This window comes from Canis lupus, chromosome 5 (assembly GCF_011100685.1).
Source record: "Canis lupus familiaris isolate Mischka breed German Shepherd chromosome 5, alternate assembly UU_Cfam_GSD_1.0, whole genome shotgun sequence".
Taxonomy (NCBI): Eukaryota; Metazoa; Chordata; class Mammalia; order Carnivora; family Canidae; genus Canis; species Canis lupus.
Window position 1 is genome coordinate 63,364,758 of NC_049226.1, and position 285,535 is coordinate 63,650,292.

General features: G+C 47.3%; 4 protein-coding genes, 3 long non-coding RNA genes and 1 pseudogene across 33 annotated transcripts; 5 read left to right on the forward strand and 3 right to left on the reverse strand.

Annotated features, from left to right (window-relative positions):
• Positions 1-9,747: 9,747 nt before the first annotated feature.
• Positions 9,748-12,683, reverse strand: LOC111095993. The gene is made up of 4 exons (XR_005359893.1): positions 12,427-12,683; positions 12,115-12,204; positions 10,018-10,187; positions 9,748-9,929 (listed from the first exon to the last, which is right to left on the reverse strand). It is a non-coding gene; the product is annotated as an uncharacterized LOC111095993 (long non-coding RNA).
• PIK3CD (phosphatidylinositol-4,5-bisphosphate 3-kinase catalytic subunit delta) lies at positions 11,307-64,142 on the forward strand. Of its 10 annotated transcripts, none has more exons than XM_038537910.1 (25): positions 11,307-11,438; positions 35,695-35,813; positions 50,121-50,293; positions 52,285-52,513; positions 52,589-52,818; positions 53,173-53,352; positions 53,697-53,846; positions 54,358-54,447; positions 55,506-55,727; positions 56,687-56,783; positions 56,872-57,002; positions 57,428-57,478; positions 57,547-57,714; positions 57,807-57,928; positions 58,071-58,214; positions 58,345-58,444; positions 58,609-58,787; positions 58,876-58,988; positions 59,253-59,331; positions 59,893-60,060; positions 60,677-60,800; positions 60,910-61,055; positions 61,238-61,370; positions 61,655-61,847; positions 62,051-63,542. In XM_038537910.1, the coding sequence occupies exons 3-25, from the start codon at positions 50,153-50,155 to the stop codon at positions 62,110-62,112; spliced, it is 3,252 nt and encodes a 1,083-aa protein (XP_038393838.1). In that variant the 5' UTR covers positions 11,307-11,438; positions 35,695-35,813; positions 50,121-50,152; the 3' UTR covers positions 62,113-63,542. The 10 variants fall into 10 exon arrangements, with proteins under 10 accessions (XP_038393838.1, XP_038393844.1, XP_038393847.1 ...); XM_038537916.1 differs by having other exon boundaries at positions 57,550-57,714; XM_038537919.1 differs by having other exon boundaries at positions 55,506-55,571.
• LOC479600 (beta-catenin-interacting protein 1) lies at positions 63,850-219,276 on the reverse strand. Of its 7 annotated transcripts, XM_038537920.1 has the most exons (22): positions 219,224-219,241; positions 195,796-195,880; positions 190,787-190,905; positions 190,138-190,228; positions 99,950-100,072; positions 88,315-88,344; positions 86,939-87,134; positions 85,331-85,539; positions 83,604-83,753; positions 83,301-83,486; positions 80,718-80,966; positions 80,234-80,355; positions 74,959-75,121; positions 71,961-72,017; positions 70,635-70,792; positions 69,351-69,499; positions 68,817-69,043; positions 68,158-68,328; positions 67,628-67,773; positions 66,357-66,492; positions 65,899-66,083; positions 63,850-65,441 (listed from the first exon to the last, which is right to left on the reverse strand). In XM_038537920.1, exons 3-22 carry the CDS (start codon positions 190,880-190,882, stop codon positions 65,244-65,246), a joined length of 3,042 nt encoding a protein of 1,013 aa, XP_038393848.1. In that variant the 5' UTR covers positions 190,883-190,905; positions 195,796-195,880; positions 219,224-219,241; the 3' UTR covers positions 63,850-65,243. The 7 variants fall into 7 exon arrangements, with proteins under 7 accessions (XP_038393848.1, XP_038393849.1, XP_038393850.1 ...); XM_038537921.1 differs by lacking the exon at positions 88,315-88,344 and having other exon boundaries at positions 64,845-65,441; positions 219,224-219,240; XM_038537922.1 differs by lacking the exon at positions 71,961-72,017 and having other exon boundaries at positions 64,845-65,441; positions 219,224-219,240.
• Positions 98,628-98,738, forward strand: LOC119872068 (annotated as a pseudogene).
• Positions 146,591-163,973, forward strand: LOC111095992. 3 transcript variants are annotated; one of them, XR_005359896.1, is made up of 7 exons: positions 146,591-146,894; positions 147,303-147,431; positions 152,337-152,495; positions 154,080-154,177; positions 157,714-157,856; positions 159,707-159,805; positions 163,773-163,973. It is a non-coding gene; the product is annotated as an uncharacterized LOC111095992 (long non-coding RNA). The 3 variants fall into 3 exon arrangements; XR_005359895.1 differs by having other exon boundaries at positions 146,591-147,431; XR_005359897.1 differs by lacking the exon at positions 152,337-152,495 and having other exon boundaries at positions 146,591-147,431.
• Positions 171,318-173,495, forward strand: LOC119871913. The gene is made up of 3 exons (XR_005359898.1): positions 171,318-171,749; positions 172,011-172,192; positions 173,035-173,495. It is a non-coding gene; the product is annotated as an uncharacterized LOC119871913 (long non-coding RNA).
• A 17,888-nt stretch (positions 219,277-237,164) lies between the features above and the next one.
• LZIC (leucine zipper and CTNNBIP1 domain containing) lies at positions 237,165-248,690 on the reverse strand. Of its 7 annotated transcripts, none has more exons than XM_038537932.1 (8): positions 248,497-248,690; positions 247,742-247,830; positions 246,882-247,033; positions 245,735-245,870; positions 243,583-243,681; positions 241,325-241,420; positions 241,070-241,151; positions 239,504-239,870 (listed from the first exon to the last, which is right to left on the reverse strand). In XM_038537932.1, exons 1-8 carry the CDS (start codon positions 248,549-248,551, stop codon positions 239,812-239,814), a joined length of 768 nt encoding a protein of 255 aa, XP_038393860.1. In that variant the 5' UTR covers positions 248,552-248,690; the 3' UTR covers positions 239,504-239,811. The 7 variants fall into 7 exon arrangements, with proteins under 7 accessions (XP_038393867.1, XP_038393860.1, XP_038393861.1 ...); XM_038537933.1 differs by having other exon boundaries at positions 247,742-247,903; positions 248,497-248,626; XM_038537937.1 differs by having other exon boundaries at positions 246,882-246,990; positions 248,497-248,545.
• NMNAT1 (nicotinamide nucleotide adenylyltransferase 1) lies at positions 248,034-278,529 on the forward strand. Of its 4 annotated transcripts, XM_038537929.1 has the most exons (7): positions 248,510-248,666; positions 249,574-249,697; positions 249,937-250,093; positions 272,208-272,375; positions 273,687-273,870; positions 277,156-277,298; positions 277,655-278,529. In XM_038537929.1, the coding sequence occupies exons 4-7, from the start codon at positions 272,264-272,266 to the stop codon at positions 278,053-278,055; spliced, it is 840 nt and encodes a 279-aa protein (XP_038393857.1). In that variant the 5' UTR covers positions 248,510-248,666; positions 249,574-249,697; positions 249,937-250,093; positions 272,208-272,263; the 3' UTR covers positions 278,056-278,529. The 4 variants fall into 4 exon arrangements, with proteins under 4 accessions (XP_038393859.1, XP_038393857.1, XP_038393856.1 ...); XM_038537931.1 differs by lacking the exon at positions 249,937-250,093 and having other exon boundaries at positions 248,034-248,580; positions 277,655-278,528; XM_038537928.1 differs by lacking the exon at positions 249,937-250,093 and having other exon boundaries at positions 277,655-278,528.
• Positions 278,530-285,535: the final 7,006 nt, after the last annotated feature.

Genomic DNA, 285,535 nt, shown 5'->3' on the forward strand with positions numbered 1-285,535 from the left:
ACAGCGGCTAGTTTCTTCTTTTAGCCTAAAGGTGAAGAGGAAATCATCTAACTTAAGTGGAAAGAAGGCTTTTTATCTAATTTCTTTTGGAATGTTACCCCTACCTGCCTTCATACCAGTTGACAATGAGAGGCTAAAAGACCAGAGGTTAAGGGTTATTCACTCCTGTGGCTCTTCCCAGATAGCCCTATTCCAATGCTAAGCTCACAGACTTTTCTGCTTTGTGTGCTAACCTTAGGGTTAGACACAGGGTGTGGCAGGGAATGTGGCTGCTGCTGGTTGTCATTGGCTATAGGAAAAAAAGGATTTCCCTTAACATAGTTAAATATTTGCTCTGATTTCCCCCAATCTTGTACAGAATTGAACAAAAGCTCCTCTTGTATGGGCAGCCTGGGTGGCTCAGTGGTTTAGCACCGCCTTCAGCCCAGGGTCAGATCCTGGAGACCCAGGATCCAGTCCCACGTCAGGCTCCCTGTGTGGAGCCTGCTTCTCCCTCTGCCTGTGTCTCTGTCTTTCTCTCTCTTTGTGTCTCTCATGAATAAATAAATAAAATCTTAAAAAAAAAAAAAAAAGCTCCTCTTGTAGCAACTTCTGAAGGGTGATAGAAGTAAATCATATACTCATATGCTGGACACTTTGCTACCAAGCTTCCTAAAACGTCAGCCTTGGTTGGCACATGTTCTGAGTCCCATGAAACCATTGAAAATAGTTCAACCGATCTGTTACCACATAGTGAGAACTGCTGGTATTCCATCCAAGTATAGGGAATCCTTGTCACCCCTCACTCTACCTCAGGTCACCTAGTTTCAATACTTTCCTTGAAAAACTGTTTCTTGGGGTGCCGGGTGGCTCAGTTGGCTAAGTGTGTGCCTTCTTCAGCTTAGGTCATGATCCAGGGTTCTAGGATCAAGCCCCACAATGGGGTCTCCTCAGCAGGGAGCCTGCTTCTCCCTCTTCCTTTGTCCCTCTCCCCACTCATTCTCTCTCATAAATAAATAAATAAATAAATAAATAAATAAATAAATAAATAAATAAAATATTTTTTAAAAAAGGAAAAAAAGAAAAGCTGTTTCTTTCAACGCTCCACTTGTGTTATGGATTTCTATATTAATTTTGAATGTTGCTTTGTTGTTTCAAAAAACAGAAACCAACTCAAGAGAGTTTGTACTGGGTTGAATATCATCCCCCCCAAAGTGCATGCTCACATGGAACCTCAAAATGTAAAACTCATTGGAAATACAGTCCTTGCAAATCTAATTAGTTAAGATGAGGTCATCCTGGATTAGGGTATCTTTATAACAAGAGGGAAATTTGGACAAAGACATAGACACGCAGGGAGAATGCCAGTGAAGATGGAGGCAGAGTTCAGAAGGATGCTTCTAGGAGCCATTGAATGCTAAGAATCGCAGGCAACACTGAAAGATACGAGAACTGAATCTCCCTAGAGCCCCTGGAAGGAACCAATCTGGCCAACACCTTGATTTCAGACTTCTGGCCTCTAAAACTGCTAGAGAATAAATTTACATTGTCTTAAGCTATCCAGATTGTGCTAATTTGTTACGGCAGTCCTAGGAAACTGATATAAATTTTAAGCAGAATATGAGAGTAAGGCATTAGGGTGTAGGGGACTTTCAGGGCAAGGGAAAGAATGCAGTGGAACCTCAAAAAAGATACAAGGACAAGGAGCTGAAAAGTTGCTCCAAAATAATCTCTCTAACCTGTGATCCTCTCTTCCTCTCTGTGCACCTGCTTGCTGGTTTTCTCTCAATCTGTCTCTGCACAGCAGCTTCTCTGATTCCCTTAGCCCAGGTACCTGAAGAATCACTACTGTCTTGGTTCTAATTCCATATTCCTAAGGAAACCACTCGTTGGGGAACCTGGGGCCAGGTGACCACCCCTGGGACGATCAAGTTGGGCATGCTTAAAAGCAAGCATATCTGACCCAAGACTGCAGATATAGCCACGTGGACACACGGGGAAGTGTTCCTAAGAAGGGACGTGGGTACACACCCCAGGCACACCATGCTCTTGCCATCTAGCACTTCTCCAAGCTGTTGCTCCCATTGGCTGAGCCCCTGCTAGTCTCTGATGGACTTCCCTGACGCCATCTGTATTCCCAAAGGAGTCCTTCTCCTGGCTTCTCATCCCTGTACAGGGTCACCCCTGCTCCTGAGAGACAGGGCAAACGTGTGGTTTGTGGAATGAAACAGCTGCTCCTCCAATGTCCTGGTGGGAAAAGCAGCAAGAGGGATTAGCTCTGGCTTGGGGGAGGGAACTAAAGTTTTACATTTTTTTTCAAATATTTATTTATTTATTTATTTATTTATTTATTTATTTATTTATTTATTCATGATAGACATAGAGAGAGAGAGAGAGAAAGAGAGGCAGAGACACAGGCAGAGGGAGAAGCAGGCCCCATGCCGGGAGCCTGACGTGGGACTCGATCCCGGGACTCCAGGATCACGCCCTGGGCCAAAGGCAGGCGCTAAACTGCTGAGCCACCCAGGGATCCCCAGGCTTTACATTTTTTCTGCAGCTTTACTACACATTTGGCCAAATGTGTAACATAGGAAAAAATGGCAAGGAAAACTTCTGTAACCCTCCTGTTCTGAGGCTTTCACTGTTCAGGCACCTCCTACCACATACGTGTGCATAGGTACCACTCACACAGTGCAGTCCTGCACAGGGGCAGTTCTGCATTGAACAGGAGCCCCTTGATGATGTCATCATTTTCCATGATGCCATGGGTCTTCAGGATCACCACTTCCTTTTCTTTTTTTTTTTTTGAAGATTTTATTTATTTATTCATGAGAGACACAAAGAGAGAGGCAGAAACACAGGCAGAGGGAGAAGTAGGCTCCCTGCAGGGAGCCTGATGTGGGACTCTGTCCCAGGACCCCGGGATCATGACCTGAGCTGAAGGCAGACACTCAACCACTAAGCCACGCAGGTACCAACCACCCCCCTCCCTTTTTTTTTTTAAAGATTTTTATTTATTTATTCATGAGAGACACACAGGCAGAGACACAGGCAGAGGGAGAAGTGGGCTCCATGCAGGGAGCCCGATGTGGGACTGGATCCTGGGTCTCCAGGATCATGCCTTGGGGTGAAGGCAGCACCAAACCGCTGAACCACTCAGGCTGCCCCCACCCCCCTTTTTAAAGATTTATTTATTTACTTGAGAATGCACACACAAATCAAGGGAGGGGCAGAGGGAGAGAATCTTCAAGCACATTCCCCACTGAGCACGGAGCCTGATGCAGGGCTGGATCCCATAACCCATGAGATCATGACCTGAGTGGAAACTAAGACTCAGTCGCTTAATCAACTGAGCCACCTGGGCGGGGGCTCCAGGATCACCACTTTCAATGGCTGCACACTATTCTATTAAGTGGATGTACCATGCCTTCCTCTGGACTGTTCTGGCCACGGGGGAGAAGGCAGACATTTTGCAGTGTGAAGGTGACACATTTTCTTCCTTCCATTTTTGGTTCACAGTCCAACTTCCTACAATTGCTGGTCCAGTAGAGCCCACACCCTTTCTGTCACCTGACTTCAGAGTCCTAGGAAGGCTGCCACCTAATGAACTCCCTACCTGCCAGCCAGGTGACCTTGGCGAGTTACTTACAGCATTGCCTTAGCTTCTTTGTAAAATAAGGATAAATGGCTCCGAGGGGACAAAACAGGGTAATGCATGAAAAAGGCACATGCTGAAAGCTCCCTATAGTTCTACTTTATTCCATTCACTGTGTAGCCCAGACCTTCCCATAAGGCCACATTTACTGGTTGCATATATGCTATAGCAAAGTGCCACAAGCACTGTGGTAAATAAATAAATAAATAAATAAATAAATAAATAAATAAATAAATAAATTTGGGAGCCTCTGGCTGGCTCAGCCAGAAGAGCATGCAACTCTTGATCTCAGGGTTGTGAATTCGAGCCCCATGTTGGGAGTAGAGATCACTAAAATAAATAAATACATAGACTTAAAAAACAAAACCCCAAACACTGGAAATTTCTTCTCTCACAGTTCAGGAGGCCGGAAGTTCAAAGCAAGGTGTCAGCAGGGCCACTCCCTCCAGAGGCTCCAGGGGAGAATCCTTCCTTGCCTCTCCCAGCTTCTGGAGGCTCCTGATGTTCCTCAGTTCATGGCTGCATCACTCCAGCCTCTGTGTCCGACTGCCCATGGCCTTCTCTGTCTCGACTTTTCCTCTTTCTTTCTCTCATAAGGACGATTGCCATGGGATTCAGGGCCCTCCCAGATAATCCAGGATGACCTCATCTCAAGATCCTTAACTTAATTACATCTGCAAAGACCCTATTTCCAAGGTCACATTCCGGGGTTCCAGGAGCTATGGCTTGAACATACCTTTCTGGAGGTCACAGCCCCCTCCAGGTAAAAGTGGCTTTCCTTCTCCTTCTAACTTCTCTTTCTCTAGCATTTACGCTTTTTTGCTCTCTTTTTCCTGTCTGAGGAAAAAGTCACCAGACGCATGCCTCCTCGTTGAGGTTTTTGGGGTTTCACATGGGGGTGGTCCTCAGAATCGATGCCTTTAAAGATAGATATCTATCTAGACGGGGGAGTACTTATCTAGATTAGAGATTTTTAGAGCAGGTGGTAGTGTGGCGGGATGCAGGACTGGAGCAAAACCTGGCTCCTTCCAGCACTACCTCTTCCGTACCCTGTTTGCAAAGGTGTGACTGTCCCAAAACCACTTTCACTGACATATCTTTTGTTAGTCTTACAGGCTCTCTGAAGCTGGAATAATAAGCCCCATCTTAAGGAGGAGGGGACAGCCTGGAAGGATGTGGGAACAGGACTGGGGTCTCAGAATCCCCAGAGAAGGTTCAAAAATACACTCCCTCAGGCACCTGAGTGGCTCAGTGGTTGAGCCTCTGCCTTTGGCACAGGTTGTGATCCTGGGGTCCTGGGATAGAGGCCCGCATCAGGCTCCCTGCATGGAGCCTGCTTCTCCCTCTGCCTGTGTCTCTCTGTGTGTCTCTCTTGAATAAATAAATAGAATCTTAAAAACAAAAACAACAACTCCCCCTCTCCATCAGACTCTGAGGGCAGAGAATAATACCACACCTTCTTACTTTCTGCAGCACCCCCTTCTGTGACTCTGCCTGCCCCCTACCCCAAACCATTGTATTCAGGCTTGTAACTGGAAGGTCCTGCTTCAAGCCCTAGGATTGGTTGGCTTTTTCCTCTTGCCCTACCTCCCCATTCTTTTATTTTTTTCTTTTCTTTTTTTTTTCTTTATTTTTTTTCTTTTTTTTTTTAATTTTTTTTAAATTTATTTATGGTAGTCACAGAGAGAGAGAGAGGCACAGAGACACAGGCAGAGGGAGAAGCAGGCTCCATGCACCGGGAGCCCGAGGTGGGATTCGATCCCGGGTCTCCAGGATCGCACCCTGGGCCAAAGGCAGGCGCCAAACCGCTGCGCCACCCAGGGATCCCTCTTTATTTTTTTAAAGATTTTAAAAAGTCATTCACTTGAGGGAGAGACTGAGAGCGTTGAGTGAGAGCATGATGGAGTGGGGAGTGGCGATCAGAGGGAGAAAGAGCAGCAGACTCCCCGCTGACTAGGGAGCCCCACACGGGGTTCAATCCCAGGACCCTGGGATCATGACCCAAGCCAAAGGCAGAGGCTTAACCCACTGAGCCACCCAGGAGCTCTATTATTTTTTCTTTAAATAAATATTTACTTTTAGAACAGTTTCAGATTTATAAGGGAGTTGCAAAGAGGATCCAGAGTTCGCACACACCCCACACCTAGTTTCTTCTATCTATCGCTACCATCTTACTCTACTACAGTAGGTTTGTCACAAGTGTTGAACCAACATTGATACATTATTATTAACTAAATCCTGACTACCTTAGTTTTCACCTACTGTCCTCTCTCTGTTTCAGGAGCCCAGCCAAGACACTGCCTAACATTCATAGTCATATTCTCCTTAGGTTCTTCCTGGCTGTGACAGTTGCTCCAATTTTCCTGGTCTCTGATGACCTTGACAGTTCTGAGGACTGCTCAGGTGTTTTTGTAGATCCCACTGCCCCTCCTCCATCTCTCCCCTTCTCCCTGCCTCTTCTTTCTTTGCAGCACTTACTACTTCACGACACTGTATCTTATTTTTATTCTGCAGAGTTTCTCTTCATGGAGTAGAAGCCCCGGGAGGGCAGGTCTTTGGCCTGTACGGTGCTATATCCCAGGGCCCTGACTGTAGCAGGCACGCGGGCTGAATGAGTCAGTGTTGCAAAGCCTGGGTCACCCCCAGTGTATGGAGGCAGGAGTTTGGATCCAGGCTCATGACATCAAACCCTGCTGCTCCCCACCACCCCCTTCCCCCAGTACCCCTGCACCTTGGACTAGGAAGAGTCTCAGAAGGTATGTTTAAAAGCCAACTGCTGGGGGCACCTGGGTGGCTCAGTGGGTTAAGTGTCTGCCTTCAGCTCAGGTCATGATCCCAGGGTCCTGGGATTGACCTCTGCATCAGGCTCCCTGCAGGGAGCCTGCTTCTCCCCCTCCCTTTGCCTGCTGCTGCCCTTGATTGTGCTCTCTCTCTATGTGTCAGATAAATAAATAAAATCTTAAAAAAAAAAAAAAGGCAACTGCTGTTTCTGGAACACTGGCTTTGTGCCAAGGGCAGGGGCCTCCCCCAGCCCTGGGTCAGGAGGGCAGGAATGATCTCCTCCTAGGGTTGAACAGCGGGCAGGTTGTTGGGCTGGGATTTGAAACCAGGCATCCTGGGTTTGGAGTATTTGTGTTTTATAAAAAGGATAACTCGATTTCCGTTTGGAGCCCCCATATACTTGGGCCCAGAAATTCAATCTCCATCTGTTTAACATTGGCCCCATAAGGGCCTTGTTCACCTGGGCCACCTCTGAGCTATCTGGGTCTTTCTGGACCGTTCAGTCCATCTGTGACCTGAGATGAAGCACAAACCATCCACCTGAGTTTTCCTCCAGAGGGCATGGCTTGGGAGTGGGGGCTGCAAGGACCCCCCCCCCCCCATCTTCTTTTTCTCAGGCACCTCCACCTGGCCAACTCTCTGGGCTCCTCTGAGCCTATGTCCTCAGAAGTCAGATTTTCCAGGAATCAGTTCCCTCACAGTCTGTACAGCCCTTGTACCACCACCACCACCACTATCATGACATTGTCCAAGGCAGCAGCTTTCTCGTCGTGTGGACTGGAGCCTGCAGTAAGAAATGCATTTTACATCTTGACTTAATGCACATTCATGCGTACCTAAAAGGGCAAAAGCCGCAGGAAGTGGTATCCTGCTCCTGCAGTGGAATACGAGCTGGTCATTTCTATTCTATTCCATTTTTGTGAACTTGACCCACTGAATGGGTTTCCAGTACACAAATGTGTTCGTATGTCACATCTTGCTGTTGCTATTAGCAGAAAATTGTTGCTATTAGGAGAAAATACTATTTTATTTTTATTTTTTTAAAGATTTTATTTATTTATTCGTGAGAGACAGAAAGAGAGAGAGAGAGAGAGAGAGAGAGGCAGAGACACAGGCAGAGGGAGAAGCAGGCTACACGCAGAATCCCGATGCGGTACTCCATCCCAGGGCTCCAGGATCCAGGCCCTGGGCTGGAGGTGGTGCTAAACCGCTGAGCCACCTGGGCTGCCCCTGTTTTATTTTTATTTATTTATTTATTTTAAAGATTTTATTTATTTATTCATGAGAGAGACAGAGACATAGGCAGAGGGAGAAGCAGGCTTCCTGCGGGAGCCCAATGGGGGACTCAATCCCAGGACCCCAGGATCATGACCTGAGCCAAAGGCAGATGCTCAACCACTGAGCCACCCAGGTGCCCCGAAAATACTGTTTTAGAGCAGAAACATCCAGTCCCACAGAGCACAGGCACTCTGTTCTAGGATAGCTCACTAACTGACATTTTCTGGGGGTTCACTCTGTACTGTTCGAAGCAGTTTACATGTATTATGTCATGTAATTCTAAGAAAAAAATTTTTTAAAGATTTTATTTGAGAGAGAGAGACTGAGCAGACTTGAATGACAGCATGAGCAGGAGGGAGGAGGCAGAGGGGAGTTCTGAAGAAGCAGACTGCTTGCCAAACAGGGAGCCCGAACGGGGAGCTGGTGAGATCCTGGCCTGAGCTGAAGGCAGCCCCTTCACCAACTGAGCCACTCAGGCGCCCTCTAAGAACAATTCTAAATGCTGAAAGCTGTGATTAGCCTCCCTGTTTTTTCAGATAAGAAGTGGAGGCTCAGAAAAATTAAGTCACTTGCCTGAGGTCACACAGCTCCACAGCTAGCAGAGCTAAGGAGTTTGGCTCCAGAGAAGGTGCTCTTAGTGAGAAGCTTCACTATACATACATTTCTTAGTTGAGGCAAATGGGCAAGGATTTGAGCTGGTTAACGTCCTCTTGGGAGGAAAGGACCTGCAGCAAAGTGAGCTTCCTGCCAGGATGGGCCAGGCAAGCAGGTGCCCTGAGTCCTCCGTGGAGCGGCTGAGGAAGTGGGCTCCTCATGCTTGCACCCCTGTGCCAGGCTTCTGAGCTTGGCTCTGGCTGCCCTGAGTTAACCCTGCTTGTGGGCATGTGTGGGTGTCAGTGGTGAAGCCACTCAAGGTCGAACAAAGATGCTTACTGCATCCGCGAGAAGCTGCAGACGCTGGATGGCTTGAGGGGAGGGGAAGTTCTGCAGGAGAAGCAGCAGAAGGAAACAGGTCTGGAGGCCTGTGCGCGCTCCTGCCGCCTGCCTACCCGAGCCTGTTCTCCACCGACCAGCAGCTCCTTTAATAACAGAGACCTCTTCTTCCTCTTCCATAAAATGGGGCGGAAGGATTTCCCTTTCAGGGGGTCATGTGAGTGATAAGGCCTTGTCTTCCAGGCGGCTAAGATGCTCCTTTTCTTCTAGGACTGCTATAAATTCTCCACCATGGCTCGTCTATTTTGTTTACAATTCAAAGGGAACTTGAAGTAGCTTCCTCCAAACACACATGACAGCAGTTAAAAATAAAGCGAGAAAGAGAGATCAGAAACCATAGAGAGGAAGGCAGAAGGCAAGTCTATCGGGAACTTGAGAGACAAGGGACAGTGATGACTGTGCTCGATGTTATGGTTGGCATCCATCTCCTGGCACCCCAGGCAACAACAGAGGGAGATACGTCCTATGGTGCTGGTCTCAAAAGGAAATGTGCTGGGTTTTCAGGAAAGTGAAACTTCTAGGACTGGGGCATAGGCAGCATGCCATGGTCAGAGGAGCAGTTAGACACTGTGTGGCCTCCAAATGATTAAACCTTCCAGAGCCTCGGTTTTCTAATCTGTAAAGTGGGGATAAGCTATCCCTTGGGAGGCTGTTTTAGGGACAGGAGGTAACAATATGAGGAGCGAATCTGAGCATTTGGCACACCTTGGTTCCCTGTGTCGCACATTACAAAGCATGATGCGAATGGCTGTCCTCAGATACTCACTGAAGAGTGCTTTTTAAAAAAAACAAAAATAAAAAACCAGTTCTTTTTTTTTAATATTTATTTATTTATTTTATGATAGACATAGAGAGAGAGAGAGAGAGAGAGAGAGGCAGAGACACAGGAGGAGGGAGAAGCAGGCTCTATGCCGGGAGCCCGACGTGGGGCTCGATCCCGGGACTCCAGGATCAGGCCCTGGGCCAAAGGCAGGTGCCAAACCGCCAAGCCACCCAGGGATCCCCTAGTTCTTTTTTTTTTTTTTTTAAGATTTTATTTATTCATGATAGACACACACAGAGAGAGGCAGAGGGAGAAGCAGGCATCATACAAAGATCCTGACGTGGGACTCGATCTAGGGTCTCCAGGATCACACCCTGGGCTGCAGACGGCGCTAAACCACTGTGCCACCGGGGCTGCCCTGAAGAGTGCTTCTGAATGATGCAAAAGCATTCCTCACCTGATGGCTTCTTCCACGGAACTCTGAAAGCCAGGGAGTAAATTGTTTAAATTGCAAACTAGCAAAAGCAGGGCTGGGACGGGTGTCGGAAACCTCAGGCGGGCTGCCTACCCTGCCATCAGATTTTCTCTCTGATGTGTCCATTTCTCTTCTGGCTCTTGGCTGTATCTCCCTGGAGTGGGCTGGAGACTTCTGCCGGGGACAGCGAGATGGGCCTGGGGTAGGATGGCCTGGGCTGTGAGCCTCCGATGATTTGTTGGGAAGGATATTAGGGTACATTCCTGGGGACAGACCCAACATTTTTTCTTTTTCTTTTTTAAGGTTTTATTTATTTATTTATTCATGAGAGACACAGAGAGAGAGAGAGGCAGAGACATAGGCAGAGGGAGAAGCAGGCTCCATGCAGGGAGCCGGACGTGGAACCCGATGCTGGAACTCCAAGATCACATCTGGGGCAGGGCGAAAGGCAGGCGCCAAACTGCTGAGCCACCTAGGCGTCCCAACATTCTTTCTTAAAGGGACAATATGGGCCCTTGTGGCTCCTCCACCGGCGTCCTGTTGAGAGTCTAGAGAGCCAGCAGCCTAGATCTCAGAACACTGGAAGCATTGAGTAACCAACGGGTCTTTCCTAATGCTGTCCCCTTTCCTGGCTGCAAAGGGAAGTCTCTGGTCCTCTCTTTGCTGCAGCCAGAGCTGGGCCCATGCTGGTCCCGCGAGGCCGGGGTATTGCTTGGGTAGAAAGAGCCCTTCTGAAACCTCAGGTTCCTCATATCTCCAAGGGGAACAACAGGTGTTTTACTTCCCAGACCCGATTGGGGAGGGTCCTTAAGTCATTGTCTAAGCAACTGACTCTTTGGCCATCACACCCTAGAAGGGTTTGAAGCTACTATTGGAACCTGTCTAATCCCACAACCCCTCTTTGTTCTTGACTCGCCTGAGCTTAGAGGCCATGGCTTTGCTCCAGGGCTGAGCCCATGGGACTTTGCACCTTGGGCCTCCGTTACCCTCCCTCCAGCCCAGCTACCCCACTCTTGGCTCTGGGAGCACTGCCCGGGTGCCTAGAACTGCAGCCACCGCCTCCCTCTCCCGCCCTCCAACCTTTCTCTGGCCACTGTGGAAATTCTTGGTGTGTGAACGTGGAAAGCGTGGGGGTTTTATGGGCTTTAGGACCTTTATTTGGTTGTTTTTCTTTGTATAAAAAGAAAACTTGTTTTGAAGAAGGGCAAGATGCAGCTTCCAGACACCTGGGATGCTGCTCCTCCAGCCGCAGACGGGGTGCGGATTTGGGGGGGTGGAGAGGACGGGGTGGGGGGTGGGGGGCTGGCGGGCGGCAGGAGGACCTGTTGTTTTTCCTGTTGCAAGTAAAAAGGAAACAAAGTGGGAAGTGGAGTGTGCGGGCTGTCAGCAGGCGGGGCGCCCCCAGCGCGGGCGCCCCGCCTCCCTCCCTCGAGGCTCACTCGCGCCCAGCGCCCTACAGCTCCTAGCGGCCGCCGGGCCGAGCCGCCCAGCCCCTGCCAAGCGCGCCGGGACCGGTAAGCGCTCGCCTCTGGCTGCGTCTGGGGAGGTGGGGAAGAGAGCCCCGGGACCCGGGGCTTCGGGGACCTCGGGGGCCGGCTCGCGGGCGTCTCCGGGTGCGCACAAGCGGCGCGCCCTGGCCGGGTGCGTCTCCGCGTCTGGCGAGCGCTGCAAGGGGCGCCCTCCCGGGGAGGCCGCCGGGACCTGGGCGCGCACGGCTCCCCTGCGCCGCTGCTGCGCGCCCCGCGGGGCCCGCCCGGCAGTTCCCCGGCTCGGCGGGCCCGGGCTGCGCTCCCAGCGGCGGGCGTGGAGCCCGGCGGTGCTCGGCCGCGTGCGCCCTGGCCCGAGCGCCGGCGAGCCGGCAGAGGGTGCGCTCCGGCCGCGCTCCCGCTCGCTGTGCGGCCCCGGGCTCCCGCCCTGGCGCGGGCAGAGGGTGCGCGCCGTCCGCGGCGCGGGCGAGCGGGGACCGGGCGGGGAGCGGCCCGAGCCGAGTGTGCCGGGCGCCCCCCTCCGGCCCCTCCCGGCGCGCCTGGGGGCCCCGGGCCTCGGGCGCCGCTCGCCGCGTGTTTACTGCAGCCGCGGGCGGAGACCTGCCCCCGGATCTGCGGCTGAGCCCGGGTTACGGCGGCAAAACCGCCTCCAGCTTTGCATTTCCGGACTCTTTTTCCCCCCCCTTCTTTTTAATACTCTTACCCGTAATTCAGCCACAGTGAGGCTTCATCTTTTTTTAAATCGGGTTTCCTGTTTTTATTTAGGCGTCCTTCTCTGCTCCTCGCCTGAAATCTAGGAGAGGGGAAACAAGGAGACCTTTGGTGGGGACCGGGATGCGGGAGCACCCAGCGGCCGATGCTCCGCCCGGGTGGGAGATGGGGTCCATAGGGCCAGGAAAAGACAGACGGGAGGCCCCGAAAAGTACGCTCCGGACGCGACGAGGGTCGGGATGGGATCTCTGGGACTGGGGTCGGGCGCCTGGGGCGGCCCAGGCTGGCGGTCCCGGTACCAGACCTGGTCCCCGGCACGCTCGGGGAACTGCGGTTGGAGCCCTCGGGAGTTCTCGAATGACCGAGCAGCTTTCACTTCGTTCAGGTCCCCTGAAAGTAGAGAGCTGAGGGTCTCGGACCCCAACAGACTATCCAGTGGGGCTGCTTCACCTGCACTCCTGGGGCAGAAAGCCCCATCGCGCCCCCCCCGCCCCCAAATGTGCTGTGCAGTCGCGGGTGGACGCGGGAAGTGTGCCCTCGGGGTGTGTGTGTGTGTGTGTGTGTGCGCGCGCGCGCGCGCGCGTGTGCATAGGTGGGAGGGGAAAGTACGCCTCTCCAAAGGGACCTTGAAACGGGGGATTCATCCCACTGCTCACTTCCAGGAGAGAGGACTGTTGGAGCCCCTGGCAGTGCCTTGGTGTTCTTGCCAAGTGAATGAATGGTACCCTTGGGACCCCCCACACACACACGCAAAGCATCGACCTTTTTACATACATGTTTTCAGTTGAACAGTCATAGGAGCTGAATGATGTCTCCATTTTCCAGTGGAGGAAACTAAAAGGCCCAGAAAAGTTAAGTAACTCGCGACCCACACAATTTGCAAGTAGCTGATCCAGAACCCCAGTACCTCCCCCCCTTCTCCCACTGAAGCGTTGGGTCATCTGTAGGTGCTGTGGTTTGCAGATTAAGGAGAACATTTTCTAATAGTTCTCTTGGCCTGGGCATGGGGAATCTTGGATGGCCTTTCAGAGATGCAGCCTCTAAGGGACCCACCTCGATAATCCCCTGTTAACCATCAGGTTTGACCGGGACTGGGGTGATTAAGTGTAGATAAAGAATCTTCTGATTAAGGAAGCTGCCACCAAACACAAAGAAATGGGAATAGAACTTTCTCTTCTGCTCTTTAGAGCAGAAGTTTGCCAACGCTTCAGCATTTCCACGCCCTGCTGTGGTTTGATTTTTTTGACTTCAGGATTCCATCCATTCTGCCTCATGAGAACACTGCCTAGCACATGCTGAGGTTGGTTATTTTGCTGCTTTCACAAACTCCTGCAAGTGATGAAAGACACTCTGGGAGGCAAGATGGGAGTGGTGCTCTTGAAACCTTGGCATTGCCTGTTCTGAGACATCCCAGCTTACCTCTTTCTGAGCCCCACTGCCCCCACCTCCTCTGCCCATGTTTGGAAACAGTGCTGACCGCTCTGCATATATAGATGTTTCTGGAATTAGGGCAAGTGCTCCTGAGGTACTCCTGGCCATGCCAATGGTCCCCTTCCACCAGGACTTTTCTCTTGCTTCACTACCATCTAACATCTAACGAGTGTTTATTGAGATCCCCTCCCAGGGGCTGTGCTAAGAACAAGGCAGGCAGGCAGGGAGGGTACCAGCCCCCTCCCCAGGTGGGTGGATCGGCATCTTACAAGACACAGACAGTCCGCCTGAAACTAGAGACCAACCTTGGGCCTCGGTCGCCTGTGCTCTCAACACTGCTTTGTCCAGGGAGTTCATGGGGATTTGAACGGGGGTGTGAGGGGTCAGTTCCTGCTTCACCTTGTTTTTCTTCAATTGCACAGTTAAAGGGAGTTAAAGGGAGAAGTGAATGTGCAACTCATGAGGCAATTCCCCTTTGGCTGGCTTATTTTTCAGAACGATTTTTGTTTAGAGAGCAGTCTCCTCCCTCTCAGAAGCCAGCTGCTTCTGTGGGTCTGGTGATGGGTCGTGGGGCCCCACCAAATGTTTCTTTACCATGGGATCTTAGAAGAGCTCTTTGAGCCACTCCCCAGGGGACAATCATGTTTACCAGCAAAGCTGTTGGAAGGGCATGTCCAGAGCGATGTGCCCCAGGAGGATCGGGGAGCGCCGCCCTGTCTGATGGCGGAGGTATGTAGTCATTGACCACCAGCTACACGATGGCAGAAGCCTGACTTGTCAGGAGGAGAGGGAGACTTCTCCTATTTGTGTCATGGCCAGTGTTTCATAAATGACAAGGGTTGCAAAACTTCTCTCTAAAACTGAATTTTCTTTAATTTGGTTGGTGGAAATCCCCCCCACAATCATATCAGAAATGCTGCCAGTTTCAAGATGGAAAAAAAGAAAAATTGAAAACCCAGGAACCTTCCTCCTCACTCTTTCCTAGCAGACACACACTGTGACTTTCTGTGGGTCCTACCAAAATATGGCAAAATATGGCCCACTCTCACCCTCCCTGGGGGCAGCAGAGTCCCTGGGGTCTGAGGTTGGTGCAGTGAAAGCTCCAGCTGCCCTGGTTTGTGTGCTTGTGAGAACCGCTCCCCTACATACACTCCTTCCCCAAGGGTGATAACCTGGCTCCCTCTGATGAGGCTCAGGATGTCTCCTAGAAATGGGTGCTTCCCAAGGCCACCTACTTTCTGGGCCAAGAGGGAGAGTGCTTGTAGTAATGGGTGTGGCATTTCTAGAGTGGCATTTCAGTTAGCTTCGGTTTCACTCACTTTGAGGGAAATGCTTTCTCCACTTAGAGAAAATGCCAGGAGAGTGGGGAGTGGGTGGTTAACTTGAGGAACAGCCGCCGGGGAGGGAGCGAGCTGCCTGGCTCAGGCTTAGGCCCAGGCTTGGTCCCGGAATGATGCTGTGTTTGTTGCCTCGGGCCGCCGTAACAAACCACCACAAATTTTGTGGCTTAGAGCAGCAAAAAATGTATTCTCTCACAGTTCTGGAGCTCAGAAGTCCCAAGTCAAGGTGTCAGCCAGGCCTCGGGAAGAATCCTTCCTGCCTCTCCCAGCTCAGGTGGCTCTGAGGCCACACCACCCTACTCTCTGCTCCCTCTTCTTGTCTGTGTCTGTATCTTTCTGCTGTTTCTTAAAGGACACTTATTGCATTTAGGGTCCATCCTTAATTAAATCTGTGGAGATCCTTTCTCTGGATAATGATCTTCCCAAATAATCCACAGGTTCCGAGGGTCGAGACTAGGGCGCATCCTTTTGGGGCCACCATTCAGCCTGCGGCAGATGGACAGGAGCACATTTCTTTCAGTGGCTGCTGGGAAGGTGTTGAACACAATTATCTTTGCAGGAAACCAGCTGTCCCCTGGGTCTGGGCCCTGGGCTGCTGCCTCCTAGTGTCTACCCTTCCTCTCCTATCTCCAGCTTTGTAAACTGGCAGTCCTCCTCCCCAGGGCCCCAAGAGCACAAAAGACAACTTCCAAGCTGGAAGGGGCTACCTGCAGACTAAGTTCTGCACCTGCAGAAATGCCTCCGCCTCCTGGCAGTCCTCCAGTCTCCCTCCTGATCTTCCCTCTTCTCTTCAAGAACTCTGCTCAAGGCCCCTCCCAGCCAGGGCTCCCCCCACCCTCTGTCTGGGGCCACAGAGCACCTCTCATTTTGGAGTTTCCTCTGTTGAGCCGCTCCCCGCCTTCTCTAGAGGTGGGAGCAGGGCTCAGTTTTGTTGCTGCTTCTGCCTGGCCACCCAAGCGGCCCTGGCTGTGGGATGGGTGCTGAGACGGATCAGGAGCTCCCGGGACAGGAGGGTGCAATTAAGGAGTGCTCCAGGGCTCTCTGGAGGATGGGGCCCCTCTCCTGCCACCCCTCCCCCTCCCCACCCTCACCCCCCAGGCTGGAGCAGGGTATGTGTGCATTGCTATGCTTTGCTTTGGTTGTGAAATCTGGGAGAAGTATTTTCTTATCAACAGGGAAGCAAGGTCATAGCCCTGTTATTGCAACTTTGAAAAGTCACTTAAGTGTGGTGGGGTGGGGTACGGAGGTGGTGGTGGGAGTGTTGCAGGGAAGAAGTCCTGTCTTTGGACTGGGTTTTCTTTCTTTTTTCTTTTTCTTAAGATTTTATTTATTTATTCATGAGAGACACACAGAGAGAGAGAGGCAGAGACACAGGCAGAGGGATAAGCAGGCTCCATGCAGGGAGCCCGACTGGGATTCGATCCCTGGTCTCCAGGATCACGCTCTGGGCTGAAGGCGACGCTAAACCACTGAGCCACCTCGGCTGCCCTCAACCTCTTTTTATCTGCTGAGTGCCCTCTGGCAAATCACATAACCCTCCTGAGTCTCAGAATCCCCAGCTATAGCATTGGTAGAGTAATACCATCATCCTGTAAGATTTCATATGTTGTCACATGTTTAGTGCCAGACACACAGCCACATGGCAAAACATGCAATGCCTATAAAGGAGCTGGTGCAGGGGCACCCGGGTGGCTCAGTGGTTGAGCGCCTGCCTTCCCCTCAGGTCCTGATTCCCCGGTCTTGGGGTCGAGTCTCACATCGGGCTCCCCGCAAAGGGCCTGCTTCTCCCTCTGCCTGTATCTCTGTCTCTCTCTGTGTGTCTCTCATGAACAAATAAAATCTTTATTAAAAAAAAAGGAGCTGGTGGATAGTGGGTGATCCGTAAGTATCATTATCCCATTATCCCAACACAGCCACTCCCAATTTGAGTATCTTTCCCACTTTGGGGGGGTACACATTTGACATAGTTGTACCTAGTAAGCATGTGGGGGTTTTTATATTAATTTTTGTGTTTCAGTTGTAAAATATCCATGAAAAAATTTACCATCTTGATCATATACGGTTCTGTGGCATTTAGCACATTCACACTGTTGTGCAACCAGCACTGCCATCTCCAGAACTTTTTCATCTTGCAAAATTGAAACTCCGTCCCCATTAAGCAATTTTTCCCTCTACCCCCACCATCTGGCAACCACCATTCTATTTTCCGTCTCTATGAATCTGACTGCTATCTGTACCTTATTAGTGGAATCATACAATGTTTGTCCTTTTGTGACTGGCTTATTTCACTTTGCATAACATCCTCAAAGGTTCATCCCTGTTGTGGCACATGTCAAAACAGGCTTCCTTTTTAAGACTGAATAATGTTCCATGGTGTGTATACGCCACGTTTTGTCTGTCCACACATCTGTCCATGGACACTTGGATTGCTTCTGTCTTTTGGCTATTAGGAATGATACTGCTGTGAACACGGGTATACAAATATTTGTTCAGGTTCTTACTTTGAATTATTTTGGATGCATACCCAGAAGTGGAATTGCTGGATCATATGGTTGGTATTCCTAAGCTTAATTGTTTGAAGGAGCAAGGCTGGGCTTCTGTAGTTTGCTTTATTAACTTAATGTTGGCTCATTGGCATGTTTCCTCTTTGCTTCACAACCTAGCCATCCTTCTCAGTGGCATTGTAAGTGTCGAAGGAACACCATCGTTATACCAAGCATCCTCCATTGTGGGACATTTATGTTGCTGTGTGTAAACACATACACACACATGTGCACATGAGACTCAAAATACTGTCGTTGACATTTTCTCATATTTGAGAGTTATTATATCAGGGCACCTGGGTGGTTCCGTTGGTTAAACATCCAACTCTTGGTTTTGCTTCAGGTCATGATCTCAGCGTCATGGGACCGAGCCCCATGTCAGGCTCCACGCTCAGCATGTAGTCTGCTTGAGATTCTCTCTCCCCTTCCCTCTGCCCCTCCCGCTTGTGTGCAAGCTCTTTCTCTCTCAAATAAATAAAAAAAGATCTTTTTTAAAAAGATTTTATTTATTTATTTATTCATGAGAGACACATAGAGGCAGAGGGATAAGCAGGCTCCCTGCAAGGACCCCGATGTGGGACTCAATCCCAGGATCCTGGGATCAACCCCTGAGCCAAAGGCAGATGCTCAACTGCTGAGCCACCCAGGTGCCCCTAAATAAATAAATCTTTGAAAAAGAAAAGAATTATTGCATTAAAGACATTGAATATTTTGATGGCTCTTCCTGCTAAATGGTTTACCAAGAAAGACTGGACCAATTTATCCCGATGATACATAATAGTTTCCCCACATGCTCACTAACATTGAATAATATTGGGAAAACATGTTTTACTCCTAGGCCCCAAAGGTAATCATCTGAAACGTGTTTCTCTTATTGCTAATGAGGTTAAACAGCTTCCTTTTTGGCTCTGGCCGTGTGTATAACATGGGGTTTGCTGCAGTGTAATATAGCATTTAAACCCCTGAACTCTGGAATCAGATGGATTCAGATCAAAAACCTTAGCTTCCCCATTTGCCAGCTGTGTGACCTTGACTAGATTACTTACCTTCTCTGATTCTTGGTTTCCTCTTCTGTAAAATGAAGCTAATGCGACCTATTCATAGGATTATGTCAAAGATTAAATGAGAGGGCAGCCCTGGTGGTGCAGCGGTTTAGCGCTGCCTGCAGCTGGGGGCGTGATCCTGGAGACCCAGGTCCCACGTCGGGCTCCCTGCATGGAGCCTGCCTCTCCCTCTGCCTATGTCTCTGTGTCTCTCATAAATAAATAAAGTCTTAAAAAAAAAAAAGATTAAATTAGATAATGAACATTAGCTAGCACATAGTTGGCAGCCAGGAAATATTAGCTGTTATTGTTCTTACTGTTATTCTAATTTAAGTTAACAAGTCTCCATTCGCCATCAAGATTCATCTTGTTTCATCTAGGGGAGACAGTACACACTTAGGCTGAAGGGATTTAGGTTAAGCACAGGGATCAGTTTCCTGCTATAAACACAGACGGTCCTAGGAGGGAGCTGATAGCCGCCTTCTGGTGAAGTGGGCAGCGTCCTTGACTGTCTGGCTGGATTTGGGCATGAGCCTCTCCGAGGCAAGCAGATGCCAGGGGATGCTTTACCTCCCTGGGAGATGAGAAGAGCTTCGACGGGGTGCCCAGAATCCCAAGGGCCCAACAGGGCTGTTTCTCCAGGACCCTGTTTCCTGCAGTCCTGCAGCCTCCATAGCGTGCAGACGGCAGATAAAGCCACCTTAATGATTGAGTCCAGAGTTTATACTGGTGGCTGTTCCACTACTGATATCCAGATGCTCCTTCAAACAGTTCGGGAAACTGAGGCAGGCATTTCAAGGGCGGGACCTCTGGGCTTTGGTGCCAGCATGGGTCGCTGCCCACAAAGCCAGCTTTTACAGCCCCTTGGAGGAGGGTGGGATGGGAGGCACTTCCCTCTCCGGGAGACGTTGGGCAGCCCCGGGGGAGGGGGATGTCGGTGGAACACACAGCACTTGTACACGCTTGTGCATGCTTGTGCATGCCTACTGCGTGCATTCTCTGCTGCTGCCGACCCAGGTCTGAGGGGGAGGTTAACGAAACTGGGATCTGACTCTCAACCTCTTCTCAAGAAGTTTCTTTTGGGGGAAAACATAGAAAACCCTAACTTTCTTTTAGGGGAAAACATAGAAAACCCCAACTTTCCCCGTCACCTGTCTCTATGTTCAGAGCCGATGAAAGGACGAGCAATGCCTCCCGCTTCTGGTGGTTCCTGGGCCCGGGTCCCGAAATGTTTGCTTCCTGTTGTGTGGTGTGGTGAATATTTGAGTAACATAGTCCATCTGCTGTCAGTTGGAAAGCAGTGACGAATTGTGGGCTTTTTAAAAATTAAATGCAGCAGCACATTGAAAATGTGGTAGTTTCTCAAGACGTGTGTGGCTTCATATTTCCAGTGGGAAGCATGGCGCAAGGCACAGCGTTTCAAGAATGGGCTGAAAGGAAGCTGAATGTTAGTGTCAGAAGCCAGAACTTTGGGGCACCTGGGTAGCTCAGATGGTGAAACATCTGCCTTTAGCTCAAGTCATGATCCCAGGGTCCTGGGATTGAGTCCCACTTGGAGATCCCTGCTCAGTGGGGAGTCTGCTTGTCCCTCCTCCCTCTCCTCCTTCTCGTGCTCTCTCTTTCTCTCTCTCAAATGAAAAAATAAAATATTTTAAAAATATATTTTATTTATTTATTTATTCATAAGAGACCCAGAGAGAGGCAGAGACACAGGCAGAGGGGGAAGCAGGCTCCATTCAGGGAGCCTGATGTGGGACTCGATCCTGGTACTCGATCCAGGATCACGCCCTGAGCCTAAGACAGACGTGCTTAACCGCTGAGACACCCAGGTATCCATGATTAAAAAAAAAAAAAAAAAGTGGGCATCCTGGGTGGCTCAGCGGTTTGGCGCTGCTGCCTTCAGCCCAGGGCCTGCTCCTGGAGATCTGGGATCGAGTCCCACGTTGGGCTCCGGGCATGGAGCCTGCTTCTCCCTCCTCCTGTGTCTCTGCCCTCTCTCTCTCTCTCTCTGTCTATCATAAATAAATAAATAAATAAATAAATAAATAAATAAATAAATCTTAAAAAAAAAAAAGAAATAAGGAAAAACCTGTCGCAAGTAACAGGCTCTCCAAAAATGGCTACTTTTGCCATTGGATGAATGAATCCTTGTAGCCCACGTTGTGGGAGCGAATGGATTTCGAGTGATAGGTTCTCTGTCACAGATTGTCTCTCCACTCATCATCTTACTTGACCCTTCCGGGACTGACCCGTGTGGAAGGCACAGAGCAGGTGGCAATAAATGCTACCATTTTATAGGTAAAGGTCGGAATGGCTTTGTCCTTTGTTATCAAGGACAAGTCCTTTGTTATCTGCTCTTCTTAGATGTGTCAAGTCCCAAAGCTTTGTTTTTCCCAGCTTTTTCTAACCCTTCAGCATCTAAAGGAACCTGAGGAACAAGAGCAAAGGAATGAGAGGGTGAGATCTCTCTGGGCCTTTCCTTCCTTCTGCCCTGCAGGAAGTGCAGGGAGGTGGGTGGCAGGAGCAGCCTCTGGGCTAGCCCACCTGGCCAGGCCTGGCAGGTAAGAGCCGCTTGCCAGTGAGGCCTGCCATCTGGTGACCTTGGCTGTGGCAGTGGACACATTGGGTCAGACACCTGTCATTTGTGAGTGGCAGCCGTGAGTCGGGCTACCAAGTAGGCGAGCTGCCCTGGAGGCAGCCGTGCCAGGAGCCCTTGTGCTGTGGGTTTGTGGGAAAGTGGCTAGGGGAACGGTTGGCAGCTGGCAGCAACCTTGACCCTCATGGACCGCGTGTCTCCTGCAGGGGATTGGGATGTGCAATCCTGGCCACAGCAGCCCGCTCCAGCCGTGACCTCACTTTGAAGCTTCCAGTTTTATTTTTAACACTAATGTTAATTTTACATTCTATTCCATGATAAGCTCGTGTTTATTTTACTATGAGGCATATTTCCCCCTAAACATTGAGTCAGATGGATACTCTGGGAAGATGTTTGTATTTTTTCTGTGGCTTCTGCTACTCTTAGGACAGCATCTCCCACTGTAGTTTGAAAGTGTGGATTGGGGCAAAACAGTGTGAAGGATGATTAGCTGCAATCATGACAAGAAATGCATAGTTTAATAGGAACCCTTTGTTCCCTCTGTGATTTGTTGGTTGAGTCACTGAAACTCTGGTTTGTGTAGAGAGTATTAAAATGCTACCCCTCGAATCCATGGGCTCCTGGGTGGCTCAGTCAGGTAAGCTTCCAACTCAATCTCAGCTCAACTCTTCATCTCAGGGTCATGAGTTGAAGCCCCATGTTGGGCACGGAGTCTACCTCAAAAAAGAAATTTAAAGAATAAAATAAAATGCTATCCCTCAAACCTACACATTTTAACCTAAAATGCATACATATATGTTGGTCCACTGACCAGATGCTGGTCCTTGGCCTGGATGCAAGGCCAAGGGCTTCAGCCTGAGTAGGCTGGTCATTTTTGCAGAAGGTCTTCTGCAGGGAATGGGCCCATCAAACTTTGCTCTTTCTCCCCAGACTTTCTCATGCCTTGGCCATTCCACTGCAATGAAAGTTTGTGTTAGTGGCTCTTCTTTATTGGGTTTCTAAAGCATTGTGCTTTGTTGTCATGGAAACAGCTCTTTTCTTACACACCCATATTTCATCTCTTCTACACTGTGTGATCACTAAGGTGAGCAACTAGCATGAGCTTATGTGGGCACAAGCACAGCCAATTCTTATTAGTGGCCAAGGACTGGGACCAGGCGTGTCAGTGCCCCGAGGAGAAGCCTGCTGGCCCCCAGGCTCATCACGCTGAGGCCATCAGCCAGGATGTGTTCAAGAGGGGACGGAGAGCACAATTCGCTCCAGATTCTGCTGGGAGAGGTTGGGTAGGCTGGAGGGATGGGAAGGACTACAGGGCAGGGGCCAGAGGCGGGTCAGAACTCCCGGCTGAAATTCAGAGGCCCACACACTGAGAACAGGCACCACCAGCCCTAGAAGGGAGGCATCCGGATCAGTTTCTTTTTCTGTGGATCCAATCAGCAAGCGCTCCTCCTTTGGAGCTTCCCCATCAGCCAGCTCGTCACCGCCTTTGTTAACCGTGCTATTTCTTTGATAATTTTTTAAAAAATGTTTTATTTATTGATTCATGAGAGACACAGAGAGAGGCAGAGACCTAGGCAGAGGGAGAGGCAGGCTGCCTGCGGGGAGCCTGATGGGACGCGGGACTCGATCCTGGGACCAGGGCCACGCCCTGAGCCGAAGGCACACGCTCAACCACTGAGCCACCCAGGCATCCCGCCTTCCCTGTCCTTGCAGGTCCTGCACCTCTGGTAGAGCTGGGACCGTGGGCTCTGGTCCCCTACAGACAGGCCAGGAGGCTGCGGCTTTGGTACCCAACCCCAGTTCCGCCTGCCCATTCCCCGCCTCTGTCCCCAGGAAGCAGGGCCTGGCGTCTGAAATCTCATCCCCTCCTTGCCCAACTCGTGAACCTTTTCCGGGAAGTCCGTCTGAGAGCCCTCAAGTTGCTGGGTGACTGAATCAGGGCAGCAGGACTCTGGTGTCTCTTCAGCCAGGGGCCCAGATCCAGCTCCTTTGCACAGACCCAGGAAGGGTGACGTTCGGGGCAAGGAGAGCAGCCCCTGGAGTCAGCCTGGGTTCTAGTCTGCCTTTCTCAGTCAGTGGTCCTGCCCCGCGTCCCGCTCTCCTCCTTTACAAACAGAAGGCCTGCCCTAGGGGCTTGGCGTGGTGAATGAATGAGCAAAGAGACACGAAGCACCTAGACTTTGCCGGCTGATGGCAGGTGCCCAGGGAATGGGTGCTGCTGTCTCATGAGCCATGCAAAGCTGTTGTTCTGGACAGAGTCTGAGCTTAGCCCCAGAGCTCCCAGGGGCAGAAGTGGCCCGGAGACCTGCTCTGGCACAGGAAGGAGGGGAAGGAGGTGACACGAGGGCACTTGCTAGGAAGAGAGCGACCAGATGACGGGTGGTAGAAGGTGTTCAGGGCACTGTGTGTTGTCTCCAACACTTACAAGTTGTGTGTGGACCTGGGGTCTCATGAGAACAGGAGGGGAGGAGGCCATGTAAGCCCATGGCCGATGGGGAAGTGGAGTGTTGAGTGCCTGGGTAGGCAGCCAGCTGCAGAGCCAGACCCAGGAGAATGGGGCAAACCACCACTTAGCTGAGACTCTTTTTTTTTTTTTTAAGATTTTATTTATTTATTCATGAGAGACACACACAGAGAGAGAGGCAGAGACAGAGGCAGAGGGAGAAGCAGGTTCCATGCAGGGAGCCCAATGCGGGACTCGATCCCAGGACTCCAGGAACATGCCCTGGGCCAAAGGTAGGTGCCCAACTGCTAAGCCACCCAGGCATCCCTAGCTGAGACTTTTTTTTTAAATTTTTATTTATTTATGATAGTCACACAGAGAGAGAGAGAGAGGCAGAGACACAGGCAGAGGGAAAAGCAGGCTCCATGCACCGGGAGCCCGACGTGGGATTCGATCCCAGGTCTCCAGGATTGCACCCTGGGCCAAAGGCAGGCGCCAAACCGCTGCGCCACCCAGGGATCCCCCTAGCTGAGACTATTGAGAAGGGGACCCATCTCCACTGCCCTCCCCCGTGTGTGTGTGTGTGTGTGTGTGTGTGTGTGTGTAATTAGCTTAGGGGGTCAGGACAGAAGAGAGAAGTAGAATTTGCAGTTTTGAAAGATATTAACTATTTGGGGGTCTTTTAAATTATTTATTTATTTATTTTAAACGATTTTATTTATTTATTCATGAGAGACAGACTGAGAGAGAGAGGCAAAAACACAGGCAGAGGGAGAAGCAGGCTCCTTGTAGGGAGCCGGACGTGGGACTTGATCCCAGGTCTCCAGGATCAGGCCCTGGGCTGAAGGCAGTGCTAAACCCCTGAGCCACCAGGGCTGCCCTTGGGGGTCTTTTTAAAAAGTAAAAAAAAATTGTGGGGGGCTCTTGCTATTGGGGAAATCTAGATCTGGGTATTATAAGCTGGGATCTTGCCTCTGGTAGTTCTTATTTTTTATTTTATTTTTTTAAGTTTTTCTTTCTTTCTTTCTTTCTTTCTTTCTTTCTTTCTCTTTCTTTTTTTTTTTTTTTAAAGATTTTATCCATTTATTCATGAGAGACACAGAGAGAGCGAGAGCCTGAGACACAGCAGAAGGGGAAGCAGGCTCCATGCAGGAGCCCAATGTGGGACTTGATCCAGGGTCTCCAGAATCACGCCCTGTGCCGAAGGCAGGCGCTAAACCGCTGAGCCACCCAGGGATCCCCCTGTGGTTGTTTTTAATATATGTGCTCTGTTTTATAAATGTGTGTATGTATGTATCCTATTTACTTTTAATTGTATAGGATCCATGCAAGCTAGTCATGAGAAGTTTGTAAGATATAGATTTATGAAAGGAAGAAAAAAAAATCCATCATCTACTTATCCTATAAAACCCCACCACCCAATGGTCTAATCTTTTTCAGATCTTAAATCCTTTTGAAAATCTGCTAAAGATCATAGACCATTCCCCCAGAGAAAGGCTCCTACAGTATAATGTCAGGGGTTTCCTGTGTATCCCCAAGTTCATCCTAGATTCATTAGGATGCACTGAGGGACTGTCTGGGTCCAACCACTTCTCTGCATTATGGGATGCTGCCTTCAAAACTCTCAAAGGGGGATCCCTGGGTGGCGCAGCGGTTTGGCGCCTGCCTTTGGCCCAGGGCGCGATCCTGGAGACCCGGGATCGAATCCCACATCGGGCTCCCGGTGCATGGCGCCTGCTTCTCCCTCTGCCTGTGTCTCTGCCTCTCTCTCTCTCTCCGTGTGACTATCATGAATAAATAAATTAAAGAAAAAAAAAAAGAAAAAAAAATCAAAACTGTCAAAGGCCTGAGAGGGGCAAAAGATCCCAACACCCCTGAGGCCTGTGTAAGATATGCTTGCCCAACAACTTGTTCAAAGTCTGCTTTGAGAGGAGCCTGGGGGGCTCAGCCACTTAAGCATCTAACTCTGGATTTCGGTTAGGCCATCATCTCAGGACCGAGCCCCATGTTGGGTACATTGAGCATGGATTCTGCTTGAGATTTTGTCTCTCCCTCTCCCTCTGCCTACCCACTCCCCCAAACCACTCGTGTGCTTTCTGTCAAAAAAAAAAAAAAAAAGTCTGCTTTGAAGCTACTTCTGTTTTCAGCCTTGACCACCTCTTAGGTACAATGTACAAGTTTGCTCTGTGCTGTTTAAATCTTTTCTATTTTTTTAAAGATTTTATTTATTTATTCATAGAGACACAGCTAGAGAGAGAGAGGCAGAGACCCAGGCAGAGGGAGAAGCAGGCACCACGCAGGAAGCCCGATGCGGGACTCGATCCCGAGTCTCCAGGATCACGCCCTGGGTTGCAGGCGGCACTAAACTGCTGCGCCACCGGGACTGCCCCTAAATCTTTTCTTTTGTCTTAAATTCACTGCTCCTTTTGGGGGTGCTTTCAGCAAGGACTGACTTACCTGGATCATTTGGTGACCCTCTCTTGTAAGGTCAGCTCATTTATGGAGCCAGCTGACCTTTGGGACACTTGTAACCTGTGGCTTTGTGGCCCTCCCTTCTGTGTTGAAGAGCCTTGGCTGGGGCAGGTGGAAGGGCCTAGGAGAGGTGGGCGTACGTCATGGGTGGGTAGCGTCATTTACGGAGGATGGGGAGTCAGGACCATGCCCAGGCTCAGCATGTTGGGCCCCAGGCAGGGTCTTCCAGATTAGCAGGCAAACCTCCTTTTGCCAGGTCGGGGGCAGGGGTTTGTGTGGCTGGCCCCGAGCATCCCATACTATGGCACCCGAGGCATTGATTAGCTAGCTATATCCTGTGACCTTCGCACCATGGTCTCTGCCCCAAGCATGGGGAGACCCCTCCACTTCCTTTCCTCAGCCTTGTCAATGGTGGGCATCCCTAGGTATCACTCCCTACTTGAGACCTTGCCTGAGCCCCTCCTCCTCCTTTTTTAATAAAACAAGCTTTTGGGACACATGGGTGGCTCAGTGGTTGAGCATCTGCTTTCAGCTCAGGATGTGATCCTGGGTCTGGGGATTGAGTCCTGCATCGGGCTCCCTGTGAGGAGCCTGCTTCTCCCTCTATGTCTCTGCCTCTCTCTCTCTGTCTCTCATGAATAAATAAATAAAATCTTAAAAATAAAAATTAATAAATAAAACAAGCTTTCTATATCACTTAATGTACACAATTCCATGGTTTTCATTATTCACAGAGTTGTACCACTTTCACCGGAATGGATTTTAGAATATTTTCATCATTCTAAATGTTTATTTATTTATGATAGTCACACAGAGAGAGAGAGAGAGAGAGAGAGAGAGGCAGAGACATAGGTAGAGGGAGAAGCAGGCTCCATGCACCAGGAGCCCGACGTGGGACTCGATCCCGGGTCCCCAGGATCACACCCCGGGCTGCAGGCAGGCGCTAAACCACTGCGCCACCCAGGGATCCCCATTTTCATCATTCTAATAAGAAACCTCATACCCATTAGCCCTCCCTCTCCACTTCTCAGTCTTCCCAGCCCTAGGCAACCATGAATCTACTTTCTATGTCTATGGACATTGCTTATTCTGGACATTTTGTGTAAGTGAAATCATACAGGATGTGGTCTTTTGTGGCCAGCTTCTTGCACTCAGCCTGTTGCCTTTTCTTTAGAAACACGTCTGACTCATACAGTTACAGTAGAGGGGTTTATACCAATCTATTACTCTGTCACAAGTATTGATGGGGCATCTGTTGTAGGAAGCAGGTGCTTGACCACACAGCAAGGAACACAGCAGCCATGGATGGTGTATTCGTTATCTACTGCCATGTAACAAATTACCCCAAAACTTAGCAGCTTAAACAACAAACACTAATTATCATCTCACAGTTTCTGTGGGTCCAGAATCTGGAAGCGGCTGGGGCTGCCGGTGTCTAGAGCTGGTTTGTTGGCAGATCTCCATGACTGTCCTGCTGATGGCCAGATATCTCCATGCGCACCCCCCGCCATGTGGGCTTCTTCACGGGGCAGCTTGAGTGGCCTTACAACATGGCAGCTGGTTTACCTCATAGTGAGAGAAGAGAGACAAGGAGCAGAAGACTAAAGCTGCATAGTTTCTGTGAGCCAGATCTTTTTTTTTTTTTTAAGATTTATTTATATACTTATTCATGATAGACAGAGAGAGAGAGAGAGAGAGAGAGGCAGAGACACAGGAGGAGGGAGAAGCAGGCTCGATGCCGGGAGCCCGACGTGGGACTTGATCCCAGGACTCCAGGATCACACCCTGGGCCAAAGGCAGTGCTAAACTGCTGAGCCACCCAGGGATCCCCGTGTGAGCCAGATCTTGAAGGTGACCTGCCATCACTGCCAGATTCTTTGGGTCACACAGACCCATCCTGCTATAATGTGGTGGGGAGCTGCAAGGAGGGGTGAATACCAGGAGGAGCAAGTAACTGGATATGGTTTCATGTGGACAATGGCTCTGACAGTAGTCATCTCCCAGCCCGCTTGTTCATGAAAGGCCCCCCAGGCTGCCTCTGAATGAGCCTTGGGTCAGCTGTGAGTTCTGTGGGTTCCATGCTCCACTTGGGCCTCTTCTATCTTTCCCTGCCCTGTATCTGTAACCAGGGAATGTAGCGTGTAATTATTATTATTTTTAAAAAGATTTTATTTATTTATTTATTTATTTATTTATTTATTTATTATTTTAAAAATATTTATTTATTCATGAAAGACACACACACACACACACACACACACAGAGGCAGAGACACAGGCAGAGAGAAGCAGACTCCATGCAGAGAGCCTGACGTGGGACTCGATCCCAGGTCTCCAGGATCACGCCCTGGGCTGAAGGCGGCGCTAAGCCGCTGAGCCACCTGGGCTCCCCTATTTATTTATTTATTTGACAGGAGAGAGAGAGAGGGAGAGAGAGAGCAGAAGCAGGGGGAGCTGCAGGTAGACAGAGAGAGGGAGAAGGAGAAGCCGACTCCCCGCTGAACAGGGAGCCCAATGTGGGGCTCTATCCCAGGGCCCTGAGATTATGACCTGAGCTGAAGGCAGCCACTCAACTGACTGAGTCACCAGGCGCCCCTGCGGCGTGTGATTATGTACATTGCACTTGGTGCCACCAGATTTATCCACTTCACGTAGGATAATTTTTTACAATTTTCCAGGTATTTGTGAATTCTGTTTGCATTCTTATCAAATTGATGAGCCAGCTTTTGGATTTCCTTTCATGTTGTCCAGAAGGATATTGAGTAGATGAGTCCCCAGGAGCCATCCCAGTGGGTCTGACACTCCCCACCATGGCACTGGGTCGCACCATCTCACAGAAGTCACTGGAGACACCTTTCCCGATGGCCCTTGAGACTGTCTTGAGGGGTAGATCAGGTCTTGTTAAAATGAGCATGTATCATGCATTAAAAAACTGAGCCTCAAACCCTAAAGTAGTAGGGATATTTGTTGTGAGAAGCAGTTTTAGGCTCAAATACACTTAGAAGCTTCCCACAGAGCGGCTAGCAGATCAGTTTCGCGAGTCCCCAGGGTATCTTCCGTGAGCCTTGATGTGTGACTCACACAATGAACGCCCTGTTGGTCCCTTTACCCCCTTACTCCGATTTCTCCCAGGACGGATTCGCAATTGATCTTTTCCACAAACAAGGGATAGCTTTTCTTCTATAAAAGCTATAAAGAAGTCTAAGACGTGGTGTCCTCCCATGAGGATCACATTCTGGAATTGGACAGACCTAAGACTGCAGGAAACGGTTGCAGAATGCACTGTGTCGCCGGATGCTCCGCTGCGAGGTCCTGGCTGGAAGCCCCCTTCCAGATGCTGTCCCATTGCCATTTGCCTCGCTGGCCGAGCTGGGCACGGGGTGCCGGCACCCGCTTTCACAGATGAGGAAACCGCTCTGGAGTGGTTAGGCAACTCCTCCAAATCCAGCTCTAACCCCAGGGCTCCTGCTCCTACCTTCTGCGAGAGAGTCCCTGCAAGCAGGAGAGATTTTGGTATACACTTGGGAGAGTGAGCATTGCGAACAAGAGCATCTTTTTTTTTTTTTTTTTTTTTTCCTCTGCTGCTCCCCTGTCCACCCCAGGTCACAAACTCAGAAAGTCTCAATTAACGCAGACTTTTTGTCTAAGCTTGGAGACTTGGCTAAAGGAAAAAAGAAAAAAAGCTCCAAATTCTAATTAACTTTGCTTTTTAACTACAGATGAGCCACTTTTTGAATTAACTGGGGGGTGAGAGTCTCAGAGATTAATGGAAATATGTGAAGATGGCAGGGAACAGGGGCCAGACACTCCTATAATTAGGCTCCCTCATCTGTGTGCCTGGAGAGTAAAAAGATCAAGGGAAGAAAGCCATGGGGGGATTATATGAATAACTGGGGAAGCTATCTCTCCCCTTTGAGGAGGATTATTTTCCAGAGTCCTCCTGTTTTCCCTAAAAGAATTAAAAACATTTAGCTGGGTTTTTTTTTCTTGTTAGTTGCATCTTATTTTTACTGACTGGAGCATTCCTGTTCTCGACTCTACTCTGCATCTTCTCTGATCACACTTAAAAATGCTGTAGGGCAGGAGAATAAATTCCCCTCTATCCTTCTAGATTCTTGGCTCAGAACCCTCCACCCCATGATAAAAAGACAGATTATCGTGAGAAAAACAAACTTAATCACTAAAGTATGGGAGCCCCACAAAAATGTGAGATTCAAAGAAGTCACTAGAGCAGGAAACTTTATATTTTTTATTTTATTTTTAAAAAGACTTTATTTATTCATGAGAGACACACAGAGAGAGGCAGAGACACAGGCAGAGGGAGAAGCAGGCTCCTCAGGGGACTCGATCCCAGGACCCCAGGATCACACCCTGAGCTGAAAGCAGATACTCAACCACTGAGCTACCCAGGCGTCCGACCTTTATACTTTTTAGACAAAGATACAATAAATTCATGAAAGATTGACAAGACAAAGGGGTTCGGGCTTTGGGCAGTAAAATGGTGAATGGCATTCACCAGTAAAACGGTATTTATATGGTCTTCTTGGCCCTAAATCTCCGGTCTCTGGTGAGTAGCCCGCCTTCTACCCTCCCAACCCCCCCCCCACCTCGCCCCCTACAGGGAGGGGTACTTTTCACAAGCAAGATTTATCCCCTGTTTTCAGGAGGACAAAGGAGGTTCAGGGTGTCTTTCTTGCACTGCTGTTTCTCAAATACCTTTAATTCAAGATATTCAGTATCCCAAAGTGGCATGGATGGAGGTGATAAACCCCTACAGCGCAGAGTGCCAAATGTGAAAGGCTGGTGTTTGGGATTTTGGTGGGCAGCTGGGAGAAGTTGACATTTGCTCACAGTGAGGTTACCTGGAAGTGTCATGAGAGAAGGGGGGGTGGTGACTAAGATAAGCTTCCCTCTTCTGGAGCTTGGTGATTGAAGCAAGGGTTCTCAGGCATGGGAGCAGAGGCTCCTCTGGTTTCCTGCCTCATGCTTGGGAACTTATAAAGAGGATCCAGTCTTTTAGCTGTAGCAAGTAGTAGGGCGGGAATCTAATTTCTCTATTTACTCTGATTTCCTAAGAGTGGTGAAACTTATTTAGTCACTAAACAAATTTATTTATGCCCTCATCTGTATTTCAGAAAGGATTTAACATTCCTGAGCCCTGAATGAGGCAGGAATCGGACACTTTGGTATTCCTTTCCTCTCTGCCACCAATTGATCGTCGAGCATAGCACTCCACCTCTTTATGTTTCCCATCAGTGAGAGCAAATGCTTTTTGAGCAATTACTGTACACACCCGACACTGTTCTAGAGGCTTTCCACTCACCTGTATTAATTCACTTAATTCTCTCCCAAACAAATTATTACATTATGCGTCTTTCTGGATTTGTTAGTGTGGTTCCAGTACATAGTTGTAATACAGGCAGGATGACTTTTTGTGGCTTCTGCCATTTTGAAGAATGCTGGCTTTTCCTCTGGGCTCCAGAGAAGATGGTACCTGACGCCCCAAGTTTGGACCCCAAGCCATGTCATTGGGTTCCCCTGCTGATAAGGACCTTGTCTTTGCACTTGACTTTCATGCTGGAAAGGAAGGCAAGTCTGTAGGACTGGGCCCCTAAGGAGAAGGGCGCCCACTGTGTGCATGGGGGAGTGGAACCCAGGAGCCTGTCTGCCCACGGAGAATCTCTCCCCGATGGGGAGATGGTGATGGGATCGGCAGTGTAGAGTCGTTATTCTTCCCCAGTTGGGGGTTGTTGGGGATACTGACCCCCAGCCAGGATGGCTGTCAAAACTCCCAGCTCAGTCCGCCTATCCAAGGTCGGGCCGTGACTCCTGGCAGCTTATTTCTCATCCTCATACTACACCTCCACCCCACCCCACACCACCCCCGCACCCCCCACACTCCTTGCCTGTGGGTCAAGGACAGCCCAGCTGGAGGCCAGTCCTCCACCACCCAGACCTCCTTCAGACTGTCTTCTGCCTCACGGTTCCCCTTCCCAGACTGGGGGGAGGAGTGAAGGGCAAAGTAGAAGAAGCCAGCGGGTGCAGCCCTGGTGGGGAACGGGTGGCATGCTGGGCAGTCTGCATCCAGTGGCCCAGGATCCTCCAGCGCAGGCCCATGTCACCTGCCAAGTGGACAGCCACGCTGCACCGAGTAGGTGGCAGAGCGAGGCTTAGTGTGTGAATGTGCGTGATGGGTGTGTGTTTGATCTCAGTGTCTGTCAGCGTGTGTCAGCTTATGTAATTGTGTGTGTGGGGGTGTGTCTTGGTGAAAGTGCATCCGTGTGTGCCATTGATCTGTGTCTGAGTGCATGTGAGGGAGTGTGTGACTTGACGTGTGTCAGCTTACGTAATTGTGCCTGAGTGTGTGTGTGTCTGAATGTGTATGGGAGTGTTTGCTTTGTGTGAATGTCTGTGACATACGGGGCTGGGATGGGGAGGGGTGCCCCCTCCTGCCCTGAGATGCCACGGATGCTGACCACAGCCCTGACAGGGTCGCCAGGGTGCTGGGGGCGGAGACACCAGGGTCACCGAGGGTGGCGGGACCCCCCACAACGCAGCGGCGGGGTCCTGTCATCCCAGGCTTCTTCAAGAGTCCAGGAGCTTAAAGCTGTTTGTGTCCTTTTCCTCCTCGCCTGCACCGGGCAACGCTGGGGCGGAATGGACGGGCCCTGCGGGCGGCACCTCACCTGGACCCTCGATGCAGGCCGAGACGACCACCAGAGTGGTCCTCAAACCACTTTCCTCATCCCTACGCCCGCCGCACCCGCTGGGACACCCGGGGAGGGGGTGGATTCTGAACCCACACTCCCTCCTTCCCTTGCGTTCCACGGTGGCAAAGCTTTAGGTCTAGGGCTCTGGACCCCGAGGAACATTCTGAGGGCCACCGCACGGGACTCGGCAGGGCAAGAAGCCTAGCAGTTCTGCACCAAACCACGGCGGTTCCGAGGCTAGCTCTGCGCCCGGCCCTGTGTGCATTCGAGGGGTCAGCTGCTTGCCCTCGGAGCTTCAGGGTTCACACTGACACCCCGAGGGCAAACAGCACGCACCTCGCAGGCGGATGCCTGGGTTGCCTGGAGCGCTGTGTGCAGTGCGGGGCAGAGGGTCACTGCGTTATTGCACCAGCGCCCGCCAGCGCGCCGGGAGTTCGTTGTAATGAATGGAGGGACTAGCGAAGGTCCCCGGCAAACCCATTTACCTTCTGAATCCGACCCGTGCGGGGAACCCCGACGGAAAGGAAGGCCCAGCGGCTGGGGAACGGCCCGCACACTGGATGGGAGCGCAGAGCCCGGATGGCCAGTTCCGAGGGTGACCCCGGCTCCGGACCAGTGTCGGGGGTCCAGTGCCCTGGCGGTTCTGGAGACTCCCCGGGAACCCGGGAGGGGAGAGCGGTTTGGGGGACCCCCAGCCCTCGCTCCCTTTGCAAACACTACTTTGTATTCTCCAGTCACGAGGCGGGAGGGGGCCCAGGGCCAGCGTGCGCACGCTGCCGGGGTCCCGCGGCGGCTGGGGGGCTCCCGGCCCCGGGCGCACGCTCCACCTGCCCGGGGCTGAGCAGCGGGGGTCGGGAAGCCTTTGCAGCTGCGGCCGCCGCGCAGCCCGCGGTCCTCGGCGCTCAGACACTCCGCCTGGCTGGGGCCGCGGGAATTTGCCGACGGTGCCCGCGGCGCGGCGGGCCCTGGCCCCGCCCCCGCTCGGCGGCCCGCCCCGGCCCCGCCCCCGGCCCCGCCCGCGCCGGCCCGCTGTCCGGGCCCCGCCCCGGGCCGCGCCCCTCCGCCGCTGCCCGGCTCGCCGGCTCCGCGCCGCGGGCCTGCCCTCAGGCCCCCGCGGGCTCGGCGCCGCCGCCGGGAGGCTCGCGTAGCTCCGGGACCCGCCCGCCGCGTCCCCTGGGCAACCGTCTCCAGGGAGCTCGGGCCCCGCCCCCGGCACCGACCCGGTACGGAGCCCACCTGTGCGGGCGTCTGCGGGGTCCCAGTGCCCCCCTGCGCACGCCCCGCCCCGCCCGGCGCAGGGCTTTGTCCGCCCGGGGCGGTCGGGGTCCAGGGACGTGGGGGCTGGGGGAGGCGCGCGCGTGTCGGGGCGGACCGGACCCGGCTGGGGAGGCCGAGTCAGGGGGTCGCGCTCGCGTCGTGATGCTCGGGTGTGGGCTGGTTCGTGCTCTCCTGCTCTCCTGCTCTCCATGCATCCCTTTTGTGCCTCCGGGGGGGCGGGGATCCAGGGTGTCCCGCTGCCGCCCTTGATGGGATGAGCAGGGCCCTCAGCCGGGCTCTGGACGTGGACGCGCCTGTTCAGAGCAAGCTGTTTACTTGTCAGGGACCCAGCAGTTGCCGTGCGCATCCTCCCCTCCCCCTGTCCCCGATTCGGGACGGAGCATCCTGCGCTGTGCCCATTCCTGGCATTGCTTCCCAAGCTTTGCCCTTGAACCCAGGGGCTAGAGGGCGGCCGACCCAGATCCTGAGGTCCTGGGCAGCGTGAGGGCCGGAGCAGAAGACGCATCTTCCTCCGGGAAGAGCCTCCTCCTTGGCCGCCCTCTGGTGAATTCTGCTCCAGCTCCCTGTTTCCTGACCTGAATTCCTGAGGACGAATTCCTTCTTGCCTTCCCTAACTCTTCCTTCCCTCGGCTCCATCTCCATCGTGCATTCTGCTTTGTCTTTCCTCCTTTTGCAAGTGCTTTCTCTATAACCATGCCTTATTTCCCTGTGACTGAATTGCTGGGGTTTGTCCTCTTAACTCCTTGGTCAGCGATGGAAGTTATTTCTTCATTAGCCCCTGGCGCTGACCTCTGACTTCTCTTAGGAAGTCCTGGCTATCCTCCCCTGGATGCCCAATGAAGAGACCATCCAGGGTCCTGTTCCTGGGCTCCTGCAGCAGGCTCCATGGGGTGTCCTTCCAGGGATTAGGCTCTCAGCAGTGAGAATTCTAGCTTGGTTCTGGAAGTGGATCCTTGGAATGGACACCTTTTCCAATGGCTTCCCAGCATGGGCTTTTTGCTGTGGAGAAGCAAATGATTTAAGTTTCCTGTTCCTCAAGCCCCCCTAGCCTTGCCCAGTGGGTTCCAGGCAGGAGTCTCCCTGCTGTGGAGGTAGCTGTGGCCTTAGCTCTGGGTTGGAGAAATTGGCAAGTCCTGCTCTTAGAATCCAGCCGGCTGGGCTTCCGGAGCTCAGGTGTCTTCCTGTCTCTGGGGTCAGATTATTTCCAGGAGTGGCTGACAGCGGGGGAGAGAAACACCACCAATGCAGTGAGTGGACAGGCCTCTCCCCACACACCCATCCTTTTCATCTCCAGCAAGCAGGGATGAGTCTCCCTGTATGATACAATTTAGTACTTGAGTAGGGACCTCAAGTGCAGGAATCTGCTTTTTGCATCCATTGAATGGAACTTGAACCCAGGCTTGACACACAAAACCAATGAATAACTCTAAAAATGATGTAAGTCATCTTATGATCTTGCTTCAGGTCCTGGAAATGCTCCGATGGTTTGCTTCAGTGCCATCAAAGGGGCTGGGGTGGCATTGACACAGGTGGTGGGAAAGGCCCATCAAGCAGAATGTGATTGGTTTGCAAAATGGGAGCCTAGGTGAAACAGTTGCTTTCAAGCTAAAACCCTGTGAGGGAATGCTTAGAAGGTTTGTGAGACTTTCTCTTTTAAAAATGTCATCTGTTCATTAATTCATTCATTCTTTCTTTCTTTCTTTTTTTTTCCCCCCAGACAGATAAGGAGCTCAGAGTCAGGCAGGGGCGGAATGGTGCTCATTGATTCCAAAGCATCTCTGATCTGCCAGACAGAGGGGCCTTTGCTGCTTTTCTTTCTTGGACCATTCCAGAGAGGTAGGTTGGCTGAAGGAGAGAAGTGTGTGGGGAAGAAGAGATGTCATTTTGTAGATAGCTTAAGAATTTGAACAGACTCTGCCTTCCCTGACCAGCCAGCCAAAGGAGAAGCTCTCTCTAGCTTCCGATCTAGAACTAGATCACGCAAAGGAAGAGAATGACCCAGATGTGTGCTATGAGCCAACAAAGGGAAGTGAACCAGACCTCGGCCAGCTGCCCAAGAGAGGGATGCTGCTGTCTGTGAAAGGAAGGGGGGCTCTGCTCCCAGGAGCCCTGGAGCTCATTATTAAGCTATTTGACTTGCTTCAGTCATGGTAGAGTTGGGCTGGCCCATTTGGGGAAAGAAAAATGAAAACATTCTTCCAGAGGAAGTGAATTGAATTCTTGTAACTTGGTATTGGTTCTCAAAGAGTCCTTAGGTAGGGACACTGTTTCCCCAGAGAGTTGGCAGTCACCGTATCAGTAAGACAATGCTCCTTGGAACTTCTAGGACATTTGCTGGGAGATGAATGCAGTCTTTTCATTGTGCAAATGAAGAAACTGAGGCCAGAGACTGACATTGAGCATTGGCTTTGGTGTCTGGGGCTAGCTGGGTATGGTTAGCAGGCTCCCAGATTGGCAGGCCACAGTCCTATTTGCAAGCCCTGTGGGTACATAGGTATGTCTGGCTGCACAGTAAATTCCTCTTTTCCTGGATGCTTGAGCAGCTACTGTCATTTCTGATGGGAAGGAGCACAGGGTTACAGCATGGTGTCATCCCTTGGAAGCTTCCCCCTGGCCCCACTCCAGACTCATTTTCTCTGGATTTTCATCAGTACTATCCAAACTTCTCTGTTAGTGTGGCTTTCTTTAAAAAGATCAAGATATTAAAAGCATAATGTTGACCTATAGAGTCGATAAAAACAGAGTACCCTGTGGGACAAGCAGAGACTGGCTTAGGACTTCCACTCAGTGCTCTATTTCAGTTCTGCCACCCTTTGAAGACCTTGGGACTGCTTCTGTGGAACCCCAGGACCCCCTGGAACATAGTAAAAAGCCATGGATTGTGTAGACCTCTGTTGGGGGATTAGAGTTTCTTCTATACACCTGTTTACACACCTATTTACAATATTTTTTTTCTGAGATTGATTGATTTATTTGAGAGAGAGAGAGAGAGAAAGAAAGAACACAGGGGGAAGGGCAGAGGGAGAGGAAGAGAGAGAATCCCAAGCAGACTCCATGTGAGCACAGAGCCTGATGCAGATCCATTTTACAATCCTGAGATCATGACCTGAGCCAAAACCAAGAGTCAGACACTTAACCAACTGAGCTGCCTGGGCACCCCAACAATATCTTGATTCTTGTTTCAGCAGATGCCTTTTAATAATTTTTAACCATGATGCTTTTTCATTTATTAAAAAATACCTACTTACTGTTGAAAATTTGCAAAATCAATTAGCATAACCTACCTCCCCCCCCACCCCCCAAAGAACCACTGTTTCCTTGATAGGAGTAACTTCCTCCCCCAGATCCCCCAGAAAGCCTTCTATGTGTCTGTCTTTATTTTTTTTCTAAGATTTTATTTATTTATTCATAAGAGACGCACAGAGAGAGCGAGGCAGAGACACAGGCAGAGGGAGAAAGAAGCAGGCTCCATGCAGGAAACCCGATGTGGGACTCCATCCCAAGTCTCCAGGATCACGCCCTGGGCTGCAGGCGGCGCTAAACTGCTGAGCCACCCGGGCTGCCCTGTGTCTGTCTTTAGAAACTTGATTATGATGTATTGTTAAATATTATTATGAACTTCCGTGAAAACCTAGCCAATGGAATGCATAGGTTTATCCTGGATCTGTTTCAAAAGCTCACTAAAATGAGAGTAAAAGAATAAAAAAGGAGTGCATCCTTAAGGAAACAGACAAAGAAATGATTGAGGAGGAGCAGTGAAGCAAACACATTGAGAGGCAGAAAATAGGTTGGTGAAAGAGATGCAAAGCTTAGAATCTTGACTGTCCTGTGCCATGGTGGAGGCAGACTGGTGTATTCAAGGAGCCACCAAAGGCTCAAGAGTGGGAGCTAAAGTGTTTCTGATGATAGAGTGCAGGGTGGACTGGAAGCAGGAAGATTGATCAGAGGTATGTGTTGGAACAACCAACCCCTCTCTCAGCCCACATGATCAGGTGACTCTCTCCTCTAGCCCAGCAGAAGATGCCTGTTTTCCCAGAGGTATTCCTGACCTGGAGCAGCTCAGGCCCAGCCGAGGGTGGAAGGAGGTGGTGTGGGGACCAGCTGAGGGCAAGAGGCACACTACTGAGAACAGAAGGAGTCAGTGAAAATTGGTATACTGAACAGTAAGATCCTTTCCTGGTTGGATCCCAGAACATGGCAGCCTAGTTTATACCCCTCTCTGATTAGGCCCTTGAGAAACTTCTCTCTAAGGAAATGGACCTCATAAGAAAAGGTGACCCTCAAATACTGACAATGAGGGGACTCTCTTGGAAAGCTAGCTTGCTACCTTATCATTTCACAGTGATGTCTGCCAGGCGACTGGACTTTCCTGTGCACTAACAGCTTTTAGTGCCTCTGTCTTAAATTTGAATGGGCAGCTATGGGTCATCCCACATAGAGTGAAGCCTCTAGCATGAAAGACAAAGACCCAAACAAACAGAAAAAAGGGAGTCAGAAGTCATAAACATAGTTGTTTATAAATGGGAATATTCATAAAACAATAAGCTCTTAGATATAAAAGCTGGGGTAGTAGAGGTGCCTGGTTGGCTCAGTTGGTAGAACATGTGACTCATGATCTCAGGGTTGTGAGTTTGAGCCCCATGGTAGGTATAGAGATTACTTAAGAATAAAATCTTAAAAAACAAAACAAAACAAAATAAAACAAAAAACTAATAGTAAAAGCAAACATTTCAATAGAATAGAGCTGGAGATTGAAAAGTAAATTTCTAGAAAGTAGAACAAAAAGATGGAAAATAGAAAATAAAATATAAGAAAACTGGAGAATCAGTTCAAGATGCCCAATATCCACCTCATAGAAACTCAAGACAAAGAGAAAAATGAAGAAAGGGAAATTATCAAACTGTAGTAAAAAAAATTCTAGAACTGAAGAGTCTCTGAGTAGTACTCAACAATGAATAATAAAAGACATACTACGTAAAAGTAAAGTATGTACTAAAGGACATCATCATGAACTTTGAAAACTTCAGAGGTAGAAATTTCTACAAGCCAACAAAGAGAAAAGAGACCACATCTAGAAGATCAGATAAAAGAATGGCTCTGGACTTTACAAAAGCAATACCAGAAGCTACAAGACAGTGGAGCAACTCTTTCAAATTTCCAAGGGAAATTAATTCCTGAGCAAGAATTCTGTAATTATCATTCAAGCAAAATAATAGGATAAAGGCACCTTTGTAAATGTGGATTTTCCAAAGCTATGTGTGTGCACATGCATGCATACACACATACCTTTGTATCACTATTCAAGGAAACTAGTGGAGATTGTGCTGTACTAAAATGAGTGTAAACTAAGAAAGAGGAACGAATGATACAATATGTAATTGTCTTTTGTTTTCATTTGGTTCAGCTTCCAAATGGCTTTCAGTATTTCAGCTGTTATCTTACTTTGAGTTTGGAGAAAAAACAAACAAACACTTACCTCACCATGGGAACGGCAAAGGACTTACTTCCAAGCTTTCCCTGTAGCTAGGACCTGTGACCTAGACTCCACTGATGAGATGCACCCACTGTATTTTGACAGAGGAGATGGACGATGCATGTGCTGTATCTGTGGTTATGGTGGTGGCAACAATGAGGGGCTCCTCAAGATCAGCTTCTTGGCTCAGAAGTGGCAGAGGAACAAACTGGCCATCAGTATTCAGTGGCAATAGAGGCAATTTTGCCATCAGACATGCATTATGGAATCCAGGGTACTAGTTATATTTCTTTTTTTGTTCAACTTGTTTTTCCTGGGTTGATAAGCACCTCATCTTTTTATTTGCTATGTTTGCAATGTACTAATCACTAATTTTTCCTCAAACTCTCCAACAGAACTGTGAAACTCCTCACAAATCAGATAATTTGTCAGCACCTGTACTGCTTAATCAGTGGGAGTTGGCTTCTTTACTTGCAACCAAGAACCTTGAAGGTAGAGAGATTGGTGAGAATTCCCATAATAATGGTGAAGCAAAGTTCCAGCTGTACAGTATAGCTGCACAGCTCATCTAGAGATCAACTAGGCAAATTTGGAGCAATATGGCTGAGGGCCCGAGGAGGAATATCTCCAAGAAAAAAAATGAAGCTCATGGATTATCCTACATATTTACCATTTTTTTTAATTTACCATATTTTTAAAAGTTTTATAGTTCTGTAAGAGAGTTTAGAGAAGAATTATATATTTGTACACAGAAAACAAAAAAAATGTTTGTACATAGAAAATGAAGCAAATTATAAGTGAGGCAGCTATCAACTATAGAAATAACAAAAAATTGAACAAGAGAGGAAATAAAACCATAGTATACTATGTGGTTTGGTTTTGAACAGTATTTATGTAGTCATAATAATGTAAGCACTCAAGTTTGATTAACAAAAAATTATCATAAGAAGATGGAGGAGAGGATATGTGTATCTGTGTGTGTGTGTGTGTGAGCAGGAAAGCACAATGTCATCTTCTAAGATAAGAAGTTAAAGGTTGAAAATCGAGAAATATCCATATAAATCGATTATTTAGAAATATAGAGATAAAAACCCAAAGAAACAACTGTAGTCACGGGTGGTAGGTTTGGATGTGCAGAGCAGGAGGCTGCTGCTTTATTTCCTGCAAACATTTTAGCTTTAATTAATTTTTAAAATCCTGTGCTTGTGTAACTTTCATAGATAACAAAATTTTGAAGTAATTATTTTAACATTCATATCCACCCATATGATAGCTGTTTTCATTTTCTCTATGCTTTCTGAAATGTTTTGTCCACAGACAGATGTTGCCATGGCAAATGGATGTGCATTTTTTTGTTTCATTTAATGTGGGGGATATTTGCAGTGCTGTGCTGTGTACACAGGTGTCATTTTAATGACTGTATTCACTCCTATTAATTATCATACTTTTTCTATTATTTTTGGTTTTCCACTTTCACGAGCAATACCACAAATGAGTATCTTTATACATATAGCTTTTTTTCCCCTCCTTTGAATTGCTTCCTTAGGACAATTCCCCAAATTACCAGACCTGAGATCATGGATCTTTCTCTTGATTTTGATGCATAGTGCCAGGCCCGTGGCCTTCAATGGGCCATGAACTGAACATCATAGGAGATAGCTGGGATAGAATTTTTTTGATAGGATAGTTGGCTCACTTTTCTGATGACAACAGAAGAAATCAGGAGTCTCCCTTTTTATAGAAGGGAATTTCCAGAGACCTTTGCTTTTCATTCTTCCATGTCTATTTGGTTTTCCTCCATTGGCAATTTTTTTTTTCATTCTTAATATTCAAAATAAAAGATATTGCTCTATTAACTAATATGGCTTCAAGGGAGGCACATTTAAAATGGGAGTCAAAAGAAGAAGGGAAGAAACAAAGAACAGAGGGAGGCAGAAGCAGATAGACAAGGAGTAAGGCAGCTCATGTCCTTAGCGTACCTGTCAAGCAGACATTGGGACGCCTTTTGCACGATTTTACATCACTTTGTTATTTCATCAATTCTCGGCCTTCACTCCTCCCACCCCTTTTTCTCCTGTCGCTGGAGCTTGGGGTGTCAGACCACCCTCCAGACAAGGCCTTCCTAATCCTGGGCATGGTTTTGGAGATGTCTTGCTTGGCTGGCCTCTGGCTTATGGAGATTTCCCTCCCATTCCTGTTTTGGATACAGGTTCCTCCTCCAACTGATCCCACTGTACAGTAGCTTCACAATGTGCCACTTGGATTGCAAAGGTCTCCTTTTTGCTGTGGCTGACGTGCTTTTGCTGTGCTGCAGAGACTCTGCCCTACAAACTCTGATGGCCACCAGGGACAGAGGATGCTGGGTCTCCAGGGGAGACACACTGAAGTGGTTCTTATGAAAAGTTCTGTTTTTTGGGAGAACAGCTCACCCATCCTAAAATTGTACCTGTTAGGGGGACCTTGTGCCAGTCTGTTTTCTATCTGGTCTATGGCTTCAGTTCTTTGTCAAGAAAGTTCTTATACACAGAAGGTTTCAAGGTGGGGGTGCTGGAATCCCTTCTCCTCAGCTGGTAAGAGCAGAAGATTGGGGCATTTTGTGGCAGGTAGGGCCCATGTTTTCCCTCATTCATCTTGCCCTGCCAACTCTTGCCTGGGGTCTTGGCCTAATTCCTTTCCCACCTCATTCTTGCCTCCCTCACTTCCATTTTCCTCAGCACAGCTGAAGGAATTTTTGTAGAGCATAAAGTCAGGCCATATTAATCTGCTTAAAACCCTCGAGTGGCTTCCCAATGCACTGATAATAAAACCTGGTTCTTTGGGCAGCCCAGTGGCTCAGTGGTTTAGCACCGCCTTCAGCCCAGGGTGTGATCCTGGAGACCCCGGATAAAGTCCCACTTCCGGCTCCCTGCATGGAGCCTGCTTCTCCCTCCGCTTGTGTCTCTGCCTCTCTCTGTGTGTCTCTCATGAATAAATAAATAAAATCTTAAATAAATAAAATAAGATCGGCCTCACTGCTTCTCCCAGTCATCTCCCCTCTGGGTTCTTAACTCCAGTTTACCTGATCTCCTGCCTCAGGGCCTTTGCACTTCCTGGTCTAGTGAACCCTATTTCATGGATCGTTGCCTGATCTTCCTTTGGGCCTCAACTCCAATATAGCTCACTTGAGCACCCTCCCCTGACCTGCCATCCAAAGGATATCCTCCCTCCCTGCAAGCCCCTTTTATTTCATTACAACTCTTTTCTTATCTGAAGTCCTCTTGTTTATTCATTTTCCTTTTTTCTTTTTTTTTGATTTTCTCCTGTTAGACTAAAAACTCCGTAGAATCAGGGATGGTGCCTGTCCCATTCCCTGATGGGCACATTCCCTGATGCTCAAATAGATATTTGCTGCATGAATGAATGAACAGGACTTATAGCCTGCAGCCTCTTGGGCTGTAGGGGGGGCCCATTATGTCCTTTTTCCTGAGGGTCTCTGGGAGAATGTGGTTATTGAGTGATCGCTGGGCTTGTCCCTGGATGCCAGAGCAAGAGGTGGTTTCTAGAAAGCTCCTTTAAGGCAAACATCCAGGAGCTCTGCTGGGAAGTGGGGCCTCTGGGTAAAGCACCTTTGGAATTTAGCTATGAAGTGCCCATGTGCATCCACTTTCCACATAAGTTAGGCAACAGGAAAAGCATCTGCTTCATTCTCCATGGAAGAGAGTCTGGGCAACAGAGCACTCATTAGAAGGACTGTTTGAGGCTGAAAATACCTGAAATCCAGCCCAGGTCAGGAGGCCTAACTGGACTCTGCTCTGTTCGGCATGGTGCAGAAAGCCTGTCCCTTGTCAGAGTGGGTACTGGTCTTGGTTCCTCCCAGCCTGGGTTGATGGTAGATATTGGACAATATGTGTAACCACCTTGGAGACGTTTCTGAGACTCCTCTTGAGCTATTTGGGTGGTAACTCTTGGCTCGGAAACCCAGGTTTTGAACAGATGTTTTGTCCTAGAGTTAACAGGAGCATCTCTCTCTATGGACAGATTCCTAGCCCTGACCTCGAGGGGCCTTTAGACTCTTGCTCTAGAATAACATGTGAATCTAGAGTAACATGAGAAGGTACGTGGCATGTCTTGCCCAGGGCGCCCCTAGGGAGGAGGATGTTTATTGCTCAGATAAGCAGGATACAACTTCCCTTCTCCCTGCTGCCTGTCCCCTGCTCAGAGCCAGCTGAGAGTGACTCATGTGTTCCCTTGGGAAGCTGTTCCCCAGGGCATGTGATTCTAGCACCAAAAATCCTGTCTTTACATCGACAAATGCTGGGCAGTGACTTCTACTCAGAGTGTCAGCCACATTTGTGATAGCCACTAGAAAGATCCGTGGAACCCTAACAGACTCAGGAAACAGACCCTAGCTCACAGCCCTAACATTGTAAAACTTCAAAAGAAATGAGAGGGACGCTTCAGGAGTCCCGGGCTTGGCACAGGCCACCAGCCCAGGGGGACTAGCACATGGGTTGCCACCTCTTTCCCAGTCTGGAGCAAACTTTGGGATGCTATATCCCTTGCTTGCCCTCCTCTCTTAGAAATAAATTAGGGACCTAGGGGCGCCTGGATGGCTCAGCCAGTTAAACATCCATCTCTTGATTTCGGCGCAGGTATGATGTCAGGGTCCTGAGATGGAACTCTGCATCGGGCTTCACGCTGGGCATGAAGCCTGCTTGCGATTCTCTCCCTTTCTCTGCCCCTCTTCCCCCCCGCCCCAAATAAAAATCAACTTCAGTTTTAAAAAAAGAAGAAGAAAATAAGGCCCTTGAAACAGGGAAGGGTGATGGCAGCACACATGCTCTTACGAAATCTTGGGAGAAACTCCTCTGCTGGCGGCTCAGGACTCAGACATTGGCAGCAGGAGAAACTGTGCCTCGACCTTGGCCCAGAGAAGGTGTGTCTAACTGGGCATATCTCAGAGCAGCTGGCAGAGGGGTGGTGGCTCCTGGGCCTGAGACCCCCAGCTGGGAACGCCCTGCCATCACACAGCTGTGCCGTGGATTGGGCTGGCCAGAAGTGGGAAGGCGAAAGGAAGGAATGGTGCTCCTTCTTGTCCAATGTCTGATATTTTATTCATGATTCAGAGGAGGACAGACAGGAAAGTCTGCCTCGAGAGTCTGGCTGACTCAGCAAGCAAGGAAGGATTGCTCATGGTTCATCTTTGGTTGACGCCACTCTGGTGCCTCCAGGGGGTCCTGGCCCTCACATACCCTCTGTCTCCAGGCCAGCTCACGTGTCTCTGGAGGTAGCCTCCTGACCCCAAATTATACCTTGGGAACCCCAAAGACCTCTCCTCTAAGCTCCACGCTAGGGACCACTCCCTGGCTCTCTTCACGGGGATGCTCACTTAAGCAGCTCAGATTCACCATGTCTGAAATGGACCTCTTGCCATTTTGTTGCCTCCAGATCTGTTTCTCCCTTGTATTTCCCCATCTCAGTGTATTTCCACCAGCCTTCCAGTCTTCCCAGCCATACTGGCTGTCATCCTTACATCCTCCCCCAGAACGTCCCGTCTCATCCACCAAGCTCCTAATGTATCTTGATTCCCTGCCTTTCTCATCACCAGGGGCATGAACCCCCTGCCACCACTCCCCATGTGCTTGCTCCTCTCTGAGCTTCACACTGAGCCAGGGGCTTCATTTTGGATACAAGGTAGATCCTGTGGCTCCTGTGCTAAGACTGCCCACACCACTCTTGGAGTGACACCCAGGCGTCTCCCCTGTAAAGGCTCCGGACTTGGCACCTGCTGACTTTCTCAACTCATCTCACCCCATGCCCTCCCCGCCCTGCCCTACTCACACGCTCTAGTGGCCTGCCTTCCATCTGCTCTGGACACGACTGGTGCACTCTGGTCCTCTGCTCCAGCGTCCTCTTCTCAGATGGGCTTTTCCTGGCTTCCCTGCAGGGAGAAGGCTGTCCTCCGTTACATCACCATCTGGCGTATGCTGTCTTCACTGTGTTGATAAAATGTGTAATCCTGGAGTATAGGCTTAATCCACCACTGTGTGCTAGCACCTTGCACAACTCCTGGCACTTAATAAATGTGAGTTTAAACTAATATATCTCAGACTGAGCCTATGTATGAAATATCAAATCCAGTAATACATGGGTGCTAGTTATTCCCACGAGATGAAATTACCAACAGTAAATGTGAATTCCTGTATTCAGATTCAGGAGATTAATTGGGAGAACGTGGGGTCTTGTGAGAAATAGCTGGAAGGTTGGCAGCCAATGATAAAAAGGTTGGAGCTCAGTTGTATGATTGCTGAAGAACTTTCTTGGGGGAGGGGACTGATATGCTTTTAGGCTAAGCAATAGGAATCTGGTACCCAGAAAATTCTATAGTTGGCCTGTCAGGCCCTATCCACAGCATCTTGTTTTCCCAGAGTTCCAAACAATGGCAAGACTCTAGAAATTGTATTTCTAGAGGTACTGAAGCCACTATCCAGCAGAAAGAGCCATCAGATGACAGCTCTGTGTGTCCTCTAGATGACAGCACAAAGGTCAGAGATGGCTCTTAGAGGCAGGCCAATTTCCAAGGAAAGAACTTTCAAAACACTAGAAGCTTCCTAAAATGGAACATGCAGCTGCAAGTGCCAAAAAAAACCCAACTCAAACCGCTCTAAGTTTAAAAGGGGGGGGGGGGAGGTGGATGGGGAGCGGAAGGCAGGGAGAGGTTTTGGCTCATAGAACTGAAAGGTCCAGGGATAGTGTGTAGCTTCAGGCATGCCTGGATCCAGGGACTCAGAGGATGTCTTCAGGACATCACTAGTCAACGCTCAGCTCCGCTCTCCTTCTACTTCTTTTCTCAGTTTCCACTCCTAAGAGCAGCAGGAAGGTGGCCGCCATCAGTCCTAGATGAATATTCTGTCTTTTCTGCTCCCCCAGGAGGAAGTACCCAAAGAAGTCCAGATGTCAAAACCCACTGGACTGACTTGACATTCCCATGCCCAACCTGGAATCGCTGTAGCCAGGAGATGACATACAGTGATTAGCCAATCACTAAGCCAATGGGCCTTAGGCCCATTCCCAACTCTAATCCAATCCCTGTGGCCCCGGGGGAAATTCAGGGCTCTGATTGGCTGGGCCTGAGTCTCAGGCCATGCTAGTGGCCAGACGCGAAGCCAACTCCTCTAAACCCCTCAGACCGAGGCTGTGTTGAGTTTGTGAAAAGTCCCCAGCACCCAGATCAAGAACCTGGAAATTACCAGCACCCAGAAGCCCCCTCATACCGCCTTTCCCCTGGGGTAACTGCCCTCCTTCTGGGGAGACACCTGTCTCTTCTTCTGCCAACATAGATCAGTTCTGCCTGTGTTTGTTCTCTGTATAATTGGAATCATGAGCACAAACTCTTCTGTGCATGACTTTTTTTCAGCTTCATGTTTATGAGATTCACTTACATTGTTGTGTGTATTTGTAGATGGTTCCTTCTCCTTGGTATGTAACATTCCACTGGGAAAAGATACTGTAATTTATTTCTCCATTATACTGCTGATGCACATTTGGGAAGTTTCCAGTTTGGGGCTATTATAAATGGCAGCTAGATACTCTTGTTTGTGTCTCTTGGTGCACATGGACTCCTGTTTCTGTTGAGTGTATACCTAGGAGTGCAATTTATTGCTGGGTCACAGGGCACACGTGTGCTCAGCTTTAGTTGATACCTTGCCAAAAGTAGATACTTCGCCAAAGTGGTTGCACCAATTTGCATTCTTGGAGCAGTTCTAAAGTCCCTGGATTAGGGATGCCTGGGTGGCTCGGTGGTTGAGCTTCTGCCTTCGATTCAGGGCATGATCCCTGGGTCCTGGGATTGAGTCCCACATTGGACTCCCCTCGGGGAGCCTACTTCTCCCTCTGCCTGTGTCTCTGCCTCTCTCTCTCTCTCTCTCTCTGTGTCTCTCATGAATAAATAAATAAAATCTTAAAAAAAAAAAGTTGCTGGATTAGTTGGCATCTTTGTTCCAGACACTGCACAATGATAAGTCTGAGCTTCGTAGAGTTGGGGCTTGTTAGCAGTCATACCTGGGTCCTGCGCCTGCAAAGAAAGAGAAGGCTCCTGCTTCCTCCTGACCCATCTCTGGCATTTGATTATGTCCTGCCCGCACTATCCTGGGTCTTCATTTCTTAGGCATGACCTTTATACATGAAAATATTTCTGTGCATCCCAGATGGATGAGTGAAGCAAAGGCTCATCCCACACAGCACTAAGAGGCAGAAGAGCAAGGCGGCACAATTGTCTCAGGTTCCACCCCTTTGGCTGGAGTCCCAGGGAGCTCATGCCACGTGTGCTCATCTTCTCCTTGGGATCCAAGTGGCCAAACGTGCTCTTGTGCTCCTGACTTCCTGAGCGTGGCGGAAGGACATTTAGCATTGTAAGTGGATCCTCCAGGATTCCTGCCTGCCCTCCACATTTTGAATCAAAAAGAAAGCCTTTGGCCTGGCCAGTCTTAGAAAGAGGAACCCAGAGTAGGATGTGGTTTTACAATCAGGGGAAGTGGATCCCAGCAGTGGTAACATGGTAGCACAGTGTGATGCACGCATCCTGCTGCTCCAAGCAGATTCTGCGTCTAGCCCTTCTGGAGGCTGAGGTCTGGGCTTTATTGGCAGAACCACCAGAAGAATAGCTCTCATAAACTGAAAAATTCCTTTCAGTTATTTTTCAAAGTCATTTAAATGTAGGAGGATGTGACCCTAGAGTGGGAAGTATTTTTCTCAAGAATAAATATCATAAAACACAAAGGACAGTATTTGACTGCATCAGCATTACGAACTTGTCCTCTCAAAAAGGTGCCATAAATAAAGGGAAAAGATGACTTGGACCAGAAGAAGATATTTCCAACTCATTTAATCAACAGAGGAATTGAATCTAGAAAAAAAAAAAATATATATATATATATATATCACCCTATAAACCAATGAGAAAAAGATAACCCCACAGAGGTTTATCTTCTTTGCAGAAGATAAACATTTTATGGATAATCAGGGAAATACAAATTAAAACAACAAAAGAGCATTCTGTGCCTGTCAGTTTGGCAGAAATGAGTGAATTTGACAATACTATGTGCTGATGGAGGTATGGAGAGTAAGCAGTGGACAGTGGTGCCATTGCTAATGGACACCACTACTTGACCTAAAGCGCAGGGTGTTGTTCTAGGTGTCATAGGTGGTGACTGTGATCTGACAGTTCCGCTGGACCTGTGCTGTCCAGTGTGGCGGCCCCCTGCTACGTGTTGCTCTTGAGCACTGAGAATGTGGACAGTAACTAAGGAACAGCATTTTTAAGTATTTTATTTAATTTTGATTCATCATATGTAAGAATGGATACTCAACTCACTTCTTGGAAAACTTTTCAGTATGTTTGGAGCAACTTGAGTCTGTGGACCTAGTTTTTCATCTGTTAAGTGCATGACATCAACATACAGATGAGGTGTTTCTGATGGAAATCTTGTGTCCAAACTGCAATGTGCTGGAAGTAAAAAATACATGCCAGCTTTCAAAGACCTGATGTCTAAAAGAAGAATGTAAAATGCCTCATGAGTAATTTTGCTATGTTGATGACATTCTGAGATGACTAGATTTTGGGTATATTGGGTTAAACAAAATGTAGGACTCAACTTAATTTTATCTTTTTTACTTTTTTTTTTTTTTTTAATGTGGCTACTAGCAACTTTGACTTTACAACATGTGTTTCGCATTGTATTTCTTTGGACAACACTCATCCAGACTCTACACAGGGGCAAAGTGAGATGTCTGAGGATACACATTGTAGCATTGTTTGTAATAACCTAAAAGAGTAGAAACATACCCTGGTGTTCATCAACAAGAGAAGGGGTAAATAAATTGTGGTTTATGGACACAGCGAAATACCACAGGAGTTACAATAAATGAGCTAGAGCTACATGTATCAGCATGGATTAGCCTAAAGAATGGAATGTGGACTGTCAGAAGCAGGTTACAGAAGACTCGCTATTTGCTCTTCAAAGTTTGAAAGCATGCAAAAATATTAGGAATTGTTTGTGGATACATATTAGTACAAGAAAAGTATAAAAACATGCATAGAAATTATAAACAACCAGAATCCAGATGGTGGTAGCCTGGAGCGGGGAGAGACTCAAAAGCCCTTTAATTGTGTCTATAGCATTTTGTTATGGGGAGGGGTTGCTATGACTTAGATATTTCAACAAATTTTTTGATGGCCAAAGCCATTTTTAAGCCACTTGGTTTCTGGTTAGAAAGTTTCCAAGAATTACTGGAAGTAATTCCTGGGTTGTCCTAGGTTGTCTGACTAGCGACCTTGCCATCCCCCACCTCTGACAGCTGGTGCCCATGGAGGGAAGTCTCCCACATGTGTGTGTTCTTGAGAAAAAGTGATTTGGAATGGGTGTGTTGGTGTCTTGACTTTGGGTCACTATGGTGAGGGATGCAGAGTGTGATGAGAGGTGAGGTGGGGTCTGGGGGCAGTGGGAGCCACAAGCCACTCCAGGCAGGATGAGGCCCAGGAGGAGGTGAGCTTTGGGTGCCTATGGGAGGGAACCTCCCTTCCCCAACCTCCTGCCACCAAAGCTCCTGCCATGCTGTTTTCCAGAGGATCCTTTCCAAGGATTCAGTCGACACCCTTGGGTTGGCCCATTTTGCCTTTCCTTCCTTTTCAGGAAAGCTGGTGTCTGAGAAGTGAAGAAGCAGGATGCCCCCTGGGGTTGACTGCCCCATGGAATTCTGGACCAAGGAGGAGAATCAGAGTGTGGCTGTTGACTTCCTGTTGCCCACTGGGGTCTATCTGAATTTCCCTGTGTCCCGGAATGCCAACCTCAGCACCATCAAGAAGGTACACGATCCTGACCTTAGAGCTTGGAACTCAGAGGGAAAGACAGACAGACACTGGGGCTCAGATTTGAGATCGTACAATACTAATTGTAAAAGATGGATAATATCTAAAATTGGTTTAAAAGCTTATAGTTAGAGCCCAGCTGGCATTTTGAATTCAGCTTCCCCCTTTATCATGGCAGGATTACACTCCCTGGATTCCACTGGGAGCTCCAGGGTGTGGTTCCCATGGTGGCTTTTCCTTCTCTCCATGACTGTGCCATCATTTCTGGAACCACTCCCCGTCCACGGCCACTTAAAAGAGTCTTATCAATCTTTTCTCTGTAGAGCTGTCATCATAGTAAACATCATCTTTGGAAAGAGTTTTTGGTTTTGCTGAATAATTTTCAGGGTGGATTACTGAGTCAAAGGGTTAGCCATCTGGAAAATATTTGGTAGATATTGTCTTGTGATCTTTCAAAGGGCTTGTCCCACTTAGGAAGTGTGGGGTTTAGTAGGTCATGCCCACTTTAAAGGACAAGTCCTCAGCTCAGAATTTTAAAAGTTTATACTTGGGAGCAGGACCAAAAAAGGGAAAGAAGCAGTGGATCATCCCTGAGTTTTTGTTTTGCTTTTTAATCTCCCCTTCCTGGGAGATTTCTTTAAAAATTAAATTGCTGATTTTTTTTTTTTTTCCATTTCAAAAACAATATGGACACATTGATTTGGGAAAATAGGAAAAAGTAAAAGGAAAAAAAATCACCTGTGATCCAGCCCTTAGGAGACGACCACAGTTAACACTTCGGCTGTTTCCTGTTTTCTATGGAGTGGTTTTTTTTTTTTTTTTTTTTGTAATAATTCTGATTATGAACTTTGAGATTATTTTTTTCTGAGTTAACATTGTAACATCTTTTTCAAGTGATTAACTCTATTTTAAGGGTAATCTGATTTTTCTGAACCACACATGCATGCTACTACAATTCCAACAGTGCAGAAATGGGAAACACATGGGTTCCTACACACACTCCAATTCAACTTTAATTCCTTCATACTTTTATTTATACAAGAGGCCAGCTAGTAAATATTCTAGGCTTTGCTGGCCATCTGGTATTTGTGGAAACCACTCAACTCTGCTGGGGTAGGGCCAGAGCAGCCTCACACAACATGTAAATGAGTGGGCCTGGCTGTCTTCTAAGAACTTAGGAGTGGACCAGGTTTTGCCTGTAAACTCTAGTTCCTTTTATCAAATCCTGGTCTCTACTGGTTACTATGTTTATTAGAGTTGTTTTTATGGAAATGGACTTGAATCACATCTGCTGTTACATACCTTGGGTTTTTCCCCCTACTTTGCGTGTCTCTTGGAACTTTCTATGCCTATTCATACAAGTATCCCTAGATTCTGGGTCATGACCCTTACCTCTGAACTGTCCCTTTGTGCTGACGGACCATAATTATCCATCCCCCATGGAAGACAAATAGGGCTATTTTCTCCTTTTCCATCTTCTCTGTGACTCAGTGGTGAACACCTTTGCACTAAAGCTCGACCATTAGATGGCTCTGCCAGGGGCCTGTGGGACCCCTCGTCCTTGAGGCACACACTAACACAACCCATGAAGGATTTTATGGCTCTCTCTGTGGGTTCAACGTTTCTGAATTAGTGGCCAACATTTAGAAATCAGGGTGATGAACCCCAGAAGGATTAGCTGGGGGGTGCCTGGAGGTCACGCCCTGCTGGCTGTCTCTCAAGGGTAACATACAGGGGAGACTGTGGACTGACTTTTAGCATATACCAGGCACCCTCCACAGAAGGGCAGAAATGGAGACTCCTGGTGACCCAAGTGGTCAGGGCTCAGGGAGTCTGGAGAGGACAAGGTTTGGGTATCTTGCCTTTGCCCTCTGGTCAGGGTCGTGCAGGGTGGGACACCCAGACTGAGGCCAGCCTCTGGCCAGCTCCGTCTCCTTGTGGCCCTGCTCACCTTGGCTGGAGGGGCTGACCGGCCTTCGTCCCCTCAGGTGTTGTGGCACCGAGCCCAGTATGAGCCACTCTTCCACATGCTCAGCGACCCTGAGGCCTATGTGTTCACCTGCGTCAACCAGACTGCGGAGCAGCAGGAGCTGGAAGATGAGCAGCGGCGGCTATGTGACATCCAACCCTTCCTGCCAGTGCTGCGCCTGGTGGCCCGAGAGGGTGACAGGGTGAAGAAGCTTGTCAACTCACAGATCAGCCTCCTCATCGGCAAAGGTGACCCGCGTGCAGGTGGGGCAGCCCCAGCCCCGGCCCTGGCCTCCCTGCTGACCCAGCCTCCCCACCTCTCAGGCCTCCATGAGTTCGACTCCTTGCGGGACCCTGAGGTGAATGACTTTCGCACCAAGATGCGCCAGTTCTGTGAGGAGGCGGCCGCCCGGCGGCAGCAACTGGGCTGGGAGGCCTGGCTTCAGTATTGCTTCCCCCTGCAGCTGGAGCCCTCCGCCCGGAGCTGGGGGCCTGGCACCCTGCGGGTCCCCAGCCGGGCCCTCCTGGTCAACGTCAAGTTCGAGGGCAGCGAGGTGAGCCCCTGGCTCCTGCTGGGGACTCCAGCCCATTTGCAGTGTCCAGGCTGCTGTGCCTGCAGGGGATGCTTCCCCGTGAGACTTCCCCGTCCCCCACCAGCATCCCAAACTCACCCTCCTCCCAGTGGGGCATCCATGCCTGCGAGGGACTCAGGCAAATATCCCACCGGGCAAGCTGGGTGAGGCAGACTGACCAGGTGGCCTTGGTCATTGGTCCATCCATTCATTCAGTAAGGATTTCCTAGGTGTCGGCAGTGTGTGTTCATCAGACTCTGCCTCGAGTTGCAGGCGATGTGGGAGGGGACCTATTACAGACACCTAGGCAGCTCTGACCCTCCCTCCTCCCCGCAGGAGAGCTTCACCTTCCAGGTGTCCACCAAGGATGTGCCGCTGGCGCTGATGGCCTGTGCCCTCCGGAAGAAGGCCACGGTGTTCCGGCAGCCGCTGGTGGAGCAGCCGGAGGACTACACGCTGCAGGTGAACGGGAAGCACGAGTACCTGTATGGCAGCTACCCCCTCTGCCAGTTCCAGGTAAGGGGTGGGGTGTGGGAGAGGCCCTGCGCTCAGGTCCTGGGGTCCCCGTAGCCTGTGCCAGGGCCCAGGTGGTATGGGCAGCTGGGCCTTTGGCCCCTCTCCAGCACGATGGGACAGGCCTTTGGGTGTCACAGCAACAGTGTGCCCTTGCTGGGCTGCCCTCCCCGTGAGCACGAGGAGGGCTCCATCCTCAGGATATGGGTGGGGGCAGAAGAGTCTGCAGGACAGGCCTGGAGGGCCTGGGATAGGCGGTGGTCAGTGTCGGGGAGTCCTCGGGTGGCCAGTTACCCAGAGAATATTGGGGCTGCCCTTCGACCACTCACTCTGCCCCCCTATCTCAGTACATCTGCAGCTGCCTGCACAGCGGGCTGACCCCCCACCTGACCATGGTGCACTCTTCCTCCATCCTCGCCATGCGGGACGAGCAGAGCAACCCTGCCCCCCAAGTCCAAAAACCACGCACCAAACCACCCCCCATTCCCATGAAGAAGGTGAGCCGGTGCCTTCTGCTTACCCTCCCATCCGTCCCTTCCTCCCTGCCACTGTTCAACCCTAGAGCACAGTGGCAACCGCTGTGGGCTGGCAGTGGGTCCAGGGCCCCTCATCTCATGCTCCTTGGTTGCTCAATGTTGAGAGTTGGGCCTGGAGCTTGGCCAGCGCCCACAACGCTGGTGTGCTGGGTTGTGGGGTGCTGTCTGAACTTCTCAGGGCAGCCCCCCGGCCTGCTCTCGGGCTACCCTTCTCATGTCCTCCCGTCCCCCTGTGCTAGGCAGAGGGAGAACTCCATGCCCTGTGGAGCTAGGGGTCCTGGGGCACCTGCACGGCAGGTTTGCTGGCAAAGGGCAGTATTGTGGGTGGACACCTGAGCCTTGTCACAAACCGGCAATGCTCTCACCCCACCCACGAGTGGCTATGGGCCTTGCTGGTGGCCAGGGTGCCAGCCATGGGAACCTCCCCTGGATTCCTCTGCTTTGACGGCCCTCCCCTCCCCCCCCCCCCCAGCCTTCTTCCTTGTCCCTGTGGTCCCTGGAGCAGCCTTTCTGCGTGGAGCTGATCCAGGGCAGCAAAGTGAATGCCGATGAGCGGATGAAGGTAGGGGGCTCCTGGGGGGGAGGGGGGGATGTTTTCCGCACAAACAAGGTGGCTGTGGTCTAAAGGGGTGGCAGAGGAAGAAGGGGGGGGTCACATGAAAGCCACCTGACCACATTACCCAGCATCCCTGCCTGGGGTGGTTGTGAGCCGCTTCAAAACAGGAAGGGGGGAGGGGAGCAGGCTGGCCGGCCAGAGAGGCTAATTCGTAGAAACCAGGCCCAGTGAGTTCTGGGTATTTGACTTTGGTGGAAGTTGTGGGGCCAGGCCCAGGCCCAGGGATGTGGGAACTGCAGTCTAGGAGGTGACAGGTGTGGGAGAGGAGGAGGTCCGGCTTGTCCCCAGGGCCATGGGACTCCCAGGGGGCCCTCGGGAGGTGTGCTGCCTGGACCCCTAGGGGCCGAGCCCTCTCTGGGCCATTCACACACCCATCTTCCTCAGTTCTCAGGACAACCAGCAAGGTGCTTATTTCATTGTCCCATCTGTTGGACGTTACACCTGAGTCCTCAGAGGTCGAGAGTCCCATGTGGAGCACTTTTTCTTGGGCTGATTTCATGAGCCTGGCACGTCTGGGTTTCCCTAATAGCATGGAGCACTGGCCGGAGGGCCATGAGGGCCGTGATGGTGGAGTCAGAGGAGGCAGGGAGGGGTGTCCAGGTGGCATGAAGTCCTTCCCTGCCATCCAATTCGGGGCTCATCCAATTCTGAGCAGTGAGAGGAGTTCTTGGGTATCAAAGCAAGAAGGGCCCCCTGGAGTTCCCAAACCCTGGTGGGGACACTGAAGCCCCAAGCAGGGCAGCGACATGCCCTGAGGTCCCACAGAGTCGTGGGGAGCCCATACACAGCCCGCGGTGCCCTTCCCTTCACCCTGTGGCCCTGTGACCCAGCAAGCAGTCAGCTGGCCCTCTTCTGTGCCACTCTTCCGAGCGGGAAGTGGGTTTCAGGCCCTTGTGAAAGGAGGACGTTTCAGAGCTTTGAGCCTTACGTGGGTGGGAGGACCTTGGAGAGGCGAGGGAGGCTGAGCCTCGGCCACCCGTCACCTACACCTGTGTCTTCCCCAGCTGGTGGTGCAGGCTGGGCTTTTCCACGGCAATGAGACGCTGTGCAAGACGGTGTCGAGCTCGGAGGTGAGCGTGTGCTCAGAGCCTGTGTGGAAACAGCGACTGGAGTTCGACATCAACGTGTGTGACCTGCCTCGCATGGCCCGTCTCTGCTTTGCACTTTATGCTGTGATCGAGAAGGCCAAGAAGGCTCGCTCGACCAAGAAGAAGTCCAAGAAGGCGGTGGGTGGGCCAGGCTGGGAAGCGGGGGCCAGGCCTCCGGAGTGGGCATGCTGCAGCCCAGGGCCACTCCCAGCAGGCACATGCCCTGGGCATGGGGGTCCCCTGGAGGGCTGGCAGGCCCTGGGTCCCCACCCCGGCCACCACCCCTGGCATGTGATGGCTCTGGGTTCTAGGGCTGGTGAGCAGGGTGACTCAGAACATCGGGCCTGAGCCGTTAGGCCTGGTAGGAACCCGCAGGCAGCTCTGTGGCGTGGCAGGACCGAGACACTGTCCTCACAGGGAGCAGGGTGGCCTGAATCAGCAGCCTGCAGGGAAGGAGTGGTAGGTCGGCACTGAGTCACCAGGCCCAGGATGTGACTGGCCACTGAGCCATGCCAATTGAGCCACCGCTGAGCTGGGCTAGCCTTCTGGGGCTGGTGTGGTTGGCTTGGGGATAGGGATGGATCTGAGAGCAGGGGGTAGGGATGCATCTGAGGGCAGGAGGGTAGGGATGCATCTGAGAGCAGGGGGTAGGGATGGATCCGAGGACAGGGGGTAGGGATGCATCTGAGGGCAGGGGGTAGGGGTGCATCTGAGGGCAGGGGGTAGGGATGCATCTGAGGACAGGAGGTAGGGGTGCATCTGAGAGCAGGGGGTAGGGAATGCATCTGAGGGCAGGGGGTAGGGGTGCATCTGAGGGCAGGAGGTAGGGGTGCATCTGAGGGCAGGAGGTAGGGGTGCATCTGAGAGCAGGGGGTAGGGATGCATCTGAGGGCAGGGGGTAGGGGTGCATCTGAGAGCAGGGGGTAGGGATGCATCTGAGGGCAGAGGGAGCTGAGAGGTGCTGGACCTTGCCAGCTTCCTCACAGGGAGTCCAGGGGAGGGCAGGGGAGCTTGGCCTGCAGGCTACGCCCACCCTGCAGCTGAGCAAACGGAGGCTGTTCGGCGGCTGGCCCTGACCCGCCCGTGGTCTTTCCCAGGACTGCCCCATCGCCTGGGCCAACCTCATGCTGTTTGACTATAAGGACCAGCTCAAGACCGGTGAATGCTGCCTGTACATGTGGCCCTCCGTCCCAGGTCGGCCCGGTGAAGGGAGAGGCTCGGGGTGCGCGGGCTCCCAGATGGTGGCATCCCCCACGCAACTCTCATCTGTCCCTGTGTCCAGACGAGAAAGGGGAGCTGCTGAACCCCACAGGAACAGTGCGGAGTAACCCCAACACAGAGAGCGCAGCGGCCCTGGTCATCTGCCTGCCTGAGGTGGCTCCCTACCCCGTCTACTACCCCACCCTGGACAAGGTCAGCCTCCTCATCGCTCAGGGTCTGGGACTTGCCCCCGGGGCTCCCCAGAGCATGGTTCCCCCCACCATCCCCTGAGCGGCCCAGGGCTGGGGCTTGGTCACCACACACATCTGGGGACTTCTTTAACTCTCCGGAATCCTAACATGCTCTAGGGCAGTGGTTCTCATTCAGGGCCACTTGGCTTCCCAGGGGACTTGGGGCCATGTCCAAAGACACATTTGGGTGTCATAGCTAATGGGACAGATGCTCTTGGCACCTGTGGGGTGGAGGCTGGGGATGCTGGGCATGAGGCAGCCCTCACCACTGAGAGCAGCCGGGCCCGAGGCCAGGGATGCTGAGGGGTGGACACCCCCCCACACCAGGGCCCTGTCAGGCCTGGCCCGGGGCTGGGGTCTCCACTGAGATCAGGCCGCTTATTGCAGATTCTGGAGCTGGGGCGACACGGCGAGCATGGGCGCTTCAGTGAGGAGGAGGTGAGCTGGGGGCTGTGGGTGGTGGGGTGCTGAGCTGGGCCGCAGCTCACCCTGCCTGCACCCCTCAGCAGCTACAGCTGCGGGAAATCCTGGAGCGGCGGGGGTCCGGGGAGCTGTATGAGCACGAGAAGGACCTGGTGTGGAAGATGCGGCACGAGGTCCAGGAGCGCTTCCCCGAGGCGCTGGCCCGCCTGCTGCTGGTCACCAAGTGGAACAAGCATGAGGATGTGGCCCAGGTGGGGGGAGGGGCGGGAGCGGGGGTCGGGGGCGGGCGGGGGAGCCTCCTGCCCGATCGCACCTTGACCACCTTGACCACGGGCCCCCCCAGATGCTCTACCTGCTGTGCTCGTGGCCTGAGCTGCCCGTCCTGAGCGCCCTGGAGCTGCTGGACTTCAGCTTCCCGGACCGCCACGTGGGCTCCTTCGCCATCAAGTCTCTGCGGAAGCTGACGTGAGTCCTGCGAGCCCTGGGCTCCCTGCTCGCTGGGGAGGGCTGCTTGGGCCCCGCCGCCTGGAAGGTGGAGCCCGCGCCCCGGTAAGGACTGAACAGGCCTGGGGTCTGCTCAGGTGAGGCCCGCCTCCCTTGTCCACAGGGACGATGAGCTTTTCCAGTACCTGCTGCAGCTGGTGCAGGTGCTCAAGTACGAATCCTACCTCGACTGCGAACTGACCAAGTTCCTGCTGGACCGGGCCCTGGCCAACCGCAAGATTGGCCACTTCCTCTTCTGGCACCTCCGGTAGTGGACCTGGTGGCCCCCCGTGTCTCCCCAGGACCCCGGGGAGGAGGGGCCCCTGGCCTGCTGGCCTCATGGTCGCCTGGCTGGGTGCGCGGGTGCAGCAAGGCTCAGCCTCCCTTCCTCCCTCCAGCTCCGAGATGCACGTGCCATCCGTGGCTCTGCGCTTCGGCCTCATCATGGAGGCCTACTGCAGGGGCAGCACCCACCACATGAAGGTGCTCATGAAGCAGGTGAGGCTCAAGCCCTGAGGCCCTGCCCTTTGCCAGGCTCTGGCTGGCCGTTTAGAAGGCCCTGCCCACTCCCCCAACACTCCCCCTGCCCAGTCCTTCCCCTGGGCCAGGGCTCAGAGCGCCCTTCCTGGCCTCCTACACCACTGTCCTATTCTCCCTGCCAGGGGGAGGCGCTGAGCAAACTGAAGGCTCTAAACGACTTTGTCAAAGTGAGCTCCCAGAAGACCACCAAGCCCCAGACCAAGGAGCTGATGCACCTGTGCATGCGCCAGGAAGCCTACCTGGAGGCCCTCTCCAACCTGCAGTCCCCACTGGACCCCAGTACCCTGCTGGCTGAAGTCTGGTGAGCCCCGAGCCCCCCTGCAGGGCCACCTCCCGCCCTGCCAGACGCCCTGCAGAGGGGTCCCTGCTGACTGCTCTCTGGCCCACAGCGTGGAGCAGTGCACCTTCATGGACTCTAAGATGAAGCCCCTGTGGGTCATGTACAGCAACGAGGAGGCAGGCAGTGATGGCAGCGTGGGCATCATCTTCAAGAATGGGGACGGTGAGCAGGCTGGCTCAGGGCGGGATCTGTGGATGCTTGGGCCCCCCACCCTGACGCGTGCCACTCTATGCCCCAGGCAGTGGGGGATGGATAGGGAGGGCAAGCTGGGGAGATGGGGTCCTGGGATACTGGGGCCTGGGTCCCCCATCCCCATGTGTGCTGTGCTGCACCCCGAAGGGAGATAGGGGTCCTGGGACTCGGGCCCAGGCGAGGCTGGGAGCTGAGAGCCCACCAGAAATTCACACTCTTCCTTCTGGGGGACAGACCTCCGCCAGGACATGCTGACTTTACAGATGATCCAGCTCATGGACGTCCTGTGGAAGCAGGAGGGATTGGACCTGAGGTGAGAGGCCCTCCTGTCATCCGTTCGCACTTCCTGCAGGCCTAGGACCCTGTCCCCAAGGAGGCACGCTCTGTCAAAGCCAACATTGCCACCTCAGTTGGAAAAGGGGTTGTTCTAAGAAGAGCAGAGACCAATTTAAAATTAGGGCCCAGAGAAGAGACAGGGCCACAGTAAGAGTGGAAAAGGTCAGGCCTGGCGCTTGGCATCTGTCTGGCTCCATTGTTTCCTGTGCCCCATGCATGCCTGGCTTCCTGCCCTATCTTGGGAAGCAGTGGCATCTTCTTCCAACCACCCGGATTTTTCTCTGAGCAAACCTGAGCTTGGCCACAGCACAGCCGTCTCTTCTATGCACCTTGCATGCAAGTGCTGACCTCTCTAAGGAGCTTTCCTTCAGAGTTCCAGGAGTCAAAGACTCCTCCTCAACACCTCTCTTCTCCTTTTCAGCATCTCCTCTGGGTATTTTGCTGTCTTGAGCTCCCCTGGGCGGGGGCGGGGTGTCAGGTGCCCCCTGGGACGGCCGGTGGCCATGGCATTTCCCTGTCTCTCCTCCCACCTGGCTAGGATGACCCCCTATGGCTGCCTCTCCACCGGGGACCGCACAGGCCTCATCGAGGTGGTGCTTCACTCGGACACCATCGCCAACATCCAGCTAAACAAAAGCAACATGGCGGCCACAGCTGCCTTCAACAAGGATGCCCTGCTCAACTGGCTCAAGTCCAAGAACCCAGGGTAGGCTCTGGGTCCTAGGGGCAGATACCCTCTCCTTTCCAAGACGTGCAGTGTAGTTTAGGAGTCAAAAGTGAGGCACAGGGCCCATGACCATCTCCATGGCTTCTGGGCTCAGCCGAGGAGCAGGTCTGGTCTGTTGGGGTGGGTTAGGTCTCAATCCCCCCACCCTGGTGTCTGTTAGCCATCGCCATGTAAGGACAACTCTCAGCTTAGGAACATAAAACAGCCACCAGTTATTATGGGCTCACAAATCTGTAGCTTGAGCTGGCTGAGCTGCCTTGTTCTTTGGCCTGGACTCACTCCTGCAACTGTTGGCTGCTGGTTGCTTGACTGGCCCGGATGGCCCCAGTCATGTGTCTCCATGTGGCCTCCCCTCAGCCATCAGACCAGCCTTGGCTTCTTCCCGTGGCACCGGCTTAGGTTCAAGAGCTGCAAAGTGGTGTTAAGGTCTGGGCTCTGGGATGAGCCCAACACTATCTCCTCCATGGCCCATTGGTTCAAGCAAGTCCTAATGTCCGACTCAAGGGGAGGGGACGTAGCCCCCGCTTCTTGGTAGAAGTTGCTGGGAAATGGTCGTCATGGTTTTGAATCCCCCTTCCCACCAACGCATACACAGGGAGGCCTTGGATCGAGCCATTGAGGAGTTCACCCTCTCCTGTGCCGGCTACTGTGTGGCCACTTACGTGCTGGGCATCGGTGATCGGCACAGCGACAACATCATGATCCGCGAGAATGGGCAGGTAGGGGCAGACAATGGCTCCTTTCCTCTGGCTTTCTCCATCCCTCCGGGCACCCCCTACCCCCATCTAGGCACTCTCCTGTCTGATGCTTCTCCTTCCTTCTTCTTAGCTGTTCCACATCGATTTTGGCCACTTTCTGGGTAATTTCAAGACCAAGTTTGGAATCAACCGTGAGCGAGTCCCGTTCATCCTCACATATGACTTTGTGCACGTGATCCAGCAAGGGAAGACGAATAACAGTGAGAAATTTGAAAGGTGAGGATGCTCGGGAGGGGGGCACCAGGCTTGGTGCAGGGTTTGCAGGGTCGGGTCCTATAAGAGGAAGCTGGGGTGGGGGTGACCGGAGGGTGTGGGGGCTATTTCCAGGGTGAGAGCAGGGTGGGAATGGCTGGGAGGACCCAGAGCCCTGCCTCCCACCTCCCTCCACCCCTGCACAGATTCCGAGGTTACTGTGAGCGAGCCTACACCATCCTGCGGCGCCATGGGCTGCTCTTCCTCCACCTCTTTGCCCTGATGCGGGCTGCCGGCCTGCCTGAGCTCAGCTGCTCCAAAGACATCCAGTACCTCAAGGTAAATGCCAGGCAGATGGTAGCCCCCACCTCCCCCAGGCCCACCTCTGGGCATTGCGGCCTGTGGAGCCCTGAGCATGGGGGAGCCCACAGGGCATCCCCAGTGTGGCTTCCTCATGCCACCTGTGACCCAACCGCGGGGTCTGGTGGAGACAACCTGGTTCTGTTGCATATGTGTTGGGACCTCCCTTGGGCCACCCTCTTGTGGCTCCTCTTGTACAAGAGGGCTGAATTAGTTACACTCCCTCTCTGTTTAAAATGCTTTTCCTCCCTGTGTCTTTTCAGTTTGGGAGAAGCTGGGGGTTCATGAGGGTGGTCAGCCCCAAGCCCCTCTTTGGTGCCTGGTCCATGCAGAATGAAGCTGCCCCCTCCCTCCCCCTGGAGTTAGTTTCCAATGCAGAAGACAAGGCCACATGTCTCCCACCGCTCCCCCAGGGGGCCGAGACTTCCTGGCTCGAGCTGGCATCTCACTTTGATGGTGGGTCAGGAGGCCCATCTTGGTTTGGGATCAGAACCAAGAGCTTTTCCCAGGGGAGAGGTCGGTGGGTGTCTCCTGATTTCCTTCCTGCAAATTCTTTCAGGAGGGAATTTACAATGTTGGGGGCAGAGGGGTTGCGGCATTGAGCTCCCAGTGGCCCCCTTCCTCCGGTGGAGCTCACTGCTTTGATGGTTTTGCCTCAGGACTCTCTGGCGTTGGGAAAGACAGAGGAGGAGGCTCTAAAGCACTTCCGAGTGAAGTTTAACGAAGCCCTCCGGGAGAGCTGGAAGACCAAAGTGAACTGGCTGGCCCACAATGTGTCCAAAGATAACAGGCAATAGCGGCCCCTTCGGGAACCCTTGGGCCCCGGAACCAGGCACCCTCAGCTGCCCTTTGGGGCCGAAGAGCCGAACTGCACCCCATGGGAAAGAACCTACACAATTGCCTTTTGTTTACAATGGTTATTTATTTATGACTTGAAATGTTTCAGGAACTAAACAGCCATACATGGAAATGCATCCTTTGCGCAGGGGTGGGTGCCGCCCTCCAGCACCCCCGGTCAGGGCTCTGATGAGATGACACTGTGAGTGGGGCTCGGGCTCCTGGGAGGCTGCATCTTGCCAAGGACTGTAACCCTGAGTCTTCCAGCTGGTGAATCGGGACCCAGCAAAGACTGCTCTCCCCGCCGCCGGGAAGCCTGCCTTCCTCACAGGCTCCTGCCGGGCTGCATGGGCTTGGGCTCCTGGCGGTCAGCTGGCACCCGCCATGTAGACGGGGCCCCCACGACTCCGCTCACCCCCTCCACCTTCGTGCTCTCTCCACTGAGTGAGTGCTGGGCAGCTCCCAGAGGAAGCCTGGGTACCCTCTAGATTCAGGGATGCTTGCTTTCCACTTTTAAAGTGACTCTTGGGTACGGGAATCCTCTCATCTCTCTGCTGTAAAGCGATTTTGTTTGCGGGTAAGAAAAAAAATAGCCAAACTACGTACTGAACCTTGATGGCTCAGAATGGCCTCCACCCCATAAAGTATAATATATGCTGGTCCTCAAGACATTAAAAAGATTTGAGCTTGATGGAGCTCAACCATGGATGCAGGTGCAAGCAGGTCAGAGTACTTTGTGCAATTATCTGCCTTCCTGCCCTCGTAAAGCAGGTTTTGAGGGTGGGAGGACTTGATCTCCAGAACTCTCCCTTTTAAGAACCTGCTGTGAGGAATCAGGTACCAGAAATGTGAGGTGGGTCTGGGGTGGAATCTTCTCCTCTGACGGTACAGTTTGCTTGAAGCGGTTCAGGCTTAGCCTGAGGTGGATGTGAAGAGCTCTAGAGATGCCAGGTTCCTGGGCCTCTCCCAGCCATCTGAAGCCAGTGCTAGAGAGGGGACGAGGAATCTGGGTTTCTCAAAGCCCACGGTGATCCTAATGTATTAGCAGCCGCCTTGGGCCACACCCAGCGACACTACTGGTCTCTCGAAGGCCTTTCAAGGCCCAGCAGAGCTGGGGTGGCTGCCCTCTAGACAGGTGCGTGGCTTAAAAAAAAATAGCCCAGGTGCTGACCTTTTTTGGTTAGGTGCAGTCCAAAGGCAATAAGTGCCGCCCCCAGAACACCACTGACCACACTCTTGTCCTCATCTAAGTGCTGAATTCCTTTGCCCCACCTCGCCAGTTTGGAAATAGGAAAAGACGAGTGTATATCTCTATGTCATGTTATTTATTGAAACACGTCTCTGCGCTTCCTGGCATTCTGGCTCGGGTACCATGCCTGTGCGCTGGCAAGAAGAGTTTTTTTTTTTTTTCAGTCTTTTAATGTTTCTCTATGGGGAAGGTGACTTCAACACAAGAGATGTGGGTTAAAGACCAAGCACTCTGTGAAGCCCTGACATGAGAGGTAAAAGCATACCAGAAGAAATAAAAGCCTTCTTATGTTGTTATCAGGTCAAAAAACAAAAACCAAAAAGCAAGAGGATGCAAGATTAAAACAAAACCAGGACAAAACCTGACACACTCTGCCACTGGAGTTAGAACCAGCACTTTATTGTAGTGTATACACGTTCTGACCTCATCAATATACACATCTGGAAAGTGACACCACGCGGAGTCCGCATTAGCATCTATCATTGTCTACACAGAGCAGCTACAGTGACAGTACATGAGGATGGCCACACACGACGCAGGACAGCTGCATTGTCCTCGAAACTAGCAGTTATGATCACAGAACAGTATTCAAAATTATTTTCCCCCAGTTTTAGAAATCTAAAATTTTACATGTAAATTAAAAATGAAGTGCCATAGGGGTTTTAGCTCATGACTTGTCCTCTCCTTTTCCTTCCCTGCCAGGCCGAGCAGCAGGGCTCCTCACTCCTGGGGAGTGGGGCTTACCTCTGGGGCTGCTGGAGGGAAAGCTGGCACTTTGCCTTTGGGCCACGGGGCGTCCTTGGGAGCGTGTCTGTCCTCAGACGTTCTGAGTATGGACCCCTCAGGTGGGTTCTGATTCCAAACCAGGTGGCCAGACGCTTTGCACCATCCACACGTACACTCACCAGCAGGGCAACGGACATCTAGTCGGTGTGAACCCAAGGCTGCGCACGAGGAGTCCAGCTTCCTGCGCAAGGAGCTGCCGGTCATTGGAGGAGTGTGTGAGGCCAGGGACCCGGGCACCCTCTCCCCTCTGCCAAGTCAGAAATGGGAAGAATCCCAAAAGAAAGCCCCGGCCATTTCCAGCCTCCAGAGTGGGGTCCCTGATCCAGTGCCCTCCTGCTGAGCAGCAGGGGGGGTGGCGGCAAGTCTGTGCCCCCTAACTGCCTGCTACCCTGCTGAGGGGGTACACCCAGCAAGGCCCAAGCAGGGCAGCCCCCTCTCCTCTCGGGGCAAGGGTGGGGCAGGAGCCCATGGGGTCTCTCCTGCGCTGTGTTTCAAGCTTCACTTGGCATGCCAGTCCTGGGTGACACGAGCACGGAGGACACGAGGAATCCCACTTTATTTACAAAATATTAAAAAGTCAGTTTGTCATCTACATATTTAACCCCCATTCTGCCATTTTATACATGCACTAGTTTGGAAAAAAATAAAAACTTAAAAAAAAAAAAAAGGGAGAAGAGGATTACGAGGTGGGAGTGAGCAATTTGAACCCTTTGCCAACGAGTCCGGTCATCGCAGCTTCTCCAGAGGCGCGAGGGGGCCGCACAGCGTGAGCCGTGGGGAGCGAGCAGCAGTTTCCCACATAACTTAGGAGCGGGGTGGGGGGGCCTACACACCAAGCACAGGCGCGTGGGCGGCGACAGGGAGGGTCTGTAGACCTACTGGCCAGAATGAATTTGTACACCGTGGACCCTGGGGACGGGAGGACACGTGACGGCAGAGTCTCCTGAAGCAGGAAGCAGGTGGGGGGGCGGCCTCGTGGCTCAGTAGCTGAGGGTGGAGTCATCCCACTCTAGCTGTTGCTGCCTGTTCACGTTCTGCTGGTCCCCGTGCTCCCCCTCCTCCTCCTCGCTGCTTTCCGACTCGGCACTGGTGATGTCATCCTCCTCTTCCCCATCCTCACTCTCTTCTTCCTCCTCCTCCTCTTCTTCCTCCTCACTGCTGTGCTGGTCCTCATATGTCTGATAAAGAGACAGCACATGAGCCAAGCCCCTGGGCCCCACCTGGGTGCATGATCCGAATGTCCCCTCCCCTGCCATCCACCTGCCGGAGCCGTGGAGAAAGGGAACGCTGCATCACACTCCACGTCCATGGAGGGCTGGACTATGCTGGAGGTCACCCCATCCCAGATGAGAGCAAAAACAGCTCTGGTCACCACCCCCAGGGTCTGTCAAATGGAGGGAGTGTTTCTACACTGACTGGGTGGCACGAGCTGGAGTAAGGCCTCGCTGGACCCCCAGTTTGCCTGCCTGAGGAATAGGAACACCTGCCCATCACCAACTTGTCACGTGGATCGAGGGACATGTAAGCCACGTAAATGGGGAGATGCCAGGGCCATGCTGCGTTTCCAGGACGAGTGTCGCTTAGGCCCTGGCCTGCAGTGGTGTTTGGTCACGGGGGCTGCCTGCCCGCACCTACCTCCATAGGGTTTACAGTGATGGTCAAGGCAGAGTCATCCCAATCCATCTCATTCTCCTTCCCGGTGTCCTGGTCCCGCATGGTTCGCTGATGTGCAGCCCGGATCCGGAACACTCCCAGGATAATCATGAAAACCAGGAAGCTGACACACACCACGATCACAACAGTGGCGGTGCTGGGGACAACTGTAACCGAGAGGACACAGGACTGTGATGTCGGAACCTGCCCCAGACAGGGCTGTGCCCTCAATCTTCCCTACACACACGTGGATGCTTTGTGGGCTGCCCACCTCCTGCCCTGCTGGTGCTTTATTTAGTCCTTCGTGGTGGCACAGAATCACAGAGCCCAGCCGGCTGTAGCTATTGGGACTGGGGGCTGGGCTCCCGGCTGGAAGTGGGAGAGCATCCCCACCATCCCAGACCTGACCCAGATGGCCCTGCGGCTGCCCACAATCCTACCTGCGAACGGGTGGGGGCTGGCCAGGTTGTGACCCGAGAGGTCAACGAAGGCATGGTGCTCCGGGTGGACAAACTGCGGCTGGGCAGCCATGTGGCTGGCGTGCTCCATGGGGCTGGCCGCGTGGATGACGTTCACCTGTAGCAGAGAGACAAAGCAGTCCAAGTGAGGCCCAGGGCAGAAATGTGGCTCAGAAGCGACCAGGACTAGCGCAACTCAAAGGGGTCCCTGGACCAGCACTGCTGAGCGGACGACAAGGGAAAAGAACATAATCAAGGGTCAGCTCTTGGAAACCATCCTGAGTGCTTGATACTGTCACACATCCCAGAAATAGAGCGCTGTTCTAAGAATTCCTTTTTATTGTATTTCATAAAAAGAACCTGTCCACAAAAGACTAGAAAAGCCACCAGCACCGTCCTTCATTGCGGGAAGCACCAGCACAGCCCATTTTCCCGCTTTTCCCCCAAATCACAACCACATGAAAGAGCACAAATCATAACCATTTATTTCCTTTCAAATCTGTTACCCTGTGGCTCAAACAAAACCCTCCTCAATTCTTCGGCACCGTGACTCCAGCATTTGCTGCTCTGAGCTCACCGTGCAGAAATTCAATTGCTGAAAATCACTCTGGGCCCATTTCGCCAGACCACAGAGGCCCTGAATAATGAAGGGGCTGCCGTCCAGGCCTGTGGAAGACTTCAGAGCAGGGTGAGCACCCTCTGATCACTATGCCCTGAGTCACCACCACCACCAGGCTCAGCAGACAGCACAGCATCCCTCTCTACAGGCCAGCCCCACTTCGGCACCCCTCTCTCCTGGGCCAGCCCTATGTTGGCACCCCTCTTCTCCCAGGCCAGCCCCACATTGGCACCCCTCTCTCCAGGTCAGGCCCACACGGGGACCCCTCTCTCCCCAGGCCAGCAGTCTGCAAAGAATCTTTGGTTCCCCGGGAACTGCTCTTTCTCAAGCAGTATCAAATCTCAACAAACCACCTTGGCCCTACTCAGGAGGTATTAACTGCCTCTGGCTCTAACCACCTCCTTCCAAAGGCTCCTCAGACTTCCACGAAAGGGGTGTACCAGCTGCACCCTGCCCCCCAAACCTTGCAGGTCTGACCTGCAGCAGCCCCCAGAAAGGCTAGCGCACCTGGGAGGTACCCCAACAGTTGCCACATAAATGTTCTAAAAATGCTGTTTGCAAGTATAAGGGCCGTAGGTGGATGGGCACCAAATCACCCACCACTGGCCCTTCCCAGAGGGGGCCCTGCACCCACCTCCACCTGAAACTCGTTGCTGACATAGCGGCCATTCAGCTCCGAGCAGACGAGCTTGAACTTCCGGTCAAGCAGAGACCTGGTGTGCCAGTTCCGATAGCGCAGGAGGCGTAGAACCTCCTCGTAGCTGGCCATGGTGTCCACACCTATAGGGAGAGGGTGCAAAGATCTCCTGGTGACTGGGGTCAAAGCCAGGGTCAGGGGTAGGCTAGAGTCAGGCTCAGGGGTGGCTGGACCATGAGGGCACATGTTCTGGGTTTCTGGTTGCGGGGAGAAATGCAAGTGTGTGGGCACGTCTGCCCCTCTCCAAGGGGGGGTGCCATCACCTGCCTGACTTCCACCCCCTTGTCAGGACAGGCAGTAAGGTGATGCCTGTACTTCCCTTCATGCCAGGAGAACATGTGCAGCCCACACCGATGCTGGTGAGCCTCTCCTCTACCATCGCTTCCAGGACTCTCCCAGAGCTTGAAGGTGACGGGCCCAGGGCTGAGGCTCACACTCTGCCCCCAGCTGGGCCTTGGCCTGCTCACCTGTAAAGACCATGCCCAGGTCGGAGCCGCTCACTGCAATGCCCTTCTGCTGCAGGCGGGCCATGTCCACCTCCAGGCTCTCCTGGGCTGGGTTCAGTTCCTCCCCGTCCACCGTGACCTCGCAGGTATCCAGGTCGTGCACGATCTCCTCAGACACCAGCGACTCTTGAACTACAAAAACAGACCAAGCACCCTTAGCAGAGGCCGGGAAGCCCAGGGAGGCCAGTCACATTGGGTGGCCTGCTGGCTCTCCTGGAGCTCACAGAGCCCTTTAAAAGACTGACGCCAGAGGCCCATTCAAGAATCGGGGTGCTTTATGTGTCTGGGAGGACTGGTCCCCAGGCAGCCCTAAGAATGGGGAGCCCCTGTGCAGCCAGCAGGAGCCACAGTGTCCCCTACAATCGGCCCAGATCCTTTCAGATCTGGACATCATGCCAGAAAAGGAGGAAAGGACTCTTTCAGGTGGGTTTCCAAAGAGCATAATGAACTCTAGACTGTGGGTCAGATTCTGGAAGCAGACTGAAGAATAACATCAAAACATTCAAATCTTAAAAATCTCAGAAGAACACAACACACTAGGAAAGTAGTGGCTGTGGGGGCTCAGCCACCTGGGTTGGAGCCAAGGTGAGGGTGACTATTCCAGGCAGAAGAGGTGTTACCTGTGGGGTCCTCGTCCCCTTCCCCTTCAGGCTCCACTTCTCTTGTGATGGTGCTGATGATCCGAAGCTCGGGGAAAAGGAAAACTCCTTCTGGGCTTTCAAACTCAGAAGCCGCTCGAGCAAAATGGTGGACCCCACTCAGGCTGATCTTGGGCTCTTCCGGCTGCAACACCATCACGTAGCCATCCACTGGGGGCACGGAGATGCAGGCGGCCTCGTTAAAACACCTGCCAACAAGAGATGGAGGAGGCAAGGGTCAGGGCTTCAAGAAGCGGTTTTGTAAGCTACATACACAATGGCCTATGGATTGCAACTGACTGGATCCCCCAAGCACCGGGAGCACAGAGGCTGCCACAGGCCAGGCACAGGCCTCCGACACCATTCATAAACACTGTCCACACCCTCTAGTAACAAGCGATGGCTCAGCTGTCCTTACAGAAGGGAGGCTGGGTTGTCTTAAAAACTTAAATATACACATTTTCTTCTCGAGAGTCATGAGGAAAGGCAGCTTTATAGTTAAAAATCAGCACATACTTGACCGTGCTGGTGATTTTGAGTCTTCGGATCCCAGGTGTGGGGAATTGCCGTGAGTTCAGATAGGCGACGTGCTGCATGGCCTTATCCAGCTCCCCAACATCGTCTCCCTCCAAGGTCAATGCCAACTGACTGGGGTTGGTATGGATCTGAAATCATGCCAGAAAGGGAAGAGAAAAAGGGTTCTAACTGTAAGAAACTGAAACCACACACATGCTGGCAAACAGGGTTTGCGGGGGACTGATCTGCATCAGTGACCTGGCGAGAAATAGCTCACATAATCACAGTGACAAGACCCTTTCTTCAAGGATAAACACCGAAGGCACAAATATATCTGTGGCATAATAGAGGGGCACCTGGCGGGCTCAGTGTATTGTGACTTGTGATTGCGGGGCTATGAGTTTGAGTCCCATGTGGGTATAGAGAGAACTTAAAAAAAGAAATAAATCTATTTGGCCTCTGTCCCCAGTTTCTGATACAGAGTCCGCCCAAACCCTGGAAATTTCCTGAGTGACAGGAGCACCTTTTGTTACATGTAACAAGCTCCTTCCAAGCACACCAGCATCTGTGCTAACGAGCAGGCTCTGGGTGGCTGAGATGGTTTCAGGATGGAGCTGGCTGCTGAAATCAGCCGTGTAACTACAGGGCTGACACTTTCAGTCCCAACCCTGACCCTCTGGCCAATGATTTAACCAGCTGTGCCTACATACAGAAGCTCCATAAACACCCCAGAATGATGGGGTGTGTGGGAGGGTGGCGCTCCTAGAGAGGGTGGGGAAGCTCCTTCCTGTTCCCTACTTCCTTGCCTTCTGCCTTGTCGCCATCTGGTTGTTCCCGAGTGGTATTCTTTATAGTAAACCAGTGGTAGTAAGCAAAGTGTTTTCTGCAGTTTTCTGGATAGGTCAACCAAATTACTGAAACCGAAAGGTGGGGGGACTTTGGGGATCCCTGACTTTGTAGCCAAACTGGACAGAAGGGTGGGTAACCAAAGGGCCTGACACTTGCCACAAGCATCTGTGGTGGGGGGGTGGTCTCATGGGGCTGAGCCCTCACCTGTAGGGTCTGTGCTGACTCCAGGTAGTCAGTGTCAGAAGTGAACCCAAATGTGGGACCCTCACAGGTGCCTGGAGAGTTGGGGAACTGGTTAGTGGAAAAAACCCTACACACTTGGGGTCGGAGATGTTGTGAGTAAAAACAAGCCAGGATCAATCACATATCAATCCTTTGCCAATGGCCTGCATACTTGTGAGCCAAGGAAGTCGTGTGAGGGAATGCCAGGGTTACCTTCACGCCTCTACTGCTGTCCTCAGGGACTTGCAGGTCCAGCCCTTCTTTGCAGGTATACAGACAGTCAATCACCTTCTTGTCCGCGAGTTTCCCAGAACGGATGGTTAGGCCAGCCAGATTACCTCGGAAAAACTGGGTCATGTGCAGGTCACCACCTTAGGGACACACGGATCAAAGCAGGCAGTTATTATGGGCACAGCCCGGGGCCTCCTGCTTCACTTTTCAACGCAGTGTTACCAGTGGTGGCAGCTTGATGGAGGGACATGCGGGTTAGTTAGTACCAAATCCTGTTAGCCTTGCAATCTACATGGAAGCGCAATGGAGAAATTAAATCATTTATGATCATGCATGTGACCTGGAGACAAGAGGTGTTGGGGGTCCCTCACCTGACGCCCAGAAGCCAAGAGGTCCCATGAGTATCCCTGTGCAACTGACCACTCCCTGGAAAGGGTGGCCTACATTGCACCCATCACGCTGGTGCACAGGTGACATTTTCCAGCAGCGCCAGGCTGGCGGATCACTGCCTTCTCAATCAGGTGGGTCACGCACTGGGCTGCTTTTTCTAACCGAGCACACTTGGGGATACACACAAACTTGGGAATGAACCCACGCCAACAGGACAAGGAAGATGAAAGGGACGCTTACTCTCCCTGTTTGCACATAACAGGCCTTGTGTGGCTTATCTGGTTGAGTCCCATTGTGCCCGGCCCCCACTACTAAGGACAACTGGGAACTGACGGTGTTATAAGGAAGACAGAGACCCAGAAAGTGGTCCTGAGGGGCTGTAGCCAGGAGCCAAAAGCAGGTGAAATGGAACTTATTCTCGTAACGACGAAGGAGACCAATGTCCAAGCATGTCTCGTTCCTGATAAGGACTTTAGACACTGTGAGCCATCACCAGGGAGTGAGATTTCTAAGAAGCAGATGTTTAAAATTTAGTATTGGTGAGGACAGAGTATCTAGTAATGAGTTTCTTCCTGTCCTGTGGTTCAGCCACATGGGAAGCAGGAGGTGGCCTCCCTGATGTGGCCTGTGAGATTTCAGCAGGGAGCCTCATGCAGTGGGATCAGGGGTACATATGATGGTGGGGAGGGTCTCATTAGTGCAGTGCATTAATGAGTCATTTGCCCTCACAGCAACTGGGATCAGACTGGGCAAAGGGTCAACCCCATGAAGCACTGAGGGAGCTTAATGCAAAGCAGCAGCTCAGATGGTGTCTGGGATGAAAATGCAACTCGGGCATCTCATGCGAAATGTGCAATGAATTGATATCTCGTCTTTAAATGAAACACAAGAGTGAACCGTAGGGAAAGATCCAGCAACCTGCAGAGGCCATAGGCACAGGTTCGGTTTCATTGTCATTTTCAAATGCTGGATACTCTGTAGAAGCAAGACAAAGACAATAGAGAAGGACCAAGAGGTTAGGCTCTTCACATTGGAACTTGAAAATTAGTCTTGAGAAGCTACCGAATATAAAACACAAAGAGAAGAATTCCCATCTGGGCCCCCTTGGAGACATGCCTCCCATTCCCCAAGCAAGCTTGGACCTGACTGTCTTCTCCTAAGAGTTGTCCTTACCACCCCCTCCTCCCTGCCTGTCCGCATTCTTCTTTTATCTCCTCTCTGTACATCCACCTTGCCAAAACACAGGCTGACTTCACAATGAGATGAACAAAAGCACGTCCACTGAACTCCCGATCGGCCTCTGCTACTTGGGGCATTTTAAGGAGGCTGCTTACACAGATGGCAGAGCTGTGCCAGAAATATAAAACCAAGCCCCAGGCCCACAGTACCATTCCCCTGACAGGGAGGACACGTATATAGACAAAATGGGACAGCACATGTAAGCATCCAAAGCCTGGTATATGTATGGCGAGTATGGACAAGTGTGTACTTTTGTGAGCTCCAAACAAGTTCACTTTGGTCTAGACTCGAACCCCTAAGTCACAGAGAAATGAAGGCATTTTTATTCACTTTATCTGAACAGAAAAGGAGAATCTGAGGTTTAGGAACTCACCTGGAGAAACAGGTGGTAGGCCTGGGGCCTCTAACCACTGATCCCTCTTATAGGTCCCAGGCCAGGGTTCTGACAGTAACACCAGCCTGATGACTGAGCATAGAATCTCCACTTTCCAGATCATGTCGTGGGAGCATCCACAGCCCAGGGCACAGGCCCCCACACCTCCTGCCTAGAATCAGTGGGGGGACGTGCTGGGGACAGGCCAGGGGTGTGAGGCTGCGCTGGTATGATGCCTCCATGTGCCCCGAGAACACCATTACAGATGACATTTCGGCTGATGAGCGTGAGGCTGAGGCTTACACACAAGCCCACCACCGTGAATTTGTAAGGAAAGTGGTTTCAAATCTGCTGAAAGGAGGAAGATCTTCCTGCCAGGTAACTAAATTTTATAAATGGTGTGTTTGATTTGGGAACTTAGGCATGGTTTTCTGGCTGAGGATTTCGAGCGGCTGAGGCAGAAAGAGATGAAGCTGATGGCTACTGGGTGGCAGACGCTGTGACACAAACAGGACCCGGGAAGCAGCTGGGAATAGGGGGTTTACTTCGACCCAAGCAGCACAGCTCTCAGGTTTGCATTCCTACTTTTATAACAATGCGAATTGTTATTTAATTTGGGAAGCAACTCTGGACTGAAATGCTAACACTGAGCGACTAAAACATTTCCTATTTCCCTGATGATCTGTTCCTCATTCTTTGGCCTTTTTTTTTTTTTTTTTTTAAGATTTTATTTATTTATGACACACACACACAGAGACAGAGACACAGACAGAGGGAGAAGCAGGCTCCCTGCAAGGAGCCTGTTATGGGACTTGATCCCGGATCCCAGGATCACACCCTGGGCCAAAGGCAGACGCTCAACTGCTAGGCCACCCAGGCGTCCCCCTTGTTCCTTGGCCTTAAGGTCTACGGTCTTAAGGTTCATAGATTAACTGTCCCCAAAGATAAACTGAGTATCAACTAAAGAGGTTCATTCTAAAATGCTGCCTTAACCTTTCTCAATTTAGAAGGATCTGCAGGAAAATGATGACGTTCAAATTCTCTGAAATTAAAGCAATGCTGTTGTGGGAATTAGGCTGTTCTGCAAACTTCTCGCCCATGTCAAGGTATGATGTTTCTACAGGAAGAAGAACATACTCAGAAGGTCTGTTTAGCAGGTTTGGGCTGTGATGGTGACCCCGTCCAGTGTGAGTGGTCACGTGAGGGCGTGAACCTTGAAGGCAGACTCGGAGGTCCGTGAACTTGGGCGGGGAAGATTTTGTGCTTATTTCCACTAATTTCTGAAGCTTAGCTTTTCCTCTGGGAATGAATGTCGGCTACAAAGCACAGTAGCTCTGGCTGTCATGGCTACTTCCTAGCACGCCGTGTGGCTGCAAACATCACAAAGCCCATCACTACTTCCAAATTACCTGCCGCTAGAGCTTGTTCTCCACTTGTTCATGAAGCAGCACAGGCATTATCATTTCAAAATGTTAGCCTTTTAGTGCTTTGGTAAGTCTTTCAATTTAATTGGTTACCTTGGAAATCCTATGTATTTTGTTGCATAGATTAATAAAAAATTATCCTGAGAAGGGGTCCCCATCAGACCATGGGCTCTCATGCACCAGTTTCAGGGGTTCAAATCCTGAGTCCAAGATTAACCAGTTGGGTAAACCCTGGGCCCTGATCCTGTTTCTTTGGCTATAAAATGAGACTAAAAACTGCTCCTTCCCCCACAAACTTACTGTTCAGGATTAATGAAATAATGCAGGTAACCGCCAAGCAGCCTGCCAGTTAGAACATATGAATAAATGCTACTGTCGCTTTGGTGGTTTTCTGATCCCATCTCTGGTCTTGCAGCAGAGATGTCCTGAGAGGAAGTCTCTTCCAGCACAGCACCTGTGGACGGCATTCCTGCTGGGCTGGCCAGCACTAAATGCTCTGGAAGAGTCCCCTGGGTCAAAGTACACCTACAGTTCTGTGCCTGATGGTCAGCTGCCACCTCTTTATTTTTTCGAGCTTTTCAATAAACAGATTAATTTACAAAACAATCCCTCACTTGCACTCTCCCTCCGTGAAAGGCTCCCTCCCAGGTTCCCAGGAAAGGTGATGATTGCTTCAGTTCTGTAACACATGGTTAGTGAGCGCCCCAGACAATGGCATCATCAGTGTCCCCAGAAAGGCCAGGCCCGGAAGAAGGGACAAGCAGATGAAGCCCATGAGGGTCAGGGGTTAAGACACCAAGATGAGCCTGCTTCCACCACTAAGGCCACAAGGCAAGATTTCATTCCTATGACTGGGGAAGAGGGTACCAACGACCATTACCTTGCCAGCAGGCCCCAACCACGAGCTGAGTTTCGATCTTGGATGGATGAAGTGGGTAATCCTCGGTGACAGAGAAGGGCTCGTGAGAAACACCGTCCACATAGAGAATCACGCTTGGGAATTCTACATTGAGGACGTAGTGGTGCCACTCCTCATCACAGACCTATGAGAGGCCAAGGGAAAAACCAGAGCATGAAATGTCTACCTTCCCTCTTATCCAGAGACAACAAATGCCATAAACTGGATACTGAGAGCAAGTCACCCATAAAGAATAATGTCTTCCAAAAAAGGAAAGATTTTTAAAAAATCTAACAACAAAATACATCTCATTCACTCAACCACATCTCACCCAAAAGGGCCAAGGTAAGACTATCACATCTAGGACATTCCAGACCAGGGGGGAGTGCCCAATCATCATGTGACAGGGCCTCAGAATACAGAGCTGCCCAATTCTCTTTGGCCAATAGTCTGACACCAGGAGATTCGCATATTGGCAGGCTGGACAGCCTCCCACTGAGCCAGCTTAGCCTGCAAACTGGCCATGCTTCCTTTTCTGGATCAAAATGAAAAACACCTCTGATCTGAGGATAAGGTATGCTGGAGCACATGCATTTTCTTTTTCAATTCAAAGGTGATGAGCTAAATAAATGTGAGCAATACAGCTCAGAGGGCATGATAAATTAAGCTGCACTCCTTCCCTGTGGTGAATGAGCACCCCCCTCGCTGCCCACAGAAAGTGCTGATCGGCAGCCTCCACGGCCCCTTTGGACCGGCACTCCCTGATCTTTGGCTTCAGAGAAAGAGGCAGGTACTCGAACAGAGATAGGCAGAGAGGAGACGGAATGAGATCATGTTTTTAAAAATGTATTCCTAAATAAGCTTGCCCAATTAATACATTCTTAAAAACTGAACCCATGAGAACTTAGACTAGAAACACCACAATAAATGAAGAAATTACTAAAGAATATCCCCCAAGAAAAGCAGCTGCTCCTGATGAGTTTATTACAAAAAAAGTTCAAACCTCTAACACTCGCCCATGTCTGCTGCATATACATAATGTAGAAGTACGTATATATTACACGAAACATTTTTATTTTTTTTTATTTATTTTTTTTTACGAAACATTTTTAAATGAAGGAATTGCACGGTAATTCATTTTTGAGGTAGGCAATATCTTAATTTCGGTTTGTTTCTATTTAAAACAAGTTCTGTAGTATTAGCTTCTTCAAAAGGAATTTCTGTACGCCTAGTTATTTCTTTTTTTTTTAAGATTTTATTTATTTATTCATGAGAGAGACAGAGACAGAGGCAGAGACATAGGCAGAGGGAGAAGCAGGCTCCCTGTGGGGAACCCAATGTGGGACTCGATCCCAGCACCTTGGGAATCACACCCTGAGCAAAAGGCAGAGGCTCAACCACTGAGCCACCCAGGCATCACTGTACTCCTAGTTCTTGAAGTATTGCTGGTTTCTGGGGCATCAGCTGAATGACTCTGTATTTGGAAGTCCATCTGGCTATCGTCAAAAGTCCCTGAGAGTATTCTGAGAAGACAGGGATAGAACTGGCATACTTTTCTGGTTTCCCTGAAAACTGGGCAATGGTAAAAGCCAAGCCCAAAGCGGCAGACAACCCATGACATTCCTTAGTCCGATGCCTGTGAGCACCCTGAGATGCGTGTGGAGAAAAGCAAGGGGGCTCCCGGTCCAGGGGATATCAGAGAGTAAAGAGGCCATGTTTGTTGAGATGCTTAAAGCCAAAAACTAGGAAAAGGGTTATGCTACCCAACTCCCTCCTTTGAAAGTACAGAAAAAGTAAATTTATGTAAAAATAAAGAGGGAAAGGATCACAACTCAATCCCATATGAACTTTTTAAGAAAAAGAAAGAGATTTGCTGGAATAATATCTCTCCAGACCCCCTTTCAAGACACGCTAGTGATAGACATGAAAATGATCATCTATGGTCTCAAAACACACTAGAAATGTCAGGAAAGTGTCACACAACACAAAAGAACATAGTTCATGACTAGAGCAACTAGACTAGATGGTTTAACAAAACAGGAATGACTTGGATAGAAAGTGAAGGATACAGATACAGAAAACAGGTAAGAAATACCAACCAAAGGCAAAGGGTCCCCAGAGAAGAAAAGCAAAGTGATGAAGGGGGCATGCTAAGAACTGTTAACAACAAACACCATCAAAAACTTGCCTGAAATACCAAATAGCTTTAAGCTCCATACTAAAAAAGGGCATACCACATATCTGGGAAAACAGACCCCAAACAATTTAGTCTATATGTAAAATTAACTGGCTTCAACTAAGAAAAGAAACACATCCTGGGGCGCCTGGGTGGCTCAGTCCTTTGGTGACTCAGGTCATGATCCTGGAGTCTGGGGACCCTGCATGGCATTGGGCTCCCTGCTCAGCGGGGATCCTGCTTCTCCCTCTCCCACTGTCCCTCCCCCACAGCTCGTGCTCTGTCTCTCACTCAAATAAAAAAATAAATTCTTAAAACAAAAAGAAATGCATCCTTTGGTCATCCAAACAGAAGGACCAAGTGTTTTTTACAAGGGAAAGATCAGATTGCCATCAGATTGCAACAGCAGCATCTTATGTCGTAAGACAGCAGAGAGATCTAGTCTTATAAATCCTAAATGGGAGCCAGAGGTTTTATATCCAGCCAAACTGACCTTCTGTGTAAAGACTGCAGACACACTATTAAACATACAGGAACTCAGGCTGTTTCCGTGAATTCCTCCTGGGGACACACTCCCTACAGCACAGATGACCGAGACCCAGTGAGCACCATTGGCTCCTTACATCACAGAAGGGGAAACCAACCACCAAACATGGAGCCTAAAGAGACCTGGAATACATAAACCCAAGCCCAATCCAGCCTCTAAGCCACACTACCAATTTACAGGTTACAAGGAAGAGAGTGGAATATATGTTTAACAGCACCACAGGGATGCAACCAGTCAAATCTACACTATGGGAAATTCTGTGGGACAAACAGCCTGATTGTGTCATCAAATAGATTACAGGAAAGAAAAGAAAAATCTACAGATTGTAAAATAAACTCAAAAGGTTTATCAACCAGTCACCATGTATGGCCCCTTATGTAGATCCTGATTCAAACAGATTATAAACATAAAGATATTTATGAGACGGGGACAAGGGTGGCTCAGTAAGTTGGGAGTCTGCCTTTGGCTTGGGTTGTGACCTCAGGGTTCTGAGACTGAGCCCCACACTGGGGTCCCTGCTTGGCAGGGAGTCTGTTTCTCCTTTTCCCCCTGCTCTTCCCCCTGCTTATGCTTTCTCACTATCTCAAATAAATATTAAAAAATATTTACAAGACAACTTGAAACCTGACCAGTGGCTAAACAGCCGACGATATTAAGTAATTGTTAATTTTTTTTTTTTTTTTTTTTTTTTTTTTTTTTTGTGAGAGAGAGACAGAGCACACACATGCAGAAGTGGGGTGGGGGTGGCATGGGAGAAGCAGAGAGAGAAATTTCCAAGCAGACTCCATGCTGAGCATGGAGCTTGATGTGGGGGCTCGATCTCATGACCCTGAGATCATGACCTGAGCTGAAATCAAGAGTTAGATGCTCACCTGACTGAGCCACCCAGATGCCCTGTTAATTTTTATAAAATGCAAAAAAGTATTGTGATTATGCTTATCTTCTGGAGACACATATTGTATTATCTCCACAGAAAACAAAACATCACATCTGGGATTCACTTCAAGGAGATAACAACAATCATTAATAGCGAGTGGGGGTAACCATGAAACCTGACTGGCCGAGTATTAACTGTTGAAGCTAGGTGAAGGGTACATGGGGTTCCTCTTTACACTCATCTGTCTGCTTTTACATATGTCTGAAATTCCTCATAATGAAGTGTTTTTTACTGTCATCAGAACTAAATATGTAAATATAGTCTATGGTTATTATAACAGAACTGCCTACAAAGTCTACATACATTGCAAAAAGGTTTTTTGAACTGTGCCTTTCTTTAGTTTCTTGAAAAAAATGTTATGTATAGAAGTTTCTGAGACAGATTCTCTATGTAAATGAAAACGACACCAGTAAGTGCTACCAACTGGACTGTCACTTCGTCTTTCCACTATCACATGTGGTCTTCCTCTCTCATTTATGCTATGCTCTCACACACTGATCTGTCTGGTCAGTGTTGTGGCTGATTCCTGTATTCCACAGGCATGTTTGTCAGCTCTGGCCCACTAACTCCAGGAGACAAAACTAAGGTCAGGCTAAAGGTTTCTGTCTTGACCCCACCCGAAATCAAGAGAAGAAATGGTCTGCTGTGATATTAATGGAGAGGCTTCCTCAGTTTACAGCGTCCCCTTGTTTCCTTTTACACATCGATTTTTTTAATGTGATACTTGCTTTTTATCACAGAAACTGTTGGGAAAGTGGCTTTGCAGAGATAGGCTATCATCAAAAGGGATATAACGTGACCTAATGTCGAAACTGCCAACACCCTTAAGCTATTAGTTTGTGTGGTTTCTGAAAGATGTCAAGATTGCTGGCTTCGTGACAGTTTAAATCCCATGGCACCCCTAAGTCTCCTGAGCCCCTTCCTGGGGGCTCCCTGGCACAATTCAGGAGCCAAGGCTTAAGTAATGAATACCCCAATACAAAGATCTCAATCCCAATTTTTAAGCAAGTGCTGCTTATTTCAATAAATTACAACACAGTATTTTGAATGTAAAGCATCTAATTCCTCTATATTAATACTGGCTATATAAAATACCCACTTACAAAAAGAAAAACTTAGGCTTTTAGTGAAAAAGAGTTCAAAGGATTTAACTGCTATCCTATTACCCACAGGTAATATAATAAAGTGTTTAAAAAATGTCATCAGAGGAAACTAAATATGGTTACTACAGTTACTATAATAGAATTGTGCCTACAGGGACACCTGGGTGGCACAGCGGTTTAGCACCTGCCTTTGGCCCAGGATGTGATCCTGGAGTCCCAGGATCAAGTCCCACATCGGGCTCCCTGCATGGAGCCTGCTTCTCCCTCTGCCTGTGTCTCTGCCTCGCTCTCTCTGTGTCTCTCATGAATAAATAAGTACAATCTTTAAAAAAAAGAACTATGCCTACAAAATCGATGTAGGTTGCAAAAAGTTTTTTTATATTTATTCATAAATATAAATATACACTGCCCAGAGTAGCTGGTCCTGTGTAAAGCTGCAAAACCTAGTTATACTCTCTGAAAGATCAGAATGAGCAGGTTTTCTGGGTCTGTACCTGATTCAACTTCCAGTGGAATTCCGCAGGTTTATACTTCTTCTCTTCCGAAGGATCCTGACGGAGGAGGAAAATCAGCCGGCAGCCATGGACATAGAGAGAATAATGGTGCCGGTTCATGTCTGCAAAGGGAAATCCTACTGGTAAGTTGCCAACTTAAGACACTAAGGAGAAGTAAAAGCTATTTCCTTAATGGATTTTGAAGACGCAGTTTCATCAGAGTAAGTGAACTCTCTAGTTGGGCCAAGGCAGGATTTAGAAACAAACACTCGGGTTTTACTGAGAAGTGGAGCCCGATTCACTGTAAAACAAACAACCAAAGAGCATTGCACGCAATAACTTGAGGACAGAACCACAGAACACTGTGTGTCGCCAAGCAGCCTGCAGGAGCCTGTGGGGTAAGAGCATGGCGTCCCACCTCCGGCACCCACTTCAGGAACCACTCGAGTATGACCGTTTCCCTGACAGCAAAATTGGAACCTACCTGTTTTGTCCGAACTACAAAGAATCGTCTCCTTCTTCCTGCCAAAAGGCCCGTGCCTCATCCACACAGAAATCGTAAAAGGTTCCTTCGGGTTGACTGAGACAATGCCATCTGGGACCCTCACTGCCTGCGTGCCATTGAACTCGAAGACCTGGTCACTGTCATGGCCATTGTCAGTGGGGAGGCCGACGGTCCAGTTCGAAGACCCACTTGGGGAAGGGAGCAGTTCGGCAGTGCCAGACGCAGCACCTATGCCAACACGGTAACACCGAGTACACGTTATGGGAAGGACTTCAAATAGTTTCAAAGCCACACTAAGGCAATTAGTCTGCTGGTTCCAATTTCTGTTCCCTCAAAAATAACGGTTTTGATTTTTAAAAAATCTTAAATAGTAACTGGATATTTTTAAAAAGGGAAAAAAAGGAAGAAAACATTACTTGTAATCCCATTCAAATATGTCCACTATTAACATCTGAGTATAAACACTTCCAGTCTTTTCTTTATGAATATATACATATTATAAAAATGGAGCCAAGCGATGTGCATACATATACACTCCCATTACTATTCTTCCACAGTGTAATTTTAAATGTCTGAAAGGCATTGTGTTGCATGAATATCCTGTGATTTACCTGACTGATCTCCCTAATGAACACTGAGATTGTGAGCACTTTTTTCTATGACAAACCTTGCCTTTATGAGGACCTCTGTGAGACTCCATGATTATTCCCTTAGCAGAAATTCCTAGAAATGGAATTAATAAGCCAAACAACAGGAAAAAAATTTTCCAGCTGTGATTATACACTGCCAAGCTCAGTTTTCTTTTCTTTTTACTTTTTTTCAGATTCTATTTATTTATATGAGAGACAGAGAGAGAGAGCAAGAGCAAGCACAAGCAGGAGGTGCAGAGGCAGAGGGAAAAGCAGGCTCCCCACTGAGCAGTGAGCCCAATGTAGGACTTGATCCCAGGACCCCAGGATCGTATCATGAGCCGAAGGGCAGATGTTTAACCAACTAAGCCACCCAGGAACCCTCAATTTTCTTTTAAATGTGCACACAGAAGAAGACTGTGAGCTCTCCCAGTCACCTGGTCCTTCTCTGTTCCTTGGAGCTACATGATCTAACGTATAAGGCTAATCAAATGTGAGCGCCTGCCACTTCCTAAAAGTGTGAACTTCTCCTCCTTCAGTCACAATCAATTCCTCAGTAAAAATAAGGTCAACACCACCTCCTTTGTCAGCGTGATGGGCACATGAAATGAGGTAGCACATACGGAAGTACAGAGCATACAGTAAGCACTCACATATGAAATTCTTTCCATTCTTCCTGACTTTAAACTTGTCTGCTGAGAAAATGTTCACTTAATACCATAAAAAATCATGGCACTGGAGAGAGAAAGTACGTTTTAAATATTATACTTAAATATATACAGGGGTGCCTGGCTGGCTCAGTTGGTTAAGTGTCTGCCTTCAGCTCAGGACATGATCTCGGGATCTTGGGATTGAGCCCCACATCAGGCTCCCTGCTCAGTGGGGAGTCTGCTTCTCCCTCTCCCTCTGACCCTCCCCTCCCCTGCTCATGTTCACTCTCTCAAATAAATAAACAAAATCTTAAAAAGTATATATATATGTAATATATATAAACTATATGTCTATATATACAAACACAGTTTAAAAAAGAATTTGTCCCAGTTCTCTTAACTATATATATATATATATATATATTTATTTATTTAAGCACATGAATATTTGGACTCAGGGTCACGCAACACCAGCATATATTCATCATCGGGATAAGCTAGCAAAGAATATACTTTTCTGCTTTTGCTTATTACAGTTTTGTAAGAAATCCTAAACCTACTGGCTATTATCAGGCTGGTGGAAAGACAGGTAAGCACGGGCAAATGCCTTCTGCAGAGCTGATACTGAGCAGCTCTGAAGACAAAATCCCTTCTGATTACAAAGAGCTCACTCAAGTTATGTGTATTCTGGCACTGGTGAAGTGAAACATTCCTCCTCAGCATTTTCTACAAAAGGCATCCATATCTCACCTCTACCTCATTTAGATAAACTAGAAAAATGCTCACAACTGATGGTGAAGGCAGAGCTCAAGGCTTTGATCAGATTTGTAACCACTGGTCTCTTGACTTGACGTAATGTTTGTGCTAAATACAATCTGCTGAGACTCAACGTTAGATATATCTTTAGTTTTGATTTTCTACCTCACGTTTGCCAAAAGCTATCGTACCACCTATGTTTTTCTTCTTCAGTCCTTAGACAAACATCTCATTTCATTTCCTACTTACACAATCCCTCTTTGGATGAGTCTCTAGGTTAGAGAAACACTTTCTTCAAATCACTCGTTCTTAAAATGCGCTTCCACATAACATTTTGAACAGACTTTCAGGGGTTTATGAACCTCCTAAAGCCCATCCAGTAGGAAAATTAGCCAGGAAGGCAGTAATGGCCACTGGAGAGTCAAAGTCTGATTGAGCACATGATTGTGACCAGCAATACATGTAAACACTTCCCTTCCACTTGAAAGGATGTCTCTTGCCTTCACTGAACCACTGGGCCTCCTTACCACATAGCTGGTGAAGGGACTTCTCCGAGTAGGTGTCACGGTCACAGCCTTTCCCGATGTGGCCAGTCTCCAGCTCCACCGTTGCCTGCACCGAAGCCACAGATTCATCACACGTTTCCAGGTGGACATTTGGGAAGAGGGCCAAAGTGCCTGTGCCAGGTTCATACTCGATCCTATTGTTCCATCCTGGGTCGGTCCACAGAGATTGGGGTGGGAAGAAAGGAGGCAAACTGACACTTTAGCTTTCTCTCCTAGATGCCATTTAAGAACAGGTGTGAGAGCAGAAAGGAAGACTGGGCTCACCTTGCCACCCGGGGCTGCAGGTGGGCTTGATGCTGACCTTCACCAGCACATCTTCCGCTGCTCTTCGCTTCCCACAGTCATAGGCAGTGACTGTCAGCTTATACTGGTGCTCCTTCCCGTAGTTTAGCTTCTCTGTGTTTTTTATATAACCTTCCAGAGGGGGAGAAACAACAGTGAGGATGCAAAGCTGGGCTGAGCGCAAAGTACATGGGCTTCAAGTGTCAGAAACACCAGCAGAGAAATAAACCCTGGGCTAGTGGGAATTAGCACTCGGTCTGGCTTTCCTGAGCCTAAAGACACTAAATCCACCTTACAGACTGGTGAAATAAGAAACCCAGTCTACACAATTCAACCTTCATTTATTCTCATAGTTTTTCTTTTTGGATTTTTTTTTAAAGATTTATTTATTTATTCATGAGAGACACACACAGAGAGAGAGAGAGAGAGAGAGAGAGAGAGAAGCAGAGACATAGACAGAGGGAGAAGCAGGCTCCATGCAGGGAGCCCAATGTGGGACTCGATCCCTGATCTTGGGATCACAACCTGAGCTGAAGGCACTGCCCAACCACTGAGCCACCCAGGGGTCCCATCTTTCTGGGTCTCATATTTGCTTTAAGATTATGCAGTTCACATGTAAGAGAACAAAAAAGACATAATAATTCAAGTATTTCAAATACTAAGTACAATATCAGGCTGCAGTAAATATTTCTTGTTAAAAGATTTATTCCGTGTGTGTGTGTGTGCGTGTGTGTGTGTGTAGAGAGACTTCCTACTACCACCCACCAGAACAGGAGCCTACTTTTGAATCTGAGTACAGATGTCTATAAAGTGTTTGCAATGTCCATAATTTCATCAGAAGATTCTGGCCTGTGCATTAACAACAGAGACACCGTATCACCGGCAAGAAGCCATAACCTAATAAAGAAGCTGAGTTTTAGCATGAGTTCATTCTGCTCAATGACAAAGGACGGAGAATCTGGCAGGAAGGCATGAGCCTTCATGTTCAAATGAAGCAGAAGGCCCAAATCCAACAGAGGACAGGAAACAGAACAACCAAAGGTCAGTCTTTTTGTATGCGTATCAGTGGAAAGATGAGAAGGTACAGATTAAAAACATGCCAGGTGGGGGATTTCTTAGACCTTGGTGGGAAAGGAAAAAAGAAGGGCGCCCCATAACAGAACACATGACTTCAGGTACAGAAGAGATGCTTTCTAGGAACAGGATAAGAAAATGTGAGACACACACACACCACTAGGGTTCTGCAATGGACTGAACGCTTGTCCCCTCGAATTCATGTGCCAAAGTCCTAACAATGTGATGGCGTTATGTTTGTGTCCCCCCGAATCTGTGTGCTAACGTCCTAACAATGTGATGGTGTTACGAGGCAAGGCTTTGGGGAGGAGCTCGGGTTTAGGTGAGGCTGTGAGGGATCACGGGATCCCAGAGGGCTCTCTCCCTCCGCCACATGAGGATGCAGTGAGAAGACCGCCACCTGTGAACCAGGCCTCAGGCCTCATGAGACACTGAACATACCAGCACCTCAGCCTGCACTCCCAGCCTCCAAACCCGTACAAAGTGTCTGTCGACTGAGCGCCCCCAGCTTATGGCACTTTGTTACAGGAGCCTGAAGGGACGGAAGAAGATCGTCTCCAATCTGAGTTTCGCTGGCGTGCAGACCTGCCCATGGACCGTTGCCTCGGCAAGGAAGGCTTGCTCCTCTGACTCACCATCTTTGTCGATGGCAAATGGCACATCTGGAGTGACGATTTCATAGCTGCAAATCTGGCTGAACTGAGGGGAGCAATCCGCGTCCACGGCCTCCACCCTCAGGATGCTGTCGTACTGCTTGCCCTCGATGATGGTCGCCTTGTAGGACTTCTCCTTGAACACTGGCGCATATTCATTTACGTCGTTCACCTGAATATGGACAGTTGCTCTGGAGGAAGAAGAAGAAGGAGAAGGAGAAGAAAAGCTGCGTGTTCGGTTTGTTTTTTTTTGTTGTTGTTGTTTACCCAAAGTCTACCAATTCAGCTGTGTTTTTAGATTTCCTTCTGCTACTGTCTCGTTTCATGAAGTTCGTATGATGGAGATAAAAATCAAACAAGTCATTGCTTTTACTTTCATGTGGAGATAACTTTTAAGAAAGTCAAAATAGGAATCTGAGCAGATTATTCCAGGACCCAGGAGGAAGACAGCTCATTAAAAAAAAGGGGGGCCAAAAAAAGGGGGGGGGCAATAATATAAAATAAAAGAGACTTGGGGTTCTCCTAACAGTGTGGGTCAGGGCATGCAGAAGAGAGATGAACTAGATAAGACAGAATGAGAGCCAGAGGAAGAAGGGGCGAGATGTAGACAGGAGATGGACAGGGAGTCTGATTAGGAGCACGCGCACAGCACTGTCCCTCCTCTAAGGAACAGAGACCACCAGCAAGCCACTGTTGCCCATCACTTGTTAGTGATCCAACAAACAGGGGATCCAACGTGACCTCAACGTTGCCCTCCCCGCAGACCCCTTGCTGCCACGTTCTGCCTCCCCGCTCAGGCAAGAGGCAACCAAGGCACCGTGAGGCCCGATGCAAAGAGAGGGCTGTTGATCAGGGCGTGTTTCTGACAAGATCTCCTACTGAAATCAGGCCTTTTGCAAGGACCACAGTCATGCCACACTGTGCAAGAGGGATGAGGAGGGGTTCGCTGGCACTCAGCACCCTGGCGCTCACCAGGACCCTCTGCGCCCAGTGCCTTAGGTCCTTCCTGACCCTTACAGGGGCTCCCCTGCTCTTGTCCCCTGCCTGCCCCTCTCTCCTGTGCCCAGGCGCTAAGTAGAAACTGAGACTCAGCCAAACGAAGTCTGCCTAATGCCCAAGGGATGGCGAATGATGGAGAAGACGGGAATTCTATCTAAATCCAGGTCTTGTCCAGAGTCTTGTCGGTAACCCTGGTAGTCCTTAGCAGGCAGGAAGGAGAGGGGCACAGCCAGGATGGGGCACAGTGGCCAGCCTGCTCTCACCAGCACAAAGGAATTCCACGTCCTCAGAAGCCACAGGAAGGGCGTCTGGGTGGCTCAGTGGTTGAGCGTCTGCCTGTAGCTCAGGTCATAATCCCAGGGTCCTGGGATCAAGTCCCGCATCGGGCTCCTGCTCAGTGGAGAGTCTGCTTCTCTCTCTCCCTTTATACAGCCCCACCCCGGCTCCTGCTTTCTCTCTCTCTCTCTGTCTCTCTCTCTGTCTCAAATTAAATAAATAAAATCTTAAAAATAAATCAACAGTCTTGGGGACAGGGGCATTGGTCACTACTGCTTTCTTCACACATACCCTGTCTCTGCCCAGCTTACTTACTTATGAGACTTTTTCACGCTGGTGCCATCCGGCCCCTTGCCGCAGTCATAGGCCTGGATGGTGAATGTGTAGTCTTTCTGCAGCTCACAGTCCAGTTTCTCTTTTGAGCGAATTATTCCCTCACCAGTGGACTTATCCACTACCACTGCATCAAAGGGGACATTCTGCCCATGAATTTTAAATCCACAAATCTCACCTAGGGAGTCAAAGCAGCACAGGTTAGAATTTCTGCCCCACGAGTCCACACATTGCCCCCGCCCCTCCCCATCCTTATGCTCCCAAAAAGAAAAGAAACAACAACAGTTCAGCAGCCAGGGGTTTAGAGGGTCTGTGCACAAAGCAAGAGCACTGTGCTTTGTGGGGTAAGTTCTGAGGGCTTTAGTAAAAAGAAGCATGTGTCTGGCTTTCCAAGCAACTTGCTTAACTTTGCATCCATTCATGCAGGAGTACAAAAGAGAAAAAGAGAAAATATAGACAGGCATTTCACAGGAGTACTTAAGATAGCTCCAGGGTAAAAGTAGTCTCATTAGCATACAGCCATGGCCTGATAACACTGAGGAACTGACCCCAGCTCTTGGGGACAGCTGGGCAGTGATTTAGATTTGGACCAGAGAGAAGGCTAAAATGCAGTTAAGTGTTGAGAGAGGAAGAAGTATGACATATAGGTTCAGCACCATAATTGCAGAAATTCTGTCCAGAAAAAAAAAAAAAAAAAGTCAAAAGAAACAAGTCTTCCTGTGCAATGAGCCTGGCTAAAATTAGGGAATCAAAACAAACTACTGAATGAGAAAGGTAGAAATACCAACTTCTCAGGCATCCATTTCAACAGCTAGAGTCTACTATTAAGATCGGTTCCATCATGGGGAGGGATTCGCTAGACTTGCCTTTGTTTCCAACGCTACCCTATCAGACCTGAAAAAGAAGCCTGCCTGGGGACATCCAGAGATCTAAGTTGGCTCACAAACTTAGTTGGGGTGAAAATCTAGGTTTCCGTTCTTGCCCGTGGGAGAACAAACAAAAGTGTTTTGATGTACATATAAAACTTCAAAAAAAATGTATTTCATATAAAAATGAGACTGCCCTCTTCCAAAATTATACCTCACAGAAAACAGTTACAAAGTGAATCTCTGAATTGAGGAAAAAATGTACAGTACTATCCATACAGTTCAAATGGATGTCTGATTTCCAGATATTTCTAACCAAGGGTTTGGTTACATACAATTTCCATCATATATTTAAAAATAGAAACAAAGTAGGAGAATAAATCAGAGTAAAAGAGCATGACAGTTTCTTCTGTTTAAGGGCTGATTCCCAATTTTATAAACAAAGTTAGTGGGTTAATATTTATAAGAGGGATAGAAAGAACCCTTTATCACCTTCTTTGGTGACTGTCACCTCAAAACTCTCTAAAGGGAGAAAAGATAAACCCATGTCAGTAATGCAGGAAAGAATAAAGATGGAACAATAAGGAAAAAAGTCAAAGATGCACATATTACATAGAAAAGCTTGACATAATTTAACAATCAGCTTGGTAGCCACTCCCTAGAATCACTACAGTGGAACTAGATCTTCAGGAGCCCAGTGTCTCTGAACCCAACCCCACAAACTACTACGTGATGTCCTAGAGGTGAAATCTGCTGCAAAATTTCATAACACCAACAGGTGTCATTTGGACCATTTTTAATGACCACTTTCACAGTCACAGTTAATAAGTAAACCTATTCATTAGTTTGCAGTTTTCAGACTTTTCCTTTTAAAATTAAGTTCTTGTGGCTTAAATCTGGTAACATTCAACCCAGCAAGAGATTCTGATGAAACAGAAAACAAACACTTGGAGCAAAGGGTTTTTAAATTTTGTTCTCAAGCTGGAGAAATAATCACAATTTTCTAACCTAAAAGACCCAACTAAGGCAATGCACACAAACCCCTCTTCTAATGGAACATCTGCTTGAATGTGAACTGAAACCAGAATCCATTTTAAATGCGGTGATGTCGCAATGACCATGGCTTTTAGTGAAAACGCAGTCCTACTAAGTCAACAGACTGCTGCCTACGGTGGTAGGGGGAAGGGGCTGACACGCAGAGGTCAGGAGGCCAGGAGAGAGTCCTGCTGCCTCTCCGGGAGGGAGCCACAGAGCCGGCCTCAGCAGGGCAGCTTCTCTTCCCTAATGGCAACATACCTGAATTCTCTTGCTTTTCAATGGTTTTACCATGTATTTGCATATCCCTGAACTGTGTTTCATTTTGTTTTTGAGGTTTGAAAAAATGGTATCACATGGTATGCAATTTTTGTGACTTGCTTTTTTTTTTAAGTTTACTTATTTTATTTCTTTTTTCTTTATTTTACGTAGCCTCCACACTTGGCAGGAGCCTACTTAAAATGCAAAGTTCGAACTCATGACCCTGACTGAGATCAAGACCTGAGCTGAGATCAAGACTCTGGATGCCTAGGGAGGTGGGCGGGGGTGGGGGTGACTGGGTGACGGGCACTGAGGGGGGCATTTGATGGGATGAGCACTGGGTGTTATTCTATATGTTGGCAAATTGAACACCAATAAAAAAAAAAAAAAAAAAAGACTGGATGCCTACTTCGCTGAGCCATCCAGACCCCCTTTATTTTTTTAAGTAGGCTCCGTGCCCAACATGGGGCTTGAACTCACAATCTCGTGATGGAGAGTTGCATGCTCTACTGACTGAGCGAGCCAGGCACCCTGTGCCTTGCTTTTTCACTCAACCTTGTGCATCTAAGATTTATTCATTCCTCTTAGTGGATATAGAATACTGTTTATTTACTTTCACTACTACCTTCGGCGAGAACCCAAGGAGTTAGAGCAGGTACATGCTTAAGACACTGCCTGGCACTCAACAAGTGTTCACTATCACTATATTTTCCATTGTGTGAGTGCACCACAATTCCTGTTTCCTGCTGTGAACAATGCTGTGATAGGTATTTCTAACCATGCTTTCTGTTGCACATTTGCAGTCACTGTAGACCTTGTCCTGTCCCAAAACAGGAGCCACTAGCCACATGGGCTGTTTAAAATTAAATTAAAATCCATATTAAAATTGAATAATATTGGGGCACCTGGGTAGCTCAGTTGGTTAAGCATCTGCCTTCAGCTCAGATCATGATCTGGGAGTCCTAGGATCGATGCCCCCATCAGGCTCCCTGCTTCTCCTTCTGCCCCCGCCCCCCCCCCCCCCCCCCCGCCCCACACACACACTCGTGCTCTCTCTCTCAAATAAACAAGTAAAACCTTTTTAAAAAATTGAGTAATATTAGAAATCAGTTCCTCCAGCACCCTGGCTGCCACACCTCAGGTGCTCAGTGGCCATGGGTGACTAGTAACTATCAAGCGCAGGATGCAGACCCAGAACGGCAAGTTCTAGTGGACAGAGTGCTCCGAGTCAGGGCAGACAAACTATGGTGTGCGTGCTGAATCCAGCCTCTGTGTGTTCTCAAATAGCCTAGAAGTTAAGAGTGGTTTTTACTTCTTCAAATATTATTTTGTGACACAAGTAAATTGACTGAAATTCAAAGTTCAGTGTCCATAGTAATGTTTTTTTAAAAAGATTTTTAAAAATTTATTCATGAGAGAGAGAGATAGAGAGAGAGAGGCAGAGACACAGGAGGAGGGAGAAGCAGGCTCCATGCCAGGAGCCTGACACGGGACTCGATCCCAGGACTCCAGGATCGTGCCCCAGGCCAAAGGCAGTGCTAAACTGCTGAGCCACCCAGGGATCCCCCCATAGTAATGTTTTATTGGAATACAGACATGCTCATTTATTTATGTATGGTCTATGGCTGCTTTTCCATAAAGTGGCAATGCTGGATCACCACGAGAGAGACTCTACAGGCCACAAAGTCTAAGACTTTTACTACTAGCTCCTTACAGAAGCTGATCACTAAAAGATGAATAGATCACTAAAAGATGAGTAGAACTACTGAGTGTCAGGTATGTCAAGATATGTCAGATTTCTAGAATGTTCTAATTCATTATATTATGTTTACATTTTGGGGGGTGCATATTAATACTGCATAATGCATTTTAAAATAAGTCAGGTTGCTCAGTTTTCAACTCAGAGTTTATGCTTCTAAAGAGAAAATTGTGATCAGATCCACATGATCTGAGTTGGCATACCTGAAAGTGACAAAGGATTCCTTCCTGATGAAGGCCTCTGCGTAGGTGAGTGTGGAGTTAAGACCCTGCGATGAAATATCTGACTTGGGTAATGCTGCCTATGTAGTCATTGCTGAATAAAACTATAAAGACGCCCATTCAAGCAACGTCCTTGAGACTGTTCTGACCATGAGATCATCATGAGGAGTGGAACTGTTTGCCAAAAGATATACACTCTCAAACTCTCTCCTTTGAGATACCAGGCTGGGAGGTAGGAGGAGGAGAATGTAGAGTATAGGAAGGCAATGGGGAGTTTCAATTTTATACTTCAACGTTCAGGGGAGGCTTCGTTGATAATGTCTGAGTAGAATGCAGAGGGTACTAAGGGAACAAGCCACATGATTATCTAGGGAAGAATTTCAGATGGGACAGCAAGTGTAAAGTTCCAGAGGCAGGCTGCATAGGAACAAGGAGCCCTACCCTGCTGCAGTGGTTAAGCAGAGGGGAGGCCAGCAGATGGGGCCCTACAAAGACAAGTAACCTGAAGCCACAGTGGCTGCTACAAGAATTGCAGCTCATTCTCCAAGTGAGCAGGAAATGACTGGAATCTTTTATGCAGAGAAAAAACTAGTTTATATTTTGAAAGAATCTAACTGACTTCTGTGTTGAAAATAAGTCTATAAGCAAGGATGGCTACAGGAATGACGCAGGCACAAGAGGCTGAAAGCCAGAACCGGGGGCGAGCGGGGTGGTGAGAAGCGGCCAGATTTGGGGTGTGTTCTGAAGGTACGGACAATGTCAGGGGATTATGAGTGAGAAACCCAAGGACTCCTAAATTCCCTTCAGTTGACATGGGAGAGACCATGGATGGAAGGTCTCTCATCTGTATTATGATCTATTATAAGGAATAGTGTCTCAAAGATATGATTATCAAATTAAAGAATATAAATTATTTTGAAACTCCCGTATTTCTAGACTTCTCTCTAAAAGACTGGATCCATTTATAACGAGAAGAGTAAAGGGTGCACCTCCATCTTTCCTATATGTCCCCACCTATTTTGAGTATTTAAGTGGCTACTTGAATCATGGGCTGCGCCAGAAAGATGCAGTGCCTCAAATCCACAGGTACTTATTAAATCGCTGGCAGCCTGGGTCCTTTCGCCCAGAATGACTTTAGACACTGTCTGGCCAGGTGGCAGCTCGCTGCAGTAGGAGCTGTACCCACTTCACAGACCTGGGTGACCCTCCGCGTCACTGAGCCCGCCGAGCCACCTTCTGCAGACCTGGAAGTGTACCCACTGCACGGACCCATCTCGCCCTTTCATTAAAACATAACTACAGTAACATGACACGGCCAACAGAATTAACAATTCGTTAGGAATTTTCATAGTGAGTGTCCTACTGCTTCTCCAATTACACTCAATTTATCATCTTCTTCCCTCCAGCCAGGGCCCGGTTTCCGTTACTTTCTGTCCCCATTCTCCCAGGAGCTGATCTGTTAAACTTTGAAGTTGTCACAATCCATTCTTCCTCCCTCTTTCTTCCATGCTTCTACCTACAGCTCTATTATTACACATACATGACAGTTACATATGTGTAGTATACATGTTCCATGGGCACTTCACGGTGACCGCGTGTAAGGTGCATCTCTGCCCCTCTGTATTCCCAGGCTGCTCCCCTGGCCTCAGCCTTCTTTCAACCTTTACAAGGAAGGACTTCTCAAAGTCACCTCTCCCATCCTACTTTCTTTCTGCCCTGCTCCGTCCCCAATTCAGACCACCTACTGCTGCTCTGCGAGGTAAGTCTGCAGAAACCCCCACTCTCATCATATGCAAAATGTCCCACCAGCTTTCCTAGGTGACCTCTCCAGCCATGCTGGCCTCCACATTCACCAGACCCCTTTCCCCGGTCTCTTCTCTCATTCTCCAAGAGCATCTAAAATAGCCAAAGAGGGACACCTGGGTGGCTCAGTCGTTGAGCATCTGCCTCCAGCTCAGGGTGTGATCCTGGGGTCCTGGGATTGAGTTTTGCATTGGGTTTGCAGTGGGGAGTCTGCTTCTCCCACTCTCTGCGCGTCTCTCGTGAATAAATAAATAAATAAAATCTTTTAAAAAAATAGCCAAAAGAACTTTACTGATGCATTTTTTAAGCAAAACATAAAAACATAACAATGGTTAAACTCAACAGAGTACAGATTTTTTAAAAGATTTTATTTATTTATTCATGAGAGACACACAGAGAGAAGCAGAGACCTAGGCAAAGGGAGAAGCAGGCTCCCCACAGGGAGCCTGATGCAGAACTCAATCCTAGGACCCAGGGATCTTGTCCTGAGTGTGAAGGCAGATGCTCAACCACTGAGCCACCCAGGAGCCCTCAGAGTACAGATTTGACTTCTCCATGTCCAAAGTCACATCCAGGGTTCTGGGCTGACAATGACAGCCCTCCCTTTTAGAAACCCAGCTTCAGGCTGGCCCTGCCTTCTTCCAAACCGGAATATGGCCCCACACTACACTACTCTTTCCTAAATGGAAGGGGTATCTGCAATGCCTATCCTATAAGTCTCCCGGCTCCTGGGGCGGTCCTGCCCTTATATGCACTCCTTATGGTCTCTAGTACTGACTCAGTTAGGGTTCTATGGGTGTAACAGACACCCATTCCAGCTAACTCAGGCAAAAAGGGACTTCAGTGGAAAGCCATCAGGAGCTCACAAAATTGACTGCAAACCAGAGGAAAGGACTTGGAAAGACCCAAAAACCAAGGCAGGAATAGGACCCATAACTCCCAGAGCAAAACAGCCTGGGTGGATGGAATGCAATTGCAAACAGTATTAGCAGCTTTGTCCCTCTTCTCAGTATTCATATTCACGGAGGGAGCATCTGGTTGGCCAAGCTTGGGTTGTGTGTGCACTTGGCTGGGGAAGGCGTGGTAATGGACTGCAGATCCACCAATCTGAACCCAGTGGGGAAGAGGTTAGAGGTTGTTACTACTACACTCTTGCTAGTCCCATTCTTGTCCCTAACCCACTTGTCTCTACATAGCCTTGGTGCCCACGCTCACCAGGTGGATGTCCAGGCTGACCCCACCACCCACCCAAGGGTTACCCTGAATAACCCAAGCAGAGCAACCAAGGGCTACTACACCCATTCTCTAAGCTCCTCCCTGGCTACAGCAACAACTCCCAAATTTCAGTATGCTAAGAACTGCCTGAGACGCTTGCTAAAAATGTGGTTTATCAGGCTCCATCCCCAGAAATTCTGACTCAGCAGCTCTGGGGTGGAGCCCAATAAAGCTGCATTTTTAACAAGTGTCACCAGATAGCTCCAATGCAGGTAAGCTGTAGTCTACACTCAAAAGACTGGCCTGATGGAGGCTTCCAAACCTCACTGGCTAGATACAGGCTTCTCAGGCTCTCCCCCTGGAGATAAAGACTCAGCTGAGAGTAGGTCATCTGCACTCAAGGCACAGGCCTGGGTGATTTGGACAGGGTATTAAAAATCACATGTGCAGTAACATCCCATCTCCTCATGTTGGCAACAGAAATCCTCTGGCCCCTAGTTGATTTGCAGCCCTCTGTTCCTGCACTGTGTGTTCACCCCACATGCCACACGAGCTGACTATTTATGCCTCCCTTTGGAAGACCCTCCGGTTCCCACCCCTGCTCCTATCTTTCCCCTGCCTTCACTGGGTATGTCAGTTCTGCTCATCCTTTAAGCCCAGTCATCTGTGAGCCTTCTCTAACCCACATCATCTCCTCTTTTTAGCACTGCAGTTCAGACTGCTCTCAATTAGCACTAAATTAGAAACTCCAAGTAGCCCCATTTAACTCTTTGTCAATGCTGGTTTTGCCTTCCCACCTAGATTATTGGTGCTTAGAAAACAGGGACCAACTTTTATGCTTCTTTCCATTCTCTAGGAGACCTGGCATGGCTACCTGATATTTAATAATTACTATCTCAAACCTCTCCTGGAGGCAACTGCACTCAAAATGAATTCCCTCTAGCACTTAGCATGGATTTTCTGTCCAGACACTTAAAAGTCCTAACTTGGGACACCTGGGTGGCTTAGTGGTTGAGCGTCTGCCTTTGGCTCAGGATGTGATCCTGGGGTCCTGGGATCAAGTCCCTCATCAGTCTCCCCACAGGGAGCCTGCTTCTCCCTCTGCCTGTGTCCCTGCCTCTCTCTCTGTGTCTCTCATGAATAAGTAAATAAAATCTTTAAAAAATAAATTTAAAAAGTGCTAACTCAATGGAGTACCGCCTTATGTTAGGCTGAACCACGTGAAATTTCTGGCATTCTATTTTTTCCAATATTTTGATATTTTCAATATACAACAATGACAATTTCATGTGGTATAACAGAATATATCCAACTCATTGTGGCAAACACAATGCCTGCCCAGCTGCATGGGCTAAAAAAGCAGAATTAGTGGTGATGTGAAAACCCCACTGGCCAACCTTAGGGCACATGAGTCACACAAATGAGACCGAATGTGGAGATTACAGATCTGAGCTGGTTCTAGCTAGATATCAACAAAGATACGGTTCCATTCTTGCCCTGAAATTTCTTTCGAATTCTCTTCATATTTTAACTGTTTAACATCTTATAAATTACCCAAACTCCATCTGGGAAGGCAGGAAAAAGAGCGCTGGGCAGGAACCACATAGTAAACGGAAGGGCCGCGGGGGCTGATGGGTGGTGCGGGGCTTCTCCTCCAGGCAGTGGGGAGGGATGGCTGTCAAAACAGTGGAACAAGCCCTGTATAAGGGGTGTGAGGACTTAACTTCCCACTGAATACATAAAACATACAACATGCTTTAATATCCACATCTACTTAGGCTATTAGCAGATCATGGAAAAGGGTTGAGAAAGGAATTCACTCATTTTAATTTCCTAGAATAGCTGACAAGTACCAAGACTTGAGTCTCTGGGTTTCTCCCAAGGAAACAATCTGGGCTGGACCCTGTATGTTCAACATGAGTGTCTGATTGGTGACGGTTCACAATGCACTCTGGTAACTAAGCTTCCAACGCTTCATGTATATTTATTTCGGGGCTTCGACAAGTAAACTCTGGTGGTTGTCCACACTCATGTCCTGTGATGGGATGCGACTGTGAGCCAGGACATTTATAGAGCGTTTTAAAGATAACATCAGGGGGTGTCTGGGTGGTTCATTTGGTTGAGCATCTGCCTTCGGCTCAGGTCATGATCTCAGGGCCCTGGGATCAAGCCCCACATTGGGCTCTCTATTCCTCGGGGAGCCTGCTTTTCCTTCTCCCTGTCACTCTCCCTGCTTGGGTGCCCCCCCCCTCTGTTAAATAAATAAAGTATTTTTAAAAATAATAGTTTTTAAAAAAGAGAACATCAGGGAAGTGGACACAGCAAATGTACCAATCTACACTGGAGCCAGACCGCTGGGCTAGAAGGCAGCTCTATGGCCTATGAGCTGTGTGATCTTGGGCAAGGCCTCTCATTCCTTCTACGAATGTTTGTGGAGCATCAGCTACTCCCACATGCCAGCTTGGGCACTGGGGATTAACTGAAGAACAAGGTTGTCAGGCTGCTGATGGACACACTCAGACCTCCATTCCCTCATCTGGAAAGCCAGCAGCAGCGGGAGTACCCACTGCAGGAAGCTATTGAAAAGAATCAGATAAAGTGACCCATGGAAAGCCCTTCGAACAACCTCTGCCATACGGTAAGTGCTCAGGAAGTAGTAGATGCTACTACCCGCACCAGCACCATCATGGTGGCAAATTAAACTCCATGCCATCACCAAAACCAATCAAAGATCAAAATAAGCCTCCAAATGGGGCCTCTGGCTTACCCCAAAACACTAGTTAAGAAACTCAGTGAGAAAATGGAATACCATGAAGGCTATTATAGAAAGATAGAAAAAATATTTATCACACAATGTTAAATAAAAAAATATTTCTAAAATATTCAACTATTAATAATAACAGCAGCAGCAAACACTATATATAGCACTTACTACATATCAGGCATTGTTTTGAGCTCTTCATATTTACTTATTTTTTAAAGATTTTATTTATTCATGAGAGACACACAGAGAGGGAGAGAGAGAGAGAGAGAGGCAGAGACACAGGCAGAGGGAGAAGCAGGCTCCCTGCGGGGAGCCTGATGTGGGATTCGATCCCCAGACCCCGGGATCACAACCCGAGCCAAAGGCAGACGCTCAACCACTGTGACACCCAGGCACCTGAGCTCTTCATATTTATAAATAAGCAAATAATCCCCAAACCCCTGAAATATGTGGCATCACTATCCTTGTTTTACAATGAGGAAACTGGAGCACAGAGATGTTCAGTCATTTGCCCAAGGCCATCCAGCCAGTAGTTGCAGAGGCAGGACTCAAGCCCAGGCCAGTGGGCTGGGGAGGGCAAGTGTCTGTGTTCCTGATGGTACCCGCCTGCATGGCCCCAGGGGGCAGTGTTCTGTGCTGGACAGGTGCCATGGCAACAGAGGACTAGGGAGGCCCTGCAGAGGCTCCCCTCCAGGGCAGCAGGAGGAAGGCTATGCTTTAGTAAGAGTGTTTGCAGAGCAACTCCACTCCCAGGCATACACCCAAGCATGCTGAAGACCTATGTCCACACAAGGACTTGTACACTAATGTTCACAGCAGCATGATTCATAATCACCACAAAGTGAAAACCATCCTAATGTGTGTCAGCTGATGAGCGGATAAATGAGAAATGTGGTATGTCCATACAATGGCATACTATTCAACAATAAAAAGGACGGAAGGACAGATGCATGCTATTACTGAAGCATGGGTGAAGCTTTAAATTACCATGCGAAGTGAAGACACTAGTCACAAAAAAATCCAGAACAGACAAATCCACAGACACGAATTAAATTAATGGGTGCCAAAAGGGGCGGGGGGAGTGGGGAGAGGCTGCCAACAGGGTGCAAGGATTTCTTTTAGGGTGATAAAAACATTCTGGAATTAGACAGTGGCTGATGGTTGCACAATCCTGTGAATACACTCAAACCCAGTGAACTGTATACTTTAAAAGAGTGGATTTTATGCTATGTGGATTATATTTTTTAAAAAGAATCTAAGAATAACTGTTCCCCATGAAAATCTCCAGAAGGAAGGAATTGATTTACCTGTCTACTATGGCAAATACAATCACGTTACCACTATGACTTGGCTGTAAACTGCTTCTTTCTCTTTATAATTTTTAAATCTTAATATGTATCTTTTGTGCATTAATAAAAAACAGCTAGGAATCCCTAAAAATGTACAACTTTAAAATAAGTAATATTGCATTCATAATACATTAGGTTTTGGTAAATGATACAATAACATTCAATCCAGAGAGAAAGAAAAAATAAATGATATTTTATTAATATGACTTTTTCCTTCAAAGTATATTTCACTTCCTGCTTCCCTTGTAGCTTCCTGTGGTGCTCACCATGGGCTTCATGGCAAAGAGTCACCCTGCTTGCCTTGGCATCCTGCCTCTGACATATGCTGATGGATGAGGTCACTGCTCTGTGTCCCAGATTCCTCTCCTTAAAGATGAGGATAGCAGAAAGCACTGGCATTTGCTTTTGTTTCATTTGTGGGCAAAGACTTAGACAAGAACACAAGTCCTCTCTTGCAGCCCAGAGTTCACTGTTCAGTATGAATGTTGATACAGAGGAGAAGGAATATGACACCCAAAACACAGGAGAAGGATGGTGGGGCTGCTGATCCACAGGAAGGTTGGTTGCAGAGTTACCGCAGAATCACTAAAAATACACGATATGGGGGAAGTCTCAGCTATGCTAAATTAGCATTTTGATTTTTATGCCAACTTGCAACAAATATGCCTTCTTTTTCCAAGCTTTTCACTTGAGAACCCAATGTCTGACTTAGAGGTACTGGCATATCCTCCAAATGTTTCCAGTTCCGGGGTGTTCCATGTTCCGGGGTGAACATGGTTTGGACTTCTTTATGTGAAGAGGGTGTCTGAAATTGAGAACCATCTATTCTGACACAACACATGAGGGGATTTTTTTATGTATGTCCATATTCAAGTGGAAGTCAAAGGAGCCCAACTGGAAGAAGTGTGGATGGACAGTGCAAGTGTGGATGGAACAAACGTTCTCTTGGAAAGGGCTATTCTGAAGACTATGATTCTGACTTTGGAGGAACCAGAGTGACTGAGAGCACGACATCTGAAATTCCTCATATTAAAACATATTAACTTTAAAAAGAAAGAAAGAAACCAGGGATGGCAGGAAGCATACTTACCTCATAAGACTGTGGAGGATTAAATACAAATTTGTGTTTGGAAAGCACTTAGAACGGCGCCTGCAACATTGCAAAGGCTTTATAAACGTTCTGTATTATTAATAATGCAGCAGGAGGGTGCTCTAGACACAACAGGTCTGCAGTGGACACCCCAGAGAGAGGCCCAAGGGAGTGAGTCTAGAACTCCTGACTCCAGGCACTTCTTAAAATGCAGGAAATGTATCAGTCCACTCAAAAACATAAGCTAGATAATCTGGTAAGGTTATTTACACAGGTCAGAAAGCAGAATCTCAGGTCCCCACAGACCTACTGTACCCAAATCTGCATTTTTAACATGATCCTCAGGCACTCTGTGTGCATGCTAGTCTGAGGCACACTGGTCCAGATTTTACCTATCTGGTCACACCAAGGAATACAATGATGCAATAAATATTTTGCTTTTCTACAAGGCTTTTTTTCGGCTACCAAACAACTATGAAAATCAAGAGATGCAGTACACAGAAGCCACAAACACCTCTTAGCTAGCAAGACGTTCTCAGAAAGGCTCAAAAGTAACCTAACTGCATTTATGTGAAATGCTCTGCATCCAATCCACATTTATCAACAGTAAGATAAAAGCCACATTCGTACCTGCGAATCGCAGAGGTGCGTCTTTATCCAGGGCAATCAGAGGAGGGTCGAGGAGCACTGCATTATCATTTTCTGTGATTATGCCATGATAGGTGGGCTCAAGCCATGGTTTGTGCTTGTTAACTGTATTTAAAAGAGAAAAAGATGGAAATACACCAGGTCAGAATTATTAAACTCCACTGCTTTTTAATAAAAACACCCATCTATTACTAAAATAACAAAACATTCATTAGTCTGGAAGGCAATAATTGTTTGTTTGTTTGTTTGTTTGTTTTTAAGATTTTATCTATTTAGGAACACCTGGGTGGCTCAGCGGTTTGGCGCCTTCCTTTGGCCCAGGGCATGATTCTGGAGTCCCAGGATCCAGTCCCACATCGGGCTCCCTGCATGGAGCCTGCTTCTCCCTCTGCCTGTCTCTGCCTCTCTGTGTCTCTCGTGAATAAATGAATAAAATCTTTAAAAGAAAAAAAGATTTTATTTATTTATTTGAGAGAGAGAGAGCAAGCACGAGCAGGGGGAAGAGCAGAGGGAGAGGGACAAGCAGACTCCCTACTGAGCAGGGAGCCTGAAACAGGGCTCCTTCCCAGGACCCCAGGATCATGACCTGAGCCAAAGGTAGATGTGCCACCCAGGTCCCCCAACACTTGTGTTTTGTGCAGTTTGGTATTAAGACCCTAATGGGATTAATTCCAGAGTAAGTAATGTAGAAACTGAGTCTATGAAGCAATCAGAATTGAGAAATAAGCTGCTCTAGAAATTAAGAGAGACTGATGGCTATAGACAAACTATCTGTTTTTAGCCTATCACAGGAAAGTTACAAAGAAAAAGACACTAACACTTCTTTATGGCAATAAAAATATAGAATCACCTATTTAAAACTAGCATTATGAATAAAAATAGTAAATTTATGAACATCTCAAAAAAGAAAAAGAAAATTTATGAACATAAAATTACAAATATAGAGTATAAATAAAACTAAATGCAAAATTTCTGAAAAACTTTACTGAAAACAGGGTTTGCAAATAACCCACGTTGAGGTCAGGCCGACTTGGAGTCAAATTCCAGCTCCCTTCTATTGTTCGCTGTGTGACCTTGAGTACATAACTGACCTCTTAATCTCAGTCTCCTCACCTGTACACTAGAGACACCCTCGCAAGCCACAAGGCTGGGGCAGATCACTGGAACGGCTACCTGTATCCCTCTTAGATGGGAACCAGCACTGCTGCTTTCATCCGTAAGGTAAGAACTGCCATCCTAGTGGTCCGCTCACACCAGTGAAATCTAAGTCTCATTCCTATCCATTGTTTTTGCCTGGGGCCTGGCTCCCACGGACCCTGCGTGAGACCTTCTCCCACTGAGAGCCAGGGCCCTCTCTGAGTCCCCATTCCTCCAGCATATAATGGGCAGCCCAAACCTTTTTCATTTCTTTTTGCCTTCATGAGTGCACACATCATAACCCTGGCATGTATATTCCTGCCCCAGCTGAGCCGATCTAAGCAGAAGGAATGGCATGAAACTTCATTTTCAAGGAGACGGTACCTATTTGTCAAATGAACTACCTGCTTTTCTGTAAGTCCATCTTCAGAAGGATCTAAAACTAAGATTCGGAGCACTTGGGTGGCTCAGCGGTTTGGCGCCTGCCTTCGGCCCAGGGCGTGACCCCGGGGTCCTGGGATCGAGTCCCGCATCAGGCTCCTGCGTGGGGCCTGCTTCTCCCTCTGCCTGTGTCTCTGCCTCTCTCTCTGTCTCTCACGAATAAATAAAATCTTTAAAAAAATAAAAAATAAATAAAAATAAGATTCAATGATGTGATACCATGTGTCTGCTGTTGCTTGATGACCATTATGTGAAGACAGGAGACTGTGCCAATCAGAAGCACCAGGCTTCACCTGTATTTACTCTGATGTGGCGTTCACGTGTGCCATTCTGAACTAGCAGGCATGCAAGGGGAGAAGTTACCATCTCACTAATTAATGACGCATTTACCAGACATTTACACACACCATACCTAAACCAAGAGCAAATCCTGTTGTCTTCACTTGCAAAATAAAGCCAGACCCATGGGAGCTGTTTAATGGGTATAGAGTTCCAATTTTGTAACAATTTTGAAAACAGTTCCGGGAATTGGCCGCACAGCAAAATGAATGGATGTACTTAACACAGTGTGCACTTCCAATGAGAGGTTTTACATGTACGTTACCACAATTTAAAACAAAATCCAGGGCAGCCCAGGTGGCTCAGCAGTTTAGCGCTGCCTTCGGCCCAGGGTGTGATCCTGGAGACGCAGGATCAAGTACCACGTCAGGCTCCCTGCATGGAACCTGCTTCTCCCTCTGTGTATCTGCCTCTGCCTCTCTCTCTCTCTCTCTCTCTCATGAATAAATAAAATCTTAAAAAAAAAACCCACACATAAAATCAAGACAGAGCCATTTCTTGTCATCTGTGCTGCTCACCTGGACTATCTGCAAAATCCAGGTAACCAACCTCACCCTTACCCTCCTGCATGTGCTCTTCACACAGCAGCCAGAGGGAAGCTTCTAAACCAGTGGTTCTCTGCCTCTGTTCCCAGAGCCCATGGACCCCAAATGTTATTGAGGACACTAAATGGCTTTTGTTCATGGGGGATCTATTATCTGGCTACTTAATCATTTACTGCCCCAGGAATCAAAAATCAAGAAAAAATTTTATCATTTACCAATTCATTTTTAAAAACAACATATGTTAACATAAATAACATTTTTATGGGAAAAAATATATGTATTTAAATTTTATTTACTTGAGAGAGAGAGAGTGAGTGCAACCAGGGGGAGAGGGAGATGCAGACTCCCCAATGAGCAGGGAGTCTGACTCAGCTTGATCCCACGACCCCAGGGGGTTAAATGCTTAACCAACTGAGCCACCCAGGTGCCCCAATAACTATATTTTTTAAAATAGAGTTTACTAAGAAGGGTGGCAATGTTTTCTATTTTTGCAAATCTTTCTACCATCTGGCTTAACAGAAGACAGCCGAGTCCTCACTTTTCTGCAGTCAACAGGCTGCCCTGTCACATGTCATGCAGCCTCTAGAGAACTCCACCAGACACGCAAGAGAGAATGAGGAAAAAGGCAAGTAAAATCTTAACATTATTAAAATAGCTTTGACCTCTTCGAACCCAACAGGGTCTCAGGGGACTCATCACCTCACTCAGGTCTCTGTTCTAACTTTCCCTCCTCCAACTACTACTACTGCATCTGCTGCTTTGGTCCTCACTTCCCTTTTTCCTTTCCTTCTGCTACTCATCGGCACACTGTCAGACATAGGGCAGTGGTGCCAACCTGGAGCCTCAGGGCAGGTTACTTGGCTTCCTCCATGGGTCTCAGTTTCCCCATTCATAAATTGAGGACAGCAATAGTACCCATTGGATAGGTCGCTATGTGATCAAACTAGTCACATTTTGTGACATGTTTAGGACAGAGTCCGGCACTCGGTAAATGCCCATAGGTGGTGGTGTTATTTCTCCTCTTCCACTCATTCATGAACAAAAATAGATTCTGGGAGAGTGAGACCTCTTGTTCTCTGTTAATTCCCAACACCTAGCACCACGTCATTACTCAGGAACTACTGAGTAAATGGATGAGTATATAAGGAATCTCATGTGTAGTACAATTAAAGTCAGTGCTCTGGTTTGTAAACTGTCTCATAGAGAAGGTAGTTTGGGTGCTGAGAGCTGAAAAAGAGGTATGACTTGGAGTTTTAGACATTGCAAAGGTGCTTTTTGTTTCTGGCAGGTGGATGTTCCTTCCAAGTGGAAGAGACTAGAGATTCCAGAGGCACAGAATACATAAAAATACTGTGGGATCTGCCCGGAAAGGTGCGGTGCAATTAGATTTCACGAGGATATGATGTGAAACCAAACCCTGATCATAAAGACCAGAAATTCAAAGGGCCTTTGGAAAATATATCCTCCCCTCACAAAAGCTGCTGCCAGGACAAGAGATTTGGTAAAGAAGAGAATTCAGATGGTCATGCTCCACCTGCCCCTCTTCAGAAATATTCCCCAGGACAGAGGCAAGTTACCTGGGGGACTGCCTGAGTGGGTCCCACAGTTAGCTGGGGCCTCTCGTCTGAGAAGGTCACTCTAAACACAGGAAATAACCTCACTGCAGTCAGGCTGAGTGTGTTACCCAGTTGCCAAGACTCCCATCCTCCCCAGATTTCTGGTTAAACCATGCTAGGATGTAAGCTGGAACGCTGCTTGCAGTTACAGATACAATACTGAGAAACAGGCCACTTTGAAGGAAGTAGTGCAAAGCCCTCTGTTGTTTGTCACTAATCTCATTTTTAAAGCACAGAAGATGTTAGTTCAACTTACTATTAATGCATCATTAACAGCAATGTTTGATTCCAATTTGTTTTTATATTTAAGGTTTTATTAATGAAGTTATAAGCATGGCAAATAAAGCTGAAGATTATTCAAATGTGCGAGTCCATAATAGTCCTGACAAACTGAATTACTGTATTCAGCCCAGTAGGAATGTGGAAATGCCAGGCAGAGCAAACTACAGAAAACCTGTGATGGGTAGGAGCACAACAGGTGCCCTTCTGCTACAGGAGGGAAGGCCTGTGGTGGGGCACCTGGCTGGTTCAGTCAGTGGAGCGTGCGACTCTTGATCTTGGGGTTGTGAGTTTGAGCCCCACGTTGGGTGTGGAGATTACTTAAAAAGAAAATCTCTAAAAGAAAGTAAGAGAGAGAAAGAAAAAAGAAAGGCTCATAACTGAAAACGGCTAATGGTTCAAGGCCAAAAGAATTGTAAGCTATATTCCCAGTATTCCAATTTTGTAATTCAGAATTTATAAATTGGTCCTTTCAGCTGGCAGTGGGATGAAGAGATTCGGCCAGTTCCAAGGACTGAACTTTTAAATATTTAATAAATGATATTTTTAATATTTCATCACATTCAATTGGCCTTATCAAATATTTATAGAAACAAGTGAATGATATTTCTGTAATCTTCCAAAAAAAAATCACAAATAAAGGAACACGTCACCCATGTTGGGGGTTTTCACCTGATTCATCTCACCACATTCTAGATCATTAAAAAGCCAATTAAATTTTGAATGGCACTCTTGATGGAAATCATGGAATAGCATGGCTGGCAATCAGACCTTCCATACACGTATGTTCCATCTAGGGACACATCTATGACTTTAGGACATGGCTAGTTTTTGTGATTCTGGTAGATTTTTTTTAAGATTTATTTATTTACTTGAGAGAAAGAGAGCATGAGTGGAGGGAGGGCAGAGGGAGAGGAAGAATCCCAAGCAGACTCCCCACCAAGCACAGAGCCAGGCACCAACACTAGGCTGGATCTCATGACCCTGAGATCATGACCTGAGCCAAAATCCAAGAGCTGGACGCTTAACCAACTGAGCCACCCAGGTGCCCCCGTGGTAGACATTAATCATTAGAAACTGTAGGGGATCCCTGGATGGCTCAGCGGTTTAGGGCCTGCCTTCGGCTTGGGGCATGATCCTGGAGTCCTGAGATCGAGTTCCACATCAGGCTCCCCACATGGAGCCTGCTTCTCCCTCTGCCTGTGTCTCTGCCTTTCTCTCTCAGTCTGTGTCTCTCATGAATAAATAAATACAATCTTAAAAAAAAAAAAGAAAGAAATTGCCACCAATTTAAAAATCAAGAGAAAAAGAATGCAACAGTTAATCTTAGGGTTAACTTCAAATGTAATACTTATGCCTCCCTAGTACATCCCAATTCTGTGGGCGGAGGAGAGGTTGGTCACTCATCCAGGCCACCCAAGTCATCCACCCCTGGAGATCTGGTTCTAGAGCCGGGGTGCTGTGGCCTTGATATCAACCCAGCACCAAGCAGTTCCCCTCTGATTTCCTTCTTTTACTATAAAGAGAAACCCATTGTTTTCAAAAGAGAACTTGACTTGTGCCCCTTCTCATTCCCAGGAACCCAGGCTGGTCACAATGGGCCAATAGCCTAACAATTAATAACAGCTGTATGTCTTAAGAGACTGCCAGCATTTCACCAGGAAATTCTAGATGGTGTTACGTTTTGTTTGCAGAATCAGCTTTTAATCTTGGGCCCTGCAATTAAGAATCTGCAATTAAGAAATGCTGCCACTAGATGACGACAGGTACCTTTGATCAGCTTAGATGAAAAACTCTAGCCCTCTCCTCACTGAAGGAGCACTATGTAATTGGAGTCACCAGGCCCTCTGCTAAAGATGATCTGCACAGAAAAGTGTCCTACACAACAGAAGTATAAAATCTCCAGCTGATTCTTTTTTTATGCCAAAGAAATATTTCGAATAAGTAAAATATACAGTTCCCAAATCAAAATGTAAAAAGGCATACATTCTCAGAGACTCTCTTAAGTACAGTCCCCAATCATAAATTCATACTTAAATCAGACCATCCCTGTTCATTCATACCAGCTTAACGTCAAAGGTCCTTTAAGCTTCACATCCCACTGACTGATTTTGCTCCGAGATCTTTCCTGAATATCTACTATACAGAAGCACGCCACAAGGTGCTGGGCTTTGGGGAATCAAATCACAATCTCTCAGAGAACACAAACATAGCAACAACCATCTACAACATTCCGAAATGGCATGGCTATAATTAAAAGGCTATACAGGGTGGTGTTAAAAAACAAACAGGGCAGCCCCGGTGGCACAGCGGTTTAGCGCCGCCTGCAGCCCAGGGCGTGATCTGCAGACCCTGGATCGAGTCCCACGTCAGCCTCTCTGCATGGAGCCTGCTTCTCCCTCTGCCTGTGTCTCTGCCTCTCTCTCTCTCTCTCTCTGCATCTCTATGAATAAATAAATAAAATCTTTAAAAAAAATAAAAAACAAACAAAAAGACTATAGAAGAGGATTCACCCAGTGCTGACAACTTCATCAGTGAGCAGAGACCAACATGATCAAGTAGACACTATCTCAAAAATGGTCCTGTCCTGTGCCAGTGAGAAAGGGTAGGCACCCTGGAGGGTCTTTTCATGGGAGCTAAATCTTCCACTCAGAAGGGACAAATGGCTCCTAACTCATTTAGCCAGACCTAGTCACATGGCCCCACCCAAACCCACCAGGGTGGAGAAGTGCCATGCTAACCCTGTGTCTGGAAGAGGGGCTGGAAATACCTGAGATTAGCTCTAGAGTCCGTCAAAGCACAAGTGGAGACTACCCAAGGACATAACTGAGGTCTCCTGGGTGTGAGGGAGTATTTTAAACAGAATGAAAACATGTATCAGGTATAAAGGTAGTAAGGTATGTGGCACATTCTGGGACCAGCGAGACTGGTAAATGTACAGCTCGAAGAGAGTGATGAGGTGCAGCTGGAAGAGGCCTGACTTATCACTTATGGTGAGCATCCCCTTCAGTACTACACTAATGTGCCCTCTCGATTCTTTAGACAGCAAGATGTTGCTAAAAGTTTTAGATAGGTGCAGTCTGGTAGCAAAGGCAGGAACTCTGGGATTGGACAGAACGTAGTAAGTGAATTTTGTTTCTGACTCACTCTGTAACTAAGTGTGGATTCTTTAACCACCCCCTGCCTATTTCATCAGGTATGTCCAGGACCACCTTCCACAACCTTGTTTGGAGGATTATAAATAACATACGTGAAGAGCCCACACTGTGCCTGCCACACAGGTGCTCAACAAATATTTGTGGATAAGTTAATTATAAGCAAGAGCTAGGCTTCAGGGCAGCCCGGGTGGCTCAGTGGTTTAGCACCACCTTCAGCCCAGGGCCTGATCCTGGAGACCCGGGTCGAGTCCCATGCTGGGCTCCCTGCATGGAGCCTGCTTCTCCCTCTGCCTGTGTCTCTGCCTCTCTCTCTCTCTCTCTCTGTCTCTCTGACTCTCCTAAGTAAATAAATAAAATCTTAAAAAAAAACAAAAAAAGAGCTAAGCTTCAGAAATAACTGGTAGGACAGAGCAAAGGAGACTCAGGAGGCCGTTCCTATGATGACCTCACTATCATCATCTCAAGTAGAGCCCAGAGCTACAGGAAATCCCTACAGTCTCGGGCCCTGTAGGGGCCTCACTTTATGTCTTTTATTCAGGAAAGAAAGGGGTTAAGTAGTATTATACACAGTAATACTGTTAAGTGTAAAACAAAAAGCAAACAAAAGAAGTGGCATTTTTTTAGTGTAAGAGGAAACTTTTTAATTAACCAAAGTAACAGTGCATGAAATTTACAAACAGCAGCTCCCCCTTTTAGCTGATACTGTAGCTAATGGTCTGGTTAACAGCATGGTTTCCTCTGCCTTTGTAAAACACTTTAAAAAATTACTCTGGGCAGCCCAGGTGGCTCAGCGGTTTAGCGCCACCTTTGGCCCAGGGCGTGATCCTGGAGACCCGGGATCGAGTCCCACATTGGGCTCCCTGCATGGAGCCTTTTTCTCTCTCTTCTTGTGTCTCTGCACCTCTCTCTGTCTCTCATGAATAAATAAATAAAATCTTTAAAAATAAAAATTACTCTTAACTTTCTTCTAAAATAGGATACTTCCAAAGAACCTCTAGACAAAATCTGTAAGCACAGGTTTAAGGGCTTCATCACAATCCCAGATAAATTTATTATTAAGTGTTTGGAAAACCCCAACATAATAGATATATTTAGCTCAGGGTCTCTCAACCTCAGCACTGCGGCTGTTGGGTGACAGATCATTCTGTCCTGGAGTGTTCTTGTGCACTGCAGGTGTTTAGCAGCTCCCCTGGCTGCCACCCAGTAGATGCCAGTAGCACCCTCCCCAGTTGTGACACCCAAAAATGTCTCCAGACGTTGCCAACGTGCCCAGGTGACAAACGCCCTCCCCAGATCCCTGGAGAACCACTAACATATGCACTTCCTTAAGGAAAACCAAGGTCTTCCACATTAAAATCATTTGCAGACTTCAAAATAGCCAACTTTATAATTTATGTATATTACATTAATGTGGAGTTCATTTTTAACATAAAACCACAATTCTGTGTGAAACAAATCCTTAAATTAAGCAAACACTTGGTCTTTTGAATGGCACAGTGAGAAGTTTGTGTTTATTCACTCTTCATGTGACAAGCATTCCACATACTGCACACAGCTACCAGGAGCACGCACGGTGAGTGCTGCCCTTACAAAAGGTAGGAACAGTGACCTGCCGGGGAGGCCGCTGGCCCCTCAAATCGGCCCTGGGTGAGGCCAGGCTCCCTGTCAGCCACCCTGGCAGCCTGAAGAGCTCCCGGTGGTTCCATGTGGCCGGGAGCATGGCCCACAAGGAGGGTGCCACGAGATGAAACCAGAGAGGATGCAGAAGTCGAATGAGGAGGAGCCTAGATGCGCTTTTACAAGCTCAAACCTCACAGTGTATGCAAAGTGGGGAGGCACTGAAGGAGGAAGCCGGGGGAGACCTGATGCTGCGCCTGAGGGAAGATGTTTGGCCACAGAATGGAAGTGACAGGAGGGGTGAGAGTGGAACCACTGAGCCAGTTAGAGGTCAGCTACAGGGGCAAGATGAGAAATGGTGAGGGGCTGAACTAAGGTTGTGGATTAGTGGCTAGGCTTCTGCAGCACGGGGCTGACGGGGTAGCTGGTCCCATTCAGGGCTGAAAGGTCAGGAGGGACAACAGGACTGGGGAGAATCCAGGGAAGGGGGCTTTTCTCTTTTATTCATTCATCCATCCATCTATCCACTCGACCCATCCTGTCTGTCCATCCACCCCCATCCATCCGTCTGTCCATCCACCCACTCCACCCATCCATTCGTCTGTCCGCCTACCCCCTCAACCATTCACCCCACCCATCCGTCTGTCCGCAAACATCCATCCATCCACTCCACCCATCCATCTGTCCAACCACCCCCCATCCATTCACCCCACCCATCCATCCGTCTGTCCACGCCTCCAACCACCCACTCCAACCATCCATCTGTCTCTCCATCCACCCCCCTCATTCATCCACTCCATCCATCCATCCATCTGTCCACCCACCTTTACTGAGCCCCAGGTAGTCTCCTCCATGCTGAGGAGACAATTAAAGGGAATTAAACAGTCCCTATCCTTGTAGAGCTTATGTTATGGTTGATTAAAATATTAGTTTTAAGCACATTCTGCAAAAGAATTCTTAGGGAGTTGAAATCGCACTTTCTCTAAATCCAACTTTTCAAAGATTAAAGGGGGCCTTCTAATCATTCCTTCAAATTCCAAGCAAGTTTTTTTCTTTTTAATCGTGGAGTAAAATACAACATAAAGGGGATCCCTGGGTGGCTCAGCAGTTTAGCGCCTGCCTTTGGCTCGGGGCGTGATCCTGGGGTCCCGGGATCAAGTCCCGCATCGGGCTCCCCGCGTGGAGCCTGCTTCTCCCTCTGCCTGTGTCTCTGCCTCTCTCTCTCTCTCTCTCTCTCATGAATAAATAAAATCTTTATTTATTTATTTTTTCTCGGAACGTCACGGTGATCACCTTCCTTGCTGGTGAACCTGACGTCTTTTTTTTTTTTTTTTTTTAATTTATTTATGATAGTCACAGAGAGAGAGAGAGAGAGGCAGAGACACAGGCAGAGGGAGAAGCAGGCTCCATGCACCGGGAGCCCGATGTGGGACTTGATCCCGGGTCTCCAGGATCGCGCCCTGGGCCAAAGGCAGGCACTAAACCACTGCGCCACCCAAGGATCCCAAATAAAATCTTAAAAAAAACAAAACAAAAACATAAAACTTACCATCTCAGCCATTTTTAGGTGTACTATTCAATGGTAGTAGCTACATTCACATTGTTGTGCAGCCACGCCACCTTCCATCTCCAGAACTCTTAATCCCAAAAAACTGAAACCACCTCCACTTAACAATAATTCTCCATTCCCTCTTCCTCCAGTCCTAGTGACCACTGCTATGAATTTGACTATGCTAAGCATCTCCAATAAGTATTTGTTTTATGATGGGTTTATTTCACTTAGTATAATATCCTCAAGGTTCATTCATGTTATAGCATGCATCAGAATTTCCTTCCTTGTTAAGGCTGAATAATATTCCACAGTGTGGATACACTACACTTTATCATCATCCATCAATGGACACTTGCGTTGCTGCACCATTATTCACAATATGGCTGCACAAATATCTTCTCAAGACCCTGCTTTCAATTCTTTTGGGTGTATACCCAGATGTGGAATTGCTGGATCATACAGTAGTTCTATTTTTAATTTTTGAGGAACTGCCATACTGTTTTCCATAGTGGCTGCACCATTTTATACTCCTACCACCAGTGCACAAGGGCTCGTTTCTCTACATCCTCACCAGCACTTGTTTGTTTCTGGGTTTTGATAGTACCTATCCTAATGGGTGTGACCAAACAAGTTTTACATTGAGTAATTATCTAATAGTATCAAATCTCCAGTCAGGATTCATACTTATCTGATTGTTTTGCTACAGCAAATGATTTAACTCAATACATCTCCCTGAAATGTTTCATCATAAAGTCTACTGCTATGAAAGGGAAAAACCTTAAACAATCCTTTAGTGGTTTCCACAACTTCCCCGACTTTTTTCAACAATAAGTATGCCTACTAATTACATTTTTCTATAATTATTCTTTATCAGGTTGAGAGAGTTCCCCTCTAAACATACTGAGGATTTCTGTCATGAATGGGTGTTACGTTTTGTCAAACACTACTTCTGCATTAATCAACATGATCAGGTGACTTTTCTTCTTTAATCTGTTGATATGGTGGATTATTGATTTTTTAAAAAATATTTTACTTATTTATTCATGAGGCAGAGGGAGAAGCAGGCTCCATGAAGGGAGCCCGACGTGGGACTCGACTTCAGGTCTCCAGGATCACACCCTGGGCTGAAGGCAGCACTAAACCACTGAGCCACCCGTGCTGCCCAAATTATTGATTTTTAAATGTTGAATCAGCCTTGTGTACTTGGAATAAACCCCATTTTGTCATGGTTTATAATTCTTTTTATACATTGTTGGATTTGATCTGCTAATAGCATAATGGGGATTTTTTTTTCCCCAAACAGTACTACTGAGATTGTCATTTTAAAAAGTATCTTTTTTTTTTTTTTTCCTAGGATTTTATTTATTAGGGGCAGCCCAGGTGGCTCAGGGGTTTAGCGCTGCCTTCAGCCCAGGGCATGATCCTAGAGACCCAGGATCGAGTCCCACGTCAGGCTCCCTCCATAGAGCCTGCTTCTCCCTGTGCCTGTGTCTCTGCCTCTCTCTCTCTCTCTCCCTCTCTCTCTCTCTGTGTGTCTCTCATGAATAAATAAAATCTTTTTTTTTAAGATTTTATTTATTTATTCATGAGAGACACACAGAGAAAGGTAGAGACATAGGCAGAGGGAGAAGAAGGCTCACTGCAAGAAGCCCGATGTGAGACTCAATCCCAGGACCCCAGGATCATGCCCCAAGCTGAAGGTAGATGCTCAACCGCTGAGCCACCCAGGCGTCCCAGAAGTATTTCAATAATATGGGGCACCTGGGTGGCTCAGTTGGCTAAGTGTCTGGTTTGGACTCAGGTCATGATCTTGTGGATCCTGGGATCAGCTCTGCTCAGCAGGGAGACTGCTTCTCCCTCTCCCCCTGCCCCTTCCCCTGTTCTCTCTAACCCATGTTCATACTCTTTCAAATAAATAAAATCTTTAAAAAGATATTTCAATAATTTCAGTTCACTTCTGTGTTGACCTGAAAATTCTACTGGCCTGAAGGATGCCTGGCTGGCTCAGTCAGTGAAGCGTGTGACTATTGATCTCGGGGTTGTAAGTTCAAGCTCCATGTTGGGTATAGAGATTAAATAAAATCTTTTTTAAAAATTTTTTTATTTATTTATGATAGTCACACACACACAGAGAGAGAGAGAGGGAGAGAGAGAGAGAGAGAGGCAGAGACATAGGCAGAGGGAGAAGCAGGCTCCATGCACCAGGAGCCCGACGTGGGATTCGATCCCAGGTCTCCAGGATCGCGCCCTGGGCCAAAGGCAAGCGCCAAACTGCTGCGCCACCCAGGGATCCCAGATTAAATAAAATCTTAAAAAAAAGAAAAAAATTCTATTGGCTTAAATAATATCTGGTTTTGTATACTGAACATCAAATACAGCATGTACTCACTGATCATCAGCTACATTCTAGGCACTCTGTATGCTCAATTTTGCTTACCATTAAGACTAATTTTTTTTTTTTAAGATTTTATTTATTTATTCATGAGAGACACACACACAGAGGGAGAAGCAGGTTCCATGAAGGGAGCCCAATGTGGGACTCAATCCCAGGACTCTAGGATCATGACCTGAGTCAAAGGCAGATGCTTAACCACTGAGCCACCCAGGCATCCCAAGAATCACTATTCTAAAACATAGTGAAATCTCTACTAATGGCTCTAAGAGGGGCACCTAGGTGGCTCAGATGGTTAAGTGTATGCCTTTGGCTAAGGTCATAATCTTTGGGTCTTGGGACTGAGCCCCATGTCAGGCTGCCTGCTCGGCGGGGAGTCTGCTTCTCCCTCTCCTGCCTCTGCCTCTCTTCCTGCTCATGCTATCAAATGAATTAAAAAAAAAAAAAAAATGACCCTAACAAATCTAGCATCTTCATCTGGCACCTCAAAGTAACTGGAAACCAAGTTGTAACACTGTTTCTTTTATCCCTGCTGTTCTCAAACTTTACTTGCATTATCTTCAGCAACAATGTCTTAAGAGTTCACAGGAGATTTCCCCAAATGCTACCCTGGGGAAAGAGACCAGGGAGGAGACACAAACAAGGTGTGACATTGGTGCTGCATTTCCAGAAGATGGTGACACAGAAGGGTTGAAAATAACAAAGAAGTTAGCTTGGAGCTGAAATGACAGAGAATGCTTTGAATAGTGGTAAGAAGTACACAATAAATACAATAACATTATGCTTTTATTGAGAATAAAACAAATTAACAACTTCCATGGGTTGCTTCCTTTTTGTTTCCCTCATTGGTTTTAGAGATGGATGTCTTTGTTACACTATTCAATGGGTTACCTAACTCAATATTCTCACTTCACCATATGAGAATGACAGAACAGATAGATGGGTAGGTAGACAGATACGCAGAGAGATGGACAGACAATATAAGCACTTCTTTCTTTAAACAAGTTCTATATTGTTTCTATAGAGGGGTATGAGGGGTGTATTCTATAGAGGGGTCCATGAAGCTCTGCTCTGTGCACGCACCCACGTGCAGCACAGAATAACCACCCATCCTAAACCAGCAGCTGGTATATTTTATTCACTGTGATCAGGAAAATGTGTATATTTTAAAGAAATCTGTAACAAATTTCTTTAATGTTTACATTTAAAGAGGCTCCATCCACCTCAGTTACTTCCTATCTCATTTTTCTACCACTAAGATTTTTTTTTTTAAGATTTTGTTTATTTATTCATGAGAGACACACAGAGAGAGAGGCAGAGACACAGGCAGAGGGAGAAGCAGGCTCCATGCAGGGAGCCCAACATGGGACTCGATCCCGGGTCTCCAGGATCATACCCTGGGCTGAAGGCAGGCGCTTAACCGCTGAGCCACCTGGGCATCCCTCCTCCCTCCTAATTCCTCTCTCCCTCCAGGCCACCCTCCGGTGTGGATTCCCTCCTCACCAGGCCTGGGGCCTGACATCCCCATCCAGCCACCCGGGCAGCAACTGGCTGGTCCCCTGCCTCCCCACCCCCTGTCTCATTCCTTTGGCCTGATTTTTAAAGGAGGAAAGGAAAGGAACAGAAGGGAGCAGGCAGAGAGGGTGGTCCCAGAACTGGATTCTTAGACTTTTAAGGATTAAGGGGTCTCCTTCAGGATGCGGCTGTAACATTTGGAGGGGTCCAGGTGGATGTGCTCCTGGAGGCCCAGGATCTCTCTCAGGGGCTGGTAATGCCCTGCGGCCAACCTTGTTGCCCTGGAGCCCGCAGCCCCGCCTTTAGCTACAGTAGCCCTGGCAACAGAGCAGGCACTTGGCCCGAGTCCCACAACACCCCAGAAGTGATGAATACAGATGGGTGCCTGAAAGAAGAGCACTGTTTGCTGCTCTACATCCCCAGGGGACTTGGGGAGCTTCTTTGACCAATACGGGTGGGTGCTGGGTTTGGTCCAGAGGATCCTGAGTTCTTCTCAAGCTCTGTTCCCTCAGGTGGTGGCAGAACTAAGTTTTATGAGGAGGAGTGAAAAGCAAGGAAGAGACAGGAGTTGGAGAATGTGTCTTCCTCCTTCCAATGTTTATCTCTGCAGCAAGTAGAGGAGGTGCGAAACTGGAGACATTATATTTATTAAAATGAGTATCCTAACAGAGGAGGGGAGACCAGAGAGCCAAGAATATGCCTCAGTTCATCAGCCACAGCAGAGCTCCTAGCCCGGTGTGAAGTAGAACCCCCTAGAGCCCTCCGAGCAACTACATCTCCTGGGTCCCACGCTGGAGTCTGAGTCAGTCGGGCTGACCTGGGGCTGGGCAGGTTTGGAATGGAACATTCTCTAGGAGATTCTGACGCACTCCCCAACAAAGAACAAACGTATCACAGAAGGCTCATGAATAGAGGCATCTGGAGAGTTTCCTTGTCAGAGAAACTGGGCGATTTTCACTTTTGCTCTCTTGCTTTCCTGCCCTTTGTACTCCCCCCAAAACTCCCCCACTTCCGAGCTATTCTGGTAGGGACCTGTCTTTGGCTTAGCTTTTCTAGGACACTTACTCATAGCTGGTACCAACTATGGCCATTGGCTCCGAGCTTATTTTAGCACAAGAGCTCCCCCACTTAAGCAAAATCATCTCATGCATGACTATTAATTCTCAGAAATGTAACATAGGGCATTTCTCATAGGCAAAGCAATGCAAAAGTGTGAACTTTCTCTTCGTTGTCAATCCACTGTCTTTCTATATGTGCTACTAACAGGTTCCCAGAGCTTCTCCTGGCAGGCCAGAGTTTCCAATGTGTACACCTGCCCCCACCCCCATCAGTATGTGCTTCCAGACTTTCCTGATTTCTTCATTTGCACCACATCAAAACTTACCTGCAGCAACTTTCCACTTCCTCACAGTCCCGCTAAGACTGGCCAGCTGGTCTGAGAAACAAACTTGAGTCGGGCGTTAATCAATGATAAGGCCTTAGGTACCCACACTTATATTTTGCAAAGAACTTCAATGATTTAATATAAAAGTAGAAACTAAGGTAAGAAGTGGAGGCAAGCTGCAAGCTGCTGGAGGAAAATATTTTTGGAACAGAGCCCTTTCACGCCTCTCAGTTCCTAGCTTATGTGCATGGAAAGGATTCAGAGTACATATATTTTTATGCAGTTTTCTACAGAATTAAATATATAACATGACAGTAACAAATTCACTGCCAAAACACGATCAGAACATTTCAAGTTGTTGGTTCATACTCATCCAATTATCAATTAACCCTTATGATGCAAGTCGATTGGAAATCTAGCTACACAACAAAGTGCAGGCCATTATTTCCTTAAATTTCTTATTCTGCAACGTTATCAGAAAATACAGGCCAAGTGTACCCTTTCCTTTCTTCTTTATCATTTGTCTCGAATTCAAATAGGACAGGGCGCTGTCTTGAATTGTAACGTAATAGTCTGGTGGTAATTTCCAAGTTCTGTGTGTTTTTTTAGACTCCTGACCTTCATATACAATGGAAAACTTTATCATGTATAGTTCAGAAAAGGCCACCCAGGATTCAAGACCTGCTGACATTCACTCTCAGAGCAGAGTTCTTAACAGCTGTTATCCAAAGTACTGTCGTAAGTTGACTAGAATCGCCTAATAAATCCAGGACAACTAGTTAGAAAGATGAAGATTCTGTCCTAGCTCACTTGTTTACATTCTTACAATACTAATCACTGCAAGGTAAATGTTTTTAAGTAGAGTTCTTTCGTTACTTAAAAATTAATGTAACATTTTTATCATAAACACAGAAAAGAGAATCATTCATTCAATCTTATTTTGATGCTGTGTCTCTCAAGAAGCACATTTATAGTAGAAAAAAGTAGAATCAATATAATGATGAGAGAACCACAGTCCAAGACTGGGGAGGACATAGAGATGAAGGAGAAAGAGGACACACTTCTCTGAAGTTATGAGGGGATGTTCAAGTCACAGGACACAGAGACAACACTCGGACAGAATTGCTAACCCACACCACAGTTTAACTTTAAGGAATTTGCAAAGCACATAAAAGATGGACAGTTTAAATGTGTTTTTCAGGGAGTTTGACACTGATCATAAACAAAATTCTAGATTGGTTTTTGGGCCTTTAGAGAAGGAAAAAAAAATCACAAAGGGCTGGTAACCAGTACAAGTACAAGTGATCTACACATTTTCTCTTTTGAGGGGGTTATTAGGAAAGTCACAGGATGCTGGAAGAACATTAGCTACAATTTATCAAATACAAAACACCTCAATAAGAACTATGTCTACCACCACAACTCAACCAAAACTCTAGAAAAAGTGTATTAAACTGTGATGAGACATCTGATGAAGACTTTCATTTTCGTGTGACTAAGACTAAGATGGCAGAATGGAAACTGGATGGAAAAAAAAGATGGGTGAACTTATAATGGGTTTAATGACATCCCAAAAGGTCACTGAATAATGAACCTGAGGAAGCCCAGGACAGCCTCTCATAACTTTCCAAGTTCATACTTGGTTGGCTCTCTCCAGCCTTTACATCAAATTAGAGAATGAACAGATGGAATGTGGAGTTAAGATCAAAACTCAGGGGATCCCTGGGTGGCGCAGCGGTTTAGTGCCTGCCTTTGGCCCAGCGCGCGATCCTGGAGACCCGGGATCGAATCCCACATCGGGCTCCCGGTGCATGGAGCCTGCTTCTCCCTCTGCCTGTGTCTCTGCCTCTCTCTCTCTCTCTCTGATGACTATCATAAATAAATAAATAAATAAATTTTAAAAAAAATTTAAAAGATCAAAACTCACTTGACAAAATGGGGTGGTGGGTCACACATAGCAAGATAAGATGTAAAGACCTGCACTAAAACAAAGCATCAAGTTAGAAGATGAGAAATATGGTTCAACACCAACATGGTGGAAGGACTTGGTTAAATAAAGATGGTGTGACAAGTTGGCTAAAAAGCATAGACAAGGGGTGCTAGGCTATACCGCTCCAACTCTGCTCCTGTGTACAGAGCCCCATTAAACCATCTGTCCCATCTGAAAAGTAGTATGTACACATGGAGCTCTCAAGGAGAAAGAAACCAGCAGGCTGGCAGAGATTCTGGAAATAAAGTCATAAGTCATATGAAGAACAGCTGAAGGAATAGAGGACACTTTACTTTGAAATGTAGAAAATTGATGCGTGTGAGGGTGGAGGGGGTAGTAACACCCTCTGCAGGCAGGAACACAAAATAATTCAGGCATGTTCCGTGGTTCCTCAACAAATCAAAGAATTACCATATGACCCAATAATTCTACTCCTCAGTACATAACCAAAAATCTGTTCCAGGTACTCAAATACTCATACATTAATATTCCTAGCTGCACTAATCACAACAGCAAACAGGAAGGAACAACCCAAAATGTCCATTAACAGACGAATGGATAAACAAAATGTGGAGGAATATTATTCAGCCATTAAAAAGGAACGGGGTACTAACACAGGCTACACTGTGAATGAGCCTCAAAAACATCATGCTACCAAGAGACACATGAAAAAATGCTCAACACACTCGGCATCAGGGAAACACACATCAAAACCACAATGAGAGGGCAGCCCCAGTGGTGCAGCGGTTTGGCACCGCCTGCAGCCCGGGGTGTGATCCTGGAGACCCGGGATCGAGTCCCACGTCGGGCTCCCTGCATGGAGCCTGCTTCTCCTTCTGCCTGTGTCTCTGCCTCTCTCTCTCTCTCTCTGAATAAATAAATCTTTAAAAAAAAAAAAAAAAAAACCACAATGAGATATCACCGGACACCAGTCAGAATGGCTGAAATTAACAAGGCAGGAAATTATAGATGTTGGTGAGGATGTAGCGAAAGGGGAACCCTCTTACACTGCCGGTGGGAATGCAAGCTGGTGCGGCTACTCTGGAGAACAGTATGGAGGTTCCTCAAAAAGTTGAAAATAGAGCTGCCTTATGACCCAGCAATTGCACTACTAGGAATTTACCCCAAAGATACAAATGTGGTCATCCGAAAGGGCATCTGCACCCCAATGTTTGTAGCAGCAGTGTCTACAATATCTAAACTATGGAAAGAGCCCAGATGTCCACCAACAGATGAACGGATGAGGAAGACGTGGTATATATACACAACAGAATATTCAGCCATCAAAGAAAATGACATATTGCCATTTGCCAACAACATGAATGGACTAGAGGGTATTATGCTAAGTGAAATAAGTCAATCAGTGAAAGACAATTATCATAGAATAATGATCATGGGGGGATCCCTGGGTGGCGCAGCGGTTTAGCGCCTGCCTTTGGCCCAGGGCGTGATCCTGGAGACCCGGGATCAAATCCCACATCGGGCTCCCGGTGCACGGAGCCTGCTTCTCCCTCTGCCTAAGTCTCTGCCTCTCTCTCTCTCTCTGTGACTATCATAAATAAATAAAAATTAAAAAAAACAAAAGAATAATGATCATGATATATCTTGTTAGTAGACTGAAAAAAAAACTTCTAAGTGACTCTACAGAAACATTTTTAGTAATGGAAATAAGAACTTTTTAAGTATCCAGTTTGCATTAGTTTAAAGCTTGGGACTGCCTTCAAACAAAAGACGTGGACATGGATATTATGTGAGATTTGAGGGTTAAATGTTTTCTTTAGGAGGGTTAATAATCACATGGTTTACATTTACCCAGTTTCTATAGATGCTATGTGGTGCACATGTTCATAGACTACAGGCTTTTTAAAACAATTATTTTTGCTATATAGCTAAGACTTCATTTGGCGTATCAGTTTTCTACTCCTGTAACAAGAATAAACGTAAACTGAAGAGTAAGTTACAAAAGTAAACTTTACCAAGCTGCTATGGACTAATACTTTTCTTGCCAAAGTTCTTGTATTTTTTTTTCTAGTCCATGTATGACAGTGTCTATAAGCACATCATGAAATCTTTTAAAAAACTTAAGTCATGCATTACATTTTCAAGCCTAATGCTTTATTTATTTTTTTCCTAATACGTTTTTTAATTATAAAATACTGTCAAGCATGTTTGCAACGTTTAAATTCACTTTGAATTTCTTCTCTGAATTGTTTAAGTTACTGACAATCTCATTTATAAACACTAAATCCCATCACCTCTTGTCATTTAATTTTGTATTCATTCAAATGTGTATTATAAAAATGTATTTTATAATCTTACCCAAATAAACATTTGCAAAGGACAAACAAAACAAAACTGTTATGCTAAGTGACAGAAGTCAGACGTAAAAGGTCACATATTGTATATTTCTATTTACATGAAATATTCAGAATAATTATATCCAGAGACAGAAAGTAGATTAGTGCTTACCAAGGACTCAGGGGAGAAGGGAATAGGAAGTGACTTCTGGGGTGATGAAAATGTTTTGGAATTAGAGGTGGTGGTTACACAACATTGTGAATATACTAAATGCCACTGAATTATACGCTTTAAAATGTTATATTGAGGGACGCCTGGGTGGCTCAGCAGTTGAACGTTTGCGTTTGGCTTAGGGCGTGATCCCGGAGTCCCCAGATGGAGTCCCACATCGAGCTTCCTGCATGGAGCCTGCTTCTCCCTCTGCCTGTGTCTCTGCCTCCCTCTCTGAGTCTCTCATGAATAAATAAATAACATCTTTAAAAAAAATAAAACAAAAAATAATGTTATATTGATGGGGCGCCTGGGTGGCTCAGTCAGCTGTATATCTGCCTTTGGCTCAGTTCATGATCCCAGGGTCCTGGGATCGAGTCCTACGTCATGGGGAGTCTGCTTCTCCCTCTCCCTGTTCATTCTCTCTCTCTCTCATATAAATAAATAGGGCAGCCCGGGTGGCTCAGCGGTTTAGCGCCACCTTCAGCCCAGGGTGTGATCCTGGAGTCCTGGGATTGGGTCCCATATCAGGCTCCCTGCATGGAGCCTGCTTCTCCCTCTTCCTGTGTCTCTGCCTCTCTCTCTCTCATGAATAAATAAATAAAATCTTTTGATAGATAAATAAATAAATAAATAAATAAATAAATAAATAAATAAATAAATAAAATTCTTTTTTAAAAATGTTATACTGAGAACTTGTGGTTTCTGGTACAGCATGTAAGGAGTTTAGAAGTCACCACTTTGTCCTAACAAGTAAAACACTGAACAAACTGAAATATCAACAACTCTTTTTATATCATCAGAGAAGTGAGGTCACAGGGCAGATCACTGCCCCGCAAACTGTAGAGACAGGAATACAGCAAGAGAATTAACGATTCATCTGAGCAGAACCTTCAGCAGGAACCAGTGCCTGTCTAGGAGACCCTGAACTGTAACTGATGAATAGCTGGAGGCTCAGCGTGGACAAGTCTGAAAGTTAAAAACTCCAGGAGGGCTCAGTCTCTGGAAGGCACTCACACTTTTGTGAGTTTTATCTCCAGGAGCCCTACTAGATCCTCGCAGTAAATATCAGAGAAAATCCCTTGGGGCTTCCAGGAGAGGAAAAGGAGAATAAGCATTTTGAAATATATCGAAGCATTCTATTCTTTACAAGGCCTGCCCTTGGGAGGAACTATTTTATCAGAGCCCAACCTGCTGGAGGAAAAGAAATACCCAACTCCAGCCCACCCTAGCCATTCTGTCCCACCTACGAGAGGGATGACTGAGAAGCACTAGGGTCATTCACAGTCCCAGGGCACAGGCTACTAAAAGACTGACTTAATCACAGCACTAGGAAGCACCCCCTAAGCCCCTCACCACTGCACTGAGGGCCTGTTCAATGCAGGTTCTTTCACCCAGCACATCATGTCCACTTTTCAACAAAAAAACTACAAAACATTAGAAACATCAACACAGTCTGAAGAGACTGAACAACCTTCAGGAGCACCACATATGGCGGGAGCTTTTAAAACTAGGATTAATATGCTAAGAGTTTTTAAGGAAAAAGTAGACAACATGCAAGAACACAAAGATAATGTAAGGAGAGAAATGAAAATTCTACACACGAATAAAAAGGAAATGCTAGGGACCAAAACCAGTGTAACAGAAATGAAAAATGCCCTGAAAGTCTCAATTGGACTGGACTGGACACAGCCACAGAAACACTCTTTGAGCCTGGGGATATGACAACAGAAACTTCCTGAACTGAAAAGCAAAGAGAAAAAAAGACTGAACAACCAAACAAACAAGAGAAGAAAGATTTGTTGCCAGAAGATCTGCCTTGTAAGAAATGCTAAAAGTTCTTTAGAGAGAAGAAAAATTATCTAAGTCAGAAACTCAGTTGTACGTAAGAGAGGAAGAACAATGGAGTGTGAATAAGGTAAAATAAAAACTTGTATTTTTCTTACTCTTAATTGATCTAACAAATACAGTTTTTCAAAATAACAACAGTAACAATATGCTTGATATTGGAAGACATGAGGAACAAAGAACAAGACAACAAAAGAAAATAGTTATTAAACCAAGTAAATCGGGACGCCTGGGTGGCTCAGTGGTTAAGCATCTGACTTTGGCTCAGGTCGTGATCCTGGAGTCCCCAGTTCAAGTCCCGCATTGGGCTCCCTGCATGGAGCCTGCTTCTCCCTCTGCCTGTGTCTCTGCCTCTCTGTGTCTCTCATTAATAAATAAATAAAATCTTTTAAAAATAAATAAATAAACCAAATAAATCAATAATCACTGTAAACATCAAAGGTATAAATTCATCAATTAAAAGACAAAGACTATCAGAATGGACAAAAAGACCCAACTATGTGTTGTCTACAGGAAAGCCACTTAAATATAAAGATACATATAGATTAAAAACGAAGGGATGGAGAAAGATATACCATGCTAATACTAATCAAAAGAAAGCAAGAGTAGCTTTATTAATTTCAGAGCCAACTTCAGGAAGGAAAATTATCAGGAATAAAGAGAGAGGGGATCCCTAGGTGGCGCAGCGGTTTAGCGCCTGCCTTTAGCCCAGGGCGCGATCCTGGAGACCCGGGATCGAATCCCACGTCGGGCTCCCTGCATGGAGCCTGCTTCTCCCTCTGCCTGTGTCTCTGCCTCTCTCTCTCTCTCTCTCTCTCTCTCTCTCTCTGTGACTATCATGAATAAATAAAAAAAAATTAAAAAAAAAGGAATAAAGAGAGACTAAAAAAAGAAATCATGACAAAAAAGTCAATTCTCCAAAAAGACTTAACAATCTTCTTTTTTTTAAGATTTTTTTTTTAAGATTTTTAATTTATTTATTCATGAAAGAGAGAGGCAGAGACACAGGCAGAGGGAGAAGCAGGCTCCATGCAGGAAGCCCAACGTGGGACTCGATTCCGGGTCTCCAGGATCACACTCCAGGCTGCAGGCAGCACTAAACCACTGTGCCACCAGGTCTGCTCAAGACTTAATCTTTAAACATGAAATGTCAGGTACATTTGACCAACACCTAAGCCAAATAGCACATGCTGTTTCTCAAGCACAGATGTTGGTTCAGGAAGGACCTCTAGACTAATTTTGTTCAGTAAAAGGTAATGTGTATCCTTTGTACTACTGGGGCTTCTAGAAAAGAAGTTTTCTCACTTTTCTGGAAGAGCCACCAAAACGATGCTCTCCCCTCTGGGCAGGGTGGTTTATGGGTAGGAAACTTTGGTTTCTAGATTCCTTCTGCCACTTAAAGAAGCCAGGTTTGGAATGATGCTGACAAGGCTAAAGCAGAGAAGCAGCAGCCAGGTCTTTGATGACGTGGTTGAACTACCAAATCAAACCACATGGAAGCCTATCCTACCTTGGACTTTTTACTTCTAATAAGCCAATAAATCACTTTCACTGCTAAAAAAAAAAAAAAAGCCAGGCACATTTGTATGCACCTAGCAACACAGCAGCAAAATGGGTGAGGCAAAAACTGATAAAACTGCAAGGAGAAACAAATGAATCTACTATCACAGTTGGAGATTTTAACATCCCTCTAAGATAGATGGATCTACTAGGCAGAAAATCAGTAACGACACAGCTGCACTGAAAAGCACCAATCAACTGGGTATAATTAACACTTATAAACTACTTAATCCAACAACAGTAGATGACACATGTTTTTAAGCTTACATGGAACATTTATCAAGATATACCACATTCTGGGCCATAAAACACACCTTGACAGATTTCTTTTTTTTAAGATTTTATTTATTCATTAGAGACACACACAGAGAGAGGCAGAGACACAGGCAGAGGGAGAAGCAGGGTCCATGCAGGGAGCCCGACTTGGGACTCAATCCTAGGTCTCCAGGATCAGGCCCCGGGCTGAAGGCAGGTGCTAAACCGCTGAGCCACCCAGGCTGCCCCCACCTTGACAGACTTAAAAGAGTAAAAATCATACATCATCTACTCCCAGACCATAATGGAATTAAATAAGAATTAATAACATAAAGAGAGTTGGGAAAGCCCCAAATACTTGGAGATTAGACATTATACTTCTAAATAACACAAAGATCAGAGAAGAAATCTCAATAGAAATTTGAAAATATTCTGAACTAATGAAAATGAAAATACAGCTTATCAAAATGTGTGAAGTGCAGCTAAAGCCATACTTTGAGGGAAATTAAGAGCATGGAATGGGGATCCCTAGGTGGCGCAGCGGTTTGGCGCCTGCCTTCGGCCTAGGGCGCGATCCTGGAGACCCGGGATCGAATCCCATATCGGGCTCCCGGTGCATGGAGCCTGCTTCTCCCTCTGCCTGTGTCTCTGCCTCTCTCTCTCTCTCTCTCTCTCTCTGAATAAATAAATAAAATCTTTAAAAAACAAAAATAAAATAAATAAAAAATAAAATAAAATCAATAGTCTAATCTTCCATCCTAGGAAACTAGAAAAAGAGCAAATTAAACCCAAAGTAAGCAGGGGCACCTGGGTGGCTCATTGGTTGAGTGTCTGCCTTTGGCTCAAGTCATGATCCCAGGGTCCTGGGATTGAGTCCCACATCGGGCTCCCCTTGGGAGCCTGCTTGTCCCTCTGCCTGTGTCTCTGCCTCTCTGTGTTTCTCATGAATGAATGAATGAATGAATGAATGAATAAATAAAATCCTAAAAACATTTTTTTTAAATAATAAAATAAATCTAAAGTAAGCAAAAGAAAATAAATAATAAAAGAGCAGAAATCGGGCAGCCCTGGTGGCGCAGCGATTTGGCACCGCCTGCGGCCTGGGGTGTGATCCTGGAGACCTGGAATCGAGTCCCACATCGGGCTCCCTGCATGGAGCCTGCTTCTCCCTCTGCCTGTGTCTCTGCCTCTCTCTCTCTGTGTCTATGAATAAATACATAAAATCTTAAAAAAAAAAAAAAAAGAGAGCAGAAATCAATGAAATTGAACACAGGACAAAAACAAACAAACAAAAAAATTAACAAAACCAAAGCTGGTTCTTTGAAAAGACTGATAAGCTTCTAACCAACATAACAAAGAGAGAGAAAGAGTGTGAGAAAACACAAATTACTAATATCAGAAATGAAAGAGGGGATATCATATCTACTAAAGAAACTGAATCAGTAATGAATAACCCCCCAAAATAGAAAACACCAGGCTCATATGGGTTCATTAATAAATTCTAGCAAACATTTAAGAAAAAAATTGTATCAGTACCCCATAACCCCTTCCAGAAGACAGAAGCTGAAGGAATAGCTCCTAATTCATTCTATGAGGCCAGCATTACCCTAATACCAAAAACAAACAAAGATATTACATGAAAACTACAGACCGGGAATCCCTGGGTGGCTCAGTGGTTTGACGCCTGCCTTTGGCCCAGGGTATGATCCTGGAGTCCCCGGATCGAGTCCCACATTAGGCTCCCTGCATGGAGCCTGCTTCTCTCTCTGCCTGTGTCTCTGCCTCTCTCTCTCTGTCTCTCATGAATAAATAAATAAAAATCTTAAAAAAAAAAAAAAAAAGCTACAGACCAATATCTCTTATGGAAAAATCCCCAACAAAACATTAGCAAAACTAAACTAACAAGGTATAAAAAGAATTATACAGCATGACCAAGTCGGATTTGTATGTAGTATGTAAGGCTGGTTCAACATACAAAAATCAATTCATGTAACCCATCACATCAATAAGAAAACGAAGAAAAACTACATAATCATATCAAAAGAGGGAGAAAAAGTCAGGTGCCTGGGTGGTACAGCTTGTTGGGCAACCAACTCTTGGTTTCAGCTCAGGTCATGATCTCAGTCTTGACTTCAGGGTCATGATATCAAGCCCAGCGATGGGGCGATGGGGCAATGGGCTCCATGTTCAGCGGGGAGTCTCCTTGAGATTCTTTCCCTCTCCTTCTGTCTCTCCCCCATCTCCCACTCACACTCTCTCTAATAAATAAATCTTAAAAAAAAAAAAAAAAAAAGATGGAGAAAAAGCACCTGACAAGGTCCAACACATCTTCTTGGAAAAACAAAAACAAAAACAAAAATCCAAACCTCCCAGCAAGCTAGCATAAAAAGGAATTTCCTGGGGTGCCTGACTGGCTCACTGGACTCGGCAGAGCACAGGACTCATGATCTCAGGGTCGTGAGTTGAAGGCCCAAGTTGGGTACAGAGCTTACTTAAAAATAAAATTAGGGCAGCCCAGATGGCTCAGTGGTTTAGCACCGCCTTCAGCGCAGGGCCTGATCCTGGAGATTCGGGATCAAGTCCCACGTCAGGCTCCCTGCATGGATCCTGCTTCTCCCTCTGCTTGTATCTCTGCCTCTGTCTCTCTCTCTCTCTCTCTCTCTCTCTCGAATAAATAAAAAAAATCTTTAAAAAAATAAAAATTAAAAAAATAAATAAAATTAAAATTTAAAAAAAAGAAAGAAAGGAATTTTTTCAACTTGGTAAGGAACATCTACAAAAAGCCTATAGCTAACATCATATTTAATGGTGAAAAACTTGAAGCTTTCCTGCAATAAGCAGGAACAAGACAGACATGCCTTATAACCACTGCTTTTCAACATTGTCCTGGGAATCCTACCTAATGAAATGAAACTAGAAAAGGAAATAAAAGGTCTACAGACTGGGGGGGACGAAATAAAACCATCTTCTGTTCTCAGATGACACATGATGATCTATGTAGAAAATCTGAAAGAATTAACAAAAAAAAACTCCTGAAAATAATAAGTGATGATGGCAAGGCTGTAGGACAGACAGTTAACATGCAAAAATCAATTTCCTACATATTAGCAGTAAACAAACAGAACAGAATTTAAAACACATTACCATTTACATTAGCACCCAAAAATGAAATGCTTGTGTAAAAATCTAACATATTTATGCATAAGATCTATATAAGGAAAAATCTAATCAAAGATATCAAAACAGGGATCCCTGGGTGGCGCAGCGGTTTGGCGCCTGCCTTTGGCCCAGGGCGTGATCTTGGAGACCCGGGATCGAATCCCACATCGGGCTCCCAGTGCATGGAGCCTGCTTCGAACCCTCTCCCTGTGTCTCTGCCTCTCTCTCTCTCTCTGTGACTATCATAAATAATAAATAAAAATTTAAAAAAAAACAGATATCAAAACAGAACCAAATAAATGGAGAGGTATCCCATGTTCACGGAGAAGACTCAATATTGTCAAGATGACAATTCTTTCCAACTTGCTCTATAGATTCAATTCATTCCAATCAAAATCCAGCAAGTTGGGCAGCCCTGGTGGCGCAGCGGTTTAGCACCGCCTGCAGCCCGGGGTGTGATCCTGGAGACCCAGGGTCGAGTCCCACGTCGGGCTCCCGGTGCATGGAGCCTGCTTCTCCCTCTGCCTGTGTCTCTGCCTCTCTCTCTCTCTGAATAAATAAATAAAATCTTTAAAAAAAAAAAATCCAGCAAGTTATGCTGTATCAATAAGCTGAGTCTAAAATTTTTAAAGGGAGGCAAAAGACCCAACTCAATACTGAAGAAGAACAAAGATTTATACAAAGCTACAGTAATCAACACAGTGCGATACTGGTGGAAGAAGAGATAAATAGATCAATGGAACAGAACAAATAAATGGAGAGCCTAGAAGTAGATCCACATATAGTCAGTCAACTGATCTTTAACAAAGGAGCAAAGGCAATACGATGGAACAAAATCCTTTCAACAAATGGTGCTAAAATAACTGGACATCCACAAGAAAAAGGATGAAATCTAGACACAGACCTTACACCCTTCACAAAAATGAAATCCAAATAGATGTAGTAGACCTAAGTATGAAATGCAAAACTATAAAACTCCTGGAAGATAATGCAGGAGAAAACGTAGATGACCTTGGACATGGTCGTAACACAATCCATGAAAGAAAGAATTGATAATTGGACTACATTAAAATTTTAAAACTCTGCTCTGTAAAAAGTAATGTCAGGTGAATAACAACACAAGCCACCAACTAGAAGAAAATATTTGCAAAAGATTGATAAATGACTGCTGTCCAAAATATACAAACAGCAAGAAAACAAACATATGGGACACCTGGGTGGCTCAGTGGTTGAGCATCTGCCTTTGGCTCAGGTCGTGATCCAGGGTCCTGGGACGGAGTCCCACATCGGGCTCCCCAGAGGGAGCCTCCTTCTCCCTCTGCCTATGTCTCTACCTCTCTCTGTGTGTGTCTCTCATGAATAAATAAATAAAATCTTTAAAAAAAACCAAACACACAAACTCAACAATAAGAAAACAGTATGGAAAAAAAAAAAAAAAACAGTATGATTTTTTTAAATGGGTAAAAGAGGGATCCCTGGGTGGCACAGCGGTTTGGCGCCTGCCTTTGGCCCAGGGCGCGATCCCGGAGACCCGGGATCGAGTCCCACATCGGGCTCCCGGTGCATGGAGCCTGCTTCTCCCTCTGCCTGTGTCTCTGCCTCTCTCTCTCTATCATAAATAAATAAAAAATTTAAAAAAAAAAAAGATTAAGAATGCTTTTAAAAAAAAATAAAATAAAATAAATGGGTAAAAGACCTGAACAGATAGATACCTCATCAAAGATATACAGACAGAAAGCATATAAAAACATGTTCAACATCATATGTCATTCGGGAATTATAAATTAAAACAACAATGATACCACTACACACCTATTAGAATTGCCAAAATCCAAAACACTGATAACACCAAATGCTGGGGAGGATGTGGAGCATAAGGAACTCTCACTCGTTGCTGGTGGGAATACAAAATGGTACAGACACTTTGAAAGACAGTTTGGCAAGTTGCTTACAAAACCAATCATACTCTTAACATATGATTCAGCAGTCACACCCTTTGGTATTTACTCAAACGAGTAGAAAACTTATGTCCACACAAAAACCTGCACATGGATGTTGACAGCAATTTTTTTCATAATTGCCCAAACTTGGGAGCAACCAAGCTGTCCGTTAGTAGGTGAATGGATAAACTGTACTTCATCCAGATAAGGATTACTTAGCACTTAAAAAAAAAAAAAAAAGAAGAAGAAGAAGAAGAAGAAGAAGAAGAAGAAGAAGAAGAAGAAGAAAGAAGAAAGAAGGAAGAAGAAGGAAGAAGAAGAAGGAAGAAGAAGGAAGAAGAAGGAAGAAGAAGGAAGAAGAAGGAAGAAGGAAGAAGAAGAAGAAGAAGAAGAAGAAGAAGAAGAAGAAGAAGAAGAAGAGGAGGAGGAGCTGCCAAGCCATGAAAAGACGAGGAGGAACTTTATGTGCATTACTAAGTGAAAGAAGCCAATCTGAAAAGGCTGCACACTGTGTGATTCCAACTCTGTGACATTCTAGAAAATGTTAAAACTATGGAGACAGTGAAAGATCAGTGGCTGATGAGGTGGCGGGGGGGGGGGTGGTGGGGGTGGAGAAGGGAATGAACAGGTGGAGTGCAGAGGATTTTCAGGGCAGTGACACTATTCAATATGATTCTACAGTGGTGAATACATATCATCAGACATTTGTCAAAACCCACAGAACATACAACACCAAGAATAAACCCTAATGTAAACTATGGACTCTGGATGATAATGATGTGTCAGTGTGGGTTCTTTTACTGTAATACATATAACACTATGGTGCAAGGTGTCAATAGTGGGGGACGTTGTACACATGTGGCGAACACGGCATATGAAAACTCCCTGCACTTTCCACTCAATTTTGCCCTGAACACTGCTCTTCAAAAAAAAAGTTCATTAATTTAAATCTGACAATGCAGGCTGCCCACCCTTCCCCCAAAATGAAAAGAGCTCCCTGATTAGATGAATTCCAGCAGAGACTAGCTAATGATGCCAGTCCTCATTGTAGAGAAGAATCACATGCCAGGAATTGCTGTCAACTCTGACACTGTGATTTGGGAATAGTGTGCAAACTTCTGGGACATGTGCACAAACAAGTACTACAAAATTGAAAATGATGTAACTTTAATACAATGCACTTTCTCCAGAATTTTTAAAACTCCAACCCAATTTCATAATCATTCCTGACTCAACTGTACATGAAAGGTTCCTAACTAGTCACTCAGCTTTATGCTTTCTGAATATTCTTTGTTACAGAGAAAAATGAGATTAAAGACTCTAGAGGGGCTTATGTATTACTGCTTTTCATAGTATGAGCTATAAAACATCATACTGACAATAGTAACCACTAAACTCATCTCCTCTTCAGTAAAATGGGCTGATTGAGCTAAATTAATGGTAAAATCCTCTCCATTTCTAGAATTCTAGCCATATAATTCAGAAACTGATTTTTTTTAGATAGATTAGCAGATTTTTAGGTTCCCAGTTTTCTTTTTTAAGATTTTAGTTATTTATTCATGAGAGACAGGGAGAGAGAGAGAAGCAGAGACACAGGCAAAGGGAGAAGCAGGCTCCGTGTAGGGAGCCCAATGTGGGACTCAATTCTGGGACTCCAGGATCATGCCCTGAACCAAAGGCAGCTGCTTAACCGCTGAGCCACTCAGGTGTCCCTAGGATTCCAGTTTTAAAAAGTACCTGAAGTTCGAATGCAATAATAATATGCAAGTAACCAGAGATTACTTAACTGGGAAAACTAAGTTGTCAGGTTTTAAAAGGAAAGGACTGGGGTTGGGGCGCCTGGCTGGCTCAATTGGTTAAGTGTCTGACTCTTGGTTTCACACTCACGTCGTGATCTCAGGGTTGTGAGGTCAAGCCCCACATTGGGTTGAGAGTTTACTTAAATATAAAATCTTTTTTAAAAATTAAAGTAAATGTCTTTATCATAAAAGAGGGAAAAGGATTATATGACCTTTCAAGAGGAAACTGGACTTAATGGAATGTAGTCCCACCAAGAACTAGATCATTAGTAACCAAGAGTCCTCCCAAAACAACCCATCAACCATTCCCCACCAAGACAAACAGGACAAGTACTTATGCATAACTTACTCAATTCTGAGAAAACTCCAAAAGATTTTTTAGGAAAAGAAAGCAAATAGCACTAGAGAATTCCTCTTTGCGGTAGTTATTAAAAGCATTTTTTACAATGAAATCAGCCATTTAAAGGTCTTAAAAGGGCTATCTTATGAGGAAAAACAAAGATGGTAATCTTTTCTAAGTATTGAACTTTTTTTTTTTAAAAAAAAGCTTGATTTTTTCTAGATCTCATTCTAGAAATACTAATTAAGTGTATACTCCCAAAGAAAAAGCCCCCCAAAATCTGATGTTAGTATCTTTCTCTACTTGTTCACCTATTCTTGCCTTTTCCCTCATTAAAAATTTGTCCTGTAGTAAAATTAAAAAGAAAACCAAAGTGATAAACCACAGGCACACAAGATCCTGATTCCTCACACAGAGGGTATTGATGGCCTACCAGTAGTGGCCCCTCATTGGAGAACGGGCTGCCCATATTACATTACAGGCAAATCCATACCTGGGGACCAGAACAACAACGTCTTCTACAATCAAGAAAGCAAATGACCATGTAAATAAGAAAGAAATACTCTGGATTATAGGAATCTGCTGAATTAACTCTAATTTCTCTTTTTTTAAAGCATATCCTTTGCAAGCTTTGCTTTCTACTTCCTCTATTATTTAGAAGCAAATTACAGGTGACATATCCCTCAAATGTATTTTGACATCAACCACCATTATTAGACTATGGTCAATCTGAGAACTGCTGGGGTCCCCAAGACCCTTTCAGGAGGACCACAAAGCCTCCCTTCTCCAGCTGCTTATTTGTGTGAGGCTAAATTTTCCTCCCCTACTTCAACCAAACAACAGATAGCAAGGAGTTGACTGGAGAATCTGGCTGACTTCTCTTAAATCCACATTAAAGAGATTAGCAAAAAGGTAAAACAATACCAGTCTTCTTACGAAATTGCTTTTGGGGCAGCCCAGGTGGCTCAGCAGTTTAGCGCCGCCTTCAGCCCGGGATGTGATCCTGGAGACTCAGGATCGAGTCCCACATCAGGCTCTCCTGCATGGAGCCTGCTTCTCCCTCTGCCTGTGTTTCTCATGAATAAATAAATAAAATCTTTATAAATAAATAAATTGCTTTTTGTTCTGGAAAATACAGTATGTTTCGTTAAAAATATAAGGTTACCCAACTATATTTCAATTTAAATATAGTAAATAGTGTTATCATTTAATGGGTTTATCAGGGATCCCTGGGTGGTGCAGTGGTTTGGCGCCTGCCTTTGGCCTGGGGCGCGATCCTGGAGACCCGGGATCGAATCCCACATCGGGCTCCCGGTGCATGGAGCCTGCTTCTCCCTCTGCCTATGTCTCTGCCTCTCTCTCTCTCACTGTGTGACTATCATAAATAAATAATAATAATAATAATGGGTTTATCATTGCTATTTTAAATAAATTAATAAATATTTTAATAGGGTCTCAGTTTTATTTCTAAGAATAAATGTTGATCAATATAACCCACATAAACACAACCTTTTTGAGGTCTTTAATAATTTTTGAGGGCAGCCCCGGTGGCGCAGCGGTTTAGCACCGCCTGCAGCCCAGGGCGTGATCCTGGAGACCCGGAATCGAGTCCCACGTCAGGCTCTCTGCATGGAGCCTGCTTCTCCCTCTGCCCGTGTCTCTGCCTCTCTCTCTCTCTCTCTCTGCATCTCTATGAATAAATAAATAAAATCTTTAAAAAAAATAATTTTTGAGAGCACAGAGGTTTCTGAGACCAAAGAGCTTGGAACCCTATAGGATTAAATAGAACCTACTACATACATCCCTCTAATGGATACACCCACCATACCCAGACAAACGTTTAATAAATGACATGAGAAGGTTATGAAACAACTAGTAAAAATGAGCTTGTTTTGTTTAAAACTTTTGACTACATAGATACATTTTTACAAGGGAGATATACACAAAGGGGATAAGACTAGTGATCTCAAAGAGACAGTATTTTAGGTCATTTTAACCTATTCTTTTTGTACAAAATTATATTTTTTTTCCTACAGTATGGAGGTGACAGCATTTCCCAAACTGCTCTATGGTATACAATAGTGTCATGAAAGGCTCCACCATCGTTAGCTAGATAAATGTGGATTACATTCCGCCACTCTCCACCCCCAGCAATTCAACACAGTCCGCTAAAGGTCTGAGACATCCTGCAGCACTGACCCCATTTCCCAAACTTAGGTAACCAACACACCCCTTTTAACAAGTAACACCTATCCACATAACATCCTTAGGGAAAGACTACCTCAGAGATCATCCTAAACAAAGATTTGAAGAGGGGGCCTGCAGGCACCCTTTTTCATTACTGTTAGAAGTCACCAGGTCACTACTATTTAGAATGGATGACCTCCAGTTAATAACATGTACACATCCAATCAAAAGTACTTGGGCCTGGGATGCCTAGGTGGCTCAGTGGTTAAGCGCCTGCCTTCATCTCAGGGTGTGATACTGGAGTCCTGGAATCAAGTCCCATGTCAGGCTCCCTGCATGGAGCCTGCCTCTCTCTTTGTGTTCTCATGAATAAATAGATAGAACCTTTAAAAAAAAAAAAAAAAAAAAGAATACTTGGGGCTTGGAGCACCTGGTTGGCTCAGTGGTTGAGCCTCTGCCTTTGACTCAGGTCATGATCCCGAGGTCTTGGGATTGAGTCCCCATCAAGCTCCCTGCAGGGAGCCTGCTTCTCCCTCTGCCTATGTCTCTGCCTCTCTCTCTGTCTCTCATGAATAAATAAATAAATAAAATATTTTTTAAAAACCTGCAGGGAGTAAATTTAATTCGTATATATTCTGGAACTTGGACAATTCAAGGAATGGTCAAAAAAATTTTTTAAGATTTTATTTATTCATGAGAGACGCAGAGAGAGAGAGGCAGAGACACAAGCAGAGGGAGAAGCAGGCTCCATGTAGGGAGCCCAACGCGGGACTGGATCCCGGGTCTCCAGGATCAGGCCCTGCCTGGGCTGAAGGCCGACGCTAAACCACTGAGCCACAGGGGCCGCCCCGAGGAATGGTCAATTCTTAAGTAAAATTTTCTTTGATGGAAAACATAACCTAACCATAAGTCATTCCTTTAAATGATGCATATTGGTAAGCATCCTCTGAAGGGGAGACCTGCACACACAGGCAGTTCTCGGAGCGTGCACCAGACACACGGCTGTTGGCAGAAAGCCCACTGCACCCACTGTGCCGCTCCCCCTTCTGGCCCCCCCGTCAGCCACCCCTGCAGTGCTCCCACCTGGTCACCAGGGGGCGTGCTGGCCCACATCTTTCCTCTTCCGAATCCTTCCTCTTCAAGATCACAAGGAACAGGTCACAATTCCCTCCTGCCCCTCTCACAGGCCAGGTCACTTGGAAGTCACCCCACTTCCGTCCAGGTGTGAGCCAAGAGTGACTGATCATGGCTGATGCTCCCAATGAAATCTTTTTTTTTTTTAAGATTTTATTCATTTATTTTTTTTTCAAAGATTTTTTATTTATTCATAGAGACACAGCTAGAGAGAGAGGCAGAGACAGGCAGAGGGAGAAGCAGGCACCGTGCGGGGAGCCCGATGTGGGACTCGATCCAGGGTCTCCAGGATCACGCCCTGGGCTGCAGGCGGCGCTAAACCGCTGAGCCACCCGGGCTGCCCTGATGAAATCTTTTAAAGCCACTTTACTACTTCAAGACCAACTTTCCACATTTTAACAAGCACTTCATTGCTGGTTTATAAAATTAATACTGTAATGATGTATGTGCTGTGTTTTACTACAAATTTGCCTGGTTTCCACTTGTGTTATGGGTTAAATCAGTTTTGACGATCACTTTTAGAACTGAAACGGTTTATAACATTGTTTCCAGGAAAACGCAATTTGAGATCTAATTTGAATTCCTAATAGGTGGATACAGACTGCCTTTTCAGGTCATCAGGGAATCAGAAATGGGCCCCAGGAAACAACACATCAAGTCCAAGCTAGGTTAGCAGCTGCACGAGGAGACTGCACAGAACCGGAGGTAGTCAAGGAGCTTCTGCGTGGGGTGAGTTCACCGTGCCCAGGCCATTCAATGTGAGAATACAAGAATAGAAGACTAAAACATACCACAGCATTCAGGAGAAAAGCTCTCGATCTGACCAGATCTGAGCATGGACTGACTTTCCATAGCCACTGCTGAGAGTCCTGGGGTTCTATTGCTGCCCACTGTACCAACCTGCCTCAGTCTGCCTGTCTCTGCTTGAAATTCCAAAAGATAAGAAGGTACAGTCAGGACTGCTCTGTTCCAAGTCAAGGCTTTTGCCCCAAATCCCTATCTGTTCTCCTACACCACTGACCTGAGCTTCCAGATAAAACAAACTTCAGGAAACCCGTCTAACATTCTTCCTTCAGGCCTAAACCACCAAAGCCTGGTCGGAGTGGCCCGTATTTGCTTTCTCACTGCTTCTGGTTTCATTCTGTCCATCAGCACTGAGAACCACATAAACACACACTTAGTAGGAAAAGAAAAAATGCAACAAATACATACTTGTCTTATGCATTACTTTTTTAAAGTAGTGGTAAAAATCCCAAACCTTTTAAGAATACTCAAAACAATTCTAGGGCAGCCCTGGTGGCCGAGCGGTTTAGCACTGCCTTCAGCCCGGGGTGTGATCCTGGAGACCTCGGATCGAGTCCCCCGTCAGGCTCCCTGCATGGAGCCTGCTTCTCCCTCTGCCTTTGTCTCTGCCTCTCTGTCACTCTCTCTCTCTCTCTCTCATGAATAAATAAATAAAATCTTTAAAAAAAAATTCTAGAAAAAGTAGGGTTAATAAATTTTATCAACTGAATAAGCAAATATTTACTAATCACTGGCATTTATAACCTTTCTAAAACATTTCATCAATCAAACAAATACTAATGTTGCAGTTGTTATTAATTAAAGTTGCCATCAGGGGGAAGGGGAGATTATATTAATGAAAATATCCCACTGGTTACAGGTTCTTCCAGTAAGAAAAGGTTTAAAAATGACCAATTTCAAGCAGCCCGGGTGGCTCCGCGGTTTAGCGCCGCCTTCAGCCCAGGGCCTCGTACTGGAGATCCAGGATCGAGTCCCATGTTAGGCTCCCTGCATGGAGCCTGCTTCTCCCTCTGCCTGTGTCTCTGCCTCTGTCTCTCATGAATAAATAAATAAATTTTTGAAAAATAAGTAAATAAATAAGGTCAATTTCATATAAAAAAGCATTTAAGTCCTTTTCTATTCTGGGCTTTGAATGTTTAGAAGATGCTTGTTAGCTGCTCCTCTTAATTAAGCAAGAGAAAGTTTCTTACATTTGGGCATAGACTTTTTAAACCCTTGCCAAATGAAAATGCTTCATTCAGGAACCATGGGCAGGTATTAATGGGTATCTTACAAACAACTCAGAAGCAAGCTCAAAACATTGCCAATTCAGGGCTTTATAATACAGATGGGATTATCAAGATACCCTATCATTATCATGGCACAGGTAACTGATGTGTTCCCATACTGAGAATGGCCACTGCCCACCTTTCAATCCCTGCCCTGTTCCTGTAAGAACTCCAGCCTGAGTAAAGCCTAGGAAAAAATTTCAATTCAAGCCAGTGAATTTTGCTACTTACCAGCTACTCTGATAAACATTTGAAAAGCGTGGCAAGGGATCCCTGGGTGGCGCAGCGGTTTGGCGCCTGCCTTTGGCCCAGGGTGCGATCCTGGAGACCCGGGATCGAATCCCACGTCAGGCTCCTGGTGCATGGAGCCTACTTCTCCCTCTGCCTGTGTCTCTGCCTCTCTCTCTCTCTCTCTCTCTCTCTATATATATATATATAGGACTATCATAAATAAATAAAAAAATTAAAAAAAGAAAAGCGTAGCAAAAAAAAATTAGGGATTATCCAAGAATTTTAATTATTTTTGTTGTCCTCATTACTGATTCCATAAGTAATAGGAAACCAGCATGAATTAGTCAAGGCATTTTAAAAGTAAATATAATCTGCTGATGCAAAGGCTATAAGCCCCCAAATCAAAAGTGACCCTATTCCTCAATTAGCTTCTACCTCTGATTTGCTGGCACTATTATTGTGAGCTGAGTATACTCTGTCCTTTGCTTGGTGCTAAGGAGAGAAGAGTATCCACCCCCTACCCTAAGGCCACCAGAAAATACCAGTCTTGCTATGAGGAGGGGAGCACCAGGGGAAGGTGTCACTGAGGAGGGGGCATCAGCTGGTTCATCTGAACAAGTCCAGAGGACCAAGGGCCCTGGTGAAAATCCCAGAGCCAAGTCTGCATTCCAACTATTAATATCCTGCCATCAGGGTAAGTCTATCAATATTCAAGACAATTTTCTAGGTCTTTTGGGCCCCATGCTTGGTGTAGTGCTCTTTGTCATCTTGAAATTATTAATAATTTTTGAGCAAAGGGGCCTGCACTTTTTGTCATTGTTGTTGTTTTTTAAGATTTTATTTATTTATTCATGAGAGACAGAGAGAGAGAGAGGCAGAGACACAGAGACACAGGCAAAGGGAGAAGCAGGCTCCATGTAAGAAGCCCAATGCGGGACTCGATCCCAGGACTCCAGGATCACGCCCTGAGCTGAAGGCAGATGCTCAACCACTGAACCACCAAGGCATCCCAAGGGGCCAGCACTTTGTTTTGTTTTTAAAGATTTTATTTATTTATTCATGAGAGAGAGAGAGGCAGAGACACAGGCAGAGGGAGAAGCAGGCTCCATGCACGGAGCCCCACGCGGGATTCGGGACTCGATCCCCAGACTCCAGGATCACGCCCTGCCCCGAAGGCGGGCGCTAAACCACTGAGCCACCCAGGGATCCCCAGGGCCAGCACTTTGATTTTGCACTTGGCCGCACATATTATCCAGCTGGTCCTCACAATATTCATTAACTACATCTGAAATATGTAAAATTAAATGTGACTGAATTCTGCATTTCAGATGGATAAATCATGTTCTTTAAAAGCCACTTAATAGACAACTTTATACAAATGATTCTCAAGTTTTACATATCTTCAATTTAAGTTTACGATGACTGATCTTTTTCTTGGGGATTCTTAATATCAAAGTACTGTATTATATAAGAAAAAAATAACTATTAGGAAGAGCTCCAAATAAATGTCTTTGTTACACTTTAAGGCCTTAAACAAAGATGACTTTCATATTTACTGAGTTTTAAAATTCACTTTGTATCTAAAAGACATACATTTCTATGTTTTATTTTTATTTTTTTTAATAAGAAACCCACAAGAGGAAGTTTCTTTTTTTTTTATTTTTTTTTATTTATTTATGATAGTCACAGAGAGAGAGAGAGAGAGAGAGGCAGAGACATAGGCAGAGGGAGAAGCAGGCTCCATGCACCGGGAGCCCGATGTGGGATTCGATCCCGGGTCTCCAGGATCGCGCCCTGGGCCAAAGGCAGGCGCCAAACCACTGTGCCACCCAGGGTTCCCTCTATGTTTTATACTATGATTAAAAATTGGGTAAATAACAAATAGTTACTTAAAGAATAAAATCAAAGAACCAGACAAAAGAATTCACTTTAACAAAGCACACTTTTTAGCCAATTAGAAGGAAAAAAATGTAATGAAGAAACATCATATTCCAAACTAGTTGTTTAAGAAGTCTAGGATTCCGGGGGCACCGAAACCAAGTTAAGTGTTGGACTCTTGGTTTCGGCTCAGGTCCTGATCTCAGGTCGTGAGACAGAGCCCCTTGTGGGGCTCCGCACTTAGCCAGGAGTCTGCTTGTCCCCCTCTCTGTGTTCCTCCCCCTGTTCTCTATCTGGAATAAATAATTAAAATCTTAAAAAAAAAAAAAAAAAGAATTCTAACATTTCGTCCAGTTCCTTTCTAAAAATTAAACCCTGCTCCTGGAACCTGGAGGTTCACTCTGCTTATCCCCTAACCATAGAGTCTGCACCTTATGAGCTCATTTCTCATCACAGCCAGAAATCAGAGCCTGGGGCTCAGCCACTCTTAAAATGAGAGTGGTAAAAACAAAAGAGCTGCAGGACTAGATGCGGCAAAGATCTAAAGGACTGGTAAGCTTCAGACCTAAGGTAAGCCAACCCAAGTCTCAATGTTTTTCAGAAAAGCATCGCTTTTTGTGCTAGCAGGTGCCCAGGCTGAATGATCAAATGTCAGCGAAGTGTGAAGAAACATCTGTTTTTACAGGAAGGGCTACTTGCATAGAGGGCAGGCCTTTCAACACTGGAAATGATACAGGAGAGGATGGTGGAAGAAGCTGGTTGGATGAAACGCCAGTTTATCCCTAGAGCAGGAAAACATCAGCAACTTAAAACCCTTGAAAGAAAACATAGACAACTGTGAAATATGTATCTGATTAGAAAAAAACCTCCCAGGAGTGATTCAGAGGTCAAGAGTGAGTGTAGGTGGTACAGCCACTCTGAGAAACAGTTCTGCAGCTCCCCAACATGGTGAACAGAGTTATACCACATGACCCAGCAATTCCACTCTTAGGTGTACACCCAAGAGAACTGAAAATATATGTGCACACAAAGCCTGTATACAAATGTTCACAGCAGCAGTATTCAGAGTAGCCACAAACTGGAAAACCACCCAAGTGTCCATCGACTGGTGAACATATCAACAAAATGTGGCTTATCTATACAAAGAAATATTGCCTTAGTCTATTTGGGCTGCCAAAACAAAATACTACTGGGTGGCTTGTGAACAACAGAAATTTATTCCTCAGAGATCTGGAAGCTGGGAAGTCCGAGATCAAGATGCCATGATGTTTGAGTTCTGCTGAGATCCTTTTCTGGTTTGCAGACAGCCATCATCTTGCTGTGTCTTCACTTTGTGGAAGGGGTTAGGGAGCTCTATGGGTTCTCTTTTATAAGGGAACTCATGCCATTCGTGAGGGCTCTCCCTCTTTCCCTAATTACCCCTCAAAAGCCCCATCTCCAAATATCATGATATTGGGGATTTGGTTTCAACATATGAATTCTGGAGGGACACAAACCTATGTCAAATATTATATAGCCATAAAAAAGAAGTTCTGATGCACGTTTCAACATAGATGAACCCTGAAAACATCAAGTGAAACAAAACAAGCCAGTCACAAACAGGCCATATGTTACAGGATTCCATTGATACGGAATGTCCAGCACAGTCAAACCCATAGAGACAGGAAGTAGACTGGGGTTGTCAAAAGCTGGGGAAAGGGGAATTAGAGTGACAGCTAAGGGCTCCTGTTTAAGGTGATGAAAATGTTCTGAAAGGAGGGCGCCTGGCTGGCTCAGTTGGTAGACCATTTAAGACTTTATTTATTTATTCATGAGAGACACACAGAGAGGCAGAGACACAAGCAGAGGGAGAAGCAGGCTCCATGCAGGGAGCCCAATGTGAGACTCGATCACGGGTCTCCAAGATCAGGCCCTGGGCTGAAGGCAGCGCTAAACTGCTGAGCCACCCAGGCTGCCCAAAAAGTAGCTGATTCTAAGAAGTTCTTGTCACAAGAGAATCAAACCGGTCCAAAACAGATGACTGAAAAGCCATATTCATGTCTGACCCAAGGTAAAAAAGGAAAACGTGATTTTTCCTTTATTATGTTACCACCTACTTCTTACTGGGGTTCTGGAACAGAAGATGTGTTTTATAGGTTTTTAAGATGTTCTCAAAAAAAAAAAAAATGTTCTCAATTCAGTTACTTTGAAGTAAATGAATTTTCATCTAAAACTTTAAAAATGAAGAAGCCATAGCAACACATCTTGTGAAAAACTTTAACAATATCATCCTACACCTAAGTAAGAAAATGAACAAAAATATGCCTAAAACACGGACAAGAAAGGGCCTATCAAATGCAGTATCCCAATTCCTAGGTGGTGTGGCCCAGAGAGCACTGGGCAGCACAACAACAGCCTGACAGCAGGGAAGGGAATATCAGTCTAAGGGTTCCCAGCTCTGGCTTTTTGCATAGTCTCCACTGCTATCAAAATGTCACCTTTGTTTGATTTTTTACAGTGCTAGAACACAATGCTGCATAAATCATTTCCACCAATCCTGAATCCCTATTTCTGAAGCTCCACTAAACTGTTTTATAAGAAATCAATTATCTTAGATTCCATTTATAAAAGACACAATATATCTTCAAATACATCTGCTGTTACCAAATCAAGACCACAGAAAAAGCAAGATACATTTCGGTTTTTGGGGTTTTTTTTTTAAGATTTTATTTATTTATTCATGAGAGACACACAGAGGGAGGCACAGACACAGGCAGAGGGAGAAGCAGGCTCCATGCAGGGAACCTGATGTGGGACTTGATCCCAGTCTCCAGGATTACACCCTGGGCTGAAGACGGTGCTAAACTAACTGAGCCACCAGGGCTGCCCATAAGATACATTTCTTAAAAGCATAATGATCCTAAACCTCAATTAACCAGAAGATGTGAGCAATAGTCTCCTGGTGATTTTCAGGATAATCACACCTCCTATTTTGTTTAAACTCTTATAAATGAAGACTTTCTACCCAACCCCACCCGCTATTATATTTTCCTGTCTTAGAAAGCAATAACAAAAATAATTCAATCCTTTTAAAAAATGTCTTAAAACTTTAACATCCTCACTTTAAAGATTAAGAGATGGTTTAATGAACTTAGCCAAGTCCTGCAACCAGTATCACAGAATTACAGCATTCTCTAACTTGAATGCAAAAATATTTTATTTCATTAAAATTTCATTTATGGGTCATATTCTTTACATCTAAAACTGAAATATTGTTTTGTCTTAAATAGTACTGACACTGATAACATATGATATGAACTCCTACAACTTCCTTTTGCAAAAGGATTCCTATGAAATTGCTTGGTTTTATGTTATTCCTCCTTAAAGTGGTCTGCAGCCAGAAGACGAACTCTTGTAGTTAACTGAAGGTTCCAGTTAACTGAGTTAGAGCTCTTAAATTGGAATACATTCAGAATTATTAATATTTTATCATTTCTTTAGTAGTTATATAGGTCTCCTACATGAAATAAATGACATTTACTCCCAGTAATACAACGATTAGATTATATATAATATTGAAGTCTATATTCAAAGCATTCTTCCTCAAAGTTACTTCAGAAAAAAAGGTAACAAATTAAGAAACCACTTTCCAAAAAAGCAGAGAATCACAGCATTTTAAAAAATTAGACACAGGGGCCGTGAGTGACTCAGTCGGTTAAGAGTCTGCCTTCGACTTAGGTCATGATCCCAAGGTCCTGGGATTGAGTGAGCCCCCGTTTCAGGGCTCCCTGCTCAGTGGGGAGCCTGCTTCTCCCTCTCCCTCTGCCCCTCCCTCCCACTTGTATTCTCACTCACTCTGCTCTCTCACTCAAATAAATAAATAAATAATGTTTAAAAAATTTTAAACTCGGGATCCCTGGGTGGCGCAGTGGTTTAGCGCCTGCCTTTGGCCCAGGGCGCGATCCTGGAGACCCGGGATCGAATCCCACGTCGGGCTCCTGGTGCATGGAGCCTGCTTCTCCCTCTGCCTATGTCTCTGCCTCTCTCTCTCTCTCTCTCTCTGTGTGTGTGCGTGACTATCATAAATAAATAAAAAATTAAAAAAAAAATTTTAAACTCAGAGTGGTAGCCACAAAACTACAGACCTAGGGCAGCCCCAATGGCGCAGCGGTTTAGCGCCGCCTGTGGCCCGGGGCGTGATCCTGGAGACCCAGGGGGTCCCACGTCGGGCTCCCTGCATGGAGCCCGCTTCTCCCTCTGCCTGTGTCTCTGCCTCTCTCTCTCTCTGTGAATAAATAAATAAATAAATAAATAAATATCATCTTAAAAAAAAAAAAAAACCTACAGACCTCAAAAGCTGCTATAGATTTTTATGCTCTAATATCCCCAACAGTGCAATCAACAGAACAGATCCTTGAAAAATTATCTAATGATTTTCTATATCCACAATGCAGAATTTAGGTGTGTTTTATCCTCTGTAATGCCTTTTTCAGTATATAACATTTACCTGCCAGATGAAAACTAGGACATCTAAATACTATACTGTCAAAACTGATCAAAACTGAAAGAGTTGTCCATCCATTCAATCACTCAACAAATACTGAGTACCTACTGGTACTATATGAATGTGGGGGTGATAGGATTCACATGTGAACAGAACAGATCAAACTACCTTTCCATCTTGGGGCCTACGTCCTAGTGAGGGGAGACAGATAATAAACAAATTAAGGGTGTCAGAATGGGATTAAGTGCTATGGAAACAGAAAAAGTGAAGCAGGGAAAAGAGGATTCAAGAGTTCAAAGAGAGATGAAATTTTACATAGGATGGTGAGGGGAGGACTCACTGAGAGGTCTGTGTGCAAACGAGCAGGAAAATAACAATGAAAATTATTTCTTTGGCTTTGAAATGGCAGTCCAAGCTCGCATTTAAAAAAATATATATATATATATTCAAAAAACATATATATATATATATATTCATAAGCTTTCTATATTCTCCATTTCAATTGACTATTTCCTGATCGTTGACTGACTGAAGAGAAAAGCAGGCAGCCTAGGGCATGCCAAGGATATGCCTAACATTTTGATTTACTTGATATTTTTTTAAGAACCGCAGCTACAGGGATCCCTGGGTGGCGCAGCGGTTTGGCGCCTGCCTTTGGCCCAGGGCGCGATCCTGGAGACCCGGGATCGAATCCCACGTCAGGCTCCCGGTGCATGGAGCCTGCTTCTCCCTCTGCCTATGTCTCTGCCTCTCTCTCTCTCTGTGACTATCATAAATAAAAAAAAAAAAAAAAAAAAAAAAAAAAACCGCAGCTACAAATTAAAGTGAAATGCAGAGTTCTCTATTAAACAACTAGTTAATAGTCAAGATGCAATTTATATTACAAAATCTAACATTCTCTCTAGCAATTTATACATGATATTTATCCCATTAAGTTATTAGATATAGCTAGTCTTATGGCAATAAAGAAGTCAGATATTAGTTGAAATGATCACCCTTCAAAATAAGCTCACAGAAAGTGCCTCTATAAATTACATATTTACATATAAAATCCATTTGTAACCCCTCAAAATGAAACCATTTTATTAGCATTTCTTGTAATATTCACAAGACATTTCCTACCGCAGGCTGGGGGAAAGAAAAAAAGCAACAGAATAACTGATGTTTAAAATGTATTTTTATTTTGCAGACTAATTATTCTTAAGTACTATAAATGCACCAAGAAAAGCTCATAATAGAAAATCAGCAAATTACAAAGGACTCAGCGCTCAATACATCTTTCACATAACATTTGTTTGCCCACCACAATGAAGATAGAGAGCTGAAATTTATATTTGTAATATTAATTTAAGTAATTCAATAATGAAAAGCAAGTGGAGGTGAATGGATAAATATGTTTTAACAAGAAACATTATCACTGACTAAACTAAACATATTTGAACTGTTCCCAAAATACTCAGTCCAAGCACATATTTTTGAAAATGTGTGGGTTTTCCCCAAGAGACACAGAACTTTGACATTTTCTCCTGGATATATTGGACTTTCAGACCTCCACTCCACATCTGGAAAAAACATTTCAAACTCAGCTTGATGTAACTTCTAAAAACCAAAGTGAGAGCGATTCTATACTTCGTGACTGAGACTTGACTATGACAGTCAACAGAATGTTAGAAATGAAGTAATCAAAAGTTTATCATCCCCAGTGGGAAGAAAGGAACATGGAACAAAAGATGCATTTGCCTCTTCTGCCCTTTAATTTGTGAACACCATACTTCTCTCCGTCTGTCATGCCAAGAAAGAGAAAAATGAGGATTTTTTTTAAAAAAGCTTATTAATACGAAACATGATCGTTTCATCTAGACTTTTATCAGCCCTCTCCCCCCAAGATTTTTGATTAAAAATAAAAAAAAAAAAATCCAAGTACTCTATAGACTACACCTAGATTACTTTGCTCCAAGGCCAAGGAAAATGTTTACGATTCCAAGATCCATTCGGAGGCATGTATCTGCAATGCGTAAGCTTTTCGTTGGCAAGATCAGTCAATATCAGAAAGCGTGCACTGTTTAAAAGGTTAAGTGGATGAAGGTTAGAACGACAACAAAACCATCGATTCACCAAGAAGTTTTTGGGGTTTTTTGTTTTTGTTTTTGTGTGTGTGTGTGTTTTTTGTTTTTTTGTTTTTTTGTTTTTTTTTTTTGGCCAGGTAACCGTACAATAACGTCGGCCCTGAGGAATCAAAGAGAACCTGTAAGCCCCTGCACGGTCTAAATTACCGTCAGAAAAACTGCACCGCGGGGTCGGCGGGAGCGGAGGAGACGCAGATTGCTAACGCGGGATGAGACCGCGACCGTAAACCTCATCACAATTTTCACCTTTGGATGAAACGTGGGAGGGGAGCGAGAAGTTTCGGCCTCGGCTTGTCTGCAGACAGACAAGATTTAAAGGACCCCGGGAGGAGGCGGAGAGGGGCGAGGATGCGGCGTCCGCGGCGCCGCGGCGCAGCCCCGGGCTCCTGGAAGGGGATGCGGAGGAGTGGGCTCTTATGTAAGCGCACAGCGGCACCGAGCGCGCGCCCCCGGCCCGGGGCACCTCTGGGGGCACCTCTGAGCGCGCCACAGAGCTCCCCGGCCTCTCCCCGGCCTCTCCCCGGGGTGCCCCCCGCCGCGGCCCCGTGTGCACGCCCCCCAGACCCGCCCGGGGCCGGAGCCCCGCTCCCCCGGCGCCGCGCGCCCACCCCGGCTCCCCCGGGCCCGCCCCGGCCCGCCGCTTACCTCGCGCGGCCCAGACCACGCCGCCGCTCAGCAGCCCGGCCAGCAGCAGCCAGGCGGCCGGGGCCAGCGCGGGTGCAGGGCGGCGCAGCATCGCTCGGGCTCCCGGCGCCGCGGCCGGCCCGAGGCGGGAGCGGCAGGCGCGCGCGCGGGGCGCCGAGCGGGGCTCTGGCGGCGGAGGCCGGCTGCTCCGCGCCGCGGCGAGCTCCGGGGTCCGACGAGCCGCCGCCGCGACGCTGGGCCGCGCGCTCGGGCCGCGGGCGCCCTCCCCTCCGCCGAGGCAGCGCTGGGCTGGAGGCGGCGGCAGCAACTAAGATGGCGGCGGCGCGCTCTCTCGGGTCCGGCGAGGGTACCGGCGGGGGCGGGGTGGCGGCGGGAGGGGCGCGCGCGGGGAGGCGGGGAGGCGGGGAGGCGGGGGCGGGGCGGGGCGCGCGCCTCGAGTTGCCGGCAGAGCTCGGAGCGCGCGCACGCGGGGCCGCGCCCGGGGTACCTCCCGAGCGGCCGGGAGAGGTCCCGCGGCTGCACCCTCTGCATCAACCCCTCACCCCTACGCTACGCGCGGCCCCAGGCTCCCGGGCCAAGCAGTACCCCGGGGCCGGCGCCGGCCTTCCCGCCCCGCGGAGTGCAGACCCCCTGGAGGGGCAGGGCCAGAGGGTGCAGCCCGGGGGCCCCTGAGCGCCAACACGCTGGGCCACCTCAGGCAAGGCACGTCGCCTCCCAGAGTCCTGGCGTCCTCTTCTGCGGATGGAGGGGATGACAGGGAGCCTGCCGGGTCGTGAAAGGTTTTCAAGGAGACGGAGGTCAGCAAAACGCACTTTGTCAACAGTCAAGGACCGCGCAGCACGTGCTGCCGCGGTTCAGCCCTGGGAGGGGCACCCGCTGCCCCCAGGAGTCTGTCCTGAATCTGTATGTCCAGATTCCTTCATTCGCTGGAGAAATCTGTGACGGCTTTTTAAAGATGGCTCGTGCGCGCCCTTTCTCGCTGATCTTAGTAGGATCCCAATGGTCCCTTGGAAATTCAGAGCTCCAACTGGATGGAGAAGGGTTCTTCCCCCGGGGGCTTGAGTCCTCCCCTTCTCCCCTGGTTCCCCCACCTTCCCTCGGCCCCTGGGACCGCCCCCCACGAGAGGTAAGGACTGGCACAGTCATGGATGGGTTCCAGTGCCAGGCACTGTGCCCTGTGAGACATGATTGGCTCCATTTTGCAGATGAAGGGAACAGAGACTGAAAGGTAAAATGACGTCCCCAGATGTGACACGTGTAGTGAAAAGAACCATCAGCCCTCGAGGACAGGGCGGTGACATTAGGGAGACCCCAACAGCAAAAGCTAAATAAAGGTAAGATGTGAACTATTCCAGACTGTGCTGGAAGAACTATCCGACTGTGCTTTGGAACACTGTATTTGTCATAGCTGTGACAGCTGAGAGGGTCTGGCAGGCTGGTGGGTTTTGTGGAGGTGGGCTTGGGATGGCGTTCCGGAGGTGCCCCCCAAACCCGGAGGCTGGGAGAAGTAGGAGCAGAGCAGAGGATTTATTTAGGAGAATAGTGGGTGAAGAGCCCCCAAAAGTGGATTCAGACCAGAGTATGAGGTGCCTTAAGTGGCAGGATGGCCCCACAGGCCACAGGAGGACCTTGAACAGCAGTGATCAGAAGAAGCATGATGTGACCTGATGGGAATTCCAAAGTGACCTGTAATGGAATATGCTCCTCCCTTCATTTGTCCCTCAAAGGCATCCTCTACCAAAGCCTGCAGGTTCTATCTTTCCTTCCCCTGCCACCCCCTTCCCTGGATCTGAGAGGACTAGACTCTCCTTGGGTAGACCCTTCCCAAGGTACCTGCCTATCAGGTTCCCACCATCTCCAGGCCTCACTCCTTCTAACCAGCACTGCAGAGTCATCCTCTCCAGCCGTTGCTTTTGCTTCCCTCCCCCTCTGGCTCTTGTGAGCTCCTTGTTGCCACTTTATCTGGTCCAGACAGCTCTGCCAGGCTTTCAACCCACAACCTCATGCCCCACCCAGCTGACCTCAGGGCCTGCTCTCTCAACACAGTCTGTGCTCAAGTTCATTTCTACCCAAGGCCAGCATTATATAGCACATCTTCCGCTACCTTTGCCCCAAGTCACACCCAGGCTGTCTCTTGCAGAAAGTCCTCCTGACCCTCAGGTCATCCCTCCCCCATCCCCACCTGCTCTGAACCAGGCAGTGTCTAGGATTGATAATGTGCTACGCTGTGCCATTGACCAACTAACCCATGTGTGTCCCTGGGTTAGTGCTCTAGTGAAAAGGACCCAGACAGTACAGTCAGACAGTGCCCAACAGGAACTCTAGCTGCTTCTACTATGAGTGATCTCAACAAGTCACAGAACTTTGAGTCACTTTCCTCACCCTATGAAGAGATTAAATGAGATAGCAATACCTATTTCCTGGAGTTGTCAGAATTAAATGAGATGATGCAATGAAAGTGCCTCGCAGACCTTAATACATAGTATGTCTAAACGCACAGGAACTTCTCTTTTTTTCCCTCGGGAATCTTCCGAGCTGCTTGTATACTACTGAACATACAGTAGGCACTCAATAAATACTCAGAGATGAACTAAATGAATTCCTGTATTCATTTTTGTATTGTGGACCTCACACCTCAGAGGATAAAAAAATACCCTGTAGGTTTCCAGGGACCTCTGAGATTTACAAAACACAAAATCAGAAAGGTATAAATCTCAGAACTATGTCTTGAGTCAATAGGATGATGCCAAGAGGGAAAATGTAATGTATTCAGTTCTATTAGAAACACAAACAAAAGCTCTTTGGTGTCTGGAATCCTGATCCCTTTATCTTCTTACCCTCACTGTCCCTGCAAGAAACAAAGAGGTAGATCAAAAAGGTTCAGCGGCAGGTGGGCAGACAGAAGGCTGGTGAGCTCGGTGCAACCTGCGCACGCTGAGATTTTGCCCACGGGAGAGTTAGTCCAGCTGCAAGGCTCAGCTTGACTGTCTTGGAAGCCAGGGAAACCAGTGAACTCAGTTCCCAGTCTGCCTAACAATAGCCTCAGCCATATTGGCACTTTTCAGAGGTCTCCACGTGATGGATTAGCTAATCCTCAAAATGGCCTTGAGATGGGGATCGATCCAGTCTTAACAGTTAGCAGAGACGAGTCTCTCCTGAGCAGAGCCAGCCGCTGAGAGAGCAGGAGCACCAGGGGTCCCGGGGCACTGGGAAATGAGGCGGTGCCCAGGCTTGTCCTAGTCAGGGTCAGACATGGAAGAATAAGGAGGGGGCTTTGATAACCAGGCCAAGGAAGACTTGAGCTTCAGGGCATATATTCAACCTGTCTGTGCAATAGGGTAGAAGAACACAGAATTTCTAGGGTGCTGGAATCTTCTGAAATGATTCTACAACAGTCTCTACTAAGCTCTTTACTGGGGACATTTCATTTATGCCTCCAGCAACCTTTCCAGAAGGTATTTTTATTGTGCTAGGTGAAAAAAATGTAAAATTTGATGAAGGAACCCATTGCTAGAAAGAAGGACACCTGGGATTCAATTTTATATAGGTCTGAGCCCCAAATAATGCCTCAGCCACTACGTGAAATGACACCTCAGATACCAAAGGAGAAAAAAAAAAAAGTCCTGTGCAGGATCCTGCAGCGTGGAGTCATCAACCTGGTCCACCACAGTCACACGTGGGGCTGTGCCACCTGGCAGCTCTTCTGAAGCCATGGGAGGCATCCTCATCCAGCCTGGGTTTCTCACCAAGACAGTCATTCCCAGGTCCAGGGTTGCTGAGAGATGGAAACATGGTTGCATGAAGGAAAACTCTTTGCCAGGAAGCTGAACTACTCTTAGGTGGCATGTTAGGACTGTTAGCACAGTGTGCGCTAGGCCAGTTTTGGTGGGAGGCAGGTAAGCAGTCACTGTGGACAGTGTGTGAATGATATGCTTGGGAGTTAACCCACTTTAGGGATGCAGCAGAAGAAGGCTGTAGGAATCTTGATGAGAGCTACCACTTATAAACTCCCCCAAATACTAAAACCATAGCCCCTAGCACCATTACTAGGGTCCCCCTGGAGCCCCAGAAGCCTCAAGATCAGGCCCTGTCTCTGCCTTCTGGTGGCCCAGACAGGTCTCTCCATTCCTGTGAGAAGAGATTATTAATGAGGGGCAAAAGTACCAGAGGCTCCAGTTGGACACCTGAGCTCAAACCTGTCTCTATCCATTTCCTCTCCTTTTGCAAAATATCCATTTAATTTTGTTTTATGGCCATATTAAATAGTTACAAGTCTCCAAGGTCAAATCCGGAAAACAAGGGGCTCAGAAAAGTCTAGTTCCATTCCTGTCTCCTCCTCTCTGTCCCTGCCCGCCCTTAAAATTACCATCTTGTCTGTTTTTGGCTTCTCCTTCCACCGTGGGTTCTTAAAGTACAAGCAAGTATTCGAATGTATTTCTCTCCCCTTTCTTAGATAAAAAGAAGTGTATCACATCTGCATCTTGCTTTTTTTCACTTAATAAAATATCCTGGTGATGGCTCCATCTCAGTATCCCTTTCAGAGCTGCATTGCTCTCTCTCATGCAGTATGATATTCTGATATAATGAGAAACAGATAGTTGGTCTTCATCTCCAATTCCTAGCACAGAGCTGCTTAATCCCTTGGAGTTTCCTGAAAAAGAGGAGCATCTTTTGTTGCAATGACTCTACTCCAGGCAGGCTCCTGGATGGGAGCTAGTCAACAGAATAACCAAGCCACGATAGAAGCTTGGAACTTTCAGCCCCTACCCCCACCAATTTGGGAGGAGAGGGGGGCTGGAGATCAAATTAATGATCACATCAATGTGATGCACCTCTCCCCAAATCCCTGAACTACAGGATGCAGAGAGCCTCTGGGTTGGTGAATATAACCATGTGCTGGGAGGGTCATGCACCTTCATCCTGTGCTCAGGACCCTTCCACGCCTTGCCCCATGTATTCCTCATCTGGCTGTTCACCTGTATCCTTTATAACAGCCTTTATAACAATCTGATCCATGTAAGTAAAGTGTTTCCCTGAGTTTTGTGAGCACTTATGGCAAAACATTGAACCTGAGGAGGAAGTCATAGGAATCCCGAAAAAGATACCCAAGTTAGACAGAAGTGGAGATCACCTGGGAACCCACTACTTGCAAATGGCATCTGAAGTGGGGACAGTGTGAGAATGAGCCCTTAACCTGTGGGGTCTGCACTAATTCTAAGTAGTTAGTGTCAGAACTGAATTTTTTTTTAAGATTTTATTTATTTATTCATAGAGACACAGAGAGAGAGAGAGAGAGGCAGAGGCACAGGCAGAGGGAGAAGCAGGCTCCATGTGGGGAGCCCGATGTGGGACTCGATCCAGGGTCCCCAGAATCAAACCCCGGGCTGCAGGCGGCGCTAAACCGCTGCACCACCAGGGCTGCCCCTCAGAACTGAATTTAATTCCAGCACACCTAGTTGGTGTCAGCAGAGAATCAGAGAATAGCTTGGTGTAGAAAACTCACACATTTGGTGTCAAAAGTGTGACATACATATAACATTTATATGTCTGACATACATACATGTAACGTTTTCATTCATGTGGACATACCAGACTTAATCAGTTCTCTATTGATGATCAGTTCTCTAATTCTCCCACACTGACCGGTTGTTTCCAGTCTTTTGCTTTTACAAAGAGAGCTGCAGTGAGCCTTTTTGTGTTTCTTGCTAACTGTGTGGATTTCTACCTCTTGGTTAAGATACTTCATCTCTCCAATCTTAGTATCAATTGTAAAACAAAGATAAGTCTGTGCCTGCCTCACTGGGGGTTAGTGAGGAATATATGAGCCAACACACAACATTAGCCTTTTTTTTTTTTTTAATTTTTATCTATTTATGATAGTCACAGAGAGAGAGAGGCAGAGACACAGGCAGAGGGAGAAGCAGGCTCCATGCACCGGGAGCCTGACGTGGGATTCGATCCCGGGTCTCCAGGATCGCGCCCTGGGCCAAAGGCAGGCGCTAAACCGCTGCGCCACCCAGGGATCCCACAACATTAGCTATCATTATTGTTCATCACTGTCCAAAGACAGAGCTTCACACCTCTCTGGAATGGCAGAAACTCTGACTTAGGAAGGGACATCCCTGTGGTCTCCAGGGAGTCAGGTTGAGGCTTGACAGTTTGTTTCAGACTCCCTCTAATGCTTTCTTTTTTTCTTTTTTTTTTCCTCTAATGCTTTCTATGGCTCTCCATTTGCAAAGGAAGTAGGAATTCCCACAGATGCAACATCAGCTATCACTGGCTGCTGAGAATTTCCAAAGAAGGAAAATCTCAACTTCCCATAGAAGCCAGGAAGCTCGCTTTTGCACTCCCAGAGGTGGGACAAGGATTGAAGTTTCCTATTTATGCTTTTCTCAAAGGTAACACACAGCAAAGTCCCCTCCTCTCTTAGGACGGGCAGCTGGGAAAGGCACAGGACCTACTCACTTTTCTGTATAGCGGAGGGGAGGGGTGGCTATTTCACTCTGCAGCATGAATTATACACACAACGCACTACACACACAAACAACATATGGACAGGCACGGACTGTCTGTGGATACACAAGCCAAATATGATGTGCCCTGTCTGCACACTACATCCCAATGGACAGGACTGGAATAGGTGTATGGGAAGGAGCAAGGAAAGAGAGAAAGGGTAGAGGCAGAAACAGCACAGCTTCCCCAGCACCACCGAGGGAACACAGGCACTGCTCGAGCATAGTGGAAGCAGCACGGGCCTGGGTTCTATCCATAGTTCCATCATATTTCCTGGAATTGGGGGGAGGGTAGGATAAAATGGTTTAAAAAATAGGAGGAATGTCTTACATCATCTGGATTAAGACAGACCTGGGTTCCAGTTACTAGCAGAAAAAAACAGACAACCTACTTACTGTGAGCTTCAGGTTCCTTAACTATAAAATGGGCATATAATAATAAATAATAATAATAATAATAATAATAATAATAATAAATATGCCCTTTAGATTATTGGGAAGATTGAATGAGAGGTTGCGTAACAAGGGTTTATCTCCATGTATGGCACATAGTAGGTGCTCAATTAGCAGTAACTGTTCTCACCAGGATGATAATATATGTGACTATGCTTTGAAAAGTCTGAGGAGTTGATGATGGCTATAACTGCTTTCACAGTGGAGCCTGGGGGACTCAGTCAGTTAAGCCTCCAACTCTTGATTTCAGCTCAGGTTGTAATCTCAGGGTTGTGAGATCAAGCCCCCCATTGGGCTCTGGGCTAGGTGTGGAGCATGCTTAAGATTTTCTCTCTCCCTCTGCCTCTCCCTCCCCCACTCTAAAAAAATATTTTTTAAATACTGCTTTCACATAGCACTTTAGAGTTTGCATTTGTTTAGCATGCTCCCTTTTTTTTGGAGGGCATCTATATACTCTGGGGCCTCATGGCAATCTTCTTAGTAGATGTTTTCACTCATTCCTGTTTAACTGATGGGAAGCAGGAGTTCAGAGGGGTTAAGTGATTTGACAGTGGAGAAGTAGTGCAGCTGGCCTCAGGTGAGACTCTTCTGGCTTTTCTGTGCTTTTTCCTTGCCTTTCAAACTCCCTTAGTCATCAAACACCAATAAAAAATCAAGAGCCAGAGTTCAGAATTTCTGGCCCTTTCAAGCCTCCAGCTCATTTACTTGCTCAGGATTACTTCTCTTTCTCTCCTTCCTCATCTGCGTCTCAGGGATTAACCACCTCACATAAGGAGTGTTTACTATGGGCTGGCCTCACCTGAAGCCTGCTGTGTGCACGGTCTGATTCTGTGCTAGCAGCAATCATGTGCGATGAACACCGTTATTACCCTTCACTTCCAGAGCACAATACCAGGGCTGAGAGAGGTTAAGTAATTTGCCCAAAGCCACACAGCTAAGTGGGAGAGTCAGGATTTGAACATAGGTCGTTCTGACTCCAAAGTAGAAGCTCTTACCCATGACATTACTATCTCCCAGAAGCTGCTCGATGGTGAAAGTTTCTACATGGCCCTGGAAAGTCAGAGGCATCAAGATGGGAGAATTGCTTGGCTGATCCCCGTCTGGCTCGTGATATGGTGAGTGGTCAGGAGGGAGCCAAGAAGTTCAGTGGGGCATGAGGGGAAGCAGATGCCCGACCAATGACCAGGCCTCCTACTCCATCCCAAAGGGCAGCCAATACGTCCCCTCTGTGTAAGGACAGTCCTGTCCTGGTCATCGCAGGCCGGCTCCCATGCTCACACTCCTGCAGAGAGGGTCTTCTCTCTGCCTGTAGCCCTTTTCAGATAACTCAGCCTTTCTTATACCTTCTCTCATTTCACCCAAAGTCAGCCACTTCCTAGCTCGGTGGCCTCTCCTTTGTTTTGTCATCTATGAAACAGGGATCAGTATTACACACGCCTAAGAGGGATGCTGTGTGGATTAAATGTGATAATGCACAGAAAGGACTCAGCACCGTGCTTGACACGTTGTCAGTGTTCAATCGATGTTGGCTGTCACTCCAGTGAGGACGGTTTTGGCCACATGTGGACAGGGAGGGGTATGTGTGTCGGGGGCGGAGTGGGGGGGATTAATTCTCTTCTCTCTGCCTCTCCAGATCCTGAGGGTTCTTTCAGAGCCCTGAGGCCTGAGCCCTTGCATGTGTGACTGGGGAGGATGAGCTAGGTGGCTTCCTCCTGGAGCCTCCCTTCCCTCTGGTTTGACCACAGCCCCAGTCATCTTCAGGGCCTGCAACGTCACAGCAAGGCTTGTTGACATGGGCCTGGCACTGTCCCATTGTCTGTTCAGCCTGCAGGAAAAGCAAGGAGAGAGAACCTTACCTAGAGAGGGACTTCTGCTCCTGCTCCTTTTTGCACTCCCAAGGGCCTTCTGTTTCTAGTCCCCCTCGGGTCTCAAGTGGCAGGAAGAAAGGGAGAAGTCCTGCTCCTTTTTCCCTCTCAAGCCAACCTCCCCGACATCACAGTGCTGGGCTTTGATCATCCAAGGGCATTGATTTAGGGGATGCAAATGAGGAGGCTGTCTGTGGAGGGAAGATAGTCTTCCCCAGGATGGCAGATAAGTCTCAGAGAATTCTCAATGAGCCTTTCTGTGGCTAGCTTGGCAGAAGCCAGGGAGGAGGCCAGCACAGCCTGGGAAACACAGGGACCCAAATTTCAAGAAAATGCTGAGCAAGTAGGGCTGTCACCCTCTGCCCAGGTCCAGGGAGGCAGGGGCAACCCAGTGGCCTAAAAGGGGAGGGGAAGGGACCAAGTAGGAATCTATTAATCCTACTGTCCCATGATCCCCTAGCTTCACAGCCCTCAAGGTGCAGTGATAGGAGAATGAGGGAAGGGTCCTTGACCTGCAGGCTGCAGGCTGGGTCCCTGAGCATTCAGTGCAGGAGGCCTGGGAGCCCGAGGAAGAGGGAAGAGGCAGACGGGGAGACTAAGGACAAGGAGCCCCAGATGTGTGGCCCGGGGTAAGGAGGCTCTGCTTGGCACTAGCTGGGCAAGCAGTGGGCCGAGCTGAGACTAAAGCTCATGTCAGCTGCCTCCAGGCCTATGTAGGGCACCTTCCAACCAAAGGAGGCAAGCATGGGCAGGGCAGGCCCCAGACAGCCCAGCCCTGGAGCCACAGAGACCAGGGGCAGTCCAGGCCTGTGTGCTGGGAGGGCAGAAGGAAGAGAAGCCAAAAACACCTCTCGGTCCTTCTGAAGAGGGTCTGCCCCCTGCCCATGGGACTTGACTGCCACCCCAGGAATGGAGGAGGAGAGGTTGCAGCATTAACCTCCAGCCTCTACATTGACTCAAACCTTCCCTGGGGCCCCACATAATCACAGTGCTCTGTGAGTCACTCCACACGCCCTAATCACAAGAGTCCCTGCCACCCTGGGCTGGGTACCTGCCAAGGCCCAGACAAGCTGTCCTGATGTCAGGAAATCCTTGAGGAAAGGTCTAGACTCCTCACTCCTTCAAAGTTCTCACTTGCCTATAGTTCCAAAGGCTGGGCCTCCGGTGCTTGGCCCTGAACAGGATCTGACTGGGGGCCTGGCCATGCACGCCCCATCCCCGAGTTTCCCCCCAGAGCTCCCGTCTAAGCAGGGCGAAGGGGAGGCAGATGTTAATTTGCTCATCTTTGCTAATTTGAAAAGGAGCACAAACAGCAGAGCTTGGTTGCACTGCTCTGCCGAGGGTGCAGTTTAGGTCCAATTATGTGTTATTAGCGCATCTACTCTTTGTTCCCCTGGCATATTAATTGCAGGTCTAGTATTGTGGCAATTAACACAATTATGGGCTCTCTCTTCCGGCAGCCTGGAATCTACATGCTTCCGGCCAAGGAGCTGGGCTGCTGAGATGGAGGGAGATGCCCACTGGGGAAAATGGGTTGGATTGTGTCCCCCAAAAAAACCATGTGCTGGGGGCACCTGGGTGGCTCAGGTTATGATCCCAGGTCTTGGGTTCGAACCCTGGTCCAGCTCCCTGCTCAGTGGGGAGTCTGCTTCTCCCTCTCCCTCTGCCGCTCCCCCTGCTTGTGTGCTCTTTCTCTCTGTCAAATATATAAATACAATCTTTAAAAAGCAAAACAAAACAAAACAAAATACCATATGCTGAAGTCCTAACCCCAGTAGGACTTGGAATGTGACCTTCTTTGGAGGGAGGGTCTTTACAGACATCATCTGAGTTAAAATGAGGTCACTGGAGTGGACTAATCCAATATGACTGGTGTCCTCATAAAAAGGGTGCATTTAGTCACATAGAGGGAAGATAATATGAAAATACAAGGAAGAGGCCTAGAGCACACTCTCCTGCACGCAACCCTGATCACACCTTGACTTTGGATTTTTGGCCTCTAGAACCGTGAGACAGTACATTTCTGTTGGTTAAACACCTACAGGGGTTCGTTAAGGTAGTTTGAGCAAACTCACAGATCCACTCTGCTCCAGGCAGAGTCCCCCGGGGGTGGGGGTGGGAGAACAAGAAAGGCGGGGGAGAGAGGGGCCACTAGCATTGCTGTCCCCTCTGAAGCCTCAAGCAGGAATCAGCAGGGATAGTCAGCACCTCCCTCCCACCAGACACCTCTTCCCAGGGCTTGCCCCGCATTCATGTCACCTGTGTTCTTCTGGCCCTGGGGCCTTCATTGTTCATGGGACTGCTGCTGGAGTTCCTCCTCCTCTCTGAGCCCTAACAGGGTCACTTGGGTTGGCTGATCTTGGATGAGTCACTTCCTTTCCCTTTGGCATCCCCTTACCTTGTCAGGTAAACAGTGTATGTTATTTCCCAGGTTAAGCAAGTTAAAATGGTCAGGTAGCTGCACAGCTCTTTACAGCTTATAAGATACTTACCAAAGACCTGTCTGCTTGATACAACCCTAAGGGGTTCGTTCCACCCTTAAGCAACCCTGGGAGGTTGGGATGACCCCTGTATTCTACAGATGGGAAATCTGTGGCTTGGAGAAGACAACCTATAAGCCCCAGGATTCAGAACTTGAGCTCTGATTTTACACCTAGTACTCTTCCTCCACAAAAGCAGTTCTTATGGAATATTCTACGGAATCCTCTATGGAATATGTAAGAAATATAAAGAGTTCTGTGGTCAAATAAAGTAAAAGCTAAATGACATGGATGTCTTCATTGCAGGACTTCTCAGAGCCTTCAACATGCCATGACTTTCCATAAGAATGTATACAGCATGCAACTTTTTTTCAGCCTTCTTTTCCTTTTGTGGGACACCTGCTGTTTCAGACAGCACTGCATGAACTGCTCCAGGATGGCAAAACCAGGTCTGAATGGGGAAGAAGAAGCTCAGTGGGAGGGCCCCTTCCTACCCCTGCTTTTCCTCTTCCCCATGGCAGGCTGGCGGAGCACCAGGGATGGTGTCGCTGTGGGATTTCCTTATGCAGAGGTTCAGCCAGCACCAGGGCCCAATAGCGGAGGGTGGCTTGTCCCTGACCACACAGCATTCTTCCCTTTAGGCACCACTGCTACCCCCTGCATGTGGCCCTGGTGGCCTGCTCCCACATCCTCACCTGCTAGTGGAGCGAGAGAGAAACAAGCATGTTTCAGATAAATAAAATAGAGCACGATAGAAAATAGAAAGTAAAATAGGGTGGTCAGTTAGGATCCTCGGAGAGGGTATTATGATCTGAATGCTCGTTTCCCCTCAAATTCATATGTTGAAATCCTACCCCCTAGAGTGGCCGTGTTAAGAGGTGGGGTCTTGGGGAGGGGAGTAGGTCATAGGGTGGAGCCCTCACCAGTGAGGTTAGTGCTCTTGTCAAAGAGAGGTCCCCAGAGCTCCCTTGGCCCTTCCATCATGTGAGGACACAGAGAGGAGACAAAACCTGGGGAGAGGCTCTCACTGGAACCCGACCACGCTGGCACCCTAATCTGGGACTTCCAGCCTCCAGAACTGTGAGAAATGCATTTCTGTTGTTCATAAGACACCCCGTGTGTGGGATTTTGTTACAGCAGCCCGAGGAGACTAAGACAGGGGGTGACATTTAAGCTGACAAAGGAAATTGAGGATTCGGTGGTGTAGGAAGAGCGGTGCAGGCAGAGAACCAGCTCTGCGGTGGGGCAGGCTCAGCATGTCTAAGGGATGCGAGGCTGGTGGTGCAGAGGAGGGGATGGTGGTGAGAGCTGAGGTCAGAGATGACCTGCAGCTGGGTCCCTGAGGCCTTGGCTGCCCACGATAGGGAGGGGAGGTTCGTATCCTGAGTGCAAAGGGCAGCTACTGCCCTACAGAGTTCAGGGTGTAGACCTGGGAGGTGTTATTGGTGTTTTCTCAAGCCCCAGAAACGCAAGCAGCTTCCAGACCCAACCCTTCAGGAAGGCCCTTGAGCTGGGAGTGGGACAGCGTATTCTCAGAGGCAGCAAGAGTCAGAAGCTTCAGAAGCTCGAGATCACTGAGGCAACATAGTTGTTGGGAGAGGCCAGCCGATGGTGCAGACAGACACAAATGGACCCAAGACCCACAGGGCACAGAGCCACACTCTTCCTTCCTCACTTGTGGACTGGCTGGGGCTTTGCCAGGACCCGGGCGGATAGGCAGCAGCCTCTGGAACATTACCAAGCGGCTCTTAAAGCTTCCACCTGAGGGTGGGGGGTGGGGGTGAATGGGTGACGGGCACTGAGGGGGGCACTTGACGAGATGAGCATTGGGTGTTATTCTATATGTTGGCAAGTTGAACACCAATAAAAAATAAATTTATTATTAAAAAAATATTAATAAACATTGCTAACTGAAAAAAAAAAAGCTTCCACCTGCAATGACCCTTCACGTCTACCCATAGGTCATTAGCTAAAGCTTGGGCCACACTTACTGGAAAGGGGGAGGGGGCTGGGAGAACCTAAGGGGCAGCACTGACTCCCATGAGCCTTTTTACAGCCAGGAAACTGAGGCTCTGACACATAGAATAGAATCAACCAAAGTCGGGGGCTAATGGTGGTGGTCCAGTGCTCTCTCTGCAGTGCCCCACTCCCTCCTCATCTCCCAGCCTCTCCTTCTGGCTAATGACCTTGAGGAGCTTAATCTCCTAAGCTTCTCTGCCCTCAGCACCCAAGCATGAGCTCGTCCTCCTGGCTTCTCAGGTACTAGGACATCATCCCCTCTTGTCTTTCCTCTCCCCAGAGACAAATGCTTGGGGTCCTGAGCAGATCACACAGCCTGGGGAGGGAGGTGGTGCCAGGAGCAGATCCAGCCAGCACCAGCAGGAATGCACCAGGCCAGGTAGGTAATGGTGCACTGCTGGTTTTCCAACACCACCCAAGGACTTGCCGTGACACATCACTCCAAATGTTTTCTCCTTCTGAGGCAGCTTTCTGGGCCTCTCCAGCTGCCCTCTCTCGGTCTGGCTACTGGGGAGGAGCTAGGGACCAGCCAGGGCACACACAGGCCTCTGCCACTACCTTGCCCTGACTCCAGCATGAGCTGCAGAGCATGGCTGAGAGAAGGATGGCCCATGGGCAGGTGCTGGAGTTCTGAGGGGCCCTCCTGACGCCCTCCGCTCCCTGCAGGCAAGCCTGGGTATGCCATCCCTGCTCTGCCTCTTTGGTGACCCAGCCTGTCCTTCCCCATGGGACGCTGCTCTGCTGCAGCCTATTTCCAGATCAGCCTGCTGCAGTGGCCTTGGAGACCACAGGGCAAAGCTGCCTCCTCTCATCCCTGCCTCCTCAGCTCATATTCAGCAAGTCTTCGGTCAGCAGTTCCTGACTGGCTCAGTGGTACAGCTGGGCTGGGTTAACTCTCCGGGAGTCTAGAGAAGTTGGGGGTGGAGGGAGGTCATCCAGATGGCTCAGGGTTTACCCACCTCTGGAGCAAGCCATGTGAGCTGGGAGGATCTGTGAGAGCTACGGAGAAGGAAGGTTCCGGATAGAAACCTTGAGGGACCAGAGTCCAGGCCGCCCCTCTCAGGGTATGTCCTCTCTGCAGCCCAGGCAGCTCTGGATGGGGGGGTGGGGGTGATTCAGCCAGAGAAAAGTCCATGGGCCACCTTTTCCTGGGAGGCTGGACTCCTGCGCCGGGACAGATTCCCAAGGGATGAGCCAGCAAGAGCAGCAGGCTGAGAAGGGTGGGTGGGCAGGGCTGTTGCTGAGGGAGCGCCAAGGGCCCTGGCTCAGGAGCTGCCCACAGAGGCCAGTGAGGCCAATGAAGCCTGGGAGGGTGTGTGGGCACAGCTGAGGGGGAGACTGGCCCCCCCGGGACCTGTCCTGCTGCCCCTGAGCCAGGCCCCATCTCCACTCACAGCTGAGCCCTGCACCCTGGGGCCTGGGGCCAGGCCTGCTGCTCTGGCTCCCCAGGGTGGCTGGTGTTTTTCTTTCACACAAACACAGGGACGCAGGAGGATGTGCAGCCTACGGGAAACAAAGAGCTATTTTTACCGCCTCATTGTTTCCTCTCCCAGCGTCCCAGCTCCCAGGCCGAAGGACATCTCAGGCCTCCCTCCTTACACCCAGGGGCCTGCCGGGCTCGGCCCTGCCAGGTGGCCCTAGCACAGCCATGCTCTCCCTCAGGCGCAGCCCCAGAGCCCCTCTACAGAAGATGGCCATGAGGGATCCCTGGGTGGCGCAGAGGTTTAGCGCCTGCCTTTGGCCCAGGGCGCGATTCTGGAGACCCCGGATCAAATCCCACGTTGGGCTCCCGGTACATGGAGCCTGCTTCTCCCTCTGTCTATGTCTCTGCCCCCCTCTCTCTCTCTCTTTCTCTGTGTGTGACTATCATAAATAAATAAAAATTAAAAAAAAAAAAAAAAGAAGATGGCCATGAGGCTGGAGAGGCACACAGAAGGTGCCAGAGCCAGGCCTGGGAGCTCCAAGGCCGGTGGGTGTCTGGGCCTGTCTACCTTCCAATACCTGGCTATTTCAACCTGCAGCCTGTTCAGAAGAAACCCCTTAAGGGACGCCTGGGTGACTCAGTGGTTGTGCATCTGCATTTGGCTCAGGGAGTGATCCCAGGGTCCTGGGATAAAGTCCTGCATCAGGCTCCCCTCAGGGAGCCTGCTTCTCCCTCTGCCTGCGTCTCTGCCTCTCTGTCTCTCATAAATAAATTAATTAAAAAAGAAGAAGAAGAAGAAACAACAACCCTTTGAGCAGCCCAGCCCCTGCCTCAGGGGAGGTCAAAGTTGGGCCCAACCCCCTCCCCTATCCTCAGCCCCAGGGGTCAGAGTTGCCAGTTCATGGAGACAATAAGGAGGAGCCTGGCCTTCAGTCAGTCTGGTTGGTGTGAAATTCTCCCCAGCCAGTCACTCCCCCACCATTGCCTGTGGGGTTGGGGGGCAGGCACTGAGGCTCACAAAGTGACTCTGCGCACGTCCCAGACTGGGAAGCCGGTTTGACCATGCTGGGTGGTGTGTCCCCATCAAACAGCTCGTAATCAGGGGCGCCTGGGGCGCTCAGCTCAGGCGGTTAAGCATCTTTTTTTTTTTTTAAAGATTTATTTATTTATTCATGAGAGACAGTGAGAGAGAGGCAGAGACACAGGCAGAGGGAGAAGCAGGCTCCATGCAGGAAGCCTGACGCGGGACTCCATCCTGGGTCCCCAGGATCACACTCTGGGCTGAAGGCGGCGCTAAACCGCTGAGCCATTGGGCTGCCCAAGCGTCAGACTCTTGATCTCAGTTGGGGGTCTTGATCTCAGGAGTCAGGAGATTGAGCCCCACAGTGGCTCAGCGCTGGATTGAAACCTTGAGATCTTGTGAGGGGGAAGGGCATTAACTGGAGCAGTCCCCCAGCCTCCCGGAACCTGCAGAGCTGAGGGGCACCCCCAGATGGACCCTGTCGCAAGAAAAAACCCAAAAAAGCTTGTAACTGTCACAGCCTGATTTGGAACCCAGGTGTGTGCAGCTGAGCCCAGAGCCCCAGGAGGACCTCCCCTGATGGCAACCACTGCCTGAGGCCTGGAGGGGCTGCATCTTACTCCTTTGAGGTTCAGTGGGGTGGGGAGGGACTTCAGGCCCTGGAGGCTGAGATCTGTGACCTGGGAGGGGAAGGAGGGGTGCTGGGGGCTCAAGGCTCAGGGCACAGTGGCTCCCCTGTCCTCTTGTTTGCTCTGAAGCAGAGCCGGCTGCAGTGGGAAGGAGCCTCTGGCAGTGACGGGTTTTTTTTAACTACTTGATCACGATCAAGGATTTAATTTTATCCCCTTCCCTGGCTGGCTGTGATTCTATTTGGAGTTTCTGCACAAGCTAGTGAGCAGGAAGGTCTCTGGAAGACAGGACTTCCCCGCCTCTGGGCTCGGCAAGGCCCCTCCTTGCCTGTCCAGATTCTAGGAGGTCCTTCTGGGGAAACCCTCAGCCCCGCAGGTTGCAGGTTTGAGTGAAGGCTGAGGGACTGCACCAATTAACACCCTCCTCCCTCGAAAAGCTGCTTAGCAGAGGGAGAGGTGTAGGGGCGGGCAGGGGAGCAGGAGCCGCTATCCCTCAGCCGCTATCAAGGGATCATCTTGGCTCTTTCTCACTCATCAAAAAAGTGATTAACAGGGGCGCCTGGGTGGCTCAGTCCGTTAGGCATCTGACTCTTGATTTCGGCTCAGGTCATGATCTCAGGTTGTAAGATTGAGCCCCATGTTGGGCTCTGCGCTCAGAAGGGAGTCTGCTTGGGATTCTCTCTCTCCCTCCCTCTCCCCCTCTGCCCCTTCCCCTGCTCACCTTAGCACGCTCTCTCTCTCTCTCAAATAAATAAATCAAAAAAAATTTTTTTAAAGCAGCATTTCACAAGCACCTGACGGTACCTATGGCCACATTCCTCCCCTCCAGGAGCTAGCTGCACACATGCCTTCCTCTGAATAACTTTTAAGTAGAGGGAATGGGGGTGGGGGACACCATCACGTGACTTAATGATGCTCATATGGGCCAACCACCCACTGTGGGCAGGTCTCTGCTAAACTTGTCATCTGCATTATATCATAATTCTCAGCCACAGCCTTAAGGGATAGATGCTCTCGTTCCCATTTTTCCAGTAAGTTGGATAATTTGCCCCAAGTCATGCAGCTAAGTGGCAGAGCCTGTTCCTAATCCCACCAGTGGGAGCCCAGGGGTCTTACTGTCTCCCCAGCCCCCAACTGCATGGACACAAAGATTTATATTGTGGGAGTAAACAGTATAAACCAAGGTCAAGAGAGAATCAACTGGACTCAAAGCATTGTTGGTGTGGAATCTGTCAAAGGTACAATCATTATTATTATTATTCCCATTTTACAGATGAGGAAATGACTGAGACCTGCTCAAGAGTACAGAGGTCACAGTAGGGAGGCTGGGCTCCTATTCCAGTCTTCAGTCCCCAAATTCTGACCTCTCTAGTTGACCTCACATGGGGACAGCTATGCTTCGAACCAGATACTGGCCAGGGGCTGTGAACAGGAAGAGGCAGAGAAAAGTGGAAGAGGAACCTATTCTAGAAAAACCAGCTTAAAAAAAAAAAGAAAGAAAGAAAGAAAGAAAGAAAGAAAGAAAGAAAGAAAGAAAGAAAGAAGAAAGAAAGAAAGAAAGAAAGAAAGAAAGAAAGAAAGAAAGAAAGAAAGAAAGAAAGAAAGAAGAAAGAAAGAAAAAAGAAAGAAAGAAAGAAAAACCAGCTTAGCTTGGAGAACTGCCAGGTCCCCAAGAATGGGCAAGAGGTAAAGAACAGGAGTTTGATGGCTGGCTCGGGGCAGCCACTGGGGCACCGTGAGTTGTTGGGAGGCCAGCTTCACCCAGCCCAGCCCAGTCCAGAACCTTCTTCAGCCCAGCCCGAGGACCTAGCACCCAATGAATATTTAACAACCTAGGATGTCCAGACACAACAGGACTTAGAGAACACTGACAACACCCAGAGTGGTCCCAGAGAGGGCATTGGGCAATCCAGTGATGTGGGGTGTACTCTCCACCGCCTACCCCATCAAAGTAGCAGCTCCAAGCATGGAGTCTGGGGTCAGACAAGCTGGGTTCATGTTCTGACTGTCCACACTGACCTTTAGCAAACTGTGTAACCCTCACTTCCTCTTCTGTAAAATGGGGATAATACCATACTTACCCCATACAGGACTGAAGATGGTGTATATACAGTCCTATGCACCTGCACACAGGTAGCACCCAATGCACATTCCTTGCGTTATTAAGATGGGGATGGGGCAGTAACCTGCATAAAAGATGTTTATGAAAACCCCCTTCCTTCAAGGGCTGAGGCTAAAGACCAACGAAGTGGAAACTCTCAGAGGTTCTGGGTCTGAAGTCCCCTCCCAGGGCTGTGGATGTGGGGCGGGGCTCCCACAAGTGTGCAAACAGGGAAGCCACCTGTTGCACACTCTGTTCCTTCTCTAGGGACTCGGGAAGAGGCCCAGGCAGGGCAGGGTGTGGCTCTGCTCTGGGCAGCAGCTCCCCTGACCTCCTGGCCTGGCAGGATGGGCAGGTCCCTCTGGGAAACCATCCGTGAGGGGGCAGTTCTAATGTCAAGGACGAAAGTGAAGGCAAGGCATTGGCTGATACTCAACAACCATTTCACTGTCCTTATCCTTTCAGGAGGCCTTTTTTAAATTTTTTTTTTTTTTTTTTTTTTTTTATTTATGATAGTCACAGAGAGAGAGAGAGGCAGAGACACAGTCAGAGGGAGAAGCAGGCTCCATGCACCGGGAGCCCGACGTGGGATTCGATCCCGGGTCGCCAGGATCGCGCCCTGGGCCAAAGGCAGGCGCCAAACCGCTGCGCCACCCAGGGATCCCAGGAGGCCTTTTTTAAAATTAGGACTAGCAGCAATGGTCACCCCCAAATACCCCAAATCTCCTAAACACCCAGTTATTTCTCAAGAGACGTGGGTTTCCTCATTGGACAGAGAAACATTTTCTTTATTTTATTTTATTTTTTTTTTGAGAAACATTTTTTAAACATGGCCTCGGTGGATCCCTGGGTGGCTCAGGGGTTTAGCGCCACCTTCAGCCCAGGCTGTGGTCCTAGAGTTCCGGGATCGAGTCCCACATCAGGCTCCGGGCATGGAGCCTGCTTCTCCCTCCTCCTGTGTGTTTGCCTCTCTCTCTCTCTATGTCTATCATAAATAAATAAATCTTAAAAAAATAAGTAAATAAACATGGCCTCAGGTCAGTCTGGGACTATTTCATCTGGGAAAGGGGTGGGTGTCATGGGCGATCGGCAAATTGAGAATGCCCCTGGCAGGCAGAGCAGGTGGGTAGTGGTGGGGTCCCCTGGGACCCACAGAGCTCCCAGCCCTGGAAGCTGGCTCCAGCCCCCACCACCGAACCAAGTGCCACAGAGGGATCAGTTTCCCTGCTACAAAGGGTCCTGTTCAAAGGTTGGAGCAGCCTGGATTCTCCCAACTGCTAGGCACCTGCAGGGGTGGGGAGAAGTAGCGCTACATTCTCAACCACCCTCCCCCCAGGGCTGGGAAACACCAACAAAAGCCAGGGTGCCCTGCCCCCCTTCTCAGCCCATCCTCACCTCCCCCACTCAGCCGGGCCCCAGGTGGTCTAAGGCCCCAGCAGTCCCAATCCACCTGTTGTCATTTCTGGCTGGATGCACCTGTACCTAGAAAGGTGAAACCAGAAGGTTGCCTGCCGTGTGGGCTGGGGGACCCTGACTTCAGGGCTGCCCGCAGTGTTTCCCCTTGGCCTGCTGAGGTGTCCCGACTCCTTTCTTGGTGGCCTAGTTCTCGTTAGAGACACAACGAGTTAGACAACCCTGAGATGGTATCTCCCTCCGGGCCCTCCCGTTCCAGGCTCTCTGCTGGGGGTTGGGCCATGGCTTCCAGGATGGCCAGCCCCTCCCTCTGCTCAACCGCTCAGCTTGGAAGAGCAGATTGACTCTGAGGCTAATTCCCGACACCACAACTCAGAACACAAATAATTTACCTTACATGAGCTCTTGATTTGTCTCTTGTGATGTTTGGCTCACATAGCTGTTTTTGTCTTTTTCTCAACAACCATGAAATCCTTCCCAGGAAAGGAAGTTACAGGGAAAGGCAGGCCAACTCAATGTATGAATGTAAGTTAGCTGAAGATGGAATAGGCCGTCTTGTGAGGCAGTGAGTCCCCCATCCCAGAGGGTATTCAAGCCAAGGCTAGACAAGCCCTTTTTAGAGATATTTCAGAGGCAACACACACATCTGGTCACTGTGTGGGCTCCTAGGCAACCTCCAACATCTCTCCCAACACTGAGAGTGAATGATGTCGATTGTGTTGTCCGTCCTCATATTCTATAAACCCCACGGTGTCTAGCACCCGGTGAAACTCTTTGAAAAGGAAATAGAAGCAGTGAGTCCATGTAAGCATGAAAAAAAAAAAAAAAAAAAAAGACCTAAAATGGGATGATGAAGGATGGAAATGAAAGATTCTAGAAAATGCTTCCAAAGCAAAAATTCCTAAAGAAGGAATGATTTCAGCTTCTAAACTTGAATATACAGCTGAACACCAATAAACCCCCCATTTCAGGGATGAGAGAAGAGGCGGATATTTCATTTGGACTTTTGCTACAAGCAGCTCAAGACTGCTGCCGTTGCACAGGATGCTGGGGTGCCTAGGGTGGAGGGGAGCCCCTTTTGGGGTGCTTAGTGTCTGCTCGGGTGGGCCTGGAGGGGCGAGGTCACCTCTGAAGACTACTGACCTGTCTGATCTAGGACGATATTTAGAATCTCCAGGTCCAAAAGGAGGCTCAGCCTTCTACGGACCCATGGCTAGGCTGGGAAGATCTCAGAATTCTTCCAAAGCCCAAGCTCCGAGCCAGGTTGCAGGCAATTAAACCAGCAAAAGTGGTGCTTTCTTGAGGAGAGGGCCCAGTAGCAGAGCCTGTGCGACATGGGGAAATCAGTGAGTGCACCCAACAACTCCAAGGGAGAGAACTCAGCTCACACACCACACTAGTAAAAATCTTTATTGTTAATTTTTTTCCCTCCAACATATGATATAATTTTAGTCCAAATATGGAGCCACAGCGACACCTTTGCTTCTGCTCAAATGACAAGACAGATTGGGGTCGTCACTGTTCCGAGAGGGAGGCCGAGACCTCGGCAAGGGTGGACTGGGGCAGAGCGCGCACCACAGGCCAGGACTCGGAGCCTTTATGGGAGCTACAGGTACAGAGAGAGGGCAAACAGCAACACGGCATCGGCGCCTGGTGACAGATGTCACAACCTGGGGGAGAAGGGCTGGAAAAAGCTTTTTCCCCAGGGGCTCAGCTGGAGCTACAGGACAGAGCCAGGAGTGAGTGTGTCTGTGGGGGCACATGCGCACGTGTGCCTGCACACACGGACCACCTCTCCCAGAAGACAACGCTCTTCAGGCCCCTGCTGGAGTCCCCACAGTCCTTGTTCCTTGGGGATCAACGGTCTTTGCAGGTTAACCTGAGCAGGTCAGCTAAGCAGGGCTGGGGGCCCATGTGTGGAGATCATGGCCATCTAAACTGTGACCTTCTGGTGCAAGGCCCAGGCAATGCTCAGAGGACAGCATGAACCGCCCACACAGTTCCAGGGCAGCTCCAGTGATCCATGACCGCCCCAGCCCTGAGAAGGGGGAAATTTGGCTCAAGAATCTTCTCCTGGCTCTGGGCACCTGGGGCATTTACTATCTCAGGAGGAGGGTGGAGGCTCCCCGTCCTCCTGAGGCCGGCATCTTCCTCCACTCCCCACCCAGGGTCCACTCTGGTGAAAGATACAGGGAGGAGGGGGGGCTATCCCCAAGGGCAGAAGGGGGGGCAGGTGAGAAGACCTGGGGTTCTCTTCCAGCCCTTTACATACGGCTGCTCTGCAGTGTGTTTCTGGGGACTGGGTTGAGGGCCAGCCTGATGGGACCTGCTCAGCGAAGGTCCCAGTTGGCACTTCGTAAATAAACGACGACTCTGTCCACTGCAGGCTGACATGAGAGAGACCCTTCTGAAGGCAGTGCAGTGAGGGGCACGGGTCTGGGCTCTGAGAGAACCCGGAGTGCTGGCCAGGGCCTACAGCCCAGCAGCAGGTGCCTTGAGAGCCTGGCTGGCAGAGGTCGGGGCTGGGTATTTAGAGCCAAAGGCCTCTAGGGCCTTGTGAGCCAAGCTGGGGCCTCTGTGAGGGTTCTAGGTTCCCAGGCAGAGACCTCTGCTCCACTGTGGGGTCTCCCGGCTGGGAGCAGCTCCCGCCCTTTACCCAGGGAGCCCTGGATGAGGCTTCAGGAAGCAGAGATGGGGTGAATGGCTGGAGAGCCAGAGCCGCCCAGTGCACTGCTCCTCTGCTCAGCAGGGGCAGGCCAGAGAGGCCCTGCCGGCGCTCCAGCACTTCCATTCCCCCGATGGGGAGCTGGCTGCTGGCCAACTCATGGAACTGATGCACATAAATCCTGCCTAATGATCACCTCTAAGCTCTGCCCGGCTGGTCCAGGACAGCACAAACCTCCTTGGGGGCTCTGTTTTCCAGCTGTAGACCATGCACGGGGTCTTGAAGGGTCCCCTTGCCAGTGGAGCCAGGTGTGGTCACTAAAACAAATGCACATTGCAGGTGGACTGAGCCCCCTAAGGTGGGGGGGAGCCCATGGCAACGGGAGTCATGGAGGAGCCAATGAGAAACCGAACACACATCTCAGAAGCCAATCAAATGCAAACACAAACATGTGAAAGTAGCAAGCTCTTTGTGTAATAAATATTGCAAAGCGCACTTGGTTTCTTTCTTTTTTTTTTTTTTTCTTTTCAAGTCAAATATAACAACCAATGTCCCAAACCCTGTTTTCAGCATTCAAAAGAGAGAAGCTGGTGCTACCAGCAGAACACCTGCAGCCAATCACAGAAAAAAAAAAAAAAAGTTTCCCACTAGCTGGCCAATCAGAATCCTTTTCCAGTTTAAGCAGCCAATCGGGCCTCTTCACATTCCTAAAAAGTGACCTAAATAAAGCACCAGATCTCGGAGAGCTTCCTGGGAAGCCATCTACCGAGGCGCAAATTAAAAAAAAAAAAAAGGAAAAAGGAAAAAGGAAAAGAAAAGAAATAAAAATAAAAGGTTTCTGTTGGTCAAGATTTAAAAATAAAGGGGTTTCTTTCTGCCAATCATGAGTCCGTCCCTTTAAGCCAATTGTAACTGCATCACCGGTGACTCCCTCGATGCCAGCCCTGCTGAGTGACTGTGGGGTGGGGTGGGTGGGGTGTCGGGGCAGGGGGAATCGGGAAGGTGATCTGCTGCCACTCAGCTGGCCGAGTTCCACACAGATCTCTTGGCCCTTGCCAGCTTCCAGGGTGTTCCAAAGGGTTCACAGCTACTGCCTCCGGTCCTCCGTCTCCGACCTGGAAAATGCCATCACCACATCCTCTGCACCTGCAGATCAGGGGAAAGAACCGTTGGCTGGGCCTCTGGTGTCGGGCTGCAGTCAGGGACAATACAAGGTGGCCAGGGTCCCCAATACACTGGTCCATCATGCTCGTCCACTGCACTGTGGTGCCTCCCCAGTACAAGTGCTTCCAAGGGCAGCCCATCTCCTCTCTGGGCCTTCCCTACAGCCTGGCCAGGGCACACGCCAGCAACCCTGCCATAGGGTGGCAGGGGGAGTGCAGGGGTGAGGCTTGAGGCTTGCTCAAGGCTATGCCACTGACAGGTCTGAGTGACAAGAACCCAGGGCTTCTGGTCCTAGAGCAGGGCTCTGCTCACATCCCTTACTCCAAGGTCACCAAAGCCAGGGGTGCTGGGAACCTCCCTCTTTCTTCTCAAGACTCGTGTCCCTTTGGAGGTTCTTGCTCATTAGGGCTTCTAATAGCCATTCCCTCTTTGCCTGAAGCCAGCACCTGCTCGAAGGAGCATAGCCAGGCCCATTTCCAGCCTGCAGTCAGCCTGGCTCCTACAGAGATAGATAATGGCCAGAATTTTTATTATTGTTATTTTTAATCATGGATTTGAGATTCTGGTCCAGGCACTCATGAAATCACTTCCTTTGTCTTGTTTTCCATAAGACAGGCTCTGACATGCAGCCAGAAAAGGCAAGAGGGAGGAGGGAAAGAGCTCAAAATACTGACCTGCTGGAGCTGCCCAAAGCTGCTCCCACAAGAAGAGGCTGCAGGGCAAGTGAGCTGCCAACAGGTCCCGCCCAACCCTCTGGGCCCTGGTCCTTCCCTGAGGCCTACTGCTTTCTCCTTTTTTAATAGCATTTGTTTATAAGAATTTTTTAAAAAAATCTTTAAGTAATCCCTACACCCAATGTGGGGCTCAAACTTACAACCCTGAGATCAAGAGTCCCACACTCTGCGGACTGAGCCAGCCAGGTGCTCGTCCCCTTTTTCTAAAGGATGGCTCTTGGTCATGCCCTGAACAATGCTCAGCGGCCAGTGGCCTTTCTGACATACTTCTCTCCTGTACTGCCCAAGGGATTTTCTCCAGAAGGAAAGGATGGGAAGAGCAGACACAGGGAAGGCCACAGAAGAGGGAGCCAGTGTGGATGGTGCAAGGCAGAGCTTTTGGCGTGGGACCCCGAGTCCAGGAAGGGCCCTAGGCATGGTGTTGGCAGCCTTCCTCCACACCACAGAGAAGTCTACCCCCCTCGTCCTAACTGTCCCACCACACATGGACTGGAGGAGGCACCAGCTGCAGGGTGCTGCAGGAGAAGGGCTCACTCACAAGGTGGTGGCATCATAGAGATGTGCCCACACTCCGGTCACCAGTACACCAAAGTGCTGCCAAGGGAACCAACTCTGCCACTCGTACCCCAACCTGCCTTGATGGGGTTCTGCTGCAACCAGCATAACTTCTATTCCTGAAAGGGGGAGTAAGCTTCCAGACAGAGGCTCAAATTATCTGATTTCTTGGGGTGGGGGCTCCTTTGCTTGGAAAGCCCCACAGATCCTTCCCTGTCTTCTTGGGAACATTCTGTTCTCGCCTCAGTCCTAGGACCATGAAATATCACTGCAGGCAGAATTTTCCTAGCAACCACGGAATCCAAGATGACATCATACCCTGCATGGCAGCTGAGCTGGTTCCCTACCAGATGCTGGCTCTTCTCAGGCGCCGCCTGCCCAGCTCACTAAGCAGGAGGGGCTGGCAGGGACTGGGTGGTGGAGTGGTCAGCAATGAGCCATGGTGGCCCACCTGCTTCTTCCCTTGCCCGTCTCATGGGCTTTCTCTTGGGGACCTTAGGCCTCTGTACTGAGCTGCGGGCACAAACATAGCATTGGCTGCCCTCAGACGGAAGAGCGAGTCTGCAGAGGGACAGCCCGGACCCAGGGCTGAAGACGGCCAGCACTGCCACCTGCCTGGTGTGTGTGCCGGGGCTACGCTCTGAGGGGACCTCCTTGAGGTCACACAGGGACTCTGATGACTCTTATTAAGCAGGACACCTTAAGCAGATTTGCCAGAGTCCCACTGGTGCCACAGTGCCAGCTGGTCTCCCTGTCCCTGGCGGGCGTGGGGAAACCGGCAGCTTTCATTTTTAGAGCCTCCCACTCTGCTGCTGGAGCTGAGGGTGGGAAGGGCCCACAGAGCTGCTGCCCATGTTGGGCCTGGTTCTGTTCCTATAGGGCTTGCTGGTTTCCAGGCCTCACCAAGAGGGGACGGGCCCTACCGGAGCCCCCTCTGTTCCATCGGCTGGCCTGTACTCATCATTCCACCAGGGCCTGGCCAGGAACCATGCAGGCCTCCAGGCAAGGATGTTGCTTTTCTCTCTCCTCTTCTCCATGAAACTTGGACCAGCAACCTCACGGTGTGTGTGTGTGTGTGTGTGTGTGTGTGTGTGTGTGTGTGTGTGAGAGAGAGAGAGAGAGAGAGAGAGAGAGATTGCTGCTCAGTTAGCTGTTGTAATTGAGCTCCTAGAGCTTTAGAGCTGGGGCAGGGGGTGGAGGGTGGTTCAGGTTGGTGCTCATGGTCCCTCCTTCTCCTTTAAAGTCCAGTATGTTGTAACTCCCTTGGGTGCAATCACCAGGCTCAGAACAGGAAGGCCCAGCTCACTGTCTCTAGGCTGTCAGCTAGCTTTCCTACACCAATACACAGATGAGGCTGCGTCCATCTCATTGTTACCTCTGCTGACACTGTCTGGGCTCAGGTTCAGAACTTCCATTCATCCCTTCCCACCTGATGTAGATGAGCACTGGGCGGGAGGAGGTGACCAGGCTCTCCTGCTCAACACTCTCTGACACACCAAAAGACAAAGATGGCCAAAACCGAAGGCATCACGAGAAAAGAGAACACATGCCAATATCTCTTACGAATATAGATATTCATAATATCTGTGATATGCAAAAATACTCAACAAAGTACTAGTGAACAATATGGCAATATACAAATAGGATTGCATACTCTCAACAAGTGAGATTTATCCCAGAAATGCAAGGGTGTTTTAACACCTGAAAATCAGCTACTGTAACACAGACTATCAATAGAAAAAGGACAAGAACCATACATTGTCTGAACAGGCACAGAAAACACATCCTGACAAAATTCAACACCCCTTCATGGAAACACATTGAACAAGCTAGTAATAGAAGGGAGCTTCCTCAATCTGATAAAAAGCATTTACTAAAAACTCACATCTGTTATCATACTCAGTGGTGAAAGACTGGAAACTCTCTGCCTTCAAGATTAGGAAGAAGGATGTACACTCCTGCCATGTCTATTCAACATTGTGTTGAATGTTCAATCCAGGACAATTAAGCAAGAAAAAGAAATAAAAAGCATCTAAATTGGAAAGGATAAGAAGTAAAATTGTATTTGTAGGTGACATGGATCTTGCATATAGAGAATCCTAAGGAAGCCACTAAAAAACCATTAGAACTAACAAAGTTGCAGGATACAAGCTTAATATACAAACACCATTTGTATTTCTATACATTAGCAATGAATAATCTGAAAATGGAATTAAAACAATCTCATTTACAATAGCATCAAAAATAATAAAATACTTAGGAATAAATTTAACAAATGGAGTATAGACTTTGTACTTGGAAAAGTACAAAGCATCACTGTTCAAAAACATCATAGAAAGAAATTCAACACAACTCCTATCAAAATCACAGCTGCCTTTCTGTCAATTTCACAGAAATTGACAAATTGTTCCTAAAATTCATAAGAAATTTACCTTGTACCATATACAGAAATTAACTCAAAATGCATCAACGACGTACATATATATAAGTGCTAAGATTATAAAACTCTTAGAAGAAAACACAGGGGGCAGCCCCGGTGGCGCAGTGGTTTGGCACCGCCTGCAGCCCGGGGCCTGATCCTGGAGACCCAGGATCGAGTCCCACATCGGGCTCTCTGCGTGGTGCCTGCTTCTCCCTCTGCCTGTGTCTCTGCCTCTCTCTGTGTCTCAATAAATAGATAAAAATCTAAAAAAAAAGAAAACACAGGAGTAAATCTTCATGACCTTGGGTTAGGAAATGATTTCTCATATATGACACCCTAGGCATAAGCAATAAAGGAAAAAAATCGATAAACTGGGCTTTCTCAAACTTAAAAGCATTTATGTTTCAAAGGATACTACCAAAAAAGTAAAAAGGCAGGGGACACCTGGATGGCTCAGTTGGAGGAGCATGTGATGCTTTTTTTTTTTTTTAATTTAGATTTTTAAAAAAAAAATTATTTATGAGAGAGGCAGAGACATAGGCAGAGGGAGAAGCAGGCTCCATGCAGGGAGCTTGATGCGGGACTTGACCCCAGATCCCGGGATCACGCCCTGGGCCAAAGGCAGACGCTCAACTGCTGAGCCACCCAGGCATCCCAAGCATGTGACTCTTGATCTCAGGGTCGTGAGTTCGAGCCCCAGCATGGGATGCCTAAATGGCTCAGCAGCTGAGTGTCTGCCTTTGGCTCAGGGCGTGATCCCATGGTCTGGGGATCAAATCCCACACCAGGCTCCCTGTAGGGAGACTGCTCTTCCCTTTGCCTATGTCTCTGCCTCTCTCTCTCTCATGAATAAATAAATAAGATCTTAAAAGAAAAAAAGAGAAAAGCAGGAGACCTGGGTGGCTCAGTGGTGAGTATCTGCCTTCAGTTCAGGGTGTGATCCCAGGGTCCTGGGATCGAGTTCTACATTGCCTCCCTTTGAGGAGCCTGCTTCTCCCTCTGCCTGTGTCTCTGTCTCTCTCTGTGTGTCTCTCATGAATAAATAAATAAAATCTTTAAAAAAAAATAAAAAATAAAAAAGAGAAAAGTTTCAAAAATTAAAATACAATGAGAAGACTTAGTATTAAAAAAAAAAAAAAAAGACACCTCGGTGGCCCAGTCAGTTAAGCAACTGCCTTCAGCTTCAGTCATGATTCTGGAGCCTGGGGATCAGGATCTAGCCTGTGTTGGGCTCCCTGCTCAGGGGGGAGTCTGTTTCTCCCTCTAACCTTCTCCCCTCTTATGCTCTCTCTCTCTCTCTCAAATAAATAAATACAATCATTTTATTTAAAAAAATGGAAAAGCAACCAATAGGATGGGAGAAAATATTTGTGAGTCATATACCTGGAATATATAAATAATACAATTTGATAATAATAAAAAGTCAGCCCCATTTTTAAAATGGGCAAAGAACTTGAAAAGAGATTTCTCCAAAGAAGATATAAGAACGGTCAACAAGCACATGAAAAGATGCTCAACATCATTAGTCACTATGGAAATGCAAATCAAAGCTACAATGAGGCACCACTTCACACCCACTGGGATGGCTGGAATCAAAAAGTGACAATGACAGGAGTTAGGGAGGAGGTGGAGAAGTTGGAGCCCTCATACATTGCTGGTGGAATGCCAAAAGGTGTGGCTCCCAAGCCCACTCCACCCTCAGCCTTCCCCACCTCAGCAATGGCAATGCCGTTCCTCTGGTTGCTCAAAAACCCTGAGAGGGGACTTCCTGATTCCATCTTCCAACCCCTGCCCCATCCACTCTGTGTACAGCACATCAGCAGATCTTACTGGCTCTACTTTTGTTATTTTTTCAAAGATTTTATTTATCTGAAAGGGGGGATCCCTGGGTGGCGCAGCGGTTTGGCGCCTGCCTTTGGCCCAGGTCGCAGTCCTGGAGACCCGGGATCGAATCCCACGTCGGGCTCCCGGTGCATGGAGCCTGCTTCTCCCTCTGCCTGTGTCTCTGCCTCTCTCTCTCTCTCTCTCTCTGTGACTATATCATAAATAAATTTTAAAAAAATAAAAAAAAAGATTTAAATATTTTATTTATCTGAAAGGTGGGGCAGAGGGAGAGAGAGAACCCCAATCAGGCCCTCTACTCAGTGTGGAGCCCATGCAGGGCTCTATCTCACAACCCAGAGACCACAACCCCAAGATCACAACCTAAGCCAAAATCAAGAGTCAGACACCCAACCGACTGAGCCACTCAGGCACCTTTATTATTTTTTAGTGGTTTTGTTTTGTATTAGTAATCTCTATACCCAATGTGGGGCTCAAACTCACAACCCTAAATAAGAGTTGCATGTTCTACCAAATGAGCCAGTGGGTGCCTCATATTGGCTCCATTTATTTAGTTATTTAAGAGAGAAAAAGTGAGAGAAAGGGAGAGAGAGAAAGAGAGAGAACTCTTGCACGCAAGCAGGGCTTGGGGATTGAGGAGAGGCAAAGGGAGAAGGAAAGAGAATCTTAAGCAGACTCCACGCTCAGGGCAGAGCCTGATGTGGGGCTCGATCTCACAACCCCGAGATGACAACCTGAGCTGAAATCAAGAGTCATACTCAACCGACTGAGCCACCCAGGTACCCCTGGCTCTACTTTTAAACTATATCCTGAATACATCACTATTTCCCCTACCACCACCCGGTCCAGGCTATCACTATCCCTCACTAGCTTCCTGTACCTCTTTTCCTGGATCTCCCCACTCCCCTGATTGTCCATTCTCCACACAGCAATCTGAAGGAAGTTCATAAAAACATAAGTCAGATCCTGCCACTCCTTGAGAGGCTCAAAACTCTCCAAAGGTTTCTTCTCTTCTCTTCTCTTCTCTTCTCTTCTCTTCTCTTCTCTTCTCTTCTCTTCTCTTCTCTTCTCTTCTCTCTCTTTCTCTCTTTCTTTCTTTCTTTCTTTCTTAGATTTTATTTATTCATGAGAGACCCACAGAGAGAGAGAGGCAGAGACACAGGCAGAGGGAGAAGCAGGCTCCATGCGGGGAGCCCGATGTGGGACTTGATCCTGGGTCTCCAGGATCACACTCCGGGCTGACAGCGGCACTAAACCGCTAAGCCACTGGGGCTGACCTCTCCAAAGGCTTCTTAAGTAAACTTTCTTGTCGCACTCAAAGTAAGCTCCAAATTCCACACCTGGCCTGTAAGACCCAACATGTTCTGGCCTCTGGCTTCCTCCTCACCTCTTTTTATACATATCCTTCTCTGGGCTCTCTGTCCATATGGGCCTCCTGGGCTCTCTGCCCTTCAGGCACATGTAACTTGTACCTCAGGACCTTTGCACTTGCTATTTCCTTTACCTCAATGCTCTTCCCCAAGTTCATGTTACAGCTCTTGCACTTCATGCCAGCGTCTGGGCAAAATCAGCTCCCCAGGCCCTCCCTGACCACAGCTTCCAAAACAGTGTCCTGTGGCAGTCCCTCAGGGAGCTGTAGCCTGCTTCAGTACCCTCAGCATGACCTACAGAGTCAGATATATTGAAGTGATTTTTGGTTCCTCATTGGAAAGCACATTCCCTGCTATCAGGGACTTTATTTTGATCATTCACACATTCACAGCACCTCGGAGAGTTCCTGGGACCCAGGATGAATCCTTATTTTATAGATGAGGAGCCTGAAGCTCAGAGAGTCGAAGCAACTCGAGACACGGGGAGGACCCAGACCTAGACCGTGAAGTCCATGCCTTCACCACTACCACTTCTTTTCGGGAAAAGGCAGTAACTGACCTTCTCCAGTCACCCAGAGCACTGTGGCGGCTCAGACTTACCGGCAGAGACTAGACCCATCCATCTGCTCCTCTCAGAATGGAACTAAGACCTAGGATTTCAAAAACATCACCGAAACAGCTATGGGATAGTTGCAGAGAATGCAACATGGAACCCAAAACACCAGCCTGGGAGGACTCCCGAGCCCAACTCCCTGCCCTGGCCTCCGGCCTCTACCAGCTGTCTCCCTAGTCCCATGATTCACCTGCTATGGGAACAGGGCCAAGGTGCTGGTGAAACACAGCTCTCTGAACCAGGGCAGGGCACTCGTCCCACGCCCAATGCCAGCTCTGCCTCTTTAACAGAGTCCAGTCAAGTGACTGGGCAGAGAAAAATGACAACTATGCAGGAGCTTAGAAAAGAGAAGCTGGCCCCTCACCGGGGGCGGGAGACAGACAATGGGCTCACTGGTCTGTTTGCAAGCTCAGGATGAATTCACACCAGCAGAATCGAAAGCCCAGAACAGGCTCCACACACCAGGACCAGCACACGGCCATCAAGAAGCCCGGTTCCCTACAGGATGCAGGGGGAAGCATGGTGTGGAGAATGCTCCAGGGGCACACAGACAACACCCAGCATTCAAAGAATCCCTCTTGGTATTTGAGGCTCTAACATAAAGGCTTTCCAAGGTCTTTTCATCAATGCATAAACACCTCAGTATGTTTCCTGGATTGCCAGAAGACGCTCCTCTCTGCCATATGTTTCTAGTTGGCTCAGTGATTATGGATGACAAAGGACAGGAAAGAGGAGCATGGAGGGAGCTGCAGCACTGAGGCTGATGTGGAGACGGTATATGCATACAGCTTGCTGCACAACCCTGGTGGGAGAAATCCTAGGGGAGCAGCTCATGCTTTTCCAGGAAAGATGGAGTTTGGTATTGGAAAGCCACAGACCCTGGAGCTCCAGCCTTGGGGCAGAGGAGGACTGCCTTGGACACCATGGACACCACACTCCCTCTCCAGGAGGGACCCTGCCCAGAGAGAAGACAGGCACAGGGGAAGGAAGGGACAAGGCCTCCTAGGCAGCCGGGATGCACGGTTCCTGCCTGCATTCCTCCAAAGCACCTGGCTGCAGGGGGATAAACTGACCCCAAGAGCTCTTCCAGCTCTGGATCCTGCAAAGTCCACCTTAAAATCAGCACTCAAAGGTGGACAGGGAGGGAAAACAGCTCTTAGGGCAGACCCTGCCTAGAAATTGACACATGGTATGAAAAGCCTGGACTGGCTCCCAAAGGTGGCCCAGGGCCCCACGGTCCAGGATACAGCCCTGCACAGATGTCACTGGAATAAAGGGAGCCTCCCAGGAACAGCATCAGTCACTGGTGGGCAGGTCCACATCACCCACCTAGGAGCCATGAGCTCTTGCAAGCCCTGCCTCCCACAGCCATAGAAAGAAGGGGGCTTTGAAGACAGCAAGGCTCTCTGAAACCCCTGCACCCCTCTCTGGCCAGAGCTTCCAGGACCACTCCAGAGTCAGATGCTTCTGACCTCCTAAGGGGCCTAACACCTTCCTCGTGAGAGTGAACAAGGAGGGACTGAAAAACTCAGAAATGGAACCCCGACACCTCAGAGGCGTCAAATTCCCATGGCTGCTGGAAGCGAGAAATGACACAGGAAGCTCATTTCAGCTAAGAGCTTCCAAACAGTCCAGGGCATCTGACCTGCTGAGCTCCAGCTATCCTCCATGCACACGGGTGACAGGCAAGAGAGGAAACATGACCACATGCTCCAAAGCGTCCAGGACAACTCCCACTTCCCATGTCTGCCCCTTTCCTGACCTAGGATTCTCAGTGGCGGTACGTCCTCCTGAGCCCCATGAGCTTGTTGTCAATACTAACTAGGGTCTGCTACCTAGCTACCCGAAACTGCAGTGGCTTGGCGACTAGCTCTGGGGAGATGAGCCAGGCAGCAAGGCTCCTGGAAAAACAGGTCCCAGACTCTCCTCCAAAGGGGAAAGTTTCCATGGGGATGAAGCTCCAGCACCACCCTGGACTAGGCCTCTTCCCAGACAAACCCACTGGGTGGCACGTGCTGTTTTTAGCAGCCACGGCCTAGAAGCCCAGGGGTTCTATACATCTCAGCGCTGATGCCTCAAGTTCCCAGGGGATGGCTTTTACCTAGAGACGGCATGACACTGGTTGCCATGGGGACAGTGGTCACAGATCCACCAAAGTCTCAGCAGCCAAACCAGGTTCCAGGCTCAGTGGTGCCTACTGGGCTCCAGGCTGACAACCACATCACCAGGCACTCGGGCTGTCGGAAGGTGAGCACATGGCACCAGATAGGGGACGGGCTCCTAGCAGAGGCACTGGGCCTCCTGACCAGCCAGCAAGGCTTCCCTGGACTTCGGGTCCTTCGGTGGACCCTGGCACCCCAGGACCTAGGCCTGGGTCTGATCCTGCCCACCTGGGCAATGTGCCCGCACATCTACTTCCATTTTCCTTTTTTTTTTTTTTAATTTTTTTTAATTGACTTATTCATGAGCGACACAGAGAGAGGAGCAGAGACACAGGCACAGGCAGAGGGAGAAGCAGGCTCCACGCAGGGATCCTGACGAGGGACTCGATCCCGGGTCTCCAGGATCACACCCTGGGCCGAAGGCGGCGCTAAACCTCTGGGCCACCGGGGCTGCCCTACTTCCCATTTTCCCATCTGTGAAACACGACAAATCACACCTATCCCACCCATCTGACCGGCCGGGATGACATCTGCAGCAGAAAGCATCAAAAGCCACTACTTGTGTGGTCACAACTCAGAGTTCTAGTACACCTGCTCTGCTCTCATCCCAGACAAGCTCCCTCAAACTCACTCATGATGTCCCACCCTCCCACTGTCCTGCTGAGCCTGACACACACACGCCCCCTACCTCTGGGGTTGTCTTCCCAGGTGAGGTACTTGGTTTCTTCAAATCCATCGGTTCCCCCCACCCAAAATGTAAGCTCTCCTAGACCATTGAGCTTGGCTGTATGCAGAAGGGAAAGAATCGGGGAGGAGGGGTCAGGAATGACCAGGTCTTGGGGTGCCTGGGTGGCTCAGTCAGTTAGGTATCTGGCTTTGGCTCAGGTCACGATCTCAGGGTCCTGGGATCAAGGCCCACATGGGGCTCCCTGCTCAACAGGGAGCCTGCTTCTCCCTCTCCCTTTGCTCCACCTGCTTGTGCTGTCAAATAAATACAATGTTAAAAAAAGAAAAAAAAAGGAACGATCAGGTCTTCACCGAAAGCCCTGGTATATTCTCAAATTCTAGTGGACATCAGAATTGCCTTGGGAGTTTATTTCAAATGCCAATTCCCAGGCTCACCTGGCAGGCATTCTGATTCAGCAGGGCTGGGGTAGGGCCCAGGAACCTGCATTTTTAACAACTACCCTCGGTGATTCAGGGGTGGTAGCCTGGGGCCCGTACTCCGAGAACTCAGTGCTCCAGAGTGTACCCTGACCCCCACCCCCACCCCCGAGCTGATGTCCCCTCTCCACCAAGATTCTGAAAGAGACCTCTGTCCTCCTCTTCCACGTCCTCACTGATCCCAGTCCTGCGGCAATCTGGCTTCCAGCCAGGGCTCCACAGAAACTGTTTTAGGAAAGTTGCCACTGACCCTTTAATTACAAGCCCAGGGACCTTGCTGTCCCTCCCTCCTTTCAGAGCTGCAGTGCGTCCCCTGCCATCCTTGGTGCTGTGCTCATGAGGCTCCGTCCTCCCCTCTCTGCCTGCTGTGATCTCCCTTGACCCCACACCTGCCCCTGGCCCATACTCCTGCACCTGTTCCCACCTGGCACCTGAGCTCTGACCCAGCTCCCGCCCCTGCTAGACATCCCCAGGCCCCTCCCACTTAGAGCTCCCCTTCCTGCCTCTCCAGACCAGGGGCCTCTCACACTGGGCCCTAGGGCTCAAACACACCCCCACCCAGCTGTTCACCCTGCCTGTAGGTTCTTGGTCCCAAATGTCCTGCCTCTGAAGAATATCTGTATCCCCTCACATGTAGGGGTCACCATGACCCTCCAGCTATCTCCCTGCCTTACCCTCTGTCGTGATCTCTCCCCAGGGCTCACCCTAAATGGATGACGATCTGACCTGGCCATCCCTCCCCCTTCAGATCCGTGGTGACCCTGGCTGTCTTCAGGATAAACTCTGTCCAGAGCCACTGACCACCCACTGGAAAGCCACCATACCAATCTCTTAGGGGGACACGAAGACACCCAATACTCACGCTGGGCAGGCTCCAGAGGCCACCCCCCCACACACACACATTCCCACATATCCATCAAGGCTCAGCCACTAGCACCTTTTCTGGCTTTCGGGTTGGGCTTCCCTTTCCTCAGAACTAGGCACACTGTAATCTGTGTGCATTCATTCTTGTGTCTGTCTACCCTGCTAGACTGGCAGCTTGAGGGTGGGGGGTGTCAACTGGCACCACACTCAGCACATGGATTGATGGGCTAAAGTGGGTGAAATTGGCCCATCGATCCTGGATTGATGCTCTGCTCCAAGACAGAGGTCTGCCTTTTTGTGGGGCATTGGGAAATTAATGCAGAGTTGCAGGGGGTGCTTTGAAGCCTCAGAGGCCCTTGTTCTGGTTCTACATAAGAGAACCCATTAGACTGCAGAAAGGTCAAAGCAGCCCCTCCCAGGCCAGGACCAGAGGCTGGACAGGGCAATGGGCCCTGTGTTTCAGCACATCCTTTACCCTATCTTGGGATGCTTTTTTACTTTTTCTGTGTATCACATACACAATCCTTCTGATTCATTTTTCAGTTTGATTCAATGTATATGTGATCTTTTCTGTTCAGTTTTATTATTACTAGGTGACAGGTAATTCTCATGTAAGTGTTGACTAAAGTTAAAAATAAAAAGTTGACGCCTGGGGTGGCTCAGTGGTTGAGCACCTGCCTAAGGTTCAGGACATGATCCCGGGGTCCCGGGATCGAGTCCCTCATTGGGCTTTCTGCATGGAGCCTGCCTCTCCCTCTGCCTGTGTCTCTGCCTCTCTCTCTCTATGTCTCATAAATAAATGAATAAAATATTTGGGACACCTGGGTAGCTCAGCGATTGAGCATCTGCCTTCGGCTTAGGGCATGATTCTGGGATCTGGGATCGAGTCCCACATGGGGCTTCCTGCATGGAGCCTGCTTCTCCCTCTGCCTATGTCTCTGCCTCTCTCTCTCTCTCTGTCTCTCATGAATAAATAAATAAGTAAAATCTTTATAAATAAATAAACAAATAAATAAATATTTAAGAAAATAATTAGCCTCCCATCCCATTGCCTGGAATTCTCCTAGGCCCTGACTGCCATTTCAATCCAGGGTCTGTCACCATCAGGAGCCTCTGGGAGAAGCCGTGGAGTCCCACCTGGGGGAAGAAAGGAGCAGAACCCCCAGCAGACAGCCCATGCTCTTACAGGACTCACCTCCCAGAGGCCTGGTCTGCACAAGGACTAAGTAAACCAGCTCTATGCCAGAAGCCGGACTAAGGGCTGAATGTGTGACTGGGAACACTGCACGGTTCTGGGTCCCAAAGGGCTCCAGACAATGTGGCAGCAGCTACGCTTAGGAAAGGTCACAGGGAGCTCCAGAGAGAGAGGAGGGGCATGGGCTGACCCCAGAGGGTGTCAGAGAGGGCTGCATGGAGGAAGTGAAAGAGCAGAAGCTAGAGAGAGTGAGAGAGGACTCCAGGAGGAAGTCTGGCTGGAGAATGGGGCCCATCGTGCCAGCACCTGGGGACACTGAGAGGGCTATGTAGAGGGAGCAAGCAGAGAAGGGCACTCACTTGGTCAACCGTGAAGCCCATGTGGTGGTGGGCCCTCCTCGCAGTCACTGGCTCCCTGTTGGTTTGCCTGTGACCACAACTATTTTAACAAGGTTCCCAGAGTAACCCTGAGACCAAATGACCTATTTTAGGCTCTCTGGCAGCATACCCTGAGCAGCAGTCTTGGCTTCCAAGGGGGAATGCCAGAAGAACCCTGGGACAGCCCAGCTGGCTCCAGGCTGGGGACCTTCCCTGGAAAGTTTCTCGGGGAAAGAGCGTGATCAGAAGGAGGCTGGAACGGCTTGAGCAGCCACCACACCAGCACTGTGGTTCCCAGAGCCAAAAAGAGGGGCAACAGATCAGGGGATGTCCTCGGAGGCCCCTCAGTGGAGAAAGGACAGAGTTTCCTTAACAAAATGGCCTGTGTCTAGACCAGGGCCCCAGAACACCTGGACAAGACCCTGTCCAAGGGGATACACGAGGACGAGAGTCCTCCAGGCAACTTCTCACAGGGAGGCTTTGAACAGTGCCAGTGGGAGCCCAGGATGGACACTTGCTGGGCACCCCATTTCCTGGGTGATGCTGAGGCAGGAAGAGACTGGAAGCACTCAGAGAAACTTCAGGAGAAGGGCCCAGAATAAAAAGGCAGTGAGAAACTCTCAAGTGTTCTCTGTACCTTTAAAAGACATTAATTGCCCAAATCACCCCTATTCCTCAGATAAAACGCAGTCTTGCTTAAAAACGCACATGATCTGAAAGCCACTCCTAGAATTCATCTTAAAATAAATGATGAAGAGGAAGATTTACATGCAAGGATATAATTGATGCTTGCCACGTCCAGTGCCCACCCTGACGGCTCTGTGGCCCGAGCACCAGCAACCCTCTCCAGGCAGGTCTTCTCCCTACGGCAGGGCCCCGGTAGGGCCCTGACAGCCCGTGCCTCACAGCACTGTTGTGGTGACTCCCTGGGGTAACCTTTGTGTGCTTCCTGACAAGCAAGCCGGCACACAGGAGGAACTCAATAAATGTTTGCTGGTATTGTAATTAATAGCAAAAATGAGAAAGAAATGTCCAACAGGTAACGATTGGTCAATGACTTACGGCAAAAGCCATGGGGCGGCATGTTATGTGATCACGAAAATGTTTTCTTGAAACTTGTTTCAAAATACTATAAAATTGGGTGCCTGAGTGGCCCAGTCATTAAGGATCTGCCTTGGGCTCAGGTCATGATCCCAGGGTCCTGGGATCAAGCCCCGTGTTGGGTTCCCTGCTCAGCAGAGAGCCTGCTTCTCCCTTGCCCTCTGCCCGTCCCCCTACTCATGCTCTTTCTCTAGCTCTCTCTCTCTCGTTCTATCTCAAATAAATAAAATCTTTAAAAAAATACTATAAAATTATCATAAGTGTAGATGTTAAAGTGGATATTAAAATGTCTATACTGTACAGTCCAAAATTTATGACGTAAATACAAGCCTATTTTTAAAAGGCTGATGGGAACTTGAGCAGGAGGTACTCATGCTTGCAGCTGTGTGGTCAGATCCAATCCTTTCAGCTTTTCTGCTGCTTCTCCCTTTCCCTGCTTTCCACAATGACTATGCATTATTTTATAACAATGAAAAATGATCAATATATGTTCTCGAGAGAGTAGCACCAGCGATAAGAAAGGAATGAACTCAGCATTCTGTTAAGCCTGCTTTTTGTAAGCTACAGCTCTCAACCCGTATGCTTCCAGCTGGGCTTTCTCAGCAAGGCGACCTTACCAGAGAGGTATTGATCTCCCTTGGCTCAGAGTCAGTCCTGCCTGGCTATCAGGTCTGCTTGGCCATCCCCAAGGGGAGCAGGAGATAGTGCTCAGAGAATCGGCTCCACACTCTTGCCTTTCTGGGGGATGGTGGGCTCTCAGACACACACCCTGGCCCATTCACTGGCCCAAGCATGCCCTGGGCCTCGTGGGGGACAGGCCCAGAAATACAAACGGAGGGAAGCCACAGTCCCAAGCTCAAGGAGCTCAGGGTTGCTCAAGAGATGGACCAGGAGACAGGATGGGGAGAAGCACAGCTGGGGTGCATGTGTGTGATGGTAATCCCAGAAGGGCCTGGCCCAGCCTGCAAGAGGCAGGGGAAGGCTGGGGGTCAGGGCTGAGCTCCTGGCAGCCCAGAGGTCAATGCAGAAATACAAAGGGCAGCCCGAGACAGGAGCTGAAAGCCATTTGCTATGGTGCATGAGGTCACTATGTCAGGGGGTCTTGCTCATCACACTGGGGGGCTGGATTTCAACTGCAGGGCAATAAGGAGCCACTGAAAGACCTGCTGAGGTAGGGGCGGAAGTGCACTGAAGGGGCAAGGTGAGAAGTCAGGATGCCAGGAGCTGTTTGCAGTGATCAAGACAAAAATAAACATGGGCTCTGAACAAAATGAGGATTAAAACCAAGATGGAGAAGACAGAGCAGATTTGAGGAGCATTAAGGCAGAAGAATCACAAAGACTTGGTAACTTACTAGACACTCGAGTCTTCAAAAATGAGTCCCCAGGGCACTGGGTATTTGGTGATACATTTGTCACTGAGAATACAGGTGTAAGAACAGATTCGAGGGGGTAGAGCAGGAATCTGGATCTGAGTGTGAGTTGTCTGTGGCAAGATGGTCAGGAAGGAGTTGCCTGTAAAGTTCTGGGCGGGGGAGGACCCTGAGTGGCTCAGCGGTTTAACGCCTGCCTTTGGCCCAGGGTGTGATGCTGGAGTCCCAGGATCGAGTCCCACATCAGGCTCCCTGCATGGAGCCTGCTTCTCCCTCTGCCTGTGTCTCTGCCTCTCTCTCTCTCTGTGTGTCTATCATGAATAAATAAATAAATAAAATATTTTTTAAAAATTAAAAAATAAAGTTCTGGGGGGTCAGGAGAGGTCTGGGACAGGGGGTGTATATTTGGAGGGCATCAACCAGAGCCTGTGAGACCCCCAGGGCAGACTGTGGAAAGCCCCAGCATGCTTCAGGAAAAGGAGCACTCGGACAGCAAGCAGAGGGGGCAGGAGATGAGGCTAGGGGAGATGGAGAGACAGAGAAAACTGTGTCACAGAGGAAGAGGGAGGGGGAGGCAAGCTTCCAGAGGAGGCTATCCCTGGAAGTCTCAGATCAGCAAAGGCCAGGTGGTCCAAGGCTCAGCACCAGTTAGTGAGCCCCTGAGGTACAGGCCGATGCAGCATGGTCTCTGGCACCTGCCCAGACCCAGCAGATACTGCACACACGTTCATGGCTCACCAAGGGAAGACCAGGAGGGCAGGAGGCCTGGGTGTGGGGTGAGGGATGCGCAGCCCACACTCCTCCTTGGGGCTAAGGAGGGCAAGCAGTGCTCCTAGGACCAGACCCCTCCTGCCCCAGAGGAGAAGCATGTGCAAATCTAAAAATGGTAGACTGGGCAGCCCAGGTGGCTCAGTGGTTTAGCGCCACTTTCAGTCCAGGGCGTGATCCTGGAGACCCGGAATTCAGTCCCATGTCGGGCTCCCTGCAGGGAGCCTGCTTCTCCCTCTGCCTGTGTCTCTGCCTCTCTCTCTCTCTGTGTCTCTCATGAATAAATAAATAAAATCTTTTAAATGAATGAATGAATGAAAATGGTAGATCAATGCCAAGCTCTATCCCGTTGGTGGGTGGCCTTAGGCCCCCACTGAGGGGAACTCAAGGAGTCTGCTCTGTCTTGCAGAGGACTGTGCTGGGCATTTGCTGAGACACAGTGCCACCTTGTGGCAGGAGGTGCTCACACCAGATTTCTGCCAGACTGTCATGCCCATCATCACCCTGAATGCTCCTAGGCCTTGGGAACGAGGGGGTCTTTTATGCTGAGATGCCATGCACTGGAAGCAATGATCCGGGACAGTACCTGGGCCCCTGACAGCAGCATCCTTGTGGCATCAGCTGAGGTCGGCCCTACCTACAGATAAGGTGGGCAGGCTAGAATTTTAGCCAAGACCCATTTCATTTAGCCCCACAGTTTGGGCAGAAACATGGGGTTCCACTCTCAGGGTTGTGCCCCCACAACGGGAAAGCCTGTACTGATCGCTGCTTTGTTGTGCATTTGTGCATTTGTCTGCAGGGTCCTTAGGCACACAAAAATAATGCAATGTTCGTAAAGCTCTTCCAGGCATAGTTGTCCATTTATCTCCTACTCAGCCTACAGGAATCCTCAGGACTTTGTGCACCAGTGTGTCTTCCTGTGTGGTTCAGCTCAGGAGTAACCGTGGTGGGGGGAATCCCTGAGTGGCTCAGCGGTTTAGTACCTGCCTTGGGCTCAGGGTGTGATCCTGGGAATTACAGGATCGAGTCCCACATCAGGCTCCCTGCATGGAACCTGCTTCTCCCTCTGCCTGTGTCTCTGCCTCTTTCTCTCTCTCTCATGAATAATAAAATCTAAAATTCATGTCTCTCATGAATAAATAAATAAAATCTTAAAAAAGAAAAAGAAAAAAGGAGTAACCGTGGGGACCCAGCGCAATAGGCAGGGTACCCCAACAGCAGAGAACCACCCCAGCCACCAGCTGGGTCCTGGTGCAGCTCCAGAAGCCTGCTCCCTGGGGAGACATATCTGAGGCCTGCCTGGCTGTCCCATGGACACCCCACAACAAGGAGGGTGCAAATTCTGGGTTCACACTCACAAGCCCACAGGTCACTCCTGACTATTAAGCAGTTTGAGGCCAGGTGAGGTTATTGTGACCTTAACCCCAGAGTTCATTTTTGTTCTCAACTGCTATTAGCTAGGTGAGATGGAAAGTTCTCTTAATGCTTTTTAAAACTTCCCCTTATTACAAAAGAAATGTATGTGCAATGTTAAAAAATTGAGTTTTAGGGATCCCTGGGTGGCGCAGCGGTTTGGCGCCTGTCTTTGGCCCAGGGCGCGATCCTGGAGACCTGGGATCGAATCCCACGTCGGGCTCCTGGTGCATGGAGCCTGCTTCTCCATCTGCCTGTGTCTCTGCCTCTCTCTCTCTCTCTCTGTGACTATCATAAATAAATAAAAATAAAGGGATCCCTGGGTGGCACAGCGGTTTGGCGCCTGCCTTTGGCCCAGGGCGCGATCCTGGAGACCGGGGATCGAATCCCACGTCGGGCTCCTGGTGCATGGAGCCTGCTTCTCCCTCTGCCTGTGTCTCTGCCTCTCTCTCTCTCTCTCTCTCTCTGTGACTATCATAAATAAATAAAAATTAATAAATAAATAAATAAATAAATAAATAAATAAATAAAAATTTTAAAAATTGAGTTTTATAAAAACGTATGACTTGGAAAGTTAAAGTCCCTTATATAGTTCTACTCTCTATTAAAATTTCCTATTAACAGCCTGGTATACATTCTTTCAGCTTTTTTCCATATACACATACACATGTGAGTGAGTGTGTGTGTGTGTGTGTGTGTGTGTATGTTGCGGGGGCACTGGTCTCTACACTGACATACAGTTCTACAACTTATTATGATTTTTTCCTTTAAGAGCATCCTACTAGAGGCATTCTTATATCCATCCCAAATTCTGGTTAACTCAGGGACTGAAAATCAGGGTGGGAGAAAAGGCAATGTCCTAGGGACCCAGCAGCTTGAGGGTTTCAGGGAGATATGGTTCAGGAGCCAGGAGTCTGGAGGGCTATGGAGGACCCGTGCTAGAGACCCGGATCAGCTGTGGATAAGAAAGGATCTCTCTCAGAAACAAAACCCCGGGAGGGGCAGACTCCACCCCTGACAGTTCAGAACAGGCTGGCAGCATGAGTGTAGCCCAGGCAGGTTGTACTTGGTGAGTGGCTATCCCGGGGAGCTGCCGGCGCCATGGGGACGCCCTGTATGTTTCTGCTGAGTTAGATACACAGGCCAGGTGACACCCGATGTCAGAGCTAGGGAACCTGGGCCCTGTGCCAGAGCTGAGGCCTATGATCTCCCGGACAGCAAGACAGCTTCAAGACAAGTGGCCTCGAGTGCTACACCTGCTCTCCTCCTGGGCCCCCACGGATCAGCAACATGCCCCTTGGCACTCTGCTGCTGGGAGCCAGCTCACATCTGACATTATTTTATGGCCAATAATATCAACTGGGAGATAAAATAAAAGGAAAGGAATAGTTGGAAGGGCTGGTCAGGACATTGTGGGCTCCAGGGTCAGAGGAAGCCCTCCAGAATAGGAGAGCCCATAAGTACCCCATCTCCTGCTGCTCCAGGACAGACCATGACTAGTCCTACTCTGGAGCTGGGCAGCAGGTTTGCATCACAAGCCCCCTGGTGACTGGTGTAAGACTGGGGCGATCGCTTACTACTACTGAATCCGTTTCCTTGCCTGTTCTTTTTTTTTTTTTTTTTTTAAAGATTTTATGTATTTATTCATGACAGAGAGAGAGATAGAGAGAGAGGCAGAGACAGAGGCAGAGGGAGAAGCAGGCTCCATGCAGGGAGCCCGATGTGGGACTCGATCCCAGGTCTCCAGGATCATACCCCGGGCTGAAGGCAGCACCAAACCCCTGGGCCATCAGGGCTGCCCTCCTTGCCTGTTGAGTCAAGTAATACCACCAGTACCTCTCTACAGTTAAACAAAATGTTGAGTGTCCAGGACTCACCAGATGCCTGCTAGACAATAAATAACTCAAATGTTACCCACTACCATTATTATGATTGGATGAGGGCACCCAGGGAGGAAATAACTCTCAGGCAGAGACCTCAGGTACTCAGAGCCATCGGCGCCTCCCATCTGGGTACAGCCAGGAACACACAAGCACCTGCATAGTTGGCACCCAGAACAAGTCCTAGCCCACGAGGGTGGTTTCACAGGGTGACGGGTGGGCAGCGGTCAAGCCAAAGACTGAGGAAAGGCAAAAACCAGAGCCTCTGTAATCACAGGGGCAACCCGATGCCTCTATTTCTCACCTCCCCCTGGCTTAAAAAAGGGGGGAACCCCACCATTACCTGATGGGGTTCTTGGCTCCCACCTGGGGAAAGCCCCAACCCCTCCTGTCTGCCCCAGGAACCACAGTTGAGCTTCTCTGGGAAGGAAGGGTGTGGCTGGGCGCCCTAGCCGGGACTCACCCTGGTCGATGGAGTGCTGGGGTAGCTGGCTGAGCTGGCTGTTGACCACCCCCGCGTAGGTACGCAGGAACTCCTCCTCATTGGCCGTCAGCTGCAAGGGGAGACAGCTGTGGGTGAGGGGGTGGCACGCTCCGGCTCCCTGAAGGTATTTCCTCTAATCCCTGGGCCCCTGTTCCTGAGTTCTGACCCCTCAGTTCCACAGCAAACACCCTCACCCCCACTCTGAAACTTAGCTTCTGGGGCCCACAGGCCTTGCCGCTCAGATCAGATCTGAGACTGGGTTCCAGGGCAGCACAAGGCTAGGAAGAAGCACAGGCCTGCCCAGGAAGCCCATCCCTCTCAGTGCCCATCCTGCACAGTGCCCCATGGACACCCCCCAAGGAGACGGGAGGAAAGGAAGGTCAGGACCTTTAGGGGCTCACGCCCGCCTGGCCCAAGCTTGGCACAGAGATGGGAAGACTGCCCCACCAGGACCCCCGGAACTGGACCGGCAGGGCTCCGAGTGCCATGAATTGGCCACAGAGCCAAACCACAAGCCCAGCACCCCACCTTCCCTGAGAAGGGGTGTTACAGGAGGTGGCTCTCTGTTCTGCCCACATCAGGCACCCTCCCTGGGGGACCTGTCGCACAGCACCCCAAAAGCACTCACATTTGATCCCATCTTCCTCAGCATGAGCAGCACTCGGACCTTCTGTTGAATGTACATTTCCTCCGGACTCTTCCCGGGAGCCCCCTCGCGGTTCATTCCCTGGCCAGCCCTGGGGCCTCCTGCAGATGGGGGAGAAGCATTGAAGTGGGGGTCAGAACGAGATGCACCAGATACATACAGGGTGCTTGGCAGGAGTTGTCAGGCAGCCCAGAGTGCCTCAGGGGCTCACTTCTGAGAGCCTAGAGCAGGTGGTGAGTTGCGTGTTCCTCCTTCACCCCTACTGGCCCCGGACAGCCAGACTGAGCGGCTAGCTCCCGGAGCAGGCGCTGGCGGCCAACACCCTCTGCAAGGAGCTGTCAGGCCCAGGGACGCCTAGCTGACCCAGACTTCTGGCTAGCTCGACCTTCCGGCCCCACCTCAGCAAGAACCCTGCTATGAGCCACAGGAGATGTGCTGAATGAAGCCCAAAGTGTCCCAGGGTCTCAAAGCATGTAAGTTCGCAAGGAGCAAGAATGACATGACCAGAGGCAGCCAGCTGGTGCCTCTGGCTGGAGAAACCATGAGATCAGTACCCAGCCCCGAACACTGGGGCAGCCCCCTCCGCAGAAGCCCCTGGCGAATTCCAGAGGTCCAGCGCCTGGGCTGCACTCCAAGGAGTCCCTCGATGGGGACAGGCAGGCCTGGGCTGTGGGGCACAGATACCCCCCTGAGCTCACTGCCGTCACCCTCCCTCGCCACCCCACCCCAGTCAGAGGGCAGCTCCTGCCGGCAGCAGCTGTGTCCAGGTACGGCCAGGACCCAACCTGCAACAAGGTCCCAGGAGAGAAGTCCCAGGGTTTCCCCCCTCCTGGAGGAGCCGGCAGAGAGGAAGCCAAGCGTGGAGGGGTTTGGGTTACACACTTGTAACTCCTGGATGAGTCAGAAATAACGCAGCAGCTGGTGGGGGTGGAGCCTCAGCAGCCCTGGTGCCAAGGAGCTGTGTTCAGAGGACCGAGGGAACCTGGCTTGTGAGCCAAGGACACTCCTCGTGCCGTCCATCCCTTGGGGGCCAGCATGCCCTGGACCAGCAGGCTCTCCCGGGCAGGCTTGCTCTGTGGGCAAAGGGCAGACTCAGAAATGTGCCCGAGCCCAGGCAGCAACCTCCTTGGAGTCCCCGTCCACTGCTCAGTCCCCATAAGCTCGCAGGGGCTCTGGCCCCAAAAGTCCACACGATGGACTAAAACACTGGCAAGCTGGAGCTTAAGCAGAGCTGTACACTCAAGGCAGCTCTGCTTCTTCTCTCTTTCTGGGGCCTTCTTTCCCCTCACTTCCTTTCCCCCCAGGCCCCCTATTATATTGTCTACCCACCTGCCACCTCCTCCGAGCTCTGAATACTGGTTAAGAGGGGTGAGGCACCTCAAGAGGGTTGTGAGGAGAGGCAGCCCCACCACCCCATGGGGCTGGATGCACATCGGTGCAGAGGACAACCCTAACTCCCTAGTACAGCTGAGCGGGAAAGTCCTGCTGTGGGTCATCACATCACCTCTTGTCATGTGGACCCCTTCTCACTTCCTCCCACTCCACTACCCCACACGAACACCCATGAGGCCTGCACAGGCGGCCCTGCCTCCTCCTCCTCCTCACGCCTCCCCTCACGCTCTGCCTTCCTGACTCCAGTCTATTTCTAGAACATACCAAGAAGCTCTTTCTCCCAGCAGCCTTTGCACCAGGTGTCCCCTGAGCCTGGGCTGGCTTCTTTTCATCCTTCAACTTGCTTACAGACTCCTTCCTGGGGAAGCTTTCCTGACAGCATAATTGAAGCAGGCTCTATGTCCCCTGACCCCTACTCCCTCTGGGTCACAGCACCCAGTCTCTTCCCAATTTTCTAAAAGGGTCTTGCTGGAGTACTTGTTCATCGTCTCTCCCCTGCCCCACTAGAAGGTCAGGGCCCACTTATTCACCCTGTCCTCCACAGCCCAGCACTGTGTCTGGGAGGCACTTAACAGATACCACCCAGCTGGCTAGTGGAAAATCAGGACAGCTTCTCCCTCTCTATAATATCTACATTGATTTAGGGCCAAAAGTCACCCTGAACAGACCAAAGTACCTAATCCAGTCTCTATAGCCAAACTGAGCCTTGACAAAGAGATCTTAGTCAAGCAGTTGGAGTGCCTTGGGCTTTCCTGTTCTCCAGAGGGCTTCTGAAACACTCCACAAAGCCTTCAAACTAGGAGTCAGGGCTTCAGGGAATGAAAATCTTCCACCCTATCCTATGCCCAAAGGCTAATGGTCAGTTTGCTCTCTCCTTGTGAAAGACAGCACTGAAAACCAGTGACCTGCCACTAGGTGTCACCACGCACAAAAGAACCAGAATTCCAGCAAGATTCCATACCTACCCCCACCCCAACTCCTCAACAGGCTCATCTGGTTCAAGCCCTTATTCTGATCCTAGGTTACAAACCACACCCCAGTCCCAGATCCCAGAGCAAGATCTATTCATCATTCAGAGGTGGGCTCTCTAGTCAGGCAAAGATACGTATCTGGTTTTGCTGCACATCCTAGGACCTAGGGGTCCTGGCTTCGCAGTGGTTGGGAACCCCTTCCTCACTGTCCTTTCCTGACCAGTCCTGCTTCCTCCAACAGAGATGTGGGCTCAGAACCAGCAGAAGTGTGTGAGTATGACCATAAGCCTGAGTGTGCGTGAATCACTTTACCTGGTCTATTTTTACAGAATGTCGCTCTGTCCAACAATCCTGGCATCCTGTACAGATCTACATCACTCCATTGTCTTCCACTGAAGCCACACTGTCCGGGGACCTTCCACACTCATACTGTCATTACTAGAGGGGTTTTACCACCCAGCCATGGGCCTAGGGTGTTATGGGGCCTGAATGGGTCTTTGGGATCAGGCTACTCCCACTTCAGCTTCCTTGGTAGAGACAGTTTTTTTAAACTGTCTCTTCCCACTTGGAGGAAGACTCATCATTTCTAAAAAAATCTGGCTTTCTAGTATTCTTCGAGCTCTACTTTGAGCTTTGCCCTGCTGCCTGACAAGGGGAAATACCCAGGACTGGATTTGGGGAAGAATGTAGTAGCTACAAGCACACGTGCCCACCTTTCACACTTCAATTCTAATAGATGAAGACATCATGACTGACACGATTCTGTCCTAAACAGAGTCTGTATCGGGGGTATCGATGTGAAGAAAATTAATAACTGAAGACAGTAAATCATAATCAACCGAAACAACACATACACTGCAGTCGCTGATATGCTACAAAAATATTAAGGCATGTTTGAGTTTGGTGCCTGTCCAAGACAACATGCTCTAAATTTTCATCACAGTTCTGACAAGTATCAGATTAACTTCATTTGAAAATCCTTATTCTCCTCTGTAGGGATCAATAATTGGGCTCCAGTGGGATGTGTGAATTACATAAGTCCAAACTGCAACTAATTTGGACACCATAGTCATGCAGTTCAGCCCTGAGAGGCAAAGGTAACGATGCTTCTCAATTATGGTCTCCCAGCTGCTCTGTAAACATCCCATCATGTAAACTGGTGGCACTTCTGGGACGCCTTGGTGGCTCAGTGGTGTATCTGCCTTCAGCTCAGGGCATGATCCTGGGGTCCTGGGATCGAGTCCCACATTAGGTTCCCTGTGGGGAGCCTGCTTTTCCTTTTGCCTATGTCTCTGCCCTTCTCTGTTTCTTATGAATAAATTTTTTTGAATAAATTTTTTTAAATCTTAAAAAAATAAATAAACTGTGGCACTTCCATTCTAAGTCCTGAGAAAATGCCTCCATGTTAATTGCAAGAGTCAGAGACAGACCTGCTTCCTCCCCTTGCCACCACTGTGGGAGCTAACTAGGGGAAAAGGTAGATGAGAGAGAAACAGGAAACCATCAACTACCCAAATGAATGGTGAAGGCAGAGACCCATGGCTAAAAACTATGCTGTAGATAGCCATGTGTTATGCAAAAAGTGGGTATGAGTCCAGAAGCTTATATCTGATTGGGACAAATGCAATTAAGAGAAACCAAGGTACATACGCTCAGTGCAGATACACATATTCCCCACCACACCCCCTACATTCCTGTTGGTTCTGAACCCACGTCTCTGTTGAAGGAAGGCTGATGGGAAGGGGATCCCAACCACTGGAAGGGATTCACACAAAGTGACAAAGTGACCCATGGCCTAAGAGGCCACACTGCATTCTGTGGCAAACATTGAGGTCGCACATGAGCTAGCATACTCCTGCCCTGTTCTGCAGGGATCTAACCTCTACCAGCACACGATCTCCAGTTTTGAAGCAGAGGCTGTCACTTTAGAAGAACCACAGTATAGAAGGAAGCCCAGAATAGGACTGCTGAGTGTTACTTGCAGCAGTCAGATTCATTCTGATAAACAGATTAGAAAGTTGGCCTCCCTTTGACAGGCATAAGTGGCCCTGGATACAAACATAGCCATCTGCACTTATTCTTCTTTATAAACTTGAAGCTTATGTTGTGTGAATACCCACATTTATAAAACAGGAATATACATTTATATACGGGGTGGTCTTATACCTGCTTAGAAAATAGTGAGTGACCTTAGGCTTGGGGCCCAAGAGCAGAAGAATCCTTTACACACACAATCCACCTCTGCTCCACACGTCCCAGCCCGTCATTTGTTCTACTCATTTTTAAAAAGTTGTGATATATTTTAAATGCTTACATTAAAAACTGTACATTTTCATTCGTGCAATGTTTACGTTGCACAAAAATGCATCATATAATGGTGATTCACAGAACTAATACAAACTGTTAATGCAGAGACTGCACACATCTTAGCCTGAACAAAATGAGCCATGCCACGGCATGGAGAGGAAGAACCCACATGGCTGGAGAAGCGAGCAGTATCAGGCATGGTGGGAAGAGGAAGCAAGATGAGCTCTCTTCGCACTCGGCCCCGCAGCCCAGACCCAAGACCCGCTCCCCGGCACTGCCCTATGGCCTGTTAACCAGAAGTCCTTCCCCTGGGGTCCTTACCTGCCTCTGGAAATTAACTTCAGGCAAACAGCTGCTCAACTGTGATGGGCGGGCTGTGGCCGGGGAGAAATAGGAAGGTGGGGCCCTGTGGAAACACAGAACACGGGTCATGGGAGGAGCCGGGAGGGCCCGAGGGGGTGCCGGAGTGGGAGCTAGAGCACACACCCCACGCTGGCGGATCCACAACACTGGCGGGAAGCTCATGGCAACGGGCTCTGACATGGTCCAGAAATACCTGTGTGTCTGGCCGGCCCAGGGAACCTGCACCGACGCCTCTGGGATAAGGTGCTGACTGCAGCTATACTCGCCTGTCATTTCCGGCTGAAGCAGGTCACCACACACCCGCCTTCCATGGGTTAGTCACCAAGTCCAATGGAGAGCTGCGCTTGGAGATGTGAATCACTCCAGGGCAGCTGATGGGCAAGTCCTGCACCTGCACGGGAAGGCGTCCCACCCACCAAACATAACCTGAGCCAGGCGCAGGTACCGCGGCGCTCCACCTGCTTTGTGCTCAGACAGGCATTTATGTGTGTCTCGTGCCTGCTGAACATCTGTAGCTGTATATGTAAACATAAACCAACCCCCCCAATACACATAAAACACAGCTGCAGGCAATTTACAACCCTATGGGCTTGGCCCCATGTCTATTGGCCCCATGTCTACTGGCCCCAAATACACCTCTTGCAGGGATCAAAGAACACAGTCTTCCTCTTTTGCCCACAGCCTCATCATTGAGGTCCTCTGCAGGTTTCTCTGGCAGGAGCACAGGCCGAGGCAGGTTGGGGGCACCAGCGAGAGGTGCGCCTGCTGCTCCAGCCCGGCCACGTCCTCTGCTTATGGGCATGGACCTCGGAGCCCCTGGTTACAGGCTGACTCCCGACTCTCGGCCCTGCTATGTGAGGACAGAGGTCTGAGGATGACACTGAGATAACTGTTCCTTGGGAGATGCAGGACCAAGGGCAACCGTGAAACCCCTCTTCCACTGTTTTTGGGCAAAGAAAGATGCTCACTCACCCAGGGGGCTGAAGAAAACATGTTTCCCAGAGAAAATGAGATTTCAAAAGCCTGCCCTACAGGGCAGACGCTTCTCGAACCCTCTGGGTCTCTGGTCTGAGTATCTCTTCAACCAGCAATGGCCCTCAGATGGAGGAGCTGTCACCCACCCCTGCCACTCCCTCTACCCTCAGACTACCCCTACAGGAACAGGCATCTTTAGCGATTAATTGCTCTTTTATTCTTCTAGATATCAAAACACCGAAATACCAAGGCTCCCTGGGGAACCTTCCATCCAAGTCCCCACACTCTTTTAAAAAGAGATGAGAAGAGACAGCCTTCTCCCACTTCTGAAGGGCTTTAATTTCTTCAACTACCGCAACAGCCAATTAGTCTCCTACTGTCTACAAGAATCAGACCCTTCCAAGAAGCAGAGAGGACCTCTGTACTAGTGACTTTAAGGGGAAGGCATCCAAAGGCTACAGTGCTGTTCCTGATGGGACTGTCCAGAGATTTGCAACCAGCTATCCTTTTTGCCATTTTATGATCAGGTCAGTGTCCCCGTTTTACAGAGGAGAAAACTGAGGCTCAAAGTCCTGGGGGTCCCTGAGCCAGTGGAAGGCAGTTAGCGTGCTCCAGGAGCCGGGCTATTTCTGGTTCTGTTTCATTGCCCATCAGCTAGGCACCCTTAGGTGGGTGGCTGCCATCTGGGCCCTTCATTTTGCCCTCCATAAAAAGGAAATCATGACCTCTATCATGTCCTCCCTCACTGGACACAATGAGATCAGGGTGGGTTCATGAGCTGAGGCCTAGAAGGCCCCACCTTTGGTGTAAAGCTCTGCTATCACAGTCTCAAAATGCTTAATCATTTTTGAACAAGGGGCCCTGCAAATTATCAGGCTGGTCCAGAATGAGAAAAAGAATGTCAAGGCACCTCTCAACCTGCCAAGGGCCCTGGAACCTTAAGTAGACATGACACAAACCCAAGAAGGATTTCCTAAATCCTGTCTTGGTGTACGTGGCCCTGTGTCAGGCTCGTGGAACAAGACACACAAAAGTGGGGCTGTGACACCGAGCCTGCCTTCCAGGAAGTGACTAAGGGGCTGAGGAAATCACACCACACAAAGCAAACAGAAAACAACACAAACAGTGCCTAACAATGAATCAAAGAGAGACGTCAGGTGAGGACACAAACATTGCCAGAGTGCCAGATGCATATAATGCACGGGGCCCGGGCAACTCAGGAGTTTAGCGCCACCTTCGGCCCAGGTTGTGATCCTGGGGACCTGGGATCAAGTCCTGCGTCAGGCTCCCTGCATGGAGCCTGCTACTCCCTCTGCCTGTGTCTCTGCCTTCCTTTCTTTGTGTGTGTGTCTCTCATGAATAAATAAATAAAATCTTAAAAAAAAAATGCACGGGGCCTGACACCGACCCCAGAGCAGCTCAGAAGCTGCAGGAAAACACCCAGGGCTCGGACCCAGTGTAGTAAGTGACAGAATAAGGATTGTGCAGAGCTCTGCAAGAACACGGAGGGGGAGGAACTAGCTGCCAAGAGCTCCAGGGACAGGAAACTAGAGCTAGGTCTTGAAGGATGAATAGAAGTTTGCTGGTAGAGAGGAAGGAGGACACTGAGGACAGGCTCAACAGCTAGAACTGGCTCCACGGGTCACAGAGAAGCCCATGGGGGCTGATTAGTAGAGCAAAACCACCCTTTAGATAAAGCTGTTACTACCATGGACACTTACAAAGTGTTCTGGAGACAGAGTCAAAATGTGGTGAGTAACAAGATCTGGGAGACACTGTGCCCTGGATGGGGTGGGAAGGACGGCGCAACATGTGTGAAAGTGAAGAACTATATCCCGGTCACCCCACTTACCAGCCAGGTGGCCCTGGGGAAGTCATTCAACCAACAAATTTACTGAGCACCTACTGCGTATTGGGATAATCAATGAAAAAAAAATCAAAAATCCCTACATACTCTGGTGAGAGGGGAGAACAGACAAAAAATAAAAATAAAAATCAATCAATGGGAAATAATACAGTGTGGGTGGAAGAAGGTGACCGACAGGTGCTATGATAAAAACTGAGCTGGGTGAGGGGACCAGGGATGTAGTCCTGGCCGGGTAGGAATAAGACTGGAATAAGGTGATGGGGTGAGCTGTGGGAGCCCAGAGCAGATCTGGAAGGAGACCCCCGGGTAGGATGTGCTAGAGGAATAGCAAGAAAGGCCATGGGTGCCACAGGAAGGGAATGCACACGGGGACAAGGGGCACAGGGCAGTGGATGGCCAGAGCCCGAGAGGCCTCTGGAAAACTTCATGTGACCTCTAAGAAAGCGCAGCCAGCAGAGTGTGTAGTCTAATCTAACCTGGGTTTTGGCAGGACCACCCTGACTCAGATGCAGAGAAGAGCCAGGGGGCAGTGAAAGCAGAAGCAGGGGGAGGCTGTGGTGGGAATCCAGGCAAAAGGAGTGGTCAGGACTTCAGGAGGACCAGCAGTACAGCATGCAGTGGGGGGCAGGTGCATGGGACGGGGACTCCCAGGCCTGGGAGCTGAGCAACCTCCTATCAACCAAGGTGGGAGAGAGAGGATGAAACGGTTTGGGGAAAGAACCAGGGGTTGAATTTCAGACAGCTTAGAGCCTTCCCATCAATAAGCCTCAGTTTCCTTACCTGTAAAATGGGGATGATAATGGCATCTGCCTCAAGGGCTGTGAAAATGAGATAACACACAGAGAGAGCACTAGGCACAGTACCTGGCACACAGCAAAGGCTCAATAAACACTAGTTACTCTAGTGATAAGATCACAGGGTGATAATAGACAATGTGAGTGAGTGATATTTTTCTTCCAGGATCAGGGGTGGGAATAAGACTAAACAGTAAGAAATCAAAGGCTTAAAATACCTGGCTTCCTTTCCTCCTCCTTCCCTCCCAGTTCACTCATCAGCCCCTAGTTGGCTTAAAGGAATGATTACGGGTGAAGAGCTACAAGGTCAGGGGGAGTGCAAGACCCCACCTCCATGCTCCACATGCCGCCCTGAATCACTGGGGATGCTTTAAAGCAGAGTTTCCCAACCTTGGCAGGTTGGAGATTTTGGAATTCTTTGTTATGAGGACTGTCCTGTGCATCATAGGATATTTAGCAGCATCCCTGGGTGATGTCCACTAGATGTCAGTAGCACCTCCTCCTTGTTGTGACAACCAAACCTGTCTCCAGGCTTGTCCATGTGTGCTCTGGGAGGTCAAATCACCTCTGGTTGAGAACTCCTTTAAAGAAATAGTTGACACACGATTCTAACTATTGGCCAAGTGCGGTGCTCACCCCTTCATGTACATGAATTATTCAGTGTTCAGAACACATATCCTTATAAGGTTTTACAAATGATGACGTGTAGATGTGGAGATCAGAGATCACTGAGCCAGTCTGTCCTACTCTGTCCTGAGGCAGAATTTGAACCCAGATCATCCATGCTCTGAACCACCATGCTATATCACTCTCCAGGATACATGTAAATGGGTAGGACACACTCAGGGCCAAGGAGAGGGAGGCAAGACTGAACCTGGTTTATAGCTCTACACTGGGCGGCAGCAGCTCAGACCCTTAGCAACATTAAAACTGGGGCACCAGAGAGAATTTGTACAAGCTCTGCTCTCGGTAATTAAACTACAACCTCCTGGACTCTGGGGCCTCATGAGCAACTGCCTTAATTAATAAATTCCACACTGCAGCCTCCTCAATCCAGAGCCAGGTTTAGCATTCTTGAACTATGTTCCAACAGCATGAGCAAAACAGGTGTAATGGCAGTCAGGGAGTCCGTAGGACACAGCATCATTCTACGGGGATGAGTTTGGGATAAAGAATTTGTCCTGAGGTCACCAACCAAGTTCAAACCTAACCCAAAGTTCCTTCCTGCTCTGTGAAGCCAGGCTGTGGGGCGGAACAACAGTAATTACTGCTATTGCCGGAGTGTTCTCCAAGGGCCAGGCAAACAGTCAGTCACATTCATCACATTGTCTTGTTTAATTTTAGTCCTTGCCACAAGCCTGCAAGGTAAGAGTTATTCCCATTTGACAGATAAGACAACTGTAACTCAGGGATGGTTAGTAATCTGCCCAAGGCCACCAGGCCTGGATTGGAATGCATGAGTCCCTTCCATCCCATCAAGCCCCTCCTGGCTCAGGAGTTGAGGGAAGCATCAGTTGTTTCAATTGAAATGAAAATGCAAATCCACTTTATAGAAGAAAAAGGCCAGAACCCCAGAACTGCTGCCAATCAGAAAATGAGATAATGAAGAAGGAGGAGGAGGAGGAGAGAGAGAAGGGGGAGATGGAGGAGAAGGAGAAAGGAGGAGAAGGAGGAGAAGGAGAAGGAGGAGGAGGAGAAGGAGGAGGAGGAGGAGAAGAATTAGCCTCCCCCGCTAATACTCCTCCCTCCCTCCTACCTCCTACTCTCCTGCCCCGCTTCCATCCGAAATCCCTCCTATCGCCTTGTCTCCTGATCCTTCTCCTCACCTCTAGAAGCAGCAGAAGAAGAAGAAGAAGAAGAAGAAGAAGAAGAAGAAGAAAAGATAACGCAGCATAACACAGTGAATGGTCCTTGATGGGATGGGGGTGGGAGGTCATAAAGGCCATTACTGGGCAATTAGGGAAAATTTACTAGGGAATATTGATTAGATAATGATATCGTATCAACGTTGTATGTGTTGAATGTGATTTCATCCCAGTTGCTCTAGATAAAATCCTGGTCCTTAAGCGATACAGGCTGAATGAAGTCTGTGAAACATCTCAATGCTTGCAGCTTACTTTCGAATGGTTCAGAAAAAAACAAACAAACAAACAAAAAAAGAAACAAACAAACAAACGTGTATAAGTGTGTGTGAGCATGCACAGAGATTCTAACTATTTAGAGCAAATTTGGCAAAAGGTGAACTCTGGTGAAACCAGACAAAGGGCAGAGCTCACTACTATTCCAACTTTTCTGCAGATTTGATATCAAAACTTAATAGTAGGGAAAACACTGAAAAGCCGTGGGGAAATGGTGAAGTGAGGCAGTAGGAGGGACCTGCAGTTGCTCATGGAGTTGCTGTGTGGGGAGCTGAGTGTAGCTCAACCTGAAGGCCCTGCTACAGCCAGGAGCAACTCTGAGGCCTGAATAGAGAGGAGCCCTACTCCTATCTGGCTGCAGGTCCGTGGGTGCAGGAGTGATTCCAAACTCTTGGAGTTCACCCCACACAAACCTCCCATCTCTAAGCTGCAACCTGCCTTTCACAGCAACGCGGCCAGCACATTCTGTTCCAGTCGAACCACTGATGAAGGCCCTCTGGTGAGGTTCTTGCAGCATTAAAATCAAATCCATGGGACCTGATTGAAAACAACCCAACAACAAGCAGAGCACAGCCACCAAGCCCTGCTGTCCTGACAACCATGGGAAAGGCATCCACATGGAAACTCGCAGTTAGGCTGGGAAGGTAGCCCCTGGAAGCATCAGGAGGGCCTCCATGGTAGACTCCCATCCCCCAGAGCAAGGCCCCAGGCCACTTGAAGGCCACTCAAGGGTACATTGCATAAAGCAAAGGGCTGCCTGGGTGTGCCTGGGTAGCTCAGTCGGTTAGGTCGGTTAGGTTGCTGACTCTTGATTTTGGCAGGTCATGATCTTAGGGTGGTGGGATTGAGCCCCATGTTGGGCTCCTCGCTCAGTGGAGAGTCTGCTGGAGATTATCCCTCACTCTCTCTCTTTGTCTCTCTTCTCAAAATCAATCTTCAAACAACAACAAAGGGCTGCAGGACAGGCACAGACTTGCCCAGAGAGAGCTCCTTCAGGACCTGCCTGCTGGACAGGAGGTGAGAAGACCCCCCCCCACACCTCACCGACTCCACACACAGGCAGGGGCAGGTCCTCAGTTGGGGTATCTGGCAAAGCCTGGGACATTCCTGATCCTCATAGCTGGGAGGATGCTAGTGGGTAGGTGCCCGGGATACTGCCAAATGCCCTGGGGAGCCTGCAGCAGCCCCTGCTCCCACACCCGCCAGTCGTCACCTCAGGTTACCAGCTGCACCCTGCTCCTTCAACACCTCTAGGCCTTAGCAGCTGTGCTCCCTCCACCTCGAATACCCTTTCCTACTTACTGTTCTCTGCTCTGTAACACCTTCTCTGGGCTGCCCTGAGCCCTGGCCTCACATTTGCCCATATTTCCCACCTTGCAGCACTACCTGACACAGCACTCCAGGTGTCTGTGCACCTCCTCCTACCTCCAAACTGGAAGCTGTCTACAGACAGGCCCTGGGCCGCCTTCTCAGGGACGTTCAAATGAACCCACACATCTCATTAAATACAATTCTTCTATAACTCTCAGGAGGAGCTGATCCATTTTCTTTAGTCTCCAGTATTTTTGTGGGCCCTCAGAGAGCTTGCAGGCTGTGGGCTATGCACCAAAGAATCTGAATTTTGGGAGTGGGGAAATAATGCCGCCAGTCACACCTGGGGCTCTGTTCTGTGAATGAACACGTTCAGGGAGCCTGTGAGATTCACTTGGGAACCACAAAGGATCCCCAGCCTCAACATCCTCACCACAGAGAATCTGAGACATGGAGGACTAGAAGGGGCCTGTGTGTACAGACTGGATCATGTTGATATGACTGCACTGATATAAGGCATCTGTTTAGAACTTCTGGCTTGGGATGCCTGGGTGGTTCAGTGGTTGAGTGTCTCTCCTTGGCTCAGGGCATGATCCTGGAGTTCCGGGATCGAGTCCCACATCAGGCTCCCCATAGGGAGCCTGCTTCTCCCTCTGCCTATGTCTCTGCTCCTCTCTCTGTGTCTCTCATAATAAATAAAATCTTAAAAAAATAAAAATAAGTTAATTAAAAAAAAAAGAAAAAAACTTTTCCTATGATTTTGGCCTGATTGAGAAAAATAAGTCCCTCAGCTATTGCTGTCTCTTCAAGTCCTGATTTGGGTGTAACCCCCCATTTTAGAGCTCAGCAAGAGTACCTGGCGGGCCTGCTCTGATCTGACAGCATGTCGCAGTTCAGCTGAGAACAATGCAAACAGGAAAGGAATGTGGAGGAAGTTTCTCCGGCAGCAATGGGGACACTCCTGGTCCGGGGCTAAGTTACTGACAGAGGAACATGCAGGTGGTGGTGGCTTTCTCTCCGCACCAGAGGGGGATGAGGACACAAGGTAAAGGCTATCTTTTGACCTCATTTTAAAAGATTCTTTTTTCTTCCCAGAGAACAGCTGGAGCCCTGAAACCTGGCCAAGCCAGAGCCAGAGACCTGAAGTCAAGAACAAGCGCACCTACAACACCCGGCTGCGGGTCTTCCTCTGATTCAGTCTGATTCATGACCCTTGGCCTCTGGCAGGTTTCCAGGAGTGGGTAACACAGACTCCAGAGCCCTTGTCTATTTATAAGTGAGTGGAAGAACTGGAAGCTTCAGCCCTTGAATGGGTGCAAGCACACTCTGTCCCCATCTGGGCAGGAGGCCTCCTAGGCTGGATGACCCTCACCGCAGGCTGAACACCTGGCTGTGTCGGAGCCACCCCCACCACCCCCACCAGGTGCAAGCTGGTGACAGAAGGACCCTTTCCCTCTCCTGTGACCTGGATCGACCTCTGAGATGCCCCCTGTTTGCTGACACCCCACCCCCAACCAACGGAAAACTTACTTTGCATTGCTGGTCAGTCTCCTGGGGGACAAAAATCCAATCTACCTTAGGTTTGGTAATCCTGGAGAAGGACCTGGCCAGGAGGTTTCACAGGCCTTGTGTCACCACCACAGAAGGAGGCCAGAATGAAAATTTCAACCAGTGAAAGTTCTGTCAACCTCACCACCCACAGCTATGTCCACTGGAGGGTCATCATTTAAAATTTTTAATTAAATTGGTAAATTAAAAAGATTTTTTTTTCTAAGAGGAAGAGGAAAGACTGCCAGTGCTATTTATTTAACAGGAGTTGCATAAAGTCCCTTCACTCAGAAACCTATGGACACGTTCACACTGCTCTGGTAATGGCAGGGACAAGCCTCATTCTCAGAGGCAGGCCCAGGCATGGCCCCGGCCCAGTACTCCCCTCCCCACACTGGCTGCTCTGGCTCTTCTCTTTGCCCTAGCTCTCCCTCCATCCTTTCCCTCCATTAAAGTCCCTTAGAATTGGTTCAAATAAATAAGCTTCCTGAATGAGTTCACCGCATCCCCTCAGAATCCCAGGGCCAGGAAGGCCTCCAACTTCCTGTTGCGAGAATTAGGTCATTAAATCAATGGGGTCGCCTACAGGGCGAAGTCTCAGTCCTCTGGTTGTGCCTCCAGAGCCAGCCAGTCCTCACCACCCCGCTCTGGGGATGACTCTCTTCGGGATCCCGCTGGGAGGCTCAAAGCATGCCCTCCTGGGTGAAAATTCTTCCTATAAACTCTTAAGAAAATAAGTTTTAGAAAGCCTGGGTGGCTCAGTGGTTGAGCATCTGCCTTCGGCTTAGGGCATGATCTCGGGGTCCTGGGATTGAGTCCTGCCTGCATCAGGCTCCCCACAGGGAGCCCTCTCTCATGAGTAAGTAAAAATAAAAAATAAAAAAGAGAAAAGAAGTTTTAGGGGGCATCTGGGTGGCTCAGTCAGTTAAGCACCTGCCTTTGCCTTACGTCATGATCTCAGGGTCCTGGATTGAGCCCCACATCGGGCTCTCTACTCAAGAGCCTAGAGAAGGAGCCTGTTTCTTCCTCTCCCTCTGTGTGCTTTTGCTTTCTCTCTCTCTTTCTCTCAAATAAATAAATTTTAAAATCTTGAAAAAAAAGGTTTTAGGATTACAGCCCCCTCTTTATGGATTAATTTGCATAAAACAGGTATGTTTGTTTACCTCAAAATCATACTCATGCCATCACTACAAATTTTTTTTAATTTTTTTTAATTTTTATTTATTTATGATAGTCACAGAGAGAGAGAGGCAGAGACACAGGCAGAGGGAGAAGCAGGCTCCATGCAGCGGGAGCCCCATGTGGGACTCGATCCTGGGTCTCCAGGATCATGCCCTGGGCCAAAGGCAGGCGCCAAACCACTGCGCCACCCAGGGATCCCCCATCACTACAAATTGCAAGGATTCAGTCTACCCACACATCCCATAAGCCACACTGTTTGTTTGGATAACTGCTTCTGCTCTATGACACAGGCGGTGACCTCCCCTCTCCTTTCTCTCCAGCTACCTCTGAACAAAAAAATAATCCAAGGAAAGAGGAAACCTCCTCCCAAGAGGCTATGAAAATTTAGTTTCCTCCCTCCCTTAAATGTTTAACAAGCTGATAGACAAAAACAAAAATATTTTAAACAAAGACAACTCCAGAATTCACATGCTTTTATTACATCAACTCCAGGTGGTGGAGAGGGAGAGGTTACCATGAAGGTGAGAACTCCTTGATGGGTCACAAAACCCCAGCCCACGTGCTGGTGGCAGGAGGGATAAGGGATGGCCCAGGAAAATACAGGCGCTCCCTGGAGGTGGGAAAACAGCAGGAACCCAGCCACAGTTACCTAGAGGGTTGGCTCTGGGCCAGGGCCACCAGAGAGAAGCTCAGAACTCTGGACCGCAACGGACTGCAGGATGCTGGGGCCCATGTCAGGGCTCTGAGAAAGAAACTGTCCCCATTCCCTATGGGTGTAGGCATAAACATCCAGGCCAGACACACCCAGATAATCCAGTTCAGCGGCCAAATCCCCACCATCCATTTGTAATGACATCCTTCATTCCCAAAGCCACAGAACCATTAGTCACCAAGCAGAAGCTCCCAGCAGAACTGGCTTGTTACCACTCCCCTGGCAAAAAGACTCCTGGTTTTACAGCCAGCTACTCACCCAAGGCAGTCACATTTCATAAAATGAGACACAGGAGTCTTTTACAAGTCCATAGCCACATAATGCAAGCGGAACCTGGCCTCTTGCAAGAACTCTCAGCTGAGAAGAGAAAGCTACTATCAAGGTTTGTGGAGAGAGAGATAAATGACACTACATACTAGTTTGATGGTATTCTCAAGAATTGAGACTTTCCGTCTCGGAGAACTAAACTTCCTATAAATATACTTGGAGCACATAATACAATGTAGAAACAAAATACAATTACCAGCACCAACACGCAATAGTTCTCACCTGCTTCTAGAAAAGTCACGCAAGTCTGCCAGAAAGATACTAGGTCATAAAAATTTCCAACTCTGAAAAAGAATAACTCACTCAAAAAAGAGGTTCCTAAGAGAAAGAGAAATAGACAACTGTGCACGCTGGAAGAGAAGAGGAAAGTAGCCAGAAATCCAGGACGCTAACCCAGGAGCGCCGGGCAAAGCCAAGGGAACCAGACCAAAATAGATTCCAGATGGAACAAAGTTGGGGTTTTTTTTCTCCTCACCTTTTTATTGTGAAAAAATTTCAAAGCCACGGAAAAGCTGAAAGATTAGTACAGGGAACATCCTAATACCCTGCCCCTAGAGTCACTGCTCGCTAACATTTTGCCACATTTGTCTCATGCCTCTCCATGTTGTGGGCATATGGGGGTGTATACCCTGATTTTCTTCCTGAGCCATTTGAAAGTAAGTCATGGACATCATGATACTTTGCTAAATGTCTCATCACCGTCTCCTAAGGCCATCCTCCCACATAGAACCGGGACACTATTTGCACCCCCAAGGAATTTCATATTGACCCAGTAGAATTCTCTGATGTACACCCACATCCGAGTTTCCCCAGCCCCCCCACCCCTCACTTTGGCTATCACTGGTTTTGTTCTTTTTTTTTTTTTTTTAAAGATTTTATTTATTTATTCAGGAAAGAAACAGAGAGGCAGAGACACAGGCAGAGGGAAAAGCAGGCTCCCTGCGAGGAGCCTGATGCAGGACTTGATCCCAGGACCCCAGGATCACGACCTGAGCCGAAGACAAAGCCTCAACCACTGAGCCACCCAGGCGTCCCTGTTTTGTTTTATTAAGATTTTATTTTTAAGTAATCCTTACACCCAACATGGGGCTTGAACTCATGACCTGGAGATCAAGAATCGCACACTCCACTGAGGCCAGGCACTCTGGCTGTCACTGGTTTTCATCCAGAATCCAATGGAGGATCTCAAGTGCATTCAATCCCCATGCTCTTTCACCTCCCTTAGCCTGGAATGGTCCACCAGATCTTGTGTATCACAACATGAACATTTAAAATTTTATTTATTTTTATTTATTCATATTTTAAATATTTTATTTATTTATTTATTTATTTATTTATTTATTTATTTATTTATTTATTCATGAGAGACACAGAGAGAAAGAGTCAGAGACACAGGCAGAGGGAGAAGCAGGCTCCATGCAGGGAGCCCAATGCTGGACTTGACCCCGAGTCTCCAGGATCAGGCCCTGGGCTGAAGGCGGCACTAAACCACTGAGCCACCCAGGCTGCCCACATGAACATTTTTTAGAGTCCAGGAATGTTGTATTTAGGACATCCCACAATCTGGATTTGCCTGTCATCTAGAATTAGAATAAGGCTAACTGGTTGGCAAGAAGCTATCATAGCTGTTGCCGACACTCCAGGAGAGGCACCCAATACTGGTTCTCCCCCTTTCTGGTGATGCCAGATTTGATTCCTTGGTTGTGGAGCAAAGTTTTAGATATCTAAAATAGAGAGTTAGCATACTGCACAAAAATGCAGGAAAACAGTGGGACAAGAGAATAGTATGAAATGAAACCTAAACATTATAAACGATTTAAAAATCTGATTGTGGGTAGCCCAGGTGGTTCAGCAGTTTAGCGCCGCCTTCAGCCCAGGGCCTGATCCTGGAGACCGGGAACTGAGTCCCACATTCAGCTCCCTGCATGGAGCCTGCTTCTCTCTCTGCCTGTGTCTCTGCCTGTCTCTCTCTCTCTCTTGCTGTGTCTCTCCTGAATAGACAAAATCTTCAAAAAAAATCTGATCATATAAAAATCAAAACTCTGTGCATAGAAATATATACTCAAAAGAATAATGACAAATTGTTGAAATTTAGGGGATCCCTGGGTGGCGCAGCGGTTTGGCGCCTGCCTTTGGCCCAGGACGCGATCCTGGGGACCCGGAATCAAGTCCCACGTCAGGCTCCCGGTGCATGGAGCCTGCTTCTCCCTCTGCCTGTGTCTCTGCCTCTCTCTCTCTCTCTCTCTTCTCTGTGTGTGACTATCATAAAAAAAAAATTGTTGAAATTTGTAGAATGTATATCACAGGCATAAGACAAATTTTCTTAATAAATAAAGAACACCTGTAGATCAATAAGAAAAGACTGCCAGCTCAAGAAAGAAATGAACAAACAGTATAACATATTGCTCATAAATGGCTCTTAAAGCTATGAAATAAAAATTTCCTCTATTTCTTCATAAGGAAAATGCAAATTAAAATTACAATGACATACTCCTTCTAACTTATCTGATTAGCAACAATAAAAAAGTTTGACAACTTCTGTCAAGAGCTGCACCCTTTGCTCTGGCAATTCAGCTAGAATTTATCCTACAGATACCTTTCATGCATAAAATTACATGTATAAGAATATTCCTCATTAATAGTAAAACTTAGAATAGTAAAACTAAAAGATAGAAAACTTAAATGCTCACCAATAGGAGACTGGTTTTAAGAAATTAAAATATGAGGGACGCCTGGGTGGCTCAGTGGTTAAGCGTCTGCCTTTGGCTCAGGGTGTGATCCTGGAGTCCCGAGAACGAGTCCCACATCGAGTTCTGTGGATAGAGCCTGATTCTCCCTCTGCCTATGTCTCTGCCTCTCTCTCTCTCTGTCTCTAATGAATAAATAAATAAAATCTTAAAAAAATAAATTAAAACATAATCAATAAAAGGAATGCCATGAAAAAAAAAAAAAGGAATGCCATGGAACCATTAAAATGAGTGAGATGTTCTAATGACTTTAGATAAGTAACGTAACCTCTCCATGCCTCAGTTTACTCATCTGCAAACTGCAGACAATAACAGTACTTACTTCATAGGAATTTTGTGAGGAGTAAATGAGTAATATAAATAAAGCACTTTTAACCATACTCAGCACACATGGGGCATCTAGCATGTGACTCTTTTTTAAAAAAGATTATTTATTTGTTTGAGAAAGAGAGTGTATATGTGTGCACAAGTTGGAGGGGAGGGGCAGAGGGAGAGGGAGAAGCAGACTCCTGATGAGTAGGGAGCAAGATGCAGGGCTCGATCTCAGGACCCAGGATCATGGCCTGAATCCAAGGCAGATGCCCAACTGACTTAGCCACCCAGGTGCCCCCTCTAGCATGTGAATTTGATCTCAAGGTCATGAGTTCAAGCCCCAAGTTGGACATGGAGCCTACTTAAAACAAAATAAAACAAACAAACAAACAAAAAACCACAATACCCAGCACACAGGAAGTGCTCAAGAGGTATTAGCTGAATGATGACAATAATGATGGTCTTGGAATAGAATGAGTTCCAGCATTTATTGTGAAGGGAAAAAAACAAGATGCAGGACATATTATAGTGTGAAAACATATAGTGCATGTCAGGCATGTGTGTGTGATCATACATGTACATGTGTACACGTGTAGAATATCTCTGGCTAAGATGCTCAGGACACTGACAGAGGTCTCTTTTGGGACCAGGAAGCCAGGAAGGAAGACTATATAACTTTTAAAATCTTATACTATGTCTGGATTACCTGGTCCAAAAGAGATGAATGATATTTTTTAAAGGAAGTGTAATGGGGTCAGAAGACAAGAGTGAGAGAGAACTCTTCCTCTGGGTGGTCCCGTCAGTCCAGGAAGTGCTTGGTGGTGAGCATTTAAGCTCCTCTGTCATGGCTCTCAGGCCTAACAAACCTCTACTCTCCCTAGGAGACGGCCACAGGGCAGCCAACACCTGTGGCAAACGTGAGGCAATGGGTGCACGCTGCCTCTCAGGTGGAGTGGCAGCTTCACCCTGGCGGGGAAGAAGGACTGTGCACTTGTTCTGGCCAACTCCGCTCTGCCATAAGCTCCAGAAGGCTGCTCTGTGCAGGAAAGCAGAGCCCAGGCCCTGGAGAGACACCCCCATAGCTAGCCTGCTGGCTTACAGGCCCCTCCCCAAAATCACCAGCACCCCATCTTCCTGCAACTCCAGCGATCCGCCAGAGGAATGCCATGTGTCTTGAGAGGCCACCAGGAGGTTGCAAGAGCAGGAACAGATGGGGGTAGGGGTTGGCCCCTATGCCTCAGTTGGGAAGGTGAACACCTGATTAGCAACGGTCCTCACACAGGTCTAAGATCATGGCCTACCCGAGCTGACCTTGGCAGTTTCCCTACTATCTTTTGCTCCCATCTTCATAAATCTGATTGGATCATCAGGGGCTCAGAACTACTACTTTACCCATTTAAAATCCCCAAATGATCTTGGTAGTATTCACATCTTCATGGCTATAAATCAGCCTTCTTCCACCCCCTACCATCTCAGGAGAAACAAAATTACAAAGAGAAAATCATTCAAGTATTTTCTACCTAAAGAGAATAGAAAAACTTGGAAGGTCTGAAACACGTTTCAGTTCATATTATACAGCAGAACATTCTATGAGATGAGGGTCAGGATGGGTCTGTGGGAAGCCAAGGCTGTCTGGAGAAGGGGCCTGTGAGGCGTTGGTCTGGTGGGGGAAAGGTGAGGGTGTCAAGGTTAACCCATGTCCTTGGAAACAGGGTCTCTGGTTTGCCTGGAGATTTAGCAGGAAGAAAAAGGGATGGGCCCCATATCAGGAAAGGTGTTTGAAACTACAGGGATCCTGATCCCCACAGGAAGCCCCGCTTGCTGAATCCAGGACTGCAGGATGACGCAGAAGTAACTTCATCTGTCTTGGAGCTGTTATTCAGCTCAGGGGCACGGACCACAGGATTCCAGCAGCAGGAAACATGTGGGTGGGATACTCAGGAGATACTCGGGCTTGAAAAACCCTTAATTGGAGCTGGTCTCCAAAAGCCTCCCACCCAGGTCTCCACGTGGGAGAGGACATGGAAATGGGTCACATTCTCCCAGCTGAACCAACGTCACTGTGGGCTCCGACCACACTTAAAGGAGTCCAGGGGCACTGAGTAACCTGGTCTTCTTGCCGTGCAGGCCGTTTCCTCCTGATCCAGCAACAAATGATGATGAGCCTCTAGACCAGACCGCAGGGGCAGTTGATCAGCACCAGGAAGGCAGGGACATGTCAGGGGGCTGGGTGAGAATAACATCACTCAGGTGTATGCTGTCCTGGGTCTTCCTCTCGCTCTGAATATGGGCAGATGCCTGTGCCAGCCCTTTGCCCCCTCCACCCCAGCCCTGCTGGAGGGACAGAGGAAGAACACTGTGTGCTTTCCCATCACCTGCTGGGCCTCCCTGACCTCACTCTTCAAAGGGATCCTGAGGCCAATGCTGGGAAGATGGGGAAGAGATAGCCCTCCCACCCTGCTGTGAATATACTGACCCCACACAGTGTCCAGAGGTACCAGTTCCCTCAGGAACCCCGTGGGCATGCTGGAGAGCACCAAGCAGCTGGCCCCACAGACCACCTGCTACTATGTTGCCTGCTTTCCAGAGTTGGCAGAGGGAGATCTGACAGGCAGGGAGAGAATTCTGGACAGACAAGGTCTGGTGGTCATTTCTTAAGAAAGGCACCAGTTTGGTGGCATAAATTCAAAAAACTTTCAGAAGAGCCTATGATCACTCTCTCCTGACTTGAACTCAAGTAACAAAGCTTAAGACTTGAAGTGGCAAGGATTTCTTACTGCCCACACCAAGTGCAGCTTTTGTTATGTATGACATAGAAGAGCTCTAACCTATTAACTCTGTCCTTGCCTACTGGGGAGCCAAACACAGTCCTCCACCTTAATGCCTACCTAGGGCAGGTCCCCACAGAAGCCAATGTGTATACCTAGAAATAATATATATATATATGACTCTTCCCTAAGAGTTCAAAACATTCTTTATTCACATGACTCCATATATATGATATGTCTCTTGGCCCTAGACTATAAGCTTTGCATGGGGAAGAACTATTTTTACTCTGCTCACTACAATATTCCCAATGCTTGGTGGAGCCTAGATCATAATAAAAGCTCTGTAGGGCAGCCCTGGTGGCGCAGCGGTTTAGCGCCGCCTGCAGCCTAGGGCATGATCCTGGAGACCCTGGATCGAGTACCACGTCAGGCTCTCTGCATGGTGCCTGCTTCTCCCTCTGCCTGTGTCTCTGCCTCTCTCTCTCTCTGTGTGTCTCTATGAATAAATAAATAAATAATCTTTAAAAAAATAAATAAAAATAAAAGCTCTGTAAATATTTATTAATTGAATCAGTGAATCAATAGAGGGAAGGAGGGTAGGAAGGAAGGACGAATGGAAGACAGCCATCACAGCTTGGTATCTCTGTGTTCTTGGTTTGTCTTATAAAAACATCATAGCCAGGATTAGAAACCAAGCCCTTCATTCCCCTTCTTTGCTTTGCCATCAGTAGTCCTCAACCATATTATGAGGCATAGTATACAGACCTGCTCACAGAAGCTTATACAGTACAACATGACCAGGAAAAATGGAGAAACAGTCATGACCCTCAATCCTTAAGAAACTTCAGAAGGAGGAAGACAATGCTTTGGTCCAGCTGTGTCCACCCCAGAAAGACACCTCTCTCCCTCTAGGGACTGTTGTCTTCCCCTTTTAACAAGGCTTTGTGGAGGATCAGGGCATAATAGGTCTTTAATAACCAAGTATAACAGCAATTGGTGCTCAGAGCCCTTTCATAAAAGAAGTTCAAAAGCACTTTGGCTCAAACATCACATGCCCCTGGGAGCTATGAAGGTACAAGTATCATTATCCCCATTTACAGTTGGGGAAAGTAAGGCCAAGTGAGGTTAATTAGCTTGCCCAAGGTCGGATGAGACAGGGAAAGGGCGTAGAATTCAAACCCTTTGCAGCAGCCACTCAGCTAACTCTGGCCACACTAACAGTGTCACCCACACTGGGCTTAAGAGAGATCTTTCTCTTCTCTACTGTTCTGCTGAGAAGCAGTCTCTAACATGGGGCTCTGAGCTGGTGACCAGGAGACATACTGCCTGGGTTTCAATCCTGACTGTTCCTGACTAGCTTGATCTCTAACAAATTACTTAACCTTTACAGGCCTCAGCTCCTGAATATGTAAAATGGTACTAATGGTGCTATCTCTGAAACTAGGGTGAGGATTAAAGGAGACAATGTATGTAAAATCCCATTTTCATTCATTTTCTCGATGAGCATGCAGCACTCTCACTGGGGGAAAAAAAGTTACTTGAGAAAAGGGTTGCACCCACTCTGGGTTTGGTTTTTACAAGGCTACAGAGGACATACAACTAACAGGCATTTTGCATTCTGCCAATGAAATGTCCCATGAGCCTGAAGGTGACTTGCAATACCAAGTTTAGATTCCCACTGACTTGTATGGGCCTCACAAGGTTAGCAGAGCAAGTGGCATCGCGAACACCAACTGGCAGGGGGCATGCCTGAATGAGAAGCCGGCCAACAGCACCCAGTTTAAGGAGTCTAACTCTGGATTCCTGACCAGCTAAAGCCCTGGGTTCTAAATACCATTTCTCTGATGTTCTGCTGAGCTTCTCAAACTGCACTCGGCTCAGACCAAAGACAGCCAATGCTTTCTAGGTACCACCGTGTTCCTGACCAAACAGGAGGTATTCATGGGTGGCTGGGCCCACTATAGGGGGCCAAGTGATACTCAGCAGGGGGCTGGAAGAGAGGTGGTGGTGGGCTGGGGGGAGGAGAGCTATCCAATCTCAGAATACCTCCAACAAAAACACTGTGACATATATGTGTATGGCCATCCCTGATGCACACAAAAATCAGCAGCAAAACTCCATTTGCTTTAACTCCAATACAGAGCGGCGCAGAGAACCCAAGACACGCCACTCTTGTATAAGGCAAGATGCTAAGAGCTGGCAATGCTTGTTCATTCAACTCGAGAAACTGATTACTCTCATTCTCAGGGGGAGAAGAAGGCTCACGGGAATCTGCAGGACACACAGACACACATACCTGGGCCTTTGTTAACCTAGCTGATGGCTCCTGCATCTCCTGGGTACCCTAGGCCAGAGAAATGAGGAACCTGATAGGAATAAAGTCAACACTACTAGCCTGCTGGCCTCCAAAAGCCTTCCCAGAGGGATCCCTGGGTGGCGCAGCGGTTTGGCGCCTGCCTTTGGCCCGGGGCGCGATCCTGGAGACCCGGGATCGAATCCCACGTCGGGTTCCCGGTGCATGGAGCCTGCTTCTCCCTCTGCCTGTGTCTCTGCCTCTCTCTCTCTCTCTGTGACTATCATAAAAAAAAAAAAAAAAAAAACCAAAAGCCTTCCCAGAACAAGGAGAACCCACTCACTGCTCTTCCTCGCACCCTGCTCTTTCTCCTGGCATGGACCCTCAAGGAAGAGTTCTCATGCAGTGACTTCCTATTGTTCAGAATTGAGGGGTAAAATTCAAACTCCTCACCATGGCCACAGATCTGGCCCCTGTCATCTCTTTGCTCACCATGCTCCAGCACCACTTATGGTGCTTATGGCTCCCCGCTGTCCCCTTTACTCATCAGCCAGGTCCCCATTCAAAGTCATCTCCTGAGAGCTAGCTAGAGTTCTGATCCTGACCCCTATCCCAGTCATCTCCATCTTAGTACCCTGTTTCATTTCTCCTTGTATCCCTTTTCACCTTCCTGCATTTTGTTTACCTATTTACTGCTTGTCTCTCCCAACAAAATATAATCTCATTAGACCATGCAACCTGGTGATCTTGTTCTTGGTTCTTTATAGTAGGTGTTCAATAAGTCATTCAATTTAACAAATATTTACTGAGTGCCTACTGGACTACAACAGTAGACAAAAAAAAAAAAAGGGCAAAATCTCTGTCCTCAAAAAGCTTAAATTCTGGTGGCAGATAAGAAACAAGTAAGAATAGAGTAATAACTACTACTTCAACCAAGTGCTGGGTGCAGTTCTAAGCATCTGATAGGTATTACTAATTCAATCTTCCCAAACACATCCCTGAAGGAAGTATTAGTATTTTACAGATGGGGAAGCTACGGGCACAGGGAGGTTAAGTTACTTGCTGAAGGTCAAGAAGCTCATAATGGCAGAAACCAAGATCCAAACCCAGATAGTCTTGGTACAAAGTCCATGCTCTGACTAAGAGTTACACTTCATCTTTGCTGAGTGTCAAATAACTACTGGGTCAGCGCCCCCCACAGCTGTTCTCTGGAGGCAGGGCTGGAGAGAGAAGAGATCCATCAGGGGAGGGCTACCCTGCTCTGTGAACTCAGTGAGGTAGAGACTGCTGGCTTTACCACTGTACTGCACCCTGGATGAAGAGGGATCTGCAGGGAAGTGTGGTCTGATGAGGGACAGGGCCGGGGCCAGGATTCCTGGCTTCTAGTTTTAGGTGCTGAGACACTCAGAAGAGTCAACTGATAATTGATGAGCTTTTTGTTTTCTTTTTCTTTTTTTTTTAATTTTTATTTATTTATGATAGTCACACAGAGAGAGGGAGAGAGAGGCAGAGACACAGGCAGAGGGAGAAGCAGGCTCCACGCAGGGAGCCCGACGTGGGACCCGATCCTGAGTCTCCAGGATCGTGCCCTGGGCCAAAGGCAGGCGCCAAACCACTGCGCCACCCAGGGATCCCCCTGTTTTCTTTTTTGTTTTTGTTTTTATATGCAGGACACTGACCTTAACGTTGTAATGGATGCAAAATGAATCTAGAGATCCTAGCCTCAGAAAGCTTTGAGTCATACTGGTACACTGGAGCTGAAACAGAGGTCAAAATTGACAGGTGCCATTAAAAAATGTACAAAGTAAAAAAAAAAAAAAATAAATAAATAAATAAAAAATAAAAAAAAAAAATAAAAAATGTACAAAGTGCTATGGGATTTCAAGAGTTACTTAGCCTCTAGGGGCCATAGGTGCCTATCCAGAAAAGAGGGGGCTGGTCTACACAACCCCCTGGCTCTGACATGTTCTGACAGCACAGATTTGGAGCAGCACAGAAATCAAGTTTTATTCTGGTTAATATTTCAAGTGCATGGCCACTGACTGGTTCTCTCATCTACCATGAGAACAGTCCCAATTTCTTTGAACAACATCTTACAGCATCAGCAGGGCAATAATAATGCTCTCGTTTAAGTAATGCAACTGGATATGGGAATGAAACCCAGTGTGTTCTGTGCTCCTCCATCTAACTGGTTTTTAAACCCACAAACTCTCGTCCATCAAGGAGAGGGTGACCTTTCTGTGAGCACATTGTTATAATATAGAAACCACTCCCTAGGGACGCCTGGGTGGCTCAGTGGTTGAACATCTGCCTTTGGCTCAGGGCATGATCCTGGGATCTGGGATCGAGTCCCACATTGGGCTCCTCCTGGGGAGCTTGCTTCTCTGTCTGCCTGTGTCTCTGCCTCTCTCCCTCTGTCTCTCATGAATGAATAAATAAAATCTTAAAAAAAAAAAAAGGAACCACTCCCTATTCACCTTGTTTTTTTCTGTATCCCTGAAGTCTACCACAGTATCTAGCTCACAATAGGTGCTGAGTAAGGCTAGCTGAGCTAAACCTGATCTAGAAATTGTCTGTAAATCTGAGTCGGTGTTCCCTATAGTTTAACTTTACAGCTCTCAGCCTCTCCCAGGGGGAGGAGACTGGTTCCACCTCTTCACTTTTACAGGCTACCACCCTGGTCCCCCAAGCCACTACCATCTCTTGCCCAGAAGCTACAGTGATCTATCTCCTAACTGGCATCCCTGCTTCTACCTTTGCGCCTTACAATCCAGTCTCTATACAGCACCCAGAACGATCTTTGAAAACTTAGATCTTATCTATCACCTCTCCACTTAAAATCCTCTAACAACTTCTAACTGCACTTGGAATAAAATCCAAACCGGTTCTGCAGAGCACTTAACACTCCTGAAATGATTTTGTCTGCTTATTTGTTTACTCTCTCCTCTTTCAAATGTCAGCTTCAGGAGGGCAGGGGGCTGTGTCTGTCTTCACCATGGGAGTCCCAGTGCTTGGCATGGCACCTGTCACATAGTAAGCACTTACACCACTGAATGGATGAGTCTCCACGTTATAAGGCAACTTGTATTTACCAGGCCCACTAACTCCACCAGAAAACCGTAAATGACACACCGACATTTAAAAGCCAGCATCGATGGGATGAGCATTGGGTGTTATACTGTATGTTGGCAAATTGAACTTCAATAAAAACAAATGAAAACAAAAAAAGCCAGCACCTTTTTTACGATTCAAAGTCCTGCTTTAAATCAAAGGAAACTAGTATCTCTGGACACTTTAATGGCCCAAAAGATGAGTATCATTTAGGGTCTAAGACCAGGAACAAGAGCCCAGGAGTTGCAGCAAGGAGCTAAGATCTAAGGTACTTGGGAACAAAACCTCAGGACAAACTGACTGACACACTCCATGCCTCAATTTACCCAGCAGTCAGCCAGGCACACTTCCCTAAGTTCTCTGAGTGACAGGAGACAAAATAATTAACAGCTATAACATACTTAGATTCTCAGATAGGAGGTGCTGCAAGCCACACATCTCATTATTCATAAAACTCTTGATTTGCTGCCAATGTAAGCCTCCCCAGCCTTCCCAGGGGCTAACCTGACAGCAAGTACTGCTCAGACAAGTTCAGCACACGAGATAGAGGGAGGCATGTGGGGCCTAACAGAAGTCGGGTGTCCAGACCTAGCTATGTGCCTCGGTTACCAAGTTCAAAACTAAGAAAGGTGGTTGGGAGGGGGGCGATGAAAAGGAGGTGACAAGTGCAGTGTGGGGCTCCCAGTGGTTCCTTTTGCAGGCTCACATATACACACCCATCATACAGGTGAAACATGTGCCTGCACTATGCACCTTCCACGAATACTCATCAGGAGAGGCGGAATGGGGAAGCGACAGTTCAGTCACACAAGAGGGAGGAAGGGCGGCCCAGTGGCCAAACCTTGGCAGCATTTAGTTTGGGGAAATATGGAGGGGCTCTCAACAGAGGGTCGGGATGCTGAGCGCGGGGAGCGGGTGAGGGGAGAGTCCGGAGGGCACCGCACCCGGAGTGCGACGGACGGACGGTGACAACCACGCCGACGGGGTGCGGTGGACACAGAGTGGGTGGCTCGGACACCTGTGGAGGCGACCCCTGGGCGAAGGTGAGGACGGCCGCGGGGTGGTCTGCGGCGGGGTCTGGGCCGCGAGCAGGCAGGCGGCGGGCGGCGGCGCGACCAGGCGGGGCTGGGAGGCCCGGCCCAGACCAGGGCGCCGCGCCGGGGACCAGCCGGCGGGTCCGAGAGGGGTCGGGGGCGCCCTCCGCGGCCCCTCCCCGGGAGACAAAGGGCCGGTGGCTCCCCCGAGCTCCAGCGCTGCGCGGGCCCGGGCGCCGTGGGCGCGGGGCCGGCCTCGGCGCTTACCTGGGCCGCCCGACCCGGCCGGGCCGGCGGGGGCTGCGGGTCAGTGCGCGGCGCGCGGCGGCCTGTTCCGGGGCGCGCTCAGCCCGAGCAACTGCGGCGGCGGCGGTGGCAGCAGGAGCAGGAGCAGGAGCAGCAGCAACAGCAACAGCAGCAGCAGCAGCAGCAGTAGCGGGAGCGGCCGCCTGAGCCTCCGCCTCCCGCTCCGTGAGTCACCGCGGCGGGGAGGGAGGGAGGCGCCAGGCCGCCGGGGGAGGGACCGGCGGAGGGGGCGGCATCTGGCTCCGCGCGGGCGGCGGAGGCGCGGCCACCGCAGGGCCCTGGGGGAAGGGGCGGGGCGAGGGCGGGGCGCCGAGGGCGGGGCCCGGGTGTGGGCGGGGCCCCGGGTGCGCGGGCACGTCCATTGGTTAAATACGTCTGTGGGGCGGGCCTCCTGCGTCCCGGGCGGGTGCTGCGCGGAGCGTGGGGACACTCATTGGGTTCCTCGGGAGAAGGGTGGGGCCCGGGGGCCCGGGGCGGGGCCACGAGATGGGCGGGTGGAAGGCGGTCCTGGGTAGCGGCGGAGCGGCTCTCGGGGCGAAGGGGTGGAGCGAACGGGGGCGGGGAGGGCGGGGAGGGCGGGCCGGAGGAGCGGGGCGGGGGCTCGGAGGAGGAGGTGGCCTGGAGGGCGGGGCCCGGATTGAGGTTGAAGCTGGCTCTGCGGTAACGCGCCTCCGCCTGTCCCTAGCTGCTCCAGGAGCACAGAGATCCCGTAAAAATAATGGTCTCTCCCGCGTACGAGTCTGTGTCTAAAAATGGGAGCGGTCAGACGGGGCGGAATGCTCGGTGAGGCCGGGTTCCCCAGGACCCCTGAAAAATCTGAAATGGACGAGGTTGCAAAACATTTAGGGGCGTGGTCTTCCTGCGCGGTGGAACTGGGAACATTGTTACCTTTGAAGCAACTAGGCCCACTCTTGAATTGGAGGCCTGTCCAGCCTGGGGTCCACGGAGCCCAGAGAGCCCAGGGGTGGGCCTCCGTGCGAACCTTAAACTTCAAGTACCAAGTGTCTTGGTGACGGACCTTTTCTGAGGAGAAAGGATCCATGATTAAAATGTTTCTATATCTGCTAGACCGCTCTGGCTGGAGACAGTGGAGGGAGAAACACCCCTTTGGGGGCAAAATATGAATTGCTTTGAACACCCACTTTCCATTTTAAAGGGAGGCGTGTCTTTAAGAGTGGTCTCATTAAGGGCGCCCGGGGGGCTCCACCAGTTGAGGGTCTGCCTTGGGCTCAGGTCATGATCCCAGAGTCCTGGAATTCAGCCCTGCATGGGCTTCCTGCTCAGCAAAGAGCCTGCTTCTCCCTCTCCCTCTGCCGCTCCCCGTGCCTGCGCATTTCTCTCTACCAAATAATTTTTTAAATCTTTTTTTTTTTTAAGATTTTATTTATTTATTCCTGAGAGACACGCAGAGCGAGAAGCAGGCTCCATGCAGGGAGCCCAGCGTGGGACTCAATCCGGGGTCTCCAGGATCACACCCTGGGATGAAGGCGGCGCTAAACCCCTGAGCCACCCGGGTTGCCCTTTTTTTTTTTTTTTAATCTTAAAAAAAAATAGTGGTCTCATTTTCAACATTTTTTTCTTTTTAAAATTTTTGAATTTATTTATGATAGTCAGAGAGAGAGAGAGAGAGGCAGAGACATAGGGAGAGGGAGAAGCAGGCTCCATGCACTGGGAGCCCGATGTGGGGGGAGCCCAATGTGGGATTCGATTTCGGGGGTCTCGAGGATCGCGCCCTGGGCCAAAGGCAGGCGCTAAACCGCTGCGCCACCCAGGGATCCCTCAACATTTTTTTCTTTCCCATCCCTATGCAAGAAGGATATGGGATAACTTTTTTTTTACTTTATTGTGTTTATATTCTGTAATGTCCATATGACTCTTTTCAGTTAATAACTATTTTAGTTACAATTGAGGAATATTTTAATTTTATCAAAATGAGATATACTTTAATTAAAATTAAAATCATGAGGGCAGCCCCCGTGGCGCAGTGGTTTAACGCCACCTGCAGCCCAGGGCTTGATCCTGGAGACACTGGATCGAGTCCCATGTCAGGCTCTCTGTATGATGCCTGCTTCTCCCTCTGCCTGTGTCTCTCTGCCTCTCTCTCTGTCTCTATAAATAAATAAATAAAATCTTTATAAAAATTAAAATCATGAGATTATGAACTCAAAGGCCAGAAATAGGTCTTAGTCATGTCTGTATTCCCTACTACTATCCAGGCTACTATGCCCATGGCAAGGGCTGAATATTTGCCAATACAGTGTACCAGCTGATCCTTCATGTTTCCCAGTAAAGCCAATGCAAAAAATGTGCATATTCAAATTATTTTATGTAAATATTGATATTTAAACAAATGAATTAAAACTGAAAAAATTGCTTGGTATTCAAGACACAATGTATAAATGCATACTATTTTTAAGGATTTTGTTTATTTGAGTGAGAGAGAGAGAGAGAGAGCACGGGAGCATAAACAGGTGGAGCAGCAGGAAGAGGGAGAAGGAGAAGCAGGCTCCCCTTGGAGCAGGGAGCCCCTGATGTGAGGCTCAATTCCAAGATCTTGAGATCATGACCTGAGCCAAAGGCAGCCACTTAACCCACTGAACCACTCAGGTGCCGCAAATGCATACATGGAGCCCAATGCGGGACTCGATCCTGGGTCTCCAGGATCAGGCCCTGGGCCAAAGGCGGCGCTAAACCGCTGAGCCACCCGGGCTGCCCACATACATTTTTAAAAAGATATATGCTTAAGGATTAAGGTAGGAACAGAATGCATAAAATGGAGACGTGTCTGTGTGAAATAATGGATGCTTTTCCTTTTTTCAAATGTTTCACAAATCTGTTGTTTTTATTGTCCAAAGTTACACTACGCTCATCATCACGGTCAGTCCCTCAACTACCCTATCAACTCAGAGTTGGAAAATTCTTCCTTTAGACAACAGTATTAGTTCAGGATTGACTTGGGCTTCCACCCATCTGTAAGATGGTAAAATGAAACACTGAAGGTTTAGAACGTAGGAAACATCTGTTAGTTCTGACAGCCAGGCACTGTCCACTTGGGAAACTGCTCCTGCCTACCATCCACCCCCAGCTTCTCCACCCCTCAGCCCCTCCCCCATTCCTTTTTTTTTTTTTTTAATTTATGATAGTCACACACACAGAGAGAGAGAGGCAGAGACACAGGCAGAGGGAGAAGCAAGCTCCATGCACCAGGAGCCTGACGTGGGATTCGATCCCGGGTCTCCAGGACCGCGCCCTGGGCCAAAGACAGGCGCCAAACTGCTGCGCCACCCAGGGATCCCCCCTCCCCTTTCCTGATGAGGTTATCAAAGACAGTATTCTGTCCTCTTCTCTCCACAAAAAAATAAACAGGGGAGACATGGGACCCAAGTTGGACCAGTACATTCTCTTGACTGCTAGCTAAAAAGCAGGATGTGTCCTACATTGAGCCAACTGGAGTCCTTCCCTAAAACTTTCTGAATTGGATATGAAGGGAAGCTCTCTTTCCTATTGGATCCAGAGTTAGAAGGATATGACCTCAAAAATATTAGATCATCTTCCACACACTACATGGAAAACTCTGAAAGAATAAGGCAATGTTACAAGACAGAAAGGAACCAATATTGGGACGCCTGGGTGGCTCAGTGGGAGAGCGTCTGCCTTCGGCTCATGTCGTGATCCCAGGGTCCTGGGATCGAGTCCTGCATCAGATTCCCTGTTCCGTGGGAGCCTGCTTCTCCCTCTGCCACCCTCTCCCTCTCTCTGTCTCTCATGAATAAATAAATAAAATCTTAAAAAAAGAAAAAGAAAGGGACCAATATTTGGAAGGAGGGAAGGGGAACTGGTAGAGAAGAAGAGAGACCTCTAATAGCATTCCACAATTTCAGTAGACTTTGCACCAGCTCTGCTCACACCATCTCACACCTAGTAGGTCCCCAGATCAGCGTCTCCCCTAGTGCTTCCCACCTTGAGTAACTGCCACCACACCCCACCTGGTTGCTTGCACCAGAAGCTTAAGTGTGTCCTTGACTCACTGGGTCTCCTTTATCCCTCATAACCAGTTCCTGTCACTTCCACCGCCAAACCCTATGTTGAATCTCCCTGCTTCCCACCACCTCTACTTCTCTTAACCCATCATCAACTCTCATCCTGACTCCAACAATAACTCCCAAGAGCTCTCTCCTTCAGCCTTTCCCTACCACCCCAACTCCATTGTCCCTAGAAGTTACCAATCATGGGATCCCTGGGTGGCTCAGCAGTTTAGTGTCTGCCTTTGGCTCAGGGCATGATCCTGGGGTCCTGAGATTGAGTCCTTCATCAGGCTCCCTTGCATGGAGCCTGCTTCTCCCTCTGCCTATGTCTCTGGCTCTCTCTCTCTCTCATTAATAAGTAAATAAAATAAAAAATAAAAGTTACCAATTGCGTCAGTCCTCTGCTATTCAATGATTTCTCTTCATTTTCTTTTTAAAGATTTATTTATTTATTTATTCATGATAGACTAGAGAGAGAGAGAGGCAGAGACACAGGAGGAGGGAGAAGCAGGCTCCATGCCAGGAGCCCGACGTGGGACTGGATCCCGGGTCTCCAGGATCGCGCCCCGGGCCAAAGGCAGCCGCTAAACCTCTGAGCCACCCAAGGATCCTCGATTTCTCTTCATTTTCGTGATGAAGTTCCAATTCTGTAGCATGGCTACAAGGCCTTGTGTCATCTGACGCCAGCCTGGTCTTGAACCCCTTTGGCTGACTGGACTCCAGCCACATATAGGCTTTCTGCCTGTTCCTTGACCACAGGGTACTACGTCGTGCTTCACAACTTCTTTTTTTTTTTTTTTTTTTTTAAATTTATGATAGTCACACGGGGGGGGGGGGAGGTGCAGAGACATAGGCAGAGGGAGAAGCAGGCTCCGTGCACCGGGAGCCCGACGTGGGATTCGATCCCGGGTCTCCAGGATCACGCCCTGGGCCAAAGGCAGGCGCCAAACCGCTGCACCACCCAGGGATCCCTGCTTCACAACTTTTGAGTGTGCCGTTCCCTTTGCCTGGGTGGTTCTTCTCCACTTCTCCCTCCTTCACCTGACTGAATATTTGTTTTGTTTTGTTTTAAAGATTTTATTTTTTTATTCATAGACACAGAGAGAGAGGGGCAGAGACACAGGCAGAGGGAGAAGCAGGCTCCACGCAGGGAGCCCGATGTGGGACTCGATCCCGAGTCTCCAGGATCACACCCCAGGCTGCAGGCGGCGCCAAACCGCTGCGCCACCGGGGCTGCCTTTTTTTTTTTTTTTTTTTTTTTTTTTTTTACGATTTTATTTATGGGCAGCCCGGGTGGCTCAGTGGTTTAGCGCCGCCTTCAGCCCAGGTTGTGAACCTGGGGACCTGGAATCAAGTCCTGCATCAGGCTCCCTGCGTGGAGCCTGCTTCTCCCTCTGCCTGTGTCTCTGCCTCTCTCTCTCTCTCTCTGTGTCTATCATGAATAAATAAATAAAATCTTAAAAAAATTTTAAATAAATAAAAAGATTTTATTTATTTATTTGAGAGTGAGCATGAGCATGAGCATGAGCAGGTGGGAGGAGGCAGAGGGAGAGGGAGAAGCAGATTCCCTGCTCAGCAGGGAGCCCAATGCATGCAGGGCTTGATCCCAAGACCCTGAGATCATGACTTAAGCCCAAGGCAGATGCTTATCTGACTGAGCCGTCTGGGTGCCTCTGAATATTTGGTCTTCATTAAAAAAATTTTTTTTTTATTTATTCATGAGAGACACACATAGAGAGAGAGGCAGAGACACAGGCAGAGGGAGAAGCAGGCTCCATGCAGGGAGCCTGATGTGGGACTCGTCTGGAGACTCCAGGATCACGCCCTGGGCCAAAGGCAGGCGCTAAACCAATGACCCACCCAGGGATCCCCTACTTGGTCTTCTTAAAGGAGACTTTTCCTAACCTACGCTAGCCCCAGTCCAGCATGGCCTGCATAAATTCAGGAGGGCAAGGATGTCACTGCAAACCCTCTCACCTAGCACAATATCTGGCATATGCAGATGCCCACCTAATTATTGTTGCATGAATAAATAAATAAAACCCAGGTAGATACCTCATCCAGGACTATCCCTTCCATTGGGCAGCCACTCCTACTTGCCTAGCTCCACCCCCAACCCCAAGGCTATCAACCCTCTCCTCACTCTTCAGTCATTACATCTATGAGTCTGTATTTTATTTATTTATTTATTTATTTATTTATTTATTTAGTATTTATTTATTTATATTTTTATTTATTTATTTATTTATTTAAAATATTTTATTTATTTATTCACGAGAGACACACAGAGAGAGGCAGAGACAGGCACAGGGAGAAGCAGGCTCCCTGTGGGGAACCTGATGTGGAATTCGATCCCTGGGATCATAACCTGAGCCAAAAGCAGACACTCAACTACTGAGCCACCCAGGTGCCCCTATGATTCTGTATTCTATCCTTTCAGCTTTGGGGAGGGCCTCTCTGTGCTCCCAGACATCTATGTATCCTTATTCTTATTTTTTAAAGATTTCTTTATGCATTTTCTAGAAAAGACAGCACAAGCGGGAGGGGCAGAGGGAGAGAGAAACCCAAGCAGACTTCACGCTGAGCTCCTGGAACCCGATGTGGGGCTCTATCCGACAACCCTGAGATCATGACCTGAGCAAAAATCAACAGTTGGATGCTCAACTGACTGAGCCACTCAGGCGCCCTTGTACGTATTTTTAAATACTTGCTTTCCACAGCAAAAAAATCTCTATTCTGTCTACCCAAGGGATAACTATAATAGTAAAAAGTTTAGGCCAAGTATGAAACAACAGCAGAGCCACAGCAGACTTGAGGGAAGGAGAGCTTTCTGAAGCAGTTGTGCCAAGAATGGTCCTCAAGTTTGACCCTATAATATGGTCTTCCTGCCTCTGAGTTTAGCAGGTACAAAACCAGAATGGGAGAGAAAGGAAGAGAATTTGCATTAAATAGGGCAGAGGTAGGGGATCCCTGGGTGGCTCAGAGTCCCGGGATCGAGTCCCTGGATCGAGTCCCGGGATCGAGTCCCACATCGGGCTCCCGGCATGGAGCCTGCTTCTCCCTCCTCCTGTGTCTCTGCCTCTCTCCCCTGCCCCTCTCTCTCTATGTCTATTATAAATAAATCTAAAAAAAATAATAAATAGGGCAGAGGTATGGTAGTAAAGAAAAACGAGTACCAATTCTTTTTGTGTTTTGAAAGCCAAATTTTCAATGTTAATTAATAATTTCCAGTAAGATAGGAAGTTAAATAATCTGTCTTTTGCTGGGCAGACCTGGTGGCTCAGTGGTTTAGCGCCACCTTCAGCCAAGGGCGTGGTCCTGAAGACCAGGGATCAAGTCCCCTGTCAGGCTCCCTGCATGGAGCCTGCTTCTCCCTCTGCCTGTGTCTCTGCCTCTCTCTCTCTCTCTCTGTGTCTATCATGAATAAATAAGTAAAATTTTAAAAATTTATCTTTTGCCTTGGTTCCAATATTTATCTTCCTGTTTATGTTTGGTAGAGCTCTAAGTTTTCTTTTTTTTTTTTTCTAAAGATTTTATTTATTTATTCATGAGAGACACAGGGAGAGAGAAGGCAGAAACACAGTCAGAGGGAGAAGCAGGCTCCACGCAGGGTGCCCGATGTGGGACTCGATCCCAGACCCTGGGATCACGCTCTGAGCCAAAGGCAGACGCTCAACCGCTGAGCCAGCCAGGCATCCCAAGCTCTAAGTTTTCTGAGGACAGAGAGTGATAAGGGGGTGAGTGCTCAGCAGACAAGGAGTGCTACAGTCATGTGCCATCCTCCTTTGTTTCATTTTGGCAGATAACTTGTCATCTAATTTTACTTGGGAGATAGTAAGGAATTATTAAACACAATGATGAAAGCATTTTGTAGATCAGTGAATATACATATTTTGTGTCATGAGTGGGCTACGGGCAGCTGTGAACATCTGGTTCTCTGCCAACCTGTCCCCAGAGCATTGGTTTCTGCATGGGTGGATCCTCCTAAATCTCAGAACCCTGCTTGTATTGCACTTGGAAACAAGAGAAAGACATGATTATTCGTTTCTTTGGCTCAGTATTTTGATAGACCAACAAGTCTTGCATTTTGTCTGTGCAAAAGCATTCCAATCACTTAGTAAAGACAGACATAAGACTTCACTTTGGATCCAAACACTCAGCTAATAAGCCTTTAAGCATACGAGTCTGTTTATCACCTTCCCCCACCCTTGCTGGTTATCATCCAACTAAGTATAAAAAATTACCCTTCCTAAAAGCAAATAGCCTTTACTCTCTGGGAAAAAGCAATAAAACAGCTCTTTCTCCCCGGCGCATTCCAACACGCTCTCTATCAGTAGGTTTTGCAATGCTCCCAGGATACTCAGGGTGAGGCTAAAGACCATTCCTGACTGGCAGTTCCCCGCCCTATTGAGGTACAGACTGCCCAGCAGTTTATTTTTGCAAACAAGTAGAAGGGCCTGTTAATATGAAATATATTAGCTTTGCTCCTACCCTGCACTGTCGTAAGAGTAGAAATTCTCAAACCTATCTGAGACCATAAAACCTCCTTTTTCAAATTCATGTTTCCTGCGAGTCTCCTTGAACCCTTTGCTGTTTGTGACACCAATGTCTGCCTTTGTGGTACTGTGACAGACACTTAGATTTTGCATTTTGGGCCAGCAAAGATTGCTCAATCTAAATGAATTTTGTGGGTTTCTCTTCTCCACATCCCCCTCCTCTCACTTTTTTCATTTCTGTTCTTCCGGGAAATTACTTCCCATCAGCAGTATTTGTCCCCCAGCTGGTGAATCAGATGGGGCTCTTTTTTATAGTTAATAAACACTGAAGGCTGAGGGCAGCAAATGTACACCCTGGTGCCAGCTAATGAAGAGCATCAGATGAAAGCTTATGCAAAGGGGACAGGCATGGTGCAAATGTCCTGGGATCCAAGATTACTCACTCTTCTCCCACATGCTGCATAACAGATAGTAATGATTATTAATTATTTAAGCAAAGAACATGAGAGCCAACACAGGCAGAAAATAAAAAAAAAGGAAGCTGCACTCTGTTGAAACCATTTTAATTAGTGCAAGCAATAGAGCCAAGGGAAATAGACTGAGATACTTTGTAGCTAAATAATTTTTAAAAATTCTTTACCACTTTTTTTCCTTAAAAGAAAAGACCACTTAGCTTATACTTGTGTATGTTACTGATAAATGGGGACAGGACAGTGAAATGGCTTCCATAGCCTCCTTTCAGTGATGGCACAAGGGCAGGGCAGGGGTGCTCAGCAGGATCTTTGCAGGTGCTAAGAATCCCCTGAGGCGATGAGTTCCAAGGCTCCCCTCGAGATGTGTCTCTCATGCTCATAAGGGGGTAAGGACATTGAAACCGGAAAGTTGAAGCTCCCTCCACCCTGATTTTGTTTCCTTTGTACTTTGGTCTGAAACCTTCATGAGATTCTCACTTCAAATTTCAAAGCTCATGTCATTCCTGGTATGTTTTAGTTTTTCTCTGTATATGTTATGATACCTAGAACAGTTTCTCTCTCCTAGATGAACTGTGACATGATTTAAAAAGCTAAGAACCTGGGGCACCTGGGTGGTTCAGTGGTTGAGTGTCTGCCTTTGGGTCACATCATGATCCCGGGGTCTTGGGATCAAGTCCTCCTTGCAGGGAGCATGCTTCTCCCTCTGCCTCTCTCTGTGTCTCTCATGAATAAAAAAAAATAAAATAAAATAAAATAAGTAAAAAAAATAAAAAAGCTAAGAACCTCAAAGCTGTGAATACAAAAGGACATGGATTTTTATTTTCAAATTCTAGGACTATCTTCACTTGCTTGAAACTCATTGGTGGTTCTAGTACAGTCCAAAACCTTCCCATATTGTCAGTTCCTCTGCCAATGACATTTCCTCTTTTTAAATTTTTTATTTATTAGAGAACATAAGGCGGGGGGAAGGAGCAGAGAGAGAGAGAGAGAGAGAGAAACAGATTCCCCACTGAGCAGAGAGCCTGATGTGGGGCTTGATCCTAGGACACTGAGATCATGACCTGAGGTAGAGGCAGATGCTTAATGACTGAGCCACCCAGGTGCCCCTGACATTCCCTCTTATAATCAGAGTTTTCATTTCTAATACCATCACATTTAGAAATCCAACTCTCTTTATAAGCAGCCTGGCTCTATGACTAACAAGAGACTCTTTCCTTAGCAGGTGTCTTTTTTTTTTTTTCTTACCTTGTTGCAATATTCAAATATTCATACTCTCTTACACCAAGTCCTTACAGGATATTTCAGTTGAATGGATTTAGATCTTCATCAACATCACATGTGACCTATTCTGTGCCCCTGACTTTTGTTCAAGCAGTCTCTATACTCACTCATTCAAGAACTATTAGCAGCCTCCCAGGTGCACACCATTGCACTCAGCAGGGGATAATGCGGCAAATCAGACAAATATTTGTCCTTGCCCTCATGATGCATAAGCTGAGTTGAACAAATGAGTAATTCACCGCCACTATAGGGATCCCTGGGTGGCTCAGCATTTAGCGCCTGCCTTTGGCCCAGAGTGTAATCCTGGAGTCCCAGGATTGAGTCCCACATTGGGCTCCCTGCATGGGGCCTGCTCCCCTCTCTCTGTGTGTCTCTCATGAATAAATAAATAAAATCTTAAAAAAAAAAAAACAATTCACCGCATTATAGTTAAGTGCTAAAAGCTGAAATACAACAGGATGTGAGACCATATTATTGATAATCTAACCTTTCATTAGGGTCAAGAACTTCCTTGGCAATGTAACATTTAAGCCTTCACTTAACTAGGCATTAACTAAGCAAAGGGTGGGGAGGAGAGGTTAGCACACACAGGGACAGGTCCATGAAGAGGTCATGGGGAGAAAAGACAGCATGGTGATATCAAACAACCGAGAGAAGGCTGGGTGGCTGGAGTGCAGAGTGATGGAGAAAGAGGCCAGGCACTGATGACACAGGACTTTATAGATCATGCTAAACATTTGGTCTTTTTTTTTTTTTAACATTTGGTCTTTATTCCAAAATAGGAACCTCTGAGAGGTTTAAACAAGGATGTGATATGGTGGGTTTGTGTCTACGGAGCGCAGTTGGTTAAGTGTCCAACTCTTTTCTTAAAAAAAGATTTTATTTATTTATTCATAAGAGACAGAGAGAGAGAGAGAGAGACAGACAGACAGACAGACATACATAGGCAGAGGGAGAAGCAGGGTTCATGCAGAGAGCCCGATGTGGAATTCCATCCCAGGACCATGGGATCACACCCTGAGCCAAAGGCAGATGGTCAACCACTGAGCCACCCAGGCGTCCCATAAGCATCCAACTCTTGATTTCGGCTCATGATCTCAGGGTCGTGATCTCAGGGTTGTGAGATTGAGACCCAAATAGGGCTCTATGCTGAGAGGAGAGCCTGCTTGAGATTCTTTCCCTCTGCCTTCCCCCTTACTCACTTACCCATGCTCTATCAAATAAATAGAGAACTATGACTTTAACTTGGAGAATGGACTAAAATAGAACAATAATGGTGTATCAGGGGTGCCTGGGTGGCTTAGAGGGTTAAGTAACTGCTTTTGGCTCAGGTCAGGATCCTGGGATCCTGGGTTCCTGGGATTGAGCCCTGCTTTGGGCTTCCTGCTCAGCAGGGGGTCTGTTTCTCCCTCTGTCCCTCCCCATCCCCCTGCTCATGCTCTCTCTCTCAAATAAATAAAATCTTTTTAAAAAATGATGTATCAGTCAATGCATTAAAAAAAACCCTCAAAACTCAATGGCAGAAACAAGCATTTATATTTTTTGCTCAGATGTCTGCCTGGTGTGGGGCCTACTTCAGGTTGTGGGTTGACCAACTCTGCCGATCTGAGCTGGGATCAGCAGGGTTTAGCAGCAAGATGGGATTAAGTCTGTTCCACATGTCTCCTCATTCTCCTTAGACCAGAGGCTACACAAGACACATTCCTTTTATGATGACAAAAATACAGGAGTGCCAAGCTGAACTGTGGATGCACATGGAAGACATCTCCAGAAGTCATATCCATAAACATTCCATTGGCCACATCCAGTCTCATGGTTAAGCCCATGAATGGTGAGTAATATTCCAACATAACAAAGTGGGTATGATCAAGGCATTTCCCATTCTGATGGAAACCAAATAAATGGTAGAGCCTATTGTTTTCCTCACCCTAAGTCACATTGCTTTAGCCCCCAAACGACTGTTTTAATTTTCCTGAAGACTTTCAGGGGTAGGGTATAAACTAGTATGTTTTTAGTCTAGAATTACTTTGATCATTCACAAAACCGGGTCCTTGACCTCAGTTTTTTCACTGGTTCTATGGATGCAAAGATGAATGATTTTTACAAGTTTCCAGAAATAAATCAGCCCCCTTTTGCACTTACTTCTCTGTAAACGTTAAGAGGAGTTTCTTCCTGTCAGGGCTGGCTCTGCCTTGCCCAGGAACTCTCCCATTTCTGCCAGTTGCTCCAAAGCTACCAATTCTACAATGGGCTCCAAATGGACAGGAGAGAAAGTCATAGTAGGCACCTAATTAATGATGGATGGGTCTGGCACAGTGCTATGTACTCTCATCAATGTTTAGATGTAATTTTGTTTTTGCATTAAAAAATAATTTATTTTTTGAGGGAAAAAGAAAATCTATTTTTTCCCCCAAAGCCCTGATTTTCTTATCTCATATTCTTGGGCACCGCTTTAGCAGTTAGGCATGTATTCTCAGCAATTGTCCTGAGTCTTTAATAAGAAGTGAGGCTTGTTAGGGGCATCAACATTTTTGGTGGGGTTTAAGGCTGAGGGGAAAGTTCAAGTTAAGTTGGAAGTAGCCCTGGGGAGTAAAAGTGAACTATTCTTGGCTGAATTCAAGTGGAGGCAATTCACTTTAAAGAACCCAAAGGCTTTTGCAATATCTTAGGTTGACTTTAATGAGTAGTTAAGACTGAAATAGCTCCAGGCTCTAGGGGGTAGACCAAACCTATTGAGAACCTCTCCTGGGAGATAAAACGGTGCTTATATAGCTTGTACCATGAAGTAGTGTCAGCTTCTCCCATGCCTGCTAGCACCAGCTCAGCATGCGAGCATTTCTGCTCATCTTACTAATTGGTGGCTAACTACAGGCAGAACGGAAAGGGACACTTATTTCACTAATAAGTAGAAAAGCTTTCTTAGGAAAGAAAAGACAGGCTCACAGGAGGCAGGGAGTCCTCAAGCAAGCATACAGGTGACACATTGTGACTTTTAAAAACAACTTTGAGCAGGCAATTTCCATTTAATTTCTTTTTAGAGTAAGAGACACACAGAAACAGCATGCTAAACGGGCTACAGTGTCTGGAAAAGATAAAGGGACTAGTTTTAATATGCCTTCCATTTCTGCAGCTAATAACACCCTGCTGAGACAGACTATAATACACACGAATTCCCATAAACTCAGTAACATTCTTTCAGTAGAATGTCTTGGGTCATTTATTATTATAAGATCTCCTTAGCAGAACTTATATCATTAAAAGGAAATATAATAGAAAAAGAAAAAGAAATTTTTCTCACTTCCAGGAAAGGAAAAAACAAAAGTAACAAATGTAGGCTTTTCCCCACATTAGACACTTCTAGTTAATTTTATGATCTTAATTTCTTATTACATCACATATCTAGAATATGAACAGGAGCTTCTCTTAGTCAAACCAAATACAATGCCTCCATTTAATTATTATTATTTTTAAGGATTGCATTTATTTATTTGAGAAAGAGAGAGGGAGCTCAGGCAGGAGGCGCAGCAGAGGGAGGGACAGAGGGAGAAGGAGAAGCAGGCTCCCTACTGAGCAGGAAGCAGAACACACGGTTTGATCCCAGGACCCCAAGATCATGACTTGAGCCAAGGCAGATGTTTAACCGACTGAGTCACTCAGGCGCCCCTTAAAGAGTCATTCAAAAGAAAAAGAAAAGAAAAGAAAAAAGAAAGAAAAAAAGACACTAGGAGTGGCTCAGTTAGTTGAGCATCTGACCCTTGGTTTCAGCTCAGGTCATGATCTCAGGGTCCTGGGATGGAGCCCTGAGTCAGGCTCTGCTCTCAGGACAGAGTTTGCTGGAGATTCTCTCCTTCTCCCTCTGCCCCTCCCCTGACTCTCTCTCTAAATAAGTAAGTTTAAAAAAATATTTTTTTTTAAAAAAAGACTCTATCCAATATCCAAATTAGAAAATTTAATGGAAAAAAAACTTAATGGGACGCCTGGGTGGCTTAGTCAGTTAAGCATCTGACTCTTCTTCTTTTTTTTTTAAAGACTTTATTTATTTATTTATTTATTTATTTATTTATTTTTGACTTTATTTATTTATTCATGAGAGACACACACACAGAGGCAGAGACACAGGCAGAGGGAGAAGCTCCCTGCGTGGAGCCTGATGTGGGACTCAATCCTGGGACTCCCAGACCACGCCCTGAGTTGAAGGCAGACACTCAATCTCTGAGCCACCCAGGCGTCCCAAGCATCTGACTCTTGATGTCAGCTCAGGCCTTGGTCTCAGGGTTATGAGTTCAGGCACCATGTTGGGGTCAGTGCCGGCATGGAGCCTACTTAAAAAATAAATAAAAAAGAAAAGAAAATTTAACAAAAGAAACCGAAGCAATGTGTCTGGCATATATCAGTGCTCAGAAAATGTCTAAGGAAAGTAGAAATGACATCATAGTCAGAAGAGGTAGCAGATAGAAACTGTCCTTGCTCCCACATGGTAATTACTGTGAAGATTTTTCAAAATATGTTTTCTTGGGCAGCCCCGGGGGGCCCAGCGGTTTAGCGCCGCCTTCTGCCCAGGTTGTGATTCTGAAGATCTAGGATCGAATCCCACGTCAGGCTCCCTGCATGGAGCCTGCTTTTCCCTCTGCCTGTGTCTCTGCCTCTCTCTCTCTGTGTCTCTCATGAATGAATAAATAAAATCTTAAAACAAAGTTTTCTTCTCTCCAATCTCAAATCCTAATCTTCACCAAAAAAAGCACATTTTGAGTTTTTCAAACCAAAAGGGCCTAGAGTGCACAATTTGCCCAGTGCTTCGATTGTAACAGAATTAACCTGGCATAGTCAACCTCCCACTCTGGCAAGAGCAGCACCGTGGGAGGTCGTAAGTGCCTTATGGGAGCAGACATGCCACTGGTCCAGTCAGACCCCAGAAGAGAGGCATGCACAGGAGTGAGCATGCACTCATCCCTCATTTCTCCACCAAGCTCACAAGTTAAAGACAGAGTCCACGTTTTCCTTTCTGAGGCTGGAAATAGATTTGGTATGTCTATATGTACTCCTTTATACAGAATCTTGCTCATATTTTCTTTCTTTCTTTTTTTTTAAAAGATTTTATTTATTTATTCAGAGAGAGAGAGAGAGAGAGAGCGCCAGAGACACAGGCAGAAGGAGAAGCAGGCATCATGCAGAGAGCCTGATGTGGGACTCGATCCAAGGTATCCAGGATCACGCCCTGGTCTGCAGGCGGCGCTAAACCGCAGCGCCACCGGGGCTGCCCTCTTGCTCATATTTTCTTGCAGAGGAACAATCTACTAATACTCCTAGAAGACAGAATGAAAAGAAAGGCCACAAGACTGAGGCCAAGGGACTGAGATTTTACCTGTTTGTTCCAAAAGTATAGGGGCTCCTTTCCTGAGTAAATATGACACAAAATATTTAAATAAAAGAGTATAGGGACACCCCGGTGGTGGTTCAGCGGTTAAGCATCTGCCTTCGGCTCAGGGTGTGACCGAGGGGTCCCGGGATCAAGTCCCACATCGGGCTCCCTGCATGGAGCCTGCTTCTCCGTCTGCCTATGTCTCTGCCTCTCTCTCTCTGTCTCTCATGAATAAATTAATAAAATCTTTAAAAAGTATAAGCTCAGCACTTTATAAACCAAATCTAAATTATTTTTTAAAAGATTTTACTTATTTAGAGAAAGAGAGCATGAACAGGCGGAGGGGTAGGAGAGGGAGAAGCAGACTCCCCGCTGAGTAGGGAGCCTGATGTGGGCTCGATCCCAGGACTCTGGGATGGTGATCTGAGCCAAAGGCAGATGCTTAACCTACTGAGCCACCCAGGTACCCCAAGGCAAGATCATAGTCAAATCACAGGGTTTAGGCAATTGGTTATAATCTGATTTAGGCCAAATACTTGCCTTTTACCTAATTACCTACCTCTTTGATTACTTGTGCAGATAACTGCCTCAGTTTCAACCTGGCCTGATTTATGAGTATTGGAGGAGTGATGCTAGGCCTGAAGGAACCAGGTTTTCACACAAACCATAAATAGATAGATAAATAAATAAATAAATAAAACCCTTAAACTCCTCTAATAGGAAAGAAGAGCCCCGCATGACAATTTAGCATTAACAAAGAATAGTACCTGAACTACTCACGTTTTAAACATACGTAATCGAGGTAACTTAAGCACTTAAATCATGTATTGAAATTATGACTGTAACACAAAGTTAGAGGTTCTTGTGGGAAGGCTTCCAAAGTTCCCCAGATTGCCAGAAATTAGAGGCAGAGGATCTGTGGCTGCTGCATTTATCTTAGAAAGAATCCTTACCTACATTATCTTTCTCTTTACTCAACAATCACCACAAAACCCAAAGCTGGTGACTCTCCTTCACCTTTACAGAAAATAATTTTTTACTTTAGTTGTTTTTAATTGCAGTCCATTGTCTGGGAGCATAACAAATGTGGTCTTCCCAGAGGAAAACAATCAAGCACTATGAAGTTTCCAAAGGGCAGCCCAGCAGCCACAAACTTCCCGGGTCCTTGGCGTGGACTGCAGACACTCCGCTGTGAGCTCAAGAACGTGGCCAATGGCGAGCCCTGTTTCAGGAGGCTTTCAGCAGCTTAGTGTCGTCTCTTTGCTGCTAGAATGGCAGTATGGCGGGGAAAGGGACTTCAGAAAGAAAGTGTTAGGGTATTAAAAGACTACACTCTAGGGGAATATCTAGAAGAGCCTTATTTTTAACCTGCTTCTTGCAACTTAAAGAAAATATTAAATACAAAAAAAATATATTAAATACTAGTTAACCCAGTTTCTAACTCTTTAATTCCAGGGCCAAACAGACTGGAAGCAATTAAGGCTTGTTCTTGGGGGTCTGTGCGAATGCTGACAGTTTTAATTTACATATTAATGCTGAAAAACATTTTGAGAGGCAAAGAAGAGCATTCTTAGTAATGAATAGAGTAAGGGGGGTCTGGGGTGGAGGAAGGAACAGGAAAGTGGTTGAAATGGTCTGGGTTTATTTTTTCTGTAATAATTTCAAACTATCCATCATTCACTGTAATAAGATACCATCCAGTGGTAGACTTGTACAGTCTCTTATTTTGCCTAAGATGACCGTTCTTTGGCTGACTTGTCTTCAAAAAAGGCCTAACAATCAAAGTTAATGATCTATCTGTCTCAACTCCAACTCTTTCCTGGGGACAGCTCATTCCACAGCTTGGTTTCCTCCTCTACCACCCACCTAGCATACCTCTCTTACCAACTCACAGGAAAAAATAAAGCACTGAAACACAGAAATTGTTTTACTTTTTAAAAGACTTTATTTTTAAGTAATGTATATATGTAGTGTGGGACTTGAACTTACATCCCCGAGATCAAGAGTTGCACACTCTAAAGACTGAGCCAGCTAGGTGCCCCTAAAAATTGTTGTATTATTAAATTACTAACTTTCATTAAACAGCCCAGTTATACATTTGCTTCTGCTTCAATCCGTCTTTGAAAAATGCAGGAATTCTCATTAAAATATTAGCTTGACCTAAGGATATCAAAAAGTTAGCTGCCTTGCATTAGTTATTGGAGTCTGAAACCTCTCAAGAAGTGTAAAAAACTAGAAGATTAAATATAGTAAAATATGAACAGGAAACATAGTTTGCAAATCATTTAATAAATGTAAATGTACAGAATTTTCAAATTATTCACTTTTCAATTTATTTTTGAGTTATACCAAATTTGTGGAACAAAATACATCATATGGCCATTGAAAGCACTGTTAAATGGTAGATTAGCTCCAAAACTTCTCTCTGCATTAAGGGTGAGAAGGGAAACCACAGAAATCCTATGTGGTAGGTAGGTCGTACCCACTTATCTGCATTGAACAGAAGAGGAAAATGAGGCTCAAAAGATTAAGTAACCTACCAAAGGTCAGATGGCCATAAATGACAGGGTCTTGCTAGGCACTGCAAACTTTGCAACTTTTTTTTTAACTTTGCAACTTTTAAAGGAAGATTAATTTTAAGTTGATACTAATCATTACTTACAAAATGAACACACTAACATGATTAATGACAAAATATTTCACTGATGTTAGTCTTATAGAAAGTCTTATAGAAAGGGAAACCAAAATTAAGGACTCCAGATTCATTTAGGCTCCTTTCAAATACCAAATATTCCTAATTTTCTTTATCCTACCAAATATTAATTTTCTTTATACTACTACTAGAGGAGAAGGGGAAATTTTGTTATGGCTTAAAAACAAAACAAAAATTCCCCCAAAACACACATACATACAGCAATACCATTTCTAGGTATATACCCAAAAGAGCTGAAAACAGGTATTTAAACAAATACACAAATGTTCATAGCAGTACTATTTGCAATAACAAAAACAGTGGGAAAAAACAATGTTCAAGAGATAAGTGGATAAGCACAAGGTGGTATCCATACAAGGAAATATTTTCATCCATTAAATGGAATAATGGCATGTGCTACAACTTAGATTAACCTTGAAAATATGATGTCAAGTGAAAGAAGCCAGACACAAAAGGTCACATACTGTATGATGCCATTGGGATGAAATATTCAGAATTGGTAAATCTAGAGATAGAAAGCAGATTAGTGGTTGCTGGAGGGCTAGGATGAGAAGGGCATGGGGAGTGACTGCTTAATGGGCATGGGGTTCCCTTTGGAGTGGTAAAAATGTTTTGGAATGAGATGGTGATGGTTGCACAACATTTGTGAAAGTACTAAACATTTCTGAATTGTATACTTTAAAATGGTGAATTTGATGTTAAGTAAGTTTCACCTTGATTCAGAAAAAAAAAAATTTGCAGAATAGGGGTGCCTGCCTGGCAGGCTTAGTCAGAGGAGCATGCAACTCTTAATCTTGGGATCATGAGTTCAAACTCCATACTAAGTGTAGAGATTACTTAAACAAACAAACAAAAATGAAGAATAATGAAATAATGATGATTGACCATAAAGTCCTAGGTGAATTGTAGGTCATTTGCTTTTTCTTGGTTCATTACAATTTCAATGAGTCTTTGACCATGGTAAACCAATATATAAAAAGTTACCCATTAAAAGTTCCAAATAAGGCATTAATGAAGCTGAGGTCCCTAATCTGTCCAGTTGGCAGAGCACCTAGTAGAGTTTACAGTATACAAGAAGCTTTAAAAATGTTTTTAATTTGTATAAAGTGCAAAGAAAAAGAAAACTGAGAAATACATGAAAAAACATAGTGGCCAGAGCCTAGAATATAAGCTAACATACATATGCATGAGGATATCTATATATTTGAGCATGCAGAGAAACATAAACACTCAAGAGTATGCTTTTCCTCATAACTTATTTTGGGTTTCTCCAAAAACTGAAGAGTAAATAATAGTTTACAGTCCCCACCCTCTGAGTTTCAGCAAAGAGGTCACACACAGGGAGGGCCTCTAGCTGCCACTTTCAATTGCTTTCCTGGTGAAACAACAGCGGGAAGTTACGTTACTCCAGGAGACTCTCAACAGGGCTCCCATTGTTCCAAGCTCAAAACTCAGAGATACAATGGGCCCCATTCATACCGAGGCCTTACAGGCTAGGGAATGGTCCCTTAGTGACAACTTTCTGTTGGGACATCGAATTTTCATAAACACAGACTTGCCCAAATATGTGTTAATTGGTTTTTAAAGACAGCACAAAATACAGAAATAAAATTCAACAGACCCTAAGCTGAGAGTCAGGACACCCAGGTCTATCACCAGCTCTGTCTTGGATGTGACTTTAAGCAAGTCAACTTGCTCTTTCTGAGCCTCAATTTCCTTGTTTATAAAATGAAAACGATTTCTAAGATCACTTAGAACTCTAAAATTCTATGCCCGCTCATGAGGTCTATTGATGTTGGTACACTATTCAATCCAATAAGTAGGGACAAATTATCAACAGAGAAGAATCATTAGTTCACATCTTTTCATTTACTATCAGCACTTAAAAACAAGGAAGCTTAATAAAAACAGGCAGAGGAACCGTTTACTGTTCTCTCTCTCAAACACACCGCTATAATGAATAGGGTCCAAAGGGTCCCTCATCCCAGGAAGTCTAGGATGACTCAGGCAGGCAGCCCTACACAAAGCACAATGATGAAGGGTATAACCAGAAGACACAAGTATGTTTTTCTGTCACCTTTTCTTAGGTTATCAGTGCATTTCAAGAATCTCTTTTGATTTCTTTGAAGTGATTCAAAATCCCTAGAAGACAAACGCCATTTATAGCAAGAATGTGATCAATGTCCCAAGCTCCACACCATGTCATTTTTTTGTTTTTTCAACCTCAAAACTTGCCAATGCAAGAACTTTGTCTCCAGAGCCTAAGGAGAAAGACACATAATAAACAAAGGTTATTTCAAATACATTTACAGTTCTAGGTAACGAGGGGAAAATCTATCCCATAGGTACTGAAATAGAAAATACGGACTCCTGGGTGGCTCAGCAGTTTAGAGCCTGCCTTCAGCCCAGGGCATGATCCTGGAGTCTCAGGATGGAGTCCCACATCCGGCTCCCTGCATGGAGCCTGTTTCTCCCTCTGCCTATGTCTCTGCCTCTCTCTCTCTCTGTGTCTCTCATGAATAAATAAATAAAATCTTTAAAAAGAAAAGAAAATTAGCTTCTATTATTAGAGCATTACCCCTAAACCTTCCTAGTGCCAATTCCCAATTTCCTTTCCCCAGCCCAAACATCTCACATACACTCACATACACGGGGTGATTTATTGCTTACAAATCCTTACTCTAGGGACGCCTGGGTGGCTCAGTGGTTGAGCATCTGCCTTGGGCTCAGGGCATGATTCCCTGTCCGAGGATCAAGTCTCGGATCAAGTCAAGCATTGGGCTCCCTGCGGGGAGCCCGCTTCTCCCTCTGCCTGTGTCTCTGCCTCTTTCTGTGTCTCTCATGAATAAACAAATAAATAAATATTAAAAACAAAACAAATCCTTACTCTAGCTTTCTTTTCTTTTCCTTTCTTTCTTCCTTTCTTTCTTTCTTTCTTTCTTTCTTTCTTTCTTTCTTTCTTTCTTTTCAAGATTTTATTTATTTATTCGTGAGAGACACAAGGAGAGAGAGAGAGAGAGAGAGAGGCAGAGACACAGGCAGAGGGAGAAGCAGGCTCCATGCAGGGAGCTCGACGTGGGACTTGATCCCGGGTCTCCAGGATCACACTCTGGACTGAAGGTGGCACTAAACCGCTGAGCCACCGGGGCTGCCCGTTACTCTAGCTTTAAATGTGAAATAGAATATATAAAATTTTAGAGTAATTTGTTTTTATATATACACTTATATTTAGTTGACAAATATTTTTAAATGTTAATATCTTAGTAATATATTAATTTAATTATCATTAATATAGTAATATATTAACTTAATTATTTTTAATCAAAAAGTATTAGGAAATAAACTCAATAACATACTTCTGGTTTTACCTCCAAACTCAAGAAAAGGCCATCCTATTATCTCACTCATAGGTGAGATAGAGCAATGCATGCTCAGCTTTCAGAAATACAAGGGTACTCACCAAGGTCTGTAGAGACTTTCTCAAATTGACTGAGTATAGCACCTGCATTTGCTGACAAGAAGGCCTCATCATCTGCAGTCAGCTAAACAAAACAAAACAAGGCTCAAGGGAGTGGATTTAAATGTTCATAAGTGGTCCTAAGAAACACCATTAAGAATGTCTCAGGACTACAAGCTGGATCACAGATCAAGAAGTTCAGTACAAAATTCATTATACCTTTTCTTTATCTCTAATATATTAAATTAAATAGAGTACCTTCTCTCCAAGTTTCCTGAGAGCTGTTAGTATCTCCACTTTCTGCTGAGTATACAGGCCTCTTTCCAGCTTTCCTACCATGAGATCTCTATCCATCTGAAATGGATGAATGCAAAGGATATGGTACTTAAGTTAAAAACATTCTGCTCATAAAATCCAGCTTTTGAGATCTACTACGACGACTTCTTTTTTTAAAAGTAATCTCTACAACCAACATGGGGCTCAAACTCACAACTCTAAGATCAAGAGTTGCATACTCTTCTGACCAAGTCAGCCAGATGTCCCCAGATCTACTACTTCTTTTCTTTTTAAAGATTTATTCAACTAGGTGGGGGAGGTGCAGAGAGAAAGAATCTTCAAGCAGACTCTCTACTGAGCAGACTTTATCTCATGAACCATGAGATCGTGACCTGAGCTGAAACTAAGTGACAGATGCTTAAAGACTGAACCACACAGGCACCCCCAGATCTACTACTTCTTTAAAAAGTTCCTCTAGCTGATTAATATAGAGAACTATAGAAACAATTCAAGGCAAACATGCCAGCAATGCAATTATACAGCTCCAATAAATATGTTTTCTTTTAAGATTTTTTTTTAATTTTTTAATTTTTATTTTTTTTAAGATTTTATTTTTTAAGTAATCTCTACACACCCAGTGTGGGGCTCAAACTCACAACCTTGAAAATAAGAATTGCATGTGCCACTGACTGAGCTAGCCAGGTGTCCCTCAGTTCTAATAAAGCTTAATGCTAATCATAACCACTGTCTTGATTATAAACTCTATTGCGGAATGGGAGGCCAATAGCTTCCTTTAGAGAGAAGCTAGCCTCTAAGAACTCATTCCCTTACACTCAAGTGTGGTCTACAGGCTTGAATGAGGTAACTGGTATCAGGTCTCTAGGAATGTTGGCTATATTTCATCTCTACCATTAGAAACACTTATAGCATGTACTATGCCTAGGTGCTAGTTCACGTACTTGATATATATTACACATATATACATACATAGTATGTATTGTATACATATTATACATAGTATGAATACATAGTATGTATTGTATACATATTACTTCATTTACTCTTCATAGCAACCATAAGAAATAGGGATTATCAATATCACCTTTTCACACATGGGGAACTGAGACACAAAGAAGTTGAATAAGATAACTTATCCAACTTCAGTAATAATAATATTTGTTAAAAAGATTTTTGTATTAAAACAATTAAAAATAACTTCCCCAAGATCACAGGCCTCCACAGTGGAGCAGGGATACAAATCCTGCCAGTCTGACCCAAGTTCATGCTCTCAACCACTATCCACTGGACTACCAGTGGTGGCAAATAACTTGTTAATGCCTTAATTATATTCAAGTCTATAAACAGATTTTCTCAAGTATCAGGTTTATAGAAATGTTTGAAATTCTTAGATAACAAAAGTCACATGTGCAGAAAGCAATGCCGTGAATGGATTCTAGATGGTATTTCATCTCAGGGCTCCAGAAGTATATGGTAAACCTTAAAGGTGGCGTCCATGTAGAAGCAGTTTAAACTGACATATGCTATTAAACCTCTATATTCATTAACAATAACAATTGCTCAAAAGACTAATTTTGTCAGAAAACGGTGGGTTGTGGCTCTAAAATTAACTGATCAGGGGCCCCTGCCTGCACGATTAAGGGTCCAACACTTGGTTTTGGCTTCAGTCATGATCTCAGGGTCATGAGATCAAGCCCTGCACTGTTGGGCTTGGAGCTCAGAGGAGTCTGCTAAAGTTTCTCTCTCCCTCTCCCTCTGCCGCTCCTCACACATTCTCTCTTTCTCTCTCTAATAAATAAATAAATCTTTTAAAAAAAATCAACTGATCAATCCTTTCGGTAACGGCTATTTTTTCAGAGCAGTTTTAGGTTCACAGTAAATTGTGTAAATGGTACAAAGATTTCCCATATATCCTTCATCCCCCCCCCCCCCCCCCCCCCCCCCGCCCCGCACAGCCTCTCCATCATAAACATCCCCCAGTGGTGCATTTCTTACAACAGATGAACCTACCCTGACACATCATAATCCCCCAATTCCACAGTCTACACATTAGGGTTCACTCTTAGTGGTGGTGTACATTCTCAACTGATCAATTTTTTTTAATTTTTTTTTTTTTTTTTTTTTTTAATGATCAATTTTTAAACTTCAGAGTAACATAATGAAATTTGGGAGCTGAGAAAAGAAATACACACAGCAATTAAATCAATTTAAAGAAACTTTACCTCTGCTAACCTTGTCCGAAGCTGACCTGGTTGTTTCTTTGCAAATAACCTGATGACCTCTGGAGTTTTAAAGGCCTGGCTGATAGCTGCCTGGATAGCCTAGAATACAAGAAGGTAGAAACTGAGCAAAGGGATCCCTGGGTGGCACAGCGGTTTGGCGCCTGCCTTTGGCCCAGGGCATGATCCTGGAGACCCGGGATCGAATCCCACATCGGGCTCCCGGTGTATGGAGCCTGCTTCTCCCTCTGCCTGTGTCTCTGCCTCTCTCTCTCTCTCTCTGTGACTATCATAAGTAAATAAAAAAATAAATAAATAAATAAATAAATAAAAAAAAAAGAAACTGAGCAAAATACTCCAAAGATTCAGATATTATGATAATTGATTGATGGGTCTTCAATTACAAATAGGTCTTCCTTGGTCATCAAACACTGTTATAATCTTAGTTTCCACAAAAGCAAAAATGACCTATTGGGACTTCATCAAGATAAAAAGCTTCTGCACAGCAAAGGAAAGAATCAACAGGGGATCCCTGGGTGGCTCAGCGGTTTAGCGCCAGCCTTTGACTCAGGACGTGATCCTGGAGGCCTGGGATCGGGTCCCACATCGGGCTCCCTGCATGGAGCCTGCTTCTCCCTCTGCCTGTGTGTCTGCCTCTCTCTCTCTGTGTTTCTCATGAATAAATAAAATCTTAAAAAAAAAAAAAAAAAAAAAAAGGAAAGAATCAACAAAACTAGAAGGCTGGGACACCTGGGTGCCTGAGCAGCTGAGCTTTTGCCTTCGGCTTGGGATGTGATCCCAGAGTTCTGGGATCGAGTTCTGCATCAGGCTCCTGTATGGAGCCTGCTTCTCCCTCTGCGTCTCTCATGAATAAATGAATAAATTAAAAAAAAAACCCAGAAGGCTGCCTATGGAACGGTAGATATTTGCAAACTACATACCGATGATTAGGGTTAGTGTCCAAAATCTACAAAGAACTTATCAAACTCAACACCCAAAACCAAGTAACCCAGTTAAGAAATGGCTGAGGACATGATTAGACACATTTCTACATTTCCAAAGAAGACATCCAGACAGCTAACAGACACATGAAAAGATGCTCAATAGCACTCATATCAGGGACATATAAATCAAAACCACAATGAGATACTGTCTCACACATGTCAGAATGGCTAAAATTAACAACACAAGAAACAATAGATGTTGGCAAGGATGTGGAGAAAGGGGAACCCTGCTGCACTGTTGGTAGGAATGGAAACTGGTCCAGCCACTCTGGAGAATAGTATGGAAGTTCCTCAAAATGTTAAAAATAGAACTACCCTATGATCTAGCAATTGCAATACTAGGTATTTACCCAAAGGACACAAAATACAGATTTGCGGGGGTACACGTAACCCGATATGTAGAGCAGCATTAGCAACAATAGCCAAACTATGGAGAGAGCCCAAATATCCACCGACTGATGAATGAAAAAAGGATTTGGTATCTATGTATGTATATGTGTGTGTAAATACACACACACACACACACATACACACACTGGAGTATTACTCAGCTATCAAAAAGAATGAAATCTTGCCATTTGCAACGATGTGGATGGAGCTAGAGTATATTATGCTAAGTGAAATAAGTTAGAGAAAGACAAATACCACGTGATTTTACTCATGCAGAATTTAAGGAAGAAAACAGATGAACATATGGGAAGGGGGAAAAGAAAAAAAAGAGAGAGGCAAACAAGCCATGACTCTTTTTTTTTTTTTTTTGAGACTCTTAATAATAGAGAACAAACTGAGGGTTGATGGGGGAGGAGGACGGGCTAGCTGGGTGATGGATATTAAGGAGGGCACTTATGATGAGCGCTGGGTGTTGTCTGTAAGTGTTAATTACTGAATTCTATTCCAGAAACCAATACTGCACTGTATGTTAACTATCTAATAGTTAAATTTAAAAAAAATAGTGTCCATTTGCTATTTATATGCATGTTACTGGAGCCAAATACATAACTAAATGAAGATCTGGAAGCCTATGCTGCTTTATCCATAAGTAGACACTTATCTAGAAGTCAAACCCAAAAACAAAGTTTCTTTTCTATCTTAAATATAAAAAAAAGAGAGAAAAACCACTTGTGTCACCAGTGTAAGTGAATTATGCTTACCAGTTGCATTCCACTTAGCTCATCCACCAAAGTCATGTTTCCAGACATAATTTTCTTCAGTGAATCATTAAATTCACTTAGTTGCTCCAGAGTTTCCTTTTTGGTTTCCTCATATTCATCTGCATCAAGTTCCTCTCTGAAGTACAGTGAGCGTAATATAGAAAAACACAAGAGTTCCAAGTGAAAAAAGCAATCTTAATATTTGTAGCCTAAGACTTTTGATACATATATTTACAAAAAGTATCTTGGGGGACAAGGCTGAAAGGAAATAACAAAATGATAACAATGGATGTGTTCAGATGTTAGTAGTATGGGCGTTTTCCTGCCATGTGGTTACTTTGATAATTAAACACTTTTCTTTTACCAAAATGAGGCACATTTAACAAACCACATAATAACTTCCTTTTAAGCAGTCTATGAATCAATGCATAACCTTGGGCAAGATACCTAACACAGCCAAGCCTCAGTTTCTTGATCTATAAGCCACAGATAATGATAGTACCTACCTCCTAGGGTTGCTATGAGCATTACATGAACTCTGGAAGGTCCTTGACAAACAACAGGTACTTGACAAAATAGCTGTTACTTTTATCATCACTAACAGTAGGTAAAATTTTGTGTACCGTGAAATACAACAGCAACGTAGTACCTGTCATATGAGTAAGAGGCTATTTTTATTCACTAACTGAACAAGCCATTTTTTTTGAACAAGCCATTTATTAAACATTTCCTACAAATAATGACAGCTACCATTTATTGAGCACCTACTCAAGGCCAAGCCTTGTTTGGCCTCTTCATTTGAAATACCTACAACAACCTTTCAAAGTTGTTAAAAAAGGCAATGAGCAGTTTTGGTCCGTTGAACATTTAAGGCTGAAAATACACTAGAAGTTCAAGTATATACCAGGCAGGGCTATTTTATGTACTGAAGACAAGGTAGGTGTTACTATTTCTACTTCACACTCAAGGAAATGGAAACTAAAAGGTTTACCTTTATGACTCCAAAGCTCACACTGAGTTTATTTCTCCAACAGACAAAGCACTATAGGGGAAACCAAAATCACACATGGGCTTGCACCCACAGCTTGTAATCTAGCTGCAGAAAAAAGCCACTTGACAGCAGAGAGGCATTCAGTTATGCTATTACCTGCATTCCTCCAGATCTTGTAATTGCTGCATTAGTCTATCCAATTGTTCTTCTAAATTCTGCTTTAATTTGCTTGTCTCTGTCTTTCCTCTGGAAGCCATTTTGATCTCTAAGTAGAACAACAAGCCCACATACAGTATATATTTGGTTATCTGAAATGATTCAACAAACCAGTGTGATTTAAAACGGGCTATACTCTTTCTGAGCTATAGGTGTGGGAAAGATGGTTGTGCAAAGAGAATTTCATTTTACATATAAAAGTTTAAACTAAAAAAAAAAAAAAGTTTAAACTCATATACTAGTAACATCCCAACAAAAAGCCTGGCAGTCTTCCTAAGTGACTTTACAAGTTAATCAGAAATCTTCACGATTAGTCCATTTTACTTTAAACAAATTTGAATGTTGAAAAAAGTTTTATACAGAAACAGATCAAATGCTTTACCAAGAGACTCATTAAAAGATTCGTTTTCATTCTTTTTTGTTTTTTTAAGGTTTTATTTATTCATTCGTGAGATACAGAGAGAGGCAGAGACACAGACAGAGGGAGAGGCAGGCTCCCTGCAGGGAGCCCGATGTGGGACTCGATCTTGGGTCTCCAGGATCAGGCCCTGGGTCAGAGGCAGACGGTAAACCGCTGCGCCACCCAGGGATCCCGGTTAAACTATTTTAAATGCATTTCTGGGCTGTTGGACACTTTGAAAGCCTTGACTTGGTGCTGTCCGTTAGGTGAAATTTATTCCAGAAAGATTAACTCGCTGGCACCACCTAATATCCAATAAAGGCGGTGCACCTTTGGCAGAAACTGCCGAAAGGACCCTCAAAAACCGGAACCGGACTGGGAGATCCTCCTTCATGCTCACCTGGTCTCTCAGTGCTTTGAACTCTGCAGGCTGTCGACCCGCCCCAAAGTGCATAAACCTCCCGCTGCTGAAGGTCCAAGAGTCATGAGCTTGAGCAAAGCGAAATCGTTCATCAGGACTTACTAGAGGCTCAAAGTCCAAACCACGGGGAGGTGGAGCTAGCTGGGGAGTCGGAAACCATTAGCAGGTAGTTTCCTTTACTCCGCAGGCACTAGTCTAAAGCGGTCCAGGTAACTTCCACGGGGGCAGCCCCGCCCCGGAAGCACACCCTCCTCTTCTGGGGGAGAGGGGAGCCGGGCCAGGAGGGAGGGGAGCCGTCTTCCCCGCGACTGCGCCTTGGGCAGCCTTTCTGGGGTGTCCCTGAGGATAACCCCGCACCCCCAGGTGGCTGGAGGGCAAAGCCAGGAGCACCGACACGACCAGGGCGAAGGGCACACGTTTTCCCGCCTGGACCCGAGCGGCTACGGACCTCAGCCATCCCGGCGCGCCGCAGGCAGGGGCGGCTCCGGCCACCGCCCCAAAGACCCCAGACCCCGTCTCCACCCGGGAACTCGGGGCTCCCGCACTGGGGGGCTGCGGCCGCCGGGCTCGATTAGGCCCCGGCTGCCACCAGAGGTCGCCACGAGCCCCCGCCCCCGAAACTCCTCCGGACCTCCGGGACCAGAACCCGGACAACCTCCTGGGGCCCTCGGGGTTCCCCGCCCCACCGGGCCACGGCCCGGTGCCGGGACTTCGGAGGCAGGGGCCCCGCCTACCTGAGGGTCCCGGCCTGGCGGACGCTCGCAGTAGGAACACTTCCGGCGGACGCATGCACTTCCGGCCTCCGGGAGCCAATGAGGGTGCGGCCACGGGTGTTGCTCAGTCTGGCGTCCGTGCTGCGCGGCGTCTCTCCGGGAGGATTCGGGCGGGTGGGCCCCAGGACCTGGTAAGCCCCCTGCAGGCCGGAGCCCCTGAGAGACCTGGCTCTGGGGAGTCGGCGCAGGTCCCTTCCTCGCAGGCTTGGGGGACTCCGAGATGGTGGCGTCTTTGAGGGGCAGATAGCGGTCCTCGAGGCAAGGTCATAGGTTTAGGACAAGGAGTCCCGCGCCTCCAGTCTTTCCATCCTTCTGGGGAGCCCACATCTTCGGTAGTTTCTCTTTCGAACAGGTGACTCACCCTGGAAAATGGGAAAAGATCCCTTTCCAGAGGCCCCTGGAGCGTGGCGGAGGTGGGCGGGGACGGAGGAGGAAGTGTTCCGTCCCGAAGGACTTCTCTTTCCCTCCTCTTTCCTCGGAAATCCGTCTTTGCAAATCCGTAGAGACGGGGTTTGGCGCTCACGCCCCTGAGGGCACCGCCGGCCGTTGGGCAGCTTGGAAAGTTACCGGGAAACTGGGCGGAAATGCTCCCCTCGCCCGCGGCCCCCGAGTCCCAGGTCCCCGAGGTCGAAGTTCCCCGAGTCCGAGGTCCCCCGAGTCCCAGGTCCCCAGACGTCGTGGGGCTGGCTAGTTGGGCTCGTTCTCTTTCAGCCCCCGACTCCTCCAGACTTCCTTCCAACTAAAGTTCCCAGGGAAGTCGACCACAATGAATTACTTCCCCAGTTCTGATCCTTGGGTTTCTCGTTTTTCTCTATTTTTTTAAAGATTTTAAAATTATTATTATTATTATTATTATTATTATTATTATTCGTTAGCACAAGCTGGGGGACGGGCAGAGGAAGAGAACGAAGCAGACTCCCTACTGAGCAGGGAACCCCATGTGGGGCTCGATCCTGGGACTTGGGGATCATGACCTCAGCCAAAGGCAGAGGCTTCACCCACCAACCCATTCAGGCACCCCCCTGTGTTGTTTTTCAGAGTTAGAGTTGTGCTGTGAAACCCTGGTTCTGGCCCAGCACCGAGAAGCCTTTGCTGTGGTGGGAATGGTTCCAGTGACCCACCTTGCACAACACTTCAGGTCCACAGAATTTCCTTTGTGAAAGTAAGTGACTGCTGTGCTACTGTCATCAGGTCTCGTTTTTGATAACGGTAAATACGTGTGGACACATCCAGGCTTTCAGTAACGCAGATCTCTCAGGGACAGACAGGGTCAGTGCCAAAGCAAAGCACACTGAAAAAAATATGCTTCTTTGCTTTAGCATTTGAAGAACTTGCTAAACAAACGTTCTCTCATTGTGTACTTCCCCTAATTTTGGTTATGACAGTATGTGTTCTCTTCAGGCATTTGTGTGCGATCATCAGAGCTGTGCTGACCCAGGCGTTCTGTTTGCCTGCTCTTCTTTCTTTGTGACTTAGTCTGATTCGGCACTTCTCTGCTTAGAGTGTTCCCTGGATTCTTGTCTAGAGTTCAAGGATAATGAAAAAGTATTCCCAGTGTGTAAGTAAGAGAAATTGGTTTGGGTTCTGGTTCTCAAACAAACACAGAATCTAGGCTTTGGAGGAGGGTGAGGAGGGAAGAGAAGACACTGGAAAAAGAGGAATAACATGTTATATAGGTAGTCACTGGAGAGAGAGCATTGGGGGAAATAACTTCAGAGCTGGGTGGGAATCATAACTGGGAAACCAGAAATACTGGAGCAGTTTGGGACATTTAACACTCTTTTTTTTTTTTTTTTTTTTTTTTTAAGATTTATTTATTGGATCCCTGGGTGGCTCAGCGGTTTAGTGCCTGCCTTCAGCCCAGGGCGTGATCCTGGGGTCCTAGGATTGAGTCCTACATAGGGCTCCCTCCGTGGAGCCTGCTTCTCCCTCGGCCTGTGTCTCTGCTTCTCTCTGTCTCTCTCTGTGTCTCTCATGAATAAATAAATACAATCTTAAAAAAAAAAAAGATTTATTTATTGGAGAGAGAGAACATGAGCAGGAGGGGCAGAGGGAGAGGGAGAGAGAAACTCAAGCAGCCTTCATGCCAAGCGTGGAGTCTATGGGGCTCAATCCCACGACTCTAAGATCACAACCTGAGCTGAAACCAAGAGTTGGACACTTAACCGACTGAACCACCCAGGCGCCCTGGAGTTTAGGACATTTTAACTTGGACTTGGGATGGGAGCCCAGAGAGTGCAAGTTGCTCCAACTTGGTAGGGAAAATGCTGGGACAGATAAAGCTTGAGTGGTTAACTGGAAGGACATTAGCCTGAGGCACGGAGGTGGCTCAGTCAGTTGAGAGGCCGACTCTTGATTTCGGCTCAGGTCATGATCTCAGGGTTGTGAGATGGACCCTGTGTTGGGCTCCACACTTAACTTGGAATCAATTCGAGATCCTCTCCCTCTGCCCCAACCCACACATGCATGTGCACTCTCCCTCCCTCCCTTCTGCCCTCTCTGTCTCTGAAATAAGTAAATAAAATAAATCCAAAAAAAAAAAAAAAAGAAAGAAAGAAAGAAAAAAAGAAAGGGGCTCTTGGGTGGCTCAGTCTGTTAAGCATCTGCTTTTGGCCCAGGTCATGAACCCAAGTTCCTGGGATTGAGCCCTGCATTAGGCTCCCTGCTCAGCGGAGAGTCTGTTTCTCTCTCTCCTCCTCTACCCCTCTCACTCTTGTGCTCCTGCTCTCTCTCAAGTAAGTAAATAAAATCTTAAAAAAAAAAAAAAAAAAAAAAAAAAAAAGAAGCCAAAGGAGCCAAAGGCTCTCCAAACATGTGGATCTCTTTCAAATGTCTACCAGTAGATAGTTTGTACCATTGTAAGTCTTATGTCATGGTTAAAGCATGAATTTTTAGAGTGAAGGTTGTTACACAAACTGTGAGATCTTGAGCAAGTTAAGCAGCCTCTTTTAGCTTTTGTTTTCTCATGTTTGTTTAAAAAGGATGGTAGGAGCACCTGGCTGGCTCAGTGAGGAAGACATGCAACTCTTGATCTTACGGTTTTGAGTTCGAGCCCCATGTTGTGTATAGAGATTATTTATTTTATTTTATTTTATTTTTAAAGATTTTATTTATTTATTTATTCATGATAGAGAGAGAGAGAGAGAGAGGCAGAGACACAGGCAGAGGGAGGAGCAGGCTCAATGCTGCTCCTGGGTCTCCAGGATCACACCCTGGGTGGAAGGCAGGCGCTAAACCACTCAGCCACCAGGGCTGCCCTAGAGATTATTTAAAAATAAATAAACTTAAAAAAAGGAGATACTAGTAGTACCTACTTCATTGGAGTGTTGTAAGGATTACATGAGTGCTTAACCTATTGCTGAGCACACAGGAAGAAAGTGAATGTTAGTCATTATCACTTCAGTTAAATGAGCATAATTGGATATATATTTATAAGGAACAGGTCCATCCAAAGAGAAAGAGTGGAAGTATTGCCATTTAGTGAGGGACACACAAGATAAAATGAGGATATCATAAGCAAGAACCCTACAGCTTTCTGCTCCTCTTCTGTCAATTTCCCAACCCTAGGCAACCACTGATCTACCTTCTATCATTATAAATTAAATAATCTATTCTAGAATTTCATATAGCTTGAATCATACAATGTGTGCCTTTTTTTATCTGGCTCTTTTCATTCAAAATAATGAGATTCATCCATGTTGTGTGTATTAGTAGTTCCTTTTTTTTTTTTTTTTTTTAAGATTTTATTTATTCATAAGAGACACAGAGAGAGAGAGGCAGAGACATAGGCAGAGGGAGAAGCAGGCTCCGTGCAGGGAGCCCGATGTGGGACTCAATCCTGGGACTCCAGGATCACACCCCAGGCTGAAGGCGGCCCTAAACCACTGAGCCACCCAGGGATCCCCAGTAGTTCCTTTTTTATTGCCTCGTAGTGTTCTGTTATATGGCTATACCAACTTTGCTTATTCATTCATTCTTTTATTCATTCATCTGTTGATTAACATTTGACTTGTTTCTAGTTTTTGGCTATTATGTATAAAGCCAAACCATGTAATTCTTTGTATAGATAGATATTTTCATCTCTTCCCATTATTATTTTTAATGTTCCTCTGTTTTGTTTTGTTTTTTTTTAAAGATTTTATTTATCTATTCATGAGAGACACAGAGAGGCAGAGATATAGGCAGAGGGAGAAGTAGGCTCCCTGTGGGGACTCCATTCTAGGACCCCAGGGTCATAACCTGAGCCAAAGGCAGACGCTCAACCACTGAGCCACTCAGGTGCCCCTGTTTTTGTTTTTTTGTTTTTTTTTAAGTAAGCTCTACACCTAGTGTGGGCTTGATTTCATGACCTTGAGATCAAGAATTGCATGTTCTACCCCGTTTCCCATTATTTTTAAGCTATCTTCTTACTTTATACCTAAGATCCTTTCTCTTGTCTTCTTAAGGACTTTCCTCTATCAATTATTTACTTTCTCAAAGCTTCTGTGACTTCTTCAACTTACTAATATTCTAATTCTTCAAAAAATAATTTAGTAAACAACCTTCTATTAATCATATCTTATGGAATATAGTGTTTAATATCTATGGGTTCTAGTCTCTACATCTGCCTGCCTGTGAGATCTCTACTTGGATGTCTGGTGTGTGCCTCCAATTCAGTACCTATAAAACTGTAGCATCTGTGTGCCTTCCCGCTACACTCCCCCTAATATTCTTTGTTGACTGGTGGCACACCATCTGCCCAGTCCCTTGAGTCAGAGATCTTTCCCCTGCATTTGCTTTTCTCCTCCATTAGGCAACTGATCCACTTGTGAACATTTGACATCATCCCTCCTGTTATTACCCCTTATGGTCTCTCATCTGAACCAATGGAGTGCTCCAAAGCAGTGCTTTGTAAACTTTCAAAAATCATACAGGTCACCTGGGGATCTTGTTAAGACACATTTTGATTCAGCAGGCCTCAGGTAGGGCCTGTGATTCTGCATTTCTAACCAGCTCCCAGGTGATTCCCATACTTGTGGTCCATTCTGTCTTCACTCACTATCTTGGTAATGTCATCCAGTCTCGACTTTAAATACCATTTATATATAGATGACCCCAAATCTCTCTAGTCTATATTTCTTCCCTGAACTTGACACTGTTCTCCATTTGCCTACTTAATATCTAATAGGCATCCCAAATGTAACTTCTGTATAAATTGAACTACCGATCTTCTCCCCTAAACCTGCTCCCTGGCCATCTTTCTGTTCTCTCCCCCCGCCTTTTTTTTTAAAGATTTTATTTATTTATTCATGACAGACAGAGAGAGGGGCAGAGACACAGACACAGGCTCCCATGCAGGGAGCCCAATGTGGGACTCAATCCTGGAACTCTGGGATCACACCGTGGGCTGAAGGCAGGCTCTAAACTGCTGAGCCACCAAGGTGTCCCATCTTTCTGTTTTCAATTAAAGGTGATTCTCTTCTTTCAGTTGCTTAGGCCAGACGTTTTTGGAGTCATCCTTGACTCCTCTTTGTCTCACAGCCCATATTCCATTCATCATCAATCACATTGGCTCTATGTTTATAGTATTTTGAGATTCTAGTGTCTTGTCACCACTTCTGCTGCTGACACCCTGGTCGGAGTCAGCATCAACTCTCACCTGCCTAACTGGAGTAGCTTCCTGTCAGGTCTCCTTGGTTCCACCTTTATTTCTCTCTACATTCTGCTCTCAACATCAACAACCAAAAAGATCCTTTAAAAGTATGTTAGATCATGTCACTCTTTTGCTCAAAACCCGCAGTGGGGACGCCTGAGTAGCTCAGTGGTTGAACGTCTGCCTTTGGTTCAGGGCATGATCCCGGAGTTCTGGGATCGAGTCCCATGTCAGGCTCCTTGCATGGAGCCTGCTTCTCCTCCGTCTGCCTGTGTCTCTTGCCTCTCTCTGTCTCTCATGAATAAATAAATAAAAATCTTTATAAAAAAAAAAAAACCTGGGATCCCTGGGTAGCGCAGCGGTTTGGCGCTTGCCTTTGGCCCAGGGCGCGATCCTGGAGACCCGGGATCGAATCCCACGTCAGGCTCCCGGTGCATGGAGCCTGCTTCTCCCTCTGCCTGTGTCTCTGCCTCTCTCTCTCTCTTTCTCTCTGTGACTATCATAAATAAAAAAATAAAAAATAAAAAAAATAAAACCTGATGTGGTTTCCTTTCACCTCTTTGACTATATCTGCTACTCTTTTCCCCTGTTAACTCTGACTCAGCCATTCTGGTTTTCTGCTCCTGGAGCATGGATTCTGCCTGAGGGCTTTTGCACGGTTACCTTTTTCTTTCAGAAATCTGCATGGCTCACTCCCTTTTCTTTTTAAATTCTTTGCTCATATGTCCCTAGTCGAGGCCTTTCCTGAACACCCTATTTAGAATTCTACCTCTCCTCCTGGGTGGCTCAGCAGTTTAGGTTTAGCGCCTGGCCCAGGGCATGATCCTGTGATCCTGGAGTCCTGGGATCGAGTCCCACATCGGGCTCCCTGTATGGAGCCTGCTTCTCTCTCTGCCTGTGTCTCTGCCTTTCTTTCTCTCTGTGTCTCTCATGAGTAAATAAATAAAACCTTAAAAAAAAAAAGGCAGGTGGAGAACAGTCTTTCCCACTTGTCATAGATGTGTTGGGAGATGTTTGTATTGAATTTGATCCTCCTGCCAATAGATAGTTCTTTTTCTCAAAAAACAGAGTTGTCTCCACTTCTTAAAAACATTGAGAACATCTATTATTAAATGGTTCCTACTTAAAATGATTCAGAATCTGTGAATACACACAGAAAAAGCAAGAAAATGAACGTCACGTGGGTCACTTGGTTATTTTCTTTAGAGAGCCTTGACGTCATGATGCAGAAGATTGTTGTCACCCATATGGCAGAGATTGTGATTATTTTTACTCTAAAATTTCCCAGTATATTTTTAAAGAACAATAAATTGTTCAGATACACCATCTAAATCACTGTATTCGGGATCCCTGGGTGGCGCAGCGGTTTAGCGCCTGCCTTTGGCCCAGGGCGCGATCCTGGAGACCCGGGATCAAATCCCACATCGGGCTCCCGGTGCATGGAGCCTGCTTCTCCCTCTGCCTGTGTCTCTGCCTCTCTCTCTCTCTCTGTGACTATCATAAATAAATAAAAAAAAAAAAAAAAAAAAATTAAATCACTGTATTCTTTTGAAACTAAACCTAAACCTTTGTTCATTACTAAGATTTATATTTCCCTTCTTCCTTTTCAGTGCTTATTTCTATAGCAGCCACCCACCTGATAATAATACTTTCATGAAACAAAAAACGTTCAGAAAGCGTCATGATCTTCAAAGTATTTAATAGAATATCTTTATTTGGGGTGAATTTGGTTATGATGTCAGTCTGGTGTTTAGATTGAACTGTTCCGTTTTACGCATTGTCAGTACTAATTGATACTTAAAAGACAACTTTCTTTCAGATGACTGGTTTTGATGTGCTTCTTGTAATTGTAGCTCTGATGTCAGCTGACCATTTCACTCAGGAGTAGCAGGGTAAGAGATGATCTCCTACTTGCTGACAGCAGTCAGGTGGCAGTGCTGCCGGGACAGGCTAACCTGCTGAAGACATCTGTGTGAGGCAGGAGACCGGAGGGCTCACCTGCCAGTGTCAGACCATTGGTTTAGTGTCAGGTTGTGCACAGGCCACACTGCCCAGCCAGATCAGCCCCAGGCCTGAGAAAAGCACTGCAGGATGAAGAATGAGATCTAATTAAATGGTTTGGAGATCACGTGAAAAGGATGATGGCTTTTTATTTCCCGTTCTAACCCTCTGTATTTTGTCTTTTTTTTATGTGCCTTTGTTTCTTAGAGCTCTTTTTTTTTTTTTAAGGATTTTACTTATTCATGAGAGACACAGAGAGAGGCAGAAACACAGGCAGAGGGAGAGAACCAGGCTCCTGCTCCCCGAGCCTGATGTGGGACTCGATCCCAGGACCCTGGGATCATGACCTGAGCTGAAGGCAGATGCTTAACTGCTGAGCCACTCAGGTGTCTCGCTTCTTGGAGCTCCTGCTTTGAGAGGAACCAGGGCTTCTCTTTGCAATGTGACAACCCTAGTTGAGCAGTTACTTCCCAGAAGGACTGGTAAGCTTTTGACCAGGATGGATTATTTGGGAAGCTGTGCTTACCTGTAGAAACCAAGCTGCTCACCGACAGCAGCACAGACAAGTAGTAAAGTTCAGGGGTTGTTTTTTCCTATATTTGGGAGGAAAAAAGCACTGTGAGAAATACTTGTCTTTTAATTGGAACCTATATTTATAATATTTTTGCCAAAAGGATTTATTTATTTTTTTAAAGATTTTATTTATTTATTCATGAGAGACAGAGAGAGGCAGAGACACAGACAGAAGGAGAAGCAGGCTCCATGCAGGGAGCCTGACGTGGGACTTGATCCTGGGTCTCCAGGATCATGCCCTGGGCTGAAGGCGGCACTAAACCGCTGAGCCACCCCGGCTGCCCGCCAAAAGAATTTAACAATGGCACCAGCTTAGCAAGACATGGAAGGCTTACTGCACCAAATGCAATCCAGCACTTCCACTGTTGATTGATAGCTTACTTTTTTTTAAAGTCTAGTAAAGTGGAATTCACCCCACAAAAAGAAAAATTTCTCATGGAATTTTTAAACTTCCTCTGGTGAAATATTTTATTTTATTATTTTATTTTTATTTTATTTTTTATTTTTATTTTTTAATTTTTATTTATTCATGAGAGACACAGAGAGGGGCAGAGGGAGAAGCAGGCTCCATGCAGGGAGCCCGATGCGGGACTCGATCCCGGGGCTCCAGGATCACACCTGGGCTGAAGGCAGACTCTAAACCGCTGGGCCACCCAGGCTGCCCCTGGTGAAATATTTTAACTGTGACGTTTGTCTAATTAGGAATTTTGCGTCGGGCTCCCGGTGCATGGAGCCTGCTTCTCCCTCTGCCTGTGTCTCTGCCTCTCTTTCTCTCTCTCTCTGTGTGACCATCATAAATAAATAAAAATTTATAAAAAAAAAAAAAAGGAATTTTGTCTCTACATATCTCTATTTTTAGTGTGAGGAGAAAATAAATATTGAAGATTGATGATGTATTATATACAGACACAGTTTCAGAGTAAGATGAGCCGTTGAGAAATTTCATTATTTAACAACACACACAGTCAGTTGCCAAAACTGTTAACACCGTGGTACAGACTCCTTCACCAAAGGATCCCACACCAAATACAGCAAATATCCTCTTGAGTGCCTGCGGGACTGGTTCCATCTGCGTAAGCAGCACAGAAAAACCTAGAAAGACAGCAGAACAGCATCCATTTACTGGATGTAATTATCTCAGAAAGAAATTCTTGAATGCAAACCTCGATAGGGGATGTTCCCTTGCTTCACTTCCGTGGGACACATGCTCAAAACCTAGCCAGGCTAAGGTTTTTCCTTTGATATGGGGTTGTGTTCTCATTATTGGCATTGAATGATGAGTACTCTGATTGCTTTTTTCATGATTTCTCATTTGAACTTTAGCAAAACTGAACAGGTATTTTTCTCTCCACTTTATGTTTTATATTTTTAAGATTTATTTATTTTAGAGAGAGAGTGTATGCATGCATATGTAGAGGGGGAGGGACAGAGGAAGAGCAAGAGAGAATCCCAAGCAAACTCCCTGCTAAGAGGGCTCAATCCCACGACCCCTGAGATCATGATCTGAGCTGAAACCAAGAGTTGGATGCTTGACCAACTGAGCACCCAGCGGGCAACCTTTTATTTCCCTTTTATAAATGAGGATCAGGAAGCTCAGAGAAATTAGGTAACTCCTGTTGTTGTGGAGTGAATGTTTCAATTGGCCTTCCTCTTTCCAAAGCTAGTACTTTCTACCATCACATATGTTGCCTCTTGTTCAACTGGGATTCAGCAGGAGATTCTAGAACAGTGCCTGAGGCATTCAGTACCTTTTTTTTTTTTTTTTTAAGTAGGCTCCATGCCCAATGTGGAGCCCAGTACTGAACCCAGTGCACGGCTTGAACTCACAACCCTGACATCAAGACCTGAGCTGAGATCAAGAGTCAGACGTGTAACTGAGCCACCCAGGTGCCCCTCAATGGCTATTTTTTCATTAAAAAAATTTAGAGGCACCTGGCTGGCTCAGTTGGTGAACATGTGACTCTTGATCTTGTGGTTGTGTGTTTGAGCCCCATGTTGGGTGTAGAGATTACTTAAAAAAATAAAACCTTAAAAAATTTTAGGGGTGCCTGAGTGGCTCAGTTGGTTAAGTGTCCGATTCTTGATTTCAGCTCAAATCATTTTCTCAGGGTCCTGAGATAGAGCCTTGTGTGGGGGTCCACACTCATTGGTGAGTCTGCTTCTCTCCCTCTCACTCTACCCTTCCACTTCCACCCCTGCGTGCATGTGTACACATTCTCTCTCTAAAATAAATCCTTAAAAAAAAAAAAAATAGGGCAGCCCGGGTTGCTCAGCGGTTTGGCGCCTGCCTTCGGCCCAGGGTGTGATCCTGGAGACCCAGGATCGAGTCCCATGTCAGGCTCCCTGCATGGAGCCTGCTTCTCCCTCTGCCTGTGCCTCTGCCTCTCTGTGTGTCTCTCATGAATAAATAAAGAAAATCTTTTAAAAATAATAATAATAATAATTAAAAAAATAAAAATAAAAAATAAAATAAATAAACTAAATCCTTAAAAAAAATCTTGGACATAGTTTTTATTTAAATCAGGCATTACTCTTAGAAGTACACACATAGAAAATGTAATCAAAATATAGATTATTTAATTAAGATATTCCTAAAACTTCACATTTTAGAGTCCAACACTTCTCTGTCACTTTATGCATTTCAGATTGTGCCTGGTTTTCAAAACAGTATTCTGTCCAGTAATCATTTATTAAATGAATAAATCTGATATTTTTTTATAACTAAAGAATTTTATAATACCAACACAGCGTAGTTGTATTTAACTTAGTTTAGTTTCATACTCAAATTTTAGAACAACCAGGGATGCCTCGGTGGCTCAGAGGTTTGGTGCCTGCCTTTGGCCCAGGGCATGATCCTGGAGACCTAGGATCAAGTCCCCCATCAGTCTCCCTGCATGGAGCCTGCTTCTCTCTCTCTCTGCCTGTGTCTCTGCCTCTTTGTCTGTATCTCTCATGAATAAATAAATAAATAAATAAATCTTAAAAAAAATTTTTTTAGAACAACCAAAACTGTTACTAAGGAACTTAAAAAATTTTCCTTCACCTGAATTTCACTTTATTTTATTATTTTATTTTATTTATTTATTTATTTTGTTTTAAGATTTTATTTCTTCATGAGAGACACAGGCAGAGGGAGAGAGAGAGAAGGGCAGAGACACAGGCAGAGGGAGAAGCAAAGCTCCAAGCAGCGACCCTGATGTGGCACTTGATCCCAGGACCCAGGATCATGCCCTGAGCCGAAGGCCGACGCTCAACCACTGAGCCACCCAGGGATCCCTATTATTTTATTTTTTTAAAGGTTTTATTTATTTATTCATGAGAGACAGAGGCAGAGACACAGCAGGGGGAGAAACAGGCTCCCTGCGGGACTCGTTCCCAGGACCCCAGAATCACAACCTGAGCCAAAAGCAGATGCTCAACCACTGAGCCACCCAGGTGTCCCTTCACCTGAATTTTAAATGTGAATTTTTTCCTAAGTTTCAATCTGAGCTCCCAAAGGGACAGGAGGTCCTATCTTATACATTTTTGTTTTGGCAGTGTCTGGCAAATAATAGGCACTTAATAAGTACTTAATAATAAATGCACACTTACCAATTGTGAAGAAAGTAAAGATGATATTACCAACCAGGTTGGTAAGGAGAGGTTGCCTGCAATATCGGGAAGATCTGGGCCTAAAATCAACACACTGGGTCATCTAAGTAATTTATCTATTACTGGAAGAAATTTACTCTATAAGCAAAATACAGAAGGCACTAACCCTTGAATTCTAATCCTAATTCTGGCCCAAGGTTCATTTGGCTCCAGGCAACTCACGAACCTTGGTTCCTTTACATGATTGCAAATTAATAGTGTGAAAACAGCCCGCAAGTAACATGAAGAGTTGTTAATATTTACAGTTGGTGGATGAATAATGTTTACCATTTTTCTAATTCATGTTAACTGGTTATTTTGGTGAGAAAATACATTGTGGAAATTCTGGCCTTCTGGAGTAAGGAAGCAGGCCTTACTGCACACAAAACTCCTATGACAGACATTGGCAAGTTTAAATTAGGCTAATTACAGTGAGTGTCACAGTTTCCCTTTCTTTCTTGTCACTTAAGTGGATTTTCAGATTGTTTTGGAATTTCCACATTTTTAGAGCTGCAATTTTAAAATTTTGATTGTATCAAATGGCATGTGCTTCATTTGTTCATTTATTAGCTGACTTTTTCTGCCAAGGCTAATGTCCTCCATAGAATCTGAAATAATATGTCACGTCATAATCTGGTCACATATGCCTGTGTCACCCTCAGCCCTGGAGACAGTTAACTCATAACTCATGCTAGGCTGTCAGGACTGGTCTCTAGAAAATCCATAAATTATAACCTTGGTGCCTTTATTGTCTTGCATTCAATGGCTTCTAGTACTACAAGAAATAAGTGTTGACTAAGTTAAACTCGGTCTGCCCAAATTCCAACTATTCTTTTTGTGTTGAGATTTTTGACTTTTCAAAGAGGTGGAGCAGGTGACCACCATTGATAATAGGGGTAAGAACAATGGAACAGGCTGCAGTTAAACACCTAACAGGAATTGCAGAGCACACCCCACCTGTCTCCAGAGGTAAGATAGGCATGCTGAGCTGCCAGGTGAGAGGTTGGCTGGTGAAAGAACTTACCTTAGCAGAACATACAACTGGAGGACCAGAGCGATGGTCCCAAACAAGAACACTGTCACTTGGCTGCATGGGACACAGTGAGTTACATTTATTACTTCGTTAGTGATGAAATGGCTTCAAGAAACCAAATTTAGGTTCTTTTTTCTAACAACATTACATTATACCATGGGGATAAAGTTTTAAACACAGCAAGGATGACTTGAGATCCATCCTATTAGAGCAAAATTATGTCTAATAATACTTCACTGAGGATAATAGCTACCATTTATTGAGCTCCTACTATGTAGCAGGCACTGTTGATACTGGTCTTTTTTTCTTTTTTTTTAAGATTTTATTGATTTATTCATGAGAGACAGAGAGAGGGAGAGAGAGAATGGCAAAGACACAGGCAGAGAAAAGCAGGCTCCATGCAGGGAGCCTGGCGTGGGACTCGATCCCGGAGCTCCAGGATCACACCCTGGACTGAATGCGGTGCTAAACTGCTGAGCCACCCGGGTTGCCCATTGATACTGGTCGTTAAGGAATCTTTAGAACCTTGGTTCCTTTATCATGACTGTAGGATAATATTGTAAGACAACCCACAGGCACTAGTAAAAGTTAATAGCCATCATTAGTAGACAAATGTGTTGGGGATCCCTGGGTGGCTCAGCGGTTTCACGCCTGCCTTTGGCCCAGGGCGCGATCCTGGAGTCCCGGGATCGAGTCCCACGTTGGGCTCCTGGCATGGAGCCTGCTTCTCTCTCTGCCTGTGTCTCTGCCTCTCTCTCTCTCTCTCTCTATGTCTATCATAAATAAATAAATCTTAAAAAAAAAAAAAAAGACAAATATGTCAAACATTTTTTATTCACTTTCTCATTTAATATGCACAAAATCCAGGATGCTAGGTAGCTCAATTGGTTGGGCATCTGACTCTTGGATTTGCCTCTGGTTGGGTTTGGTTGAGCCCGATGTTGGGCTCTGTGCTCATCGGGGAGTCTGCTTGAGATTCTCTCCCACTCCCCCTATCCCTGCTTGGTCTCTCTCTCTCTCTCTCTCTCTCTCTCTCTCAAGTAAATGAATAAAATCTCTTTAGAAAATATGCACAAAATCCTGTGAGGTAGGGACTGTGGTTCCCCATTTTATAAATGAGGCAAACAAGACTCAGAAAGATGAAGTATCTTATCTAAGGACAAACACCAAGTAGTGATAGAGCTAGAATTTTGAACCAGGTCCAAGAGTCCTAACCATGCCTCTGTGCTGTGCTAGCTCTGTCTCTGGCCAGATGGTTCATACTGAGTGTAACATATTGAGTGTAATAAACAGTAAACCTACCTACCGCAATTTACAGAATCAAATGAAGTCTGCTGTTTCTGCTCATTTTTGAAATTCTTTTTGAGATTACCTGTACATAGTTTCCATGCATATAAGTAGATCTTCTGCAATAACTAATAGTTCTCTTTCTTTACCATAAACTGTATTATTTACTTTGATTATTTCATTAATCAGATTCAGCACTGAATGACCTTAGGGTATTCATAGAAATCAAATCTGTCCTCCAAAGACAAAGATTTATCCCTATTGAAAGTACTTAAAAAAAAAAAAAAAAACAATTTAAAAATATACCCCCAGACTGGCAATGGCACATTGTTATAACTAGGATATAGTTATAGGCCTAACATGACTATTTTGAAAGGAATAGCATCTTTTTAGAGGTATAAATTCTGATCAGTTGTCAAGTCAATCATGTTATTTTAATAGTCAACCAACATAGATTTAATCATTGAACACTTCATGTGACAAGAAAAGACAATTAACTATTTTTTTAAATGTTAACATTTTAAAAATTGGCTTAATGTTTCCCAAATGTTTCATTAATGTTTACATATTAGTTTTTAAAACTTAAGAAAGTGATTATTATGTCAAGTATACTTCAATTAAAGAAAATGTTTTAAAAATTGAAAGTAAATTTTAGTTAAATGTCAAGACTATCTTAGGAAGAAATGGGCTTTTTGTCCTAGTGAGCTGGGGAGGGACACTCACAGCCTGAGCCTGCGTGATCTCGGCAGCCAGCAGTGCAGATGATACGCCATGTGCACCAGACAGAAGTGAATCATGGGGACGGTGGTCCTTAAGCACCTGGAGCAAGGCAGAGGATCCAAAGCAGCCCTGTTAGAGCTTCCAGACTACTTCTACATCCATTTGTCACCAGCTTGCCCCCCTTCCCAGTGCAAGTACTCTGGTACCCTGCAGTGATACAGAAGAAGTTCCTTTCCTTGGAGAGGGACAGATCCTTGTTCTTCTAAAGCCACCCTGGGCTATGATGGAAGCTCCCTGTAACTTAATTCTTCTGTGGCTTTGAAGGTTCAATTTCAGGTTGGCTGTGTTCACTGTGAATTAATAGAACTGAGCTGGATATTTGAGATGGATTGTGAATTTGTGACAAGAGCGAAAGCTTCCTTTATTTGAGAGATCAGTTTCCCCTAGTTCCTTCCCCAGCCTTTCTCCTGGGGAGGACCTAGAAACCTGAGTGCATCCCCAAGGCTGGGGAGGGGCTCCAAGCTGTTTGTCAGTCCTTCCCTGAACAGCAGGGACCCATACCATCTGTTCTCAGCTTTATTGTTCTTGCTGCTCACAGCTCAGTCTCCTGTGGGGAGTGGTGCCTGAAACTTGAGGTGGGTGAGGCTGGAACTGCTCTAGTTACCCAGATTTCCATGTGGGCCTAGGGTGCTATTGGGGATGTTGTAATCACCACCACCCCATAATGCCATAGACACTTTGTATGGGAATTGGGGTTAGGGATGGGAGGAGTGGGAATGAACTTCAAGTGAATCCTGGTATCATCCTTAGGCTAATAATTGAAAGGACATTTAAATCATTCCTACAAATGAACTCATTTAAAAAAAATGTTTATTTCCATTCTCACTGACTACTTAAATTGAGGCAGGCACACATGACTTTGTAACTGGCCTTCCTGTCTTGTTTTGCCCCTTCCAATTAATCCCATAGTATCACCGTCATCAGTATTGTCACTTTCCCCATAAATAACAACTACCATCTACCATTTATTTTTACACTGTGCTAGGCAATATGCTAAGCACTTTGCCATGTACTGTTCTCAGAATTCATCCTCAAAGTAACTGAAATTGGGATCCCTGGGTGGCGCAGCGGTTTGGCGCCTGCCTTTGGCCCAGGGCGCGATCCTGGAGACCCGGGATCGAATCCCACATCGGGCTCCCGGTGCATGGAGCCTGCTTCTCCCTCTGCCTGTGTCTCTGCCTCTCTCTCTCTCTCTCTCTGTGACTATCATAAATAAATAAAAAAAAATTAAAAAAAAAAGTAACTGAAATTGGTTGTCATTGTCCCTATTTGACAGATGAGGAGGTTGCAAATGGAACCAAGTATTTGGTTAAGCTGGTAAACTGAATAAAGGTTTTTGGTTTTTTTTCAAAGTTTTGTTTTGTTTTAAGATTTTATTTTATTTTTTTATTTTTTTTTATAAATTTTTATTTATTTATGATAGTCACACAGAGAGAGAGAGGCAGAGACACAGGCAGAGGGAGAAGCAGGCTCCATGCACCGGGAGCCCGACGTGGGATTCGATCCCAGGTCTCCAGGATCGCGCCCTGGGCCAAAGGCAGGCGCCAAACCGCTGTGCCACCCAGGGATCCCTGTTTTAAGATTTTATTTATTTATTCATGAGAGACACAGGGAGAGAGAGGCAGAGACATAGGCTGAGGGAGAAGCAGGCTTCCCACAGGGAGCCATATGCGGGACTCTGGGATCATGCTCTCTGTGGGACTCTAGGACCATGGGATCATGCCCTGAGCTGAAGACAGTCAACCACTGAGCCACCCAGGTGTCCCTGTATAATGGTTTCAAGTACCTATGTCTTCTTATTTTTCTAAAACTTTTTTTTTTTTTTAAGATTTATTTATTCATTCAGAGAGAGCGAATAGAGAGGCAGAGACACAGGCAGAGGGAGAAGCAGGCTCCATGCAGGAAGCCCGATGCGGGACTCGATCCTGAGTCTCCAGGATCACACCCCGGGCTGCAGGCGGCGCTAAACTGCTGCGCCACCGGGGCTGCCCTAAAACTTGTTTTTATAGGACCCTATTGTCACTCTGTTGCTCAGAAAGCTTCGAAGGTTCTTGTTGCCTAAGGGGTTCACGTGCATATTCCTCAGCTCCTCAGCTAGGAGGGCTCATTTCCAGTGTGTAGAGCTCTGGTTTATCTCCCATTTTTCTTCTCAATGAGAGAGCCTAAGAGTCAGGAAGCTGAGATGCTAGCCCTGGTTCTGGCACTCCCTAGCTTTGTCCAATGAGAGCACAGAATCTGTGCAGAAGTGAATTGGTCACCCTAACAGTTGGGTCTGAACGCTATATTGGGCTATAACACTATTGAGCTGTCCAGATACAGGTCTTGTGGGCATGGGCAAATTTTAGAAGTTCACAGAGAGGTGTTTTTATTTTTTAAAGAAACAGTTGTTTGTTTTAAGATTTTTAAATTTATCCATTCATGAGAGATACACAGAGAGAGAGAGGCAGAGACATAGGCAGAGGGAGAAGCAGGCTCCATGCAGGGAGCCGGACGTGGGACTCTTATCGCTGGACTCCAGGACCACGCCCTGAGCCAAAGGCAGATGCTCAACCGCTGAGCCAACTAGGTGTCCCCAGTGAGGTGTTTTATAGCCTTAATTTCCAGCTCATTCTCAACCCATTTTTTTTTCTCTGAGATGCTTGTAATACTGAAAAATTAGAAAAACCTAAATGTCCAATGATAGAAGATTAACTGGAAAAATGAAATATCTAACAATAGCTTATTTTTTGTAACAGGCTCAATGACTTTGGCCAAATTTCTGTGTGTTTGTGTGGTGAAGAGTAAATGATCTTGTGTGTGAAAGCATTTTATTCATAGAAAAGTATCATGCAATTGTTTGTTTATTGCTGTTTACTGTATTTCTACATTAATTTTTTTTATTTCTACATTAATTATAAAAATACTCTGACCCAACTATATGTTGACAAATTGAATTTAAATAAAATATTTAAAGGTGATCCCTGGGTGGCGCAGCGGTTTGGCGCCTGCCTTTGGCCCAGGGCGCGATCCTGGAGACCCAGGATCGGGTCCCGCGTCGGGCTCCCGGTGCATGGAGCCTGCTTCTCCCTCTGCCTGTGTCTCTGCCTCTCTCTCTCTCTCTCTGTGGGTGACTATCATAAATAAATTAAAAAAAAAAAAAAAAAACAACTCTGACCTCTACAAGTAATTCTCCAAAGTTCCCAAAATACTTGAAGCAATTTGGCATCACTGAAATTATATTTAAAAGCTCTCAGAATAATTATTTTGAAACATAATTTGGATGTATAAGAGTATTTTTTAAAACTTTATAATAACAGGGTCGCTTGGGTGGCTCAGTGGTTGAGTGTCTGCCTTTGGCTCAGGGTGTGATCCTGGGATCCGGGATTGAGTCCCACATTGGGCTCCTTGCATAAAGCCTGCTTCTTCCTCTATGTCTCTGCCTCTCTCTCTCTTTCTGTATCTGCCATGAATAAATAAATAAAATCTTTAAAAAAAACTTTACAATAACAGCTAACTATTTTGCAATAGTAAGCAATGTTTATATACATATATATAAAAAAATAACCCAGAACTGAGTGATTTGACTTTGAGGGGATGGAAAGGTTCATTGTCAGAGAGCAAGAATTCCTGTTCTCTCAGAGGTCTTTTTTTTTTTTTTTTTTAATTTATTTATTCAGAGAGAGAGAGAGAGGCAGAGACACAGGCAGAGGGAGAAGCAGGCTCCATGCAGGGAGCCCAATGCTGGACTCCATCCTGGGTCCCCAGGATCACACCCTGGGCTGCCGGCAGTGCTAAACTGCTGCGCCACCAGGGCTGCTGCCCTCTCAAGAGGTCTTTCTAACAGGACTAAGAATCAGATTGACATGAAAGAGGTTAAGAGGAGAAAATAAAATTTAATAGAGTACATTTGGGGAATCCACATAGACATGGAAATTCCAAAGACAGAGTGAGGCATATTATGTCATTCTGAACTAAGAAGGGGGTGGGGGTCTGGGTCTTCAGAGGAAAGGAATGTACTTCACAGATGTTTGGTAGTTAAGATGTTTGCCCTGCCATTCAGTTGGGTCACTCAGATAAAATTTATCTCTGATAATAACCCTTATTCTGGGAAAGACCCCCCAGTGTAGATTCTTCTTTGTAGTTGGGAGGGGCAAGAATTTCTCTTGAGCCCACAGGGTCTCACATGCCTTCCACTCAAAATAATCCATATGCCAAAGTGGAACATTGAGAACCACTTCAACTGATTTCCAGCACAATGAGTGAAAAATAACCGCACTAAGATATAACATTATGCCATTTTGGAGCACTGGGTATAAAGAGGACACCCCAGGGATGCCTGGATGGCTCAGCAGTTAAGCGTCTGCCTTTGGCTCAGGGCGTGATCCTGGGATCCAGGATCGAGTCCCTCATCAGGCTCCCTGCATAGAGCCTGCTTCTCCCTCTCCTATGTCTCTGCTTCTCTGTGTGTGTGTGTGTGTCTCTTATGAATAAATAAATAAAATCTTAAAAAAAAATAAAGAGGACACCCCACAAATCTGCCAAAAAGAAAAAAGTCATGGAAAAAAGAGAACAAGAATCAAAATGGCATTAGACTTTTAGCTGCACTGTTGGATGCTAGAAAACAATGAGAAAATGCATTCCTAATTTTATTTTTTAATTTTGTTTAAAGATTTTATTAGAATGAACAGGAGGAGGGACAGAGGGAGAGGGAGAAGCAGGCTCCCTGCTGAGCAGGAAGTCCAGCTGGGGCTCAACCCCAGGACCCCAGGATCATGACCTGAGCCAAAGGCAGACACTTAACCAACTGACTCACCCAGGTGCCCCTTCCTAATTTTAAAAGAAAATCATTTCATCGTACATTTTCTCAACTAAGCTAATCATCTCTGAAGGAAGGGAAAGACATTTCCCATGCACTCTTTATTATGAGGCTACTCATAGATACATTCTAGAAAAATTGGGACATAAAACAAGAAAGCCCTGATGTGGCCCTAAGAAATAGGGTATCTGACTCAGGAGAGAGAGGAAAAGGTTTCCAGATGACAGCTATACAAAGGATTACAGATTTTCGGCCCAGATTAGAGAAAGTTCCAGGAAAAAAAGCCTCCAGAAAGTGGATTAAATATTTGTTGAACCATTTGAAATTGATGGTATTTAAGTTACAAAGAGTTGAACTGTAGCAACATGGTATGCAACATAATAGTAGCTATATTCACAGCTTATTTATTATCAAAGGCAGTTTTATCTACTGTGCATGTATCATTTATTGTTCACACAGTTGTGAGGTAGGTACTATTATTTAAGATTGAGACAAAGGAAGTTTAGGTTAGGGTCAGGTTGTCCAAGGTCATCCAGCCCAAGTAGGTATTAAAAACTGTGACTTCTCTTTTCTTTTTTCTTTCTTTTCTTTTCTTTTTTTCTTTTCTTTCCTTTTTTCTTTTCTTTTCTTTTCTTTTCTTTCTTTTCTCTTTCTTTCTTTCTTTCTCTTCTTTCTTTTTTTTTTTTTTTTAATTTTTTATTTATTTATGATAGTCATACAGAGAGAAAGAGAGAGAGAGCCAGAGACACAGGCAGAGGGAGAAGCAGGCTCCATGCACCGGGAGCCCGACATGGGATTCAATCCCGGGTCTCCAGGATCACGCCCTGGGCCAAAGGCAGGCGCCAAACCGCTGCGCCACCCAGGGATCCCTTTTCCTCTTCTTCTTCTTCTTTCTTTACTTCTGTATTGTCGGGAGGGAGGGAGGGAGGAGAGAAAGGAGGGAAAGGGCGGGACTTGAGGGAGGGATGGATGGAGGGGAAGGGAGGGAGGGAGGAGGGCGGAGTAGGGAGGGAGGGAGGGAGGGCTGGAGGCGAGGGAGGGATGGGAGGGAGGAGGAGGGGGAAGGCGTGGCTGTCGGCGGGAGGGCGGGGGGAGCGGAGGGCGGGGAGGGAGGAGTAGGAGGAGGGGGGGGGATGAGGGAGTGGCGGGCGGGAGGTGGTGGGAGGAGGGAGGGGCGGGAGGGGAGTGGGGCGTGGCGCGGGGAGGGGGATGGAGGGTGGCGGGAGGGGGGGGATGGAGGCGTTTGTCGGGGTTGGGGATGGAGTTCTGTGGGTAGCGGTGGCGGGGGTGGAGGACTCGTACGTAATTAGAATTCCTGGCCTTACTTCCACTCCTTCATCCTTCCTGTCCTTCCTTCCTTTCTTTCCTTCATTCCATTCCATTCCATTCCATTCCATTCCTTTCCTTTCCTTTCTTCTTCTCTTTCTTTTTCTGATGTTATTCATCCAGTTGGCAGAGAGGACAAGCAGGGCAAGCAGCTGGCAGAGTGAGGTGGAGAAGCAGGCTCCCCGCTGAGCAGGGGGCCGATGTGGGCTCAATCCTAGGACCCTGGAATCACGACCCAAGCGGAAGGCAGATGCTTACCCAACTGAGCACCCAGGTGCCCCAGAGCTGTGATATCTATGCAGGCAGTCTGAATTCAGAGCATAAATTCTCTACACCTAACATGGGGCTTGGACTCACAACCCTGAGATCTAGTCACATGCTCTACTGACTCAGCCAACCCCAGAGAGCATGGGTTCTTATTATTGTGCTATAACAGAAAAGAGATTGGAGGATACTTTTCTGTAGAATCTGACCAGTCCAAGGGGCGAGACCTGCAACACTGACTACCAGGTGACCATACAATTAAGCCCATTGTGCACAGGCCTGATTCACTCAGAACTTCCTTTCAGCTCTTTTTGAAAGAAATTTAAAATTTATCATTCATGTTGGTAGAAAGATAAGAGAATACATTGGTGAAACAACAGAACACCATAAAAAGGAACATTTAGAGGACAAAGTTCTTAGAAATCAAAGAGTATAATAACAAATGAAAAGCTCGACCTATGGATTGGAAGATGGAGTTGAAGATACCTAGAAATTAGAGCATGAAGGCAAGAAGGGAAAAAATAGAAGGGAAAAGAAAATTAGACCAGTCTGGGTTTCAGTTTCAAATAATAGGCATTTCCAAAGAGAACAGACAATGGAAGGTGGAAAGTCATCAGTGAAGTAATTCAAGGGCCTCTCCCAGAACTGAAGTCTTTGAATTTCGAGATTGAAAGGGCCTGTGCAATGCCCGACACAATGGATGAAAATAGAACCGCCCTAGAGGATATCACTGTAAAATTTCAGAACATGGGGACAAAGAGAAGATTTCACAAGCTTCAAGGAAGGAAAAATGTTAAGTCACCTTCAAAGGACCCAGAATGGAAGTGACTTTGGAGCTCTCACTGTTAACACAGAAGTCTAGAAGCAGTAACTTCATAGTTCTGGAGAAGACGATGTTCAACATAGACTAGAAATTATGTAGAGATAAAAAGGTTTGAGAATAGATAGTAAGGGTTTGTGACAGCTAATTCTCATAGGTAATTATAGAAAGTAAATAGGTACTGTTTACATTGGATAAATTTAAAATAGCATTATAAGTACATAATGTAGAATTATGGTAGAGTTACCAGAAGAAATAGTTGAAAAAGTTCAAAGTAGTTGCTTTTAAAGGAGATGCATTAAAAAAAAAAAAAAAAAAAAAGGAGATGCATAGGGGAGTTGGTGAGCAGGATGTGGTTGAGGACTCTTGGTTTTTGTTATGGGTCTTTTGCTGCCCTGTGATTTCTAAATCTGTATACACAAATGCATTTAATAAAATTTTAGGGGGCAGCCCTGGTGGCTCGGCAGTTTAGTGCTACCTTCGGCCTGGGGCGTGACCCCAGGGTCCCGGGATCAAGTCCTGAGTCCCAAGTCCCACGTCGGGCTCCCTGCGTGGGGCCTGCTTCTCCCTCTGCCTGTGTCTCTACCTCTCTCTTTCTGTGTCTCTCATGAATAAATAAATAAAATCTTAAAAATAAAATAAAATTTTAAATTCATTGTCTTTACTTCATTAGGGTTGTGGAAGGATCAAGTGGAATAAACAAAAAAGAGTTTGTAAATTGTTCCTGGGCCAAAAGTGATAATGTGATCATGTTGACAAAGAGGCCGACTACTGTTTTGAAGGGCAGGTTGTTGGGGAGTCCCATTTATTTGATAGTTGATAATGTCATTGTATCGGTTAACTGTGACCACAGTAGTGCATCACAAAACTTTGCAGCGTCCAATAATAAGCATTTACTTTTGCTCAGGATTTGAGGGTCAGCTTGTGAGTTTGTTGATGGAAGCCCGGCCCAGCTGATCTCACCAGGGCTTGCCTGTGTGTCTGAACATGTTGCATGTGGTTTGGCTGGTGTGGGATGGCCTCCACCATATAGCTAATGAAATTGGCTGGCTGTCAGCAGGAGTAGCAGCTCTCTGGCCTATGTTCCATCATCCTCCACCAGGCTGGCCCTGGCTTATTTTCATGGCAGAGGCAGGAGCCCAGAAGAGTGTGGAAGTGTGCAAAGCTTCAGAGGACTTGCTCAGCATTAGCACACTTATGTCTGCCACATTCCTTTGTCCAAAGCAAGTCACACTGGGTGACAGGCACTGACGGGGGCACTTGACAGGATGAGCACTGGGTGTTATGCTGTATGTTGGCAAATTGAACTCCAATAAAAAACAAACAAACAAAGCAAGTCACAGAGAGAGGAAAGGAGATGCTATCCCTTTATAGCAGGAGCTGTAGATGATTACCGAAAAAGGAAGCGTGGAGAAATGGGGCCATCTTTGTCATTGAAGCCATGTGTCTTTGTCCATCCACTTGGAATGGGAACATGGAAGGACACCTGAAGACCTGTAACTGAACTTCCTGCCTTTCTTCTCCTTTACAGACAACAAGCAAAGTGTCGGAGTTTGCCATTCAGATCAGCAACTGCAAATTCTTAGCATGGAAAATTCAAAGATGGAAGTGGTTCTCCTTGCTTGTGGTTCCTTTAATCCTATCACCAACATGCACCTCAGGCTATTTGAGTTGGCCAAGGACTACATGAACGGAACAGGTAGGGTCCAGGGCACAGCCCCAAAATATGGCCCTTCGGCATGTTGGATATTTTAAGCTGAAGGAGTTTGAAAAAAATGGCAGAATCAGGAAGGTCCCTCTGACCTCCTCCCCACCCTTCTCCGCTGAAACAGCTCATAAAACCTTCATGTGAGGGTTGCCCTCCCTGTACCAGGAGGGAAGGAACATCCTTATTGCTAAGGACATAAGGATGCCTGGAAGATTGTAAACTAATGGCTTTGCTAAATTTCCCCGGGTTGACTATGCTTACCTCATACTCTCTGCCCTGTCGTATTTTTCTATGGCTGTCCACTCTTCACCAAACCTCTCATTAAAATACTCATGTCTAACTGTTTCTTGGGGTCTTCGTTTCTTTATGAAGGCACTGTGTCACATAAACCTTCTCTTAAGTAAATTTCTACATTTTTCTTATGTTTTTCTGTCTTTGTCAGTTTAATTTTCAGACCCAGCCAGGGACCCAAGGAGGGTTGAGAAAAATTTATTTTCCTCCCCTACATAGTATGTTCTGTTACATAAATGATCATGCTATATGCTGATAGATGGATGGGTGTTCAATCTCACTAATAATCCTAATAGAGAACTAAGATAAAAAATGAAATCTCTTTTGCTCATGACATCAGTAAAAATGTTTATACTTGATAGTGTCAAGTGTCAGAGGTTGGGGAGAAATGGGCTCTTGCGAACACTGTAGATGGACAATACAAATGGATTAAGGCTTTTTACAAGGCAATTTGGCAATATCAAAATTTACAGTGTGCAGGGTGATGGGGAGTTAGTGTTTCGTAGGGACAAAGTTTCAGTTGGAAAAGATGAAAAAGTTCTGGAGACAGACGGTGGTGAGGTCTGCACCACAATGTAAATGTGCTTGCCACTGAAACATGTACTTAAGATGGTTAAAATGGTGAATTTTATGTTCTATTTCATCTTGTTTATAAATGAATTATGAATAAACCTGAATCCCTGTTTTATTTTTTTTTAAAGATTTTACTTATTCATTTGAATTCATTTGACACAGAGAGCACAAGCAGGGGGAGCCCCATAGGGAGAGGGAGAAGCAGACTCCCCGCTGAGCCAGGAGCCAATGTGGAGCTCAGTCCCAGGACCCTGAGGTCATGACCTGAGCCGAAGGCAGACACCTAACCGACTGAGCCACCCAGGCACCCTGAATCCCTGTTTTAAAAATGGGGGAGTGGGGGAGGAGGGTCTGTTATAAAACCATATCAATGATAATATTTTCTATGCATAAAATGTAACTTGTTACACCTCACATGAAATTTGACTCTTTATCCAGGAAAATACAAAGTTATCAAAGGCATAATTTCTCCTGTTGGTGATGCATATAAGAAGAAAGGACTTATCTCTGCCCACCACCGAGTTATCATGGCAGAACTCGCCACCAAGAGTTCAGAATGGGTGGAAGTTGACACCTGGGAGAGTCTTCAGAAGGAATGGGTAGAGACGGCTAAGGTGCTAAGGTATTCATGGTGAAGTCAGCTTTGTCAGTTGTGTGGAGATGGTTTGGGGGCTTTCTGCCATGTTTCACTACTGCCTGTGTCTGTGAACATACAGATTTGCAAACTGACTCAGGTCGGAGGGCTTAGGCTGTGCTATTCCCACGTCCGGTTATTTCTTGGGTATGGAGCACAGCAACAGAATGTGGGGGTCTGTTTACCTGTATGCCTTTCATCATGCGTTGAGATGTTTGCATGCTTGTTACGGTGTGTATCTTTATGAAAGAGAGCACATAGAGAAGAAGCCTGCCTGCCCTGTCTGTGCCCAAAAGTCCTAAGAAGATGTTGTCATTAATCTTAAGTATAAAAGAGAGAGGCAGCTAATTTAAGCAAGAGAAGCCATGGTGCTTGGTCATGGACAGCCCTGATTTTACGAGCCGCTCCCATGACCACATATGGGGGTTGTCTTAGACCTCTGTGCTCATACCTTTGAAACAGTTCCAGGTAAGGATTCAAAAACTAGAGGGACGCCTGGGTGGCTCAGTGGTTGAGCATCTGCCTTTGGCTCAGGTCATGATCCCGAGGTCGTGGGATTGAATCCTGCATCAAGTTCCCCTTAGGGAGCCTGCTTCTCCCTCTGCCTATGTCTCTGCCTCTCTCTGTGTGTCTCTCATGAATTAATAAAGTCTTTCAAAACAAACGAGAGTGAATAATATCTAATTATTATGTGATATTAGCTTAATTATAGGAGAGCTTTCTGAAAAACCTTCATGTCTAATGTCTATTCTTAGAGTTGAGCCTTCTGGTTCGAAACATATCAGTTAGGGTTTCAACAGGAAATAGAAACCACTGAAATTTTTTTTTTTCTTTAAGATGTTCTTTATTTAAGAGAGAGCATGCGCACACACACACTCAAGTTGGGGGAAGACAGAGGGAGAGGAAGAATCCTCAAGCAGACTCCATTGCTGAGCACGGAGCCAGCCATGGGGCTCGATCCTCCAACCCTGAGATCACAACCCAAGCCAATATTAAGAGTTAAGACTCTCAAGTGAATGAGCCACTCAGGTGCCCCCAAACCACTCTGACTATTCTAAGCAGAAAGGGATTTAGGTGCGTCTGCAAAAGTGTCAAGGGGCTGGCAGCAGGGAAGTGGGGTTTGTTCCAAGGTCATACCTCTTTAGCTGCAGTGAGTGTTCAGGAAGCTGGTCCTGTCTCTGCCATCACAAATGCTGCTCTTCAACTGTCCCAGTCTCCTAGAGTTGGTGGCTGGACAGTGGAATAGAGAGTCTGGCCACCATGCTTGTGCCATAAGAGATTGCTTCTCACGCTCCACAGCCCAGAAAGATGGCCTCTGCCTCCCTTCTTCCTTCCGAGTCTTGTGAGTGAATCTCATTAGCAGAATCTCTGTCAAATGAGAACATGCCGTGAGATCCTCTGGGAAGTGTGTTTAGGGCAGGATTTGCCACTGAGCCAGCAGATAGTATCCAGCACAGCAACCTAGCAAGAGGAGCAACTTTTCAGGCTTGGCAGGGAGGTGTCTGCCCTTTTCATTGGCCAGAAATTCTATCAAACACCAGGCTTGGGCAGCCCTGGTGGCGCAGCGGTTTAGCGCCACCTGCAGCCCAGGGCGTGATCCTGGAGACCCAGGATTGAGTCCCACATCAGGCTCCCTCTGCCTGTGTCTCTGCCTCTCTATCTCTGTGTCTCTGTGAATGAATGAATAAAATCTTTAAAAAACAAAACAAACAAACAAACAAACAAAAAACACCAGGCTTCTGCAGGCCCACCTTACTCAGCCCTCCCTCTTTGGCTCCGCAGCAACCTTACTGTCTGTTACATATTAACTCAGTTGCTCAAGAGGGAAGGGAGTTAGAGGCACAAGGACCCACATTTGGCTCCCCTAAATTTAGCTCATGTTACTTCACAGTTGTAAAGCAGTCGGCATCCTGCTGCCAGTCCACAAGAAAGCTACACATAAGCTGCCTGTGGTCCCTTCCTTTTAGGCTTCAGGCATCTGTCCCCTCTAGGACTTTATCCTTGGCGTGTGGCTCTCCATTAAGTGGGTCAAGCCACATTCTTCAGTGGTCAAGAGTATAGGCTCTGGAACCAGACTTCTGGGGTTCAAATACTGGCTTGGCTACTTATAAGCCATGGGCAGGGGCACCTGGTAGCTCAGTTGATTGTCTGACTCTTGATTTTGACTCAGGTCTTGATCTCACAGTTGCAAGTTTGAGCCCCACTTTTTGAAAATATGGCCTAGGGCAAATTAATCAGAGCTCTCCTCTCTTAATAGGGATAATAATTCTGATATAATAGTGGGCAATAAGAGTTGCTTTGTAATAACTAAAACATTCAGTCAATAAGATTGTTATTGAATGCTTCCCATGGGGGCACCTGAGTGGTTCAGTCCGTTGAGTGTCTACCGTCAGCTGAGGTCCTAATCCCAGCATCCTGGGATCGAGCCCCGAATTGGGCTCCCTGCTCAGTGGGGAGCCTGCTTCTCCCTCTGCCTTTACCCCCTGCTCATGCTCTCTCTCTCAAATAAATAAATTAAAATCTTGAAAAAAAAAAAAAAAAAAAGAATGCCTCCTATGTCCCAGGGAGTCTACCAATAGCTGGAGTTGCAGCTCTAAGCCTTCACTTCCCTCCACTATTGGAATAATAATAACAATAATGGTATTTATGGCACAGGATATTGAGAAGATTTAATCAAATAATCCATGCAAAGGACTTAGTGTAATGCTTAGCACATAGTAAATAACTAATGTTAACTCTTGTTATTATGGCACACACATAAAGCTTAGAATAGTAATAGCTACCATCTGTTGTGCTCCCAGGATCTCCTTGCTTTCTGTTTCTGACAGCCAGTCCACAGCACTGCTGGCCAGTATCCATGCTGACCTGGTGGTACTGGGGACTGGTAAGCATCCCAGTTGGATGCATCCCTTCTGACCGGTCAGGCATCAGGTGTACCTGTGGTTAAATGTTTTTATTTTTTTTATTATTTTTTAAAGATTTTATTTATTTATTCATGAGAGACACACACAGAGAGAGGGGCAGAGACACCGGCAGAGGGAGAAGCAGGCTCCATGCAGGGAGCCCGATGTGGGACTCGATCCCGAGTCTCCAGGATCAGGCCCCAGGCTGAAGGGGTGCTAAACCGCTGAGCCACCCGGGCTGCCCTGGTTAAATGTTTTTAATATCACATAGCATTTAACTCTGGGTCAGAGGCTCTCAGACATCTCCTGAAGGACAGTATTTTAGCTGAACATTGTGAGAAGAGAAATGTTCTATTGCCTTGTTTTATAGACACCATCAAGAGAAACTAGAGGCCGGGAGCTGTGATCACCAGCAGGATTCACCTGTGCGGGGAAGGCCTGGACAGAAAAGGAAGTGGGCTGAACAGAGACAAGATTTTAGTCAAAAGAAATCACTAGAGCCAAAAACAAAAGGTCTGTATGTTTCATCAGACTTACCGACTACAGTAGATAAGATTCTAGAGCTGAGCAAGCCCCTTTGTATTTTCATATTCAGTCTCACAGTTAAATGAGACTGTGTATGAGTGCCCAGTAAATGCCCCTAGTTAGTTTTGTGAATGGAGGGAGGAAAGGAGAGGAAAGGGCACCTTGAGCTTATTTCTCCTGCAGTGGTCCTTAACTTTTACATGTCCTAAATCTCTTCTGGGAACCTGATTCTGATCAGATGGGATCTATGAACCCTCTAGCCAGAAAAACACACTGCTATGTTCATTTTGGTGCAGGGAGTTACTAGCAAAGCAGACCCTGAAGCTGTGTCTTCTTTTTCCCAGATGTGCCAAAGGTAAAGCTGCTGTGTGGGGCAGATCTACTGGAGTCCTTTGGCGTGCCCAATCTGTGGAAAAGTGAGGATATCACCCAAATTGTGGGAGACTATGGACTTGTATGTATTACTCGGGCTGGAAATGATGCTCAGAAATTTATCTATGAATCCGATGCACTGTGGCAGCATCGGAACAACATTCACCTGGTAAATGAATGGATCACCAATGACATCTCCTCCACAAAGATCCGGCGAGCTCTCAGAAGGGGCCAGAGCATTCGCTACTTGGTACCAGACCTTGTCCAGGAGTATATCGAAAAGCATGATCTGTATAGCTGTGAGAGTGAAGAAAGGAATGTCGGGGTCATCCTGGCTCCTTTGCAGAGAAACACTGCAGAAGCTAACTCATAAATCCTACAGCATGATATTTTGGACTTCCCTGATGGGTATTTGAAACCGTCTGCGTGTCAGTAACTGGGAAGAGGAATTGTGATCCTGTTTCATAAACTAAAGCATTTTAAATGTTTGATAAAGATCAGGGATCCCTGGGTGGCACAGCGGTTTGGCACCTGCCTTTGGCCCAGGGCGCGATCCTGGAGACCCAGGATTGAATCCCATGTCGGGCTCCCAGTGCATGGAACCTGCTTCTCCCTCTGCCTGTGTCTCTGCCTCTCTCTCTCACTGTGTGCCTATCATAAATAAAAAAATAAAAATAAAATAAAGTTTGGTAAAGATCAGTTTCATAGTAGATTAAAATCAGGTTTAGGGATCCCTGGGTGGCGCAGCGGTTTGGCGCCTGCCTTTGGCCCAGGGCGCGATCCTGGAGACCCGGGATCGAATCCCATGTCAGGCTCGCGGTGCATGGAGCCTGCTTCTCCCTCTGCCTGTGTCTCTGCCTCTCTCTCTTTCTCTCTCTGTGACTATCATAAATAAATAAAAAATTAAAAAAAATCAGGTTTATAATTTATTGGAAATTCCTAAGATGAATGTTTTCAATATAGTCTCTGGGTGGCTCAGTTGGTTGAGTGTCTAACTCTTGATTTCGGCTCGGATTGTGATCTCCGGGTCATAGGATTGAGCCTGGCATCGGGCTCTGTGCTCAGCATGGAGGTTGGTTCAGATTCTCTCTTCCTCTCGCTCCTGCTCACTCTCTCTCAAATAAATAAATAAAACCTAAAAATAAAAACCTATTTAAAATCCCCTTTAATTTTTTTTTTTTTTTTTAAGATTTTATTTATTTATTCATGACAGACGCAGAGAGAGAGAGGCAGAGACACGGGCAGAAGGAGAAGCAGGCTCCATGCAGGGAGTCCAATGTGGGACTCAATCCCAGGACTCCAGGATCATGCCCTGGGCTGAAGGCAGGTGCCAAACCACTAACCCACCTGGGCTGCCCCCCAATTTAGTTTTTTTTTTTTTTTTAAAGATTTTATTTATTTACTCGTGAAAGACAGAGAGAGAGGCAGAGACACAGGCAGAGGGAGAAGCAGGCATCATACAGAGAGCCTGACGTGGGACTCGATCCAGGGTCCCCAGGATCACACCCTGGGCTACAGGCAGTACTAAACCACTGCGCCACCAGGGCTGCCCCCCAATTTAGTTTTTTTTTTTTTTTAAATGATTTTTCTCTTATGGTTATTGATTTTTTTTTAATTTTTTTATTTATTTATGATAGTCACAGAGAGAGAGAGAGAGAGAGGCAGAGACACAGGCAGAGGGAGAAGCAGGCTCCATGCACCGGGAGCCTGATGTGGGATTCGATCCCGGGTCTCCAGGATCGCGCCCTGGGCCAAAGGCAGGCGCCAAACCGCTGCGCCACCCAGGGATCCCCCCCAATTTAGTTTTAAAGGGAATTAGCCTTTTACGAATGCCTGCATTCTTCACCAATGGTGGCCAAGGAAATAATTCTAAAAATAGTGATCTTGTAAAATCCACCACTGACCAGTCATCTTCAGTTGTGCAAAATTCAGGTTGTGAATGTGCCTGGCAGAAACTTGACGCTAATGGTTCTGTCTCTCTGGCGCACATCAGTTAAGCTTTGCCAAGACACACCTGCCTGGAGCTCCACCTTTGGAGACTGGGAGAAAGGTCCAAGCCCTCAAATGTTCAGAAAGGTACACCAGTATTTCTGCTCCCCACACGAGAGGTAGAGAAACAGTCTGGGTGCCGGTAACAGGGAATTGTGATTCTTTCATAAACTAAAGCATAAAAGTTTGGTAAAACCAGTGGTAATTTAAAATCAGGTTACACGTTATGGGTTTCCTCTTAGCACAGCCTCTTGTGGCTCTGGTTATCTGCCATCTTGCTGTCTTCAGGAACCGCTTCAGAAATGACATCATGGGGATCCCTGGGTGGCGCAGCAGTTTGGCGCCTGCCTTTGGCCCAGGGCGCGATCCTGGAGACCCGGGATCGAATCCCACGTCGGGCTCCCGGTGCATGGAGCCTGCTTCTCCCTCTGCCTGTGTCTCTGCCTCTCTCTCTCTCTGTGACTATCATAAATAAAAATAAAAATTAAAAAAAAAAATCTTACAGAAATGACATCATGCTACCTGGAACAGAGAGAACCACAGAGAGTGAGGGATCTTATGCAAGGATTTTATGAAGTATCAGTGTTCTTGGCCTTTCTTGATAGCTTAATAGTCAAAAGATGAATGAAGATCCTACAAACATGAGAAATGCCACACTGGATGAGCTCACATTTCCTCCAACTCAGAATTCGAAGCACTGAAAATGGCTGGTTGAAAGAACTCTCTATGATCTCAGTCCAAAATTTTCTCGAGTTTCTGAAGAGCCCTGCTGTTTTTGTTCCAGCTCACTGTGAATCTGCCATTTGTAAATTTAAGCAGAAAAAGTTTCTACTTTCTTACACTTTTTCCCTTTTACGTGACAAACACAAGTTTGTTACATAGTTGGATGCTGATTAAAATTCTGTGAAAGTTTTACCAATTGGTAAGGCAAAAGAACCAGAAATAGCTTTTATAGAATAGCCTTAGGATCCATGAAAAATCATGTGGTAGAAAGAGGACTTAAGTTAAATTCCTCATGAAAATATAATACTTTTTGCAATTTATATTTCATACCTACACCATTCTAGATGAAGGGTTTATGACTTGAAGGAAAAAGTACTTAAAATTGTACAGTTATATGGTCAAATGTGAACACGCAGTTTGAAAAGAGGAGTGAGGGATCCCTGGGTGGCGCAGCGGTTTGGTGCCTGCCTTTGGCCCAGGGCACGATCCTGGAGATCCGGGATCGAATCCCACATTGGGCTCCCGGTGCATGGAGCCTGCTTCTCCCTCTGCCTGTGTCTCTGTGCCTCTCTCTCTCTGTGACTATCATAAATAAATAAAATAAATATTTAAAAAAAAAAAAAGAAAGAAAAAAGGAGTGAAAGTGGCCAGCATCCATTCTACAGCCACTGACCTACTCTTACTGAGGCCAACAGGCCAGCCTCCTAAAGCCCACGAGGGTTGCAGAGCCTGGCACCAGTAGGCTTCAGTCTACTGATGGAGTGACAAGTTGGAGTCTCTGATCAGAGAGATTAGGTCATTTCTCCCCCTCCTGAGCTTTTTGGAGTTGAGAGTTGAAGCAGTATTGAAAAAGAACCATCTAGAAGTAGATGAAGCTACCTAAGTGTAACTTTGATTTTTTTTCTCCTGGAAAACTGCACTTAGTTCACCTGATGTATGTACAGAGTGCAGAAGGCTTCCAATGCTATAAACTTCTATTTATTTTGTAGAAATTTCTCTTATACCATGGTGCCTTCCTACCTAGAAGGGCCCACCCTGCTCAGCTGTGAGTATATGACCTCTGGACCCACTGGGTAAAGCGTTTGGGGACCTCCCAGGAGACTTGATAATAGTGAAATGATCCTATTGTGCTATTTATGGATCAATACCTTTGTACATGGAATGGGATGCTTTTAGCTTTTTGTCTTAGTACCAAGGATGCTGCTAATGCCACAACATAATGAGTTTTGGGTGACCTCAAGGGCAGAATTTCCTGTTTTGATAGTGGAAATTAGAACAATGAACTTCACAGGGGAATAAATATTAATAGTTTTTGTGACTTCCATTGAGGAAGAGGGAAATATGCCACTATATTTCCTATTATGGCTTTTTCATAATTTGCTTTTGTAATGTAAATTTTGGGTTTAGGAAATGTGTAAAGCTGGTATTTTGTGTGTTTGATGCTCGTGTTTTATATGTGTTATACTCCTTTACCCCTTACATTGCATAATTTGAATGCAGCCAAGGAACAAAAGTCCTTTACTGGCAGCTTAATTCAGCTGAATACACATCTGGAGAGATTTTTGTTGTTGTTGTTTACCTGTTTAGGGGACAAGTGTGAACAGTAAACCATTTAGATAAGAGGAGTGGGTTCTCCTTGGTGATCATGGTAGAGAGATTGAGCCACAGGTGTGATTTAGGCTCATCTTCTTGTATCAAAGGATGTTCTTTTTTTTTTTTTTCTGATATCTCGAGGGTCTCCCTGCAGGGTGGAAGGAAGCATTCCATCAGTGTCAGCATGTACAGTAGTTTTCTTTTTTCTTACCCCAACGTCTGATTCATTTCTGTCAGAGGCCAGAAGTCACTATCTTGTGAAATGGTGTGGCACCCAGAAGTAAATGTTAACCATTTTGGATAATCAGTGGATAACAGGACATCCATTCCACTGCCATCCTCATACTTGTTCCCACAGGCCTTGTGATCTAGAACATTCATTGTGGCATCCACCCAACTGTGAGGCTGTACAGTGTCTGTCTCTGAAATCTGTACCTGGTTTACCAGTGGTGCTGTTTGATCTTCACAATGCCAACACTTACTGAGCACTTATGATGTGTGGGGCGTGTAAGTCATAAAGAAACTAAGCACAATTAGTTGATTGGTGTAAATGCCAAACCCTGAGGCTTAAGTGAGCAGTATGTCTTCTGAGCCTGTGTTCTTAACCTCTTTACGCCTTACGTAACATCTTTTCAAAGAATGAAGTTTTAGTCACATCTTGAAATTTTCATCACCCCAAATGGATGAGTACAAATAAAGAAAACTTTGAACATATGATAGTCTGATGGTGACGTGTGATGTGTTCTGTCCACACAGAAGGACCAAGTGGAACCTGCCTGATGTACCAATTCCTTGGAATAGGAGAAGTGAATGCCCAGGAGGAGGAGGTGTTAGGAGCCCTAGTTTACTCTTCATTAGCAAAAAAAAAAAAAAAAGAAAGAAAGAAAGAAAGAAAACGCACCCAGATCCATGAGGGGGCATATGAAATGTGATCGACCTGATGGAGAGTTGGCACTGGCTCCTCACCATACTGGCTTCTCACCACTCTGAGCTGCCACCTGTCCCTTCTCTTCTGTGTGACCAGGAAGCATATCTTGGAACAGTATTATGTGAAGTACCAAGGGGAGCACACAAGTACAAGATAGTCTCTGCTGCCAGGTTGTCTACAGCCAGGTGGCAAGAAAAACAAGACTAGAGTTTGAGCAAGGAACTCTCCAGAATCCTCCTGATCCCATCACGTTTCCTAAACATGAGCACCCTTGGGCCCTGGAAGTCAAGAAACCAGGGTGGAGAGCACTCCAGGAGGAGCTCCTTACACTGAATTCTTTGTCATTTATCTGAAGGTCAAGGAGTCCTGTTTCTGTTCTGTTTGGGGGGGCTTTTGTTTTTCCAGCTTGGGCAGTCTTAGGTAGGAGGAACAACCCACGAGGAAGTACAGAGAACAGGCCTGCCTCTCACTATATATTACAACAATTGCTCTCAGGTTGGCAGGATCTGAGGAGCGGAGGACAGTCAAGAGAAAGGTTTTTGTTTTTGTTTTTGTTTTTAATTGCTTGCCCTACTGTCCTCCCAGGGTCTCCAGAACAACAGCTGCATAGGAAACCAGTGAGAATGAGTGACCCCCACATTTGGATGGCCTCGCTGGCATGTTTCACTCTGTGGCACAGCACAAGAGAGCAAGGCGGAGGGGCCTGGCTTATAGGGGCAAAGTCCCAGCTGCCTTCTTCAAGGTAGATTCTCGGCACCCAAAGTTTCTTTTGATTAATAGCCTTTAAATAGTGCAGCTAGGGATCCCTGGGTGGTGCAGCGGTTTGGCACCTGCCTTTGGCCCAGGGCGCGATCCTGGAGACCCGGGATCGGGTCCCGCGTCGGGCTCCCGGTGCATGGAGCCTGCTTCTCCCTCTGCCTGTGTCTCTGCCTCTCTGTGTGTGTGTGTGTGACTATCATAAATAAATAAAAATTAAAAATAAAAAAAAAAATAGTGCAGCTAAAAGTATCAGTGCCACCAAAGCAGAAGATCTGAGCTTCTGGCCACACTGGTCTTGTTGAAAGAGTAGTACTCATGAGATAGTATATTTTTAGTATTTATTTATTGAAGTAATATATTTTTAAGATTTTTTTCCTTTTCTTTAAATTTAAACTTTAGGTTAACATACAGCACAATATTGATTTCTGGAGTAGAATTCAGTGATTCAGCGCTTCCATACAACACCCAGTGTTCATCCCAAAATATGCCCTCCTAGATCCCCATCGCCCATCTATCTAGCCACCCCCCCCCACCGACCTGCCTCCATCAACCCTCAGTCTGTTTTCTTTTTCCTTTTTTAATATTTTATTTATTTATTCATGAGAAACAGAAGAGAGAGAGAGGCAGAGGGAGAAGCAGGATCCATGCAGGGAGCCCAAAGTGGGACTTGATCCCAGGTCTCCAGGATCAGGCCCTGGACCAAAGGTGGCGCTAAACCCCTGAGCCACCTGGGCTGCCCAACCCTCAGCCTGTTTTCTGACGTTGAGAGTCTCTTATGGTTTGTTTTCCACTCTCCAAAGATTTCTTTCTTTATTTGAGAGAGTGAGAGCACATGAGTTGGGTAAGGGGCAGAAGGAGAGAATCCTCAGGTAGACCCTGAGCTAAGCATGGAGCCCGACATGGGGCTCCATCCCACAGCCCATTAAGTCACGACCTGAGCCAAAACCAAGAGTCCGATGCTCAACCAACTGAGCCACCCAGGGGCCCCATAGTGGTATTTTATTTAACATTTGCTAAGTACTCTCAGCAACTTAAATATGCTCAGAACTGAACCATAATTAGCTCTTCTGCCCTCAAAAAGGTTTAAAAAGGCAAATAAGTTACTTAAGGAGACAAGAGTAACCTAATTTTATTTATTTTCTATATCAGGGTATTTTCCACTGCGAGTAATATGAATTTCAACTCCAGGTTGAAACAAGGACACTTAAACCCAGAAGTACAAATGGAGGGCAGGGTCCAAGTCCTTGCTCCGCTGTGTCGGGTATACTTGGACCCAAGCTCGAGCTTGTAAATAAACCCTCGTGTGTTTGCATCGGAAAACAAACAAACAAAAAAACAAATGGAGGGTAGGGTTTAGGGTGCATGGGAACAATGAAGCAACAGTGTCATCAGGGACCCAGGGGCTTTCCATCCCTCTGCTCTGTAACTCAGTGTCCTAAGTCTGGTGCTTGGTGCTCTTTGAGTTGTAGGGTGGTCACCAATAGCAAGTCTTCCTGGCTCATGTTCAAAAGTGGGGAAAGGCTGGCTCCCTAGGGCTTTGTTAAAATCAAAGAAACATCTTCCCCATAGGCTTTTTTTTTTTAAAGATTTTATTTATTTATTCATGAGACACACACACACACACACACACACACACACACACATACACAGAGATAAGCAGAGGGAGAAGTAGGCTCTATGCAGGGAGCCTGACACGGGACTCGATCCCGGGTCTCCAGGATCACACCCTGGGCTGCAGGCAGCGCTAAACTGCTGCGCCGCCAGGGCTGCCCCCAATAGGCTTATCAAACTTATCATCATATATCCTTGGCTGATTCAAATTCATTGAAACTTGCTTGTCCCGAAAACCAATCACTGTCGA

What these genes read in the sequence shown, in the direction of transcription:
- LZIC (XM_038537932.1), bottom strand. Translation starts at nt 248,551, where the DNA reads ATGCGTCCGCCGGAAGTGTTCCTACTGCGAGCGTCCGCCAGGCCGGGA. An exon ending in CAAGATCTGGAGGAATGCAG is followed by an intron (nt 245,871 to 246,881) that starts GTAATAGCATAA and finishes ACTGTACTTCAG; the next exon opens with AGAGGAACTTGATGCAGATG. An exon ending in TTCGGACAAGGTTAGCAGAG is followed by an intron (nt 241,421 to 243,582) that starts GTAAAGTTTCTT and finishes CATCCATTTCAG; the next exon opens with ATGGATAGAGATCTCATGGT.
- NMNAT1 (XM_038537931.1), top strand. Translation starts at nt 272,264, where the DNA reads ATGGAAAATTCAAAGATGGAAGTGGTTCTCCTTGCTTGTGGTTCCTTT. An exon ending in GGACTACATGAACGGAACAG is followed by an intron (nt 272,376 to 273,686) that starts GTAGGGTCCAGG and finishes CTCTTTATCCAG; the next exon opens with GAAAATACAAAGTTATCAAA. An exon ending in ACTAGAGCCAAAAACAAAAG is followed by an intron (nt 277,299 to 277,654) that starts GTCTGTATGTTT and finishes TCTTTTTCCCAG; the next exon opens with ATGTGCCAAAGGTAAAGCTG.
- LOC479600 (XM_038537920.1), bottom strand. Translation starts at nt 190,882, where the DNA reads ATGAACCGCGAGGGGGCTCCCGGGAAGAGTCCGGAGGAAATGTACATT. An exon ending in CCAGCACTCCATCGACCAGG is followed by an intron (nt 100,073 to 190,137) that starts GTGAGTCCCGGC and finishes TTTTAAATACAG; the next exon opens with TTAACAAGCACAAACCATGG. An exon ending in TTGTAGTTCGGACAAAACAG is followed by an intron (nt 80,356 to 80,717) that starts GTAGGTTCCAAT and finishes TTCCCTTTGCAG; the next exon opens with ACATGAACCGGCACCATTAT.
- PIK3CD (XM_038537910.1), top strand. Translation starts at nt 50,153, where the DNA reads ATGCCCCCTGGGGTTGACTGCCCCATGGAATTCTGGACCAAGGAGGAG. An exon ending in ACCCCCTCTGCCAGTTCCAG is followed by an intron (nt 53,353 to 53,696) that starts GTAAGGGGTGGG and finishes CCCCTATCTCAG; the next exon opens with TACATCTGCAGCTGCCTGCA. An exon ending in CCCCCATTCCCATGAAGAAG is followed by an intron (nt 53,847 to 54,357) that starts GTGAGCCGGTGC and finishes CCCCCCCCCCAG; the next exon opens with CCTTCTTCCTTGTCCCTGTG.